The sequence below is a fragment of the Lissotriton helveticus genome, chromosome 7, assembly GCF_964261635.1.
Source record: "Lissotriton helveticus chromosome 7, aLisHel1.1, whole genome shotgun sequence".
Classification (NCBI taxonomy): Eukaryota; Metazoa; Chordata; class Amphibia; order Caudata; family Salamandridae; genus Lissotriton; species Lissotriton helveticus.
This window is the reverse complement of record NC_136068.1, coordinates 452,984,652-453,273,009: the sequence shown is the minus strand read 5'-3', so window position 1 is coordinate 453,273,009 and position 288,358 is coordinate 452,984,652. Positions and strand designations below refer to the sequence as shown.

Sequence of the window (288,358 nt, the reverse complement as noted above, 5' to 3'; positions counted from 1 at the left end):
GGCCCCAAGAGAGTGTCAGTGTCTACAAACTTGCCTGTAGATTGTCTACTGGGAAATGATCTAGAGATCTCAGCCTGGGCTGAGGTAGAACAAGAAACCCATTCCAAAATGGTAGGCCTTCCTGAAAAGGTTAGTGGGGCTGTGATAGTCGCAGCCCCAGCTCAAACAGATTTTTGTGTTGTGAAGCCTGAAACTATGGATCACTCAACACAGACAGAGTATTGGGGAGGAAGAAAAGTCTCCCTCCCACCAGACATTAGGTGAGAGTCAGCCTCCTCAGGGAACTGACCCTCCCCCTTGTGAAGGAACTGCCCCAGAGGTAGTCAGGCCTAGCCTGGCCGAGCCCCTGATGTCAGTGGACCCTTCCAAGGTGGGACCCAGTCTGGAGCAGGTAACCTGCCCCTCTCTACCCTGCCTCAGTCAGCCCAGGGCTGTAGAGATCAGGGAGGCCAGTGGACCCCAAAGGGCCCCCTGTCCAAAGGAACCCCCCCCCCATCAGCAGATTAGGGGCACCAAAGCTAGCAGCCCTAGCAAGGTGAAAATACCCAAAACTCCTGAGGGATCTACCTTACCCTTAGTTAGGAACCTCCCCTACTCTTAGTTAGGAACCTCCCCAGATGGTCTCTGTTGGGCACAGCCAAACCTGGGACCTGGTGGCCCCAAACCTGACCTGTCCCTCCAGTAAGTCAACAAAATGGACCCAGCCTCCAGCTGTAGGTAGCCAGAGGTTGACCCTGAGAGCACAGCGCAACTCAGTCATGGAAAGAAAGGCATACATGGTGGAAAGTGATTGGAGGAAGCTGAGCCCTACATTAGAGAAGCTTCACTTCAGTACTCCATCCCAACACCAGCCTTTTACTTTGCCAAAACACACCACAGGTAGAGATTCCCTATGGTGGAGATGAGGGATTGCTTAGTGGATCATGAGACAGGGGGTAACCATGCTAGTGCAGGTACTTCCTTATTTGACCACTTAGGCAATATAGGCTTACCTGGTCAAGGATAGCCTTATCTACTTTCATTTGGGGGGGGGGGGTTGTGTAGGAAGGTGGATATCTGACTATATGGTTACCCCAACGTTTTGCCTAGTGTTTAGCTGGTTTTCGACTTAGTTGGCCTGGGATCCTGCTATTCAAGGCCCCAGGCTATCTGCTCTCTCTGTAAAATGGACTCCATGTACTTTAGGTACATATCTAATTGGGTATTGGGTCACCTTATGAGCCCCTGTACAGTGTACCATAGGTACCCAGGGCATAGGTGCATCCAAGGCCTACCAGGGGCTGCAGCATGAATTATGCCACCCCTGGCTGGCCATCCAAACTGACACCACAGGCTGATCACTCCGCTTGGGCAAGGTCGTGTAATCACCCCTTGCTTAGATATAGTATTCCTAAATCTACCCTTATATATAGGCACATAGATACCTATAAGTCACTCCTATGGCAGGCCTTGACAATCCTGAAGGCAGAGTGCTTGGTTTTATGTGAGATGGTGCTATAGCATGAGCTGAGCCTGTCTGCAGCTTTCGGAACCAAGAATTGGGGAGGGGGGGGCAAGAATTTACTCACCATGCTAATGGATGCAGCAGCTCCCATGGGACATGTCCAACGGCGTCAGGGAGAGGGGACAAAGAGGCCGCCAGGTGGGCGGGGGAGGAATCTATACCTCTCCCTGTTCCCCACTCCGGCTGGAAGTGACGAGCGGGACCCCTGGACACTAGGCTGCCCAGTGTGCCATCCTGTGTCACTAAAGGGGCCACCCTCTTATGAGGGTCCCCTGCGGTGACTTTGTCGGTCAGCCCACAAAACAGAGAATAACTGAGATCAAGGAGGAGCTGGGTAGATCAGGACACACAAATTGCGCAAGAATTTGAATAATTATACTCAACACTCTATACAGCAGTGACATTAGCAACAGAAGACATACTTTGCCCAGGTTCACGCGGACTGCATTCCTAATGAGGATTCCAAACACCTAGATAGGGATATCCAACCTAACTAGGTGATCATAGCTATATCCTGCCTGCAGCTGTGTAAAGCACCCAGCCAGGATGGCTACGCCTCTGACTTCTATAAGAGCTCTGCAACAGCCTTGGCCCCCAGATTGGCCCATCTGTATAACTCCTTTAGGACCTCAGGGACCCTTACAGACACTATGAGAGAAGCTATAATCACGGTGCTCCCCAAACCCGGGAAGGACCCCGCTTACTGCACATCATATCGTCCCATCTTATTATTGAACGTGGCTCCGAGGCCTCCTATCTCCCTTACCTTCAAGGGTTGACCCTGCAGTCGATTCCCAAAGCAGCACAGGAGGAGTTAGAGGCAGCCCTGACTCTGGGTGAGGTGCCTTCTGCATTGCTGCGCCTGCCACGGGCTAAGTCCCCGGGGAGCAACGGGTTCCCTCCTGATTTTTATCAGGCTTTCGAGGATACACTTTCCCCCTTCCTCCTGCAGGTATTCCTCGAGGCGTTTGAGAGCGAGACTCTCCCACTGAGTATGAGACTGGGGGAAATATGTATGATCCTGAAACCAGGGGAGGACCCATATGACCCCTCGTCGTATCGTCCCATTACAATGATCAACACGGACGTGAAGATTTTGTCCAAGTTACTGGCCACGCGCTTAGCGCCTTATATGTCTCGCCTGGCACACGAAGACCAGTGCGGGTTTATTCCGGGGCGCAACACGGCCATGAACCTGCGGCGGTTGAATAACATTATCCATGAGGTACGTGGTAGGGAGGAGCAGATGGTGCTGGTGTCGGTCGACCTCGCTAAAGCTTTTAATACAGTCGCCTGGGGGTACCTGCTAGAGGTCCTCCGGGCTGTGGGGTTGGGCCCCAACTTTTGTCGCTGGATTCGCATCCTGTATTGGGCCCCTCGCGCCAGGTGAGACTTGTGGCGGCTGGGAAGGGGTACATGCCAGGGGTGTCCCCTCTCGCCGCTCCTGTTTGCTCTGGCCATAGAGCCCTTTGCTGTCCAAGTCCGAACGGAAATGCCACAGTGGGGTATTACTGTGGGGGACACGTGCAACGTCATCTCTTTATATGCATATGATGCATTGTTCTATTTGACCGCTCCATGGGAGGCACTGCCGATATTGCTGTGCCACCTGGATCGGTTCGGCGAGGCGTCGGGATTGCGACTTAACCGCGGTAAGTCTTTGATCTTTCCGCTTGCGGGCCTGGCCTCTGTGCCACTGGGAGACTTACCAGACCTCGGGCTGTGATGGGAACGTGAGGGGTTCCGTTATCTCGGAATACAGGTGGTCCCGTCCTTGCAGCAGTCGGTGTCCTTTTGGAATTCTTTGCCACTTTCTTTGATGGGACGGCTGGCCGTCGCCAAGATGGTAATGCCTGCTTCCCAGAACGCTATATGTCCTCCAGAACTCACTGTGTCCTCTTCCCCCACGAGTTTTCCGCACTCTTAACATGTTGCTCACGTCCCTGCTCTGGGTTGGCCGGCGCAGCAGGGTAGCACTCCACACTGTTGTCCGTAGCTACGAGGAGGGAGGTCTGGAAGCGCCACGCTTCGACTTATATTACTATGCGGCGCAGCTCACGCTTCGACTTATATTACTATGCGGCGAGCTACAGCCTGTGGCCCGGTGGTTCACGGGCGCGGATACTTGGGAGACGCGCCTCCTTGCGGGTAGGGCGGATATCCAGAGGCTACATGTCTCGCTGATGCAGGGCAGGAGAGCGGACGAGAATCTTCCTTATGTAGTGCGTCATGCAGCGGGCATCTGCCAGCGGTTTATTGAGAGGTTCTTACGGAGGGTGCTGGTCCATTGGGAGCTACCGGTCTGGATACTGGCCCCTTTCGTTGCCATGGAGTAACACATGTCTTTCCACTCTTGGCGGGAGGGTGGATGCGGGGTTCTAGCTGATCTCTACTCCGAGTCCTTCCTAACTTATGAACAGGCGGAGGAGGCCTTCGGCCTAGGGAGAGGACAATACCTGCACTATCGGGGTCTTCAGGATGTAGTGAAGGTTACCTGGCCTCAGTACCCGGACGCACCACCAATGACCCACACCTTGGACATTCTCCTTTCTTGGGGTAAGGGGTGTAAACTGATCTCTCTACTGTATAGGCTATGAAACAGAACTCCACCCCTCCGGTGCCGCCGTCCTGGATGGCGTGGGAGGCGGATCTCGGTACTGCGCTAGAGCAGGGGCAGCGAAAGTGTATAGGTTCCCTTACGCGCAAGGTATCATGCAATGCACAGTTCAAATTGATACACTTTAACTTTCTACACCGCACCTACCTGACTCCAGTTTCACTGAAACGCATCTCTAGGGACAGGGGAGACAGCTGCCCCAGATATAGCGCGGAGGGAGCGGGCTTCTTCCACTTAGCCTGGGACTGTCCTCCGGTCAGGAGTTTCTGGGTGGGGGTGGTGGATCGTATAGTCACCACTTTATGCCTTCAGATAGCAATGAACTCGCTGCATTGTTTGCTGGCGTTAGTCCCCAGGCCCAAGAAAAGGAAGCTCTCCTATAAACTTTTACAATTGATGTTGGTGCTTGCCAGGCGCAGGGTGGCGATCACTTGGATGGGACAGAGGGCTCCAGAGGTGCCCATTTGGCTTAGGGATGTTAGAGAGTGGTCCCTGGCCGAGGAAACCCACATGCAACTTACTCAGAGAGACGAGAAACTACAGGAAGACTTACTCGCCTGGCGCGTCATGGGTGCCTCGGGACTGGCGGAGAGGGTGCGGTCCTCCCAGAGCGAGTCTGGCAGTGCGAGTGGCGAGGTGTGTGCACCAGTTGGGTCGGGGTCTGATGGTGAGGGAGGGGATGACTCCTAGAGTTATATACCACCTATAGTTGTGACGTGCTTGGCTGCTTCCTCACGATGTTTTTTATTTGTCTGCTATTCGGTCAACTCCTCATGTGTCTGAACCTTTCTGGATACTGCCAACGTTCCTAAGTGGCAATAATGAGGTTGTTGAATTGTATGCATACATTGTAGTGATGCCAATTGGATGTTCTTGTAAAGGTTACGTAAACTGAAAAAGAAAGTTTTTAAATAAAAAAAAAAAAATTATTGAACGTGGATGCCAAGATTTTCACTAGCACATTGGTGGCCCGTCTTGTCCCTTATATGCAGGGTCTGGTAGAACCAGATCAGACCAGGTTCATCTCAGAGAGAGGCTAAAGTGAGAACACCAAGCGCCTCTCTCTTCTCGTATATAAAATTCACTACTCTGGCACGCCAGCACGCCTATTATCGGTTGATGCAGAGAAGGCATTTCACCATGTACACTGGCCGCATCTTCACTTGGTGCTGGCCAAGGCAGGCCTTGGAACCAGATTTTGATGATGGGTGTGGCGCATTGCACTAAATCCAAGGCTAAGGTTGGGGCTAACAGACTGATGTCACACTCCTTTAATGTAACACACGGCACGAGACCGTGCTGACCTGTCACGGCTCCTCTTTGCTTCCTACATGGAGCCATAGGCTGAGCGAGTGCACGGGAACCCCCAAATAGCGAGAGTCACCATGGGAGGCAGGAAGCACAAACTAGCCCTCTACGCAGTCACACAACCCTTTGTGTCACTTCCCCCACAGGTGCAGGGGCTGGAAGCCTTTGGGAAAGCGTCTGGCTTTAAGGTTAATCTTCAAAAATCTAAGGTTCTTGGCCTTACTATCCCTTATACTGATCTCCTTCAATCAGATTGTCTCTTACTTTTCACTTGGTCTACTCAGAGGGTCCCATATCTAGGCCTTCAAATACACCACACATTGGAAAGTACAGCAGAACGAAACTATTCCGCACTACTTTCCACAACTAGATCAAATTTGCATTCATAGGAGGGAGGCACCCTTTACAGCCTGGGAAAACTCATAGCAGTTAAAATTGCCCTACTACCTAAGATGCTCAAAGTGATGCAGACTTTGCCACTACAGCACCCCCCCCCCACACACACACACGTCTTTGGTAAGCTGCAACATTTAGTTTAAGACAACATAGGGGTTAGTAAAAAAAGTGTTGCAAAAGAGGGAGGCCTGGGTGTTTTCCTTTTAGCACACTACTAAAAAGCGAAACACAGCTTAGATGCTTTGTAGAATTGTCCAGACTGAGCACTGAGAAGCACTGGTGCATTATAGATAGTGCTCCCATTTTTATGGTATTTATTTTGTTGCCATTTCCGTCTGTATTTATCCATATTTATTTTTTGGGCCTTTTTTCTGTATTCATCCACATGTATTTTTGTCACAAGCAAAAGACGACGCTACAGCTAGTATTTTTCCACATTTATTTAAATTGTGAATGCAAACATGCGCTCGGTTGTTATTGGTCACCGCTATACATTCATCTGAAAACGTTGCCATTTTCAGCATGTCCCAAATATGCTTAAAAGTGCTATCACAAGCCATTTGTCTCAGAGCCTTGCAGTTTCTGCCATCGGCAGAGTGCCACATCCTCTTCCCCCACTGAACACCTTACTGCTACACTGAGAGAAATTCACAGTGCCTTCAGCTGCAACCCAATTGTGCCCCACTATAAACACCTAGAAGCAATCCAATTCAAATTTTGCACTAGACTACAGTAATATGCTGCCTGAAAAAAAGTAACAACATACTGGAAAAAAACAAACACTCATAGGGAATACAACTTAAAGCTTTTACACTCTTTATTCAGAAATCAATGAGTGTTTTTGCTTGAAAAGTTAGCAGCATGAAAAGAAAAGTAGCTCTTCACTGGCAATATCGGTAAGGTGGCGCTAATGTGTTTCAGTGTAAATAAAACCAATATGGCCACTTTGAGACTACTCTGTCTTGTCTTATTTTGTTATGTATTTGTTTGTATTTTAAAACCTTTTTTCTCTCCTTCTGAGGCTGCATTTTGGAGTAGACAAATGTCAGACAAACCCCCCTGGACTGACTGGGATGAATTTCTCCTCATCACTGTCGTCTTCGTCTTCCAATTCTCCCAGTAACGAGAACTCTACCAGCAACTCATGCAGCTGAAAAAACTTTGCCTCCTCCCCTCTCCCACCTCTTTCCTTTTCCCTTTTGTCCTCGCCTCCATTCCTGTGCGCAGGAATCTGTTAATGTGGTGGTAAATTCGAGATCCTACCCCCCTTTCTTTTTTTATGAGTCAGTGATTGGCACTGATAGTGCCCCCTATCGATGTGTGCATGGGATGGGAGGACCTGTTCAGTTTTGGGTGCTTTACAGAATGTCTGGCCTAAAACTGGGTCTCCCGTACCTCTGCACCATATTGTATTATATTGTATTGTAATTGCATTTATATAGCGCTTACTACCCCTGACGAGGCGTCGCAGCGCTTTTTCGGCGGGTAGCACGCTACTCCGGGACCCACAGAGGATTAGTGTTGAATTAGTATAGTGAAACATGCAAGTACATTTTAAGTGGTAGATAGGTTAGTCAGTTATTTGGATTTGGAATGATAGCAGAAGGATGGAGGAGGACAAAGGTTTGTATTTATATAGGCTTGTTGGCCTGGTGGAGAAGTGTGGCTCAGTGGTTAGAGGCGGCAGACCCGGAAGCTGAGATCGACCGTGGACCAGGGTTCGATTCCCCGCCTCGGCGGGTCTAGGGCTCATAAATTCCACGGTCTCGACAATTCTCGCTCCGGTGCCTACTCGACTCACGGGGTCACACTCTGCGACTCTGGGCAATAGCTTGCTTAATCTCCACTACGGCCCCTCACGGCGGGATGCCTGGCTTTCACCTTGTGGACTCCCTGCCGGGGTTTCTCACAGGGGAATACCAGGACGGGTTCCCTAAGCAAGCGCGGAGATGCCCCAGGGTAAGTCCTGCGCTATATAAGTTTCATACATTTACATTTACGCTATTCAGGAAGCCTACAATGTGGGCTTGGAAAGCAGCAGGTTTCTCTAAATGCATTCACTCCTACAACTATGCACTGCCTGACTGCTGTGAGCTTCTAATGTGGAAGAGGTGTGGCGCCGCGGCCAGGGCGACTGACGCTGGAATCTGGGGATCACGGTTCGATCCCCGGCTCCGGCAGCAGATTAGCCCAGCACCATGTGACTCTGGGCAATAGCTCGCTTAATCTTCCCGACGGCCCCCAGCGCCTAGAGACCCTTACGGGTGATTGTGCGCTTTAAAAATGTGGATTATTATTATTATTACCGGAAAGGGCCTGGGCACTGCATTCCGTAGGGGCTGCTCTCACCCCTCGCAACCCACCTCGACAGGAGCCCCGCCTCGGGCCCGAGAAGCACTGTTGCATTGTCCAGTGTGCAAGGAAAAGACGGGTGCTGGAGCATTTCCGGTGTTTACAGACTCCAAGATCTGCGAACTAAGGAGGCCCCGTCTGCAGGGTGAAGACAGATGTCTTGTTAAACACCGGGCAGCTTGTGGAAAAACACGAGCTTCACTGTTTGCCACAAGCTTCTTCAGCCACAAGGTGAAGGCGGCAGAGAGGTGCGCGCTCATCTCAATGAAAACCTTCAGGGATGCGCGCGCTGCATCCCAGGAGGTGTCTCAGAATACAACTCGAAGCACAAACGAGACAGACACTCCCTGCTGGCGCCATGAAGACGGATCCGGTGCCCTCCTTATAGGATCATACAGCTACAGGCCGTGTTGGGAAGAGTGTAGGCAGATTCATGGCCATCTCACCCAGGTCATGCTGCTGTAATTCCAGATGTGTGTATATTGGAAAATCATGCATATGCAATAGCTTTGAGACACGAAATAGTCAAGAAGCAATAAAGATGCCATCACCTTTCTTTTGCATTGCATTGGATGTACCCAACTTAATACTTACATGTTATCATGTACAGGGGGAAGCACCCAAAGTAAATCAAACACAATTTTCAACTGACTACCAAATTGCAGACTATTTTGGATCTACAGCCAGGGGGGCTCAAGGGCGGTGATACCGGGGCCCCTACATCGGGTGCTGACTTCAGGGTGCGTCCTGTTTGCAAGTTAATTTTAGTTTTAAACGCACTCGCTGGTTTAAAAGCACCCCCAGCACAGCAACGCTAGGAATTAGAGGGAGAACCCCCCCTTTCACCCTTGGTGAATAAACAGATATTCTACTTCATGCTCACACCTCTGCATTTAGTGCCTCTGGCAAGGAAATCTTGCTAAAAATGGTTCATTACTGGTATTACACTCCTGCTAGAACAGCTAAATGGAAGCCAGGTGGAGAGGATGGCTATTGAAGGCAATGTGGGCATGTGGATAAATTGAACCACATTCTTTGGCTCTGCCCCAAACTACAACAATATTGGATGGACGTATTAACAGACATTAATGAGGTTTATGGCACTGACCTACCATGTTCCCCAACTACATTGGTAGCATACAATTTGGGGGCTCCTTGGCATGTAGATGTGAACGGCGGTGGTAGAAAGCAAATTGCCGCAAATAAACAGGTACTGGGGACCATGTGTTCGAGGCATGTGGGCTGCTGAATTCATATCTATAGCATAGATCGCCGCCTAGTGTTGGGTCCGGATGATTGCACATTGTTGTCCTGGAAGAGTCTTCGAAGTATCACGAGATAGGTGGCTCCTCCCCTGGACTACAGTCCGCATGGGCATCGACTCCATCCTCAGATTTTTTTTTCCCCCATTGGGTTCGGATGTAATTTCGTTATCTCCAGTTCGGAATCATTATAAACTTTTTCGAGGCCCGAAGGCCTTTTTCGAACCGTCGGTATTGTTTGCGTTCGGTGCCCGGTTCTGTTCCGACTCAGTTCAAGTCGGCTATCCAGGGAGTCGTGTGACCCTTCGGTGATCGAGGCCCAGTCGACGCAGCAAGACTTTCGACGGCATGGAACGGAGCCCGTTCAAGAACTGTCCCGTGTGTGGATCTAAGTATCCCCACATTGACGTCCACCCGGTGTGCAACAAGTGCCTGTCGCCGGACCACGACGAAGCCAACTGTATGGCTTGTTCCAGGTTTCGTTCGAAGAAGACGATTCGGCTTCGGCGCGTGGCGCGCCTTGAGGCCCGGCGCTCCGCCCCGGCACCGGTGGACATCTTCGACGATGAAGCAGACGAACAAGAGGTTCAGCTGCAGATTTCACCTCCAACGGTGGACATCGAATACGACTACGAAGCGGATGTCGAAGGCCAAGACGTAGAAGAAGTCGTCGACGAGGTAGGAGACGACAATGAGGCCTATGGGGCCATGGAAGATAGCTCAGAGGAAGAGCTATGCCCCGTTCGCACAATTACAAAGGCTCAGGTCGAGGGATCTCCACACGGCCTTACCCAAGACCTTATACCTGCATCCACGGCCCCGCCTTCCGGCCCGGCTACGGACACTTCGGCGGAGCCGCCATTGTCGAAACCGAAAGTGAAACCATCGATGTCGACAAAAACAAAAGAGGTTGAGGCGCCATCGAAACCGAAGCCGTCTGCTCCCCCATCAACACTGTAGTCTTCCGAGGTGTCGGGGCAATCGAAGCCGAAGAAAGCCGTCGACCCGGTCAAGTCGGGCAAAGGCGTCGTGCCGAAAATGGCCAAAGACGTCGAGCCGAAGTCCAAAAAGGGCATCTGGTCGGAGTCAAGCAAGGACGTTGAGCCGAAGTCCAAAAAGGGCGTCGAGCCGAAGTCAAGCAAGGCCGTCGAGCCGAAGACTGGGGCCCAGAAGCCAGTAGTCCAGGCCGCCGATCCGAAACCGTCGGCGTCAACGCCTGCTGCCATGGACAGAGATCGTAGCGCCCCTAAAAAGGATGCTCCTACGCCTCAGACGGAAAAGCCAAGGTCATCGACTCTCGAGTCTTCCCATGTTGGTGGACCGAGGTCGGCTGTCTGGTCGACAAAGCCATCCGCTTCCTTTACGAAGCAGGTCTCGGACTCCCTCAAACGAATTAGGGACAAGGCTTCGACGACGGAACCAAAGACAACTTCCACCCCAAAGCAATCTGTTCCAATGCCAAAGACTTTGACACCGATCCTCTTCACGTTGCCGCCAAAGGTGGCGCCGAAGGCATTCGCACCACGATCGGTGCCCATGGACTCTGTGGTATTGAAGCCGACTCAGCCGGCTGGGAGCTTGAAGCATCGACCGCCCTTGCTGGAGGAGCAGTCGGAGCATTTCATCGATGCCGACACTGGAAAGCTTACGTTTTACAAAAGAAAAATCACAGCATCGCAGCCTTTGGAGTCATACACAATTCCTCTGAAGCGCAAAAGGCCTGCTTCAGAATCACCAGTCTTGGTCAAACCAATAGTTCCTCAGACTCCAAGAATTGCGACACCCTCACCCACTTATTCTGAAGGAGAGGATGCCAGGGAAGAGGACGAGGAATACAATTTTCCTACCAACACAGAGCCTGATGAACAACAGGACTCATGGGTTGTGGCAGGTGACCAAGGGGATCAGCACACCGCCCATGACCCTCAAGTGTACAACGTCAAGACCTCTCCCACTGAGGATTCTGCGGCATTTAATGCCTTGATTGAGAGGGCAGCTACAAACCATGACGTTGAAATGCATGCTGACCCTATTGAGGTGGACTTCCTCTTTGACACTTTCTCAACTGCTGAAAAGACTGTAAAGACTCTTCCAATGCTGAAGGGGGTCCTTAAGCATGCTGCGGACATTTTTAAGGAACCCACACGGTCAAGGGTAGTCAACCCTAGAATTGAGAAAAAATACAGGCCGGCACCTGGTGATCCTACCTACATCAAGGGCCAGTTGCCATTGGACTCTCTGGTAGTTTCTAATGCCCGCAAGAGGGCGAACTCGCAGACCACTGGTGAAGCTCCTCCCCCAGACAAAGAATCTAAAGTGCTGGAGGCATCAGGAAAGAGAGTAGCAGCTCAGGCGGCCAATATCTGGCGTATCTCTAACACGCAGGCACTCTTGGCTAGATACGACAGGGCACACTACGACACACTAGAGACCCTGTTGCAGCATCTACCAGACCAATATAAGGAGGCAGGGGAGATGCTTATCCAGGAAGGGAAGCTCATCTCTAACGCTTCCATTAAGTGTGCACTAGATGTTGCGGACACTGCAGCCAGGGCAATTAATACCAGTGTGATGCTGCGACGTCAGGCATGGCTTAGGATCTCCGGTTTTAAGCCGGATATACAAACTACCATCCTTAACCAGCCGGTAAACCCTGACAGGTTATTTGGTCCTGAGGTGGATACCACCCTGGAAAAAATAAAGAAGGATACCGAGACTGCCAAGTCCATGGGGGCTCTCCAGTCCCAACAGTTTCGGGGGAGCACTTTTCATCGCTCAGGCCATAGAGGTGTTTCCAGAGGCCAGATGTCCCAACAAACACAGTTCACTAAAGGTGGGGCGCAATCCTCTTACACCAAGCAGAGTAGAGGTGGATACCGGGGCAACAGCACCAAGGGCAGAGGCAGGGGCAACAACAACTCCCGTTCCTCCGCCACCAACAAACAGTGACTCTCTGTCACTGCCCCTCGACCATCCAACACCTGTCGGGGGGAGACTCCAGCAGTTCCTGCCAGTCTGGAAATCCATCACCACAGACAGGTGGGTCAGGAAACTTATCCAGTTCGGCTATTGTTTGGAGCTAACATCCACTCCACCCAACATACCGCCAAAACACCGTCCTATGTCCACAGAGCATTTGCACTTATTGCAGCAGGAGGTTCTTGTCATGCTGCAAAAAGGCGCAATAGAGCTCGTGCCAGTGGGGGAAGATGGCACAGGGGTGTATTCCCTGTACTTCTTAATCCCAAAGAAGGACGGGTCCCTCAGGCCTATTCTGGACCTCAGGCCCCTAAACCAGTACATTCTCTCAGAACACTTCCACTTGCTAACACTGCAGCAGGTTCTTCCGTTGCTCAATCAGGGAGACTTCCTCGCAACCTTGGATCTCAAGGATGCTTACTTTCACATTCCACTCCATCCATCCCACAGGAAATACCTCAGATTCACCATTCAGAATCAGCATTATCAATTCAAGGTCCTTCCTTTCGGAGTGACCACAGCCCCCAGAGTGTTCACGAAATGTCTGGCGACAGTGGCTGCGCATCTCAGGAGACAAAACGTCCATATCTACCCTTATCTGGACGACTGGCTGGTTCAGGCGAAGTCAGCCCAGCAGTGCGCCGCCGACATGTCCCACACCATTCACCTTCTTCACGGTCTGGGCTTCTCACTGAACTATCCGAAGTCGCACCTTCAGCCAGCCTATGTGCGGCAGTATCTGGGCGCGACGATAAATACTCTGGCGGCCACGGCTCAGCCAAATTCAGTGAGAATCGACAACATCCAGTCGCTAATCCCAAGGTTCAGACCGCAACACTCACTTCCAGCGAGAGTGTTCATGCAGTTGATAGGAATGATGGCCTCCTGCATCTTCATAGTCCCGCACGCGAGGCTACATATGCGTCCGCTCCAAGAATGCTTGGCACATCAGTGGACTCAGGCTCAGGGACAGTTGAACGACCTAGTGTTGGTGACCGGTCAGGCATACAACTCTCTGCATTGGTGGAATCCACACAACCTTTGCAAGGGCCAACCGTTCCAAGAGCCTGTGCCACAGATTATCCTGACGACGGACGCATCTCTCCAGGGATGGGGAGATCATGTACTCCACTACACGGTGCAGGGACTATGGACGACGCAGCAAAAGAAGATGCACATCAACTATCTAGAACTGATGGCAATCTTCATGGCACTGAAGTCCTTCAAAGTACATCTGTGCAACAAGGTCGTGTTGATCCGGACGGACAACATGACGGCCATGTACTACATCCAAAAGCAGGGAGGTACACACTCTCCACAGTTGTCTCCTCTGGCTCAGAGCATGTGGAAGTGGGCCATTCAGAGGAACATCTTCCTCATGGCGGAACACCTCCCGGGAAAGGACAATCAGATGGCGGATCTGCTCAGCAGGTACAGCCACCAGATGCACGAGTGGGAGTTACATCCATCAGTACTCCGCCCGTACTTCCAGCAGTGGGGACATCCAGAGATAGACCGGTTTGCCACAAGGGAGAAACGCAAAATGCCAAAGCTTTGCCGCCAGGTTCTCGCACCCACAGTCGCAGGGCAATGCGATATGGATGAACTGGTCAGGCAGATTTGCGTACGCTTTTCCCCCAGCACCTCTCATACCGCTGGTGGCACGAAAGCTCAAGCAACACTCGATGATACTCATCCTGGTTGATCCAACGTGGGCACGCCAACCATGGTACACCACGTTTCTAGAACTCTCCGTGGTACCGCATCAAAGGCTGCGCCTCACACCCAGGCTCTTGACGCAGAACCATGGCGACATTCAGTACCCAGATCCGCAACAGCTCAATCTGGCGATCTGGCTCCTGAGGTCTTAGAGTTTGGCTACCTTGATTTGCCTCCTGAATGCATGGACATCATCCGGGAAGCAAGAAAGCCCACCACTAGGGCCTGCTATGCAGCAAAATGGAAGCGTTTTGTCATTTACTGTACAGAACATCACATCAACCCGCTAGATGCATCCATTCCTAACATCATCTGTTATTTGTTACATCTTTACAAATGCAATCTAGCATATGCTTCTATTCGGATACACTTATCCGCCATAGCGGCTTATCTCCAAAACAGGCAGCATCTCTCTGTTTTCAGGGTGCCTGCCATTAAAGCCTTCCTAGAAGGGCTAAAGCGGGTCATCCCTCCCAGGACCCCGCCAGCTCCTGTATGGAACCTCAATGTGGTCCTCACCAGGTTGATGGGCCCTCCTTTTGAGCCTCTGCATTCATGTGAGATTCAGTTCTTAACATGGAAAGTGGCTTTTCTCATTGCCATTACGTCTCTGCGACGTGTTAATGAGCTACAGGCGCTCACTGTACAAGAGCCATTCATTCAAATTCACTCCAACAGGGTGGTGCTGCGCACTAACCCTAAATTTCTTCCTAAAGTGGTTTTGCAGTTTCATGTCAATCAGACCATTGAACTGCCCGCGTTCTTTCAAAACCCTGAAACAGTAGCCGAAAGAATGCTCCACACTCTTGATGTCAAACGAGCATTGATGTACTACATTGATAGGACCAAGGACTTTAGAAAGACACAACAGCTTTTTGTTGCCTTTTCAGCCCAGCACAAAGGCAACCCCATTTCCAAAGCAGGGATAGCCAGGTGGATCGTTAGGTGTATTCAGATTTGCTATCACAAGGCTAAGCGCACTTTAACGGTCCCCCCCAGAGCCCACTCCACCCGCAAGTTGGGGGCCTCCATGGCTTTCCTTGGTAATATCCCTTTGGAAGATATTTGTAGAGCAGCCACATGGTCTACACCACATACATTTACTAAGCATTACTGTGTAGATGTGCACTCCAAGCAGCAGGCAGCTGTAGGGCAGGCTGTTCTTAAAACACTTTTTCAGACTTCTGCAGCTGGCACAGGCGGCCGCCGTTAATGGAGGGACTGCTATGTATTCTATGCTATAGATATGAATTCAGCAGCCCACATGCCTCGAACTGAATATGCTACTTACCAGTATGCATCTGTTCTTGGCATGTAGGGCTGCTGACATTCATATCGCCCGCCCTCCTCCCCGGCGCCTGTAGCGGCTGCAGACTTTTTACACTTACTCTTAGCATGGCCATCGCTTACACTGTTACACTCCATCTTTGCCACAATGGCTAAAAACAATCTGAGGATGGAGTCGATGCCCATGCGCACTGTAGTCCAGGGGAGGAGCCACCTATCTCGTGATACTTCGAAGACTCTTCCAGGACAACAATGTGCAATCATCCGGACCCAACACTAGGCGGCGATCTATGCTATAGATATGAATGTCAGCAGCCCTACATGCCAAGAACAGATGCATACTGGTAAGTAGCATATTCAATACGGGTTCTATCTCAGGAGTTCAGGGAACTTTCCTGTCCAGCTTACCTCCGAATACTTTGCCTCACACAGACGGAACAGGGCATTGCCTTGGACGTACAGCCGAAGTCCCAACATATACCTCTCACCCCATAACATGGACACATTGCAGGCTTAGCACGTGGATTTGTTGAGTAGACCCTCACTTTTCTCTCATTACCGCCTTTGGTATAGTTTACCCTACAATCTAACTAACTTCTTCTTTCCATTGCCTGCCTTTAATTACTCATTCTTCTTATACTGCTGTTTCATACACATTCAGTAAGACAGATTTAAACCTAATTAGACACTCCCTATTAACCCCACCTACGTTATGTAGTGTAGCGCTCTAGTGTTCCTGTCACATGGGTGACAGGGAATGCTGGGAGCGCATGGGGCCATTTTGGGAGAGAGAGCCCAGCCGCGTTACGAGCTGGTTTGTTCCTGGCGCTCTCCGGGCTAATAAATAACTTCAAGCAAAACCTACTGTGTCCGCTGTGAGAAGTTGGCCTGATATGTGATGTCCACTATTCTAGTGGGCACCCTGTATCAGTTCAAACAACCCTTATGGTGATGGTTGTAAAGTAAACCTTATAGACCAGCTATCCTAGTGGTAGCATGGACAAAGCAGTCTTAGGCTAAACTCAAGAGGGCATGTGAAGCCAGCTGTTTTACCATATGTAACCCCTTTAATACCAAGTGAAAGGACGCCACACAGGTTATATATAAAAATATATATGTATTTATTACTAACAGAACCCTCTGAACTCTTTATGAGGTCAGAGGCACAAGCACATAACAAGATACTCAATTATCATACAATCAGTTGCACAAAATACAGTAGATCCCTAGGGGCACGTAAAACCATATTCTAAAATAGGGGTATAAGGACCACGTCATGAACAAAGGATAGGCCTAGGGCCTAGGGAATCGCTGGGGCTACGCTGTACTACCTAAGGATAGGAAGCAGGAGACCCACGGGAGGCATGTGCAGTGTCTTAACACACACGCGAGTTACCATAGAGTTAGAATGGGAACGAAAGAAATGGAAACTCGTTCTTTTAGGGCACTTCCGGATGGACTAGGAGAAAGCTACTGAAAACTAGGACACTAGGATAGTCAATACCCACAGGAGCCTTGGAGTACTCGTGTTACCTCACCCACAGGAAGCGGGTGCATAGGTGTCAAAGTTTGTCGGGTTTCGTCGCTGAATCCTATGGAGCCGCGAAGAAAGATGCTGCAGGCGACCAGGAGGGAAGTGTCCGGTTGGATCCAAGGGCGGATCGAGGATGAAGAGTACCTGAAAGCAGAAGGGACAGAGTCTGGGTCACAAGCCAGTGACCAGGAAGGAACCAGGCGATGTTGCGAAGCAATCAGGTGATGTTGTGAAGCTTGTCTTTGCAGCCACGTGGACCAAGAGGTGTCGACGACAACCAGGAGCTGGGTACGGACTGTACCACGAAGGCTCTCGCTGTGGGCAGTGTCGGCTTCCGGATTGGAGTCAACAAGCCTTGGCAAAGGCAACCCACGCAGGAATCGAAGATGGCTTCTTGATCAGACCAGCAAGGTCTGATGGGCTTCTCCTTTTCAGGGAAGCAGGGGCCAGCCTGGAGCAACCAGGCCAGCAGTGTAGATTCGAAGGTTCATCGTCACAGAGGCCACTAGCCAGCGGGCAAGCGACCGGACAGAAGCGTCGAGCAGGAAAATGCAGAAGGGCCCTACGCAGCACTCATGGAGTGTGGAGGGTTGATCTTCGGTGCAGATGATGCTCGGGGCTGGGGCTTCTCAATCCCTAATGCACAACTTCGACACAACTTCGAGGGTGCCTCTGAAGCTGCACAAGTAGCAAGGAGCAGGCTTTTCATGATGGCCGGTCCCACGTCTCTCGTCGCCTCCACGGGTCTCAGCTTTGCATAGACTGTGGATCGGGGTCAAAGAAGTCTGGAAGTCTGGCTCTTGTCGGACTCTGTGCTCGGGCTTCGGCGGGAGCATCGACAAAGTAAACCGCAGATTGCTGGATGGTGCCTGTAGGTACAGGGTGGTCACTCCTTGACCACAAGGGAGATTCTTCAGTCGTCTTCTGTGAAGTAGATGGTCGAAGGTCCAGAGTTTCGTTTCAAGTTTCAGTTGAGGATAAATCTAAAGTCTCTAGACTCAGCTCCTACCTTTATACTAATCAAAGGGGCTGGATTACCTGCTAGGTCCCTCCTATGGGTGGGACCAGGGAAGGGGGTGGTTACACCCCTTTCCCTTTGTCCAGTTTTGCGCCAGAGCTGGGGCTGGAGTGCCCCAGCACCGGTTTGAACCGGAGTATGCATGGGACACCTTGTGTGCCCCAGGCAGTGTCTCATTTCATTCAGCCCTCCCTGCCCCAATACACTATGGCCTGTCTGGGGTGGTGCTAGCACCTCCCAAGACAGGAAACCTATTGTCCAAGCCTCCCTCGCTGGAAGGACTCCCAGCAGCAGGAGGTCAGACTTGTGTCTGTGGCAGCAGCATCCATTTTGTGATGCTGAGGCTCTGGTTAACTTTAACCGGGATTAGTAGGAACAACATGTCTTCTCCCTCTAGAAGGGTTGAATGCTACCCCCGTTGCCAGAACTGGCGAGGGGGTAGTATTCCAAAGCGCATGACACCTTACACAACATGTTTTGATAAAGACAAACCAAAGTTAGCATTCAACCGCGAGGATTATAATGCACTTAAAAGTATATAGTATGGCTATATCATAGAACAGCTATAAGGACATGGTTCCAAAAGCTGCAGACAGGCTCAGCTCATGCTAGAGCCTCATCTCACATAAAACCAAGCACTCTGCCTTCAGGATTGTTAAGGCCTGCCATAGGAGTGACCTATAGGAATATATGTGTCTATATATAATGGTAGGTATAGGAATACTATACCTAAGCAAGGGGTGATTACACGACCTTGCCCCAGCTGCGTGATCAGCCAGTTGTGTCAATTTGGATGGCCAGTCAGGGGTGGCATAATTCATGCTGCAGCCCATGGTAGGCCTTGGATGCACTTATGCCCTGGATACTCATGGTACACTATACAGGGGCTCATAAGGTGACCCAACATCCAATTAGGTATGTACCTAAAGTACATGGAGTCCATTTTACAGTGAGAGCAGATAGCCTGGGGCCCTGATTAGCAGGATCCCAGGCCAAGTAAGTCGAAAACCAGCTAAACACTAGGCAAAAAATCTGGGGTAACCATAGTCCGGTATCCACCTTCCTACATCCGGCTCGTAATTAACCCCACAGCCGCACTCTACAAATTGGCGACGAGGCTGGGGTGACGGACACAGCGAACTGCGGTCCCGTCACACGGCATGCGTGCATGCACTTGCCATTCCTAGACTTTGTGATGGCCAGCGAACCCGAAAAGCGTGGCAGCAGAACAAGCAGCTGCCTTCTTGATGGCGTGGTAAGCCTAGTCCCCGTCTGAGCAGGGAACACGGTGGAGGGGCAGCAGGACGCTGCATATCCAGCACCAGCCACTCCTCTGGAGCCACCACGCCAGGCAATGGAAACCGTGAGTGCAGAAGTGCCCCCCCCAGTGCAGGGGGGATAAGGGCGCGCAGGAGGATATCGCTAGGCGGCATTAAAAAACAAGGGCACGCAGGAAGATCTCGAGGGGCAGTCTGAGGAAACGGGGGTGCGCAGGAGGAGTTGGCTGGACAGCCTGCATTGTACCTTTCTCTTTCCAGGCCAGCAAGGACAGACAGCCACACCCATTGATGCCACACTGCCCTGCAAGCACCGGCACATAGCCTCCTACTGCCCCAGCCCCACAGCTACCCTCTGTGGACGCCTGTTGGACACTGTGGCCCAGCAGCAACTACTTACGGTTTCCCCACGCTCCAGCATCCCCTGCAGGCGAAAACAGCTCTGGGACACCCGATCCTGGCGCACCAAAGCCAAGACCACGGGGGCGAAGACCTCACGTCTCAAGTAGAGTCAGCGGATCAGCACAATCAGGGAGAGCCTGGAAGCCCCCCACCCAGGACAGACGAAGCGCCACCACAAAGGCAGGCAAATATGTGTGCACAAACCTTCTCCCTCACAAACCTGGTTCCCTTCCTGCCAAAACCTGGGGAGCCTGCCATGAAATGGGAGGATTGGAAGGAGTACTTTCTGAACTATCTGTTGGCACTGGAAGAGGAGGGAGACAAAGTCTTTCCGAGTAAGCGGAAAAAGAAGATCCTGTTGCACAATTCGGGCCCAGAAGGCATCAAAGTGTACATGAACTTGGTAAAGAAAACCAGGCCCCAAGATGATGACGATGTGTTCCAACACGCGATAGAGGACCTTCACAGTCAATATCAGCCAGTAGTGTGCACCGCAATAGACCGTTTCAATTTCTTTCAACAGAAGCAGACTGGAGGAGGGTCCTTGGATGACTATGTGGCGGCGCTAAAGAGGTTAGGCGTTACTTGCAAATTCGGGGTGCTTCATGATGACTTCATACGTGACCAAATCATCATGCACACAGTGAACATGTCCATACAGGAAAAGCTATGGGTTAGTGGCAACGCCCCTCTCAAGGAGATTGTGACCATGGTCAAAAAGGCGGAACTCTCTAAACATTGTGCAGAAGCAGCTAAAAAGCACAAAGCTAGTAAAGCCACAGTGAGCAAGGTAAGAGATGCAACCTCCCAGGTGAGCAAGCCGCCCGCCCACAGTGGGCACTAGGCAGCCCAAGAAATATACATCCAAGACGTCCGCACCCCTGAGGACCCAGGGGGAGGACAAGAATAATTGCTACAGATGCGGCACCCGGGCACATGCAGCTAACGACAAGCGATGCCCGGCCTTCAGAGCGAAATGCTTGTACTGCGGGATTATGGGACACTTCGAGAAAGTGTGTAGACGCAAACCCCTGAAAACGTCAGTGAAGTATGTTACGCAGGACTCAGAAACAGAAGAGGGGGGGGTGAGGAAGAAGAAGACCGCGTGCTGTGCATAGATGACCAGATTTTGGGCATGGACTGTTCCAGAACACCTAAGCCGTTGTGTGAACTATCCATCGGGGGATACAAGTATCCATGGTTGCAGTACGGTGATCCTCCGAGCACTCATTCAATTGACCAAAGTCTTTGTGTAGTTTTCATTATTCCATTTAATGTCCAAATCTTCAACGAATTCAAATTAAGATCCAACAATTGATAATACGCAGCCAACACGTGTTTCGTCAAGTCAGTGAGACAATTGACTTCTTCAGGGCTGCAACCCAAAATATATACAATAAGATAATGTTCTTGTAAATAATAGTCACAAAAAACAGTAAATGCTCTACGCGTTCTTTCATAAGAGGGCAAGAATAGAGGAATACACCCTCAAACCATAGTTGGTATAATAGTATATACATTCCATACAGTGATTATTGAAAGAAAGAACTTATACACCAGGTTCGTGCTCTTCCTAAATTAGAACACGTAAATATCCAAAAGATAAAATTTAAAGGATCAAGAACAGTAGTTCAATTTAAGTCATGAGTTATGGTTGTGGACACCGGAAATACCACAGATGCCCAGATCATGCTCAGTAAGGTTAAGTCCCTACTATTCATATCACACCCACTTCTTTATAATAATACGGTATTGTGGCTCACCAATACGATAAAAATTGAGGTCTGTAGTATGGATACCGACATCAGCACTGGTATCTGTAACTTGTAATCATCATAACTGGTTGTCTTAATATGCAAAACCAGAAAACCGTCTGTATCTAATCTGTAACAAGTAAATATGCCTGCAAATAAATGAATGTTGCTGTCAATGACATTTAGTAAATGATCGACAGCAAATTGCACATCGAGTAACAGTCCCAAGTTAAAGTTACTGTACAACTTATAACTCTCCCTCACCTTGTAAATTGTCCGTGATACTCGAAATCACGTCGTCCCATATGTCAAATAGTATGATCCATAAAAGTATCAAATATACGTATCTGTAACAATAAGTATACACTAATAAATCGTATTGCTCATTATTATCCTCAAAACCAAGGCGCTCATATTTAACTCTAACCCTCACCTCGTAAATTATCATCTGTAATCGGGAACCGTCATCCCATACATCAAGTATTATAGTCCATAGAAATTACACGTGTACGTGTCTGTAACAAAAAAAAGGGGGGGGTATAAACTAATGAATAATAATACTATTTCCCATTCCAGAGAAAATGCTCTCACATCTTTCTTGGTGCTTACCGGTCAATTACTCTCTCATGGCGTGAAGTGGCGTTCTGCACCCGCGCCATCTTGTAATGGCTTTTTATACAAAGCCTCTCCCCTCGTAAACAAGCACCTTGTGCCGCCATTCTTGAATAGTATATAACTCAAAAAGTCCTTACTCTATCCGAGCTGTTACTAGCTATTGCTAGCTCACTATTATAAGGGACATTATAGTACAAGAAATTATATTAAAGAAACTATTTTATATACAGAGGAAGCAATTCATAACTAAATTATAAGTCCCATATAAATTAAATTATTTCAAACTCTATAATTTAATATTTAATATAATTATAGTCATTTGACATCGATCAACTACTTTATTCTTATCGTTTGTCAATAGTGCATTGTACGAAAATGAGGATTGCGCGCCATCTTGGAACAGTCAAGTCACGTTGATAACTCATGTAAAGAACATGGTCGATCCGTAAATAATCGAGCGCCATCTTGGAACCATAAAGTTGCATTAATACTCAAGCGGTACCATATTTAGCTGGCCTTATTTCTAACTGGTCTATCTGTGGGGGTTGTGGTAACCAACTCTCCTCCTCTTCCTGAGCACCGTGTAAACTTATACCTGATTACTTACCTTGAATTTGCAGTGCGCTCCGATTAACTGTTACCATTTGTTGCTTCAATATCCATGGTTGCAGATTCAGGTTCCCCATACACCGTCATACAACGCAGCATTTGGGACCGAGATTTTGCACATGTCATAGGCACACACCTACTCCCCATGGACATCCACCCAGTCACCTTCACAGGGGAACCAATTCCCATGGTAGGGTTCCGCCCACTGCAGTTTGAATTGAAGGGCCGTACCGCAGAAGGAAAGCTATATGTGGCAGAAAAGAGGCTCCCAGTGTTGGGGTGGGTGGACCAGGGAGCATTAGGGATTCAACTAAACCCTGGTGGCACGATGCAAGTACTTATGACAGCCACTGTACAAACGTATGAAACCAACACATGGAAAGCAGACTTCCCGGCCGTCTTCTGCGGCACCATTGGCAAGCTAACGAAGTTTACACACAAGATAAGCCTCAAAGAAGGTGCCAGACCAGTAAGTCACAAAGGGAGGAACATTCCATTTAATTGTAGAGACGCAGTGCAACAAGACTTGCAACGCCTAGAGGACAACGGAGTAATTGAGCCCATAGAGAGTGCAGAATGGCTGGCACCCTTGGTAGTAGCCAGGAAGCCAAATGGGAAAGTGCGCTTTTGCATAGACTTGCGAGAACTCTACAAAAGTATAATAGTGGATAAGTTTCCATTGCCCAAAATAAATGAGATGTTGGCCCAGACAAAAGGCATCAAATGGTTCTCCACAATAGACCTCACCTCGGCGTACCACCAGATCGCGCTACACCCAACCTGCAAGAAACGAACTTCATTTATCATGCCATTTGGGTGCTACTGGTTCCAGCGTATGCCCTTTGGACTAGCATCCGCCGCAGCAGTGTTTCAGAAGTTGATGCACAAGCTCTTCAAAGATACGGAAGGGGTACAGTATTTCCAGGACAACATCCTAATCATGGGGAGGACCAAAGCGGACCATGACACTAAGCTGACTACAGTGCTGCGCAAACTGACACAGAACGGCCTCTCGGCAGAATGGGGCAAATGCACATTTGGCTTAAGCTCCGTCACGTACCTGGGCCATGAAATAAGTGATAAAGGAGTTGCACCCAAACAGGCGAATGTAAAGGCCATCAAGGACTCACCCACACCCAGAAACTAAGATGATGTCCGTTCCTTCCTGGGAATGGCGGAATTCTAAAGTAAATTTGTGCCACATTTTGCCACCAAAACGCACAATCTGCGCCAGATACTAAAGGAAAAGAACGCCTTCACATGGTCAGAGGCCTCCCAGGAAGAATTTCAACAAATCAAAGATGACATCTGTGCGGCTGTGCCCCTACACAGTTTTGACCAAAAGGCATTATCTGTCCTCACCACCGACGCGAGTGAAAGAGGGTTGGGAGCAGTCCTAATGCAGAGATCCACGGAAGGTTAAATGACTACGGTCAGCTTCGTGTCTCAATCCCTGGCCCCCAATGAAGAAAAGTTTAGCGTCATAGAGAAAGAGATGCTAGCGGCAATCTGGGCGATGGAAAGATTTCGCCAGTTCCTCTGGGGCTCCAGATTCCCGGTTAGAACAGACCATAAGCCGTTCGTCAAGGTGCTCACATCCAGCAGAATGGGGGGGCCACTCATCGTGAAAACGACTCTTCGGCTGCTGGACTTTGTGTACGACTTCGAATACCTCCCAGGTACAAAGAACAAAGTCGCGCACTACCTCAGCAGAGCGGCAGCAATGGAGGAAGCACCAAAGCATACAGAAGGGGACGACTACACCATAGCATTCGCGGAGGACCAGGAGGCAGTCATAAGTGCACAAGAGTGGAAAACTGCCCATGAAAACGATGCATGCCTCACTACAGTCAAAAGATTCATTGTGACAGGGTGGCCAGAGAAGAAGCACTTGGACACAGAACACTGGAAATTCTGGGAGGTCCGAGAAGAACTGTCGGTAAGGGACAAAGACATATTCCTACTACGGGGAGACAAAGTAATCCCTCCAGGCCAACTGGTACACTGCTTACTCACGATCATGCACAAAGGACATTTAGGGATAGTCAAAACGAAACGAAGAGTCAAACAAGCGTACTGGTGGCCAGCAATGGACAACCAAGTGGAGAAGCATGTCAGAGCGTGTGTGCAGTGCAGCAACGCAGACAAAACACAAACCACACTGCGACCTCCATTAGGGAAGTTCACCAATCCAGTTAACCCATGGGACAAGTTGTCAGTGGACATCCTGGGCCCCATTTTGGATGCGCAGAGTGTTCCCAAGTATGCCATCGTGCTTATAGACCGGTATTCCAAGTGGCCTGAAGTCGACATATGCGAAACGGTAGACACAGACACCGTCCTTGCTGTTCTTACCACCACATTTTTGAGAGAAGGCATACCGAGGGTCATCACATGTGACAACGGGCCCCAATTCACGTCTGACAAATGGAAAGCATTCATGGAACGCAATGGAATAGAGACCAAACATACCCCGGTGTATCACCCGGCGGGGAATGGCCTAGCAGAAAGATTCAACCGAGCAATCATGGGGTCAGTACAAGCAGCCATCAATGCGTGGAAGAATTCGGAGTCAGAACTCAGATGCACAGTATGGGCCTACCGCATTACTCCCACTAAGACAGGATACAGTCCATTTAAGATACTGCGGGACGTGACCTATTCACTAGAGACAACGTGGCGTGGAAGCAACTCACAATACAAAGCAAATGGTCCCCAGCTGTTGTGCGCAGTAACCTAGAAAAAGCACAAAAGATCTACACAGAACACTATAACAAGCACCACAATGTCAAAGAAACATCGATGGAGAGAGAGGAATGGGTCAGAGTGAAGCTGGCCCAGCTGCGGAGAAAGGTGACAGCAAGTTCAGCGCTCCCCTGCAAGTACGAGAGATTTATGCCAGATCTGCCCTTTTAAGTGAGGGAAAGATATGGTCCCAAGACAGAATAGCCAGGTGCAACAGAGTGATGAAGTGGGACAAGACAGGAGTAAAGCAACCAGAAAAGAATGGCAGTTGGAACCTGGAGGAGGAGGAACTGACACCAGAAACAGAAGCGCCGAGTAGGTGAAACACAAGCACCAGTGAAGAAGAGATGGACAACACCAGAACACAGAAGAATCAGGAAGACACAGGCCGACACATACTGCAAGAGAACCAAGGCACTAGTGGGATGGACACAAGGAGTCAAACACCTGAGATACCTAGTAATGACCAACCCAGTAATAGTGGGGAAACCAGAACACGCACCCCCTCAAAACACACACGCACAGGCAGCGCCGTAGTACTACCTAGAAGGTAGTATGACATTAAAGTATAGCCACATTCCCCCTGTGACCTCTCACCTACCCAGGCCTTTCGCCTTGTCCACCTAACCCCTCAGCAGCATTCCACGTTGTTAATGTTTGTATTGGAATATTATAAAGGGGGGAGATATGTAGTGTAGGGCTCTAGTGTTCCTGTCACGTGGGTGACAGGGATCGCATGCAGCCATTTTGGGAGAGAGAGCCCAGCCGCGTTATCAGCTGGTTTGTTCCCGGCACTCTCCGGGCTAATAAATAACTTCAAGCAAAACCTACTTTGTCCCCCTCGTAACCTACAGCCGCACTCTACACGTTATAAGCCTCCTTTATGTTCTTATTTAACGCAGACTTTGCCTTGGCAGAACCATACATATTCCCATCGCTGGCCGGCCACAGTTGGGAACCCACCCTTGCTGGGTCCCAAATAGAGATAATTAGGTTCTCATAATCCTTCAGGGTGGACTGAGGCATTTGATGAATCGGGGATTTCAAAAGCTCAAGAATTCCAATAATAGTTAGATTTTTTAATTTAGCTGACCACATTAATCTACGCTCATTCCTACAGAAAATATGTTGACTATTCTGCCAATGCTCACTTAAATTTGCACCACTGTACAGTAAGCACCAGGCAGGCTTGTGGTGGCTGCCTGCTAATTCCCCTATAACTAGGTCCTTTACTATGCCTACATTTTTGGTGGAGATTATGCATAGTCAATCAGTGTAGCCACCCTCCCAGTGTCAAAAGTGAACTGAGTCTGTTGATCTCCTGCGCATCTGCCATTAATGATAGTCATGTTCAAGCTATCACACAGTGTATCTTATTGCCTATCAGTCCCATCCCTCCTCTGACAAGGCGTGACCTGGCATGGAATCCCCAAAAGCATTTTCCTTATCCAATTGTGACTCATCTTTCGAGGAAGTAGGGGGAATCTTCTCATTAAATTCACCCACCAGTAAGTTTGGCACATTGAGGAAGGGCTGGTTAGCCTTATCCATTAATACAACCTGCTCTTTTTGCTGTTTTCCCAACTTTTTTCTTTGACCATCTATGGTTTTCAGTAGGAATATTATCCATAGAACCCTCTTTGCAGAATTACTTTCTCCATGGGTATCTTGAATTACTTTGTTTTCACCCACTTTTTTTGTTTCCAACAGGTTACTTTACTACATCGGGGTTAAACCTAAGCACGTTTCTTGCTTTTTTTGTAATTTTACACTTTCTTTTTACTTAGGTTTGATTTTAATCACTGCATGCATTAGCTTTAGTTTCTTTTGGAAGAGCGAAAACATCCTTTACTTTTGAGCCACTTTATCCTCTACCCCAATATTATTTTTTCCCAGTTTTTTTACCATGGGTGGTGTAGTTGGGACCATTGCAAGAAGCTTGGGGACCTTCACTGAGGGCTACCGCTCAGGATGCAGCATCCTTCAGATTAGTCTGAACTGTTACATCATGCATCTCAAATGCATGGCACATATACACTTTGCACCTTTCGGAACTGCTTCCAAGGCAGCATTACTGGTCACACCATCCCACATTTCTTTTCTCATAACATTCTCCATCTCTCTTTTTTCCCTTAGCTCAGATAGGAATTGTAATCACGCTGAATTCGTATCAATCAATCAACCAATCAGGGAATTGTAAGCGCGCTACTCACCTGTGAGGGTCTCAAGGCGCTGGGGGGGGGGGGGGGGGGGTCCGTAGATCTGTTTAGCCGAAGAGCCAGGTCTTGAGGGTCTTCCTGAAGGTGTTCAGGGAGGGGGCACGTCTGATGTCTGCCAGTAGCTCATTCCAGGTCTTGGCTGCAATGTGAGAGACAAATCTTCCCCCAGCTCTGGCTATGTGGTTGCGCAGGGTTTCGGCCAGTGCAAGGTTGAAAGATCAGAGGTTTCTTTTGGGTAGGCGATTCTGTCGTAGAGGTATTTGGGTCTGTTGTTGTGTAGGCATTTGTAAGCGTGAGTGAGGATTTTGAAAGTGACTCTTTTCTTCACGGGGAGCCAGTGAAGACTTTGTAGGTGTTGGCTGATGTGTTTGTGTCGGGGGATGCCGTGATGCCGAGGACAAGTCTGGCGGCGGTGTTCTATATAGTCTGGAGTTTGCGGAGTAGGGACTTGTTGATGCCGGCATACAGTCTGTTTCCATAGTCCAGTCTGCTGGTGATGAGTGCGTGGGTGACTGTCTTCCTTGACTCAGGGGGATCCACTTGAAGGTCTTGTGGAGGGTGTTGAAGCAGCAAGAGGTGATGGCGTTGACCTTTCGGTTCATGGTGAGTGATGAGTCGAGTACGATGCTGAGGTTCTTGGCGTGGTCTGAGGGTATAGGTGGACTACCGAGGGCTGTCAGCCACCAGGTGCTGTCCCATGCTGAAGGGGTGGTACCGAGGACGAAGACTTCTGTCTTCTCGGTATTGAGCTTCATGGAGATGTTGGTCATCCAGACTGCAGCGTCTTGCATTCCTTTCTGGAAGTTGAGTTTGGCAGTGGTGGGGTCTTTGGTGAGGGAGAGGAGGAGCTGAGTGTCATCGGCGTAGGATAGGATGTTGAGTCCGTGTTGTCGGACAATGGCTGAGAGGGGGGCCATGTAGATGTTGAAGAGGGAGGGGCTAAGTGATGAACGCTGTGGGACTCAGCAGGTGATTTTCATGCGGTCGGAGAGGAAGGGTGGGAGTCTGATCCTTTGACTTCTTCCAGTGAGGAATGATCGAATCCAGTCCAGGACTGTTCCTTGTATGCCCGCGTCATTTAGTCTGGCGACTAGTGTGTGGTGGGAGACGGTGTTGAAGATCGCTGATAGGTCGAGTAGGATGAGGGCTGCAGAGTGGCCTTGGTCCAGGAGGATGCTGATGTCATCTGTGGCGGCGAGTAAGGCAGTCTCTGTGCTGTGGTTGCTTCGGAATCCAGATTGGGACCGGTCAAGGATGGCGTTCTCTTCAATCAATCGTGTCAGTTTCCTGTTGACTGTTTTCTCTGCAACTTTGGATGTGAAGGGGAGGAGCGAGATGGCCGATAGTTCTTGAGGTCGGTGCGGTCAGCTGTGGGGTTCTTGAGCAGCGGTCTGACTTCTGCATGCTTCCAGTCGTCTGGGAAGGTGCCTGTTTTGAAGGTTGTGTTGATGGTGCATTGTAGTTCGGGTGCGATGGCGGCCGCGGCTCTGTGGTAGAAGTGAGGGGTGCAGGGGTCGGTGGGGACCCCCAAGAGGATGCTTTTCCTGGTCGAGGCGGTGTCTTCGACGTGATCGGTGTCCAGTTGGAGATGGTGGGCTGGCTGGTGTTTCTGAGGGGCGGGGGCCATCTGTGGTACCTGGTGGATGGTTGATGAAGTTGTCATAGAGGTTTTTGATCTTGAGGTGGAAATAGGTTCCAAGCTTGATGCAGAGTTCTTGGGATGGGGTAATGTCTGTGGCTGCGCTGCGTGGATTGGTGAATTCAACATTGTGATCAGTGTCTCTCACGAGTTTAGACAGAAGTTGGGCAACTGATTCCAATATTTTATTTATTGTTGCCATGCAATTGGAATTAATAGTAACTTGCTCCCCTTGAGGACGATTTCTATTTTGGACCCTGGTGGTCTGTCTGTTGATGAGCCCAAAATCACAACCTGCCTTTCGTTAAGTAACAAAATGCTGTCCTACAGCGTTGATGATAGATCGATTGATTAAAATGTGGAAGACAGCCTCTATTTTCTTTGGTCCTTTCCTTGGCTCCACTTTGTGCCTCATCTTCAAGAGCTGCGCTGGGACTTAATGTCTGATTTAAGTCCCACAGGCTCACATTATCTAGCAAAAAGAGCACATGGGCATATCCATTTTATCCTCCCTGCCCTCTTCCCTCTCCAAATTCTTCAAGATTGTCTTCTTACTTAGTTGATTCATGAAGGAACTCAGCATCCCTTCTATGCCAGGGAACTCAGCTGCTCCTAGCTCACCAGCCATTTGTTTCACCTACGGAACTCCCTTCATGACAAACCACTCCTAATTTACCTTCCAATGTACAGCATTAATTTCCAGGTTAGAATTATGGCATGGGGAATCTAACAAGATTTTCTCTATAGCCTCTTGGCCCTGCTCAGATGACTTGTGCAAACTATCCATATTAAGCACGGGTTCCTTGACTGCATTGTGGTGAACTTCAGCAGTCACCACCAGTTTACCCTTTTTCCACAGGGCATTGTCTGCCAGCGAATTCTTGCTAACATCTACAGCGATCTAACCACTGAGCCCCTTGGTAAGCCGTACTCAGGGGCCCATTATTGGCCAGACTGTACGTCAGCTCCGCTCTGCTCTTTGCAGATCGAGCGGCTTGCTCCACCTCCATGCACAGCGACTTTGACTCATGACATCAGTAACTTCTGCAGAGTTGAACAGGAACTACAGGGTGTGGATTGAGCCTGTCTGTATCCAAGGAAATTAGCATCAGCATTTGAATAGGCGCAAATGAGGTGTGAACATAGTCCCAGGAGTAAACAATAGTATGACCAGAATGGGCAGAAAACATCCATCTAAACCTGCAAGCATATGCATGGGGATCGGAAGTATCTTTTTTTACATTAAAGGGTCAAATGCTGTTTGAGTGTCACATCCCACTTTTTAGGTCTTCTGTTTTTTTTTATTTTACATATGACATTTGGGGCACACTTCAAAGAGGCCTGCCCTGTCACCGGCAAATGTTAGAAGTCACTTGGGTCAGCCCTCTTTTTGCATCCCACCTCCCCCGACATACAAGCTGTAATTACAGTGCCCTCTTTTTTAATATTACAGTGTCAAAGCCTGTTTGAGAGGTCTGCTGGGTTTAGATATAATGTCAAAACAATTTGTGGGTATCCACTGTCTGGGTGCTGAAAACACAGCTTTGCTCTAGGAGACATCTGTCACTAAGGTTGTTCTGGGTACAGGGACTGCCTCAAATGGGATTTTAGTGTTAGATTTCAGAGGACACTAGGTTTACCTTAAACCCCACCTTAAGTTTGGTGTGGCCGAAGACTTTGGCCATCTTGGAAATGCCCAAAGTGTGTAGGGTTAGCCCCGGGAACAGTTATCCTTTGGTTAGGGCATCCCCCAGGGGTTATTTCCACCTACTAGGACTGAACCTGCTAAGCCCTAAAGGACTGGGCCTGTTCTCCTTTTCATACCCAGGAGAAAGACTTGGACTCCAAGGGTCATAAGGCTGACCTCCTGTTCAAGTTACAGGGATAAAACAAGCTACAAGAGGCTCAAATAAGCAGTGGCAAATGGACCTTGACTGGACTCTGCCTGACACCTTGCGAGTCTCTCAGTGCCTCCCCCGAAGTTTGGGGCCAATGGCGTGTACTCCTGTGGTATATTGAGACTTAAAGGACTAAAGTTAGAAGCTTTTTCCTTCTGATTTTAGTCCCTTAAGTCCCAATCGACCAGGGCAAATCTGGTTAGTGTATCCAACTGTGCTCCAGCACAGTCAGTGTGAAATTGCACCTAGGTCTTGTTCTGCCTTGACCATTGACTACCATTGGCAATTTGTACTTCTTGTTCCTATTTCTACTTTAAAACGTAAACATTTATATCTCCGTTCCCCTATTGAATTTTTGCCATTTGGGTGTCATTTAGTTTATTAAATTTGACTCTACTTTTCTCATTCATTTTGGGAATATAGATATTGTTTTTTATTTTAAGTTTATTACTGTTTTAGTACTGCATGAATACTTTACACATTGCCTCTAAATTAAGACTGTTTGCTCTGTGCCAAAGATGCCAGGGGGTTGAGCTCAAGTCCACTTTAGTGATTTACACTAACAAGGATTGTGTTTATTACCTGAGGTGGGCACCTACCCCCTCAACTAATACTCCGATATCTGCGTGTGGCAGCAACATGGAATGGGTAGGACTAGTTAATACATTATCTCACAGTGCCAGTGGTTGTAGTTGGAGGTATACATTAGAATCCATGTGCACAAGATTATTTTCAATTCATCCAAATAGTTCCCATACTTTTTGATAAAAACAACCTTTCCAACATGCTTAATGCTGACTCTGAGTTGCCTCGGTGAAGAGGAAGGCTGAGGTCTCCTGCACTGTGAAACGAGAGAAAGGACAGTGAGTTCAAGGCAGCCTTTATTCCATAGTACCTGCTACATGAAAGAAATGTAAATGTGTGAAACTAGCTAAACAACAAATGAAAAGGCTGCTTGAGAGTCAGAGTAGGCTTTAATTGATAGAATGATTTTATTTCAAGCTTTATGATGAAAAAAGTTACGCATTTTGACGTACTGTACATCTGTTACCAGTTTTGGAATTAATCTATTAAACAGAAACACAAGAAAATAATTGCACTGGGTATATTCTGTTTTTGTAATTACGATATATATATAAAACTCTAAAAAGTATTATAAGCATGTAAAACACTGAAGCTTTTTCCACAATTAATGGCAGCCTATCTCCTACTGTGTGCACCCTTCCTTATAATATGTATGATACAATTGTTAATCAAATAACTATTTTGACTGCATTGTGCTCTGTGAGCTTTGGAGGTGTTCCTGTCTTATAGACGAGTCAACTTGCAGATCGGCACTGGCACAACAGATCTGAAAGCAGCTGCGTTCTGCACAGCCCTTCAGGCAACTCTCTGAGTCAACAATAAGAGGAGCTCTTCATTACCTCCTCGTCCGTCTTCCTCGCCACAGTAATCACCATTGAGCCTCCGGCTCCCAAAGAAACTCCAAGTCAAATTTTACATTCTAGTCTTCCTCTCCCTCTCCCAATATGGCCCCCGGTGGCAGCAGCCAATCCCATAAAGGGACACAGAAACAGACAAACAATCTGGTTTTTTGTTTCTGCACTACTCCGAGTGCTGTGTGCCTGCGTTGCGGGTAAGTGGGGCTGGGGTCCTGCGTTTGCTGGGCTCTGGGTCCTTGTGGGGTTTTGATGTAGGGGAATGTTGGTGTATGCTTTAATTGTTTTTTTTCTCAGTTCCCCTCATCTGCCGTATTTTATTGGTCTCGTCTAGTCCTGCTTTAGCGGACTCGGTATTTCCATGGGGGTGGGCTCGCATAGGAGTCGGACTCCATTACGGGGACACACAAGTCTTGACCTGCTTAGCGGACTTTATGACTCATTTTGCAATGTTGCGCGCGTCCTGCTCAGCGGACGTTTCGCGCTCCTGGTGTGTGGTTCTTCCCCCGTTGGGGCACGGAGTTGCCGAGCTTCTTCGTTGTTCCTTACCTTGATTGTTTGCCTCCACTGCATGTTTCTGGTCGGGGGTCTGGCGGCTTCGTTAGGAGGGCGCTCCGGACTTCCTCCAGTTTTATAATTTGTGTAATGGGCGTGCAGTGGGTGGTTTTGTTGGTTGCCTAGCAACATCCGGCCTATTTTACCGGTCGTATTTTCAGAATGGTGCCTGTGTGTATTCACTCGTGTTTGGCAGTCATGGAAGGTGGTTCATCGGCTGTGGCTGATCAAGGCTCCATGGATTTGGCTTCTGGTTCTGGCATAACAGTTCCTTCTATGGATTTATAGTAGAAGATGATTAAATCTGCTGTGGCTGCTGCTTTGCAGGATAAGGTGGCTGTTCCTCCTGTTAAAAAGGCAAAATCTGATGCCGCTCCTGATCTTGACTCTGAGGCGGAGTAGGATGTTGACGTCAAGGGACGTTTTGTGCAGGGTGCCGACCTTAAGGTGGTGCTTGGTCACATTCGCAAGAATTTGGTTTTTCCTGATTCTGTTGTGCCTTTCGAGGATGATTTATTTGCGCAATATCAGCGTCCTGAGCCTGAATCTTTGCCCCTTCATTCTTCTGTTTTGAAGGTTTTGGAGACTGAATGGAAGGATGTGGACAAGGGCTCTTTTCCACGTTTTTTTGAATAAACGTTATCCTTTGCAAGACTTTTCCGTGAAGTTACCTTCCTCAGTTAAGGTTGATTCCTTGATGGCTAGTATGTCGTCTCATGGGACCGTTGTTTCCGAGGATTCCTCCTGCTGACCAGGTGGATCGTAAGGTTGATGGTGCGGTTAAGCGCACTTTTGCTGCTGCTAATTTTTCCATCCGGGCGGGGGCCTATTCTTCTTACGCCATCCAATCTTTACTTAAAGACTTTCAGTCGTTAGCAGAATTGATGGACCAGGGGTAATATGTGTCTTCTACGCTGGCTATGATGGAGCAGCAGGTTCGTCTGCTTTCTAACATATCATTTGATTCCTTGGGGGCGGCTGCTTCTGCGGCGGGGTCTTCTGTGGCTGCGAGGAGGCAGTTGTGGCTCCGCTCCTGGAAGGCTGATGCTAAGCAGAAGGGTCTGTTGATGAAGATCCCCTTTACTGGTGTTAAGCTGCTTGGTTCCCCGTTGGATGATATGGTTAAGAAAACGGCGGAAGAACGTAAGCTGCTTGCTCCTGACCGGGCTGGTCGCTTCCGTGCTTTTGGATCACAGAGGGCTTTTGGTCCTTCACAGAGGGGCCGTGCGAGTCAGCCCTTTCCTGGGAGGGGGCGTGGCCGGGGTGCTCCTTCCTTTGACAAATCCCGGTTCTCCGGCGCTTCTACCTCCTCCTCTCCTGCTTCAAAATCATGACTGGGTTGCTCCTGGAGTGGGTCTGGTTGGGGGTCGTCTAAGTTTCTTCCTGTACTCTTGGAGCAAGACTGTTTCGGATCGGTGGGTCCTTCAGGTGGTTTTCGAGGGTTTTCGTCTTGGATTTACCCGGACTCCCCCAGACTGTTTCAGGTCCACTCCTTTTAGCACAGACGCTCTAAAGAAGGTGGCGCTTTTGGAAAGCATCGAATCCCTAGTGCAAAAGAGAGCGGTGGGGATCTCAAACCTGTGATGGATTTGAAATGGGTGAATACGTTCGTTCCTCATCAAACTTTCAAGATGGTTTCTCTCCAGGTGATCCTTCCTCTTGTTTCTCAGGGGGATTGTCTGGCCTCGATAGACTTACGGGATGCATATCTCCATGTGCCCGTACACCCCGACTCTCAGAAGTTTCTGCGGTTCTGCGTCCTGGGTCGGCACTATCAGTTCCAGGTATTGCCTTCTGGGCTATGCTCTTCGCCCAGGGTTTTTACTAAGGTTCTGGCTCCACTTGTTGGCCATTTACATTGGGAGGGCATTAGTGTTTTTCCTTATCTGGACGATATTTTGATTTCTGCTTCTTCTCTTTCTAAGGCGGAGTTGCATGTCCGGAGGGTGTGCCATGTCCTGGAAAATCACGGATTCCTGGTGAATGTCCGAAGTCCTCCCTATTTCCTGCACAGGAATTGACCTACATTGGAGCACTTTTTAAGACTCAGTTGGGGATGGTGTTCCTGCCCCCTGCTCGGGTTCTGTCTCTGATCTCTGCTGTTCGATCCCTGTTGTTGGGGCCTTCTCATCCTGTGAGCCTGTGGTTGAGGGTGCAGGGTCTAATGTCAGCATCTTTGTTACTGGTACCGTGGGCTCGCCTTCACATGTATCCGGTGGTGTCCCACATTTTATTGCATTTGGACCCCTTTTCCCTAGATATGAATGTTTTCATCCCTGTGTCATCCGAGGTTCGGGTGGTCCTAGGTTGGTGGTTGGACGAGGTTCGTCTGTCTCAGGGTCGCCCATTTCTGATTCTTCCGTCTCGAATTCTCACTACAGATGCCAGCCTGCTGGGCTGCTACTCTGGGGGATTCGACGACGCAAGGGGTTTGGTCTCACTCTGTGATGTCCTGTTCGTCCAACTACAGGGAACTGAAAGCGGTTCAATTGGGCCTGTTGGCCTTCTCGGATCTTCTGTTGGGTCACCATGTGCAGGTCCGGATGGACAATCAGGTGGTGATGTCGTATATCAACCATCAGGGGGGCTGCAGGGTTCTTTCCCTCAGTTGCCTCAGTCGTCGGATTTGTTCTTGGGCGGAGTTACACCTGGCGTCCCTGTCTGCGATTTATCTGCCTGGTCGGGAGAACACTGTGGCGGACTGTCTGAGCCGTGTGTTTCCCTCCATGGGTTCATTGTCCCTGGCGCACTTGATGTTCAGGAGGTTGAGGCGGATGTTTGGGTCTCCGGTTTTAGACCTCTTTGCGTCCAATGCCAAGGTCCGCTGCTTTTGCACAATTATGCCTTTCCGGGATGCTTGGAGGGTGGATGCTCTGTCGTTCCCTTGGCCGCGAGGCCTCTTGTATGCCTTTCCCCCTGTTCCCCTGATACCAGCTGTCTTGCAGAAAATCAAGAGGGAGGGGTCCTTTGTCCTTCTGATTGTTCTGGGGTGGTGTCGTCGCCCTTGGTATCCCCTGTTATTGGAATTGGCTCTGACACCGGGGTGGGCGTTGCCATTCATGCCTTTCCCTCTGTTGGGCCCTCTACTTCCGCTTCATGTGTTCCGATCCCTGGGTCTGCGGGCCTGGCTCTTGAGAGGGACTCCCTGATCCGTGGTGGTTGTTCAATGGCTGTTGCTGGTGTTATTCAGCAGTCCCGGAGACCTTCTACGTTAAAATCCTATGCTAAGCATTGGGACAACTTTGCTTCTTGGTGTCTTCGTCGCGATCTGTCTGTGGCTTCTTTGGATCCAACTTGCATTCTTGATTTTCTGCATGAAGGTTTTGAGTTGGGAATGGCCATTTCTACTGTTCGTGCTCAGTGGGCCCCCATTCGGGTGTTTCATATTGTTCCTTTGGTTTCGGTGGCTCCTTTGGTGGTGCGGCTTTTTAAGTCTCGGTCTTTCCAGCGGCCCCCTCCTATCCTGTGTCCTCCTCCTTGGGACCTTCCTTTGGTCTTGCGTTTGTTGCAATCTGCTCCTTTCGAGCCTTTGGAGACAGTTGATATGAAGTTTTTGACTCTTAAGGTCGTCTTTCTTGTGGCTATTGCTTCTGCCAGGCGTATTGGAGAGTTGGGGGCTTTCCTACGGTCTGTTCCATTTTTGGTTGTTTTGATGGATCGTGTGGTCTTGCGCCCTCATCCTACGTTTGTGCCGAAGGTTGATTCCTTCTTTCATCGGTCTGCTGAGGTGGTCCTTCCTGTTCTTTGCCCGGATCCTTCCTCGGATGAGGAGTGTCTTTTTACATCTGTTGGATGTTCGACGTGCCTTGTTGGTTTATTTATCCCGCACGTCTTCCTTCTGTAAGGTGGACAATTTGTCAATTTTGGTTTGTCCCGTCTGGGCTTGAAGCCTTCCCTTTCCACGGTCAGTCGTTGGATTAAGGAGACTATTTTGTTGGCGTATGGTTCTGTTTCCAGGGTTCCCTCTCTTCCTGTTCAGGGACGTTCCACCAGGTCTATTGCTGTCCCTTGGGCAGCGTTTAAGGGGGTCTCCATGGAGGATGTTTGCCGGGCTGCCACTTGGTCATCCCCTCATACCTTCATGTCCCATTACTGCCTTCAGGTTGGGGGTGGGGGCTCGGTTTCCTTTGCCTCTTCTGTGCTGACTGCTGGTGTTCCTTGAGGGGATTTCTTTTGTTTATCTGCCTCTTGTTAATAAACTTGTTGTTTAACTACCTTCCTGGTGTGGGCTGTTTTTCTTTCATGAAGCTGATGTGCTTTGGTATCGGCTCAATGGTGATTACTGTGGCGAGAAAGACGGACGAGGAGGTAATGCCCCGGTTACGTACCGGTAATCTTCATTACTCCGAGTCCTTGTCTTCCTCGCCACAGTATAGTTTCCCTTCCCTCCCGGCCCTCTTGGTGGCTTCATGTATGCGGCTTGGGTTTCAGATTGTTTGTCTGTTTCTGTGTCCCTTTATGGTATTGGCTGCTGCCACTGGGGGCCATATTGGGAGAGGGAGACTAGAATGTAAAATTTGACTTGGAGTTTCTGTGGGAGCCGGAGGCTCAATGGTAATTACTGTGGCGAGGAAGACAAGGACTCGGAGTAATGAAGATTACTGGTAAGTAACCAGGGCAATACTGGTTTTCTGTGAAAGGTTGCCTGTGAAAGTTAGATAAACAAACTAAAGCATGGACATTGTAGTACCGGGCTCTGGACAAGATTGCACTCTTACCAGGTTCTTTGCCTGCGTTTAGCAGAGGATCTTGGGTGGGAGATCTGATCACACAGTGAAAGATGAGAGGAGAGACAACCAACATCCTTGAGCAGTAATATAAAAGCCATAAAAAGTTAGTGAGATCTAAAAAGAAACCTCATAGAAATGTCACTGCTTATCAGCGGATGTTTGTCTTTCTGTGGGTAGTGGTAATGGGCACGTGTGCACTACTTATAAATAATAACCTGGTGGACCAAATGTCAATGCCACCACCCCACAGCTACAGTAATTTCAGTCGGATTTGGCCATTCTGCATAGGGAAGGTGTACAGAGGCTTAAGCTGGCTCTCAGAGAAGGCAGCAAGATATTGTCAGGCCTTTCCTACTTGGGACATGTTCTCAATATGTATAGATGGTCCATTTTGACATAGGGGATGGTACCATTTGACATAGAGTGCAGATTTGAATGTTAACTTGTTTTGTTATCTTTACCTCTTGCGCCTTAAGTTGTTCCTCCTATGTACTTGCTAATTTCGACACAAACGCGAGCAGATACATGCATGTTAGGTTTGTAAGCTTACGCAGAAAAAATACAAGTCATCTGTTTACTTTTTTACTACTCTGGAACTACCAAAAGCTGGTAGGAGAAAAAAACTTTGTGTAAAATTGTCATGATTCTTTTGTAACATGTTGATTATCTTTCTGCTTGATCTAATAATCATTCCGAAAAATTAAGACAACTCTTACATTTTAACTGATACAAGTGTGTGTTTTAGGTTTATGTTTTAGAACACAAACAATAGTGGATTTCACAGATTTTTCTATTTACTTTAATCGACATAGACTTAAAAATACAGACTAGGTCTGCAAAAAAACACAGCCAGATGACAGTCCTAAATTCTATGTCAGGGCCAGAGGCTCCGATTATGCTTCTCAGTAGCCAATAAAAATACAGAAAAACAAAATACTTCAATACCCATGAACACTCTTTGTGTCACATTACTAACCATAGAGTATGTCCTCTATATAAACTCCAGTCTTAGGTACAACTTCCTCTTTCTTTGCTGCTCTGCAGCCAGTTAAGTGCCTTACTGTTTATTTGTTTTTTGATATATGTATTATCTGTTATATGGCTATTTGCATGCTTACATTGTACTTGGTGGTGTGTAGCGTGTCTTTGTACTTGAGGTAATTTCCACTTAATCGCGGTTACGCTTTGTGTGTTAATTTTAACATTTCTGTCAATTGTCATTTGCTTACATTTACTTGCTTTTTGCTTGCTCGTACCACGTCTCTGTCATTTGGGCTATTTCACCGCTTGACGCAGTTGATTTCCTTCGCCGATTGTGCCGCTTGTGCCTCGGGAGCGTTTTACCTCCCTGACCGGGCACTTGCTGTGCCCGCATCTTGATTGTGAAGTGGGAAATTATGGGAGCGAGGACGAGCAACTTTTAGATGCTTTGTCCTCTTTCTAGTTTTATGGGCGGCCTGTTCTGCATATGTGTGGCGGCCATTTTACCCATTTTACAAGCAGATATTTTTTAAAACAGGTTTAAACGAGCGCAGGAGCAGCTCTTAACTTGCTTTTGTCCCAATAGCTCGTTCCAGGCCCCCAGCGACGCCCTGTCTATTTGGTTGAGTTGGGCTGGATAATTGCTGCATAGGCTTTGTGTAGAGTGGATTTTGGCAAGCCCTCCCTCCACATTTTATTTCGTTTTGCACAAACAGTTTACACATTCTGTTTTTTCACTCATGTGCGTTGGCTTGCCTGGGGTTTTCTCCACTCTCCCCTATTGAATTGCTGTTGCAATTTTTGCAGATATTGTCTGCGCAACTTGTGAGAAGTTGGCCTGGTATATGCTGTCCACTAATTAAAGTGGGCACCTTGCACCAGTCCAAACGACCCTTATTGATGATTAGGTCAAAGACAACCTTTAAAGAAAGCTATCCTAGTGGTAGCTGTGGAGAGTGGCCTTCAGGCTAAGTCTCGAAGGAATTTAAAGCAGCTTGTTTTACCAGATTAGAACCTCCTGAATAACCAAATGAAAGGAGAACCACACAAGAGATATATAAAATATATGTATTTAATACTAAACACTCTCTACTAACCTCTTTATGAGATTAGAGCACAAAGCACACAATATTAAATCACTAGAACAACAGTAAATAGCACAATACACAGTGGGCTCCAGAGGGAGACCAAACCATATACTAAGAAAGTGGTATAACACCACGACTTAATTAGACACAGTTCCTAGAGCACGTAGAATTACTGGGACCTTAAGGAACCACCCAAATTAGTGATACAGGGGACCCACGGAGGACGGGTGCAGTGTGAGAACACAGACGCGAGCTCCATATAACTCTATGGGAAAGACGCGGTTGGAAATTTAAAGAGAGGGTTCGGAGAGGACTTTAAGTAAACTCTTTGAAACATAGAAGGTTCTAAGGCCAGCACCGTAGTACCGGAGTACCCTTTTTACGTATCCCAGGAGAGCCGGGTGCATAGGTGTCAAGTGATGTCAGAAACCTTTGTCATTTTCAATAGCGTGACTCAAAGAAGTGCAGCTGCCGGGAAGATGAAAAGTGTCCGGTGGAATCCAAGCCTGGATCTGAGGTGGGAAGAACCTGAAAGCATAGGGGACAGAGTGACCAGGGGCTGGGTAGAAGAATGCCCACCGATGTTGGGTGTTTCAGGTGAGATGACGGGGAGCTTGACTCTGCAGCCACGGGGACCAGGAGACGTCGACAACAACCAAAGTCTGGAGGTGAGCTGTCCCCCAAAGGATACCAATCAAGGCGCCCTGCGTGGTCAGTACCAGCACCATCGAGGAGGTTATCAGGAGTCCAGTTACAATAATTCCTCCTCCTTCTATCCGACTCGTCGAGCCAAGAACAGATTCAGAAAAGAAAGATATGGCGGCAACCAGGGCGGACAACAAGATACCGTAACTTCAGGTGAGACTGATTCTGGCTACAGAAGTAATGTTGGGGGGCAGGTTACAGTTTTGTCTACACAATTGGCAAAAGATCTCGCAGTATGCATGGATCTTAGAGACAGTGCAGGGGTACAAGATAGAGTTTTACAATTCCCCCAATCAGGTTTTTTCTCCACATCAAATGTATTTTTCACGACAAGATCAGGTCTTCATCTCCGAAGAGATAGATTCTCTCCTAAAGAAAGGGGCCATAGTGGTCTTGGATCGTCATCCCCGAGGCTTCCTCAGCAGCATCTTCCTAGTGGAGAAGAAGGGGGTGGTGGATCCAGGCTAGCTTCAAATCTAAAGGATTTCAATGGATGGGTAGCATATCGGCATTTCAAGATGGAGGATATTCATCTACTACGCGACCTCCTTCAGGAGGGGGGCTGGATGGTCCATCTGGACCTGAAAGATGCTTATCTGTCTGTTCCCATTTACGAACCTCATCAATGTTTTCTCCAGTTTCAGTGGCAGGAAGTTTGGTACAAATACAGAGTCCTTCCCTTCAGCCTCTCATCAGCACCTTGGTGCTTCACAAAACTTTTGAGGCCAGTAGTGGAATCATTGAGAGCACGGGGTTTGTCTGATTATATACTTATACAACATTCTCATCATGGCTCGTTGTCCTCAACTTGTGATGACCCATCTAGAATGGAAGATCCTTCTTTTGCAGTGTCTCGGTTTTCTTGTAAATCCACAGAAATCGGTCTTAGTTTCAACTCAATCGATCACATTTCTGGGTTTTCTGATCGACTCCTGGCGTTGTCAACTCCCCTTGCCCCGCCAGATAATCTGGTCTATCAAGAGAGAGTTGAGGTTGTTTTTGCGCAAGCAGAGTGCGTCATTGAGATCTGTAGCCTGGATCATAAGGCTGTTAGCTTCCTCTATTCAAGTGATCTTCCTAGGTCCCCTTCACTACTGGGCACTTCAACGGCTCAAGATTCGACATCTCCAGAAAGGCCTCGGTTACTCAGAACAGATTCCTCTTTCAGAGGAGGCGAGGTTGGAGATGTTGTGGTGGCTGGACCACATGGAAGCCTGAAATGGTCGAGCCCTCTTCGGATCTACCCCGGAAGTAGTGATAGAATCCAATGCCAGTCGGTGGGATTGGGGAGCCCGTTACAGCCAGGTGTCCACGGGCGGCCGTTGGTCAGACGAGGAACTGGCGATGCATATCAATTGCCATTGAACTTCCGGCGGGTTCCTTGGTGATTTGCTGTCTTTCCCCTCGCAAGACGAACTGTTGTATTCTGCTTCACATAGACAATGTGTCAGCAGTACGTTATGTAAACAAGCTGGGGGGACAAAGTCCTGGATTCTAGCGGAGATTGCCAAGGATTTTGGGCATTTTTGTCTTCGGAACAATATATTGGTGATAGGGCAGTACCTTCCGGGTTGCAACAATGAGATTGCCGACTGGCACTCCCGACACCCAGGGCCGGACTGGCCGTAGCGGGCACCGGGCAATCCCCTGGTGCGCCGCCATGGGTGGGGTGCCGGTTTGGGCCCCCTGGGGGCCGTTTTTGTCACAGGGCTGTTTTTGCAGCATAGCCAGCTGAGCACTTAGCCAGGGACGGTTTTGGTTCCCAGTACGGCCCTGATGACACCTACGGGATTTCAGCGAATGGAGACTACATCCACAGATTTTCCAGTCGCTGAACTGACTTTGTGGCCCCTGCCAGATAGACCTGTTTGCATCATGCCTCAACAGACAAATTGCAGCGTTTTACAGCTGGTATCCGGATTGGGAAGCTCTGGCTACGGATGCGTTTCTACAGGACTGGCCGTCGTCTCTACGTTATGCCTTCCTTCCGTTTGTGATGATTTCCAGGGTTCTGGCACGAACCAAACGTTATCAATCAGAGTTGATTCTGATCACTCTGTTATGTAGAGTGCAAGCTTGGTTCCCGGTACTTCTGGAGATGCTTTTTGCAGTGCCGATCCTCCTTCCACAGCGGTGGAACTTGTTGCTGGATCCTCTGAAAGCTCTGCATCCTTTGATAGAATCAGGGCAACTCCTGGTAGCATGGCGGGTTTTGCGGCAGATGGAAGATCCCAGGCCTTTTTCGAGACGCTGACAGATTTATCAGTGAAGAATGGTCATCCAACACCCACAAGCGATATTCTTCAGCTTGGAAACGATGATGTAGTTGGTGCTCTCAACGGGATGTGGATCCCACTACAGCGCATGTCTCCTTTGTTGTAGACTTTCTAGCTTCCATCACGGCTTCTGGCATAGCCTATAGAACGGTGAATAATTTTGGGATGGCCATCTCAGCAGGTCACGTGTCAGTAGATGGCAAACCGGCAGGAGAGCATCCTTTGATATGTAAGCTGCTCAGGGGTATCCGGATGGTCAAACCCCCTTGTCCCAAATATTCAGAATTATGGGACGTGTCCTCTGTTTTGAGATTCTTGGAGGCTTGGCCTTCTAAAAAGTATTTGTCAAGGAAACAGCTATCTGCTAAATTGACTATGCTACTCTGTCTAGTGTCATACAAAAGGGTCTCAGATGACCGTGCTTTAGATATAGCAGGTCGTAGGTTTTCCCCAGAGGGTGTCACTTTTCTAATTACAAAACGCACTAAGTGTAATACCTCTTCAGTAACTTACCCAGCTTTCCCTAATTATCCTAAACTGTGTGTAGTACAGTGTATAAAAGATTATGAGGTGAGTACTGCTGAATTTTGGCAGGACATGAGGGGTCAATTGTTAATTGCTCTACAAAAACCCTTTCTCCCAGTGACTCCAGCTACCTTGTCTAGATGGGTGCGTTGGCTCATTGGCGAAGCGGGTATCGACATCTCACAATTTGGACCACATTCAGCTTGTGGAGTTATGGCATCTAAGGCTGTCTCTGTGGGGTCAGCTTAGCAGATATTATGAACGCAGCTGATTGGTCATTTGACACAACGTTTAAATCCTTTTTCTATAAGCCTATTGTGGATGTGGCATCAGTAGTGGTGGCTAAGCTTTAAACAAGCATAATCGGAGCCTCCGGTCTTGACATGGAGTTCAAAATTTGCGAACATACGTGACGAGAATTTTCAATTCTATTAAGGACATGGAGGCGAGGATTATCTTACCCAAAGACATTTATTGCATATTGTAATTTGCATTGTTTGGTTTTTGCGTATCTTCTTACCGCATATATGTTCCTATGTTTCCCTATACTTTATGATGTATTGATTTAATACCGGAGGGCGAATGATGTTACGACACTATACTTTTAATTTCAGGAGCTGATCTCAAGTAGAGCACGAGTGTCCTCGTTCTTGGGAGGTCGCGATTTTCATGGAGGTTAATGCGACATGTAGATTCAGGAACCAAGTCTGGAATAGGAGTCTAGTTGGGCTGTTCGTTCTATCTGATAGAAAAAGTTCTTCTACGTTCAAAATGGTACTTCAAGATTAGGTTGTTGTTCATGGACTTAAGACTGGATTTTATATAGAGGTAACACTCTATGGTTAGTCATGTGACACAAAGAGTGTTCATGGGTATTGAAGTAATTTGTTTTTCTGTATTTTTATTGGCTGCTGAGAATTTTACCAGTAAAGAAATGAGAAGCATAATCCTCGCCTCTGTGTCTTTAATAGAATTGAAAATTCTTGTCACGTATGTTCGCAAATTTTGAATTGTGCACCCTCTTGAAACAAACACAAGCTTGGGAGCATTTACGTGTAGTGAAGAATTAGTATGTTGGCTCACAAACGTTTATTAGATGGAGTAGGTTGGAGTATATAATATGATTCTTGTTTCCAAAACTCCCTACCAAAAAACCCCACTCTGCTAAAATCTTGACGATCACTCCCTGTCCATATGGCCATTATACAAACAAGACGCAAGCTCACCTACCCACAGTCATAAAAGCACCTGTAGGACTCAGTAGACACCCAGACTAACTGCGAGGATTGTAGTAAAGACAGACATATTTGAAGATTTTTTTCAAGTTTTTTATTTGTGGAAAAGTGTTTACTGACGCAAACTAATGTTGTACACAGAAATTAGGACTTCGCCTACCTCACAATAAATTGTCACATGCATCACTATCATCTCTACGCAGATGACACTCAAATCTACCTCAAGGTTGCCTCTACTCACGATCTCGCCATCCTAAGCTCGACTCTCGACTCCATTCAAAACTGGATGTCAACTCATCAACTGATTCTGAATCCCTCCAAAACTGAATTCCTCCTCCTCTCTTCCTCACTTTCTCCTCCCCCGGTTCAATCATGGATGGATCAGATGAATCTACTTAACAATAAACCCATCATTGTCGACAGCGCAAAATCCCTTGGTGTCATACTCGACAAAAACTCAATCTAATCCCCCACATCAACTCCATTGCAAAGTCTGCACGATACCAACTGCGCCTTCTTTGGGGAATTCGTCGCTTTTTCCCTGAGTGAGACCTTAAAACACTGGTGCAATCACTGGTCCTCTCCAGACTAGACTACTGCAATTCTCTTCTTACTGGCCTCCCCAAATCCCACCTGTCCCCCCTTAAATCTGTCCTCTACTCAGCAGCCCGTTTCATTTGTGGGGCCAAAAGAAGCGACCATATCACACCGTTGTTATCCACCCTTCGCTGGTTTCCAATCAAGGCTAGAGCTATCTACAAGACTGCCTGTATGACCCACAAAGCCTTGCACTCCTCCTCTCCTAGCTACCTGTTGAATAAACTGAAATTGTCTGGTTGCTCTAGACCATCTCGGAATGCGGAAAATCTACTGCTTGAACCCCCCACTTTCAAGAAGGAAAGATCGATGGCCCAATCCTTTTCAGGCAATGCAGTGAGAATCTGGAACTCACTTTCGCCTCCGCTCCGGACCACCTCCTCCTCCCAGGCCTTCAAAATGGACCTCAAAGTACAAAGCCATCAACCTGTGCTCAGCCAACAAGGCGGGGAAAACCCTCGCCTCATATCTGAAAAGCAAACAAAGGCAACATGCAGTAGCCGCAATTACAGACGCAAAAGGCTCTTCCCACACAGCGAACAAGGAAATCCTCAAAGTCTTCAAAGAGTTCTACGAAGATCTGTACAGGGAAAACCAAGGACTGGACAAAGACGGCGGGGCCGGACTCCTAGACAAGATCACCCTGCCCACCCTCACAGAATCACAGAGGGCAACACTTGACCTAGACATCACGGGGGACGAAATTGAGAAGGCAGTAGCGAGCCTCAAGGATAATAAGGCACCAGGCCCTGATGGCTACACAGCGAGATTCTACAAACAGTTCCTACAGCTAATCAAGCCAACAATGGTAGAGGTGTTCTCAAGCTGCATCCATAAGGGGAGAATGACCCCCACAATGGCCGAAGCAAACATCATAGTGATACTGTGATTGTGGGTGTGCCGCAGGCTAGAAAATCAGGCAAGTGGGCTATGCCGGTGTTTTATTTCACACAAGTCGGAAAACAGGTAGGTCATAAACAGAAGAGTTCCAAAGGAGAGTGTCCGGGTCCTCTTCGGGGCTTGGGTCCGGTTCCTTTCTTCAGGGACGGGTGGCGGGTCTGGCGTCGGGGAGGATCCTCGGAGGGCAATAAGAGAAACAAAAGGTACCGTTAGTCCTGTCTGGGACTCTAGTGAGGTAGCATTCATCGTCACCCGGGTAGTGAGGGATGGAAAGAAGACAGTGAGGAAGGGAGGTATCGAGGGGGAAAGGATAGGTATACAGCGAGAGAGTTTCTGGTAGGGTCGTGAGGGGGGAGGGCTTTCTACACAGTGAGGGTGCTCTACAAGTATTATACAGTGCAACTACTACGACGCTTGTGCCTAAGAGAGTTATTTACAGGGTATTTACAACGAGCAACTAGCGTGCTCTGAAGATGGAATTACGGGTACTCACACGGTCCGCCGCAACTCTCCAGTGAGTTGCGGCCGCTCTTCAGCCAACTCCTAGGGACTCCACCAATCTTCCGTCCACACGTCTTCTTCGGTGTTCGCCTGCTCTCTGTCTTCTGTGCCAGTCCGAGTGTCCTGCCACGATGCTCTGACGGCGTTCTGGTCTCCGCGTTTGGTTTTTACTTGTTCTGGCGCTGCCACGGGGGTGGGACTTCCGGGGTCAGAGGGAAGTGCTTCCTGTCGAGGCCGGCCTCCGGTTGGTTCCTGCAAGACAGAGAAGGGCGGGGGTCTAATTGTCATGGTTACTGCTCCGGGACTTGTTCCCGACACAGGGGAATGGCCGAGGGGGCTTAGTCCTGGCGAACAGGATGGCAGTACGTTTTTGAGAGGGCCCAGTCCTGGCGGGGAGGATAGTGAGACCGTATCACAGATACCAAAAGAAGACAAAGACCCACAACACCCCAAGAACTACCGGCCAATCTCGCTAATTAATGTAGACTGCAAGATCTACGCGAAGATCCTGGCCACGAGACTGAACACGCTCCTGCCCAACCTCATACACTGCTCACAGGTGGGATACCTCAAAAGCAGGATGTCCCATGACAATACTAGGCTCCTATGTCACCTGATCAACCATGCATCCAAAAGCACCAACGCCGCGGTCATGATCGCCCTGGACGCGGAAAAGGATTTTGACAGAGTGTCGTGGCCCTTCTTAGACAGCTGCATGAAAAAATTCGGTCTACGACCCATCTTCAGGAAGATGGTACTAGCACTCTGCAATGAGCCCAAAGCACGTGTCATGGTGAACAACGGTACTTCAGACCCACTCACGTTGGAAAGAGGCACAAGGCAAGGCTGTCCACTCTCCCCAGCCCTCTTCCTACCAGCCCTGGAACCACTCCTAGCCAGGATTCGCGACAACAAACACATCAAGGGAATCCCAATTGGTGGAGAAGCAGTTAAGCTAGCTGCCTATGCAGACGACGTCCTCATCACCACGGAGGAACCAGGCCCATCAATAGCCGCGCTCATGTCTACCATAGAAGAATATGCCCAAGACTCAGGCTACAAGCTGAACAAGGATAAGTCTGAGTGTAAGCCACTAAACGTTCACACCACCAGGGAAGTGTTGGGAGACTCGGGGCTGGCCTGGCAGAAGAAGTTCTTGAAATACCTTGGCCTTCACTTCGGACGGTATCTCAAGTCCACACTAGACCACAATGAAAAGACCCTCCTGTACAAACTGAAAGGTAGACTAGAGTCGTGGTCACCCAAGTTCATCAGCTGGTGGGGCAGAGTGGAAACGATCAAGATGATGCTGACCCCGATGGTCAACTACATGCTCAATATGCTTCCACTAATCATCATGGAAGACTTCCACAAACGCCTGGACACTTATAAATAAATTCTTATGGAAGGACAAGAAACCAAGAATCAGCCTACAAAAACTCAGGCTGAGCAAAAGCCTAGGAGGACTGAACGTAACAAACTTTAAGACATTCCAAACAGCATGCATAGCCAAACAGGGACTACATTGGCTAGACCCCAAACAACAGTACATACCTGCCTGGCTTGCCCTAGAAAGAAGAATCATAGGAGGTCTCGACCCAGTAGCCCTACTAACAGCGAAAAAACACCCAGAAATCACAAACAATCAGGTACTTAAGAACACCAAGAATGTCCTCCTCACAGTCGACAGGGTGATGGACACGAGCATCAAGAACACCAGGTGGGAATCGTTATGGTTCAACCCTAAAATAAAATACCGAGAGAAAACGCTCGACATGGCCTCCTGGTACAGACACGGCATCTCCATCTCCATCTAGTTGGGGGACCAAGACTCACACATCACCTTCGACTCCATAAGACTCACACACAAATTAACAGACATCGAGCTATGCAACTTCCCAAGATAAAGGTGGCAATAACAAGGACAGAACTCAACAAAGCTACTCCCTCGATAATACAATATGCAGCGAACCTAAACAAAATAGGACACCAAACCTCACACCTCTACAAACTGCTAAGCCCAGGGAAAACCAACCTAAACAACAAAGTCCTAGAATACTGGCAATCTCTCACCGGCAGGAATCTCACAGAAAGCGAAAAAACAAAACTACGGACATCAACCACACACAAGAAGGTCACCACCACCCTAGCCCAAACAAAATTCTGGCTCCTGCACAGGACATACTGGACCCCGGCCAAATTAGCCGCAATAGGAATAAGAGACAGTGATGTGTGCTGGAACTGCAACAAACATAAAGGGGACCTGGCACACCTAATTTTCCTCTGCCCGAAAGTAAAGAAGTTTTTGGAGTAGAATAAACGACTTCATAAACAACGCCCTAGGCCTCTCAATACAGCTGGACTTCCAAACTCTAGCCACAGCTTTCATGTTACCAGCAATAGAATCCAAGGGGGACAAAGAACTGATCGATCTCTTACTCACCGCAGCGATCAAAACAATCCTGAACAACTGGAAGGACACAGGGAAATCATTGTTTAAGACGTGGTTCAACTGGATCACCTTCCTACGGGGAGCAGACACCATAACATCAAACCAAACAAGAACGTCCCACACAAATGCAGAAATGTGGCTATCCCTGGACAACTATCTGTCCTCACACAAGCCCTCCTAGACCAGCGCCTTGTCGGCACACAATCTTTATCACACAGGCAAGGTAGCCTGACCAAGGATATTTTTAACGTGCACCAGTTTTCCTCCATCTCCCACTCCCTCCTTTCTCCCTTTCTTACCTTTCCTTTCAGCCTCCCAGGGTAGCATCCGCGTACCACAGACAGCGCCGCATACGACATACGAATGTAATACACATGCCACAAAAGCTGTATGTAACCCCACCGGCACGTAAATGTTTTTGACAACTGCCTCTCCCCCCTTGGGGACCGTGACTCTATACCTGTATACTGTACCTAGTAAATACCTCAATAAAAGTACTGAAATAAAAAAAAATGGACCTCAAAGTTCTCCTCCTCCAAAGACACCTCCAAATCTAATTCACGCCCTCTCTATCATCTGAAGGAAGACCTCCCATTATTGAAAATTCTATTGTCCATGACTATGGAAGTGCCTTCCCAGTGTGTTCTGGCAGTTTGAGTGTTTACCATTTATTGCAGTATTATCCTTATACCTGTGTGTGGTACACTTTTGTAACTTGCACACGTCACTTTTCTCTTGTAACACACTGTATGCTACCTCTCACATTTTGTTTTCTTTAGATACTTGCACAAGTGCCACCATTGCCTACGTAACGTTTGTTCTTGTCCTGGAGTGTCTGCCATTTATTGCAGCATTATACCTCTACTTGTACTTTGTACGCTTTTGTAACCTGCACACATATCACTTTTTCCTCCTGTAATGCACCGATTGCTACCTCATGTATTTTGGTTGCTCACTATCGTTACTTTTGATTCATGTAACTTAACGTTTGCTTTTGTAATTTGTTCACTTGTAATTTTCTCCTCATGTATCATTACTGCTCCTATTGTGAAGCGCTCTGACATCTTCGGGTAAAGTCCGCGCTATATAAAATCGCATAAATAATATGACATAGAAATGTCACACAAATGCATTCTAAGCCTGCAAATTTCAAGAATAAGCAATCTGAGTCCTTCTGGTTTTTAGGTTTCGCCTGGGCCGGAGCACTAGCTCCGCCCAGGAGAAATCTCATGTTCCTACATATGGGGCTTCGTTCAGCCTCTGTCACTCATTGGCTAGCTCCATAAATGGAGGCTAGCCATTGGGAGACAGAGGCTGTCAATCACGCTTTCTCGAGAAAACGCGATTCAGGGGCGTTTCTCGGACTTTTTTTAAGCCCCGCCCCTTTGTCCCGAGCCGCGCTGTCATTGGCTGCCGGCCCGGGACACCCCCGTGATGTCATTCCCTGGGCCGCGCTGTGATTGGCTGGCCGGCCCGGGACCTGACTTGTTTTTCTCTGTCATGAATAAAAATGCATTATTCAACAGTATTTTTTGCGGAAGTGTAAAATTGAGCAACAAGGCATGTTGTTGAATTTAAAAAAATGGTTAAATGCTTGCTGCACTTTTTCCAGGGTTAAATCTTCACTGGTGAACAATGGGTCGGTTCTTGTTTATTTCGTGTTTGGAGCACTTCTGTGCTGATGGTAATCTTTGTAACCAACCCTGAAACTTGATCAACACACACTATTGTGATCTGTACTCTCTTCCTGCAGTGTTCCCCTTCCCTCTCGGCCTATGCTCTGTACTCTCCCTGCAGTGTCCCATTCATCTCGGTCTATGCTCCGTACTATAAACCGGCTTTGCTCCGTTCCAGTCGGTCCTATCTGTTCTCTTCCCCCTGCAGTTTCTGGCTGTGCCTGCTCGCCCTCGGCCCCCCCCCCCAGCCCTCTCCTCCTCACGCCGTGGCTGGCGGGAGCTCATTGACTCTCGCCCCATCGGGATGCGCCTCACGTCCGGCCCATTCCCACGGTCGCCGCGGAGAGGAGAGCGGAACCATCCTCTGTGAAGGGCGGACTCGGATCCGGGAAGACACCGCTCGCGGTTGCTCGAGCAGCAGCAGCAGCCCTGCCGCCGCGAGGCGGTGTTTGTGTGCGGGAGGGGTGGGGGTGGGAGCTCACAGACAGCACGTCAAGGTGGCAGCGAGTGGACACGAGTTCAGACAGTGGCAGGACGGGGACTTCGGCTCCTCGAGGGGAATCCGAGTTGTCAACGGGTGGGGGCATCAGCGTTGTACAGGGCTGGAGGCTGAATCAGCGCTGTACAGGGGTGGGGGCTGAATCAGCGCTGTTGATGGGTCGGGAAATGAGCCTTGTAAAGGGATGGAGATTGAAACTGCGATGCAGATGGATGGGGAATCGGCGTTTAAATGCACCGAGGCTGAATCAGCGCAGTGTGAGAGCGGGGAATCAGCGTTGTAAATGGATGGAGGTTGGGAACTGATGAGAAGAGAGACGAGGGTCTCGCCCGTTGCATCCATCCGTCTTGGAATGTGTTACTGTAATCAATGTTTGGTGCATAGGAGTGCTGCACTCGCGACGGTCCCCTCCGTTCTTTGCAGCAGGCTGCATCCAGTGGTGCAGGTCTGCTGCCCTCGTGCAGGGGCTGCATTTCGTAAGCTCTGATTATTGCAGTGCCCTGCAGGCAGCTTCACCTCATGGGGGAATGTGGCAGAATTCTAAGCAATTGGCGTTGTTTAGAAAAAAAATATATAATGAGGATTTTCTATTAATTCCGTTTAACCCTCTGCCACCGGTGAGTGCACGAGCCCCGCCTCCGCCCGCGTCCTGTACTGCGGTTGTGGGCACTGAGCATGCGCGGCTTCGAGCAGCAGATGCTGCAGATATAAACCACGCGCCTGATCCTCGCGCCGACACAGTGGGGGGGAAACGGCGGTGCCGGGGCGACAGGCGCGTGCTGAAGCGCGCGGGCCGCCCCCTGGCCAACCGCAGAGCCCCCTTTCCCTACCCCAACTTCTCCCCACTCTACAACGTATTTGCAACAGTCAGCAAGCAGCTCCCATACCCCCACAATAGGGGTGATGAGAAAGTGAGGGGTGCAACACATCAATCAGGTGCACAGCATTAGACTTATGTGTCGACCAGTTGTTGTACATGCTGATTTCATCGTGTGCAACGCACACACTCTGCAGCGCAGTTTCCATGGCAACGGATGTGTAATGCGAGAACTCTCAGCTTATGTGCCTTTTGGTCCTCTCAGCACTGCTTCAGGTGTTGTATTCGGTAACCCCCAAATTTCCACCCGTAAATATGTTGCCTTTCTTCAGGCATTCTGAGACAGGTAGTTTTTTTTTTTTTTAGCGCGCCTTTGTTAGTTTAGTAAGAGGGTCAAAGACATATAGTTAATTATAGTTAAGAATTTTCAGCTTGAAGGTTTCCCAGGGTGTGAAAAAAGAGCCTTGTCTCATTAAATTAAAAGCATATGCCATACAAGTTATGAAAATAAATTTGCTTTTAAAGATGGCTCCTTCGCATGGAAATGTTGGAGTACATGTGGGAAGAACACCCGCCGCTTTGTCCTTAGTCACATGCGCTTTAAGCAGCTCTCACCAGTCCTGATTATACAGGCTCTATGTTTGTGTCGGAGGTGCTGGCGGAGCTAGAGTGAAAAGTAGGGGGGTCTTGTGGAACTAGGGTGATCTCGGTACCATCAAGTCACTCTGTGCTATTTTTAAGTACTATTGATGTAGTCCACAGGAATATAGTTTTACTACTCCCTTGTGATAATAATCACAGTCCTGGTTGTTTTCCCTTTGTCAAATGATAAGTTCACGCATACTCCAGAATTGTTTGCTGTCCTCGTTCTTATCTTTTGGAATCCCAGATAAAGATTTCTAGGAATGGGCTCAACAGTAAAAACGGTATCCTTCTACAAGCACTGAGCTTGTGGGTGAAGGGTGGTTGGTTGCTAGAATGGGCGAATCAGTAGATGAATGAATACATTAGCCTAAGGATGAGCGAGAGAGTGCTTGCATGCTGAGTGATTGAGCGCATAGGTAGGTAATTGAGCCCGTCCAATGAAGAGACACCTTCAGTTATACAACAACTATGTACTTTGTCAATGGTTGTTATCTACTTGTTAAGTAGACGTGCAAAATGTTTATCCCTGCAGACTGAGAGACAAAGAGATGGAAAAAGGGCCAAGAAGAAAAGAAAGACCGACCAAGATGTACCCAAGGAGGAGAACCGGCTGATGATTAAGGGAGCAAAGTGGTTTATTTAGAGTTAGACTGGAAGGGAAATCTAAGAAGGAAAGTGATTGATGAAAAAGACAGAAAGATGGCAAGTACAAAGGCGCAAATGTCCACAGAGTAGGAAGTAACACACACATTAAATATGTATTTGTCCTTCATTTTGAGCGTACACATCATTTAAAGATGTTTATATTAAACAAGCATTGGCAAATCCAACATGTCTGCTTATAGCAGAAACTGTTCATTCTCCTTGATTGGTGAGCTTTATGTGAGTTATTGTAGATGAGTGAATGGGTGAATGCTAGAATGAATCAATGTGTGGTTGAATTGATGCATGAGTGCATTGAGTGGCAGAATGTGTTGATGCACAAGAGTGTTGCATGGCAGGGGCCAAAGATGGACGTTTCTCAGTCATGGTTTGCCCAAAGTCATACAAGGTAGTCAAGCCGTATAAGCGGGAGCCACCTCTCCTAATTTCAAAGTCATCACTTTAATCTCTAGAGCACATCTCCTGTGTCATGCCAAATGTGATTCCAAAAGGTCAACTGGTGCAAATATTACTCTCAGCAGATGTTTACACAGGCCATTCTGGCCGTATACTAAACCAATAGCATGTGAATATATAGTGCTTCTGTTATGTGGTTCTATAATGTTGTAGTCTTCGGGCGTCTTGGTTCAAACCCTGGTGTGCTTGTTGGTCAACCTTTGCGATTCTCCCACTGAATCAAAGATTGATGGCTTTTAAACGCTGCTTGGGGCCTGTGAGAGACAGTACATATACCAGTGGTTCTTTAGGAAGAAGATATAATTAGCCACTAACTAGGGAATAGCAGTAACTATGACCTGTTGCCACCTGTGCCCCTACCGTTCCTCAAGCACTTCAGTGGCATTGAGTGGCTACAGAACACTTCTTAAAATAAAGATTTGTCAGTCTAGCGAAACCCAATGGTTACCTTCATCTTTGCGCTGTTACTTCCTATTGGTGGCACAATGGGAGTCAGAACATTGATATTTTTGCAAGAGATAAATCACTTGCATGAATCACAGGTCCTTCTGCACCTTTCTCTTCTAAGAATGTATTTCAGGTGTGATAGCAGGAATTGGGGCAACATATATCTAAGAGTGCAGAGCTTGCTGTCTCAAAGAAGGCTCTGTGTGTGTGTGTGTGTGTGTGTGTGGCTCTGTGTGTGTGTGGCTCTGTGTGTGTGTGTGTGTGGCTCTGTGTATGTGGCTCTGTGTGTGTGTCTGTGTGTGTGTGTGTGTAGCTCTGTGTGTGTGGCTCTGTGTGTGTGTGGCTCTGCAAATGCAATAGGTCTCGCATTTGCGAGAGATTAAGCTATTGGTATTGTAAATGACAATGCCATTTATTTATCTGTTTTCAAAACCAACACATAAATAACAATTTTGTCATTTACAATGCCAATAGCTCTAACTTTTGCAAAGGCGAGACCGTTGCATTGTAAATGCTTGTTTTTCAGAGTAATTTAGCGTAAAGAGGCAAAATTATTACACAGAGAAGACCAAGTAAAGCGTGGACCACACAATTGACGGTGAAATGTTTGTCGGCATCGTTGTGTGGGCTGGAATTGTTTCGGACCTCTTTTCGTACCCAGTAGCAGTTGTACGCTGAAACTGTTGATGAAAGTGTAAGGAGGTTGCCTGGAGTAACAGGGCTCCGCATGAACCTGGAGGGGAACTGGAGTCAGAACAGGAGGAGACGCTGCGAGAAGAGGATGCTGCAGGAGCCGACATGGAGTCTGAAGTGAGAGGGCTGTGCAGGAGCCAGTAGAGAAGGGGTGATGACGTAAGTAGTGTAAAATATGGAGAAACGAGCAAGTAGAAGCTATTGTTGTTGCCTTGACTCTGGTGCGGTTTATTTTAATGGTGGTCAGCTCAGTTTGTAGCCTGTTGAAACAGTGAAGGATTCTTTAAGCCCCGATCCCCGGTGGTGGCGGTTGTATTGCCCCGTTTCAGCACTCAGTTAGAGCAGGCGCCTCCAGACTCCTCCAAGACTTAAAAAAACAGTAGTCATCTGAACTTTGGCTCTCATGCCCAGGAGAAAGAATATTCGTTTCCTTCCCGATAACAGACAGATGTTTAGTCTTGTGCTGTGTGCTTCACAATGCTGGAGTTGTTTAACTTGACTTTTTGCTGTGTACCATACCATACCTGGGACTATGTCATCTCATGCTATAGGTCACTTGCGGAGTCTTGGAGCCGTGCAACACTGTGCTCTGATAGAGGCATAGCACCTAGACTTATCTTACCTTGTGCTGTGCACTATAGACAAAGTGCAGGAGTCCGTGTTTTCTATCCAACTTGCTAGGGACTGGTATTTACTTGCAATGTGACACACTGGCAAAATGTTGGAGCTGTGCAACCCTGTGCTGAGTTAAATGCATAGTGCCTGGGCCTGTGTACCTGGGTTCCATGTCCTGTGTACAAAAGCCCAGTCGTCGGTGCTCTAAACTACAGGCAAAGCTGGCAGAGCTGTGAAACACAGTGGTGTGAATCATTGACAAAGCTCCTACAGCCTCGGAGCTCTGCGCGCTCGAAACTGCTTAACTCTTATTTTAAACAACCGTCATCTAAGTCTCGCTGAAGAGTGCATAGAGCCTTGTTCGTTGTAATAACGATTCTGTGGGAAATGTATAAAGGAGGTTAATGCCGACCTGGGCACTGCTTTGTGAGCATGTGCAATCGTCAACTTCTGCAACCAGGGGAGCCCCTGCTTACATGGCAGCCTGTTTGTGCAGAGAGTGGTTTTCCGTCATGAGTAGTCTGGTGGCAGAGGGTGATTTTTTAGGTCTTAACTAGACAGGGCATACGCTGTGTCTTCAAGACATTTTGTTTTAAATCAGTGGGCTTACAGCCTGCCCAGAGCTTACTATTGGTATGCTTCAGTATCTCCCTGGTTTGCTTTATTTCCATTCGTCATGGCATGCGGGTGTCATGTCCTGTTCTTGTATCTGGCCCTCTTGTAGAGCATGGACCAAGTACTTGTCTCCTTCCACTGCTTCTATTTTTGGAGCTACTTTTTATTTGTCTTCAAGTACTCATATGAGTACTTGTGTTTTCAGGCCGTCTCCCCTATCCCTGTTGCTTCTCTTCCCTTCATCTCTGCCCCATCTGTTTCTTCTTTACCCCCATCTCTCATTCGTGTTCAGCTTTTCCCCCACACGTCTGCTTTTTTATTACACTAAGCTCTGCATCCTTGGCTCTGATCCTGGGCACAGCTGCTCAACTCCCCTACTCTGACTTGTTATACTGAGAGCACCCCCATGGCAATGGGTATCACTTTGTCATTTAGGGGTAGGGGGAGTGTGGTATCATCCAGTTGTTGGTTATAGGATCCAGTTGTTGCTGATAGGATCCAGTTGTTGCTGATAGGATCCATTCTAAAATGCTGGGGAGCTTGATGACAAAGGTTTCTTTGTAGTTAGTTATGTTCAAGACTGTGGCTTGGGTGACAAGTAAACCTACAGCATAGACCTAAGAGTCTCCATGTTGTTCTTCTGTTACACTGGCGACACACTTGACTGATTTGTATCTCAACATGTGTGCGATGTTGAGTAGTAAGGCTAATGATTGTTTGCACAATGTGTACATCGGAACCTGCTGATGGAATTTGGTTATGTTTCAGAAGAAAGGAGACGTTGTGTATGGTTATTGCATGCTGTGAAGTTATTGGCTGCGCTGTTGAAGTTCAACAGTGCCAGAAAGAGATACAACAGGCCTGGAGCGTTAGACTATATTCAACTGTTATCATTGGAATGCATGATTGTTAAATCAAGGAAGCTGTCGAACACATAGGGCCTTTCTACCTCGTGAGGCTGGTACACAGCAACATTCTAATGCATGTGGCCTTACTCATATCTTCCAGCATGATGCATTAGTCCTATCTCTTTTCTGGTGCCTGTTGACAGGGAGTGTCGGGGACTGACCACGTTGGTGAGGTTTCTTTTGAGGAGGAGATGTGGCGGTCACACAGAATTTGTTGTGCGCATGTGTGTTTGACTTTAAAGGAAGGATATTGTTTAATCTTTTCCTATGGCTTATTGATTACCTAAATGATCTTCAGGTTCAATAGTGGTCTCGTTTAAGAGAAGGTTTCATTGGAGAGCTCAACAAGAAGGGTGAGTAGATTGGCCAACTAAGGCTACTGGAAACTGAGAATTGTTACTTATTGGTGACAAACAAACCCATCATCTTACTATTACAAGATCTTGTTCATTTTATAGTAGTTTGTGTTAATAAAAACGCTCCTTCAGTGATAAGCACACTAATTATGTTACATTAAAGATGCGTTTAGGAGAAGAGGATTCAACGTGACTTTTTCCCGGGTTTTTGAAGGAGAATGTTTAACAAAGACTATTTTCTAATTTAAAAGATATCTGAAATTTCGTTTTTCTCAATATTAACCCAATTCTACATTTCAGTTGTGGATTTGAATTGTGTAGTATTGCTACGTAGAGGGGCATTTTATAATTAATTTTAGTTTTAGGGGGAAAAAATGCAAAATGTCGCAACACCACCATTTTTTCATGAGTCAGCCAGATGGACTGTTGTTAAAATGTTCAAAATGCAAAAAGATTTTCCTGAATTATGCCATAGTGTGTTACTCTAATCTGAGTACTCTGAAAACATGGTCAATGTTACTACGTTGTCTCTGGCTGAAGATGAGGCAGTTTTGGATAATTTGCAAGATATGACTGCAGACAACGAGAGAGGATTAATTGAAATTTGTTTTAAAATGTGGGTATACATCATCTACCGCAGGACTGTACCATCACAGAGAGATAATATTTTGGTAGGAGAAAATGAGTCTGTGGAAGTGTATGTTACCACTCTAATATAGTTAGCAGGCACCTGTAAGTTTGTTCCTTTGAGTTAAGAATGCATACAAATCAGTTTGTCGTGTGTTGCACCAATGAGTGAGTGCATCCAGGAAGAACTGTGGTTGAAGGATGAACCACCTTTGTGTGAAGTTGTATTGATTGCAAAAAGGGTGGAGCTCAAGTGTGGAGGTCACATAAAAAGGACAATACAAACTTGACAAAAGCTTTAGATTGTGTAGCTTGTCAACAGATTGAATGGACCTTGAAGACATTTTGTGTTCAAAGGTCAATGTTATAGTTGTAGGAAAACTGGACTTCTGGCCAATGACAAAACGTGTCCTGAAAGCAGGGCCATGTGCAATCCCTGTGGTAAAAGAGAACATTGTGTTGTATCATGCATGCTGCAAGACTGGTTCTATAATGGATAAGAACAAATCGGTACATGAAGTCTGTGGAGTGGTGGTTCTATGACTAGTTTGCAGTGTCAAAGGTCAATGCAATGTAGAGGTTAAGGTGATGTTTGATTTCTGCTCAAAATCCCCATGATTTCTAAAGAGTTGTTTGAACTGAATTTTATGAAAACAATGAGTTTTAAAGCAAACATTGGCATAGCCAATAGGTCTCACCTATGCAAGAGCTATTACCTTTGCCATGCTGTTGTGCAACAAGTTAGAAAAGTGCTCTATGAGACATCCAGCGCTGGCCACCTCATAGCACTTTTTCCCTTATAGTGGGTGGGGGTGGGTAACATAGACAACGTGAAGGATGGGGAGTAGGAGTGAAATAACCATCATGGACAAGGGCAGGTGAGGGGGAAGAAGCAACACAGTGAAGAGGGTGGGGGTGGAAGGAGCAACATGGAAAACAGGCAGGGGGGAGGTCGGAAGGGAAGAAGCAACACGGACTACATGGACAAAATAAAATTAGTACCTCAATCACAGCACGATCAGGGAAAGACAGCAATCAAGCAGGAGCAATCAGTACTTCAGCCATGCTACAGCTGAAAGCAGAGGAAGTGAAGCTGGCAGGAAAATGTGTGGTATCTTCTAGTTGTTGGTGACAGGTTATACCTTTGTTCATTAAAACAGTGGTAGGATCTATTCTAGAATTCTGGAGAGCTTGGAAAGTAAACTTACAGCGTTGATACAAGAGCCCCCTTGTCATCCTTATGTTACAGGGAGGCTGCTTGGAAACTATAAAGGGAGCTGAGCACTATGTAAAATCCGAGATAAGGTGGGAAGTGTGTATGTGGCGGGGGAGGGTAGCACTTCCTACTGAGAGATGCACTAGAAGGTTTGCTAAACACATCAGTTGGAAGAGGCCTCTTACTTAACTTTGAATTCATTTGTCCGGCTTTAAATGGAACAGAGTTGGAAAGTCTCACCTGGGCTTGACTCTAGGAGAGTCTTACAAAGTTGCATGGATCTTGCTTTTTGTAGCTGTGGGTGGTAGAGTGCATACATTAGACACACAATAGCCTTTCTCTTTCAGGAGTGGGACTCTTCTCAGACAAACATTTTTAAATAAATATAACTTGCCCCAGTGCAGGTTGCTTTTTTTTTTTGTTCTGCCAACCCCTCGAGTATCTTATTTTGGTTAGTGCCACTCTGTTGGACCTGATGATCTGTGGCAACATTCCTTCATTTATTTGTCTTAAGATCCTGAAAATAAAATATGTGGAGTGCTTGAAGGACTGGAAGTGCAAACTGACAAGGGATTGGTGGGAACGCAAGAAAAGCAGCTGAAGAAGTGCGAGAAAGAGGAACACAAATGTGAGAGAGCAGACCAGGGAAACAGCTAGAAAAGGCATGCACTCCTGTGGTGTGCTTAAACAAAAAGAAAAAAGTAGTGTCTACAAAATATGAGCAGTGAAAGGACACAAGGAATGCATCCATGCCCCATGGGAGGGACAAATTCAAGAAGAGGATGGAAAGCCTACAGAATCTGGCAAATGAGAGTGACCATGAAGCCAGCCAATGGTAAGCAATGGGCGGGCTCAAACCCCACTGGCAACTAACCATATCTCTCGCAACAGGCAGTGCATGTGCTGTCTTTGGCGGGACCTAAAAATCTCTTCCCACCTTGCTCCTAAAATTGACCCTTAAAAGTGGCCTTCTGAAAAATTTACTTTGACCTAAAACTTCCGATTACCTCTCCTTTCTTTGGAATGGCCTTCTCATTAATTTCCATACTCTGCTTGCCTCCTTGCTGTGAGCACAGCCTACTCTGGGTTGCATGCTTTGCTGCTTTAATCTCTGTTATTGTATTTTTGCAAATTGCCCGCCCCTCATGTCATAGATTACAACATCTCCTTCATTCCCCTGCAATACAATTATACCCTTTCCACCAGTCATTTGCATTAGCTCACATATCCCTACTAAGGATCACACCTAACTCCTATCAACGTAATCTACCACAAAGAAACCGGAGTAAATGCGTTGAATGGATTCCTGAGAGCACAAGACTAATCCCAGTAATCACTGGATTAACCATTGACCTTGTGTCCTGCGGTAGCTTGCTACTTGACGTAAAGCATCCTAATGCCAGGTCCAGTGTATTAAGCTGTAAATAATATAATGACAATACATACATACACTGCAGCTGTAAATAAATGCAATAACAAGTCATACATATACTGCAGATGAGGGGTCTGCTGCCACAGTGCCCAAAAGCCAGCAAGCAAGCATTGACTGAGGGAAAACGCTCAAAGTTGCTCAGAAGAATTTGCCTTAGCTAATCATATGCATAGGTGAACCTCCAGTGAAAATGCCCACCAACTGATTGGCTTTTAGCTATTCCAGTGCTATAGCTCCGTAACATTTTGTAATTCCAATTCTGCTACTTCAGCCGCGGCCCAGTGACAGGAGACGTTATATGCCAATCGGTACATTCCATTTATGGCCATTGCTTGCATGCAAGTGCTTTTATTATTGTTGTGAGTTTCAATAGATTGAGTATTTTTTTCAGTAACAAATCACGTCCTTTTCTGTCCTTTTTAGGATGAGCCTAGCGCATCACGCATGCGCTGCTCTAGGAGATGACCTTTTGGAAATGTCTGCACTTTCTTAACACTCATGCGGGTGGCGGCATCCGCCTTCCGGGAGCGAGCAGGTGCGCACAGGGTGCCATCTTTTCTGTATCATGTTTCCAAGGGTCGCTTTCACTTTCGTGGCCGCGCTTGTTTTGGTTTACGTTCTTAGAGAGGGCTGCTATCTTTTGAATGCTATTTCTAAAATGGCCAATGTTTAGTGCAGTGATTTTGTGATTTGTTTCTGGACGTTCCTTTTCGTGGAACATAATTGGAATGACTTTATTTCAGTTGAATTCATTTAATCCTGTTTTCGTGCTTTTTGTTTGAACAGATTGTCATTTCACCTGCATTTCAAAGCTCACAGTTGCATAACAGGTTGACCAGCTGTGCCTCTTGAGAAAGCCACAGAGCAGCCAGTCTTCGCTGGTTTCTAAGACGTGAGAGCAGAGTCGAGGTGGAGGGGCGTTGGTGGTGACTCAAGACCCCAATGTCCGATTAAGTCATGATGTACAAGGAGATGCCTATGCAAGCCCAACATCACACGGAGTGTCACTGTGGTGATGATATACACGAGTGCAACGTTAGGCATGGATCCAGGGGTCCTTTAGTTTCTGTCTTTATCACCCCAAAACACATTGTCGACCCTCTAGTGCACTTATTCACATGGCACGCGGACCTCAGCTCCATAAAACGCACTGACACATCTTCTCTCTGTCCCCGCCCTACCTCAAAAAACATGTGGTCTGGAGCTATCTGCCCTGCGTCACAATATTACACAGGTGTATTTTCTGGTTTTTCACATTTGTGAAAGCTTTTGGGCCGTTCCTTCTTTTTTTCAAGAGAGATAACATAAACGGGAAATAGAAACCTAGGACCGGCAGCTCGTCGGCCTATTAGCATTCAGCACGCACAGAGCACGTGCTGGTAGCGTGTATCACCCAGCCTGACCTTGTTCTAATCCTTCCGGCTCCAGTCCAGGCAAACAGGTTCTTTGAACAGAGTGGAGCAGCTGCTCTGAGGGAGGGCTGAGGACGCTCATGTGAACCCACTCACGACTGCCCCTGACCCGCACTGGATCCCATGCTCCTCAGCAGGTGCAGCTGACCAAGAAGACCTCTTCTTTAACCTGTTGAAACTAGACTACAATGTCACCACCAAGAGCAAGCGTGCTGCAGAGCGCGCTCCACTGAAAATCAATGGACTAAACCAATTCAGCGCTGTCAGTGCACAATCAGTGGTGGATGGGGATGGACGGAGTTCCCCCACAAAACTTAGAAAGAGGACTCTGTTTCCCTAAAACCAGACTGAGATGTGTCAATGTGTGCCCCAGGCACTGAATCTGCTTGCATTTGTAAACTATGTAAGCATATAACCTCACATCAGGATGTTACACCCCACATGCAGCATCCCATTTATTTGTGTGACTGGCCCGAAGGGTTATTTTTTATTCTCTTATCTCAGGAAGATAGAACCTGACACCATTAAGCTTTCTATTGTCTAAATACACTTAAAACGTGATACACTTTTGTGCGTTGTAGCTAGAGTGGTGGGGCGGGCTGTAGTCCGGGTTGGTGGAAGTCGACAGATGACGGGATAAGTAATATTAAATAAGTAAATAAAACCACTTACCTTGCGCTGGTGATGCGGCAATAGCAAGGTAAGTGGTTTTACTTACTTATTTATTTAATATTACTTATCCCGTCATCTGTCGACTTCCACCACCCCCCATCCTGCCTGGGCCCGTCCCGCCTCACCGATGTTACCTGTGTGAGCCGCTACTGATAGAGCGATGTCAAATGTTGCCAGTTACTAACTTTTTATATTACCTGTGTGTTTTGGGGTAGTTAACTAGAGAAAGCAGTTTTTTCTCAAAGTATAGTTAGCAACGAGCACTTACAGGAATTAGAATGTTTAGTTTTTTTTTGTTTTTTTTAACCTTACATAAATTGTTGCTAAAACAATGGGGAAGACTGTTTAATGTATGTGATTTTGTGGCTGCAGTATTTACCATGTTTGACACAAATTGCAGATTTCATGAGGAATGTTTCGAGCTCAAATGGTTGAAATATAGAGAATGTGCTGCTTAGTTTGCATTTTTAGGGGTTATGATAAGGTAAGCAAAAATTAAAATAGGGAGTGAAGAGGTAGTGCTTAAAAAGCACTGGGGTGGATGCACCCTCCTCCAGTCAATGGTATATTCAAACAACAAGATCCACCTCTAACAGGTTTTCCTGTGAGCCAAGATATGACAGGCATACACAGTGTTTGTTAAAATACCCCTCACACGTTGGCAGAGACTTTATAAAACAAAATAAGACTTTTTTTCAGTTCTAAAAGTCTTCACACTTCAAGGTGCCATGAAAATGTGGTTGAATATTCATTATGCAGTGTTCTTGGTAAGTCCATTCTCACTTTTAGTTTAGTGGGTTCTAACACCAAGTCATTGGATTCACAGCTATTGGCATGTACTGAATTAAACATTTTATAACATAGTTAAAAACTGCCTTAATATGTATTATTTGAGAATTGTGAAAATAGTTATATGTATACAAGTCATAGATCAACTTTAATCGACTGTTTAAGCAACAGAGGTTTAGTAATGGTCATCTTTAATACACCTGCTGTTACTTGGTGTGTTTAAATAGGAAACAATGCATTTGTACAAACTTTTGCCAATGTTGTTCAACCCATTTTATTAGATAACACTTGCTCTGTATTATTTTGCTGGCTTTATCAGGCTGTTACTTACCCATTAATTTGATGTGATGTTTACAGAAAAAGAAATAGTACACCTAAAAGAATTGATTGTTGTACAGCTTTAAAATATTAATGAAGACACTAATTTACACTGACTCTACAACATTATATACCGTTCTGCCCAAATAATAACAACTGATCCAAACAAATTCAAATGCATCCAAGTCTGTCACCTCTTTGGTAGGTGGTCCGGGTAGTAAAAGTGGACCTTTGACAGAATTCTGTAGTATGAACTTGTATTTCATAATACTTTTTACTGTCTATTTGTGAAAAGTGTTTGTTTCAGAATGCATGTATTGACTTAAGTTTCATTTGTACATATGTGTGAAATGTTGGCTAGGAGTTGGGGTTGGGTAAAGCTAGTAGTATTGTCCGTTATTTTTAAACATGTTAATCATTTTTAAATGGTCCTTACACAAAAGCAAAAAAGGGCAGAATTACTTGAAATCATGCCTTTTAACATTTGTGTCATCCGGTAAATGGCAGACATTTATTCTTTTAACAGTTACTTATTACAGAACCAAACCTATTTCCAGATCCACATAGAATTCTGTAAAATGAAATATTTTTATGAATAAAAAAAAAAAAAAAAAAATACCCCTCACACACCAAAAGGTCCCTTGGTGTCAAGCCGCGGACGAGGGAGGATGCGAGGAGAACTCGAGGTTGAATGGAATTTTCATTTACCCCTCATTCCTGATCGGCTCATGGGGCATTGTCTCCAACATATTTCAGCCCACGAATCAGTAATACTGTTAGGGCTCTATAAACTGTAAATTAATTGCATACCACATAGGTATTAGAATATCCGTTTCACCTGTATATACACATAACACACATTGATGGCAACATTAGTGAGTGATAGAGGGATCTGACCCCGTCCTGACGAAGAGGCAGGTAGCCTCGAAACATGTTGACACCATCAGGAGAACTAGCTCGTTGACAAGCTGTGTTTTTCTCCGCCACACCAATTTTTAACAATACCAGCCTATGAGTAATAAAGAATTTTTTTGTTTTCAAAAGGCCAGGTATTCTTTTAACCTCACTTTTCCTATCACTTTTTGACCCTACTTACACTCACAACAATACACCTTACATAGCACTTACAATATCTGAGTGCTCCAGCGTAGTCGCTAGTCGTAGCACGCCCCATCCCGCAACGGGGCGGGAAGACCCTGATGATGAAGCATGACACTAAGGGACCTTTTGGTGTGTGAGGGGTATTTTAACAAATACTGTGTATGCCTGTCATATCTTGGCTCACAGGAAAACCTGTTAGAGGTGGTTATGATAAGCTAACCTGGCTTTTTAGGTTTCGCCTGGCATCCGCTGCGCAGCAGCGTTCGCGCAGGCGAAATCTTATGTTAGAACAGTACGGGGGCTTTGTCCCGCCTGCTCTTCCATTGGCTAGCTCCATAAAGGGAGGCTAGCCATTGGAAGAGAGATCTGTCCGTCTTTGCCGGAGCAGATTCGTGGGCGTTCCGGCGATTTTTACTCATCCCGCCCCTTTTTTGACGTCATGCAGCGGTGGGCCATTGTGGGTGTTGTCTTATTTTTTGTTTTCTCACTATGTTTGCGGCCGCCATTTTTTTCATGGAGCTGGGGCGGGCGGGTTATTTCCGCGCTGCTCCCTTCCCTTTGCCCTATCTTCCTCTCATCTTTTCTCTTCCCTTCCTCCATCCTTGTCCCTTCTCTCCTTCTCCTGATCTCGTTCCTTCCCTCTATTGCCCTCTCCTCGGTCCCTCTCCCCCACCCCTCCTCCCCTGCTCGCGCCCAGTCTCCTCACTTCTCTCCCTGCCTCACGCGGTGAAGATGTCTCGGCTCGCGCTCTGCTCCTGCCTCCCCATCCTCCTCGCCCTGCTGGGCTCCGGCGACGGTGAGTACCTGGGGTGCCCGAGTGCCTGTCCCACCCAGGGAGTCGTAGTAGCAGGGGTAATGAGTGTGGGGGGTCCTTTTGAAGCCTATCCAATCTTTAGCTGTGCCTGTCCGGTTAATCTCCCGGTGCGAGCGCCCACCACATCATCTCCCATCTCACCGCTATGCAAGGGCTCGGGAGGGGCTGGGTGATAATGAATGAATGGATGAATCCCAGCGGGTCCCACGGAATCGTTCATTATCAGACTGATGAGGTGCACGCCATTCCGTCATGGTAGTTGATTCTGTCAGGTACTGGAGCAGTGTTTAAAAACAATTCATTGTTGAGACCAAAGCTCTGTGGAAGTCACGGCATCTCTTCCCGTCCGTCCACCGTCTCAAACCATTCTTTACAGGCCCGAGTCCAAAGCGAGCCAAATTCAAACTGCATTTCCCAGAATGCACCGCCATGATAAATGAAACCACAGCTTGGACACATGCACAACTGCCATGCCAGGCATGACATTACATGGCGACCTTACACCTGTTAGAGTTAGTACATCTACTCGAGAGATTTGCCTCGCCCATTGAAAATATGCTCGTTAAAAATGTGATATCATAGAACAGAAATGCACATTCCAACGTTGCGCTAGTTCTTCCATCTGCCAGATAAGACTTGTAGTGCAGATGTATGGGTTTTTAGTTAAATAAGTAACACTGATATGGGTGGGGAAATTAGAATTGGCATTTAAAATGCAATTGATCTCGCATTTGCAATATATATTTTTTAATATGGTAGCTGTGGGGGTGTAGGGTTAAACGCGCTAGTGTGTGTGGTATAAACAGTATGGGCTTTAAATGTGCAGTCTGGAGAGTTTTTCTTTAGCGTCTAGATGCGCTGGAGTTGTTTGTAGTAGAAATAAACTGCAAACGTTTGCTGCAGGTGGTAAACAGCACAATTCTGTGGCTTAACATTTGAAGGGGACATTAAGCACCTTGGCCGATTTTCATCCATTTACACCTTTTACGTAAAGCGGGCGCCAAGGTGGAGACAGACGTTAGCGAAAGGAAGAAGACGAACAAACTTTACTTTCGGCGTTTAAAATTAAGCAAGACATCACCATAGTCGTAAAGATCTATATCGCGTTTACATCCGGCAGATGTGCAGTGTTTAGGCTGAAGATGCAGTTAATTAGTGCACTTCAAGGGATTGATGAATTCCTTCTAAGGCCAGGAGCATTTAAAATACACTAAAGAAGAATAGGCAGCCTGGGGCTTTAAATGAACGCAAAGATGCGCTGAAGAAGAAGAGGCAGCAAAGCAGGATGCTTCAAATGCGGGGGCGTGGTTAGATGTGGCTGATTAGCTCCTTATTGTATAGATGCAAAAACAGCTAATAATGTACCCAATTATCGAACCGAAGAGGTCTCTCACTCGAAACGTAGCATACTTATGAAACACAATGTGAGCATATTACCGTAAACAATTACTGGTCATGGATGGTATTCCTTATAACAACATGCACTTTTAAAATAAAATAAGCATCTGGGGATAGTTTCAAGTAAAGTCCAAATAAAGACAACAGATTCCACTAGCAGGCTCACCGCTGTATTTACACGTGATGAACAGCTGCCTGTTCCAGGGTGGGCGTGGAGAAAATGCTTATTAAACTCCGGATTTCATCTTCTGAGACTGCGCACCTGTTTTAGACCCCAATGCTTCAGCACGAGTTGATGTCCTAAAGAATGCTGCAGTCGTAATCTGACATGCATAGTGTTGTTTGCCTGTGGTTTAAATTGGGAACTAGTAGTTAAGCCTTGTTGCTGCTCCCTATAACTAGACCTGGAATTGAGTTAGAAGGCATCACGCAGGTGTTAACAAAAACCTGGCCAAAAAACGTCAGTGTCACTGTATACTTTATCATTACTAACCGTTACATACTATACCCTCTGGGCCCCGCTGCAATGACACTAAGTAAAACCAAAAACAGGGAGAGGGAAAGAAATCGTTTTATTATTAAATGTTAATTTGTTCTTCTATTTTCCTGGACAAGTTTTATACAATGTTATTTTAGCCTCCGCTTTGACGAGTATCTATCTGTCTGTCTATCCTTGCCTACTCACTTCTTTTCCTCACTGTTTACCTCTTACCAATTGCCACCATTTATCCCTGCAACCATCCACCCACGCTTCATCCATCCATTCGTCCGTCCGTCAGTCCATCCATCCATGCAGTCATTCATTCATCCGCACATCCATCTCTCTTTCGGTCGTTCTTTCCTGCCTACCTTCCTCTTTCCCTACACCCCTCATTGCATCCACCTGTCCATCAATCAGTCCAATCACCCACCTATCATTATATTCGTCATAACTCCCACACATATTAAGCTACCATATTCATTCACTTTTAACTCACGTTTAATATCAGTATTCACTGAGGGCTCTATTCTTATCTACATTAAAATAAACTTGAAAATAACTTGTGGCTTCCGAGAGGACTAATCTTCATAAGCATGCTCGTCCCTTCCGAGTGCTGGATGCTGACTTGTAAAAGAATTACACACCAGGTGCCCGCCAATAGTGATTTCTCAAACAGAACCTAGTTATGATGGTTGTTTTGAGATCTGGCCTTTCAGGCAGATTTAGCCGTATCACCAGTCTACTGTTTTTTTTTTTGTTCGGTCTGGCCTTTAAGACATTTGTTTTCTCTAAACATTTACCTCATAATCTATCCACTTAGAGGGGCTTTGGTCAGAAAATCTTCTTCGTAAATCTGTTTAAAAAAAAAACAGCCATCAAGTCCAGACCTATTGGTTTTGCCAAAGCTTGTTTGCTGGTGTTTGTCTAGTTTCTGTCTAGTGTTTGTCTGTCGAGCAGTCTTTTCTCCTCCGCCTTTACTCCCCTCTCTCCCCTTCAGTCTTCAGAGCTTGTTGCTTCCATTCCCTCTTGAAGCCGGCTTCTCTCCTTAACTCCTCGCTGCTGACATCAGCCATTCGTACCTCCGCTCTCGGCTCACGCTGTCTCTTCTCCTCTGCCCTTTTGCACTCTCTCCCTTTCAGTCTTCAGAGCTTGTTTCTTCCATTCCCTCTTGAAGCCGGCTTCTCTCCTTAACCTCTCGCTGCTGTCATCAGCCTCTCATACCTCCACTCTCGTCTCATGCTGTCACTACAGCAGTCTCTACTCCTCCGCCCTTCTTACCTCTCTCCTCTTCAGTCTTCAGAGCTTGTTGCATCCATTCCCTCTCGAAGCCGGCTTCTCTCTTTAACTCTTTGCTGCTGACCTGAGCCATTCGTACCTCCGCTCTCGTCTCATGCTATCACTCCAGCAGTCTCTTCTCCTCCGCCCTCCTTCCCTCTCTCAAAGCTGCCAACTTTATAGCTGGAGAAGCAGGTTCAAGTCTTGTTATTATAGTCCAATTTAAATTTTTTGAAGAATGCAGTTCTACCGCTTATATTTGTCCATCGGCCTCCCATTTAGTTGTTCCCCAAATCCTTTTTGTCTCGAGAAAGTGAGGTCATGTCGTCGTGGTTAGAGACGTAGTAAAGTGACAACTTGAAACCTGCGTTGAATGTGTGTGGGGTTCTGTGTGTGTGTGTGGGGTTCTGTCTGTGTGTGTGTGGGGGGTTCTGTCTGTGTGTGTGTGTGGGGTTCTGTCTGTGTGTGTGTGTGGTTCTGTCTGTGTGTGGGTGCATGTGGCTCTGTGTGTTGCTCTGTGTGGGTGCAAATGCAATAGGTCTCACATTTGCGAGAGATTAAGCTATTGGCATTGTAAATGACAATGCCATTTATTTATCTATTTTCAAAATCAACACATAAATAAAAATGTTGTCAATTACAATGCCAATAGCTCTAACTTTTGCAAAGGCGAGACCGTTGCATTGTAAATGCTTGTTAATTCCAGTAGCCCTGACACGTGTATAGCTCTGCAGAGTTGTTTGAGGACTGTCACGACAGCAAAATCATAATTCACCGTTCCCTGTAAAATATTTCTGTTACCACTGTATTCTTTGCAATAAAAAGCACCTAAGCATGAAATATATATGCATATATAGTATAAACATGATGTAAATACTTACTTTAAAAGGAAAATCCAGCTAGGGAATATGTTGTTGGATATGGAAGGTTAAAAAAGGCTTCTCCAACGAATACCTCAGGAGCTACAGTTAGCTCTCGGATGTTTGTTCAGTACCAAAGTCTCAAGACAAGGCGTTGCTTTGGCCTGTCAGACTCATCCAAAGGCCTTGATCGCTTAGTCCTTGCTGCATGCATGTGACGTCACCAACTCCACTTATATGCGTGGCAAGCCCCGCTGCAAGCTTGGGCAGGCCTGGCCCCATGGTCATCACTGACTCCTTTGGGCCTCTGCAGACTTTCCAGGAAACCCGTACATCGGCTCTGAAAAAATGCAATACCTAATTTTTTAGGTCTCGCCTAGACAATAATGCCTTATTGGTTATATATAAGGTAACAAAAATGCTCATGACACTTTTTTATTATAACTTTTCAACATGCTGCACAGCACCCACGCTGCTCTACAACGTAGCTTAAAGACATTGGCAAAGCCAATAGGTCTAGCTAAAGACTTATATGGTTTTGAAAGCGAGACCTATTGGCTATGCTAATGCTTGTTGGGTCTTGTACTGATTACGTGACCACATGGTCACGTGGCCACATGGTTTCTGAGTTTGGTATTTCTTGTGGGACCAATCACTATATCCCATGTAGCAGCGCAAGGGACCTCCAAATTTAGCCTTATCCATGACTACATGAGGAGTGTCGCCGGCAAGTCATGGGAGAACATTGCTGTCCCGAGGTAGATAAGGGTGAGAGGCACAGCTTGCATTACATTTTCAATTTCTGCAAGTCCCGGTTGGATGTCATCGCAAACCCCCTCAATTGTCTCATTTTGGATACGATCAAGGGTCCTGGAAATGTTGCTGCTGTTGGGTGGTTACAAGGCCTGGTTGATGAAGTGTCCCAGCCTGCCAAGCTGCTTATAGAACTGCGGTGGAAACGTCTGTGACCATACCACAAGTGGGATGACAATAGTGACTTGCTTCGTATTAAGTGACGCGAGTGTACCCCTTCGGTAAAATCCTCAAGCCGGCAAAGAATGCTCAGTGCAACGAGATGAGCGAACTCAAGTAGAAGTCTTTTCAGGATGATTGTCTTGTTTAATGAGGTCAGAAAGTGCTGGAGCTTGAATGCATGCGCATACAAAGACAGAGGCCTGGAGTCTCACTCATTGCGAGTATGAATCACATCTGGAGGTTTAGTTGAACTGTCACTCCTGGTAGGAAGGTATAGAACCAGACTTCTAATAAATGGGGCTCTCTATAGAGCCCTGCTGTGCGCAAAGCAGCTCCTGGAAATATAGAGACTGCAGGAATCCCACCTACCACAGGGCAACCCTCCAACAGACCCTTCTGTTCACAAGAGGGTCTGATTCAGACACATCACGGCAAATGTCTTGGAGATAATAACTGGCAATATTCAATCTCGACGGATGAATTGTTTTAATAATTTTACTGATGTTAATTTCCACGTTGCCTTCCATGTCGAAGGTTGTGGGTCATCACTTCCTATCAAGTCATCACATATCTTAACGAGGACTCGTCCATATCTCGAGGGCTTTCCAGAGCAACATGGCTCTTCTAAATTACTGTCTCGTGATGTAGTTGCCAGGTGACCCAGTGTCATGTGTGACCCCTTCAGGCAGTCCTTTCTCTTTAGTTAGTAGCCTTTTAACAAGTTTCAACAAGGACTTAAAGTAGGCGTATTTTATTCTGCTTTTTATATTTTTTATAATCCTCATCTACCCTCCATCCAATTTTCGGAAGTCCCTTGTAGCCGTACCCAATTAGATACCAACAAAATATAACATGGTTAACATGGGAGCTCTCAGCAGCTAGGCTTGGGAGGCGCTTCATGCCAAGTAGTGTTTCCAGAATTATTGACCAGCATAATTGTGGAATGTGTGAAGCTTGTGAGGTGTGTTGTACGCCAAGGACATAGTTCAAATGCAGCTCATGCAGGCTGGTTTGCGTAAACTGAGGCATAGATGGGCAAAGTCAAAGATATTTGAAGATTTGCCGGCGTACCGTGTGTGAAGGCTATGGAAACTGGAAAGAAGGATGAAAAAGTCGGCGCTCTGAGGTGTGGTCATGTGAAGAAAAGTGTGCTGAAGCAGCACTCATCGTTGGATGTGACAATAGACAGACACACATACGCATACTTTCTTTTTATAAAGAACTAGCAGCCCGTCCCGACGTTGTCCGAGTATGAAATAGAATGTGTGTAATGTGTGTATTCAGATACAGTCATTCGCGTGTTCCCCTGCTTGAGGCCCAGCTGCAGCCCTGGTTGATGTTAGCAGGCGCGTGTCCCCCCCCCCCCCGCTTGAGGCCCAGCTGCAGCCCTGGTTCATGTTAGCAGGCGCATGTAATTAATGTAGTGATCCGCCGCCTGAGCCCGGCTACAGCCCTGGCTGATGTTAGCAGTCGCGTGTATATTTGGTTTAATGTGATAGTTCAGTAACAGCGCGCATGAGAGGCTGCAGTAATTGTCCCCGCAGACACGCTCAGTCGCGTGTGCCCCCCCTTGAAGGCCAGCGGCGACCGTCTAACAATTAGAATTGTGTGAGTCTTGAATGATTGTTTCCCGCTGTTCTTATTTTCTTATGACCCACACCGACGCTCTTCGGCCCAGAGTGCTTTTTAGACACACCCAGGCCAAGCCACACACTGCGTTCGGCCCTTTCAGACGCACCCAGGCCAAGGCACACACTGCATTCGGCACCCCCAGTATGTGTGAGACAACGGGCAGTCCCCCAAGGGAGTCTTGCGAATGGTTACTTACCACGCTTTGAGGTGAACGCCTTTGTGACGCCCCCAGCACACGGCCACAGCAGACGATCTGATTAATGTACGACCCAGATGGCATGAAGTGAGGAACGTAGCACACGCCCCCAGCGTGCCCCGTGATGCGGCGCAATTGCGTAATTGGCGCTTCACATGGCATGAAGGGCGGACACACGCTCACAGCGCAGACACACGCCCACAGCGTTTGTCACTGCCCCAGCGTGTCACGCCCTCAGCGTGCCTCTTAATGCGGCGAAATAACACGACTCACATGGCAATTAAGGGCGGAACGTACCACACGCCCCCAGCGTTTGTCATTCCCCCAGCAAATGCCCACAGCAGAACGCAGACATGCCCACAAGGGACTACTTTGCCTATGTCCTTTTGCTGCAACTGCTCTTTCCAACGCTGTATTGGGTGTTGTGATTGGTGCTGTGGTTACTGAGATTACCTGCCTCGAAGGTTTGGGCTCTCTCTTTATAATATTAGTATGGATATATAACGGTAACTGTGCCATAATGTATGTTGCCATGAACATATTTTAGTGACACTAAGCATGAGGACGAAGGCCGAGGAGTTTGTGAATGCCAACTGTATGTTTATATTGCATATGTATTTAACAGCAGTTATACTGCAAAAGATGTTTTCTTTCAAAAGGGGAAAGGGTAATTTAAACAGTAAGTGAATGACTGTTCTGTTTGTAGTAAAAACAAGATAAAAGTATTTAATTACGTAGTTAAGAATACAGTAATAGAACAGACTGGATATTGAATAATAGACAGAAGCCAGGATCCCAGATACTATAGCCTTATTGCCTGCCGTAGAGGGCTATACCGGCTATTAAAGGCCCTCTCCAGCGTTAAAGGCCCGAGCCGAAGGCTTTTACAAGGTAGAGGGACTTTAATAGCCGGTATAGCCCAGCTACGAAGGGCTATAAGGCTATTAGAACATTCTGCCACCAGAAGGTAGAATGTTCTAACAAAAAAAACCAAAGCCTTATGGGAGCGTGACTGGATTGGAATCCCCTCAGGCTCCCTGAAGCCTTTGTTCACAGCCAGAGCTTGGAATGTTGGATCTCCAGCCATTTTAAGCCCAGAGCACCCCATTGTTTTCAATGGAGTGCCCAACATTCCAATGTTCTAATTAAAGATATTGCCTACACGGTAGAGCTAACAATGCACCTTGACTGCTTTTAGAATGTTATGGTTTTGCTTTCCTTTCACACATAGACTGTTAACCCTTTAAGTGCAGGTGTCGAGCAACTGCCAAAGCCCATACTCCCTCCCCATTGCATCTGCTGTTGTTGGGGATGGCTGTAATGACCCTTCAGGTCTCAGCAGGAGGGCGATCCCCAAGCAGGGATCCACTAGCTCAACATGTTGGGGGAGGGGGTAGAGAGTTAATTTTGATTCTTTTGTCATAGTTTTGACATATGGGTTGGCAGAGTCGGAGTTAATCCAAATTTGCTCCTTCTTGCCATGGTGTATAGTTGCACGAATCAGGCCTGTGCTCTTCCTCCCAGAGAAGCCAACTAAATCTAGCGATTTTGAAAACTAGACACCCTTGGGACTTTAGGGTGGTGTGCCTTGCATGGATCCCACAATGTTTTTTACTCACAGTGCCCTGCAAACCTCAATCTTTGCCTAAAATCATGCAATTTCCTCATCTCGGTGAAGGAAAGTTCCAGAATCTGTGGGGAATCACAAATTTGGGCCTGGGCTGGATGGCCACCCAGGGAAACCTACCAAACCTAGAAACTTCTGAAAGCAAGACACACAGGGAAGGTCAGGGTTATGTGCCTCAAATGGATCCCTCAGAGCAAACACAAGGAAATGATAGACGGAGCGCTGAAACTTTTCAGACACTCACGCCCAGTCACAGATCTGGGTTGAATCCATCATCATTCTTTAGCTCACTTTGCCACCTCAGTTCAGACCCATCTATATGCAAATCAGTCTTGACCCTGTGCCTCATGGGAACAGCCCAGCCCGAACTGGCAAGCCAGGTTTTCCTTGGACCGGAAACAAGCATCCTGGGACCGGTTTCGGGGTAACACCCCTCTTCAGCCAGGCTAGCTTGATTCCAGTGGCAAAGTGGGCAAGGGATCCACGTCCGGGCATACCCTGCCAATTTAGGGTGAACAAAGCAAACACACGCAGATGATGGACAGAGCACTGAAACTTCTATCCCACAACAATTTTTTACCCACAGTGCCCTGTAAACTTCGAACCTTGCCCAAATTTGCACATTTTCCTTGTAGTTTTTCTGATGTCAACTTCCAGAATCAGCAGTGATCCACAAAATTCCTACCAGCCAGCATACCCCACTTGATCTGATAAAAATGCTACCCCACTTGTGTGGCTGGGCCTAGCGCAGGCGTCAGGGAAAGGATCAAACTAGGATCCCTACTCATTTATTTACAAACTAAGCACTGTACGCAACATGTTTTAGGCTAGATAACTTAGAAGAGCATAAGGAGTCGCACATAATATCGGGCCACTTGGGTGCAGTTTCCAAAATTAATAAAAAGTCTCACTTAGCTTGAGCATAATTGTGGTGCATTCCTGAAAATGCTAAAGCAAACAACTGAACGTATCTGTCTACGTTACAGTCACAAACTAAAATCACTGTTTGGTAGCTCCTTCTTGGCAAGTGTTACATGTCGCTACTTTTCTTTACACCCTACAGGTCCCTGTTTTTGCTGTTATTCTTTGATTTTCAATGGAAACACACATTTCTTCAGGGACTGTAAGGGAGATAAAAATGGATACTCAACAGTGTCTGCTTGTTGAAAGAGGAAGATGTTTGTGTTGTTTTCCCTTGCTTTCCTCACACAGTGTTCGGGCACTGTGAATGATCTCACTGCTTTTGAGGCAATTTGGCTGCCTGAACACTGCTAGCTGTAGGACGGAAGCATTGTGAAGTCAGTACTCGCTTGTAATACTCTATTACAACTGAGTACTGGAGTGATTGTATTTTTACAGGCTCATTCTTATGTCAGAACATGCCAGCAATAAAATACAAAATAAAATATAATACACAATTAATTTATAGTTTGGCTGCTTTTGTAACATGCCACATTATAAAAAAAACAATATTTCACAGGGAATCATGAAATATTTTCTGTATTTTGTGGAAATTACGTCATAATGAAATTACGTCATAATGAGCTTCACCATTAGACCTCAACAACTTTTTTGCCACAAGGTATACATGCCAAATTTGCGTTCTTTTTAGGTCTCGGCCTGCGTAGGCTGCGCTTGCGCAGTCTCGCTGGGGAGATCTTACGTTTTCCAGAGTGGGGCTTGAACCCGCCCCTCTTCTTCATTGGCTGGCTTCCTAAACTGAGGCCAGCCATTAGAGAAGACGGGCGTCTTTCCATTTAAGCCCCGTCTTTTTGGGATTGAAGGGTGTGTTTTTTTAGTTTCTTTCTCTCCTCTTCCCATTGGCTGGAATTTTACATTCCAGCCAATGGGAAGAGGAGAGAAAGAAAAACATGCCCCCCAGTCGGAAAATGACGGGGCGTTTCTCCGAGGCATTTTCTGCTGGACCTCGGAGAAACATGGTGGTGTGGAGCGCTCCTCTCTTGCCTTCAGGGCCCTCCCCAGGGCTCTCTCTACTCCCACGAGGGCCCTACAAGCCATGGGGCACGTTGGAGAGGCAACCATCATCAGTGATGATGCGTCATATCACAATTAACAATATGTATTAAAAACAATACTGTATTGGTAAAATAACCACGCTAATCAATCCACTTTATCCTTTAAAAAAATGAAAAAGAATGATTACTTTTGAAGAGCTCATTTTTAATCTAATGAATGAGTTCTTGTTTTCACTGATTTGCTAAAGCAGTCCACTCCGGTTGCTTCGCTACAAGGTTTTAAACCTATTTCCCCTGTCTGTCTTGCATCATTCCTTCTAAAATCCGTATGCGGCACAGCTTCGACATGGCCGTCTGAGCGCTCTTCCGTGCTACACCTCTTTTCTCGTCTTGCTGGCCATCTCTATGATCCTCGGCGGAGGGAGCGCCTCTATGACTTCATTGCCATGTCTTCCGCGGAATGAGGTTGGTGGACATCGGGTTTGAGAGGCGCTTCAGGGGGCTACAGCTTCCAGCGCTACCTCCCGGGGTCCGCAGGAGGATCACGAACATCTTGGAGCTTATTTTGTGGACCGAAGTGAGTGTGGAGCTCTTTTGAGGAGATATGGGCCGCTGGTTGGGGAGAGGGTTAGGTCACGACTGGGAGAGGCTCGGCTCTGCTATGCTCTATCGAAACTGTGCTTGAAGTGAAGTGCATGAAATGTATGTTGGGAAAATAAAGACACTAAATCGCTGGCGATCGAAGTTGGTCCGTCTTAGGGGGATAGGGCGATAGCACCTGGAGACGTTGGTCGATCTGTTGATGCCTCCGAATGCAGACGTATAGGGAAATTACATAGGCACCATTCAGCAATTCTGGTATTTTTATTCCACGTCATTTTCGTTCGCTTATATGCAGCTTACCCTTTCCTTTTACAAATATTTACTTAAAACGGACCATACAAAGTGCTGTCAACTATAAACCAAGGCCTGTCAGTTTGGACTTGACAAAGGACTTGTTTGTTTAGGAGTACTTAGATGCTAAGGGCAAAAATGCATATTAGTGTATAAAACTATCTAGGCCGCATCCGGAGACGGGTGGGAGGTTGAGGTATCCCTGTGGAGGAAGATGATATATAACTTGCAGTATTGCACCAAGGGCTTCGGTTAACATTTTAAATCCCGAGGCTGAGTGGTTAGTAAATGCCACACTATTATACTGAAATGGCAATACATGTTTAGCACAATGTAACATGTTACCCGTTACTGACTTTTTGTATTACTTGCATATTTTGGGGTAGTTAACCAGAGAAAGCCACTTTCCTCAAAGTATAGTTACCAATGGCCACTTTCCTCAAAGTATAGTTACCAATGGCTACTAACAGGAATTAGAATGTTTAGGTTTTGTTTACCTTACATAAATTGTTGCTAAAACAGCGGTGAAAGCAGTTTGATATATGTGATTTTGTGGCTGCTGCAATTACAATATTGGTATGGATTTACTGTATTTGACACATATTTTGCAGATTTCACAAATGTTTCGAGCTCAAATGGTTGAAACAAAGAGAATGTGTTGTTTAGTTTGCAATTTTTTTTCTTCATATGGTAACCTTACTTTTTAATCCTAGTAGCCCTGTCAGGTATAAATCTCTGCAGAGTGGTTTGAGGGCTGTCATGACAATAAAATCCATATTTCACAGTTCCCTGTGAAATATAGTATTTACCACTGTATTCTGTGCAATAAAAGCACCTAATCAAGATATATACATATATCGTAAAAACGTGATGCAAACACTTATTGTAGAAGGAACATCCAGGTAGTGGAAATGTTGTTGGAAATGTAAGGTGTAAAACAGGCTTCTCTAACAAGTACCTCGGTTGCTCTTTTGTGTGTAGCCCGGATGACTAAATTAGAAGCTTTTGCTTAAATGAATTAATATGTGGAAATCACAATTGAACAAGTTTCAGAACTCCTAAGCCGATGTTTGGAGAAAAATGGTTTAATATCCATAATCTATTTGAAGCTAATATGTCAATAATAAAGGATGCAGTGTTGGCGAGACGTATTGCTAATATTACCTTAATGCCAGGGCCATTACAATTATGCCTGTTACGTATTACCCATGTACAGGCATTGGACATTGACCAAGCATTTTTTTAGGTCTCAGCCTGCGATGGCTGCGTTGTTTAGGTCTCAGCCTGGGATGGCTGCGCTTGCGCAGTCTCGCAGGCGAGATTTAATGAGATAGAGAGAACATCATTAGCGAGGTTAAGCTCCGCCCCTCTACTCCATTGGCTTGCCTCCTAAATGGTGGCCAGCCATTGGAGAAGAGGTCCTAGTGACGTTCTTCTTTCTCTTTAAGCCCCGTCCTTTTCAGATTGGGTTCCTTGACTTACTGCTAAAGTAAAAGGTTTCTTACCTTCTTTATGGTTTCAGATGGCCCCATAAAGAAGATGAGGAATCGTTTACCCCAGCAGGAAGTCCGGGCGCCCAGTCTGAAAGGGACGGGGCTCAAAGACAAAAGGCTGTGTGCTGTGTCATGGCGAGCGCTTGTTGGAAAATCCCGTACTTCTCTGCTGGCTAGGGAGTCATTAAAGTCGTTCGTTATTCTTTTACTCTGCTTGCCTTGTCACCAGATTCGTGGTTTTAATGTGAAGCCTCTGCCCTCGTTATATCACATATTCTAAAAAAAAAAAAAAAAATTCCTGCTTCAACAGACAGCTGACGTTTCAAAAACACCCACAATGCAGTGTATTTTAATGGAAAGCGGTGCTCATGTAAAGCGCCCTGATACCTTTGGTCGAGTTTGCGCTATATAAAGCACCCAAAAAACCACCAATGCCTTTTGCCCACCAGTGACGGATCAAGAAATCCTTCCTTCATGGTGCATAGTGCCGCCCGCCCCCCGCCCCAAGACATCTCCAAGATTCCACAGGTCGGAAAAAATGTCTGCGCTGCCCCTGTCACCAGAGCTTGAAATTAACCGAGTCTTAAATGAAGTCCACCTCATAGCGCTCCGAATAGGCTGCAAACCCCCATTTTTTTGCCCTATACGAAACTCCTTGAATAAATAAGAATGAAACCTAGAAATGGTGACCCTGGTGCAAAACACTGAGCCTCTGCAGACGCATCGTCACTGTGACGCTGCTCAGCTTAAAAGCACTTTCAGATGAAGTGGTGTTTTGTTGACTTTTTATGGATGTTAATTCAGACGTTGAGCTTTGTCCGCTCACCTGCTTGTAAACGGCGGGGCTGACCTGTGGTCAGTGTGCCTGCTGCAGAGAGGGGTTTGTGCCCTGCAGTCCCAGGAAACGGATCACGAGCACAGTTTGGCTTCAGAGAACGCACTGCACATTCGAAGCTGGTTTGCACCACATTTTCCACTCAGGACCTCGGGGTGTGTCGTGTGTGAATATTATTTTGTTTTTGGGTCTCGCTGGCAATGCTTCCGCAAGGATGCATTTGTCCAGCTGGAGACGTATAGTTATCTGTTACGGGGGAAGGAGGACAAGAGGGTGCACAAGCTTTTCTTGCTGGATTCGTGTGCCCGAACGCGCACGTCGCGTCCCGCGCCGTACACATGCGCGCGCCGACAGACACTCGCTCACACACACACACACCCCCTCCCCCACAGTCACACACACGCACTCCAAGACACATACACACACACACGCACGCACACACACATACACAGCCCGCTCGCCCCCACCCCGCACGCGCGCGCACACACATGTTCCCCCCCCCCTCAGCAACCCACTCACCGGCTTCCTTCGTGCGGCGGCTCTCCTCAGCTGCAGGGCCCGGCAGCAGGACTCTTCTTCCCTCCTTCGGCACCGGGGCGCAGGATAGGCTCCTGCCTGCTCTGGTGCTCCAAACACGGCTCCAATCGCGGCTCTTCCGTGGGAGGCGGGGTAGGCTCCCGCCCTCCTACTTCCTGTTTCCGGTTGTCGCGCCGGCCTGCCTGACTTTCCTGGTCGCATGCCGGCAGAGTCACGAGGATGTTTGATTTGCGGTATTTATTTATTTAGTTATTTATGCATTTTTATATAGCGCGAACTTTACCCGAAGGCGGTATTTATTTATTCATGTATTTATGCATTTTTATATAGCGCGGACTTTACCCGAAGGCGGTATTTATTTATTCATGTAGTTATGCATTTTTATATAGCGCGGACTTTACCCGAAGGCGTCGGAGGCTTCACAACAGGAACAGAAATGAAACATAATGAGAAACATTACAAAAGAACAGGTTGCAAAAACATACGTTACTTACATAAGGTAATAGTGACAATTGTGAGCAAACAAAATACATGAGGTAGTAAAAACTATGAGCAACCAAAAATACATGAGGTAGTAAAGGTAATAGTGACAATCGTGAGCAAACAAAATACTTGAGTAAAAATTGTGAGCAACCAAAATACATGAGGTAGTCAAAAGTGCACAAGAGGAAATGAAAGTGACAAGTGTGCAGTTATAAGAGAAAACAGAGTATGATTAGAGGTATAGTCCTGCAATAAGTGCTAGACACTCAGGCTCAGGAACAAGCGTTACATGGGCGAGGTGGCACTTGTGCAAGTATCAAAGGTAAAGACATGTGAGAGGTAGCAGCCGTGTGTTGCAAGGGCAGAGTGGTGTGTGCATGTTACAAAAGGGCACCGAACACCAGTACATGGAAAATACTGCAAAAAAGCAGACCCTCCAATCACAGGCATACACTGGGAAGGCACTTCCATGGTCATGGAAAGTAGAAATTATCAGTAGTGGGAAGTCTTCCTCACAATAGCAAGAGGACGTGAATTACTTTTGGAGGTGTCTCTGGAGGAGGAGAACTTTGAGGTCCCTTTTGAAGGCCTGGGAGGAGGCGGTTGTCCGGAGCTTTTTTTTTGTCCTCTCGCGGTTTGTAAATACAAAACATATTGCATTACAAATGCTATAGGTATCACATTTGCGAAAGTTATAACTATTGGCATTGTAAATGACAAAGCTATTAATTTAGCTATTTAAAAAAAAAGAAACATAAATAAAAACTTTGCCATTTACAATACCAATAGCTCAAACATTCCTAATGCGAGACCTATTGCATTGCAAATGCTTGTTGTTTTGTTCAGTGCCTGAAACTGGGTTTTTACCCGGGTAAGCGTGCTGCCTGAATCACCAGACGTACCCATGGGGCTCATTGTCGAGAAATCACTGGTCTGCGCCTTTCCAGTGTATTTGAATGGAAAGCATGTAAATAGACTCCTAATGACACCTTGACCAGCTCCATTATCGGTCTGTTTCATCTTATTAACGTCGGACGTCAGCGGCGTCAACATTGCACATTGGCTTCTGATGCTCTGGACAGGTAATCCAAGCGGCGGGCAACAATCGTTGCCCGAATTGTTCTACTTTACCTCTTTGGCAAAGTTATCGAAGTAAACAAAACTGTTGCATTGTAAATGCTTGTTTCTTCAATATAATGGGGATTTCATCAGATTGTCTACTTTTTTAAGTAAATACAGAAAATGTTCTTTTATGTAGGCTGCTTTTGATGTATTCCAAATTGAACTGTGTATATTAAAAAAGTGTGTTCTGCGCGATTGCATGTGCTTGCAAATAGCCTACTTTTTCAGAATTCAGAGAGCATATTCACGATGGAAAACTATTATTACACGATAGAGAAACTTTTCCCATCCGTGGTATAGGTACATTGTTGTCTAATTTCCTCACAATTGATTCGATTCGGCTAGATGGGCTCCCATTGCTGCGGCCTCAGCTTTAATTCTCAAGTGAGTAAATTTAAGGTGGGGCAGTGTTGTGTGTTGATGGATTTAGTTTTAACAGGTTGGAGGACGTTCACCACCTGATTGCAGCAGTCAAGAATTGCTTGCGGACAACCTCCCAGATGTACTCCCAAACTGAAAATAACCTGTTGGCGTACATAAAATAATTTGACCCATATTCTAAGTACATAGTTCAAAGTCAAAGTCAAAATAAGCTTAATTAGGTATATAAATATATATCAATAAAAGCATTCTATATAAAAGACCAATAATCATATATATTTTTTTCAATAGTCAAATTATTTCCCCAAAGTACATCCTCCTACGACCATGTTCCCCCATAAAAGAGTCATATTTAGATACAAATGTAGGTACAAACATGACAATCAATTAATTTTATATTACAGCACATAAGAACTACAAGGCTAAAAACGCATTTATATATATTTTTTAAAATAGATCAAAGTTTTCAAATCAAAGAGTGTACAACCTATTCCGATTCATAAACCAGTGATTCCAAATATAAAAGTTCCTTCCTTCGCTTAATGGCCATTTGAGTGAAGGCAAAACCTGCAGTGCATATTGAAACCTGTTCTAAATTACAAATAAAATAAAAAGCGGTTTTATAGCAGTACAATCTGTTAGAGCTAAAAAGTGGGCGTAGAATTGATTTCCTTAAGTCCCTATAAAAGTTGCAAAACAGTACAAAGTACAGAGTGCTTTGGGCGGATTTACCATCACACGTATCTTTGATGTTAGATGGACATATATTTGCAACAAAAGGCTAATGATATTGTGTGGGGCACCCATCCCCTCCAGCGTTTGCCATAAGATGGTGTGGTTTACAAGGTCAAATGTGCTGGAGAGGTCAACAAAGCATAGATGGAGTAAACCCGCTTTGCCTAGGTGTATTTCCCTATGAGCAATTATAAGTTAACGCACTGCTTTACTGTACAGATTCCCCTTCTGAAACCATATTGGGCTTCGGATAGAATATTTTTATCCTTAAGCCAGCATTCTAATCTGGCTAGCAAGATTCTGCCCATAAGTTTAAATGTGTAATCAATTAGGGAAATCGGGCGATAACATTTTGCACTAGCTCTATTGCCTTTTTTAAAAATAAGGACAATCACACTTTCGGCCCAAGTTGCGGGCAGCACACCATCAGAAATTGCGTTAAAAAGATTAACTAAAATGGGCGACTAAAAGTCAACATTATGTTTAAAAATATCTATAGGAACCCCGTCTGAGCCAACAGCCTTCCCACTTGCACTATTTTGTAGGGCAGATCTAATCTCAACTGCAGTGATAGTTTCAGATTTAATAATTTTTAATAAAATGATATTTCTATCTTTGTTCGTTTTAATGGGTCGTTTTGTGGGGTTGAAAATGTCTTCAAAATGCATTAACCAGTCTTCTGGTGTAACTACAGTATCAACCCTTGCCGATGAATTATCCTTAAACAAGGGTTGATCTATAGTTTTCCAGAATAGGGTGGCGTTCTTGGTCTCAGCTGCTAGGACCAGGTTGCCCCATGCAATCTCTCTAATTTCAAATTGTCTTGCATTTAGGGCTTGTTTATAGCATTTCCTAAGGCTTATAATTGTTTCTCCTTTTCTAGGTTTAACTTTTAAAGCTTCCTTCAGATCTCTATTCAGTTTAGAGCATTGTTGGTTAAACCATTGTGGGCCATAATCTCTTTTATTTTTATCGTACTTGTTTTTTAATTTCATAATTAAGTACATAGTTAATTTTACAAGCAAAATAACCCTTACCGTTGGTATTGGTAAGATTCAGATGCAGATTTACCATGGAATTCCAAGGTATCTCCTCTGAAATGGGGAATAGCCTCCACTATTTGGGGTTTCTGCACCGGTTTACGCATATCATTCCTGAATTTTGGACCAATTTTCATGGACTGATTCATCCAGTTAGGTCCTTACGAATTTGTTCCTGGAAATATCAGTGGTAACTTGGGATTTAGTACTAGCACTTGTGAATTTACGGCATTACATGTAATACTGATTTGGCAGAAAATCTTTTTGCACCTCAACCCTATTGAGAGGTCGCTCCGACTGATCACCATTAGGCTATAAGACTGAAGGAGCAAGGTAAGAAGCCATACATAATGAAAAAGATTGGGTGCACTGGTCTGGCTGCTGCTTCGATGGGAGCTCGGGTGATTGACAGAGTGCAAACAGATAATAAATGACTGATTGTCCATTGCAAAGTCAAAGTCTGTGACCAGAGCCTGGACACTAGCGTCTGCCTGAGTGACCACCTCAGTAAGAGGCCATTTACGGGAGAGCTTCAGATACAAACTCACTCTGTAGAGTCTGATGGGTGGAGGCACGTATTATATATTGTGTACAGTGCAACCGGTGGGCGAACATGAATTAAGTAAAATAGGGTCGGTATTGGGACATATTTATTGTGAATAGGGTTATTGTGTGTAGAGTCTGGGTTGCGGGCATATTGTGTACCATCGGTGGGTTTTGGGACATGTATTGTGTACCAAGAGTAGGTTGTATGACATGTATTTTGTACAGCCGGTGGGTTTTAGGAACTCTTTATTCTGTAAGACTGTGGGACTTATTTATTGTATACATAGGGTGGATTCTGGGACATATTTATTGTGTGCAGGGTGGGTTGGGGTTGGTGCACTGCACATCCTGCATGGGAGTGCGGGCGGAACCAGTGGAGTGACCTGTGGCCAGTTAGCCTCAGGACTCTGTTGACCTACCTTTATTTTGTTTCTGGTCTCCTAGGTGACCAGGGAACTCCAATGCCAGGAAGGCTGAGCCCTGTTTGTGGATCCCTTCGACATTCCACAGAGGCTGAGCACTTTATACAAGGGGCCTCTCGTGTCCTTGCTCCACCATGGCGGTAAGTGTGTGATCCTTCCACATACAGCCGAGCACGAGCCCTCGCAAGGGCAGTGGGTTGAGAAGCTCGGGCGCAAGGCCTTTGATTAATGCTGCATTTGGAGAATTCGTGATATGGTTCATGTTTGTTTCGGAAGATGCTGCGTGTTTGCATGTGGTGTTAAATGGCTGCATGTTGATTCAAAAGGCATCCAGAGCCCGCACGCATGTCACATACATCACCTTTGCCCATGATCAAATCTGAAACCATTGATGTGCAGCCAATCAGAGAGGCCGGTTTTAAAATGGCCAGAGCCATTATTCTTCAATTGTGCCAAACCATTTCTTAGGATCACAGATAAAACTGGCAGACCACCTACAACGTGCTATCATGAAGATTGGCAGCTTGTCATATATAAAGTGACAAACGTTTTAAGCAGGCTGAATTGAACGTTCGTATGGTCTGCGTAAGGGGCACGGTCTTCGGAGTGCCTCAGTCACTCCTCTGCTCTTCACACCACTCTCTTCTCGAGTCACTTTGTTCGTTATCTATGCTTCTTTTCTCATCGTTTTCTGAAATGCTTCATCTGCATATCTCACGCCTCACCTCTTTGCTCCTCAGCACAGTCTTATCTCTCTCCTGCCTGCCCGCACTTCGTTGTTTCATCTCCTTCACTGCATCAATGCTCCCAACACACACTACGCCCTTACCCGCGCGCACTGCACTTTCTTTAACTTTCGCCCTGTCACTATTTCGATAACTAGGTACCGCCTCTTCACAGCTCCACATCCAGGGCTTTAAGTGGGCCGGGTCCGGCCGGTGCTCAGCACCGGTAGTTCTAACAAGCAGGTGCTGAATCGTGTGCCTGTCGGGCTCTCCCTCACCCTAGGTGGAAAAAAAATCTTAACTCTGCAGCAGGACCACTCTTCACTGCCTTTGATGTAACCTTACAGTGACTCATTATAGTTCTTCACCGTCTCTTCATTTCAAAACAGAAGCATTTTCAATATTATATACAATGAAGACCTATTTGTTGTTTTTTTCATCTTATGCTATGATCAGCCATTGACAATGTCCATAGTCCTGGCTTGTTGTAGGTGTAATATTACAAGTCGTATTATATATCTGGATGCAGAAGCAGCAACATAATAGGCGGCACACTGTGCTAATCACAGATTTTTAGCTCGTGTGTTTTTAATTTATTTTATTTTTATTTATTTTGAAAGTTTTATATAGCGCGGACAAGATCCTTGCGGATATCAGAGCGCTTTACAAAGAGGAGTACATGGGAACGCATAGTCAGACAGATAAATCAATAGGTCACATAGTATAAATGGTACAAATAGGTGGCTACAGAGCCAACCTGTGTACAAAATAGTACAAGTAAATGGCACAAGTAAATGGCTACAAAGTCAAACAAGTGGGAATCAAACAATTAGTAAAAATGATTAAGGTTGAGTGAGAGAGTTCGACGGAAGGATGGAGGACCCGTTGGGCGGGGAGGTGTAGTTGTGTGAGGTGTTGCAGGGGCGACGAGGGGGACGAGGGCGTTTGCTGCGTCTAGGAGCGGGTATTGACGCCCGGTTTGGGGCATGTTGAGTGAGTGAGTCAACCGGATGGGTAGGGAATAGGTTGGGAGGGGAGGTGGGTGAAGGGCGTATGGGGTGTGTGGCGAGTAGTTCCTTGATGTTGTGTATGTCATCTTTGATCTGAGCGAGGGTGGCCATGATGTTGTCCATCGTGGGGTAGGTGGTGGAGGTGGGGGCGGCCGTCTGAGGGGAATGGTTGACCAGGAAATTCGTGTGCAGGTGGGAGCGTGGGCTGGTGTTCGAGGAGGTGTGCGTTGTGTTGGTGTGCGGGAAGGTGTTAGGGAGAAGGGATGTTTTGGGCGGGAGGGGTGTGGATGGTGTGGGGTGGGAGTTGGTGGTGTGAGTGAGGGCAATGATGGTAGGTGGGTGGGTCAGGGTGTATGCTGGGAGACTGATAGTCGAGGTGGGGGTGCAGGAAGGGTAATGGGGAGTGAGAGTAGGAGGGGAAATGGAATTGGGACTGGTCATGTTGTGGGGAGGGGGAGTTATGCTAAGAGAGGAGGTGAGAGGGTAATGGGGACTGGGGATGGGGGGGATCCATGTTGCGATGATGGTTTAGGTTGGACTAGGAGAATGCACTCTAGTGGTGCACATGTGCAGGAAAAAACAAAAGCATGCAGTAGGTTACACGGTGTAAGAAGTACTAGTGATCAATCGGCGTATCCCAAATGTAAGAGTGTGCAGAGAAACATATACATACAATAGGTTACAATAGGTTATAGAGTACAACAGTGTCACTGGTGATCAACCAGATATATATATGGGGTAGTGCCACCATCAAAAATCCAGAATCATAGAAATCAGAAATGACATTAGTTGGCAACCAAGGTAGATGAAATAGCATTGCATTTCAAATGTTCGAAATACAGGTAGAAGAATAATACTGCGGTAAAAGGTATATGAGGTAGCAATCTGCGCATTAAAAATGTTCAACATACAGGTATAGGTACAGTACTGCAAAACTAGGCAAACATTCTTTCAGATATGGTGTAGCAATCTGCATTACAAATGTTCAGAGTAAGGCTAGGCGTGTACTTACAATAATAGGCAGACATTCTTGCATATATGAGGTGGCATTCTGTGCATTACATATGTTCAGAATATAGTTAAAAGTATAATAATACAATAATAGGCAGGCATTCTTTCACAAGATGGTGTAGATACCTAACTGAGCCCAATGCTCAGTAGTTGTGATTAGTCTAGGGTGATTAATTCTTGGCGAGTGTTTAGATAGAGAAGAAAATGACTAATCCAGGATATCCGCCCATGAGAGAGAATAGTCAAATATGTCTGCCAAATAGGTGGGGTAGAGATATTAGTCCTCTGTCTGCTGCTATTACTATAAGCCTAGGGGGAGGAGTTTCACCCTCCATCCGAGCCAGCAATGCTCCAGCTATCTGGGAGGAATGCTTATCTCTGTGTGGGGGAGTTAGATTGAGGAGCCTCATGGACAGAGGTAGGGGGGGGATTTATGTTACAGGTTTATGGCTCCAGCCATTTTGGACAGAGGAGGTAGTTTAAGAGTGAGCAGGCGGGTAGGAGAAATACAAATACCTCAAGTCTCTGTGTGCCCCCTGAGTCCGACCGTAGAGTCTTTCAGCAGCAATGCATTAGTCCACAAAGTGTCTTAGTCTCTTCCGATTTGCTAAAATTTGTGAATTGCTTGTGATTGAACTCCACAGATTAGATTAGATCATGGCTCCAAGCCTGTATCACCATGAGACGCAGCGAGGTAATCACCCGGTATCTAACGAAGCCGATGGGGGCTGGCTTCAGTCTTCTGTCGCAGAACCGCTCCCGCCCTTAATTACACCGGCCACGCCCCCTTGAGAGACACCCCCATTGTTCAACCCACTTAAAGCCCTGATAATCACAATTACAATTACCACGCTAGGCCATTTCTATGTGCAATGTACAGAGAGGCCAATGATTGGATGAGCATGTGTTCAAAACTCCCTTATATCTCACCGACAGGCACTTTGAGACGTCTGCCCTGCCGACTGGGGGGGGGGGGGGCTGATGAAGCCCCGTGAGCCCAATGGGTGTTGCACGCCTGCGCACAGCCACATAAGAGCTGTTGTTTTCACACTGCTCGCTGTACATGAGCAATACTTTGCATGAAGAACTACACAAACAAAGCATCAGGAATAAAGCAAATGCTGTTAGGGAATGCAAGGATAAATGAAACGCAAAATGTAAAAAGGAACAACGTCGCCACACTCCGGCAGAGAGAGCTGTGTAAGTTTTTGGTGGCTGCGACTGTCGCCTGTGGTGAGGCACAAAGGGACATTTACAGGTGGAGCACCGGCACCACTAATGCCCCCCCCCCCTACAAACATGCCATTGCCTCTTTAAAAAAAATGCAGGTATCGGAGGAAGACTTTGAAATAGAGGTGAAATGTAAGTGTGTGGAGAAATGGTGTTCAGAATCAGCCATGGTCACCTCAGTCGTTATCGCACTTTATTAACGCTGGAGTAGTTCTCTCCTTAATTATTTGTATGTTAATAATATTTGAGAGGAGTAGGCTGAAACCAGTGCGCAGCATGCCCCTCTCTGTGTGAAAGGTCGTTTTACCAGTGCGTTTCCAATAGATTTTTTTTTCTCCACTTGTGAAATCAGGTGGGTTTAGCGAGTCCTTTGCAACTGTTCGTGCACATCGTTACCCCAAATTTGGAACCGAGCTGTATAAACCATGTTGTCAAAATGTGCAACAGTCCCTGTCTTTGCTGTGGGCTCGGCCATTGAAGTTTTAGCACGTACCACCCATGCTGGAAAGTAGGGGGATCCTGCCGAGTCCTGGGACCTGGCTGGGATCCAGCCAACTCTGGGAAAGAAGCTGAATTTGTCCTGGTGTTATTCCCGACCCCGGGACATTCTCGACAGCGCCGCACGTTGTCTGCATTCCTTTCGGCGCTGCAGCCTGCACACAGCACGAGGCGGCTTTATTACTTGTACTTCTAGCGGGGCCCAATACAAAGGCCTGATTAAAGGGCCACAACCCTTCTTTTGTTCAAGTATCCTCTTGGCTGGGAGCCATCTGGAGATTAGCACCTAGATGACAAGGCAACGGAAGGAAACAAAAGGCCCACAGTTTATCCCTTCACAAGTACTTTAAGGAAACTATGATTTGTAGGCATGTTTTTGACTTTGTTCAAACCCCTATGAAAGAGATGTGCATGCACTGCAAAAATGTAAGATTTATCTGTGTGTATGAGTGATTACACAAATGATAATTTAGATGACATCTACAAAATGTATTTTTTATTTATTCTTTTATAGTGCTACTCATCCAGGTGTAGAGTGTCAGAGTGCTTTAAATCACACACAGAGACACAATAAATCATATTTATTTTTAGGGTTTTATATAGCGCAAACTTGACCCAGCGTACAGTAAATGTTACTTAGGACAATAAGTGTAATGTGTAGGAATGACATTTTGTCCATACCTGCAGATTTTAAATGTTAAGAGTGAATGGGTGGGAAAAATGCAAAGTCAGGATATAAAACGTAACATAGTGAATAGGGTTGTCTGTACTAAGAAAACTGTAATACTTCCCAAAGGAACCCTCTTTATAATCTTAGAATAACAACAGAGTGAAGAAGTAACAAAATGATCTCGGTGTCAAAATAAGTAGCCCACTCACCTATCAACTTAAAGTACAAAGCCTTTCATATTACATACATTGCATTGTGTTCATTCTCAGCAATAGAGCCAGGGCATGAGTTGGTGGTACACACTGGTGGATAGCGTCCACCCACTATTTTCACAGGGTGAACGCTGTCCACCCTGCCAGAAAAGTTGAGCCCCACTGAAAAATATGATGAATACGTCTCAGTGTAATTTGCAAACACTGTCATAAGGCATCCTTTTGTTGGAGTCTCCTGGCTGGGAGCAGTCAGGATCCTCACACCTAGAAGCAAATGCGACAGAGGGGAAACAAAGGCTCACACATTGGTAGCACTTCTCACATTCTTAAGAGAGGCAGCTTTTCACTTTGTTCAGTCCCTGTTTACAAGATATGCATTTGCTGTAATAATGTCAGAAATGTTGGTCTTTCCCAGAATTTACACTAAATAAATGTAATTTATATAGTGTTTAGTAGCCCAGAGGAGGTGTTGAAATAATTTAAGTACCACTATTTTCCCTTCTAAAGCACTATGGGTAGAGGAAGTTTACGCAGATGAAAGGCAACATTGTTTTATGTGTAGCTTAAAAAGTGTGAATCTTCTACCTAAATCAGGAGGGTTTCCTTATATACTCGAAAAATGCTCCAATGTAATCATGATAGACATGTTAAACATATATGTGAGGGCTTAAGATCTGATGACACTTCTTATGAAGCCACTTCCTGTGATGTCACATGCTGTGATATCACCTGCCGCAGTGTCACACGCCACTTTTAATCTGCATCTGACTGAGACTATTCCTTCTCTCATTGATACTGAGCAAAATCTGAATGCCCCCATTTTTAGGTGGCTAACAGATGCAGTATCTGTGTATGCCCCCCGTTCTGGCAGTAAATTTCGATCTTTGCGTCCCCCAGCACCTTGGTACTCGGATGAGTTAAAAATCCAACGTGTTAAATGTAAAGCCTTGGAGAGGAAGTGGAGAAGATTCTATTCCATTCCCTCTAAACTAATTTACAAGGATGAGCTAAAAGCTTATCATGCCAACTGTAAACGGGCCAAAGCTGCTTACATTACCTCTACTATCACTTCAGTGCAGAATTGTCCTCGGACTCTTTTTGCTACTGTTAATAAACTCACAGGTGCTGATACTGTCCCTGCGTTGCCGGCTTTAGATGGTAAACATTGTAATGCTATCGCTGACTTTTTTATATCGAAGGTTCAGGACATTCATCAATCTTTAACTTTCCTTCCTCCTCCCACTGATCCTTCTCTACCTGGCTTCTGCTGCAATGTCTCTGTCCCTCCCACTGAGTTTCTGCACAACTGGAAATTATTTGATGATGTCTCCTTCCTGTCGTGCTTAAAAAGCATTAGGTCAGGATCTCCTCGGGACCCTGCCCCAATGAAGATATTGAAACAACTTGACCTCGAACCACGTAGATTCCTAATGAGGCTACTTAACATCTCTCTCAGTGTCAGTCAGTCAAAATACTCTTTATTCGATTTTTGTTAAAATCATAAAAGACATAAAGCAAACACAAATACAATTTTTTTAAAAACATCACTCGATCTCATTACAAAAAGTTTTCTGCTTAATGATTACATTTCATCAGGTTGTTACTCAAAAGTACAAATCTATTTACAAATATTAAGAATTTTTCTTTAGGAACAAATTTGAGTTTAAAACAAATCTATCCGGGGTAATCTTTTTTTCCTAGATCTAAATGCAGCAGTTAAATAGCAAGCAACACCAAACATGGTGTAGGTATCTGCTAACATTTGGAGGAAGATTAAGGCTGGCCTTATTTGAGAAAAGCCCGCCGCTTTCAAGACAGGGAATAAATATTTTTTCCTTTCGCTACTATAAAAGTCACAAAAAAATATAAAATGAAGGGTGTCTTGAACTGAAAATTGATCACATCCGCATGGCGGACCATCATCAGGTTTTGACCACACCGGAAAATTTCCTAGAGAGTAATGGATTAAGTTCATCCTGAATTTAGTTAAGAGGAGTCTATGAAGAGGATTAGTCACAATTTTTAAATAGGGTTCCATGGTGGGCGAAGTCGTTAAAACAATATGTGCCCTCACCATGGGTTTCCTCAATTCCAATTCTTCTCTATCCATACAAACCCTCTCCAGAAACAATTGCTTAATCAATCTGACATCCTCCCTCCTGATGCTGGATGGGTCACTAAAAAGTTCCGGTCTACCCAGCATTAGTAATGTAGATTTAATATATTTTAGCCAGGGAATTCTCATGGCGTTATCCCTTGCAATGACGTCCTTTAGAATGGCATGGTTTAGCGTCAGCTCGGGGTTCAACCATGTTTTGGCCCAGAAAAGGAGGGGGGCTAATTTTAGTTTGTCAGAGATATATGGTAAACCTATTTCCTCATGAATAGAGAAAATGGGTGTGGAATCAGGGACAGATAAAATGTTCCTAATGATACCATTTTCTATCCTCTGTATTTTTGCCGTCTCTGCATAACCCCAAATCGCAGATCCATACATAGCGATTGGAACGCACTTACTGTTATATATTTTAATCACCGCCTCCATTGGTTTGGCTCCCAGTCTTTTTGTAAAGGCCAGCAGGGCTGATGAGGATCGTGCTAAGCTAAGACTTTTTGCTTTGATCTGGGGGGCCCAGGACCCTCTTTGGTCAAAAAGGACTCCCAGATAAGGAAAGACTGGAACCCTAGAGAGAATCTCCCCTTTGCAAATAAAAGTTTTTTTCTGCAACATATTCACTTTACGACCAATAATCATAGTGTGGGACTTGGAGACGATGATTTTCAAGTCTAGATTCTCCATAAAGGAACCAAAGCGGTCCAGAAGAATCTGTAGGCTAATCCCTGTGCGTGCTATCAGGACGGCATCGTCCGCGTATAGGAGGGCTGGGATCTGAGCTCCTCCTACACGGGGCACATCAGCCAATCCTGTTTCTAGGTGTTTCCCCAGGCCATTTATATAAATAGTGAAAAGAAGGGGGGCCAGGATGCAACCCTGGCGCACCCCTTTTTCAGATTTAAAACTTTCCGTGCACCTTCCATCCCTGGTGACTCTTATTTTTGCCTTGAGGTCTTGGTGTAACCTTGCCATAAATGCCACCAAGGACTCCTCTATACCTAGCTCTAGTAGAATAGTCCATAACTTACTCCTATTCACCAGGTCGAAGGCCGAGGAGAGGTCCATAAAGGCCAAGTAAACTGACCCCTCCCCGACCACCGTATACCTGGAGACTAGAAGGTGGAGATTGGAACATTGTTCCAATGTCCCCCTATTCTCGCGAAAGCCGTATTGAATGTTCGAGAGTCCCCCATTCAGTTCTAAATTTTCCCTTAGTTGGACCAAAAGGACTCTACCTAAGATTTTAAAAGTAGAGTCGATAAGGGAAATTGGGCGATAGCACCCGGGGTCCTCCCGATTTCCCTTCTTAAAGATGGGAACTATTATGGATGTTGCCCATGTTTGAGGTAGGAATCCTTCGGCTGCTGCTCTAAACACTCTGGTCAATACTTTACTCCAAATTACTGGGCAATATTTAAAAAAGTCTGCCGGGACACCATCAGGGCCAGGTGCCTTGTTTTTTGTGGTATCCATAATGGCTTTTAGGACTTGCTCTTCCGTAAATACCACTGTGGCTGCACAATGGGCCACCTCAGTGGTAATTGGGCAGACTAATGGTTCACCCCCATAAATATAGCTAAAATGCTGTACCCATCTCTCATCGGGAATTACACAATCTGTGTTCAGATTGTTCTCCCCTATAAAAAAGGAGTGGTTAATGATTTCCCAGAACTGTTTACTGTTTTTTAGTACATCTACATTGAGTAGATCATTCCATGCATTGTTCTTGATCTCATTTTTCCTTGCCCTCACATTGGCTTTATAGGCCCGTCTCAGATGAGAGATTAGCTCTTTATCCCTTTCCTTGGCCTTAAGGGCCAGTTTCAATTCCCTATGTGACCTTGAGCATTTGCTATCAAACCATTTGTGGGGCATTGTGGGGTACTTTGATTTGGGTTTTGTAAGATCCCTGACAGTTTGTGCACAGATACAATTAAAAGCTGTGACAACCTGAAGGTTCGAAGCAGTTTGGTCAAGACAAGTTTCTATCGGTCCCTCAATTTTGGGGAGTAAGGTTTCCATAAACCGTTCCTCCATAGCCATACCCCATCTGAGCCGTCTGCCCTGATCACTGGGCACCGCCAAGGCGCAAACCCGGGGCTGATCCACCTGTCTGCGCCATAAGTCACTCCAGTGTATTACAGTTGACAGAGGGTTATGATCACTATGGGGTGAAACAGTAACTTTATAGTCACTTGTCTTTGAGATTAAGCCTATGGACATAAATATGTAATCAATTATCGTCCCCTTAATTGTGCCTTTAAAAGTGGGGACCTTCTCATTAGAAGCAGTTTTGTATGATTCGTATATATTAAAATTAGCACACAATAGGTCAAGTGACTCCCCCATTTTGGTGTGTTCAAAGTGAGGAATGCAGACTCCGGCCGGAGAATCTGCATCTAGTGATTGGCAGGGCAATTGACATTTGTGGCTATTAAAATCACCCATTAAAAAAATTTCGAAAGGAGTATGTGAATTTTGACTGTATTTATTTATCAAGTTCTCCAAACAATGCACATGTTCAAATTCATTTGGTCCACCCCAGGCGTTGTAAAAATTAATTACTAGTATGGTGCAGCTTGGGGAGACTGTCCATTCTATCGCTAGAATGTTTGGGGAACATGAATTCAATAGATTAAAAGTTCCTGCTAAGTCTAAAGAAAAAAATGTAATAAGCCCCCCTTTTGCTCTCCCCGCGTTACTGGTACTAGCGGGTATTATGAAACTTAGGAAGCCATCTAGGGAAAAAGAAAGTGAAGTGTCCCATGTTTCTTGCAGAGCTATGACCTTATGTTTAGAAATATGTTGTATCCAAGTAGGGTCCGATCTTTTAGCTCTTATTCCTGCAACGTTCCAGGTCATAAATGTGCATGATAGGGAAGTTACCCTCTCAGGCATAGCTATTGTAGGTGATGTTAAGAGTGTGGGTAGTCAACCGTTAATGTTCAGGTCACTTAAAGGATTAAAACGATTAACCAAATCCATAATAGGGCCTGTGTTATGGTACGTTTGTAAATTTTGACAACATCCCCATCTCATGTACCCTGCGCCACCATCAGAATTATATACCTGGTTGTAACCATCATGTGGACGCAAGAAGGGAGCAGGGAAAGAGCTAGCCTCTACCCGTGAAGGCAAACTAAATCTCAGTGACTCATTCCCCCCTGGGTAAGATGACTGAGATCTTGGGTAGAAAAAAGTCAAATCCACAACGCCAATCCCGCCAATACTAATATTCCATCCAGGTTTCGTAATTAACCCTACCACCCTTGGGTCTTGAAAGTTGATTATAATACACTCACCCCCCTGCTTTTTCAAAGTGTTCCCAATCCAATTGACCCTTCTGACCCCAATGATCAAGCCATCCACATCTCCTGGCAGGGGTCTATTTACCCGCAGCCAATGCATGGCTTTATTTTTTAACATATCATATGTTTCCCTTTGGCCATCCGGTAGGGGAGGAACATTGGTGAGAATGGCCACATATGGATAAGAATCAGGGGTAAGTTGGACCGGGGGAATCCGAGTTAAAGGTTTATTAGCATAAGGTTTTGGTGGGCAGCGTTCTGGGGCAGCAACACTCGCGGGAGCACTATTTCCCACAGCCATACTAGCATTATTTCCACCGGCTGTGTAATTACCATTCCCTACATAGCCACCCTTATTTACTAACTGAGAGACAGGCGGCCCATTTAATCCATCAATAGTTATAGCGGGGTTTTTATCTGTGTCTATCAATGTACCCTGGACACAGTCCATAGTAGATGGTAAAAGTGAACTCTTTTTATGAACCACAGGGGCACAATTTTTTATGCTATCCTTAGTACTTTTGGCCATTGTACTAGTGCAGTTGATATTAGTACGCCCAGGGCCACTATTGTTTACCGGTGGTCGGGGTGCTGCTATATTTTTTTTATTATTATTCAGTCCCTGTTTCTGCTGAGTAGAAACCCCACTTACTTTAGCGGGAAACAACTCGACCCCCGTAACACCCAAATCCTGCTCAACTGGATTATTTTGTCGCCCGGTCTCGTCCAATTTGTTCTGAGCCTTAATTAATGATTTTACTGAGAAAAAATTATCCAAACTAGCTTGTTCAAAATGATCAAGTTGTTTTGCTAACTTCTCCAGTTTAGTTTCAAGGGGATTTAAGAGGGAGCGTATAAGTTTTTCCAAATCCAATAAATGTTCCGGATAAATCCGCATTTGCCCAGGAGATGCTATGGCAATGGGGTTTATTTCTATTATTGGTGATGCCGGAATCTTAGGATTTTCTACGTCTATTAGGGTAACCAAATCCTCCCCCCTTGTTACCTCATTAGGTTGTTCAACTAGGGCATGGATTATGGGTGTTTTGATGGCCAATTTCCTAATCTTCCTTGCTGGATTAGGGACTATGGATTTTTTTAAAATTGTAACCCTCTTCCTCTTTGAGCATACTTTGGGCTTGACAGCGTGTACTTGAGCAATTGCTTTTGGTGTGACATTTTGTCCTATACGCGCAGTATTAGAAGCCTTTAAATGCTCTGAAGATAGGGCGGTAACCACTGTATCTATGGGAGAGGCACCCAACAACTCATTACATACAGATATATCATACAGTGTTTCTTGTGTAAGTGGCAATACTGTAGAAGATAACGGGGTGACTAGTGCAGGGAAACTTTGTCCTATGTGTTTTTCAAGGGGATTTTTCATCAATTCGATCGATAACCTTCGTCCAGCGCGTCTTTCCGCCAAGGCAATTTCCCTGTCAATATCTTGGGGCAAACGCTTAAAATACGAATCTAGAGGCCCCATCACCGCAGTTTCAGCATCACCCATGGAAGTCTGTAAGGCAGAGGTATTTAAGGTATTCGCCATAGTTTTCAACCCCCTGCTGTCCTTGAATGACTAGCTGATCCTGGTAAACAATTAAGTACTAAATTGTAATCAACCACAAGCCTGTAGATGGAAAAGGGGTGGCCCAGCCCGGCCTCCAGCGGCCCCGGACGGCCACAGACGGTCCCGCCCTTGTCCCGGGCTTCTCCCGGTCGCTCCCGCTCGCTCCCGCGAGATAGGGATACTAGGCTCCTTAAGACTCTGCAACTACGTGATAGGCGTGGGGCGTGGCCAGCGGGGAGAGCAGCCCAGGTGATGGTGATTGGGCGCGCAGGGGCTCCTGGACACTGGAGTCCCCTGCCTATGCTCGCAGCCCCGCTGGTTACTCGCCTGTCCCCGCGCTCCTCCTGAGGTCTCTGATGCTGCCCTGGCAAGCGACGCGAAGCGGGTCCGGCGAGTCGTGAAGACGGTTAGAATCCACAAAGGGTCAGCTACGCTGTGAGTCCACCGTGCTCCTCTGGCGTCCTGGCACTGGCAATCCGTTAACAAGGGGTCCCAAAAGCACAAGGTGAAATCGGCTTTTACCTCCGTTGGCGGGGGGCGTGGCCAGCGGGGAGAGCAGCCCAGGTGATGGTGATTGGGCGCGCAGGGGCTCCTGGACACTGGAGTCCCCTGCCTATGCTCGCAGCCCCGCTGGTTACTCGCCTGTCCCCGCGCTCCTCCTGAGGTCTCTGATGCTGCCCTGGCAAGCGACGCGCTGCGGGACCCGCGAAGCGGGTCCGGCGAGTCGTGAAGACGGTTAGAATCCACAAAGGGTCAGCTACGCTGTGAGTCCACCGTGCTCCTCTGGCGTCCTGGCACTGGCAATCCGTTAACAAGGGGTCCCAAAAGCACCAGGTGAAATCGGCTTTTACCTCCGTTGGCGGGGGGCGTGGCCAGCGGGGAGAGCAGCCCAGGTGATGGTGATTGGGCGCGCAGGGGCTCCTGGACACTGGAGTCCCCTGCCTATGCTCGCAGCCCCGCTGGTTACTCGCCTGTCCCCGCGCTCCTCCTGAGGTCTCTGATGCTGCCCTGGCAAGCGACGCGCTGCGGGACCCGCGAAGCGGGTCCGGCGAGTCGTGAAGACGGTTAGAATCCACAAAGGGTCAGCTACGCTGTGAGTCCACCGTGCTCCTCTGGCGTCCTGGCACTGGCAATCCGTTAACAAGGGGTCCCAAAAGCACAAGGTGAAATCGGCTTTTACCTCCGTTGGCGGGGGGCGTGGCCAGCGGGGAGAGCAGCCCAGGTGATGGTGATTGGGCGCGCAGGGGCTCCTGGACACTGGAGTCCCCTGCCTATGCTCGCAGCCCCGCTGGTTACTCGCCTGTCCCCGCGCTCCTCCTGAGGTCTCTGATGCTGCCCTGGCAAGCGACGCGCTGCGGGACCCGCGAAGCGGGTCCGGCGAGTCGTGAAGACGGTTAGAATCCACAAAGGGTCAGCTACGCTGTGAGTCCACCGTGCTCCTCTGGCGTCCTGGCACTGGCAATCCGTTAACAAGGGGTCCCAAAAGCACAAGGTGAAATCGGCTTTTACCTCCGTTGGCGGGGGGCGTGGCCAGCGGGGAGAGCAGCCCAGGTGATGGTGATTGGGCGCGCAGGGGCTCCTGGACACTGGAGTCCCCTGCCTATGCTCGCAGCCCCGCTGGTTACTCGCCTGTCCCCGCGCTCCTCCTGAGGTCTCTGATGCTGCCCTGGCAAGCGACGCGCTGCGGGACCCGCGAAGCGGGTCCGGCGAGTCGTGAAGACGGTTAGAATCCACAAAGGGTCAGCTACGCTGTGAGTCCACCGTGCTCCTCTGGCGTCCTGGCACTGGCAATCCGTTAACAAGGGGTCCCAAAAGCACAAGGTGAAATCGGCTTTTACCTCCGTTGGCGGGGGGCGTGGCCAGCGGGGAGAGCAGCCCAGGTGATGGTGATTGGGCGCGCAGGGGCTCCTGGACACTGGAGTCCCCTGCCTATGCTCGCAGCCCCGCTGGTTACTCGCCTGTCCCCGCGCTCCTCCTGAGGTCTCTGATGCTGCCCTGGCAAGCGACGCGCTGCGGGACCCGCGAAGCGGGTCCGGCGAGTCGTGAAGACGGTTAGAATCCACAAAGGGTCAGCTACGCTGTGAGTCCACCGTGCTCCTCTGGCGTCCTGGCACTGGCAATCCGTTAACAAGGCATCTCTCTCAGTGATTCTCGTGTTGAACAGGATTGGAAACATGCCATGGTCGTTCCCCTACAAAAGAAATCTGGTGTGGACATTACTAACCTGGCCAACTTTAGGCCTATATCCCTGCTGCCAGCTTGCTCTAAAATATTAGAACGCCATGTCAACTTTCAGCTAAACGAGTTTGTTGAAAATACGGGATATCTTCACCCATCCCAATCAGGCTTTCGCGCCAATTATTCCACCGAATCCGCACTTCTGGGGGTGACTGAGCGACTCCGACACGGTATTGATAGTGGTGAGACCTTTGCGCTTATCCTTTTGGATTTAAGCGCGGCTTTTGATACCGTGTCGCATTCCATTCTATTGGAGTCCCTTCACTCCCTTGGCGTTGCTGGATCTGCGCTTGCCTGGGTGGCCTCATTTCTTAATGAGCGCACTTTTCAGGTATTTTCAACCAAAGCTGAATCGGCGATCTGTTCATCTGCTTACGGCGTTCCTCAGGGGTCTATATTGAGCCCTTTGTTGTTCAATATCTACATCAGACCCCTTGCTACTATCGTAGAGGACGCCGGTCTGTCCATATACTCTTATGCAGACGATACGCAGATTGTGTTTTCCCTGTCTGGCAGTAGGTCTCAGGACACCTCGGCCCTTAAAATCGGCCTTTCTCGGGTTGCGGCCTGGATGCAGGTTAATCTGCTAAAACTCAATGGTGATAAGACTGAGGTCATCATACTTGGCAAACATAAAGATCTGTGGGGCCCTAGACACTGGCCCAGTGACATGGGTCCACTGCCTACCCCCGTGCCAGTTGTTCGTAACCTCGGCTTTCTAATCGACGAGAAACTCTCGATGCGACAACAGGCAACTAAGGTCACTGCAATCTGCTTTAATACCTTACGCTGGTTGCAGAAGATCCTATGGATGTTGCCTGAGTCCACTCGTCGAACTGTTGTTCAGGCTCTTGTAATGTCCCGTATCGACTATGGCAATGTGCTCTATCTAGGAGCTGATAGAGCTACAATGAATATACTCCAGGTTGTGCAGAACTCAGCTGCCCGCCTTTTGTGCAATGTTCCACGAAGAATGTCTGCAACACAAGCCCTGTGTGACCTTCACTGGTTAAAAATTTCTGACCGTGTGGCCTTTAAAACCTTGTGCCTTATGTTCAAAATTCGTCAGGGTTCTGCTCCCACTTACTTGCACAATCTTGTTCGGCCTTACCAGCCTAGTCGTCCTCTCAGGTCATCAAATCAAGCCAATTTTGTAATTCCTAGAATTCGCTTGGCAAAAATGGGAGGCCGCTCTTTCGCCCATTTGGGGCCGAAGATGTGGAATGCTCTTCCGTTGGTGCTCAAAACGGAGACCAATCTTTTTGCTTTTCGCAAAAAGTTAAAAACTTTTTTGTTTTAGTTGGTCACTGCTTCTGCTCATTTCTTGCTTCAGCAATTACCTATCTTTCTTCTCTAGTCTGTCCCTGGCGCCGGGAAACCCATTACGGGTAGCTGAGCGCAATATAAATTCAATAAATAAATAAATAAATGGTGTCACACGCCGTGATGCCACTTGCATTCTGATTAACTAGGTTAGTTCCCCCACTTCTTTTTGCAGGTCTCGCTTAGCGTTGAAGAACGCATGTGCTGCTCACTCTGCGAAGCATATTGTAGTAGGGTATGTTTTAGAAGTGGAGTGGAAGCTCCACCCATCCTTTTTATTGGCTGGTGTCATTGTATTTGGTAAATGCTGGCTTCCCATTGATAATGAGGCTGCTTAGTCCCTCCTTGTTACCACCCTGTCTCATTTTTTGACCGCCCATCGGGACTGGATCTTTTACGTGCGGCGTTACACTGTCTCCTTCATTAGTCTGTAAGCACTTTTTTTTTTTCATTAGGCGGCTGCTTCTTGGCATTTGGATTGCTTTTAAATACGCTCCCTGCACGTAAAGCTCCTTAGACACTTCCTCCTTTTTTATTTGTTCTGTTATTGTGTTTTGTTTATCAGCATGGTGCCCTTCCTGGGCCGCCATGCACATATCTTTCATAGGCACGGGCGCCATGCTATATGTTTTAGTAGCACAGCACCCGCTTTTGTGTTTCTTTAGAAAGGGTTAAGCCACAGGTAGGAGTGCCGCAGCCATATTAAGCTTCTAGTGGGGAAGCGGCCAGAGAGCTGCGTGACCCTGGCTGAAGGAGACTGCTATCGCAGGCCGCTGCGGCTGTGGTTACTTATTTGTGCTGCATGGCTACTGCTTCAGAGACCGGAGGAGGCGGCGGCTGCAGCAGGGAGAAGCAACGGCAATGCCTGGCCAGCCCTGAAATGGCAATTGCTGGACTGGAAGATCCCTGACCCAAAATGGAGGTGTATGCCAGCGGTTGCGAGGTTGGTGCTTAAATTTAGTTCATGGGGCTGTGGGGAGGGCTGTTTTGATGCCCTTGTGCTCCTGCTGCTTCAAACAAGTTGCGTGTGTGTCATCCGACTGGCCTGTCTCACAGTGTAATTACATCTCACAAATATGTAGTGTATACAAGCCAGCCACAACACTACTTATTTTTTAGTACATTGTTGGTGCCCCCTGAGAATCACATGGACGTGCGTTGTTCCTGGTTTTATAAATGGAGCAGGAACACACAATCACATTCCTATTGTGGGCACAGGGAAAATAAGTGATGTGCCCAGAATGTCGAGCTGACACTGACACGTCACAACCAATTACTCTATTGTAGTCAATATATGTGTGTTGACGTTCAGGAGCCAGTGCTAGGAACATCAGGTAGGTCCACAGTGGGGCGCTGGTAAGAAACAAAACCACCCTTACTTCTGTCATATATCAGTTTGAGGTCATCTGCACTCCTACGAAAAAAGGCTTCAAGCTAATTATTTAATGCATAAGGAGCCAAGACATCCTCAATCAAGAAGCGCCTAAAAGTGGTTCAATGTGTGGTGCTGCAATATAGCAATACATAAGGTGATAAACTGTTAGCGTGCTTGTCTGCATTGGTAACGTCACCTATTTTAGGAGGCCAACTAAAAGATCGCTAGAGCTGCGCTATACAAACACACAGTGACGTAACAACCCTTGAAAGTGTCTGCATTTATTTACTCTTGTCACGTATGCACTAGTCCATCTTTTTGATTACTCTCTGCTTTTTGATTCCGTTGGGCTTGGTTGGACGCTATTTCTATGCATAAAGCATGATACATTAGTCCACGTAAACGGCTAATTTGATGCGATTCTAAAGAAAGTTACTTTTCCTTGATGTTGGTCCTCACGTGTATCCCTCCCGTCCCAGTACCTTCGGCCTATTTGGACTCCACTTGGTACAATTGTATTGTATTGTAATTGCATTTATATAGCGCTTACTACCCCTGACGAGGCGTGGAAGCGCTTTTTGGGCGAGTAGCACGCTACTCCGGGACCCATAGAGGATTAGTGTTGAATTAGTATAGTGAAACATGCAAATAAATTTTAAGTGGTGGATGGGTTAGCCAGTTATTTGGATTTGGAATGATAGCAGAAGGATAGAGGAGGACAAAGGTTTGTATTTACGCTATTCAGGAAGCCTACAAAGGATTAGTGGTGAATTAATATGGTGAAATATGAAGTAATTTCAGTGGTGGATATTAGTCAGTTACTTGGAGTGAGAAGGATAGCAGAGGGCTAAAAGGGGAAGAAAGATTTGCATTCATATAGCACTTGTTACCCCTGATGGGTGTTGAATCACTTTTCTGGCGAGTAGCACGCCACTCCGGAACCCATAAAGGATTACTGTTGAAAATTAGTATAGTAAAAAAAGTATGAAGTAATTTAAGTAGTGGATATGTTATTCAGTTATTTGGGTAGTATATTAGTATAGTTTAATATGGAATTTGAGAAGTGAACATGTTAGTCTGTTAATTTCGATTGAAAAGGATAGTGGAGGGATAAAAGAGTGAAAGATTTTTTTTTGGTCTTAGCAATAGGAGGAGACTTTTGGATGAGTAAAAAGGAGTTTTGGAGGGGAGGACTCAGAGGAAAGAGTTTAGAAAGGTTTGTTTTAGGGGATCGGTATAGTAAAAGAGGTGTCAGATGATGCAAGGAGAGGTAGAGTAGGAGAGAGTCTAGAAAGGGTTATTTTGGCAATCATAGTAGTGGTATGGGGTTTGGGATAAATGAGAGAGTGGATGTAGAGGATATATTGATAGATGTATAGGATGAGAGATAGGGTAGTGCATTGGGAGGAGTAGTAGAAGAAGTTTGAGATGAGTCAGAAAGGTTGGGCTAGAAGATATAGTGAGCGAAGTATAGGCTGAGAAATAGGGTAGTGCATTGGAAATGCTAAATTAGAAGAAAGTGATAAATATATAGATCCATAATTACATTGAAAGTATATAGATACATAAAGGAGATAAGTATATGTAGATTAAAGATATTGATAGAGGCACAGGATGAGAAATAGGGTAGTGCATTGGATATGCTTTTTCAGGAGAAAAGTAACAGACACACAGATCCAAGTACATGGAAGGTACATAGATGCACATTGGAAGTATGTACATGTAGACTAAAAATGATTTTTATTTATTTATTATTATTATTTTTCTCTCAACAACATAATTATTTTACATGTTTATACAAAGTAATATACAAAGATAGGTACATATCTATAGTGAAAAAATGTTTGTATACAGAGGGATATGCTATAAATTTCTCTTTGCGTATGGTGCTTATGTGGGGAAGAGCCAAATCTTGAGTAGTTTTCTGAAGATAAGGTGGTTATCGGTGGACCTTATGCTGGGGGGTAAAGAGTTCCATAGTTTGGCTGCTTTAACAGTGAAAGATGTGCCACCCATGGTTTTTTAGGGCTCGGGCCTACGTCACCACGAAGTGGGGGCGGAGCTTCCGAGCTCTTATGCATTTAGAAAAAAAAAGAATTTTAAAAGGGGTCCGGCTGGCACATTCCTTAGTTTTTTATGGCATCTGCCTAGTGATTCGTCTTCGCTGTGCTGTCTATTTAGTAGCCTTGACGTGATAGGCTATAAGTAATTTACGCATGCCCGATTTGGCATATTTTCGGCGGTTTCGCGCACGGCATACTTATTAATCTTAATTAGGAGCTGTCAGACTGCCCGTGTAATGCAATCCAGATGGTGCGAGCGCGTTCACCATTGCATTGCATGTATCATGCGCGCGTTTAACATTTACCTTTCGCGCACGGCAGTCCATTCATTTTAATTAGGAGCTGTCAGAGTGCCACGTTCACGGCGGAGATAATGGAAAGAAGTTTCCTGTAGCTTCAAGGGCAGTCACAGTATTTTTTAAGATACCTCGCATACAAGCACCCTTGCTTCGCCAATCCGCGTGTCTTCTAAAATAAAAGTGCAGTCTTTCAAGATTTCTGAAAAGATATTTCTGTTGTTGCACGAACATTTGCCTCTTCTCTGCGAGGAGTGATTTCCGTAGCTGTTTTCTCCTCCCTTCAATATGTTAGAGTTTAACAGAGATTTTCGGAATAAACAAAAACACCTATGTAGATTGCGGCGTGTTTTATTTGCCATCACCTTGAGTTGATTTGTACGTACGTATTTCACACACACACAGTAGTGAGGGCAGAGTAGTGAAGGCAGAGTGTAGAGTAGTGAGGGCAGAGTAGTGAGGGCAGAGTAGTGAGGGCAGAGTAGTGAGGGCAGAGTAGTGAGGGCAGAGTGCAGAGTAGTGAGGGCAGAGCAGTGAGGGCAGAGCAGTGAGGGCAGAGCAGTGAGGGCAGAGTAGTGAGGGCAGAGTAGTGAGGGCAGAGCAGTGAGGGCAGAGCAGTGAGGGCAGAGCAGTGAGGGCAGAGCAGTGAGGGCAGAGCAGTGAGGGCAGAGTAGGCAGTGCAGAGTAGGGAGTGCAGAGTAGGGAGTGCAGAGTAGGGAGTGCAGAGTAGGGAGGGAAGATTAGTGAGGGCTGAGTAGTGAGGGCAGAGTGCAGAGTAGTGAGGGCAGAGTAGTGAGGGCAGAGTAGTGAGGGCAGAGTAGTGAGGGCAGAGTAGTGAGGGCAGAGTAGTGAGGACAGAGTAGTGAGGGCAGAGTAGGCAGTGCAGAGTAGGCAGTGCAGAGTAGGGAGTGCAGAGTAGTAGGGAGGGAAGATTAGTGAGGGCTGAGTAGTGAGGGCAGAGTGCAGAGTAGTGAGGGCAGAGTAGTGAGGGCAGAGTAGTGAGGGCAGAGTAGTGAGGGCAGAGTAGTGAGGGCAGAGTAGGGAGGGCAGAGTAGTGAGGGCAGGGTGCAGAGTAGTGAGGGCAGAGTAGTGAGGGCAGAGTAGTGAGGGCAGAGTAGTGAGGGCAGAGTAGTGAGGGCAGAGTAGTGAGGGCAGAGTAGGGAGTGCAGAGTAGGGAGTGCAGAGTAGGGAGTGCAGAGTAGGGAGTGCAGAGTGCAGAGTAGTGAGGGCAGAGTAGTGAGGGCAGAGTAGTGAGGGCAGAGTAGTGAGGGCAGAGTAGTGAGGGCAGAGTAGTGAGGGCAGAGTAGTGAGTAGTGAGGGCAGAGTGCAGAGTAGGGAGGGCAGAGTAGGGAGGGCAGAGTAGTGAGGGCAGAGTAGTGAGGGCAGAGTAGTGAGGGCAGAGTAGTGAGGGCAGAGTAGTGAGGGCAGAGTAGGGAGGGCAGAGTAGGGAGGGCAGAGTAGTGAGTGCAGAGTAGTGATTAGTGAGTAGAGTAGTCAGTAGTGAGTAGTGAGGTGAGTAGTGAGGTGAGTAGAGTAGTGAGTAAAGTAGTGAGTGCAGAGTAGTGAGTAGAGAAGTGAGTAGTGAGTAGAGTAGTGAGTAGAGTAGTGAGTAGTGAGTAGAGTAGTGAGTAGTGAGTAGAGTAGTGAGTAGTGAGTAGAGTAGTGAGTAGAGTAGTGAGTAGAGTAGTGAGTAGTGAGTGCAGAGTAGTGAGTAGAGTAGTGAGTAGAGTAGTGAGTAGAGTAGTGAGTAGAGTAGTGAGTAGTGAGTGCAGAGTAGTGAGTAGTGAGTAGAGAAGTGAGTAGTGAGTAGAGTAGTGAGTAGAGTAGTGAGTAGTGAGTAGAGTAGTGAGTAGTGAGTAGAGTAGTGAGTAGTGAGTGCAGAGTAGTGAGTAGAGTAGTGAGTAGAGTAGTGAGTAGTGAGTGCAGAGTAGTGAGTAGAGTAGTGAGTAGAGTAGTGAGTAGAGTAGTGAGTAGAGTAGTGAGTAGTGAGTGCAGAGTAGTGAGTAGTGAGTAGAGTAGTGAGTAGTGAGTAGAGTAGTGAGTAGAGTAGTGAGGTGAGTAGAGTAGTGAGTAGAGTAGTGAGGTGAGTAGAGTAGTGAGTAGAGTAGTCAGTAGTGAGTAGTGAGGTGAGTAGTGAGGTGAGTAGAGTAGTGAGTAAAGTAGTGAGTGCAGAGTAGTGAGTAGAGAAGTGAGTAGTGAGTAGAGTAGTGAGTAGAGTAGTGAGTAGAGTAGTGAGTAGTGAGTAGAGTAGTCAGTAGTGAGTAGTGAGGTGAGTAGAGTAGTGAGTAGAGAAGTGAGTAGTGAGTAGAGAAGTGAGTAGTGAGTAGAGTAGTGAGTAGAGTAGTGAGTAGAGTAGTGAGTAGTGAGTAGAGTAGTCAGTAGTGAGGTGAGTAGTGAGGTGAGTAGAGTAGTGAGTAAAGTAGTGAGTGCAGAGTAGTGAGTAGAGAAGTGAGTAGTGAGTAGAGTAGTGAGTAGAGTAGTGAGTAGAGTAGTGAGTAGAGTAGTGAGTAGAGTAGTGAGTAGTGAGTAGAGTAGTGAGTAGAGTAGTGAGGTGAGTAGAGTAGTGAGTAGAGTAGTCAGTAGTGAGTAGTGAGGTGAGTAGAGTAGTGAGTAAAGTAGTGAGTGCAGAGTAGTGAGTAGAGAAGTGAGTAGTGAGTAGAGTAGTGAGTAGAGTAGTGAGTAGAGTAGTGAGTAGAGTAGTGAGTAGTGAGTAGAGTAGTCAGTAGTGAGTAGTGAGGTGAGTAGTGAGGTGAGTAGAGTAGTGAGTAAAGTAGTGAGTGCAGAGTAGTGAGTAGAGAAGTGAGTAGAGTAGTGAGTAGAGTAGTGAGTAGTGAGTAGAGTAGTGAGTAGTGAGTGCAGAGTAGTGAGTAGAGTAGTGAGTAGAGTAGTGAGTAGAGTAGAGTAGTGAGTAGAGTAGTGAGTAGTGAGTAGAGTAGTCAGTAGTGAGTAGTGAGGTGAGTAGTGAGGTGAGTAGAGTAGTGAGTAAAGTAGTGAGTGCAGAGTAGTGAGTAGAGAAGTGAGTAGTGAGTAGAGTAGTGAGTAGTGAGTAGAGTAGTGAGTAGAGTAGTGAGTAGTGAGTGCAGAGTAGTGAGTAGAGTAGTGAGTAGAGTAGTGAGTAGTGAGTGCAGAGTAGTGAGTAGAGAAGTGAGTAGTGAGTAGAGAAGTGAGTAGTGAGTAGAGTAGTGAGTAGAGTAGTGTGTAGTGAGTAGAGTAGTGAGTAGTGAGTGCAGAGTAGTGAGTAGAGAAGTGAGTAGTGAGTAGAGTAGTGAGTAGAGTAGTGAGTAGAATAGTGAGTAGAGTAGTGAGTAGAGTAGTGAGTAGAGTAGTGAGTAGTGAGTGCAGAGTAGTGAGTTGTGAGTAGAGAAGTGAGTAGTGAGTAGAGTAGTGAGTAGAATAGTGAGTAGTGAGTAGAGTAGTGAGTAGTGAGTGCAGAGTAGTGAGTAGAGTAGTGAGTAGAGTAGTGAGTAGAGTAGAGTAGTGAGTAGAGTAGTGAGTAGTGAGTAGAGTAGTGAGTAGTGAGTGCAGAGTAGTGAGTAGTGAGGTGAGTAGTGAGTAGTGAGTAGTGAGTAGAGTAGTGAGGTGAGTAGAGTAGTGAGTAAAGTAGTGAGTGCAGAGTAGTGAGTAGAGAAGTGAGTAGTGAGTAGAGTAGTGAGTAGAGTAGTGAGTAGAGTAGTGAGTAGTGAGTAGAGTAGTCAGTAGTGAGTAGTGAGGTGAGTAGTGAGGTGAGTAGAGTAGTGAGTAAAGTAGTGAGTGCAGAGTAGTGAGTAGAGAAGTGAGTAGTGAGTAGAGTAGTGAGTAGTGAGTAGAGTAGTGAGTAGTGAGTAGAGTAGTCAGTAGTGAGTAGAGTAGAGTAGTGAGTAAAGTAGTGAGTGCAGAGTAGTGAGTAGAGAAGTGAGTAGTGAGTAGAGTAGTGAGTAGAGTAGTGAGTAGAGTAGTGAGTAGAGTAGTGAGTAGTGAGTGCAGAGTAGTGAGTAGAGTAGTGAGTAGAGTAGTGAGTGCAGAGTAGTGAGTAGAGTAGTGAGTAGTGAGTAGTGAGTAGAGTAGTGAGTAGAGTAGTGAGGTGAGTAGAGTAGTGAGTAAAGTAGTGAGTGCAGAGTAGTGAGTAGAGAAGTGAGTAGTGAGTAGAGTAGTGAGTAGAGTAGTGAGTAGAGTAGTGAGTAGTGAGTAGAGTAGTCAGTAGTGAGTAGTGAGGTGAGTAGTGTAGTGAGTAAAGTAGTGAGTGCAGAGTAGTGAGTAGAGAAGTGAGTAGTGAGTAGAGTAGTGAGTAGAGTAGTGAGTAGAGTAGTGAGTAGTGAGTAGAGTAGTGAGTAGTGAGTAGAGTAGTGAGTAGAGTAGTGAGTAGAGTAGTGAGTAGAGTAGTGAGTGCAGAGTAGTGAGTAGTGAGTAGAGTAGTGAGTAGTGAGTAGAGTAGTGAGGTGAGTAGAGTAGTGAGTAAAGTAGTGAGTGCAGAGTAGTGAGTAGAGAAGTGAGTAGTGAGTAGTGAGTAGAGTAGTGAGTAGAGTAGTGAGTAGTGAGTGCAGAGTAGTGAGTAGAGTAGTGAGTAGTGAGTAGAGTAGTGAGTAGTGAGTAGTGAGTAGTGAGTAGAGTAGTGAGTAGTGAGTAGTGAGTAGAGTAGTGAGTAGTGAGTAGAGTAGTGAGTAGTGAGTAGAGTAGAGTAGTGAGGTGAGTAGAGTAGAGTAGTGAGTAAAGTAGTGAGTGCAGAGTAGTGAGTAGAGAAGTGAGTAGTGAGTAGAGAAGTGAGTAGTGAGTAGAGTAGTGAGTAGAGTAGTGAGTAGTGAGTAGAGTAGTGAGTAGAGAAGTGAGTAGTGAGTAGAGTAGTGAGTAGAGTAGTGAGTAGTGAGTAGAGTAGTGAGTAGAAAGTTGAGTAGAGTAGTGAGTAGAGTAGTGAGTAGAGTAGTGAGTAGAGTAGTGAGTAGAGTAGTGAGTAGAGTAGTGAGTAGTGAGTAGAGTAGTGAGTAGTAAGTAGAGTAGTGAGTAGTGAGTAGAGTAGTGAGTAGTGAGTAGTGAGGTGAGTAGTGAGGTGAGTAGAGTAGAGTAGTGAGTAAAGTAGTGAGTGCAGAGTAGTGAGTAGAGTAGTGAGTAGTGAGTGCAGAGTAGTGAGTAGTGAGTGCAGAGTAGTGAGTAGTGAGTAGAGTAGTGAGTAGTGAGTGCAGAGTAGTGAGTAGTGAGTGCAGAGTAGTGAGTGCAGATTAGTGAGTAGAGTAGTGAGTAGAGTAGTGAGTAGTGAGTGCAGAGTAGTGATTAGAGTCGTGAGTAGAGTAGTGAGTAGTGAGTGCAGAGTAGTGAGTAGAGTAGGGAGTAGAGTAGAGTGGAGTAGTGAGTAGGACATCACAGGCAGCAGCTGTGCAAGCTTCTTACACTCACAAGGAGACCACAGGCAGCTGAGGTGCAATCTTCTCCCACTCACAAGAACGACATCACAGGCAGCAGCAGTGCAAGCTTCTTACACTCACAAGGAGACCACAGGCAGCAGAGGTGCAAGCTTCTCACACTCACAAGAAGGACATCACAGGCAGTAACGGTGCAATATTCTCACACTCACAAGGAGATCACTGGCAGTACACACCACATGAACACACTCCATAACACATAGCAACAATACATTGGCATTTACAATGCCATTAGCTCAAACTCAAATAAATCCGAGTCCGATTGCATTTCTAATGCTTGTTTCTTGTATGGTGGGATTTTGAGGCGAGATGCTCCTTTAGAGCGGAGGTTCCTTTGTTGAATGTGTTTGGTGATTTTATTCCTGATGAAGAGCGGTCCCATTCCATGTATTGCTTTGTGGGTGATACAAAACAGCTTGAACGTGCATCTTCTGACAACCGTTAACCAATGCAGGGCTTTCAAGGCAGGGGAGATGTTGTCTCGCGGTTTGATATGCAAGAGTAGTCTGGCAGCCGAGTTCTGAATCCGTTGTAGTCTTTTCATGGTCGTTAAAGGTGATCCGTGGTAGAGGCTATTGGCGTAATCGAGTTTGGACAGAACACGGGAGATGGTAGCTTGGACCTAGTGTGGAAATCCCAAATGAGGGAAAATTCGTTGCAGCGTTTTTATAGTCGCCAAGCTTGATCTTGCTAGTTTATCTTCTTGGGCATTCATCGACAGCTTGGAGTCCATGGTCATTCCGAGGTTTCTTACTTCCTTCGATACTTTTAGTGATCCCAGGTCATCAGGCCATGCGGCAAGTGGGTTGTAATGTTTCGAATCGCCACACGTGAGTATTTCTGTTTTTAAAGCATTGAATTTGAGATGGCTCTAAGTCATCCACTTATCCACGGCTCTGAGACAGCTGAAAATTGGTGATTTTCCAGTGTCTTTGGGGCATTCCAGTTGAAGGTGTTTTTGCGTGTCATCTGCATAGTTATAGCACGTGAGGTGAAATTTATTGATCAGTACTGGTAATGACTTCATGTAGATGATGAAAAGCATGGGCAAGATAATAGAACCTTGAGGGACCCCTCCTTTTGTGGAGTATGGTTTGGACGAGAAAGGTGGGGTATGGATGACATTAGTTCTGTTTCGAAGGTAGGACGCTATCCAGTCTAAAGCAGTTCCCTCTATGCCGGCTTCACAGAGTCTTTGTTTCAGAGTGTCATGGTCAACCGTGTCAAAGGCAGCTGAGAGGTCCAAGAGGAGTAGCGCAGCAACCCCGTTGCGGTCAACTGTATTCTTTAGGTCATCCAAGATGGCAAGGAGGGCAGATTCAGTGCCTCTTCCCGGACGGAATCCTGTTTGGAAGTCTGAAAGTATGTCCTTCTCTTCAATGAACTCTGACATCTGGGCGAACGCTGCTCTTTCTATCAGTTTGCGCAGGAACGGTCCATTTGTAATGGGTCTGTAGTTGTCCGGGTTCAGCGGGTCCAAGTTTGTTTTCTTCAGTAAAGGGCGTATGTATGACTTTTTGAGTTCTTCTGGAAATATTCCAGTAGTTAAGGAATTGTTGATGTTTCTTCTTACTGGAGTGGCAGCCGAGGTTGTTAAAAGAATTGTCTTGAAAGTTTGTGGCGGACAGGGGTCAGAAGGGCTGACGGCAGGCCTGTTTGCGTAGACCAGGTCAATAAACTCATCATGTGAGATGTGTTGGAAGGATCAGAGAGGCTTGATTAGAGCATTCTTGGATTGTTGTTTTGTACAAGGGTTAGTGCTGGTGCTTTGTTTCTGTTTTAAGTACAATTCCAATGTGTCTGATTTGCCAGTTTGTCTGTGAAAACTTGACTAACAGGATGAGTTCCTTCTAGGCAATTTGGTTTGCGAAATTCATTGAGTATTTTATAGAATTCTTTATTTGAACATTTAGCGTTTTGAATTCTGTCCGAATAGTACCTTTTCTTAGCTTTTTTGATAGCAGACTTTTATGATCTGTTAATTTTCTGTAGGTGACGTTTGTCTTGTTTGGCGTTTGTTTTGAGCCAGGTACGTTGCAGCTTTCTAATTTGTTGTTTTATGTCTTTTATTTCTATGTTTCTCCAAGGCTCTTTTTTTCTTTTGTTCTGTTGTGTGCTTTTGAGTGGTGTCAAAAGCTTCCTGTAGCCACTCATCTAGATTTTGAACAGAATGTATGCTTTCCAGATTTGTACTGGATGTTAGTTGTGTTTCCAAGTGTTCCAAATTGAGTTTGTTCCATGGCCGATAGGTGGATGGATGTAAGGTAGTTTTAGGTGAGTCGCATAGCGTTGTTTTATGTTGGAAGGCAAGCAAGTGGTGGTCTGACCATGTGACAGAAGTTATAGTTTGAAAGGTAGCTAGTTCAGTATTAGCAAAAATGACATCTAGGATATGTCCAGCGGTGTGTGTCGGATTGTGGACAATCTGATGCAGGTTCAATGCGTCTAGGCCGGTGATTATAGTCTTTGGATGGGTCATATTGGGTTTATCAAACCAAATGTTAAGGTCACCCAGAACGCATAGGTTGGAGTGTATTGTTATCAGGTTTGAAACTGTCTAGAAGTGCGTCTGGGAATGTTGTCTTGCTAGGTGGAGGTCTGTAAAGGAGCAGGAAGTTACAGAAGGAAGACGGTGTATGATTGCATCTTATTAGAAGAGCCTCACAATTCTTTATGGAGATGTTGTCAATTTTAGTGATATGTATTGTTTGCCTGAATACAACAGCTAGACCACCTCCTTTTTTGGCTATACAATTTTGGGTGAATATTTGATAGCCTAGAAGAATGGCTTCATGTAGGACTGGAGCCATATCTTCTCCCAACCATGATTCGGTTATGAATAGTATGTCTGGTTTTGCATCGGTGAGAAGGTCGTAGATGCGATGCTTGTTTTTAGAGAGGGGTCGAGCATTTATTAGTAGACAGTTTATTGAGTGGCCTTTTGTGATAGTGGCACTTTGTTTGGTGGAAGAGTGATCAGTATTGTGTGGGTTTGTAGCAGGTGTGTTTTTAGGTTTCGCCTGTCGAAAGCTGCGGAAGCAGCGTTTCGCCAAGCGAAATCTAATGTTAGAACACTATGGGGGACTTGAACCCGCCCCTTCTTCCATTGGCTAGCTCCATAAATGGAGGCTAGCCATTGGAAGACATCGTTGTCAATGACTTTTTCCCGGTCAGAACGCGAATCGTGGGCGTTTCTGACTCTTTTTTAAGCCCCGCCCCTTTTTGCCGTGTGTCCCGGGCCGCGCTGTGATTGGCTGCCGGCCGGGACACCCCCGTGACGTCATTCCCCGGGCCGTGCTGTGATTGGCTGCCGGCCCGGGGCCTGACTTGTTTTCCTAATGTAACGCATTTATATTATTATAAATATGTGCCATTTATAAAAAGTGAAACAGGTATGGAAGTCTTTACTACCATAAATACGTATACTTCTGCGCTTTTCTGACGCCGCCCAACCCTAAACATAATGACAGGATGAATACGTACCACTCCAACATGGCAACCTGCATACTTAATGAAGCAGGAACTGAAACTTAGTGGATTTTTATTTGCGGTGCATCTATATTCACAAAGGAAAGCGCTGGTTGTAATTACTTCCTCGTGTTGTCTATATTTTATGTTTACTGCTCTCATTGTAAGAACCCTAGTAAAGAGAGTGCGCGCGGACGAAGCTTCTTTGTTTTTTGTGCGTTTTGGCGAAAGCGCTCCCTAGGCTCTCACGAGAATTGCAGGGGCCGGCTTCAGTCGCTGGTTGGTGGGATGCGTTGGAAAAGCCGGCTGCAAGGCGGGCGCGCTCTTCCTCCTCCGGCAGCGTGTGGAGATCAATCTGCTGCCCTTTTCTTTTGCTTCCCCCGCCCCCTACTTAGCGCGCGGAGAATCTCGCGCCACTGCCTGTCCGCGTAGGAGCCCATCACAGCTTTCATCTTGTTCTGCAACCTTGGGATGGCCGATCCAGAGCCCCAGGGGGAGTCCGAGGTGCCCATGGAGACCACGGCACCGGCACCGCAGGTTCCCGAGGAGCCGTCAGCCGCCGGCACCGAAATACCGAAGGAAGGTACACAGATGAGTGACCGTAAACCAAGGCTATGCAAGTTGTCTCATCTCTCAAAAACCTTAGGCTGTCAGTTTGACCGCGTAGCTAAACTACACGCCGAATGCAGCTTTTCTCGTCCCCCTTCTAACTCCAGTTGTGAAGCCGTCGGGCTGTCACTTGTATCTTCGCTCCTGTTATGTTATGTTTGTGTTGTAAAGTGTATTTTAATCTCCTTACCTGTCATCTGTCTTATCATGCTTTCCAGCTTGCTTGTATTTAGAACATTAAGTATGTCATAGAATGCTTGCTAGAGTTGAGTCTTCACTTGGTGATGGAAGGCTGAGCTTCTAGGAGGACAGCTCCTGGTGGGGCTTACATAACTGCTTATTTAACCATTTAACTATCATCTTGGTTCACCTATACCATCTATAACTTCAACTACAATAAATATTAACTTGGAACTACACCTTGACTCCATGAAGATTATTACATTATTACATTGGTGACGTTTTGGACTACAAACCCTGCGTGGATACAAATTTAAAGGATTTCTAAATTGATTTTAATGATTCAAAGTCATCAACTTCTTCAAAGAACTCTAAAACAACAACTAAGAACTCAAGCACATACTTGCAACTAAATTGTTGGCTGCCCGTGCCCCACCAGTGACCAACTTTCAACGGTCAGCCTCACCTGGGCTTGCCAACATCAACTTAAGCTTGGTGAGTTCTCTACTTATTTCGAATTTTCTTTGAATTATTTACAGCTACACCTGATTTTAAAACCACTGCTTATGTTAAAACTATTTCTCTTCTTGCTCAATTAACCTGCTGATTGAAAACCTACACGCTGTTGTTTTATAAACTACCATCACAAGCCTGTTCCTGTTTTAAAAAGTTAATTCATATTACACGGTGCTGATTTGTAAACCTGCAGCGTCTTTTTCAAAGAGACAGTTAATAAGTGAAGACTACACTTAAATTTATTTCGGATAAAGCCTTGTGTGTCCGTGGATTCCTACAACTTAAAGAGTTAACTGTACAGACACCGGCTCAAAATTTGTAAAAAACGAAAGGCTTCATCATTGCAACCGCCCGAGTTATGGGTTCTTATCTGTCACCATCTGTTAAGAATGTGCCCTTTTTCCGACCCTGCTTGTCTGTTAATTACAGATTTAAAGAGATAGCTGGGCGAAGTGAAGACATTTGGACAGTCTTTCACTTTGTTCGTGATTTATATTTCCTTTTTGCAACGTGAGATAAAAAATTAATTTACACTTCAACCATTTGGATTAAGAACTGTGTTATTTTTGGTTATTAAGTGAAAAGGTTTACTTTTACCTTGCCGGTCCAACTCGGCAGTTCAACCGCCATCTATACATTTAAATGTAGCACCAGCGCGTGCATCCAGCGCGTTCATCTTACGTGCACCCTCACAAAGTTCTCTCTTGTTTCCTGTTGTGATGACGTACCTTCAGCGTCAATGACACTGCGATGGAGCTATGGAATACATTTCAATGCCTTTAACCACCCGGCACGACGTGAGAAAACGTGCTGCCATCTTCTCAATACTTCGTTTTATATCCAGCACGTCATAACCTGCACCTCCTCCAGATGTAATTTCCTCGGTTCAGTTTCTCTGTTACAGTTTGTTTAAAATCAGCGGAGCACGAAGCAAATTAAATAAACATAACACCACATATGATCCTCATCTACTGAAATGCGGTACTGATGTTTCTTCAATATACCTCATGATATTCGAAATTACAATTTCTTCAACGCAGGTACTATCTCTTTCTTCTTGAACTACAACGTATAACTTGTGTTCCGGATGACAACGGTGACAACTTTATTTATTTTAATTTATTGTTTTGATATTATTATCCTATTTGAAAGTGAGGGTTCTTTCTCTAAATTCATTTCAGATGTTTTTATAGTATGCTACGCTGTGATGAACTAGTGCTCATGTTGTAATGCCTTTTGAATTGATATTCTGCATTGCAAAGTTAGGTTGCAACAAGTATAGTTATAAATTATTTATATAATTTTATTCCAAGTTTAACTTGGTGATGTTTTTTATTTACTTAAAGAATTCAACAATTTGTGTATAATTTATGAGTAGACACTATTTGTCTACGCCTTTCGGAGTGAAAAAATATTTTATGTCATTAATCGATTTGTGCACAATTTATGAGTGGACACTATTCGTCTACACCTTTCGGTATGAAATGATATTTTATGTCATTATTCAATTTGTGCATAATTTATGAGTAGAAACTATTTATCTACACCATTGGTTTAAACTAATATTTTATGTCGTAATACAATTTATGCATATTGTATGAATAGACACTATTTGTCTACGCCTATCGGTTTAAGATGATATTTACTATTATTATTCAATTTATGCATAATTTATGAGTAGACACTAATTGTCTGCAATTGTCGGGTTAAAATGATAATTTTATCATTATTTAATTGATATATGTTTTATTAATGGACAATATTTATGTCTACAGCTGTCGGTTTAAAATAAGATTTTTAACGTCATTCTTTGAATTCAGTACTGTTATATGATAGTTTTGCTCGAGCTCTCTATATTAATATTATATCTTCTTTTTTGCTCAAAATAGTTTTACTCCTGATCGTTTCCTGTGCGTAGACGTACGTCACATGGAATTTTGTTATATTATATTCGTGATACTTTAGTTTTAATACTTTTCTAATATTGCTCTAATTAATTATTCTTGCTAATAACATTTCTTGTTCTGGCTAGGTGTTATTCTTTCACCTTTACATGAATTTCACCTTTACTCGAATTCCTTATTATATTTATTCATTCTTGTTCTATATTTCACTACTTGGTTCATTGTTTCACAATTACGCCAGTCTGGCCAATTGGTGTGGTTGATGATACCGTGGACTTTGTGTTCGATGTCCATCTTCATATTAATGTTTTTTCTACTGTAAGGAAAGGGGATGTGTGTGTCTTGTGTCTTGTGTTTTAATTCATTACTTTTTTTCTATATTATTCCATTTCTAGACATATATGTTCTTGATTCTTATTAGTTCTATTTTTCTACATCATCACTTCTTCTTATCATTTGTATACCGTTATTTACATTAATATGTTTCATTCTTTTATAAATTCTTCTTTTGCTTCTCTTCTCCAATATAAGGAAAGGGGATATGTTGTAAAGTGTATTTTAATCTCCTTACCTGTCATCTGTCTTATCATGCTTTCCAGCTTGCTTGTATTTAGAACATTAAGTATGTCATAGAATGCTTGCTAGAGTTGAGTCTTCACTTAGTGATGGAAGGCTGAGCTTCTAGGAGGACAGCTCCTGGTGGGGCTTACATAACTGCTTATTTAACCATTTAACTATCATCTTGGTTCACCTATACCATCTATAACTTCAACTACAATAAATATTAACTTGGAACTACACCTTGCCTCCATGAAGATTATTACATTATTACAGTTCGCTCCCACCTCTGGCCACGGAAGAATAATACCCCCACCTCCCTCCTGCAGTGGTAGTTGTCAGTCTGTGCCACTGCTCCGTCACAAAGCTACAGACCATCAGCAAGTGAAAGAAAGTATTCATGGGGTACATCTTAGCCACTCCCTGGCTCGCCCCGCCCCTTTCCTTCTCATTTGGGTCACTATCCTCAGTGTGCTATCCGCCCCGAAGAGCTGCGAGCAGCTGAGATGCTTATCTTGTACAGTGGCTCCACACTTACATTGTTCACACGGCCCCTGTAGGATGTTGCCAAAGAAATGCTGTAGTGCGCATCTCTCTTCAACCTTGGCTTAAAAATGTTACAATTGGCCCACACAAGGGAAACTAAGCCACATTCTTCAATATTAAGAAACAGTAGACGGCCTTGTATACATCTCCCTCTTTCTCTGAACATTTCTGGAATAGGAACTGACACTGTCATCAATAAGCCATATCATTTATTTCAGCTTTAAGGAGTTGCCTTATAAATATTATCCTGAGTCTGGCTGCAAGTATTTTAACGTATTGGAGCGAGGTCTTGTACAATTTTAGCTTCTCTCCTGAGATGACAAATCCAACGCTATTCAGCCCCTGCTGTTACAACGCTGTATTTTATATTTTTTTAATTCTGTTTTAATAGTGGTGTATAATTTTGCACAGCGCTCTTTGCCTCCATCCTCTTCCCTATTTCTTTCGCAGTGTCTCGGGACTTTCCAACGCTCATTGTCTTCCCTTGTACTTTCTTTCTCCTTCATTTGTTGTGTTGCGTGCCTATGTGTCTCTTGGTCTGTGTTGCTCCTCCGTTTCACTCTCTTTCTTTTGCTCTCCGTTCTATTCCCTCTCTCCTCCCCCTCTCTTTCTTTCCTGTTCCGCTGCCAGTCTTCACTTTTCTCTCGATCCCCACTTATGTCTCCATTCTCCTCGGCCCATCTTGCTGCTGTATCTTTCTTTCCCATATCTCCCCTTCTCTCTGTCTCCATATTCTTTGATTTCTCTTTGCTCTTCTTTCCGCGCTCACTTCCCGCGCCCCTGTTTCCTCATTCTTCACTGTCTCTTCGCCCTATTCTTGCTTCGGTCTTTCTCTCTCTCTCTCTCTCCTCTGCCTGGCTTTGTGTCAGTGGGAGTGCTGTGATTTGGGAGCCAAGCTCGCCTGCTCAGTTTTTCCAGACCCTCATTTGGAAGGAAGAAAGTAGTGTCAGAATAAGAGTCCTTCCCGCCACATACACCTTCCTTCTCTTCCCTCAGTGTGTCACCCTGTTCGCGCGTGTGTGGATGTCTGAACGTGCATATCGCAATCACTGTGTGGCAACGTATAGCGCCTCTCACTTTATCTCTAAATCTGCATTGTACCTGTCACCGTCTGTCTAAAAAACACGCATATCTCATTGGAATGTGCGCTTCTCTCACCCACAGTGGGTCGATCACTCCTTTATTCTCCCCGTGTGTTACGAGGTGGCTTAAAATCTGCGTGTCTGCATGTTTGTGCCCCACACGTAGATTCCATTTACGTGTTTATAATCATTTCTGTGTGGCCATTAGTCTGTCCATGAGTGTCTGAAGTTGTGCAAGTGTGAGTGCACCCATAGATGCCAAGGTTTCAGATTGCTATGAGTGACATTTTCAAAATGTAAATGCAATTATGAGTGACATTTTGACGAGTAAGAGTGACACTTTCTTACGAGCAAAAAAATCAAGCAATGAAGACAGGGAAACATACAAATGTCAGAAATGAATCAGACTGAGATACTGTAAGATTTTAAAACTGGTGCAAACAACTGAGGTGGCTGACCCCTAATTACATGAAATTATGAAAATGTCACATATAGCCATCGGAAACCTTGGCAGTTATTGGCAGACTGGCCTGTACCCTCACCTTGGAGAATGCCTGACCAAGAGTTAATGAACGCCTTTGCCTCACTTATGCTTCAGTCCTTCTGAAACATACAGATGGATTCAGGAGCAGAAATCGAAGCTCTCAGCCGGCAGGGCCCATTCAGCTGTATCCTTACTTAACAAGCATTGAAAATGGAATAGGTCTCGCCTATGATTAAGTTAAAGCCATTTGTGGTATCCTTCTTTGATGTGTTATTAGTAGTTAAGAATGTTATTCTTAGAATGTATGATGTAGTCATGAAAAGATTCTAAATGATGCTGAGACAGTCAGTTGCTGCCAGCCTGTGTATCCTGTGGATGAGATCCTTTTCTTCCTGAAATTTGAATAAAGTTCAACCTTTTATCTACCTTACTCTTGGGATATACTTCTTCACATTGGCGACGAGGACGGGATGAAGACTTCTTCCAACTTCTAACATCCATTTAAAAGGAAGAACTATATTTTTTTTTTAAAAGGAAAGAGGAAACTCTCAAAGGATCTCAACACCAAGCCTCACCTTCCACGTTAAACCTCAACAACTCAAGGTACATTTACTGTAAATTTCTCCTCTTGTTGAGCTCCTGCAACCTAAAGGGAAATATTTAATTTCATTCATTTTCCCTGCTTTTACATTTCCTCTTGAGGCTTGAAGACTTCTACTCTTTCCTCATGTGCTCATTTCTCACGTGTTTAAAAAGGAAAATCTGCCTGCTTTCCTTTCTCACGTGTTTATAACAGAATCTACCTCTTTTGCTAACTTTGAAAGCTTTCACAACCTTTGTGACTAAAGTTTCACCTTAAAGAGCGTTTTGATTTCTAGTCACTGCCTGCCGAGATTACAACGTCATTGGCCTTTTAATGGCAAGGTGATTCTTCGTTTACTTTGAGCACTATATGGTTGGATTGGACCGCGTGGCTACTATGCGCATGGTTTGGATGTAAACAACGCCTCGTTATTTGGATGTAAACAATATTTACCTGTCTCCAAGCCGCGCGCTCCAAGCCACGCTCTAAACCCGTTATCTCTGACGCTGCGCTTCACACACGTCATCCTTCAGCGTGAGCAGACATCTTGACAACTTCAGCTTCCCTGGCAACGTCGCTTCATGCGCGTCCTACGCTGACGTGGCCGCACTTCTTAACGACCGTCAGCTTCCTTAACAACGCCTCGACGGAACTGTCCTTCACGGCGGCGTACACCACGACGAAGAACTGTGATTCATCGCAGCGCTACCCTTCGTTCGTCAGAGAAGAAGAAAGTTTAAACGCAGGCTGCACATTTTTTTTTCTTATTTAAAAAAAAAAAACTGAACTCTGATTTCCTACGCTAACACACTCAGCTTCTGTTGGGTGTATAATTTCAGGTACTTTCCTACACTGACACACTCAGCTTTCTAGTGTGTATGATTTCAAATACTTTCCTACGCTGACATACTCAGCTTTCTAGTGTGCTTGATTTTACTTTTTCTACGCTGTCACTCTCAGCTATATTGCAATACACTTGTACACTTATATTGTTCTTCCCTAATCATTTTCATCACAGGTTTTACACTGATCTGGTATTGATGATAAGGTTTTGTTTTCTTTTAGCATAATTTCATGGCAAGTTTTCTTATGTGCTGATAGCCTATGTCATTTAATTCTTTCCTTACAGATTCATTAGTACTTTCCTCATACCTCTTAATTGCTTGATTATATTTCAACTCAGTTCTTTTCCATTTTACCAGTGAGTCATGCAAAACGTTACTGCTGCTCCCTTTTTCTTATCAAAACCAGGGGATCCTCCCATTCGCTGGTCAAAATGGAAAAAAGTTTTTATGAATTATGCGAGGGTTTGTGGCACTTCTCTTTCAGCAGAAAGGAAGTCTGCACTTCTAATGCACTGCTTAGGTTCCGAAGGGCAAGAAGTATTCGAACATTTGCCTGACTTGACTACCGAGGAGGCAAATAACTTGAATGAGTTTGAAGTTAACATTAAAAAGCTTGATAAACATTACTTGCCAAAGGTGAGTACAATTTTAGAAAGGTACCACTTTGGCAGGCGTATGCAGAAAGATGAAGAGTCTATAGAGACTTATGTCACTGCCTTGCGCAAATTGGCTGCCACTTGTAAATTTGAAGGTACTTTAGAAGAAAGAATACGTGATCAATTTATGTTAGGATGTTGTTTAGAAAAAATTAAGGATGAGTTGTGGCAAAAAGATGATCCTAACTTGGATGAAGTCATTACTATAGCCAAAAGACTAGAACATTCTGATGCATGCGTAAAGGTTTTTAAGAAGGAGAAAGAGAAGTCTGAAGAAAAAGTTCTTGTTATTAATAAAAGTAAGTCCCTGGGAAAGATGGATCAGAAAGCTGCGACTAGAAACATTAGGAAAATGTCCAGCTCCACTTCTTCTTCTCTTAAATCTTATAAGCCCCCTGCAAATTCCAAACTAAAGTGCTTCCGTTGTAATGCCTCTGATCATCTGGCCAATGATAGGTCCTGCCCGGCTTTATCTTCCAAATGCAATAATTGCGGGAAGGTTGGGCACTTTTCGAAGGCTTGCAGGTCCCAAACCAATGAAAAAAGAAAACAAGTAAAAGAAGTGATGATAGAAGAAGACGCAGATTCTGATTCAGATGATTTACATTGTGGGGAAATTTCCTTGTTTGATGAAGACTCCAATTGTGATTCAGATGATGTCCTTTGTTGTGAAATTTCCTTATCTGAAAGAAAAAAATGTAAAGGTGCTGTTGACATTGTACGCATTGACGATTGCGAAGTCAAAATGTTATTTGATTCTGGGGCAAAAATCACTCTAATACCCGAAGTATTCTTTGAAGAAAAGCTTTTTGGAAGAGTAAAAGTGTTTAAGCCCGACATAAGACCACTAGCCTATGGGAGGAAACCTATTAAAATTGTTGGTTATTTCAATGGTCAAATTGATTACAAGGGACGACTTGCTGCGGGAAAAATTTACATCTCCTGCAGGGGCGACAGCATTCTGAGTTGGTTCCATCAGGCAGACTTACATGTAGCCCTGGTTCCTGGTGAGAACCCCTGTATTGTTCTAAGGGACATAGTACCACACTCCGGAGGGGTTGATGGTGCTTCGAATGATATGTCCCTTTGTCCAACTAACTGTAACGTTGTAAGTGTGGGAAAAGGCACTGATTTGCATGCAAATAATGTTTCTCATCCTGACTGGCGATGTCAATTTAAAAATGTTTTTAGTGACAAGTTAGGTTGTCTTTCTGAGTACGTTCATGATATTATTTTAAAAGAAAATGCAGTTCCTGTAGCATGTAAAGTACGTAATGTTCCATTAGCTATGCAAGAACCTATGCGACAGGAATTGGAGAAACTCTTGAGTGATGGGATTATTGTCAAATCTGAAGCAAGTGAGTGGGTTTCGCCTGTTGTTTTAGCACGCAAACCCTCAGGTGAAATCCGGTTCTGTGTGGACCTGAGGGGTCTCAATAGAGGGGTAGTAGCAGATAGATACCCTCTTCCCAATATCAATACTATGTTAACTCAACTTGGAGATGCTTGCTTGTTTTCCACACTGGACCTTAGGGCTGCATACCATCAAGTCAAGATTAGTGACATTTCCATGGGTCTCACAACCTTTATCACACCCTTTGGCACTTATAAGTTTACTCGTCTACCTTTTGGCCTAGTCTCTGCAGCCTCAGTCTTTCAGAGAGTGATGGAAGATGTTTTGAGGGGTATTACTGGAGTCAAAATTTATCAAGATGACGTACTTGTTTTTGGTTCATCACAAAGTGAACATGATTTTAGAGTTAGATCTGTTCTGGAACGTTTTAGGAACAGAGGATTGACTTTGCGGGAAAATAAGTGCAGATTTAACTTGACTGAGATTGACTATTTAGGTCACCGCTTGACTCCTGACGGTGTGAAACCGAAGGACAAATTAGTGAAGACCATGCACAGTTTACCTACGCCAAAGTCTAGGGAGGAATTGGTTACCTTTTTGGGTATGGCGGAATATTATAACAAGTTTGTGCCCCATTTTGCTAACAAGACATCTAACATGAGAGAGCTATTAAAAAAGGGAGTAAAATTTTCCTGGTCTCAGGTGTGCCAGAAGGAATATGAAAGTGTTAAGCGTGATTTAAGTCTAGCTCCTTCCTTACAGAGTTTTGATGTAAGTAATGATTCAATTTTGGTCACTGATGCTAGTTCTAAGGGCCTAGGAGCGGTGCTCAAGCAGATGAGGGATGGGAAGGAGATCACTATCTTGTTTCTGTCTAGATCTTTAGTGGGCCCTGAGTTATCGTACTCCGTAATTGAAAAAGAGGCTCTTTGTATTTATTGGGCAATTAGGAAGTTGAAGAAGTTTCTCTGGGGTAATTCGTTTGTGGTTCACACTGACCATAAACCGTTGACGGAAATATTTCACAAAAAAGATCTGGATGCTGTTTCTTCACGTATTTGCAAATGGGTTATTGCACTTCAAGGCTTTGAATTCGACGTGAGGTACTTACCAGGGGTGAATAATAAAGTTGCTGACTGCCTATCAAGATTAGTTGTGGAACAGAATGATCAAACTTCTTTATCCTTAGAGGATTCATGGGAGGTAGATGAGTTTAAGGTATGTGAGATTGTAGAAGGAATCGTTCAGGAGAGTGATTGGAGAGATGCCATGGGTACAGATTCTGAATTGCAAGAAGTTGGTGATTTGGTGACTAAAGGATGGCCTTGTCTTAAGAGTTTGAGCGTTGCTGCCAAAAGATACTGGAACGTTAGGGACGAGTTATCTTTAAGGGATGGCTTGTTGTGGAGAGGTACTAGACTAGTCCCGCCTTCTCTGATGAGGGAAAGAATTCTTCTTTTAGCTCACCAGGGTCACCAAGGCATATCAAAAACTAAAGAGAGAATACGTTTGCATTTCTGGTGGCCAGGTATAGATATTTTTGTGGAACGATTGATTCGTGATTGCGTTGAATGTTGTTCTTCTGATAAAGTTTGCAAGACGAGGACGCAACCAATGGTCATCAGGGAGGTACCCGTACGGTGTTGGCAGGATGTAGCTATGGACATCCTAGGTCCGATTTCTTCTGTGGCTGGTCAGAGGTATGTGTTAGTTCTGATTGACATGTTCTCACGTTGGCCTGAGATAAAAATCACCAAAAATATTGAGACCAAAGATGTGGTCAAGTTTTTGAGTGATATTTTTGCTAGGGAAGGTTTCCCAGAGACGATTCTTACTGACAATGGCGTACAGCTGGTATCAAAAGAGATGGAAGCCTTCTTAGTGAACAAAGGTATCAAACATAAGCGTTGTTCTCTTTATCATCCAGAAAGTAACGGTATGGTGGAGAGGTTCAACCGTGTGCTTAAGGAGTCTATTCAGATTTCTAAGGATCAGGGTTCGGATTGGAAGGACAATGTGATGGATAGAGTTGCGGTATATAGAATTATGCCGCATTCCACCACGGGGGAGATTCCTTTCGAACTCTTTCGTGGTCGCACTCCAAACACCCCGATATTTCAAACTTGGATGAGGAATTTAGGTGTGGAAACAGTGAATCACAACAGGGGCCTAAGTTCATTGAGACAGGAGATAAAATCCAAGTTGAGGAAGAAGAACTTTGATTGCAGACATGCGGTTGCTCGTTCCAATGTATGTGTAGGGGATCGGGTGAGGATACGTCTTCCACTTAGATCCTCGGGACCGAAATACTCTTCTCCCTTTTATGTTTCTAAAGTATTTCGCAATGCTGTTAAGCTAAATGATGGGAGGGTTTGGAATCTGAATCGGGTTGCTTCTTGTTCAGGTACTCCCTCAAAGGTTAGTGGTGATGTTCCTGCTGGTAACTCTTTATCAAACAGCAAGTCAGTTAATAAAAAGGGAAACGTCGAACCTGATGTTTCTGTCGGGAGAAGCACACGTCGAACCCGTATTCCTGCAGCTCTTTGTGACTTTGTTTTAAAGTAACTAATATTTATGTTTCAGGGGAAGATGTGTGGTATCCTTCTTTGATGTGTTATTAGTAGTTAAGAATGTTATTCTTAGAATGTATGATGTAGTCATGAAAAGATTCTAAATGATGCTGAGACAGTCAGTTGCTGCCAGCCTGTGTATCCTGTGGATGAGATCCTTTTCTTCCTGAAATTTGAATAAAGTTCAACCTTTTATCTACCTTACTCTTGGGATGTACTTCTTCACACCATTTGCTTTGCTAATGGTATTGTATTCTAGCTTTGCATTATTTAGTGTATATTTGTGATATGTTGTAGTTGTATGTAGTTAGAATTGTTTTGTTAGATGTGTAGTAGTTTAAAGCATAGCGTTAGTAGGAAAAGAGCAGTGTTTTCGAATTGGGAGGTGAATGAATAGAAGAATAGTATGTGTTAATTTCGTATAGTGAGGGTTACAATAGCATGAGGCGGACGAAAGGGGCGAGGCGAGAGCAAATATATGCACATATCACAAATATACACTAAATAATGCAAAGCTAGAATACAATACTATTAGCAAAGCAACTGGCTTTTTTGTATTTGTATCCAGAGCGCAGCGCCCGCTTTAGGGACACCGGGCTCTGTTTATTTATTTATATTTAACTTTCATGTTGAGCGTGGCTTTCACTTCTGGGACACTGCGCTCTGTTTATTATTATTTTTTCAACTTTAATAGTGAGCGCGGTGCACGCTTCAAGGACACCGCGCTCAGTGTTAAAGTAAAAAAAAAAAAGCACGGTGTCCTTGAAGCGGCCCACGCTCAGTTTTGAACTAAAATCATTTGTAATAGGTCTCGCATTTACGCGAGTTTAGGCTATTTTCATTGTAAATGACAATGCCTTTTATTTTTTTTTTTAAAACAAAAATAGGCATTGTCATTTACAATGCCAATAGCTTAAACTCGTGTAAATGCGAAACCTATTGCATTGCAAATGCTTGTTAGTGCTGGTATTAGCTGTATTAGGATAGCAATCGTGTAGCTGTGCTGTATCGTGTTCCTCATCCAGCATGCTAAGAAGGCATTTTGAAGGGTCTGCATGAGTATGTGTTGGAGATGGTGTTTGAGAGTGAGTTGGAGTGCTGTGTTGCTTTTGTGGTGTAACATTGTTGTGAAGTAGACATGGGGAAGCAAAGTTGTGACGTGTGGCATGTTGCTTATATTTTTTGTGTGGGTTTATGGTGGAAGGTGTAGGAGTCAGGGAAAGTGGTGCAGCATGTGGGTCATGTAATAATGTTCTAAATTGTTCCATGGATGAGAGGCGGTTAGAAGAGAGGTGCTGTATTGCTGTATCTGTGTTAGATATGGTGGAAGAGTGAAAGCTTGGCATTGGAGTTTGTTCCTTTGTGTGGTTTGAAAGGTGGGTATATGTTTGTATTTTATGATGGTAAGTATTATGAGGTGTTGCTCTTTGAAGATCTTGTTGTGCTCGTTTGTTTGATATGTTTTGCTTTTGAGGAGTAGTGAAAAAGGGTGCTGATGTATATGTTTCATGCAATGGGTTTGGTTGTGTAGTATTGTTTGTGAGAGGAGGATTTGACGTCGAGGGGGTGGTGATGTGTTTATGAGTAGAGTGTATGTTGTGTGTAGGAGGGAATGAAGTAGAGGTGAGAGTGTTTATCTTAGACTGGTTTGTTGCAAGAGTTACAAAGTGTGGTGGTGTGCAGTGTGTGTGTATTGTGAGTTAGTATTATTATGGTAGAAGGGAGAGGAGGGTGTTTGTTGGACAATTGACATGATTATACGTTTGTTAGTGATAAAAGGTGATCTGTTTAGTGTAACTGCAGCAGGGAGAGTGTGTCTGAATGGGATGTAGTTATGTATGGTGTTGATTGGCGTTGTGTTAGTGATGAGTGTATTGGTCAGTGGTATAGGATAGACTTGTGTACTGTTTGTAGGTGATGGTGGATATGTGTGGTAGTTGGGATAGTAGGGTGTGTAGATGTGGTTTGGTTGGGTTTGTAGTGCAGGCTGGTGCATTCATCTGTGCATAGTGTTGTGTGTGGTGTACATTTGGTGTGAGTGTGTTGCTCTGTTTGTGGATGCGGTTGGTGTGGGCTGGGTATTGCTAAATGAGAAAAAGTGCAGCTTTTCTGGCCCTAGTCCCGACCAGGCTCAAACAGGCAGCAGCCCTTGTCCTCTCTGCCCTTAACAGACTCAAACAGGCAGCAGCCCTTGTCCTCTCTGCCCTTAGCCTCGACGCCCGGGCTGAGACGCCCTTAGCTTGGCCTTTTTTACAACCCTAGTAAACAGGTGACCCCTTCAGCCAATGGAAACCCTAGCCCTAACACTATCCAATCACAACACTAGCCCTAAAATCTAGAACCAATAGGAGACCAGGACCTTACAGCCAATCTTATCCCTAGTCCAAGCACCCAATCAGTTAAAAAAAAAACCTGATCTCTACGTCCAATAAAGGCCCTAGCCCTACCAGTAGTCCTTACCAGTAGTCCCAATGGCACAGGTAGCCCTAGTCCCTACTTCCAATAGAAAGCCTAACCCTACTCTTAGTCCCACACCTAGTCCAGCAACAAATAACACCAGAAGCCCTAATCGCTACTTCCAATTAAAGGTCTAACCCTAACCCTAACCCTAGTCCCACCGTACTCCCAACAACCAATAACATAGGAAGCCCTAGTCCCTACTTCCAATAGAAATCGTAACCCTAGCCCTAGTCCCAACCCTACAATGATTGAATCACAGACCCAGAAACCAATCAGAACCCTCAATTACCCAACCAATGAGGACATTAACCCTAATCCAATAGAAACACCAGATACAACCACCAATCATTGTAGACATGTACCAACCACTAGCAGACCATATAAGGTCCTAGCGACCTAAGACAAGGTTTGCTGGGAAGGTAGTTGGAAGCTGCTTCTCCTGTTCAGAATCTCTTAGGAGGCAGACAGGCTCAATCCCTTCTTTGGACTTCAGCAGGTAAGGGCCTAACAAACTTGAAATCTAACAATACTGTTTGAATAAAACTTTACTCCCCTTGCTGACCAAAAAACGAAGTGCCCAGGCCCTAGTAAAACACAGTTTAAACAGCTCACAGAAGCACCCTCTGATGTTGAAAAATCCCTGTTGCTGGGGGGGGGGGGGGGCGGGGGGAGGCAGAGGGGCTGGTTTCACTGGCTTGTGAACACAAAATGGTGGCTGGGAGTGCACTGTTTTAACATACAAGTCTTAGCACAGAGCAAAGGAGAAATTTGGAGGGAAAACAGAAATGTCAGCAAGGAATGAGGGGCAAACTACAGAGGATGGACTGCAAATCGCACAATTCAACACACTAAATGGAGGCAATCATGGGCAGGGAAAACCACAAATTTAAAACACAACACAGGTGATAAAATATGCAATTACAGGCAGGCTAAAACTACAGAAAGTGAAAATTGTTTTTTTAAACAACTTTTTGTCTTGGGAAGAGACAGCACTAGTCTGTCTCCTTACCACTTCCTGGACTCTGCTCACTGCAATCTGGGGCACAGGTAGGCTAGGTCAGGTTATAGTTTTGCTCAGCAGGGTAAGCGCCTGCTGCAGTGATCCACTTGTCATCCTCACCTTCGAATGCTACTGGTAGACTATAGGCACTCTCACTGATTACTACATATGGGTGTGGCTCACGTAGGCGTATTGGAAAAAAATGTGCAGAATTTTAAAGTATTAATGATCTTTATATATTAACAGTCTTTAGAGGTACAAAATATGAAAGTCCTGATGAGTTAATTAGGTGAGGTGTTAAAGCAGCCGACTGACATAGACACTATTCATTGTGTAGAAACCTTTTGGGAACTGGTGCTTTCACATATGTTCACGAGTCACAGACAACCTAAACACCTGAGATTCTTCTGGCAAAACACATATGATAGGTTCAGCTTTTCAGACAAGAGATCTATTTCTCGAGTTATATCGACATAAGACGACCACACCTTACATAACAGAGTTAGCCTTTATGTTAGGCAGGCCTGACAGACTCAGGTGGCATGAAATAGCGGAGCCATCCCTCGAGTTACACAGAGATCTTGCACGCTTGGTATTTACACAGTGAATGCATTCTGCAGGGTACAAGAATCGTAGACGTGTCAGGATAGCTGCTCAAGGGGTTACACAGATGTTACAGGTGCCAGCATCAGGCCATGCAGAGCTACTGGTGTCAGCCAGGTTGCATAGATTTTAAAGGGCTGTACAGCTGTTCTACAGGTTACACAGACTTCACAGATGTCAGTCAGCAGAGCTGCTCCTTGGCTAGTGCGCATCCTACAGCCTTTGGCATTGGGACATTCCTTCTGGTTACTGTTACACAATATATTTTGGTGTTAGGCAACACAACAGTGACTCACTTTAAATAAATCTCACAGGTGCCAGCGACCATAGCAACGTCTCAGGCTACAGAGGTCTTACAGGAATGAACCTGCATAGCGGCTTCTTACATTCTGCATATTGCACAGACTGAGGCATTGGACTGTAGCGCTAGTCTTCAAGCTGTACAGATCTTCCAGGCGTCAGTGAGCACAGCTAAGACTCTGGTGTACAGATCGAATAAACTCTGACCTTTTGTCTCTGATTTTATCCCACAAGGTCATGCAGGTGTCAGTGAGCACAGCAGACTGGGGTACAGATCTAACAAGGTCTGCCCTTTGTGTTTTTATCCTTTATGGTACCCAGATCGTACAGGTGTCAGTCAGCACAGCCAAGACTGGGGTACAGATCTAACCAGCTCTGCCCTTTGTCTGTGTTTTTATCCTTTATGGTACCCAGATCGTACAGGTGTCAGTCAGCACAGCCAAGACTGGGGTACAGATCTAACCAGCTCTGCCCTTTGTCTGTGTTTTTATCCTTTATGGTACCCAGATCGTACAGGTGTCAGTCAGCACAGCCAAGACTGGGGTACAGATCTAACCAGCTCTGCCCTTTGTCTGTGTTTTTATCCTTTATGGTACCCAGATCGTACAGGTGTCCGTCAGCACAGCTAAGACTGGGGTACAGATCTAACAAGTTCTGACGTTTGTCTGTGTTTTTCTCCCTCAAGGTCGTACAGGTGTACGCGAGCACAGCTAAGGCTCTGGTGTACAATTGCTGCATCCTTTGGGTGAAGCAGTTTGAAAGGTGTCAGTCAGCACAGATGCGGCGTGGTTATAAGATACAGGCTCAGTCACTGAACAGTAAAGCTGCCCATTATGTCACACACATCTGAGAGGTGTCAGTTAACATTTTTCGCAGTTCATGCAGTTGTCTGCCTTTGCTTTAATGCATTAAATGAGCATGTGTTATGCTTGAGAATGCCACTGGCTCCCTATGTACTCCCTTACATGTCACATACTATATATACCTTGTTTAATATAAGCGTCACTATCTCTGGCACCAGCCTCGCCAATAGAGGGGTAGTGCTTTTATAATGGAGTTCGCCTTTCAAGGAATCCTGTACCGGGCCCATCTGCTGTTTATCGAGTTAGGTGACATTGAACATCAGCTCCAAGATGCCCCTCGAGGTACATCTGGCGGGGGACTCCTTTTTATCGCAGCTGGGGCGCACTGTTTCTCACACTCTGTTGGCATACGTTGCTCTGCGAGGCATGCTGTATTCAGGTAGGGACTTGCAGCTCCACTCTCCGAACATATTTTTCATTGGCTTGTGTAATTGGCCACTGTAAACTGTGGCTGTTCATTGGTCAATAGGCTTCGTAGTCACTCCTTAATACCGCCTTGTCTCATTTTGTAACCTCCCATGGCGGCATCCCCTGTTACGTGTGTAGTTACTCAGCAGACTTTAATTACAGCCTCCGATTACTACTTTTTCCAATAGCTTTGTCCTGCCTGCCGTTGCAGACAGAACAAGCTCTCTCCTAACGCTTTAAAAAAAATATTATAGCACAGGCGCCAAACTCATTTGCAATGCAATAGGTCTTGCATTTGTGAGAGTTTAAGCTATATGCATTGTAAATGACAATGCCTTTTATTTATCTGTTTTAAAAACAACACATAAATAAAATACATTGTCATTTACAATGCCAATAGATCAAACTCTTGTAAATGCGAGACCGTTGCAATGCAAATGCTTGTTTAGGACTGTGCCCGGAATAGAGCATTTGATTGAACACAGAGCGTGTTATCTTTTCCTGGAGTCACCATGTCTCCTCATTCCCATCAAGGCATGTATGTCCCTCGCGAGACTTTTATTCGCTTTCGCAGTCAGTCATTCCAGTTGTTATTTTTCCACCATTCAGCAGATTGCCGAACCCATTGCAGCGACTTATTCCAGCATACTCGCACAATGTATCCTGGCACCTGTGTAACCATTAGTTGTCCAACATCGCCCTCTATTGACCAGCCGTGACTTGAGTCTTCTTTGCGTTGTCTGTAGGTTATCAGTATGGCACGTATGACACATGAGTGCAGGAGCGTAATCCAGGCCCCTCCGGTGCAAGGCCCTAAACTCTTCAGGGGCGCCTCAACCCTTCATTGGGCCCATTTATGCATGTACTTTGGAATATCTATGCAGTGCTGCTTCGTAAAGCTCGTAGCTACCCAAAGGCTCCCCAGCGCGGTGAGGCATAGCCCGTGTTGGCGAAGCAATACTAGGCAGAAGGGTTAGTGGTGATATAGCCAAGTCTTAAGCATTTCCTGAAATTGATTAATTTATTTCGTTTCTCAGGTCGGCCGGCATAGAATTCCAAAGTTTTTGGATCAAGTATGATAAGTCTCTACCTTTCCATCGATCATCGGGTCCTTTGAATTCGAGGCACCCTTAACAGTAGCGTCTCAGATCTTAGAGTCCTTGAAAGGTGTACGGTCCCAGAAGGTCCATAACCAAAGAAGGGCCCCTTCGATGTATTCCTCTGTGGGCTAGAATGTCTAGAAGTCGATTCCCTCTTTTACCGGGAGCCAATGCACTGTGGCTAATGCACTTTTTGCTGAAGCGCGTTTGGGCAGTTTGAGAATCCGCTTAGCAGCCGCATTCTGCATCAGGGAGAGTAAGGAGTACCTCTTCACATTCTGCAGGGCGCCCCATCATTTTGCATTACGCCACTGCCTTGGGGGCGTGTGCCCCAACCTCGATATGCTCCTCAGTCTATCTGACAGTCCATGGTCGCAAAGCGCATCGCATTTTCACTACATGTATTTCAAAGTGACGCTACTTATGTGACCTCAAGCTCCTCACAATCTTGTGCCCGAAGGAGGTGTGAGCAAAACGTAATCACCTTTTCGCTTCTAACTGGAGGAATTCTTTAGAGAAAGTAGTGCTTAATTTGAGCCGGGCTTTCTGGTGCTCAGCACCGGCACCTAATCATCAGCACCGGATGTTATAGCACCAATTATTAAGGGCATACTCCAAGGCAGGCGATTTTCCCCATAATCACAAAATGTTGAGCCACACCGAGACTCGAACCCGGTTCCCCAGGTCAGAAATCGGCAGCTCTAGACAGTAGGCCAAGTCCTCTCCGGAATAATAAGTACGGTGGCTCTTATCAGGAGGCAGTTTTCACCAGCACATTTCTCCTGTTAGCGCTGCCTCATGAGGAGAGCCCCAGCACTTTTTATATTACAAATTAACCAAGTGGGTTACATACGAGCAATAGCCTGTGTGAGAATTGCGCGCGCAAGATAAATGCCTAATGTGCTGTCTAGACCGTTTCTAAATACCTTAACACATCTGTATATGGTGCCCCAATTTCGCATCCCATTCGTTCATTTATGGCACGCTAACCTCACTGCTTTTTGCTGCCAAAACATCTTACACTGGCCTTGTGCATAAATCCGTCTCACTCTCTGTCCACGCCCCCAACCTTTTCATACTGTCTATTCATTTACCCAAACCTCTTTCGACTGTTTGAACACGTGCCCCAGCTCTCTCCACTCCGCCCGTTCCTCAAACTGTCTGTCCACCTGCCCCAAGTGCCTCACAGTCCAGTCACACACACAGTGAGAGGAACATGGGTCCTCAACTCTGCGCTTGCGTCGCAACATCAGCACCATGTTGATGTGCACGTTAACTCATTGCACTGGTTTTCCCCATCCTGCACAATCCTCACACTTCAGATGCATGAGCACAGAGTCCCCTCACAGCCCGTCCATGGGATCCAAAATCCCCACACTGCCTATCAGTTTGTCTGAAGGCCTCACTGTGTGTCCTTGTTCGACAAGTCGCTGCCAACACCAATGCACGAGCCCCACGTTCCTCAGTGCTGGTCATTCGCCCCCAAGTTATCCACATTGTGTCGATGTGCCCACAAAGCTTCCCGGGTGGGCGGTGGGCGCTAGGAGAACCCAGAGGAAGCCACCTGATTCTGCATTGACCAGCAGTGGCCCTTGTTCTGCTCTTCCCGGATCAGGACAGGGTACCAAAAGTGTCGTTGCCACCTCAGCCTCCCACATCCAGGAGAGCGTAGAAGAAGCCTTCTCTCCTTGTGCTCAGGATAGAGTGTGGAAGCCACACATTGGGCCCGATTCACAGAACTAACTTAAGTCAAAATCCTAAACTTACTACTTTTGGTATTCACAGAAGTTAGGATTTTGTCTTAAGTTTGTCTTAAGACAGACTTAAGTTAGGATTTTGTTTTAAGTCTGTCTTAAGACAAACTTAAGACAAAATCCTAACTTCTGTGAATACCAAAAGTAGTAAGTTTAGGATTTTGTCTTAAGTTAGTTCTGTGAATCGGGCCCATTGACTTCAGTGGTGTGCATGTTAGAGGTACAGACTGCATGCCTCCATGTGCCTGCTCGGGCACTCTGCTTGCACTGCACCCTGTATCCTGGTGAGCCTTACGTTCAGGGTGAACCCACTTTAGCTCCTATTGAGGTGTGCTGTGTTTCATTAATGGTGTCTTTCATTGCCTTTTAATGACCGAGTCACGAGAGGGAATGTACCAAAGATGTCTCTGCAGTAACACAGTGGGGTTTTTGTTCATGGTAAGGATGGTAAATCCAGGGACCTGAGCCCATGAGGAGCACAATAAAGTTGTAGGCAGAATCGAAAAGACCGTTCGGAATCACCTGGTACTGGGACCGGGCACAAACGGATACCGGGGGCAAAGACGTGTTGGGGATCAACGGAAGTCCCTTTTGTAGCCTGGCAGGCAAATGCACCGACCAGAGGCACCGTGTGGTCCTTATCTGCAAATAATGCGCAGGACGGTCGGACGGATGGATGGATGGATGGATGTGGTGCCCTCTGTAAGTAGACGTGGGCCTGGCATCCATGCCCACGGATCTGTAGGTCGTTATTTGAAACTAGCCAGAATACAGTATGAACCTGTGGTCTTTATTTGTAGGAAATGGGTTCGCTGTGGCGTGTGGTAGTGCTTATCTACATCAAATGTGTATTGTGTGGATGGGAATAAGGGCTTAATTTGTAAGGAATGGGGCTCCCGTCCTCTGGCATCTGTGGAGCGTGGATAGGTTGTGTGTGTGGAGAGGGGGGTGGGCTAGTTCCAAAATGACTGAGCTGGATGAGCACTTAGGTCGGATTGTGCAAGGTTGGGCACACTCCGGTCAGTCACTGCCAGCATTGTATGGGACGATACAGCTCACCGACTCACCATCTCTGCTTCTCTCTTACAGCCTTTGACCTTCCCACCAGCCGAAGTGCCAGTGCAGGCACAGGCACAGGCTGCTCTGCAGCTGCCAGTTCCTGCCATCGTGCTGATCGCAGTTGCCGCATACCTGCTGGCCATGCTCCTCCTCATACTCTTCCGGCGGTGCCTCCTGGTAAGAGAGGAGTGGGACGAAGGAAAATCTTTTCTGGGGTGCTGGGGCTCAAACAGGGTGGTGGCGTCGGATCCTCAACAGAATATGAGAATGGGCAGACCTGCTCTTGTGCTCCAAGCTCCGCACACTGTGTGTCCAGGTTCCTCCAAATCCTTGCATTGTCTTTCTATGTGCCCCACCTTTCACACCGACATGTATGTGTCCCACAACACCTCATGTTGTCTTTTAAATGAGGTCTTCACACCATCTGTCCACGTGATACACTTCTTACACTCAGCCCTGCCAAGTCCCACGCATCAGACGTTTGACTAACACATTTCAGCGTGGTTGCTACGCATTTATAATACCTCCTCAGCAAGCTGGAGCTTAGCCCTGCTAATTACACCACACAGACAGAGTAAAGCTGTTAGCTGGCAGCAGCACTTCCGCACGCTGCTAGGGGCAGGCTTGGGGGCTGTCTCAGCTTCTTTGGCTGGCTACAATGCAAAACATTCACCCGACAGCCCGGCGCAGCACATCTGATTCACTCAGGACACCTGCAAGTCATTGCCCAATCAATACTTCTTATACACCCTGCCAGGGCAAACTGTGAGACCAACACCTATAGGCCGCGTGTGGGCACGGCATAGGTTAACTTTAAAAACCATCGCAGCGGGAGCCTGCCGCTACTGCAGCTCCCAATGCGTTGTGCCTCGGGGGCCCAGATGGGACCCAGCGGCGCAATGATCACCTGAGACCGACCTACGGCAGACTTGCAGCCTCCACCAGAGTGGTGGTCTGATGCCTCAGCACTGCAGCCTGGCCCCCAGGTACATGGCAATCAGCTACAGAGCCTAGATGCTAAATAACAGAAAGTGAACTAAAAGAATTTACAGTCCACTGCCACCAGAGTGTAAGGTCTGAACGAGTCTGGTCACATCTATCAGCATTTGAGGGCGATGGATGCACAAGAATGGTCTCCATTGATTGCAGGAACAGCTCTAATATCCTCTTCCCAGTTGTACGGCTTTACAACGCGTGCTTTTACACCGCGTGCCGTTACAACGCGTTTTTTTCAACGCAAGTCGTTACCACGACTTGCGTTGGAGGGGTGCGGACTTAGGAATTTTTTAATTTACTATTCTAACACCAGCCTACGTACAATAGGGAAGGTGTTGGATAGTAAATTAAAAAATTCCTTGTCCTGCAGCGCCCTCCAGCGCAAGTCGTGGTAGCGACTTGCGTTTAAAAAAACGCGTTGTAACGGCATGCGGTGTAACAGCCGCGTCGTAAAGGCTGTTCCCCCCCCTCTTCCCAGAATGTTTTGTGTCCACACATAAAGAAAAGCTACAGGGCTCTACTGCGTGTAAAGCAGAACCAAAAATGAAAAAGAATAACATACTCCATCTTCCTAAACAAAGTAATTGAAGTGATTGGAGAGTTAAAAATGCAGAATCGACTACAGAGGGTATTAAGCAGTGCCCTCTAACAACCAAGAACTCAAAAAAGCACAAACAATGACAAAGAAGCAGTGGCACAGCCAATAGCTCTCACCCATGACACGAATTGTCTTTGCCAATGCTAATCCCCCTGGCAGCCCAACACTTGCTCCAGTGCCTGGAGCCATGAACGCGGCTTGAGTTGAGTCCCTTGGACCACGGCGCTGTCCGGGGGACGTTGCGGATGGCCCATACCCTCCACCGTGGCGCTCGCTGACAAGTGTCACTCATCGAATCTAATTTAAATTACAAACTACTTTTAGAGGAGTACGGTGTGGCATAACCCAGCCTGTACTGTAAGTAAAGTTACAGCTCCTCTGCATTGTTTGCGGTCACTGTCTGTGTTGGATTGAAGATAAACACTCCAGAAATGGGTTAAAGATGTTTATTCCTTAGACGAGCAGGTACACAGCCTGACAGGTAGCCAGTCACGATCAACTGAACACACAAGAATGCACCTTACATGTGCTGTGGTCTATGAAATGTAGAACACATGCAATTAAAGGTAAATTACCCAACACAACACATCCCCCTCGGAACACAATAAAAAAAATAATATAGCAACACCTACCATCATCCCCCCCTTATGACAAAAAAAAGAGAAAATAAAAATAAAAAAAACTACAGAACCATTTCTACAATGGAAAACGTTCAGAAATATAATCAGCCAACCAAAGAGGAGGTATTTTTTCACGCTTAGAATTCCTGCAAACATTAGACCCGTCTCGACTGACCACACCAGAAACGCTAGGTACAGTAATACTGGAACCATCTGAAACAATATCTTGATTAATGGTATTCGCATTAGATGACTCTGAGGAACTAGCGCACAACAAGTCATCTAAATCAAACAAATAGGAAGAACTGCTACAGGATTCTGAAGGTGCAGAACATTTAGCAATCTTTTTAAGGTTCCACACACGTCCATCAGTAAGACGTACCGAATTATTCATAGTTTCCACAACCTGCATAGGCTCATAAAAGCGACTATCCTCCTTAGGAGATTTACCAGGTTTTTTAACTCTCACCCATTGTCCAACGTCAATATCAACATCCTTCACACCATGCTTAGAATCATACCAAACCTTGCTCTTGAGATGGGAAGCGCCAGGACGCTCCTTTGCTGGAGCAGCTGCGCGCACTATAAGTGCCCATAGCATAGCATAGCATAGCATAGCAAGCATGACTTTTTTCCTTAACTAAATTCTCAGACCAGTTAACCACATTAGATTTGAACAACCATCCTGGGGTAAATTTGGTACGTGGATTCCTACCACGCATGAGAACAAATGGAGGGTAACCAGTGGCCTCACATATTGAGGTTCTGTAAGCCCAAACCATTTTTAATACCGGAGTTTCCCAATCCCCGTTGCTGACAGACATTTGGATGGTATTTTTGATAACCCGGTTAAAGCGCTCAACCATACCATTACTATTTGGGTTATACAAAGCGGTGGTTCTATGTTTAATACCCAACCTTTTAAAATGGCTTTGGTGGACATAAATTGAACACCATTATCACTCAATAAAATAGACGGAATACCTTCCAAAGTGAAAGACTTATCTAAAAATCGCAGAACAGTATCTGTATCCGCTCTATTTACAATTTTTACAAAAGGCCATCTAGAAAATAAATCCATTAACACTAAAACATATTTCTGATCCTTACCAATTGGACCCATAATATCAATTGCAGTGTGCTCCCAATGTGAATTAGGTCCTTCCATAGTGTCCATAGGAGGTTTGAGTGTCACTAAAGAGTTATCTGCAGCTTGGCAAGATTTACAATTTCGCACATACGTATCAATTTCTACATCCATGCCGGGCCACCAAAACGAAGTTTTAACAGTGCTTTTGGAGCGGACAATGCCAAAATGTCCTTCATGGCATAAAGCAATAATAGATGAACGTATGTTTATTCCTTAGACGAGTGTTGTAAATAGGCTTCAGGAAACGTTGTAGGATAAAAGTATCTTCTTTATTCTTGAAACGGTAACACCCACAGGTTTGTGCTGCCGCTCGACTCCAGGACTCCGGGCAACTGACTATCGTTGCTCAGAGTACTAGAACCGAACGGAGGCATAGAACATCAATACAAATGTAAACATGAGGTGAAATCCTCGTGCTGCGTGCAGCACGAGGTAATGCATATATAACAACTTCTCCCTTTTCACAATATTTAAAAACAAAAAACAAGAAAACAAAATCGTTAATCTGTGACAATAAAAAGTGTTTCAAATTGAGACATGAAAACAAATTTCAATTAAGGATATAATCATTAAACCTAACAGGTAACCTTCTACATCGAACAGATGAAGTGGAAGCTTGAAGTAACACTTTCCCACCAACCTCAGGATCAGTGGTTGAGGGAGAGGAACACATCAATGAGGCGGATGCATCAGAAAAGGAAGATGAATCTGATAATGATGCGGATGTACCTGACAAAGGACTGGAAGAGGAGTAGTCAGAAGAAACTGGAAGATCCAACCAAAAAGACCAGTCACACTGATCAAATTGTTCCTTATTCAAAGACAACAATGAGTGAGCCTGTGAATTGGATAAATGAACTAAAGCTCTCTTGTTCCACCATCCTCTGTTGCCAAGTAAAGCAGAAGCCTTACTGACAGCAGTTACTTGGACTGGGGTGGAGAATTTAGAGATACCTTTAGCAACTTTTCTTGGGTTTTTAATGAGTACCCAATCACCAATTTTTAGGACAATAGTATTGAAACGTTTGCCTGAATCATGTTTGTTCTTCATGACAAGTTGTTTTTGTGATACTTTTTCAGATAAAGAAACATCAGAAGGTTGAGAGATCTCAACGTTTTTCTCAGATAACCACTTGGGACACAATTTGGTGTGAACATTCCTATTTCTCAGTAAGGAAAAGGGAGACATCCCAGTTGTACACTGAGGAGAAATGTTGTATGACCAAAATTTTTCTTCAACAAAATTCTTCACATCATTGTGGGAGGAAATGGCGGTTTGAATAGCATCTTTGAGAAGTCTATTAGCTCGTTCAACTAAACTGTTTGAAGTAGGCGAATAAAGTGCGACTTTGAAATGAACAACATCATGTTCCAGTAAAAATGAGTCAAATTTTTCGGATATGAAATGGGAACCATTATCAGTAACTAGAACGGAAGGACAACCTTCAATGATAAACAGGTTTCGTAAAAATTTTATGGCATTGGTAGAGGAGGGAGAGTCACAAAACATGTGATACAACCATTTAGAATGATAGTCAATCAAAAGAATGACATATTTCATGCCGTGGGGAAGTACATCATATGGACCAGAAAAATCCAATCCAACCTTTTCCCAGGGTTTGACCGGAAAAGGAACAGGATGAAGGGGCGTATTAATGAGTTTCCATTTCTTATCCGATAGTAAACATTCATTACACGAATCAATGTAAAACTTAACCTGAGACTCAATAGAAGGCCACCAATAATGGGATTTGATAAGTTGGGATGTCTTTGTTATGCCCAGATGCCCTTGATGTGCAAATTTAATGATGTCGGGTCTGACATCAGAAGGAGGAACAAAAACATCATGTCTCATTATTAAATTGTCAACCAGAGATAGTTCAGGAGCAATCATGGAAAAAGCTTTCAGCTCATTAGATAATTTCCTACTTTCAGGCCAGCCTTTTGTAATGTATTGTGCAACCAATTTTAAAGTGCGATCATTCTCATAGGCTTTGGACCAAGATTCTTCTGTAATGCGAGGACACAATTTGGTGGCATCAAGGGGGGCAACTACACACTCAATGTCACTAATCCCTTGAAAATCAGATGAATCATTGAGTGACATACGGGACAAACAGTCAGCACGAAAGTTTTTACCACCCGATATGTGCTTAATATTGAAGTGAAATTCATGCAATTTGGATAAGAGCCTGACAAGTCTAGAAGAGGCTCTTCCTAGGCCATCCCCATTAAGAAGTTGAGTGAGTGGCTTGTGATCGGTAAATAAATCGAATTCTCGCCCCCAAATGTAGTTTTTGAACTTTTCGATGGCCCAAACGCAAGCCAAAGACTCTCGTTCAATGGTGCTATAGTGGGTTTCAGAAGCTTTAAGTGTCCTAGAGGAAAAAGCAACTGTGTGTTCTCTACCAGAAACCCACTGACCTAATACAGCACCTAAACCAGTCAAACTGGCGTCAACCATAATGAAGCATCTGGCAGAATCTTGAAAAGGATGTAATGCGGGAGCACTTACAATCATGTTTTTGATGTTGGTAAAGGAGGCATCGATATCTTCAGACCAAGAAAATTTAGAGCCTTTGCGAAGCAGAGAACGAAGAGGTTCAACAATTTGAGCATAGCCTTTTACAAAACGGGCATAATACACGGAGCCGATTTCACGATTTTCCGTGAAATCGGCTCCGTGTGAGTGAAGCTGTAACTAGGCAACCGATTGATAAAATGGCCGCCGTGCGTGAGCGTGGTGACGTGGTAACGTGGAATGAACAGCGTAGATTGCGCTTCATGAAGGAGAGGCTGACGCGCTGAATGACGTGGTGCTCATGCAATGGGAGGCTCACGCGGTGGCAGGCTCGTGACAGAGTCGTTGGGAGACTCGAAATAAACAGCCAGGGAAATGGCCAATTAGGGAGAAAATCTCACCGACAGAGAATGAACTGTGGGTAGCTGAGGAGTAGTTGAAGTCCAAAGGTGAGTAGAACGGTGGGAGTGGAGTCGGCAGTTTTTGAAGGTTAGCCGAGTTTCTTCCTGGTGGGTGTTGGAGAGGTTCTGGACCCGCTCTTCGCCAAATGTTGTAAATAGGCTTCAGGAAACGTTGTAGGATAAAAGTATCTTCTTTATTCTTGAAACGGTAACACCCACAGGTTTGTGCTGCCGCTCGACTCCAGGACTCCGGGCAACTGACTATCGTTGCTCAGAGTACTAGAACCGAACGGAGGCATAGAACATCAATACAAATGTAAACATGAGGTGAAATCCTCGTGCTGCGTGCAGCACGAGGTAATGCATATATAACAACGAGCAGGTACACAGCCTGACAGGTAGCCAGTCACGATCAACTGAACACACAAGAATGCATCTTACATGTGCTGTGTTCTATGGAATGTAGAACACATGCAATTAAAGGTAAATTACCCAACACAACAGTCTGCCAGTCTATGTCATGGTTACACATTTGTTTAAAGGTATGATCAGGTTACAAGAACACTGGTTAGTACCCTTCCACTTCTGGTGCTTTGCCACGGTATTAAGATCTTAGAGTTTCTCGTTGCTCAATTGGGTGTAATTTCTGATATGTATATGTTTCCCTCCTCTTCATTGTTTGATTTTTGCTCGCAAGAAAGTGTCACTCATACTCGTTAAATGTAACTCTTAATTACTCTAAAGTTATGAAAATGGCACACACAGCAATCTCAAAACTTGGCAGCTGTGTACACTGTCTTCCCTTTTCAATCTATCCAGTTCTCCTAGCCTCCTAATGCATCCTGTCCTTACATCCAGAGCTCATGCACGAGGCACCTCACACTCTTGGTGTGTGTTTTGAAATCCACATCATGTCCATGTGACTGCAAACATCACGACCTTCCCCCAAAACCTAGGGACATAACTCTCCTAACAAATCAGGGACTCATGTGTAAGCTGTGTTCCCTTCCTCCGACACCCGCAGATACCACATGCAGTCTTGACTTGTCCTTCCCTCCCTAGGCCTAGTTTGTAGGCCTGCCCATTTCGAAGTACAGTCCACGCCTGGTCCTTTAGAACAAATAATACATAGATACATCTGCTGATGCAATATGCCAAATAAAGCTTTTGATTTGGTTTGGATCGCTGTAGCTTGAAGTATGAAATGCTTTGTGTTCTCTGCAGTCACAGGGATTGTGCACCGACTGCTGTACTTGGGATAAAGCTGGACATCTGGGCCTGTGCGAGTGCTGTTTCACCTGCGCCGAGTGCTGCGACTGCCACGTGCCCTCTGGAGCTCAGTGCCTGGACATATGCTGCCCCCGAAGCGGCGTAAGTAACTTCTCTTCTATGTGTGTGCGCCCCACCCACCCCCGTTTGTTGAATTGGATATTATGTATGGGACTGTGTGAGACATTCTTGTTGTGATGGGCAGTCACTGCTAGAACTCTAGTCTTCCCTCTTTTAATGACCCTCTGTGTTTCAGTTCTCTTTCTGTGACGTCACTATGGGTAGCATTGGAATTGTCCACCCGCCGGACAGTCGACGAGGAATCTGAGTTACTGGCACATGTAATTAGTATTTGAGATCATTTGGATGTAAAGGCGAATAGTTAAAAAGTATTCTGCGGGCAAAACGCAGCTGTTAAAAAAAAAATCAACAACATGTGTAAGATGAATACAACACACACACCGCCACCAGATTCAACGTAATTCTAATGGTATTTATTGTGTGCACTGTTGACTTCAGTTATTTCCGAAAGTATGAATAGTTAGATTGCTAGAGCAAGGCCTGAGGTGGTTCTAGTGTTTTGTGGCTAGGAAAAGGAGTGTCCTCCAACACAAGATTTACAAGTCTTAGGAAGTCAAAACGGATTGTTTGTGGCAGAACTCACCGAGTAAGAAAATCTGAGAGGAATAAGATGATTTTGCATATTAGTGCTTTCTGAAGAAAGACGACTTACAAATGGAGTGCTTGGTAATTGGGAGCCAGAGAATGTTGTATAGATGCTGAGTAATGGAGGCTTGATTGTGAATACAAAAATGAGATTGGCCACATCATTTTGGATTCGTCAGACATGAGGTAGGATACAGCAGAAGGGCTTTCCTGTAGAGCAACCGAAACATGATAGCAGACTAGTCCGTGGTTGTTTGGTAATCAACCAATGGGAAGAAGTGAAATGATTTTCCTGAGCATCCTTTAAGTTGCCAAAAGACCCTGTGCTGTCTTTTCTCCTGCTGATGGATGGCATTGCCCATGTTACATTAGTCTATGCATAAAAGTGAACTCCGACATTTCCATTCCTTGACTGGATTTTGCGGAGATAATTTGATGGTCTCTGAGTATTCATGATGCATATTTTCATGTTGCGATTCTTCTAGCTTATTTGGTGTATCTTCGATTTGTGGTGGCGGACAGATAATATTGGGTTTATAGTTTAGCCTAGGTTTTTCTTGAATCTGATGTTGGACGATTGTCCAACCTTTGCTTCGTCCCTTCACTTAATCTGGCATGGACTTCCCCCTCAATTTGTTAGACTACAACTTTATTTCATCTTCTTTTACTTTGTGATACTATTTAAAAACTTTTAATTTAATGATAATTTAGCACTAAGGTTAAAAAATCGCTACATTAATTGTAAACAATTAAAAATATTACACCTTTGTTTAATTCAGGCCTAGGGTTAGCATTCTTGCAATTGGTGAAATCACATTTTATTCAAAGTAATTGAGGACTAGTATCAGAATAATACTACTTAGTCCTTTTATTATTCATTTGAATATAATGCAATAATATTTATTGTTATGGTTAATACTAACATAATTTCATAAAATGTAACTGAATACATTATTTTTTCTAAAGGACTGCGACGGTGGGGCAGCAGTGGAGTAGCGGAGGAGGAAGCAATGGAGGAGCGGGTGGGGTGTGAGGAAGTAACGGAGGGGCGCAAAAGTGCTTTGTGGAATGCAGAATAGCCTGGCAGCAAATGGCAGATTCTGGGTCACCAAATAAGTTAACATTGAAAGTTAACATTGAAACATTTCGCGGCACCCGCTTCGCGGGCGCCACTCACTGTCGGCTCACCCACGGGATTCGGATATTCTTTGCTGTTGGGGCATTTTCACGGAGTTGCTGAAGCGCAGCCCCCCGCTCCACGGGCGTGCCGCTGAACTTATCACCACCGCTGCGGGACTGCGAGGCTAGGACTCACACACCTGCAGCCTCTTCCTGCAGCGGATACGCCCTTCTGCCAACGGACTATTTACACAGACCACTCAGTCCGCAACGCGGGACGCGCGCGGGACAGAGCACGGGGCGAAGCCCGGGCAAAGGGCGGGCCGTTTGAGGCCGTTAGAGAACGGGAGAGACCGGAACCGGGCCACCCCCCCTGGTCTAACTTCGAGGATGTCCACAAGGGAAACAAGGAGTAAAACCGCGTTGTCAGCAACGGGAGCGGTTAAAGGTACTTTGGACAATTACTTTGTTAATGCGGGGTCTTTACTGATTGATGAGATCACTATATTAGAAAGGCGCATATCGCAGGAAATAGACTGGGTGAGGAGATCTTCTATGGGCCCCCTGGCACAGGCTAAGACCCCAGATACAAGACATGAGCATATTAACACTCAGTACACTAATGGGGGAAGCTGCGATATTGATAATACACCGAACTTAGATCTGATCAACTCTACTTTGGAAACCAGCATAAATGACCCAAGTGATCTTGGTGACCTGAGTTTATTAAATCTCCCACCGGCCCAAGCCGCCCACCCAATCGTCCCAACTCCACTGGAATGCTCTTCTGTTGCGGGCAACACCGCCGGTGGAGATGGCAAGGTATCACAGGGCGTGAGAGAAGGAGCAATCCCAAAACAGAAAAAAACAGAAAAAAGGGGCCCAAAGGAATGGGGGAAGGAAGACAAAGACTCAGAAATCCAACTCTACCCAGGAGGCTGTTGGTCCTGTGTTGAGTATAATGGGGTCTTCAACTATTGATAGACAAGAGGACTTACCCATTGAGGCATTATATGTAGATAATACAGAACACGTAAACCAGGACCCCTCTGAGATGCAAGTGGAAGACATCACCCTGGCTGATATAGGAACTCTGCTGAGGACCCTATTGAGTCCATTGGAAGCTCGCCTAATTAAGATAGAAGCGAGGCTAGTAAATATCGAAAAATCTACAGTGCAACTAGCCGATCGCCTGAAAGTTAATACCAAGGCTGATGGGAATGGTGAAAAGGGGGGGAACGAGCCCAAGAATAAAAAGGGCACCTTGGTTATCGCCAAGGCAACCAATAGTGTAGCGCCCCCGGCACGACAGGCAAAATCAACCTTCACCAAAAATACCTCCATCCAGGACAGAGCTAATATATCTATTCCCAAGGAGCCCCCAGCGCGACCGCCGCACGCATCCCTGACACAATCAAAGCCCACGCAGTCAAAGGACAAGTCCTCTGCTGCCAATCAACCCCGGGAAGCAGTAGCATTAACTGACGAGGTACTAGCTAAAGCTAATAAGGCAAGGGTAGTTAACTTGCCCCCGGAGGTAAGCCCCTACACAGTAATCTTAGCAGGGGTTCCAGAGTTAAAAGCAACTTTTAAAGAATCCACCACCTCTTTAAAGAACAAGGTGGTAAGTTGGCTATCCATCTATAGACCACTCCCACAAGGTGTAATGAGCGAGGTTTTGATGGTAAGAAGGGTCACATGGGTGGGTAACACTAGGAAATCCATCAAGGGAGACTGTGTTCTGGTTAGTTTAAGAGGTCCGAGGACCGTTTCCCACATCTGTGGCTGGTCTTCGGACGAACAAGAGAGTAACATCCAGCCTTTACCCCTCTCTTTCTTCTACCCGCCACTGACACATGCATGGGAGGAACAGAGATGGGATGGCTCACAGGAGAAGGTGAGTGGGTGGTAACCAAGAGCTAGAGGAGATTTTATCTATCCAAGAACCAACTACCAATCATATGCCACATCGAATCACGGGGAGGACGGATGGGACACTTGTTATGGGAGGGCAGGTGACTGGAGAGGTAGAGAGAGAGGGGATTGTCGACGCACTAGAGCCCATCACCCCACACCCTTCCCCTTATTAAACAGGTATTCTTGCTTAGATATGGTGGATTGACATTATAGCGGTGGTGATAGTAATCCGTATTTTCACTCGGGGGCGGACATGGAATTAGACGTCACATCCCCTAGTCACACCACTGTTTCGATGACAGAGTCTGGCCACTCCGATGCTACAGTACATAGCTCGGAAGACAACTCTGCAAATTCTGACCAGCCTCTGCCTATTGAAATATCACCAGGATAAGTAAAGGGAGTCCTGGGCAATAAAATAATGCCGCAGGGAAGCCGGATTGACAGTGATCCCCCTATCATTACAGCTTTTATCCCGGGTACCCCGCGCCTGAAATTAATATCATGGAATGTGGCTGGCCTGGGTAACAAGGTTGAACTACAGGAATGGATTGCTTTTACCAATTCAAAAGATATATGCCTATTGCAAGAAACCTGGGCAAGGGACGAGTACTCTTGCCAGGGTTTCGCTGTATTTTCCATTCCAGCAAAATGGGGGGGAAAGGGTCGCCCTTCAGACGGCCTTGTAACTTTGGTGGCTACCCATCTGGGTTGTCAAGCCACCCGTCTTCCCCTCCATTCAGAAGATATACTAGCAGTATTACTAGAATGGCCAAACTCCCTTAGATTGGCTGTAATAAATGTATATTCGAGGCCTGTAAACATAGGACGAGAATCACCCACCATCGAGGAACTGTCAAATTTTCTGAATGAAATTCCTAGGGGGACTGCATACGTGGTAGGAGGGGATCTAAATTCTCACTTCGAGCCCCTAGCAGGCCTCTTGGACGGGTCCTCTCTTGAAGAGGACGCAAGGTGGTCAGTACCTCCAACGGTGGCTCCGTCAGCTAGAGCATGGACACCCCTTGCCTTACAGATTACCGCTCTGACTCTCAAATATGGCCTTAGAGCGTGTAATGGGCGGACCAAATCTGATATCCCAAGTAATTATACCTTTAATAGACCAGGCAGGGAGTCTAGAGTGGATTATGTTTTAGTACAACTGTCTTCGTGGCAGCATATTATTGATTTTAAAGTAATAGATAGAACGGACAGTGACCATAATGCCCTTGAGCTGGTCTACGCCCTCCCTGGCAAGGAGGGTCCAGACCAATCCACGAGAGCGACTAATGTAGGACTCTCTCTTGAAAACAATAGAAAAAGAATAAGGTGGGAAAAATTAGTGTCTGGTAGAGAGAATATTCCCAAACTTTACTCTAGACTTATTCCTATATTGGAAAAAGTGGGTGTTTTAAGTAAGGATCTTAGTATACCGGAAACTCGTAAATCACTAGGCTTGGAACATGAGGAACTTATTAAGTCTCTGGCTGCAGACCTTTTTTCTATGGGAAATACCAAAGGTGGTAGACCACATCGTAACTCTTGGTATAACGCCATGTGCCGTAAGGCGAAGGGGGATTTGTTGTCTAGTATTAAGAAGGGCAAAGGAAGGCAGGAGATACAGGCGAAGAGGAGGGAGTATAAGAAATTGATCACGCAGACCAAGATGGATTGGGACCAAGATAAGTGGGAAAACCTGTCAAATGTGCTGGCGGTTAGGGACTACCGCAAGTTTTGGAGAATTGTCAATACAGGATCTGAGTATCTAGTATCGGCAATAGAACCAAACATTGCACCTGGGGTATGGAAAGAACACTTCCAGTCCCTCTACACAGAGGAAACTGGAACTACACGCTACACTTCCCCTGAAACCATTATACACCCCGAGGGCTACCCCTTTACTGAAGAGGAAGTACGAGTGGCTATCGCACGTTTATCGTCAGGTAAGGCTCCAGGGTTGGATGGTCTCCCTGGCGACCTTTTCAAACAAGAGCCTGACGTCTGGGCCCCATACTTGCTGGTATTATTTAATGCCATCTTAAAAGGCATGGAGGTTCCTAGCACTTGGCTGGGGGCAGAGGTAGTCCCGATATTTAAGAAGGGTTCGCCTCTGCTCCCAGCCAACTACAGGCCCATCAGCCTAATAGACGTCTCCCAAAAACTTTTTGGTAGGCTCATTCTGGATCGTCTCCAGAGTTGGCTTGAGGAGACTACTATTCTGAGCCCTTATCAGGCGGGATTTAGGAGGGGGGTGTCCACAATCGATCAGATATTCCGCCTGAATCTTATTTACTGGAGATCTGCGCTAATCGAGGGCGGCAGCTTGTACACAGTTTTTGTGGACTTGCGAGCCGCCTTCGATTTGGTGCCAAGATCCAGGCTATGGAATGTCTTGGCAGACCTAGGTGTCCCATTGGATATCCTAGCTATCCTGATGAAGTTGCATCGGAATAACTTTGCCCGTGTCAGATGTGGTAAAAATGGTAATCTAACTGAAAGATTCCCCGTTGACAGAGGGGTGAGACAGGGCTGTGTGCTTGCACCGACCCTGTTCTGCCTCTTTGTGAATGGGGTAATCGCCCATCTGACTGGGATTAATGATATTGACGCCCCCAAACTGAACGGCTGCAGGGTGCCCGCTATTATGTTTGCGGATGACACCCTGCTGTTGTCTAAATCCCCCATGGGAATACAACGCGTACTGGATGGGTTTCTGGAATTTTGTTCAGGGAGGGGTCTTGAGATTAATGTTACTAAAACAAAATATATGATCTTAAACCCCACCCCATCATCACGTCCCAATCCCTCCCTGGGCTCAGTGCGGCTGGAGAGGGTATCTACATTTGAGTACCTGGGAGTAACCCTTAATGAGCACATGACCTGGGGCACACAACAGGTCAGGGCAAACATGAAATTGGTCCAGATAACGGGAGGAATCTCTAGGATGGCGAACACATCACCTTATCGCCCACTTGGCCCTGTTTTCCAGATCTACAAATCCCAGGCAAGGGGGGCAGTTATCTATGGGGCCGAGCTGTGGGGCCACACCTCTGCTAAAAACTTATTAAACACAGAAAACAAATTTATTAGGCAGTTGGTAGCTCTTCCATCAAGCACCCCGTTAATCCCATTGAGAATGGATTTGGGTATTAGGCCAATTGTAGACGAACTGGGTCTAAAACCACTAACTTTTTGGCGGCGCTTATGGAGCAGCCTAGATCTTACCAACTACAGAACGGAGCTCCAGGAGTTTCTAACGCTACCGAAAGTCTCCAACATCCCATGGCTCGGATACATAAAAAGTTCTTGTGAGAGCTTGAATTTATTAGAACTTTGGACAGACCCGGCTAACGCAAGTGTCAGGATCTCTCGCAAAGCGCTGTCAAAGGCGTATTACGACCAAAAGCTGGCCAACACTTTGAGAACAGTGCCTGAGGGATCTTTAACAAATTTATTTATCCAAAGCAAAGACCTGTACCGAATGGAATGTGTTCTGGATGGCATAACTCCTGTGCTGACCAGAAAGTTATTTTTGCAATGGAGATATGGCACACTACCCCTCAGATCATTCACTAGCTCATGGATTTCCTCCCCGACCACTGAGCACTGCCCGGCATGTGCCCACCACAAAGAAAATGATCTACATGTGGTCTTTTTTTGCAAAGCCTACAGAAGAATTAGGAGATATTGGTTAATTCCCCTTCTAAAAAATCTGGGATTCAGACAGTTTTTGCCGGCGTACAGAATTTTAAAAACTGAAACGTCTTCCCCAATTGTGTTCGCAGTGGCAAAGTACCTTACAGCCATGTGGTTTATTCGCAATCGTCTTTTGAAAGCAGAACTTGCTTTTCACACAACCTAGTTTTATCATTATTCCATGTATCTTAATGTGATGACGAATTGACTAATGTGTAATTGTATATTTTATATGATGCTCTTTTATGATTTTATTGTCTGTATATCTTTGATGATCGCTAGATCGAAATAAAGATTGGAAATTAATGAAACATTTCCTTTAAAGACCTATGAGTAGTACGAGCAACAGGAGCAGATGTTTGGGAGTGTGTGATGGGGAAGCAACATGGGCTTTTATTTGAGGGGGGTTGGAAGCAGCACACAAGAGTGACAACAAGAAAACACAGCACTCTCCTAGAGTACTTACTGAAAAAGAAAAAAATAAATCCTCTAAATGTGAGTAGTGGAAGGATACAATTCAGCCAGTCAAAAGGATAGTAAAGAGGCTGTGCTCGAGTAGAAGAAGGCTAGCCATTGAATCAGAAAAAAAGCAAATGAGAGACCATTAAGCAAACCAATGGTAGCCAATGGATGGGCTCCAAGCCCACTGCCAATTTTTAGTATGATCCACAAGAGGTCTTTCTCAAATAGACATCTAAAACTGCCTGCTAGGTAAGAATTAAAAATCACAAACAGACATCCCTTCTCCTAAATAGAAATCAGTAACATTTAGCCACACTTCCATATGAAAATCAGGGATGCCCTCTCAACTACCTCAAAGATGTCTAGAATAGAAGTTGAGACAGGCTTGGAACCTTCCTGTAGCTCTTTGCCAGAACTTTCTTTATAGAGAGCATTAACAATTGTAGTGTAGTTCCTATATTCCCAATAGGCTGTGCACATCGGAATAACATATCCTATAGATTAGACATAGGACTGAGGTCGACTAGGTCTCTATCGAATATATTAAACGTAATAGTGAGTGCCAGCTAGCTCAGAGGTCACTAGAAACTTTCTCGAATTTACAAGAAGGGATTAGTTTCTGACAACCGCATAAACATGACAACTTTGTTTCCCAAGAATAAGAAATATATCTCTAGAGTCGCGGAAACAATAGATAAGTATTTCACTCAGTCAATTGTGCATGCTTCGTTTTTACAGAGTTGCAGAGAAATAGAGACAGGCGTTTTCAATAAAAGGCTTATTGAACAGTCTTCTTTCTCATGCAAGAAAAGTGAACTGCTACAATCGTAATGCAGACTGCAAAGTATAATGCGTACAGCGAGAACAATATTATAAAATAATACTGTAAGAGCATTGTATGGTTTCTAAGCCATATAAAAATACATACATAAATAACTGACTAAAAATACTCAACTGGTGTTTTCTAAAATACGCCTACCCCAATGTACCTAACCTAAGTCTAGTACGCGGTAAGAAGTAAGTATTGTGTAGCATAGGTTTAGTTTTCTTTGCCAAGAATCTATCCAAGATTTCTCTAGGTTCAGCTCCATACCTTAGTTAGAATGAAGGAGGTCTGGTATCTCTGTCATGGGACTTGATTTCCCAACACCCTGCAAGGGGAGCTTGGAAACACTGGAGCTGGATTCTCGGCGGGAGAAAGGCAGCCTCTTGATCAGTGCGTCAGCTTGAGGGTCGGCTTCCTTCGGCACTTGCTGTAGCGAACTGCCTCGGGCAATTAGATAGTTGAACTGCTCAGAACCACTGTCTCTTTCTAGAGCAAGTGAAGGTATATTGATACCTTGAAGGTGTGTAGAGGAATGCCATAGTTTGACGTAAAGTCGGGCATAATAACGTCAGGAAAGAACCCCTTAGGGAATAGTCGTTCCTTGCAAAAGTACATGAGTTCTTGGACAAATCAATATTCAAGCAAGGGGAAGTTCCCTAACTGCTTAAGCCGCTTTTCCAAGAAATCGTTGTGATGTTTGGTACGGGTGGAAGTAGCCATGCCTGTATTTGGTCTGCATGGGCTATGTCTAAATAAGGGCTTGATTTCTATGCCTATATTAGGGCAATGTGAATTGTACCTATATAAGGGCATGAATCGGAAAATTCACTCGGAGCCTAAAACGCCACAGAACAGCCACTCCACTTTATTATGAACGACATTACTAAGTTCTAAACACATAAAACATATCTAAACATGATGTGTTAAAACCCCACCCAAAATGCATAAAAAAATGCATTGGAATTAGTTGTACACGAAAAGAGCATTTGTGCTGTACACATATAAAAGCAATATTTCATTCAAAGAATATAGATGATATTTGAAAACGCTATCCGAATGAATCATGAAAATACATTTATGAAATGGCTCTAATATACAGAAGAAAAAGGCGAGACCATTCCATGGCAGAATATATAAACTGTTTGAGTGTGGACAAGGTCAAATATTGTCCCTTGGAAGTTTTCAAAGAATTCGAGTTCTCTATGAATAGTTCTACTTTAAGCAGATTACTTTGTGCCAAAAAAAGTAAACATTTGGAAAAAGTCTGATCATAGAAAAAAGAGAGTTCCAAAGTTAGAATCTTGTTTTGAAAAATGATGGTCGAATTCAGTCTCACAGAACACTGTGTGCTAACTTCAAAAGTCAGTGTCATTGTTTGGAGAAAACATCAAATCTTCTAAGTTTGTAAAGAATTTGTCTACTATTGTAGGTGAAAGTTGGACTACCTCGTTAAGTAGATTAACTGCACATAGATGAGAAGCATCGCCGTCCACGTCAGTCGCATTAGCAATTTTCGAAGTAGATGGTAGCTGTGCGCCTGTTGCTCCACGTATCTCACCGCCTGCCTTTTGTGTCTGTGAGATCTCAACGAATGCCGTCATCAGAATTGGTAGCCGCTGGGGACAACACAGTGCATGAGCCGTTACTGGTTCAAGCAAAGTATCAACTTCCATTGGCAGGACTGATGGGAGTGTCAGACAGATGTCCAGCACTCATTCTTCTCCACATAGCAGGCATCGTAGAACAGGTAAGATACAATCTTGCCAGATTGGTCGGAATGATAGAAACCACGTGGTATTCAATTCTCTTAAACAAGTCAATCCCAGTATTTGTATCATGCGCACACGACACTTCATTGCCTGTAGAGTGTTCTCCAAGGTGATCTGGGTGTTGATGGTGAGTTGGCTTGTCATGTCGGAGCAGAAGGAGCAAAAATAGTATCCCTGCTACGAGTCCCAAAACGAGAGGCAGTCCGCCATACACAGAGTGCACGAAGTTTGGAAATATGCCTAGGACTGCTTCCAAGGGTGCTAACAGTTCCGAAAAAATCGTCTTAAATACATGTACAATACTACTCGTATCAGACATGTTTAAGATATGACCTAACATTTCTGAGAAATGTACAGGGCAGTTTGTAGTTAATAGGGTGTGGTATCTCTGCAGAAGTCCTTGCGACTACCAGATCATACGTTTCTTTGGTCGAGGTCAGTGGCACAGTTTTTTGTAAAAGAATGGCTTTGATTCTGCTTAAAGTATCAATTCGTATAGAAAAGATGTTCAGTGAAGGCCATAATGGCGACTCCCCGTCTGTCTTTGTTTTAGGAAACAATACTTGCATACAGCAAGTGACCCTGGCTGCCACAGTTACGAGATAGGGGGTTCCTGGCAACATGCCACAGCAGCTGTGATCATTCAACATAATGTAACTTCCATTAGAAAGCTGCCTAAAAATTGGATCAATCACTGCATCCGGAGAGACTTGCAAGGGGCAGGATAAGTTGTTCGAAGAACCATCTCAGGCCCCGTGTAAATTATTACCCTGACATAGGAGTGAACCGCTTAGTGCATTTTTGCAATTTGTACCACTAAGAAACACTTCCTTTCCCCCACTCCAACATCTGTGTGTATAAGGTAAATCCCAGGATGTCTTGATGTATTCTTTACCCAACCTTTCATATACGCCTGCTGGTATATGTTTTAAACAATACTGAAAATGGAAAATTGTAACAGGCATAATGATTGTACCGTGTATTATCCATTCTGTATCTGGTTTCTCAGAAACAATTAATGGCAATCTTTCCAGTTTTTCAGTGCTCAGCACTGTATAGTCTGCTCCCCTCTGTGCTAGTGTGATTATTTTTATCTGTAAGGTTAAATTCAGAAAACAATGACCTGGTGTTGATTAGACGCCAAGGCATATAGCCTGAACGAAAGTTTTGTAACGTCCAGCCCAATAGCATTATAGAACGCAATTGTGACTGACCATGTTGTAACATGATCAAGTCCTGTTCCATTATGTCTATGGCAGAGGATACTATGCTGTCCAAAGAATATATTCTGGATGACAGAGTCATTAACACATTGTCAACTACAGAGAGAGATTTCTCTAAATTAATACGATTCATTTCTCGTATTCGTCTGCAGTCTCTGTTTGCTTAATCTTCCACCCTTCATTATAAAGAGCATAGATACCGGCGTATATAAAACGTTTATGACGCGGTTTAGTAGGTCCTTGTAAGAAGTCCCTCAGATCAACGCCATCTTTAAGTAAAGATAAGTGTTGTTTTACTTCCTTTAGTGTAGATTTTTGTAGCCAGTCAAGGCATAGTTTTCCCACACTGTATGATGTTACTATCCCTGGATGTTGTCTCTGGACATATCTTGGATCTGACCTAGTATATGTGAACCCTTGTGCCTTATTCAGGAACCTATCTTGACAGTTAGTCTGTGGGCCAGATTAACCATTTTTTCCAATCAGGATCTGTTTTGTTGTGAAGCAAAATAGTATGTATGTCGACCACCCTTTCTGTAGTGTTATTACCATCTGGTGTAGGTGTAGGTATGGACGGTTTGTTTAAATCTTTTATCTTCGCTAATCCAAGACAAGATGTCTGTTGTACAGTGTCATTCAAAAACATTATTTGTTCTGGGATAATGCAAGCTTCTAATCCCTGCACCTGCCAGTCTTTTGTGCCAGAGACAGTTTTTGTCTCAATGTTGTCTTTCCAAAAGTCAAAGCCTAAAGTAGACACCTGAGCATAAAAGGCAGCAGAATAAATTTGCTTAGTATTAGTCAGCATACTTTCATACCGGTCTTATTTACATTTTTAAAGTAAAATGATTCTGGATTTGAACATTAAAACCTGAAAAGTATGGACATTTGTCATAAAATGTTTTTGAGCTACCCTTCGGTGGCGTAGGACAATGTTCCCATTGGTTAGATTTCAGTACATTTCTAGGGTTTGCAGATTTATGCAAGAAATGATTACCATAGTGATTATAGCAGTGCATTTGTTCATAATCTGATGAACCTTCTAAGTATTCATGATTTGTAAACGTTGCAGACATTTCTAAGTCTGACATCATATTATTAACAGTCTCAAAGTCCCAATCATCAGAAAAGGTGCTGGATGAAACAAAGTAATTCAAGGAAACCTTGAATTGGTGTTGAATCTTCAACAGCTCTGCAGGACCAAAGATGTCCTAATCATTTCTGTCCCAAGCTATACCACCAGGTATAGGAACGGCTGTGATGTTCACTGTTGACAAGTCTCTTTGTTCACGATGGGATGATTTGTGTGGTTTGAGGAGTAAGTTGATGTTCTTACTTGCTGTGTCCTTTCTACTATATCTCCCATTGATCATCATTCCCAAGGTAAATACCAGAGTCAACCAAAGTAGAAGAAAAAGTACACCCAACCCAATCCATAGTTCAATCCATGGTGAAACCAGATATGTCTTTTCGAGTTGATGAAAAAGTTCTGTTGCTTGTTCTTTAAAAGTTCTTTTAGCTGGCGTCGTTTCAGGTTCGCTGGGATCCTTGGAAAACGTATCAAAGTTAATGAAATAGCCAGAGGCAGTTCTGTCAATTGTAGGGATTGCTTCAGGATTCGATAAAATCTCTGGAACCACTTGATCACTTGTCATATTAGTATTATCAGATGCTATTTCATTGTAGACCGGCGTTTCTTGACGAACCGTTATTTGGGTCTCAAGAGGCACAAGTTCCATGGCTTTGTTGCATATTCGCACTGCAGATTTTTCAAAGGTGATGAGTCTGTCCGTTTGAACCTCTTGGATTGTAGCCAGATTCGGGCGTCTGCTACATCTTTGGAGTCCACTTTGCCTACTACTTATGATTGGCCACATGAAGTGGTTTGACCAGGTCGATGGAAACAAACCTTTTCTCCTTTCTTCTAGCAAAGGGCAGCAGTAACACTGTTCTTGATCCGTGGATACCTAGCACAGGTACTGGTTGTCTGTAAGATGGCCCAATTTCCTTCTTGTCAGCGATCTTTTCTCTGACTAGAACCCCAATCTTTGGAATCCAGGCAGGCCTTGCTGAGACGGGTGGTTTCTCTTCAGTGGTCTTTGGCTTTAGGAATATGTTGCTTTGGCTTCTTCTTATTTCATTTAAGTCCTGCAAAACAGCCAAACAGTCTTTGATATCAAAAGGTTTTTGCTCTACCACTGAAGTGTGACGATCAAGGTCCTGGACAATCATTCTAGTTCCAGAAAGGATTCCATATGGAGTGATTCCCCCTAGAGAACTTCTTGGCAGATTGTTTTTTTTTTATTTATTTTTTTTTTTTTAAAACCTTTATTGTGCATGAGTAAAAGAACAAATACGGGCCTACAACCGTCAGGCCGGCCACAAATACTTTGAAGCACAAATGTAAGCAATGCAATTCCCCAGCGGCATCAGACGACAGAAACGCAATCGATAGTCATTACACTGGGTGGAACATGTCGCCGAGGAGAAGGAGCGGTGAAGGTTAATTTTAAAGGTTTTACTCAAACTAATATAATCAGTAAAGAATAGGAACAAAGGAGAACTGAGTCCGCACATTAGCTTCACGACAGGAGGAGGCACAGTATTTACGCAATAGGAAATGAACAGCACGGCAGTATGGCAGTACAGCGTAAAACAACAAGAGCCTCAGTCATCATTGACGTACCACCCACAGCGCCCCCCCTCCCTGCCAACCCCAATCGCAGACCCAGAACAGAGCAAAAGACAAGAAAGCGCAGAAAGTCTAGAAAAAGAGGCCCATAGAAACTAAATAAAAAGTAAATCTCCCCCCCCACCCTACACCAATGCGGAGGCTACGGCCTACCCCCCCCCCAGCAATGTGCCTGTCGCCCATGAAAGAACCCGAAATATAGACCAAGAAAAGAAAGAAAGAAAAAGAAAGTGGTAAGAAAAAGAAAGTTTCACGCTTGAAATATAGGGAGGAAGAAAAGACTAAGCTAATCTACCCCACCCGAAAGAAGAAGAAGAAGGCGGGGAGGAGCCCACACAATAACAGACCTCCCGGGCACCCAGCCATTTGCAATTCCTACGCCATTTAAATCGAGACAGTCAAAGGCCATAAAAGCAAAGGGGGAACAGAATCAGGTACACCCAGGACAGGGAATCAGCACATGTGTCACCACCCCACCTATAGATTTAATAACAGGATATGAGCAGCTCCACTCCACAGTCGAAAGTGCCCGGATAGATAAGAACATCAAAAGAATTGTGGGGAGCTATAACTTCAGTACGCGCCAAAGAGGCGCCGCAATTTGAGAACACATCTAACAGGCCAGTAACAGTAAATACCCGGAAACCCATTGCACTATGCAGGTCGCGAGCGACCACCACACCATGGCACCCGACCGGAGCCCGCCCCAACTGAAACAAAGACCAAGATGGCCGCCCCAGGCAGTGCGAAGACAAAGAAAAGCGAAATGGACGCCGCCCTCCACAAACAATCCCCCTGTCCCAATGAAGATAGTTGGCAAGTCGGGCACCCAAGAGAGTGTAGCAGAGCCAACAGCTCACAAGGTACCAGGATAGCCAGTTGGGGCGCCGACTATGCCATAAACAAAATTACAATGCCACAAAGGATGCCCTGAATGCGAGAGCCAAGCAACAACTAAGAACGACAAATCCAGATGGGAAAATTGAGGTCATACAGCCACTCTACATAGCATTCTCGACCCAATCCCCGCCAGGGAAGAGAGCAATACAGCAGAGACACTGCCTAACCCTGGCCCGATCTCGGATGCCCCTCAGTACACACCCCACGACCAATGCCGACCCCCTCTACAACAAAGAAACAAAATGGAAGCAAGGAAGAAGGAGTAGATTCACATATACAAAATGGCCGGTGCCACATACCCGACAATGCATTGATCACAGCCAAAAGAGTCTCGAAATTGTCCTGAGAACACAAACAAAACAGGGGAAATAACGGAGGCTTTAGCGTGAGAGTCTGCAAGGGGGCCAGAAGTCGCCTCGCCGGTAGTCCCATCGCTGAGAGTGGGAATGAATACAATGAAGCATTCACTGAGTGTGGGAACAATGTATCACAGGCAGAGTCGGTAAGCGATCGTATGTAAGCGCCAGTACAGTCGTCACGAATCTCAGCACCGCAGGAAACACTTGGCAACTCAGTAGCAGTCACAGATACCAGCAGGGGAGTGAGCAATTGTTGCTGAGAGCAGCCTCTCCGTATCTGCGCCAGGTCGAAGGCTATGTCGTCGAGTTTCCCGCTCAGCCCGTGGGAGCCTTGAAACAGCGTCGCTCGCAATTCACCAAGGGCCAACAGGACAGCACCATAGGACAGGGCAGGCCGTGAGTCTCCTGCGCCCGCGACACAGGTGGATGTAGGCAACTTAGACCCCGACACGGCCATGGCGTCGCAGGCACAGGGCAAGAACGGACGACCATCTCCATTCCGCGAGTCAGCGGGAACACCCATAGCGCCCACAAGCCAGTCACAGGAACATGGGGGGGTCGACACGGACCAGCAGTTGCCCCGTCTCCCACTGCCACCAGGCGCAGTCCAGCGTCGCCGGTGAGGAGCCCCCGCCGGCCAGAACAGGCAGTCAGGGCGAACGGGCGGTCAACCGAGTCCGGGCAAGTCCCGTAATGGAGCCGAAGTCGCCCTCTCCCAGCACGTAACAAAGGAGCCGGACGTGCAGTGCGATCCACCCTTAACTCGCGAGGTATTCGTTATATATAACACTCCAGGCATCCAACGCGCTGTGGTCGATGGTCCGCGATCCAGGGGAGGCAGCTCCTCCCAGGTTATGAGCGCCCCACAGGCAGGCTGGCCGTCTCCGCTCCGCCGAGGTCCGGCATCCAGCGACGACTCACATCGGGGCAATGGCGTCAGGACGGGCACCAGGCTATCTCCGCATTCCGGACGAGCTGAGATTCCGGAGGAACATGGGCTATATCAGCGCGCCGTCCCCGCTCAAACAGCCGGTGAATCGGACAGGATATCAGGCAGGATAGTACAGCGGGGCTCAAGGGCTGGCGGAGCCGGGAGCTTACACGACTGCTCCGGTCGCCATCTTGGCTCCTCCCCTTGGCAGATTGTTAAGACTACGTTGGACACTTATTAGATGTTTGACCCACCCGTCACCCGAGGCTAATACCCTAGTTGTTATAGATTGCTTTATGTCCCGTTTTTTTCTCTCCACAACCGAATTTCCCTCAGGATGGAATGGACTAGAATACCGCAATGCAACACCCAGATTGGCCATGGCCTCCTTGTAAGCTTTTGAGCTAAACTGAGGACCCTGGTCAGAATGTAGCGTGCCGACTGCGTATGTGCCGATAAAGACTCGCAAATATTTTATAACAGTTAGGGCATCAGCCGAGTGCTGAGGCCACATCCAAATGAATCTTGAGCATGAATCCACTGTGACCATGATATATTTATAGTTTCCATCCCTCTGTAAGGGACCGCAGTTATCTAGGTAAACGAAAGCTAATGGTTTATATGAGATTAACAGGGGAGTCTGCTCAGGACGTTTCACTGTAGACACTTTCATCTTCTGGCAGATTTCACATTCCAAAACATAGTTTCTGGTCTGTTTCCTCATGCGCGGCCACCAGTATCTCTGTTTTAATAATGACACTGTTGCGGAAACACCTGCATGTGCAGAAGCGAGCCCTTCATGTGCTGCTAAAATTAGTCCTAATCTATGTTCCATGTTTGGAATTACTCTATCCCCCACTCCAGAGATTCGATCAAAATGAACATTATTTGCATCAGTTATGTATGAGTTTTTGAGTGGATAGCCTTTTGGTAATGTTTTACCACTGTCTTTGCTTGAAGCATTGACAGCTTGCATTATTTCGCCGTCTATTTTCGTTTTTGAACGAGTGATTGCAGCTACGGAAGCCGTTTGCACAGCTGCCTTCGCTGCTTCATCAGCCAATGAATTCCCTGCAACGTGATCGCTATCACGTTGATGACTCAGTGTATGGATCACGTGAGCTTTTTGTAGTTCTTTTCGTAACTGAACTACTTGTTCCCAAAGCAATTTATTCTTGATTGTGCCACCTTTTGCATCTTTGAAACCGTTTTGAATCCAGTTCTGCAAGCATTAATTGTAAGATTGAACGCAATAATAGGAATCGCACACTATGAGTGTGGGGAATTTGCGATCAGTAATTTCAAGCGCCATCTTGAATGCTTGTAGTTCAGCTCGCTGAGCTGTACAATCTCCTAGAGATTGAGTTTTAGTGACCGTTGGTCGGAATTTGCCATCTCTCCAGCGACCTTTTAATGATCGCGCAAGCAGCACTATAAGCTTGTTTACCCCCAATAGCGGGTCGTGCTGAACCGTCTGTATATATTATACATCCGTACTGTTCTAGAGGCAGAATCTCAGTAGGCAGAGGACATTCTTGTTCGTATTGGAGAAATTCTTGGGTTTTCAAATAGAGGTCAAAAACGTATTCAACGTCTGTTGCAGCAAGAGAATTAACCCATTGTATCCATCTCGGATGTAAAGCCTTTGCATTTGGAATGCTCGCTTTTGTCACTGCCACTAAGGCAGGTACAGGAGTAACGACCATTATGCGCTTACCCTGTGCGAGGGCTCTCTCTTTTGCTACTGCAGTTTGAACCGCTGTCAGAATTTTTTCTGTAGAAGTGAATTTCATTTCTGCTTGTGTGTGTACAAGTGTGATTTATAAGCAATAGGTACTTTTTCTCCTTCATTAAAGGTTAAGTACGTGAATCCGCATCTTCCTGGAATGATTCGGATCACTAGGTTGCGTACGTTTATGCGTGTTTGTAAATGTGTTGTTGCTAACATGTCTGTTTGCACTGAACTTAAAATTTCTGTGTGTTTGAGTCCAGTTACCGTTTTGAAATCAGGTTTGATTAATTCGTAGAGAGGTTTAACCCTTTCTACGTAATTTAGAATGTAAGTTCTTCAGAAATTTAGGAAACCTAGAATTGACTGTAAGTTTTTCTGCGTTTTGGGAGGTTGGAGCAGCGCACATTTCTCTAGAAAGTTTGCTGCCAGGCTTTTGCCTTCACTTGATAATTCATATCCTAGAAACAGGACGTTGAGGTGGGAAATTTGTGATTTTTTAAAATTGAATTTATACCCCTCAGAGGCGAAGCCCAATATTATGGTGTTCACCCTGTTCAAGACATCGTCTGTTAGATTGATGTCATCGACATATGATAATGCTTCATCATCATATGTTTGTAGTAACCCTGTTACTCTGGCTGAAAATAACCCTGGACTATCCTTGAATCCCTGGGGGATACGACAGAATTGACGCTGTGTCTCCATGATTGAGAAAGCGGCCTAATACCTACTTTCCGGTGCAATGTTTTGACAGAAGAAACCGTTACATATATCTAATGTCGTTTTATATTTTTTAGCACAATGTTATTCATTAGTGCTGCGCTGTGTGCATTTTCTACTGCAAAGGTTGTGCAACAGGAGTTTAAATATCTGTAATCCAAAACTAGACGATATGTATTGTCTGGTTTGGAGACCGGAAACAAAGGATTGTTCATTGACTAGGTGCATGTTTCAAACACCCCATGGTATTCAAGTTGATCTAAGATCTCCCTGACTTGTTTTTTAGCTTCTTGCTTAACTGGGTACTGCCTTTGTTCAGTTGGTTGAGTTTTTAACTGGATCTTATGTTGAGGAGAATCCTCTTCCCATCCCACATGATTTTTTATATAATGCAGGAGCCTGGGCTACTTCCCATTTCCTGCCATAAGTATATTTTTTATGAATTGGAATATGATTAGAGAATGCTGGCATAATGATGTCTTCGCCATGTGGGCACTCCCTGACAAATTCAGGTGGCCAGTCTTGTTCAGCTAGAAGAATGTCATAACCCTTAGAGAGCTTCTCCCAAAAGAGTGCTCTTATTTTTCTAGTTATATCCCCCTCCATCCGGAGTGTTATTTCATATAACTTGTGTGGGACACTAACTCTGGTATCAGCAGTTTCAACTTGGATGTACTCATTCAAGTCCCCTGTCTCCAGATGATCCTTCAAGATCTTGCGAGCTACGGTTACTTCTGCTGCGCTGTCCAACATTGTCTGAGCCCACTCCCCGTTCTTGAGTTGTGTCCTCAAGGTCCTCGGCATGTCTGATTTTTAGACCTGCTACCTTCTTTTTGGTGAATTGAGTTTTCTTATTTTTTGGAACGTGTTGATCGTCTTTGGACTTCACGCGTTCTTCCTTTTGTTCTGACCGTCCCTCTTCTTTCGGATTTCTGTGATGAAGTCTGAAAGGTATCGAGAGGAACATGTATCAGTATCTTGATATCTATCAGGTTTTCTCAAATTTTCCCTATTCCTAAGGTTATACCTCCGTTCAGAGGGCTCCTTTTAATGAGACCTACCTCGGGATTGAGAACGCTTCTCTTTAGAAGTTTGTTTAGTGTTCTCCCACTTCTTTTTAGGAAGAGTGAGAGTGTTTTTAATAAAGACCTTTTCAGGACTTTCAGTCAGCTGGGGTTTCACTGGTTTACCACCTAAACTGTCTCTACCTAGTTCTTCATAGGATTTTTCAATTATTCTGGCTAGTTCTTGTGGTTGCTCAGTTATATCAAATTCTCTTAGCTTTTGGTGGATTGCCACGGATGCTGTTTCACCTTTAATATTAGCTAACATTATTGTTGAGACCTGTTTGAAATCTTTCAGTAACTTCATACCTAGATTCAAAGCAGGTTCTGCCCCGTATTCATTTTGTATCTGTTTCAGGACATCTGGTATTACCGCCATAGACGGAACACCATGTGTTTTGGTGTAGATTGCAGCAAAGACTGTACCCCAAGTGTCGCAGTCCTCCAGATGTGGTGCGATCCCCATTGGTAAACAGATTGTTAAAACCCTGTGTGTCTCCTGAGGGGTAGTATCAGGAAATACTGCCTCTATTTAAGTAATATTTTGAGCTATCCAGAATGGAATTTGTTCCATTTTTGCGGGTAATTTACCAATGACTGATTGTATAGTCTGTGGTGTGATTTTATTTGTGTTCCCCTGGTAAGGGGTGTTTGTGGAATCCTTATAGGAGGTTGGACTGTTAGAGTCCCCATGTCATATTGAACCAATTGTCGATGTATTTTTATTAGTTCTTTTAGTTGAACTAATAGTTCTGCCTCTGACATTTCTTCAATAGCAGGATGTGGTGTATAGCTGGCTAATACTGGCCCTGTTGCTCCTGGTCTACCTAGTGGACCGAGCCTGGTAATATGATTTTGATGTTGTAGGGCGCCTTTAAACCAAAGCGCATGCTCTTGGTAAGTTAGTGGAATTTCAATATCCTCGAAAGGAATGTATTCCGTTGGAGGTTCCTCTTCTTTGTAGAAGTGAAACACATGTGATACTGGATTTGCTTCAGGGAAGATAATCCATGAATAGAATACCGCTGTCTGACGATATTCATGTGCCTCTATTACAAAAAGTACCCTACCACCTCTTGATGATAGGCCATTTGTTATAAGTTTTATAGTGATGGCTTTCCTTACATTTTCTGGGATGATTATAGCATCCGCATCAGTTTCTTGGAAACCTGTAACGTCAAAGCCTGGTACCGCATTATTGCCTGTAGCTCCACCGTTCTCGGTGTTGCTATCCCGCATTTTGTTGACTGAAAGTTTGCAGAGCAAGTTTCGAGGAAACAAAGAAAAGGTGCACAGTATTTTGGAACACTGTATCCTTCAACGTTTAACAAACCAAAAACTAATACATAGGATTTTCGTCCTACTCCGTTATGGCGGATATTTTATCCTTTTACCCACTCCAGACGTCTATTGGAGTATTTTACGGGAAAAAGGGGCCTCTGAGAAAAGCACGACTGAGTTACTTTAGTATCTAGCGTTAAATTAGTGCTTTACCAAACGTTGGGCGCCATGTAGTGTAGTTCCTATATCCCAATAGGCTCTGCGCATTGGAATAACATATCCTATAGATTAGACGTAGGACTGAGGTCGACTAGCTCTCTATCGAATATATTAAACTTGATAGTGAGTGCCAGCTAGCTCAGAGATCACTAGAAACTTTCTTGAATTCACAAGAAGGGATTAGTTTCTGACAACCGCATAAACATGACAACTTTGTTTCCCAAGAATAAGAAATATATATCTCTAGAGTCGCGGAAACAATAGATAAGTATTTCACTCAGTCAATCGTGCATGCTTCTTTTCTACAGAGTTGCAGAGAAATAGGGAGACGGGCGTTTTCAATAAAAGGTTTATTGAACAGTCGTCTTTCTCATGCAAGAAAAGTGAACTGCTACAATCGTAATGCAGACTGCAAAGTATAATGCGTACAGCGAGAACAATATTATAAAATAATACTGTAAGAGCATTGTATGGTTTCTAAGCCATATAAAAATACATACATAAATAACAATGACTAAAAATACTCAACTCGTGTTTTCTAAAATACGCCTACCTCAATGTACCTAACCTAAGTCTAGTACGCGGGAAGAAGTAAGTATTGTGTAGCATAGGTTTAGTTTTCTTTGCCAAGAATCTATCAAAGATTTCTCTAGGTTCTAATCAGCTCCATACCTTAGTTAGAATGAAGGAGGTCTGGTATCTCTGTCATGGGACTTGATTTCCCAACACCCTGCAAGGGGAGCTTGGAAACACTGTAGCTGGATTCTCGGCGAGAGAAAGGCAGCCTCTTGATAAGTGCATCAGCTGGAGGGTTGGCTTCCTTCGGCACTTGCTGTAGCGAGCTGCATCGGACAAGTAGATAGTCGAACTGCTCCGAACCACCGTCTCTTGCTAGAGCAAGTGAAGGTATATTTATACCTTGAAGGTGTCTAGGAATGCCATAGTTTGACGTAAAGATGGGCATAATAACGTCAGGAAAGAACCCCTTAGGGAATAGTCGTTCTTTGCAAAGTACATGAGTTCTTGGGCAAATCGATATTCAAGTTCCCTAACTGCTTAAGCCGATTTTCCAAGAAATCGTTGTGACGTTTGGTACGGGTGGGAGTAGCCATGCCTGTATTTGGTGTGCATGGGCTATGTCTAAATAAGGGCTTGATTTCTATGCCTATATTAGGGCAATGTGAATTGTACCTATATAAGGGCATGAATCGGGAAAATTCACTCTGAGCCTAAACCGCCACATAACAGAATGGTTAGAGGACAAGCATAACTTCACACTATTTTGTGCATAGCATCTTGCTTTTTGTGTGCACAGGATAGCCTCTAGATGTTATCTGTCTCCCAGTGTAATCAGATAAAAGGAATAGAAGGTATAGTTCTATACCACTTCTTCTTTTGAGAGTGTATGTATTCATCTATCCAGTGAATTTAAATGAAGTCTTCCTTTTGTTGAACGATAATGAATACATATCCATAGCAGACAGTTCCACATATGAGCTTTCTCAAGACTGTTCAAAAATAATAAAATGTCAAAAAATAAAAGAAAACCCCAAAACAATTCACATTCTAAATCGCAAACCTACAAAAGAATATGCGAAAATTGGTGCACCAATGGTTAAATAGATATGACTTTCTGATAGTATTAAGTGCTCATATTATCTTTCTAACATCCGATCAGGATAATAAATAAAAGCAGTATGTAGTATATAGGCAAATTTTATAGTAGTAATGAAAGAATACTAATAGCGTGGAAGAATCCCGCAGAGTGATTCCAAAATGGTGCAAAATTAACACACAGGCAGGCAGTCCATCGGAGGAGGAGCTATTTGATTAGAGCTCTTTGCCTGGAACCAGGGAGTCAGTTGTAATGACAATCCAAGTATTATAGCCAATAGAGATTGTACACCCCTATTCCTGCCCCCTCCTGTAGCTCAGATATCCTACATGTCTTGAAATATAGCTGGCCCAAGATAATAGGGTGACTCCTCGAGTTGGAACAGTTTAGGTGAACAGTATGATGTTTGCTATTCCAAGAAACATGGTCCACAGATCTACTATTTCATTTTGGGTATTTGAACTTTTACACAGCGGCGATCCATGGCACGGGGGGGCAGGCCATCGGGGGGTTAACAATATGGATAAAACAAGACATAGGCCATAAGAGACAGGCCCTTACTACACACTGCCTTGACATTCTTGGTGTCCGTTTGCAGACCAGCTCTCATGCCAAGCTCGATCTCTACAATGTCTATGTGAGAGGCTAAAGAGGGGAGTCAGAGGTCCAGAACTGTGATGGCCGTTGATGAAGTATTAGACAACTCCACAGGCACATCTTATTAATAATAGCTGTGGACTTCAACTCAACCTTTGAGCCACTTGATCTAAATGACAACAACTTAACTGAAGAGGAGGATGCCCTCTGGGGCATTCCAAGTCTTGAACTACAGCCAGCCAAAAGATAGACAGAAGCAGTCCTTCCACTTAAAGCTTTCTGGCTGGAAAATTGTGTTAGGGCAGCAAGTGGGAGAACCATAGCTGAAAGACAGGGGGCAAACACCTAAAGCAATGGATCCCATGCAAGTAGTATAGACTGTCTTTAATTATTTTAAAAAAAACTTTTTATTAGCATATATTAATGACTTATTGCAAGGAGTTAATGCTTCACAATGGATCTTGAACAAATGGTACAATTCAGTACAAGACAGTTCCCATAACACCCTCCCTTCCCTCCCACTTTGTGGAGTCTTAGTTTGATTTATCTTGTCGGCCCATGATCTAACGCCTATGGAGAGGTGCAAATATTGCCACAGTATGTATTCCATTTTCCCTAAACACCTTGTCCCCCTTCTTGGGGCGTCCTCTATTTGTATAGACTGTGCTTTCTGCCAACATGCATCAGTCAACATCCCGTTCCCATTCAATTATTGTTGGCAGTTTGGAAACTCCCATCTGTGCGCAATATTACACTTCGCTATCATGAAGCCAGTGGTCGCCCCTGTTTGGTCCATTCGATTGAAGTCTGTAGCGTCCCATACATTGACCAGGCATATCTTGGGGGATAATTCTAAGGGTATCTCACACACCTCTCCGACCACCTAGTTGACCGCCCCCAAAATGACTGACTCCAGGGACACTCCCACAGTATATGATAGAAAGTGCCTGTCTCCCCTCATCTTCACCTACAGTCTGTGGAGCTACTTCGACCCATCTTAACCATGCAGTGCATGTAGTGTATGTACAGAGCAAAAATTGTTATTGGACCAGTCATAGTTGTGATGGTATAGCCACCTCACGCAGGGAGGACAGCGTATCACGCCTGTCCTCTTCCTCCGAGTCCCTCACATCGTTCTGCCAACCCGTATATAGTGATTGCAACGGGTCTGGTAAATTGTTAATTATTTTCCGGTTTGTGAGTGAAAAAGATTTTCTATCAATGGGGTCTGCTAGCAGTCTATCCTCAAGCGGGGCGGCTTCTGGGAACTCGGTCGTTTCTTTGGTTGCCTCCAGTAGGGCATGTTGGATTTGTGAGTAGCGGAATGGTTCCCATATGGACAGTTTAAATTCCCTTTGTAAGTCTGCAAATGTCACTATTTTACCCTTTTTGACCAAGTTGCCGACTTGCGATAAACCAATAATATCCCATTTGTCAAATCTGCTGTAGTTACTTAAATTGCCCAGTACTGCTGCATGCCAAAGGGCAGCCATTTGTGTCAGTTTATTACTCCAAGCAAGTTTTGTTGTGGTAGTGTGCCATACGGCAACTGTGAGAGTGGTGGGACCAGTAAGTTGTTGTTTACGCTGTTTTGTGTACAGTACCGCTCGGTCCCCCGACCCATCTGTCCATCCGTCATGCTGGAATAAAATATCATCTGCTTAGAATGATATTTTGTCTTCCCATTCATTTGCCCATTTAAGTCCTCGTATCAATGCGTCCTAGCGAATCCAGCATGCAAGGGGCTCTAGCGCTAGAGCTAATATGAGGGGAGACAGTGGGCAGTCCTGTCGGGTTCCCCGGCGCAGAGTGAATGCGGTGGGTATATTCCCGTTGACAACCACTTGAGCAAGTGGCTCTGCATATAGGAGCTTAATCCATTTGAGATAAGTCGTCCCCACTCCCATACGTTCAAGGACCGCTATCATATATGGGCATTCGACCGTATCGAAAGCCATGGGTGCATACAGCGAAAGAATGGTCCAGTTTTCACTGATGGTGTGTTGCCTGGCAAGCACCCTGTCCAAACAGCGTAGATTCATAGCTGTGTTTCGGCTAGTCATGAACCCAGACTGATCTGGGTAGACTAGTTTTGTAATTATAGGTATTAGCCTATAGGCATGGACTGTCTTTTAACTGATTTGAAAATGTGATTGATGACACAACTGTGGTTCCGTAACCTGCCCATATCGCTTACCCTGGCAAAGCCCATGAACGAACAATCCCCAACTACCCACCCTCACCATCCTCCCAAGCGTGTCACTACTTGCTGGGTACGAAAAAACGGAAGAGCTGATGTCTCAGTAGGGCAATTCATTGGAATGAGAGGGAGCTGAGTGAAATCAGGCAAGCTGTGAGGAGACAGTGCAAGGTGGGTGCAAGACTGAGTATGTGTTAAACTATGGCTGCCACAGGATCATCCACAGTTGCCCCCTCTGCATCATCTTCGGGGGATTTGAAAGCTACAACAAGCCTTTCCCAGGCCCTTGCCCTCTCCAATGCTTTCTCACTCCCTGTGCGATTTGCAATTTGTAACCTAATCACTCCCTCACACTCAGCTCAATTCAGAACGTCCGCTTTCCACTTAGCAACACTAGGGCCCTGTTGTGCCTTATAGTGAGTGGTAAAGGTTCTCTTGGCCAGTAGGAAGCCCAAATCTATAAATTTACTAGTGATTTTGTTTTTTTAGGTATGGGGAAACCAGTGTAGGATACAGTGAGCCATGGAGGGTTCTAGGTCCCTGTCAGTGAGATCTGTCAATATAGCTTTTATCTCTTCCCAATAGCTATCGAGAAGCGAGCAAACCCACAGCATATGTTTAAAATCCACGCTGTCTGCATTACATCTCGGGCAGGAGGCTGACTGGGCTGAGAAATATGTGTGCAATTTTGCTGGGGTGAGGTATGCTTGGTGTAGAATATGAAAGTGCACTAGCTGAAACCTCGCATTCCTCGTGCTCTATCAGATTCTCTCCACTAGTTCACTCCATGCCTTGTCCGGAATGGCCGTCCCTATGTTCGTTTCCCACTTAAGCTTCAAGGCAGACAGGGGGGATAGGGACTCCAGTGTCATGCGTCTATAAAGACATGTCACCGCTTTAAAGGTGCCCGCTGCCATCACTACATACTGGCACCCCATAGAAGTGGGTGGTTTTGTTAATCCTCTACCCCAATGTTTCTTGATGGCCGTCGTGAGGCCCTTGTATTGTAAGAAACCACCCCCAGGCAAATCGTAGCAAGCACGTAGATCATCAAATGGGATCATGGTTTCCTCTTCGTGAAGGTCCCCCATGGAGGTCAGCCCTCATTGTGCCCAAGTCTCCAATCTCTGCCAGTTGCCCCCATGCAGCAGGGCCCGGCACATCTGTAGAGGTATTTCGGGTGCATAGGGGCTCTTAATAGAAGCCCTTCGCAAGTACCTGTTCCAACATTTCCGTGCTGTTGCGAATTATGGGGTGAGGGATGTAGGACCGATTGGTAGCCGCAGCACTATGTGGGACAGCTCTATCAGGGTCCCCCAGACCTCCCTGAGCTCCTCCCCTAGTGGCCCTCGCTACCCATTGTGTGAGCCATTGAAATTGGGCTGCTAAATACGAAGTCTCGTAGTCTGGGACAGCTAGACCCTCTGTAGGAAGGTAGATCCCTGACTATGGTTGCCCCCAACTTTTTGCCTGGTGTTTTGCTGGTTTTCTGACTTAGTTGACCTGAGGCCCTGCTATTCAGGAACTCAGGCCCACTGCTCTCTCTGTAAAATGGATTCCATGTACCTTAGGTACATATCTAAATTGGATACTGAGCCACCTTATCAGTCCCTGTACAGTGTACCTTAGGTACCCAGGGCATAGGTGTACCCAGGGCCTACCAGGGGCTGCAGCATGTATTATGCCACCCCTGGCTGGCCATCCAAATCTGACACAACTGGCTGCACGACAGCTGGGGCAAGGTGGTGTAATCACCCTTTGCTTTAGATATAGTATACCTATATCTAACCCTAAAATGGACACACAGATCTTCTATCAGTCACTCCTATGGCAGGACTTAACAATCCTGGAGGCAGAGTGCTTGGAATCGTGTGAGATGGTGCTCTGGCATGAGCTGAGCCTGTCTGCGGCTTTCGGGATCCATCCCTTAGCCGTTTCCATGATATCGCATACCATATACTCTTAAGTGCATTATAATCCTCGCGGTTATATGCCAACTCTGGTATCGCTTTATCAAAACATGTCGAGTAAGGTGTCATACGAATTGGAATACTAACCCCTCGCCAATTCTGGCGACGGGGTTAGCATTCCACCCTTCTAGAGGGACACGACATGTATGTAACCCCTAACCCCGGTTAAAGTCAAACAGAGCCTCAGCTCCACAAAATGGATGCTGCCACCGAGACACAAGTCTGCCCTCCTGCTGCTGGGAGTCCTCCCAGAGCAGGAGATAAGGACAAAGGGTTTCCTGCCAGGGGCGGTGCCAGCACCATCCCAGACAGGGTTTTGTGTATTGTAGGTAGGCAGGGCTTTAGAGGAAGGTGACTGCACGTGGCACCCCGGTGCTCACTGTGCATAGGCTGGCTGGAACCAGTTCCAGGGTCACTCCAGACCCTGTGCTGGGGAAAAGCCCGCCAAGGAAGTGGGTGTAACCACCCCCCTCCTAGTCCTACCCCTAGGGCAGGACTTAGTCGCGTGCCAGCCCCTTTTTACAGGATAAAGGTAGGAACTGGCCCCCTTCCAAATCAGATCATCTTTGAATCCTGAAACTACTTTCCACGAAAGGAACTCAAGACTTCTTCCTAAGATTTCTCCCTTGTGACTAAGGAGTAGTCACCCTGCATCCGCAGGCACCATCCAAAGAACACTGCGGTCTGCTGCAAGTCCTTCCTCCGGAATCCGACTGCCCAGCTCGACGAGAACCGGCTTCCCTGGCACCTCTGACCTCTACCTACATCATCAGTCACGCTGAGATTCGTGGGTGTGACGAGACCTCGAGGGACCGGCCATCTTCAAGACTGCACGACTTCTTTCCAGCAAGCCCGCCGAGTGAATTCCTGGTGAGTGCTTTGGGGTCCGAGAAGCCCCCACCCTGAGCAGCTCCAGCACCGAAGTGCAGCCCCCCAGCATCTCCACGATCTGCGTGGGGCCCTTCTGCTTTTTGCTGCTCACCGCGTTGTTTGGCTACTAGCCCGCTGGCTTGTGGCCTTCCTGACGACGCCCGACGACATTTCTGCTGCTGGTCTGGTTGCTCCAGACTGGCCCTTGCTTCCCTCCATCGGAGAAGTACCCTGGACCCTCCTGGTCCGCCCAAGACGCCATTTTAGGTCCACCGCGTGGGCCTTGCATTTGCCAAGACTTGTTGCCCAATCCTGGGTCCAGCGACGTCGACAGCAAGAACCTTCGTGGGACAGCTCGCACCTCCATCCTGGTCGCCGACAACGCCTCCTGGTCCGAGAGACTGCAGAGCCCAGCAGCGCCCACTCACCTGACTGCGGTGACTTCGCCCGGTGCCATCCTGGTGCCCACTTAATCACTGGCTAGTGATTCAAGAACTTGGTCCCCTCTGCTTTCAGGTTTTCTTCTTCCTTGATCCAGGCTTGGATCCATCGAACTTTCCTTCACTGGTCGCCTGCCAGCAACTTCTTCCTTCCAGGCTCCTGGTCCGGCAACGAGATCCCCGACGTCTTTTCAGACCTATGCAGCTGCAGCCCCTGGGCTAGGTAACTTCGGCACTCCGGTGTCCCAGCATAGCCTCACTATCCAAGGGTCAGGATCCACTGTCGTTTTCTCCCTACCAGGTCGGGTTCGCCCGTGAACACTAACTTTGTGAATTCTAGCTTCCATAGACTTTGTCCCGCATCCCGCGTGAGAGTGCACACTCTGCACCCGAGTCCCCTGGGCCTCCTAGTAGTAATCTAACGATTCCCTAGTCCAGTCCTAGCGATTCCAAAGCCTATTAGAACTGTTACTTACCTGCTAGTAATTCGCATTCCACTTTTGGAGTATATGGTTTTTCGTGCCCCTCGGGCATTTGTGTATAACGTGCTAACTTAAGTATTTTCGTAAGAGTTTTGTTGTGTGCTTAGCTCCCTGTCTCATAAAGAGCCAGGGTAGTCTTGTTATAAATAAATACACTGTTTATTTTCATAACAACTTGTGTGGTGTCCTTTCACTGGGTGTTCAAGGGGTAATGTGATGGTAAAACAGCTGGCTTAACACGCCCTCTAGAGTCTTAGCCTTAGACTGCTTGTATCCATGCTACTAGGATAGCTGGTCTATAAGGTTGACTTACAACCAATCATCAATAAGGGTTGTTTGGACTGATATATAGTGATCACTAGAATAGTGAACACTGCACATCAGGCCAACTTCTCACACCCTCCCTCTGCTCAAGGGCGCATAAAGTGTGCTGAGGGCTGCCCTGCGTCTGCCCCTACCCCATAACACGGTACAAAAGGGGGTGGTGATGAACGGAGCATCAGAACCAATCAAACACTCACACCCAGTCAAAAGATCTGGGTTTAATCCATCACCGTTCTTTAGCCCACTCTGCCACCCCAGTTCAGACATGGCTATATGCAAATCAGTCTGACCCTGTGCCTCATGGGAACAGTCCAGCCCGAACTGCCAAGCCATGCCTTCCCTGGACCGGAAACAAGCTTCCGAGGACCGGTTTCTGGCATTACAGCCGTTTTCAGCCCGGCTTGCTTGAATCCAGTGGCAAAGTGAGCAAGGGACTCACGTCTGAGCATACCCTGCCACACTTACAGCGGCCAAAAGCGGTACAAAAGGGGGTGGTGATGAACGGAGCATCAGAACCAATCAAACACTCACACCCAGTCAAAAGATCTGGGTTTAATCCATCACCGTTCTTTAGCCCACTCTGCCACCCCAGTTCAGACATGGCTATATGCAAATCAGTCTGACCCTGTGCCTCATGGGAACAGTCCAGCCCGAACTTCCAAGCCATGCCTTCCCTGGACTGGAAACAAGCTTCCGAGGACTGGTTTCTGGCATTACAGCCGTCTTCAGCCCGGCTTGCTTGAATCCAGTGGCAAAGTGAGCAAGGGACTCACGTCTGAGCATACCCTGCCACACTTACAGCGGCCAAAAGCGGTACAAAAGGGGGTGGTGATGAACGGAGCATCAGAACCAATCAAACACTCACACCCAGTCAAAAGATCTGGGTTTAATCCATCACCGTTCTTTAGCCCACTCTGCCACCCCAGTTCAGACATGGCTATATGCAAATCAGTCTGACCCTGTGCCTCATGGGAACAGTCCAGCCCGAACTGCCAAGCCATGCCTTCCCTGGACCGGAAACAAGCTTCCGAGGACCGGTTTCTGGCATTACAGCCGTCTTCAGCCCGGCTTGCTTGAATCCAGTGGCAAAGTGAGCAAGGGACTCACGTCTGAGCATACCCTGCCACACTTACAGCGGCCAAAAGCGGTACAAAAGGGGGTGGTGATGAACGGAGCATCAGAACCAATCAAACACTCACACCCAGTCAAAATATCTGGGTTTAATCCATCACCGTTCTTTAGCCCACTCTGCCACCCCAGTTCAGACATGGCTATATGCAAATCAGTCTGACCCTGTGCCTCATGGGAACAGTCCAGCCCGAACTGCCAAGCCATGCCTTCCCTGGACCGGAAACAAGCTTCCGAGGACCGGTTTCTGGCATTACAGCCGTCTTCAGCCCTGATTTGCATATAGCCATGTCTGAACTGGGGTGGCTGAGTGAACTAAAGAATCGTGATGGATTAAACCCAGATCAGTCGACTGGGGGTGAGTGTTTGATTTGTTCAAACGCTCCGTCCATCATCCCCTTTTGTATCGCTTTGTTCGCCCTAAGTGTGGCAGGGTATGCTCAGACGTGAGTCCCTTGTTCACTTGGCCACTGGATTCAAGATAGCCTGGCTGATGAGGATTATGAATCCGAAACCGGTCCCAGGATGCTTGTTTCCGGTCCAGGGAAGACATGGCTTGGCAGTTCGGGCTGGACTGTACCCACAAGGCACAGGGTCAGACTGATTTGCATATAGCCATGTCTGAACTGGGGTGGCTAAGTGAACTAAAGAATGGTGATGGATTAAACCCAGATCAGTTGACTGGGGGTGAGTGTTTGATTTGTTCAAACGCTTCGTCCATCATCCCCTTTTGTATCGCTTTGTTCGCCCTAAGTGTGGCAGGGTATGCTCAGACGTGAGTCCCTTGTTCACTTGGCCACTGGATTCAAGATAGCCTGGCTGATGAGGATTATGAATCCGAAACCGGTCCCAGGATGCTTGTTTCCGGTCCAGGGAAGACATGGCTTGGCAGTTCGGGCTGGACTGAACCCACAAGGCACAGGGTCAGACTGATTTGCATATAGCCATGTCTGAACTGGGGTGGCTGAGTGAACTAAAGAATGGTGATGGATTAAACCCAGATCAGTTGACTGGTGGTGAGTGTTTGATTTGTTCAAACGCTCCGTCCATCATCCCCTTTTGTATCGCTTTGTTCGCCCTAAGTGTGGCAGGGTATGCTCAGACGTGAGTCCCTTGTTCACTTGGCCACTGGATTCAAGATAGCCTGGCTGATGAGGATTATGAATCCGAAACCGGTCCCAGGATGCTTGTTTCCGGTCCAGGGAAGACATGGCTTGGCAGTTCGGGCTGGACTGTACCCACAAGGCACAGGGTCAGACTGATTTGCATATAGCCATGTCTGAACTGGGGTGGCTGAGTGAACTAAAGAATGGTGATGGATTAAACCCAGATCAGTTGACTGGGGGTGAGTGTTTGATTTGTTCAAACGCTCCGTCCATCATCCCCTTTTGTATCACCCCCCCCCCCCCACCCCATAACAAGAATTGGCATAGCCAATAGGTCTCGCTTTTTGGACCTTTTAAGTAGTTAGTTATGCAGCACAATATCCCTGGTGCAACAACATCAACTGTTGCATGGCTAAACACTTATAAGGTCCCAAAGGCGAGACCTATTGGCTATGCCAATGCCTGTTCAATTAGGAGCAAAATGCCACGTTTGCAGGCTCTGGAAAATCTACCCACATACTGTATATATGCTGGAGGCTACATCCAGAGCATTTATATTTGTTTAAGAATCTATGCAAAGAATTAGGGGTGCTAACATTAGATTTGGAAGAGCAAACATGACCACATAAGCGAGTACCCATAATAGAAATCTGAGAGCAAATGTTGACTAACTAGGGATGATGAACCTTGTGCTGATAATCTAGCCATAGCAGAGAGCTTCTCAGGAATACAAAATAGCTGCTACCGAGTGAAATGATAGATGTGCCACAACTAGAGGTGTCATTTACTGTATGCGAAATGTGACCAGAGCCATAAACACGCAGGTGTTGTATTTTACAGCTCTTAGCACAGCTCGAGGTGCAGACGTACAATTAATATGGGCAAGCAGGTCATCGTGGAGGTACCGTCACTCCAGTCCAGGGCTTTGTTTGTATGCCTAGCTATGAAACGATGTCAGTTTCTTTGAACTTAAATGGAGGACGGCACGCGCTGTGGATGTATAGTTGAATTACTGGTAAACGTGCCTTGATTTCCTGTAGTAAACAAAAAGGCAAGTTCGCACCTCTTTGTTTACAGCGTGGACGACACCTTCAATGAAAGAAATACGTCTAGGCATTCCCCACCTTACTGCCTTACATTGAAGATTTACGGGCATGCCTTTTTTTTTTTAGAGGAGGGGGGGAGGAGACAGTGGATTTGTAGCACAAAAAACACCTTTCTGTCTCCGAGGACTTATCAGCCGGCATCCTTTCAACTAAGAAAGTATGGGTCATGGGGCACTGATGAATGTGCTGACAGTGTGACATAGTATGAACTTCAAAGCGCTACACCTTGCACACACGTCTTCATATCACAGAAGAGGTCGCCCTCTTCTCCTGAAATGGAGACCTCAGCAAGATTGATGGAAGAATGGGGCGGAGGCACTAACGTAGGTGCTGATTTATGTCAATAGGATGCGTTTGACCTGTAACCTTAAAAGACATTATTTTACTTACATCCAAAGTCTGCACTGCATATCATTCTTCTGTTCTCCTTTGCTGAAACACTGCAAATAACAAGCAGCCAAGGGCGGGAGGTGGTGTTCAATCGGACGACCTGGGGAAATGCGATCGTGTACATTTCCCATACCACGGCAAACCTCTATCACACGTGCACACAACTAATTCTTCCAGCCAGGAATTAACGGCCCAGGCACTTCGAAGAAGTGCTCCATGTAAATAATAAGTTAACATTGAAGTGAAGGCGCTCCCACATCCGAGGCAGTCTTCATGCCTGCCGGAGGTTCACTGTGACGGCAGTGCGCCTTAAAGAGCCAGCAACAGTACGAAGGAAAGAGGCCACTCAGAACAAGGAGAAACACGAGAGACGGCCTGCGGCCGTCAAAGTGAACGTGGGGGAGGAGAAATGCGACACGGCAGGAGGGGGCGGAGCTGGGAGAGCGGCATGAGGGTGTGAAGCAGCCGGGGCCTTTGAAGTGAAGCTAAGCTTCACTTCAAAGGTGTGGGAGGAGTGCTGCTGGTGATTGACTGGCGATTTGATGATGTGCACGCGCATTTTAGGTCAATGCGCTTGCGCATTGACCTAAAAGCGCACGGGCACAGCACCAAATCGCCAGTCAATCGCCAGTCTAGGTGAGGCTTATTCAAGCCCCTATATATCTCGCTCCCGCTCAATGCGCATGCGCATTGAGATAGGTCGCTCGACCTAAAAAAGCAGTGACCAATGCGCAGAGCTGCTTGAAGTAGGAAACTGGGATCCAGATCGACAAGGTTCTGAAAAAATATAGGAGCTGCGGGAGGGTTGCCATTTTGAACAGCGCCACCTGGCCTGCCACTGAGAGCGGCAGAGAACTCCAGAATTCAAAATTGGCTTTCGCCCCCCTGATGGCCTTCCCAATGTTACCTTCAAGGATATCCTCTGTGATAGATGAGATTGCCCAGAAAAGGGTAAGCACCTGTTCTCCCGATTCACCCCCTCCGTGCTCTGTGGGCCGACTCGATCTCCGCGCACTGGGAACAGGCATGACTTGGACCAACTCACTTTTAACCCTGCTACTTTGCTGAAGGCGTGGAGCAGGTTTTTTGCCCCCAGTAAGGCCTCTTCTGAATCAGAAAGGAAAAGTAGAAGGTCATCCGCATAAAGTGCAATATGATGTGTCTGGCCGTGTACGTCCAGCCCTGGGTACACCCGCCCCGACGTAGCATGTGCCGCTAAGGGTTCCATAGCCAGGGCAAGTAACAGAGGGAGAGGGGACACCCATGTCGTGTACCCCGTCCCACCTTGCAAGCTTCCGAGTTTACTCCCCCAGTCCTGACCGTGGCGGTGGTGTCAACGTACAAAAGAGCTGTCCACCGCACAAACTCAGGTCCCAGCCCCATTCCTCGCATCACATGAAATGGGTATGGCCATTCCAAACTGTCAAAAGCTTTTCCTATGTCTACTGCGAAGATCGCGGTGGTATTAACGTTGTAAGAATCTGCCTCTAATATATGTAAGAGTGGTCTGATATTTAGAGCCGTATTTCTGGAGGGGATGAACCCAGATTGGTCCGCATGTATGAGAGTGGTCATGTGGGGAAGCAATCGGGAGGCCAGGATCTGGCTTATTGTTATTGTTATATTTGATTTGTAGCGCGCTCAATCACCTACAGGCCTCTAAGCGCTCGGGAATCGATGGTAAACAACAACTTCGACAGTACAGAGGGCATCCATTAGCCTAGCTTAGTATTTTATAAGCATGGACAACGGGCGATATGCCGTTCTACCCCATGCCTGTTTGCCCGGTTTTAATAGAGGAATGATGATCGTCTCTCTAGTGGAGACAGGTAGTTTGCCAATTCTCTTGGCATCATTATATAATCGTGTAAGTTGGGGAGCAAGGCGGTCAATGTGAGCGAGGTAAAATTCGATCGGTAGGCCATCAGTGCCGGGGGATTTGTTACGGGCCCTGCTTTTGATGGCACCTCGCACTTCTCGTACTTCGATCCCACGTCCCAAGGCAGTTGCCTCATCCTCATTGAGCTTAGGTAATTCAACGTCTTGTGTGAACTCTTGGAGGGCTTCTTCCGATAGGGCCAATCAGCTTCGATAAAGCTCAGTGTAATAGTCAAAGAATATATCGTTGATCCCCTGTTGGTCGTACCTGGCTACTCCCCTCTGGTCTCTGAGCTCCAATATAACTGATCCTCACTTAGCTGGGTTTGCCAACCAAGCCAGGAGGGCTCCCAACTTGTCCCTTTCCAAATGTGCTAGCGTGATATAGGACTTATAATCGAAGCAGTGCAGGCGCTCTATATGGGTGGCCACTGCCTCCCACGCCTCCAGCAACTCCCGGTGCTTGCCCGGGTTTTCAGGTCTGTCCTTTTCTAGGGCATGCAGACGCTTATCCTCTCTCTGAATATCCTGAAGGAGCACCTTTCTAACTCCAGCCAGTTCAGATATACACCGCCCTCTAATCACTACTTTGCAGGTGTCCCATCCCACATTCGTGGACTTAGCTGTACCCTCGTTAGCCTGGAAGTATTCAGTGCTAGCTGTTATAATAGTGGTGTGGAGAACCTGGTCATCTAGGGCTTCTGTACGCAAGCACCAGGTGGGGATTGTGGGGAGTGAACACGACCATTAAAAACCACATAGGCAACTGCTTTTCTCTTACTCACCGCCTCAGCTGCACTGTGTCCCCAGTCCACCTCCGATTTTTCGGCTTGTGTGGAGGGACCACAACGTGCCACAGGAAGTGAGTACTACTTCCGGGCCAAACCACCAATCAGCTGCTTTACAGCTGATCCCTCGTACTGCCTTAAAGCAGATGCCTCTCGCCTCGCGCAGTGATCGCGCTGGACGAGAGACAGAAGCTGGCAGAGACTGACAAGGAGCGTTTGGCAAAGGGCTCCTCTCCTCGTAACCACACTGTTTTTAAATCACTATCATTTGTATTTTATCAAATTGCCCTAATTCTTGCGTGTGCACTGTCTTTTTAAAAACCACATAGGCAACTGCTTTTCTCTTACTCACCGCCTCAGCTGCACTGTGTCCCCGGTCCACCACTGATTTTTCGGCTTGTGTGGAGGGACTGCAACGTGCCACAGGAAGTGAGTACTACTTCCGGGCCAAACCACCAATCAGCTGCTCTACAGCTGATCCCTCGTACTGCCTAAAAACCTATGCCTCTCGCTCCGCGCAGTGGGCGTGCCGCCGGCGCGCCAAAGGCAAGCCCGCCTGCGCCAGACCGGGCCCAGGGGCCAGAAATCCTGCATCTTTGTCCCCTAATCAACACAGTTACTCCTTTGCACAGCTTAAACAACTTAATAGAACTTTAAGAAGCTCCTGTGCCCATTCCATTCCGCCGGAAAAGTTCCCCGACCACTGCCCACAATGTCAGCACATATTTACCCCCTCCAACCAGGAATCTCCCACTCCCTCTGATTATTTCAAAATCCTCCTACTAAACTGTAGATCCCTTCCTAAACACACAACTGAAATCTGGATGCTCCTTAAAGATCTAGAACCAGATGTGCTGTTTCTGACGGAAACATGGCTTAACTCATGCTCTGAACCCGACATCATTCAAGCACTTCCTCAAGGCTTTGAGATGCGGAGGGTTGATCGGGCAACAGGCAGAGGGGGTGGGATTGCGGTTAGCCATAAGCAGCAATTAATCTGCCACTTGCTTGGGAGTCCAATCGCTGACTGCGAGAGCACTCACTTTAATATAGAACTCTCACCCCGCCTATCATTCTCGGGTATTCTCATCTATCGCCCCCCCCACCCCCAGCAATGGGCTCATTCAACCAATCACTACTGGAGGCAGCAGCTAACCTAGCAAGCTTAGCACCTAATTTTAGTCTCCTTGGAGACTTCAATCTCCACTTTGATGATAAAGTATCTGCTTACGCAAATGAGCTGACTAGGGACTTCTCAGCGCTTCATTTGACGATAAAGATCTCACAAGCCACCCATGTGAAAGGTCACCTATTAGACCAGGTTTTCTCAAGCCTAGAGGACCTCCAAGAATCTGACCCTATCCCCCTCCCATGGACTGACCATTTCTTGATCAACCTCTCCTGGTGTCACCAACATACAAATCCTTCCTCTCAACCCACCTGGACCCTTGGCCATCCTTGGTCCAAACTCCCCCTAGAGAAATGGATTCAAGTTCTAGAAAGAACCAAACCCAAATCTAATCCCTGTCCAACAAGAGCAAACGAAGATTTCTCTAACTGGATAGAACAATCACTGGACTCAGTCTTCCTTAAAATCAGAATAAGAAAGTCTAAAGAGCCTCACAACGCCCCCTGGTTCTCCCCTGAGTTGCGTGCATTTAAACAGCAATGCAAAATCAAAGAAAGGCAATGAAGGATAGAATCTGAATATAGAGCTGCTATCCAAACGTGTAAAGCATAAATAAAAAAAGCCCACGCATCCTACTATTAAGAAAAGATTCTATCAGCCCAGAACTCGCCCAGGGAAACGTCACCATTATTAAAAAATTACTCAAATCACCTGTCCCTCGTACTGCCCCAGATCCCTCCGGCCAACGGTGCAATAAATTAGCAAACTTTTTTAACAACAAGGTACAAGCCATCCTTGAATCTCTACCACAGAGGGATGAAGCCCTGGAAATGCAGATCAAAACAGATCTTTGCACCTCCAAACTCACTCTTGAGACCTTTACCCCTATGCCCCTGGAAACTCTGCTCACATTGTTGTCCACCGTTAAGAGCGGATCACCAAGGGATCCAGCCCCACTTAACATCTTGAAAAAAGCTGTAGCCACCTTAGCCCCTAACATACTCAACCTGATTAACGCGTCTTTAAATACAGAATCGATCCCCCCCAGCTGGGAAAAGGCCATGATCAAGGCTTTACTTAAGAAACCTAACATAGATCCAGCTGAACTTGGAAATTACCGCCCAATATCTCTCCTTCCAGGAATAAGTAAAGTGAGAGAAAAGTTTGTCCACCAGAACCTTTCAGGTTTCCTCGAAACGCACAATCTGCTTCACTCCTCCCAGATGGGGTTCTGTCCTCGTCAGAGCACTGAAAGGGCCCTGTTGGCAGTAGTAGAGGAAAGCAGAAAAATCCTCGACTCGGGAGGTTCCACTGCCATCATTCTCCTCGACCTAAGCGCAGCGTTTGACACGGTGAACCATGTGACCCTAATTAAACATCTGAGAAATATAGGAGTCATAGGCACCGTGCTTCAATGGCTGCGCTCCTTCTTAGAAGGAAGAACGTTTCAGGTCTTTGAGGAGAAAGCTATATCTGAACCAGCCAACTTAACAAGTGGGGTCCCGCAGGGCTCCTCGCTCAGCCCGACCCTTTTTAATGTTTATATAGCCCCCCTGGCAGCCATAGTAGCTACCACGACACGCAACTGGTGGTGGCACTCAATCAGGCCAACCATGACACCAACAATCTCCATACCTGAATGGAAGACATTTCAAAATGGATGGATAGTTCCCAGCTCAAGCTCAGCGGTGAAAAAACCAGAGATTATGGTCTTGGGTAACCACAGCAGCTTTCACCCCAACCTAATGTGGCCTTCAAGCATGGGCTCTCCCCCTACCCCCAAGACCGAAATCAAGAGTCTGGGCATTTGGCGGGACCATGATTTGAATTTCAGAACACAGGCCATGAAGACAACAGCAACCTGTTTGGGCCTGCTCAGAATGGCTCGGAAAATCCTCCCTCTTCTTCCCCCACCAGCAAAAAAGGTATTGATAAATCCCTAATACTCCCTAGGCTGGACTACGGGAATGCTCTATACCTAGGCTCCCCCTCCTCAGTAATGTCTAAACTCCAGCTACTCCAGAACAGCGCAGCCAGACTACTGACTGGCACACCCAACAGACCTTCAGCTAAACCGGCTATATGCTCCCTCCACTGGCTCCCCGTGCATGAACGCATTAAATTTAAATCATTGTGCATTGCCCATAAAATGCTGTCAGGAACAGGCCCCATCATTAACTCAGCCGTCATCCTTCCTTACAAAGCTAACAGAAAACTTTGGTCAGATGATCTGCGTCTGGCCGAGTACCCAGAATAAGAAGATCCGGAAGTGGCGGACGACTGTTCTCCTACAACGCTTCCAAACTCTGGAATTCCCTGCCACTCCATTTACGCTCGATCCCCAATCACCAGACCTTCAGAACGCAACTTAAGACTCTGTATTTCCCTAGATTGTCTCCGTCCATGTCGGTCCACAGCGCTGGGACACTTCTGGGTAGCCATGCGCTTTATAAATGCCTTTTCATTCATTCATTCATTCATTGCAGCCGAGCCAGGACAGGATTATGGTCAGAGATCGTCCTAGTGAGGTATTCGCTGCAGCTAATCCCCTCATGGATATCAGGTGAACAAAGTATGGCATCTAGGCGGACATGTAACTCTTGAAGGGCTGAGAAGAAGGAGTAATCCCGGGTTAAGTGGTGTCCCGCCCGCCAGGTATCAATTAATCCCCATTTCTGTTGCCAGTTACGGCATGACTCTGCCAGCTTGTGTGCAGGTGCAATAGGGAGTGGGGGGTGAGAGCGGTCTAGGGTAACATCAGTGGTGCAATTAAAGTCGCCCCCTAGTAGCAGCGACCCTGTGAGGGTGGTCGGTAGCCGTCGTGAGAGTAATGAGAAGAAGGCTGGTTGGTCCACGTTAGGCTCGTATATGCTACCCAGGGTAAGGTCTCTGCCGTCTAGCTTCCCCGTCACTACCACAAATCTGCCCTTCCGGTCAATCACCTGTGTTGTGCATTGGAATGGGACCCCGTCCGTATCCAAATCAGTACCCCTCTCGCAAAGGCAGAGTATGTAGTGTAGTAAACCTGTCCCCTCCAGCGGTGTTGCAACCCCTTCCTTTTGTGTGCCAGGAGGTGGGTTTCTTGGAGGAATGCATTCTGAATGCCTTTGCGAATCAGGTAGGAGTGTATCTTGTGGCGCAGGATGATGGAGTGCATACCCCTCACATTCCATGAGAGACAAGCCAAGCCTAATGGAGGTCCCATTGCTGAAACCTACCCTACTCACACAGTCCTTACGAATTCACCCCCCCCCCCGTGACAGGCCTGGATCCCCTTAAAAGACCCCAACTAGAAAAACATTCCCAACTCATCCTTCCCAGGACAGGTATCCAACGAGATGTCCCCATCTAAACTGTGAGAGCACCAACCAGTGTCTAGTGACAAAGGGAAGGGCAGCCTCCCGCTAAGAACCTCACAAGGTACCCTCTAGTGCCGCCTCCCTGCTAATTGTTCCAGTCGATAATCCCCAAGTCGGCTGGATGTTATGTAGAAGTCCAAAGGGGGGAAGGCACCAGTCGTAGAGGCTGCACCGACGGCGTAAGGATGCTAGGCTTCAGGAGGATCCGCAGGTTGAATGGCAATTCACGCTCCCCGTACCAAACCATCGGCCGTTTGGGCCGTAATCACTGGCAAGGTTGCTCCCAAGCTTTTGCTGTGGTCTGATAAGGACTCCGTTCCGCCAGTGTGGTGCTTGCTCCCGTCTGAAGAAGAGCCAGGGCTGATCTGCACTCACGGAGCCAGGATGAGGAGCCCAGGAGGATCAGCATGTTGAATGGCAAGCCCCGTACTTTACATTAGATCATCAGCTGTTTGGGGTGTAACCTTTGGCATGTCAGTTCTCAGGCTGTCATTGTTGCTGCGGTCCAGCGAGGTCTCGGAACCACCATCACGGCGGCCGCTGCCGCCTGGAGAGGAACCAGGGCTGACCTGGCTGTGTGATACCTTCGCCTCCAGTGCTTTGCGTCATTCGAGGCTAAGTTCCCTGGGCGATGGAGCCTTGGAGCTCGCCCCATGGCCACGAGGACTCTGCTGCGGGGTCCCTGAAGCTGAAGTTGGATTATCCTCGGATCTGTGGGCTTCTAGCCAGTCCCAGGCTTCTTGTGATGAATTGAAGAAGTGTGTCCCCGCCGGGTCAGCCACCCGCAGACAAGGGGGAAATAGCATTGCGTAGGACAGGTTCTGTTTTTGCAGTTTAGCCTTAACTGCAGCAAAGGATGCCCTGCTTCACTGAACTTCCCTCGTAAAGTCGGGGAAAATCATTACTTTATTATTAGCGATGCGTAATGTTTGTTTTTGGCGGGTACAATGCAATATGTGGTCTCTGTCCCGAAAGTGTAAGAGTCTAGCCACCACAGGTCGAGGAGGAGCTGCTGGTTTTGGCAGCCCAGTTGGCACTCCGTGGTCCCGCTCCAATGCGTAGAAGTTGGACAGCCCCGATGGGGCTACCTCAGTGCGGAGTCAATCCTCCAAGTAGCAGGCCATGTCAGTCCCTTCTGCTTTTTCCGGTATCCCGATGACGCGGATGTTGTTCTTCCATGACCTCCCTTCACTGTCTTCAGCACACAATTCCAGGGTCTTCACATTAGTTTCCAGGACAGTGAGAGACCGGCGCATCTCACGCACTTCGTCTTTCAGGCCACATAGTTCCTTTTCAGTGCTTGATACCCTGTCTTTAAGCTTACAGTGATCGTCCTTGAGTAGGCTGAGGTCTGCGCCGATGGCATCAATCTTACCCTCTAGTGCCTCCCTGGAGGCCGTTATTGCCTGCATTATGTCCGCTAATGTAGGTTTCCGTGAGGGCAGGTCTCCACCTGTTTCGGGCGATTCTTCTTCGTTGTGAGATTGAGGGCCGGGAACATCCATACTAAGGGCAGTGAAACCCTGCTTCTTCTGTGGTCTCCCCATCGCGAGGCTCTAGTTAGCAGACCTGGCGTCTGAGGGAACCCAGTGACCTCCTGGAGGGGAGCACCTCAAAACCACCAAATTCACTAGGCGGTCTCCAGTTTGTGGGATTTCCTCAAGTCGAAGAGCATTCGTAGTCCCCATCACGAGCACTTCACCACCTGCCCCGGCGCGAGCCGAGGTGTCTCGCCGAAATCGAGCACCGCCCCGTAGTTTGCAGATCTCACCAGCTTTCTGCAGTGCTGGTTCACTGCTGCACTTCACAGCTGCTCTGCGCTCCGTCTTCTCTTTAGATTGTGTAAGGCCTGATTTTCAGTGCACGTGCTCCCCTCCATTATCGCGCCCCTGTGCAATTCAGCGATGCCCCACTGAGATTCAGCGAGTTTATTTCTGGGACTGGTCTCGCATTCGTGGCAGAGGCGTCAAAGTCCGGTATGCTCACGCAGGGCTATTATCACTGAACACTTTTGGCGCCCGGTGGGGGTATGATGTGGCAGATTTTCCTTGTGGTTCCCCGAGCGCTGGTGTGTAGGGTGAACATTTTAAGTCTACTTCTCTTTTCTCCGAGAAAAAAACTGAAATATACCGCTCATCCCCTGTATTAGAAGCAGGGTTAGAACTCTCAACTCACAAAGAGTTATCTTGCTTTGAGGTTTTCATCAGCTGAACCAGAAGCATACCCCTCACTTTTCAGAGTAATCCTGCTCAAGCGCATTGTCATTTTACTTCTGAGCTGCTCAATTCATAGACTGAGCAAAATATTACTTGGCAGCTCATGTTGTCAGTATACCTTTATCACAATAGTAAGGATCAAAAAGCAGATTAGGATGCATTCTCTTTAATAATGTTAGAAATTCTCCTGAACAAGTGCCATTCTGGTTATGAGAGCCATCTATGAGTCAGTAACCATGCCTATCTGGTACCTGGTTATTTATTTATTTAGGCCTATCAAGCGGAATGCTGGACTTTATTTCTCTAGTGTGTCCCATGGTTTTGAACAGAACTTCTGTCTCCTTTTTATGTAAGGACCAATATTTTTTGGCCTTTTCAATTCCAGTTGACTTCAAAAAGATATTTGCCTGCCTCTGCTGCACATTACTTTGATGTTAGGCTTCAGCAGTGCTTGGGAAGTGGAAAGCAGTTCTCAGCATTTGGCCCTTGCAAAGCTTGCATTTCATGCTCGGTCAAGTCTTATTCAGAGAGTTTTTGTCCATTTGGCTCTGGAATTCATATGTTACTGAGGCACAATCCTTATTCAGTTTCAATCGCGATTATGGAATTTGTTGCGGGACTTCAGCTGCTTCTGTTTCTTAACTAAGAGAGATTTTGTAGTGTGCACAGTCACCTGCTCAGTATGATTCAGCAGTACCTATCGGAGGTTCCCTGGTCTTGGACCCATTCTAACTGTTTAGGAGAGGATCCCTCAGGTGCACACATTTGGAAACATTCTGCACCAACACCAACACCAATGATCGACAAAGAGTTACCTCTGAGCAGCACAGCTGCACAGATTGTTCCCAAACCAGACCATTATGGCCTTTGATTCACAGGAGCTAGACAAAATTGGCACAGAGCGCCGTTTCCCAAGTAAAACTGGTGCTAGTTCTAAATCGCTCTTGTGCCTAAAAAGTCATGCAAATCTAAAGAATGATAAGATTCTGAATTAAAGTCACTAATTGGTAATGGTTTCAGTACAAGTAAAGGGAAACTTGGGTACTAAAACCACCCTTCCACACGTGTCTTCACCAGTAGTAGAGATTGTTTGTAAACCTCTGGCACCTCTGTCCTTGAGTTGATAAATGTTTTTAGTGCCTTTTGATCTCTAGTACAATCTTCACTGCTCATTGACACTGTACTGTGGTGAGACAGAAACATCATATACAGCTATCTTTTGCTGTAGGAGTTGGGGTTTAGGCCAATATCTGTGTTTCATATCAGATTGCTTGCCCACTCTTATCCCCTCCTCCTAATTTCAACTGGTGTTCTTAAGGATTTTCAACAGCTATTTCTCAGATGTGAAATTTGTAAGATGTATCTTGTTACTGTGAACACAGGTTATTCTGTCTCATTTGTGTTTGCTTTACTTCACTCCACTACAAGCCGAAGAAAATATGGACACATACACACAACCCTGATCTTGACCTTGAAGGGGAACTCCTTCTCAATTTGATCAGACTTATGCCTCAATATCAAAAGCAACTTGAGCCTGAAACTTCTGACTTTTAAACTTCTCCCTCAGAACTCTCCTGAGCTAGCACTCTTTTGTTCGGAAAAAGCCATGTTCTGCTTGGAGTCAACCTTAACAGAAAACACAACATTACTATCTCTAAAATATAAGAAGCAAAGTAAGAAAAACAGCAAATGGTAAAGCGTTCTTGATTGTACAGATTTCTTGCATCAGCCATGGAGAAATAGATAAGCCTAGCGATTTCCCTTCATCAGTTCCTGATAAAGAGGCTCGCACTTGAGTACATCAGGAAAGCAGGGTAAGATACCAACTCCTGCCTGTCTTTTGGGAACATATATGCAACCACAGTTGTGACAGTGTTCAATCTTCAAAACTGGAAATATATTTATTTAGTCCCCCGTCTCCCCCCCATATGTTGTGGAGGAAATTGCTTCTGTGTTTCAGCAGGAAACAGGTGGCTTTGTAATAATTAATAATAAATAAGTATCTGACAGATATGTCAGAAGGTGTTACTTGGTCTGTATGCAAGAGAGAGAATAATTGTGGTTAGTTCAAAGAGAAGCATGAGATAGATTTTGAGCTTTGCCAAAATCAACCACTTTCGTAGCTGTCACAAATCTGGTTGATTGTTCTTTTGCAGTTGCAAGGAACTCCACCAGCAATCTTGCACCTCTTCCCCACCAGCAATACCCGTTCAGGGATAGGAGGGCAGGGGGAGGAGGTTCTGGCCATCGACCATAATGGCTGGAACCTTTTACCACTGATGTCCTGGGGCCTGGCCAACTGTGGCACTGCAACTGGACGTCAAGCTGTTCTTTAAATGGCAGGTATAGATACTGAGTACCTGCATGTCTTTAATGTAACAGGGGTGCTACCAGTGCTTATCATAAGGGATGCAATCCTTCGAATGGGAGAGTGTCTAAGGAGAACATACATGCACTTCCTAGTAGCATACAGGTACTCTGGGACAATGAGTACCGTCAATTTTATATTTCCATTTCAAGCACTGGCTCCAACTACACCCTTTCACACTTGACTCTCAGGTTAGTGAGGGTGAGCCGTTAAAGTCTGTGTGGTTAAGGAATTGTGTGGGGTGGGTGTCATAGAAACTCAGGACTCAGTTACGCAAAAGAGGAAACACAAGCTACCCAGCCCAGTGCTTTCCTTTATTATAAGTGCTTTTATCAGACATCAAAATGTAATAGTACACTATGGTCAATCAGGCACAGGGTTTGGATGTGAGTGTTGCAGGGTTATAATCGCACAGAATATGACTAGGTGATATTGTAGCACAGGTGCAAGCTCACAATGTAAGGTGTGAGCAGCCTTGCTAATTCTGTAATCCCCTAGGTCAGTTCAGTCGTATTCCACTACTAAAAAGTTCTCTCAGGGCTTCACTGCATAAAGGAAACAAATACACATTCAATTTGGCTCTCCAGTTCACTTTGTTGGTTTACTTGAATTATTGGGCACTTATGAATCTTGAGTGCAAGGTCTGCAGACAACAGCAGTGTGAGTGGTCCTGTTTGCAGATCACAGCAGTGGCATGGGCAGGCACCTCACCTCTTAATCCCAATTACAGTTCAGAAATGGGCTGCTGCGGCAGAACAGCAGCACACACCTAGATATCGACCTAGCTGACCAAAAAACTAGGCGCCTCCCTACTGTTGGCAGTCACAGGTCCTCGGACGGTGGTATCCGCTCCTGGCAGTGTTTGCACAAGTCATTCCGCTGCTGCTAGTGGGTTTCAACATCACAGTTGTGCTGATGGTCAGGATGTCAGCTGTGGAGGCTTACGAATCTTGGTCATGAAATGTATAGGTAGGCCGTTAGTCTCACTCTTAGACTTTGGCCATTATTGGTTACGCTCCTTTGATTCAGGCTGCTCTTCTAGGCTGTACCACGCTTTGGTCAAAACGGCTAGGCTTCTCTTCCTTGGGTGGCCAACTCCCCACAAAGTCAGGCACTCCTTCCTCTCTCTCAGCAGGCCAGGTGGATTCCCAGGCTCGAGAGAGACCCACAGCTCCTCCAAAATTGAGCAGACTTCAGCTGTGGGAGACATGCATCTCATAGTTCTTTGAGGACTCTGCTGAGCAGTCATTCATTTGGTCATGAAGAAACTGGACCCAAGTAGAATAGTTTGGTTCCCACTCTTATATTTATTTTAAAGACCGAGAATCATGATTCCATGGTAAGGGTTCTGGAACAGCAGCAGCAAACAAAGGCTTTTTGAATGACTCTCAGAGCAAATAATGGCAATGCTGTCTCCACACTAGAGCATCCAAACATAAGCATGAGTGTGAAGACTCTGCACCTGGATGCCTTCAGCCTATGAGAGTAGCATTCTGGATGGAGATACAGGGGCAGGTCCTGCCCAGAAGATTCCCTCTACAGTACAAAACGCACCCTTCTAGATACCAGCAACCACCATCATCCAATTTGCTGTGCTCAGGAAGGGATGATAAGAATGCCCTTATGAACGCCAATGCTGCGCCACCATGTAATGTGTATGTCCCAGTACATTCACGCAGTCTCATGTCTCTTAGTGCACACCTCCAGGCCTTAGAGCCAGGTTCTGACTCTCCTGATCAGTTACAAGTTATAGGTCTAAACAAACACAGAGGAGTATTGTGTGTGGCGGGCCAACAATTTCCGGATACCAGATAAACTACAGCTGGGGTCACTCTGGGCAGGGGTGCACACCTGTACTACCATCTAGTTGCATTCTTGTCCCAATACTTCCACTATTGTACAACTCTTGGACTTTTTAAATATTGAAACAATTTCTAAAGCTCCAATATCTAAAACAATTGGGCCCTAATAATTCACTGACTTTAAGTATTTATCATCCTAAAATCTGATACCCAAGGAGATGGTAGGCTTCCTTCCATTTTTTTGTCCTACCTAGTGAGATTACTCCTAGCTAGAATCAAACATAAACTAGATCTTAGACTTGTGCCATTTGTGCCAAGCTGGCTTCCCATATATGTTCTCAAGAATGTGCCCTGTTAAAACATAATTTTCTTCCTTTAACTCCAGTTGACCGAATCTACGGCTCTAATTACAGATTTATTGAATCTGGGCTTGGAATTAAAAAATCATGGACCTACTCATATAGGAGGACACATGCTCGATCTTATTTTCTCTAACTCTACTAAAATAAATTGTTCCTTGGCTACGAGTATATCGTGGACTGACCACTCTTTGTTGGAATTTACTCTACCAACTCCTGCGAGACCCATAAAGAATGTCCTCTCCCCCCCCTCTTGGAGACGTCAATGGCACAAAGTTAATGTCAATACGGCTCAAGAGGCATGGACAGATCCTATTTTTTTGCAATCCGATACAGCAGACACTGCTTTAGCCAAGTTGAATGAATCTATTAAAAAAACCATTGACACCATTGCTCCTTTAAAAAGACATAAACAACACCTAGTATCAAAACAAGAAAAATGGTATACAAAAGAACTGAGAGCAGAGAAACAAAAATGTAGACGTTTTGAGAAAGCCTGGAGAAAAACCAAAACTGAAAATAATCGTTTGATTTTCCTAACGGCCCAATCAGAATACTACAAAAACATTAAGTCAGCGAGGAAACTACAATTGACACAACAAATAGCAGAAGCAGGTAACAGCCCTAAAGAACTTTTTAATATCCTACAAAATTTTATAAAACCTACGGCGTGTGAAAGTTCAGACGACTTTTCACAGGATTTGTGCGACAAAGTCTCGCTGTTTTTCGAGGATAAAATTAACATTATCTACGAAAAGATATTAGTTGCCAACAATTCCAGCACAAATCAAACTAAAATTGGCCCCACCGCAACTCCCGTTTCAGACAATAAAACCTCCTTGACGTTTTTCCCCTCCATTACTCATACAGAGCTTCTTACTCTCTGTACTCATATCAAAACAGGATCCCCCAATGACCTTGTACCAGCTAGAATGGTCGGTCCTTTGATCCCATTATTAGGTCCCCATATTCTTGAAATGGTAAACATCTCCCTCAGAACAGGCCAAGTTCCGGCAGATTGGAAAAAGGCAGTGGTGAACCCGATAAGAAAGAAGGCATCATCTCCCTGGACAGACCTATCCAACCTACGTCCCATCTCCCTCCTACCTTACCTAGGCAAGATCACGGAGAAGCACGTGAACACCTATCTCTCGCAACACCTTGAAGCGACGGAAGGCCTGGACCACTCCCAATCTGGGTTCAGGCCAAACCACAGCATAGAATCAGCACTTCAAACAGTGACCAATAACATCAAAATGGCACTGGATGATGGTTGCTCTATGATTCTGGTGCTGTTGGACCTTTCCGCCGCTTTTGATACGGTGTCTCACAAGGTGCTTCTCCATCGCCTGAAGGAGGTGGGAATAGAGGGAGAGGCTTTGGCATGGTTGGAGAGTTTCCTGTCCGGGCGTTCCCAAGAGGTTAGGCTAGGCTCCCACAAGTCCACCCATCGGGAGCTCAATAAGGGGGTGCCACAGGGCTCCTGTCTGAGCCCCACACTTTTCAACATATATGTGGCCCCCCTTGCCAACCTAGCAAGATCTTTCGGGTTCACCCCTGTATCCTACGCTGACGACACCCAACTTCTTTTTCCCTTTAAAACTCTTACACCTGCAATAAAAAGATCTTTTGCAGAGGGGATGAGAGCCATTGCAGACTGGATGTCATCTAACTGTCTGCAGTGCAATGTCGGGAAAACCGAAGTTGTGTTGTTTGGTCAAGCGATGACACACTGGTCATCTGACTGGTGGCCTGTGGAACTTGGTCCTGTTCCCACCCCCAAAAGTAAGGTCAAGAACTTGGGAGTTTTATTTGACCAACAACTCATTTTCAAGGACCATGTCAATCAAGTAGCCGGCACCTGCTTCCGGGCTATAGGGATGCTAAGACGTGTCTTTCCCTATCTCCCGGATCACCATAGGAAAACTTTGGTGCAGGCTCTTGTTATTAGTAGGATCGACTATTGCAATGGATTGCTCCAAGGAGCCAATGAGGAGCAAATCAAGAAATTGCAGGTCATTCAAAATACAGCCGCAAGGATCGTCATGAATGCTCCTCCCAGGACGCCATCCTGCCCCCTACTGTCTCAGCTTCACTGGCTTCCTGTGAAGAAGCGAGTTCAGTTTAAGACTCTGTGCACAATACACAAGAGTCTAATGGGGATGGGCCCTAAGTATTTCATAGACATCTTTCAGCCCTACATCCCAGGACGCCCCTTGCGTTCCAGCGACCAGCTACTACTCAAAACACCTAGAATTAAGAAAACCAGACAAGGTGGCCGTGCACTGGCCCACACCGGACCTATCTTATGGAACTCATTGCCGCTCGGACTGAGGTCAATCACCAATCACATGGCGTTTAGAAAAAACCTAAAAACCCATTTGTTCCCCAGCTATTAATTGTCTTCCCATCCCTGGACACTTTCTTTTACTCTCTTTCCACCTGCAGTTATAGCGCGGAGATACCCCTTCGGGGGTCTAGTCTGGCGCTTTATAAGCATATAAAATAAATAAAATAAAATAAAATAACCTAAATGCTAAAGACCAATTTCCTCGCACAAGCAATGGCATTCAAGATCCAAACACTTTCTCCAGAGAGTTGATATTTCTGGGTGTTCATATATAAGGCCTGATGCGCATTCTACCAAATTTTTACTCATTGCAACCAAAGGAGGAAAACATTGGGTGATTTATACTTTGGATGCCCAGCTCAAATCAAGTCGTTCCAAAGCCAAAATTCGATGATGAAAGTTGTAGATGGGTTTTTGGAAACAGTTGGTGCGTGCTACAGGGCTTTCCTACCAACATGAGACTTTTCTAGACTTCCCTCCTTGATGTTTTTAGTCAACCTATTTGGCTGGTACAGTGAAAGGAATTGATTACTACAAACTCTCTCTGTCATCTCTTTGTAGATAGTGGTTGTCTTCCCAGGCAACTGCTACTAAGATAATTTGTGCCCAGTATATTGTTTTCTCCCTTAAAAACCTTGTATGACCATAGAGAAGTTCAGGGTTCTCTGAGTGGTCTTTCTTTCTGGCACCAGGAAGCATTGGCGCATTTCCAAAGACACCTTCCCATCATAGATTTTATAAGGTTGCAAAATATCTGTAGCCTACTGTTTGTGTGTATTATTGGTTAAAGGCATCTTTGACGAAAAAAACGTTTTTGACAGATTCACAGCTCATTTATTTGAAGCCTAATTGGGCATATGCCGAAGTTGTGGAGCAATTTCTCTATAGAACTGTGTCTGAACTCTTGAGTTTTCTTGTTCTAATAAAGCTCTCAATTGTGTCTGAGTCTACACCTTATGTTCCCTTCATTCCATACCTGGCAATAGAATACTTCACTCCTAAAACACGGAGCAACCCCCACTTCACACCAGAGCCGCCATCTTTTCTTCTTGTTTTCTGCAAGATGCTGAAGACCTCTCTTTTCAAATAACTAACCTTCCATAGGGAGGGCCAGGCATACACACCTGCTCCGTGCCAGGATACACTTGTGGGTGGTGGTGCGCTTTACAGATACACATAATATAATACCAACATCCAGTCATCAGTGACATTAATAAATAAATAAGGCACCCATCCATATTGTACTCTGTGAAAGCAGGAATAAGGACCTTTTTGTTGATTTTTTTGCTTAGTTTGGTGCTTGTTCACCTTCCCCCACAACTACACAGCCATCTCTGCATATCACAGGCCCTGCTGCAGTATTTGGAGCAAAACCAGCATGCAGACTATATTTCCACAGTAATGACTCTGTTTCAGTATTTCTATATGATGTCCCTGGAGTAGATGACATTGGTTTTTACAATGGAGTAATTTTTAAACCTACTGGTCACAGGATCAAATTGTTCATTAATGAACTTCTTATTCTAGATCTCAAGGTGTTCACTGGTTGTTCAATACTTTCTGGTCTTTATTTTCAACAGATGAAAACAGGCAAATGTGCCTATATTGCAGACCTTTCCCTCGTACTCTGAAACCTCTGACTTCCAATGCTGAATAAATGTCTTGAACTTCTTTTATTAGTTTAAACTTTGATTTGAATGTGTCTTAAAAACAAATATGTGTATTGTGAGTGAAGAGACAACAAGAAAAAAAGAATATTTCCTTTACAACCACTTTGATACCTTCTTCTTCAAAATGGTACATGGAGATTTATATGCCACAATTTTCTCTTCCCTCCAGTTCCCTATCCAACCATTCACAGCTTCCTCACTTTTTCTCTCTCCCTCTCTCTTTTACTCTTATATTTGTTCTTGCTTCCCTCACGTTTTTGTCCTTCTGATTTCAGGGCTGTGACTGTGAGAGCTGTGCAGGATGCCATTTCTGCCCGCTCTGTGACTGTGCCTGTGCCTGCCAGCCTCCTGACTGTGAGAGCCTCAACTGCATATGCTTTGAAATCAAGCTTCGGTGAACATTTGAAGCCGGATCAGAATATGGGTTAAGTTGTACAGATCAAAGTGTCTTTGTATATTTGCTATAGACCCTCATCTGGAGACCCTTGTGGAAACTGGGTGTTGGCGGGCAGACAAGAATGTATGCAGGTGTTGGACGAAGGCCTACTGCCAGCTCTTGGAGGGGCTGATCCTTGGTGGGAAGATAAGACAAGTGCAGGAGTACGTGAAAGACCTATTCCTCATTGATTCTGGGATAGCTGGACAAATAGGGTATTAAAGGTCTTTGAGGGGCAAAGCGAACATCGGCCTCTGCTGAGCCCTTTTAGCAGGACCGGAAATAGATCGGGAAAAAAAGCTGATGTCCGACAAAGAGGGATGTAGAATTGCTGCCCTCTTCACTGAATAAGAATTCAGGCTGCCTTCAGGAGGATTCATTGGCCATTGCATTTTTAAGCCATTATGGATTGACCGTATGAGAGGTTAGATTGCATACCTTGCCAGAGGTATGAGGGAAACCTGCAAATGAAATGGTGTCTAAAGCTTAAATTGCTGCCTGTGGAATGGGAAGACCTGGATTATAAATAATCCATGCTTACATACCTGATCCAGGGTAAACCACACTATATTTCAGGCCCAAGTACCTTACTTGCCAAAAATGGGATCTTTGCAATGTGGTCGCCCAGGTATTACGTGCTGCATAAAAATATGGATATTTGGTCATCTGAATGCTTGTCCCCCAGACCCGGCATCTTGGGAGCCAAAACAGACTGGCAAACAGGTGCTATGATTGAATGGGCAAGCTTCATCCCATGATTAATTCCCTTGTGCAAGCTATTTATAATAAATGCAGTTGTGTTGTAATTATTCCAGCTGAATGTACACCTGGTGAGCATTTAATAAGGGATGTAAACATACCTGTCTTCATGAGGTCGTTTAGTAGCTGTGTGGTACTGTGGACATAGTGACGAACTCTTGAAAACACATGTCTGCAGTGATCAACTGGGCAGACTTGTGACTCTCTGCTCTTCTCAGGGCACAGGGTGTGATTTTTGAGTGTCCCATTTTACCTGTGCTCAGATTTCCTTAATAGTGAGGGGTGAAAAATACACATGACAATATAATGCTTCTAAACACTACCCAGGATGACCGCATGTAACAGTTTGTGACCTTTTACATTTGTGGTTTGCCGAACCGCCAAAGATTTGATGATTTCAATTTACATAAATATTAGTCATACACTGATCACTTTTGCTCAGTAAGGGGTTAAACATCTCAGGATGTTAGTGGATGAAACAAAAAACAAGGAAAAAGAGGTAGAAGAAGAAGAAATGGAGATTGATTCAGATAATGAATAGAAAACAAAGAAGCTGGTGGAGGCATGGAGCCGGACAACAAAGAGGAGTATCCAAGAAGGTGGAATATCTAGATCAAGGTTCCACTCTTTCTATCCAGCCCTCTCTCATCAGTCTGTGTGTAGTCTTTCACAGGGGACCTTTCTCTCTGCAGCCTTTATCATTTACTCTGTTGGTTCTCATTACTTCTCTAAAGGCTCCTTGTTTCCATATGCTTGATTCTTTCCAAGGCCTATAGTTTCAATGCAGGATAAGCCAATCTCCCTGCAGGTCCCACCTCTTTCTCAAAAGATTCTGCTTCCTCATTGGAAAGAGCTACTTTTTATGTGCTATCGTACTCTGGAAGACTGTTGTTTCAACTGTAACTTCTGCGGTTACCTTTCTAGCCTGGTCCTTCTTTATTAGGCCTGCTCTTGCTCTGTAGGTTCCACCTTTTCCTGCCGTATTCGCTACTCTTCCCATGAAGAATTAATTTTCCTCTGCAGCCACCACATTCTACCTGTAGGTTCCTTGCTTTGCTTTCTAGTCCCCATGTATTCCTTCATTAGGAAACATCTTCATCTGTGAGCTCCTCCTCTTCCTTATAGTGCTCCACCCCTTTTCCTTCAAAGTTACCATATCCAACTTCAACATGGTTCATGGCTGGTTGTTTCCTTGGCATGCTGGTAATCACCTGGGACCTACCCATGCATCCTCCAACATATCGGAGTTCAGTCGCTGCTTGTACAGACTTGATCTGATCTTCAACCTGCACCTATATGATAAGAGCCTAGGTGAGCATCTTGACAGTATGCTGTCCCTTAATGTGCTCATGCGTTTGTTTGTGACAGTGTTTGAAAGGGAGCAAGCTGAAAGGGATTCTTTATTTAGGTGAGCTCTAAAAAAAGAGAGAAAGGGCCATCATCGGCTGATCCAGATCTGCTGAAAGCAATGTTCTGACTCCAGAACAAGTTCTTATGGGTCATTAAGTGTGTTGGGGGCTAAGTAAAATAGTTCACAGTTTGAGTTCCTCAAAATCGACCACCACTGTCTCTTTCATGATCTTTTCCAGGGTCTTTCATGTTATGGATATGTCCTGCGCAAGTGAGTGACAATGAGGAGTTAGTTGTTTAGAGGAGTGGGCTTTGTTTTGTAAGCCATGTATCTTATTTTTTTTATTACAAAGTATTTTACTGGTTTTTGAAAGAGGAACCAAACAGTGAGCGAAAGGATACCATGATACAGCAATGTTAAACACGTATTGTAAAAAATGCAGGTAGAGAATCTTATTTCTTGTACAAAATGCATTACAGGACTCAGCCAAAGGAAACTAAGGAAAAACATAACATAAAGTTAACCAAATCTTGTACGAGCAATAAAAGGAGGAAAGATAAAAGTAAGAATTCAATGGGGCAACTACAGTAGCGGGTATGACAGTCCAGTAGATGAAGGTAGGAACAAGTTCGATTCTGGAAGGCGATCACCTGACTACAGAAAAGGGAGAATGTACGGAAATTATGGTGATAGGAACATTTGACCATGAGGTGGAGGCCTTATGGTGTTTTAATAGCTGCAAAAAATATCTTGCGTCTTCCATACAGATCTAGGTTGAGGACACCAGGGGTAGTTCTGGAAAGATATGTTGTCCGCACCTCATAAGTAAGAAATCCAATTCAACCAGGATTTGAAAGAGGTGGCAGCAGTGTTCTTCCAATTGTTAAGGACAGACTTTCAGGCTGCAGATAATAGAATGTCTAGCAGTAGGCTATCATTATGTGACTTGAGGTGTGGATCAAGGAAACCTTGAATGAGTGAGAGAAAATCTTGTTTGAGTCAGAACTCATATAGGGCATGCAAGAAGTCAAATATGCGTTCCCAAAAGCAGGAAACTGTGCTACAGAACGAAAGTAGATGTGGGAGGTTGCCAGTGGTTTTATTGCAGTTCCAACACATTGAGTCAGCTCTAAGAAACATCTCGTGAAGGCAGTACAGGGTCCAGAATAACCTATGTAGGAGTCAGTATTTTGTTTGGGATAAGGCGGGAGTTATTTTGTGGGAAACTACCAATTTCCAAATTCTGTTCTAGTAATCTGGGGAGCGAGTCTCACGTGGATTCCATTCCCTCAATAGTTTTGAGGTTAAGTGAGTGTTTTTTTGGTCTTAGGAGGTGGTAAAACTTGGAGGACTGTTGTGTGGATTTTGGGAAGGAAGAGATAATCGTGAAGAGAAAAGGTTCCTCGTTGGGGAATTTAGCTTTAGATAGTCTGGCTTTGAGCTTAAGGAAATCATAAAAGCCTATATCTTAAAGATTATATTTGGTGTTATAATTCTCTGACGGAGGAGGAAGACTGTTGGTACCTAGTAGTTTCAAAAAAGGAATGCTGTTGGTTGCCAGAAAATGGGTACACCCTTTATTTTGATTTTAGAGTCATGCCAGAGCGAGGTCTTGTTAGACCGGGCCACAGGGGTCTCTAAAAGATTGCCAATCCTCCGTAAAGCCCTTTTTAGTATTATTAAAAATGTATTTGGCTGGAAGGGAGGGTTTGATTTTAATAGATAAAGCGTTACAGGATGAAGATCACCCACAATTTCTATCTTAACAGTTTGCCAAGTGGGGATATAGTCTGGAGGTTTGGAAAACCACAAGGAACCCTGTCTGGATAAGAAAGCAGTTTGATAGTTTCTAAAGTCAGCCAAATTCACCCCTCCTAGGTTCGTTGGGAGACAGTTTTTTTCATGGCGATTCTGGGGCCCTTTTTCTGCCATAAGAATGTTGTTAGCAACTTGTCAAGTTTTCGAAGGAAGTCATCCAATAGCACAAAAGGAAGCTTACTTATAAGGTAATTCACAATCAGGGTTATCAACATCTTGATCGTCTCAATGCAGCCACACCAAGTGATGCATTTGGGGTTACAGTCTTTTTTAGTGTTAAATTGTCATTGTGTCAGAGGGTTTCGATTAAATCCAAAGAGAACTCCAGTCCTAACATTTTATAAAATGAGGGTGCCACGACAGACCCATGGAGTTTAGCAGATCACTAGTACAAGATATTGTATAAGCGCATGACTTCCGATTTGTCCCTGTTAAGCTTATAGCTTGCATCCAGGGCATCTAGATCTATGGTTTGCAATAGAGGGGTTATTGACAAGCTGGCATTCTCAGTCATGACCAAAATACCATGGTGTATATCGCCACCTTCCTCGAGATTTTGTTAAAGTTAGCATAGGTGATAGAGAAGTTAATTTGAATACCTGTGAAGTAGAGGTTAAAGGGACAGAATAAAGAGCAAAGGGGAAAGGGGGTATCCTGGTCTAGTACTTCCCTCTCAATTAAACGCAGTTGACAGCAAGCCTCCATCCCCTACTCTAGCCGAGGGCCCACTATAGAGGGCCATGACCATCTTGGTAAAAGTTTCACCCAGGTTGAACTAAAGGAGGGTTTCACAAAGGAATGGCCAGGAGACTCTGTTGAAAACCTTCTCAGCATCTAGTATATCGCAACGGTTTTTGAGTTAGTAAATTTAGCTCTTTCGAAGAAATGCATAGGAGGCGAGTGTTGTCATTAGATAGCCGGTTTCTCATGAAGCCCACCTGTGTGTAATTAATCAAGTGTGGTAAAAAAAGGTTCCAATTTCTTACAGAGAATTTTGGCATATATTTGTGTGTCTAAATTGATTAACGAGATTGGCCTGTAATTCATAGCCAGGGTCAGATCTTTAACCTCTTTTGTAATAACCACAATGGTGGCCTAACTAGCCTTGCTGTTTATAGCTCCGGATGCAGAATACATGAGGGAAGAGATTAAAGAGTGTGGGGTTGAGGATAGAGGCAAATGTTTTATAAAAGCTAGGTGAGAAAACATCAGGACCCAGAGCTTTGTGGGGTTTCAATGTCCTAATAGCCTCCATAACTTCCTCTGATGTCACTGACGAGCAGAAGGTAGTCCGCTCTGTATCGGTTATGGCAGGCACAACTAGTTTATTTTGGAAGTCCCTGTACAGTTTAGAAGAGGCTTTTGCATCCTCCTCATGTATAGATTTATAGAAATATTTGAAGATGTCCAAAATTGTGAGGGTATTCATATGGGTTACCTTCAGATTATCTTTAAGAGCAGAACGCTTTTATTGGACTGGTTATATGTCAAATAGGCGGCTAACATCTTACCAACTTTATTTGCCTCACAGAGTTTTAGACGTTGGTATTTGTTAACCCAGACCCCAGCTCTCTCACTCAGAACTGTATTTTATTTGTACTTCTTATTATTGAGGGTAAGGACTGACTGTTGGAGCTGGAGAGTTCACCATGTCTAATCAGCGACAATGCATGGTATTGGTATGTGTTGTTCTAGCAAGAGCATTAAAAGCATATTGGGGATCATACCAATAAAGTAGAAGAATACTGAAGTTTGAAATCACGTGGTAAAACACTTAAGTCTCCTGATTTCGAAGTAGATGGTTGATGACTATTCATTAGAAGATTCTCTCTTTTATCCAGGAAGGCCTGTAGATCCCTGTACTCGTTGAAGATGTGATGTTTGCCATCAGCAAGGACCTTACATTTCTCACTACCAATGAAGGAGAACAGGAGATTCACATTCTTGGGTCAAGGCCTTAGGGCAAGGAACCCTTTCCTATTTTCCACTGTGGACTTGGAATAGTCTTGCAGAATGAATATTTTGTGACCGTTCCACAAGATCTGGTTGCTTTTACGCACGTGGGTAAGGATTAGCTCTGTGTGTTGATATCCAGTGGGCAACAGGCAATCTGACGTGTAATATTCTTGTTATAGGGCTTGAATGATAGGACACAATGGGCCCTTTCTAACTCAAAGTCTTTACAGAAATGTAGGCCTGTCACCTGAGATATCAATTTCTCTAAGAAATGTAAGCAAGGGTTCGAGGAGACCTCTTAATTTGTATTGCATCAGTATTTGCCTTCTTAAATTTAGCCAGATCAAGTACTTCCACAAGCGTTTTGAGGATCATATCCATGTTGTTGTTAATATCTGATTTCTCTTTGGTAGGAGAGTCAGGCAGTGACAGTTCCTCTATAGTGCATTTATGACTTGTTTTGGATTATTTTTCAGCCATGATTTAATCTGAAGAAAGACAGAAGGGTGAGTACACCAAACTGCTGCAAGGACTGGGCTCAGAGCAAGGCATCAACTCCCAAAACTGTGCGAGATGTCCATGTGTGTGATTTAGGGACCACACTTGTCTGATTGTAGATTGGAAGACTATTGTATTGAGTTGCGGATCAAGGAGGTGGGTGCAGTATCCCAATCACTCGGAGAGAGTAGAAATAGGATCTGAATGTCAGAATATTGAGGAAACAAGCATTGGATAGGTCCAGGGAGAAGACTAGGATTGGCCGTGCTTCACACAAGAGCTCCTGGAGCCATCACAAGCACAAATTATTAATTAGAATGAAGCGTAGATCGCATTTAGCAACAGCACAAGCTCAGGATCGCATTTAGCAACAGCACATGCGAGAGCACAAATCAGGTGCAGGAGCCAAAAAGTTAGTGTGGTGTGATCCAGGGTTATTTTCTTCACCTTAGCAAACTTTTAGTAGCAGAGCCTCCATAGAGAAAAAATCCCAAGAGATTGAAATCAATGCTGCTAGGAAAGCCTTGTGGCACGGTGTCATCTTGGTTTCAGGCAAAGGCAAAGCAGGAGGTAGTACAAAGCTGGTATTAAGCGTTGTAATGTCCCAGAAATGTCCTGCATGTACCGTTGCAGGTCATACTCCATATCGATTACAGTGGGAACAGGATCGCCATAGGAAAAAAGCGTACTTGTTATTTGAAGCGGAGTGTGTCCTTAGCTCCTTGCCTGACTCTAATTAGGTCTGTCAGTCAATTTGTTGAGAGGAGTGAGGTCGCATCTGAGAGACGGATGAATAAGGGACAAAATAACCAGTAAACTCCATGCCTAGCAGCAGGCAGGTTCTTAAGGTGCCCTGAAGTTTCCCATAACAGCTCCTTCTTTTTGTGGGCTATATGGCAGTTTGCAGAACTCATCAACTGCAGTTAGCACACCGTGGCAGCGGGAACAACAGGATCAAGCCGTCATTCACCACTCCATCCAAGCCACGCCCCGTAAGCCATGTGTCTTTTAAAGTCCCAAAATGTGTCTGGCCTCTATGAAACGTCTGGCCTTTTATCTATTCTTGCTCTGGCTTCAGTATTGGCTCTGTACCCACTGACTTGTGCTTTAGCCTTTGTGCCAGTTCTGATTGTAATACGGACAGGAAAAATTCCTGACTTTTTGATCCCAGTGAACTAATCGAGCCCCAAGGTTCATGCAAATCCAGCAAACCGCACTAAAGTAAATAGCAAAAAAAAATGCCTTTTCAACAGAAATTGCATCTGACCCCTGCCTTAGTACTACAGACTTTGTTGCATTGGGTCTGGTTTCAAACCCCAATATGATGTTTGTAATGTAGACTTTGCTGTATTGGGTATAATTTCAGACTGCTGCAATGGCTTCTATACTGTTCTCGTTTATCCTTTGCCAAACATTACCCACTTTTTGCCAGTTGTTAAGGATTTCTTACCCTTTAACCCTAAGCCTATGTGCTGAGTCCAGCTTTCATCCCTCCTCCCGCTTTGCTCTTTGTTACAGCCCTTGTGCCCTTCCTCTCTGGCCTTTACATTGAGTGTGGAGTTCCACATTTACTTACATCCTTCTGTCCTCTCGGTTATGTTTTTATACTGGTTCCAGTATCACCTCACTCCTTTAGATGTTTTGTACAAGGTTCTGGGCCCACCTACTCTTCGTCATCTGCTGTCATCAACTTGGCTTATTCAGCTCTGACCTAGAATACCTGAAGCTATTAAAACCCTCTTCCTTTAATTGAGAATCCTCTTTCGAATATTCTTGGGAAGATAGCGACTATCTGCAACTAACCATCCAGATCTTTTACTTATTCATTTTGTGTTTTTCATTGTTATTGTTCTACTTTGCCAAATCTAAGTATTTTTGTTTACTCCTTCATATACATTATGACCAGAAATGCAGGCGTAGTCACAGGTGTCCCAGGGAGTACAGTGCAAGTCTGTTCTGTACCTGAAAATGTAGTACCTTGGGTGAGTTGAAGAGGTCCATCGTATACATGGTAGTACAGGAAAAGCACCTTAAATCACTGGCATTGTACAAGAGATCCTGTATAAGATCTGTCACTCTGACATATGTCAGAACAGAAGAAACCATAGCCCACTATGTATTTGGAACAAGGGTCAAATTGATAAATTATGAATTTGATGTTTAGCAAATTGTTGTTTTAATGATTTGACAACCAAATCCCACAGACTAGCAACTGAAAAAAACTGTTGGAGAATTTTGGTACAAATAAAACATATTGGGCTGCAATAATCTGTCTACTGTTTTTACCACAACCTATATTGAACTAGAGACACAGAGGAGAGACACCAGGAGCTAAGTTACACAGGACTGGGTCTCCTTGGGGTCTATTCCCCTTTGAGAATGTAAATAAAATGTTTGTTGGGAAGAAGACAGGGGTCCAGGGGACCACTGCCAACTCCCAAACAAACTTAAAAGAAAGGTTTACTAAATTTAAATGCGGTCACAGACATGGTGGTGTGCTAAGCCGAAGGCATGCAATTGTAGAGAGTTATGATCTGTGACCTAGCTCATGAATTTTGATGAGGTAGATCAGGTTGCGACTCACTAAGATTCGGCATTTTGTGAAGAGATCTATAAGTAAATAGGTTGGTTGGTAACGTTCTTTTCCATTCGCAAAATGTCTGTGTCTGTGTACATTTTGTGACCACTTCTTACTAATGGAAATTCAGGCCCAAGGTATCATATAAGAATTTCTTTGACAAAATGCAGACCTCCATGGGTTCTCTGAATTCAACCTTAGAATGCAAAGCACATTTTCATATTTTTAGTATTTGGCATGTTGGATTTAGCAAGGGAACCAAACAAATTGCTGACGTTTGTGAGTTTAAGATACAACAGTAAAGGAGAAGGAGGGTACAAGTATCCCAAGAAGTGCAGGGCAGGACGTTGTTTCCCAGTGAGGTTTTGAGGGGTTCCTGGCATCCCTGGAAACACAGACCAGTCAAAGAATTACTAGTAATACCAGAGAAGCCCCTAGTGTCACTGAGATTGCAGCTAATGTATCTTTTAGTCTTGAGAATAAGTTCTCTTTCATTGAAGAAGACTCAGTAGACAAACATTTTCAGCTTCAGAGTGCCATCCCCTCATTCAAAGCTACTCTTTAGGATTCGGTGAAAAGGAACATTGCAACAACTGGGATCCACTCAATGAAGTGATGAGCCTCCCAGCCTGAGGAACAGCATAGACAGAAAGCTGGTTTTCTTCTTGACAAGAGTTTATCCTTTGCTCTTCCTTCACCTGAAGCATTTAACTTACGCCTAGGTATACCTTGGCCATCAAGCACTCACTCTGACTGTTCCAGGTAAGCTTTGCTGGATGTGACCTGGCATCTGCATTTTAAAAAAGGCCCTAGGTGCTTTCTATGACCCCCAACTCTCACCGTTCCCTCTAGGCCAGACTGCATCTTCGCTTTATACCAACTAATTGTGTTATGAGTTGTTTTCAATATTTTGTTAAGTCTATGGATTGTTTTGATAAGCTTGTGTATGTTTTAAATACAAATGAAGATTTATTTTTCTACAGAAATGTGTTTGTAGTGCACAGGTGTTTTTTTCATGGTTTGCCATATTTCTGTGTGTTCGTTTTTGTACCACAATAAAGTTTTGCCAAGATTTCTTTGTGATGTCTGCTTTATTTTCTTGTTATTCATGTGCTTTTCCTGATCTTGAGGAAAAAGTGTGAATCAGCTAAGCCCTCTTCAGAAGAGCCTGCTCAGTGAGCATGAAGGCAGGGCATGCTATTATGGATTGATGTAGATGTCTTGTTACCCCAGGGTTGCCCGTCGGTGCTAGGCCATATTTACATTTTGCATGAGACCACGTGCTGCAGTGTTCATCTCTTATTCCGAAGTTCAGAGTTTTCCTGGGAGTAAAGTAACAGATGTAACAGATGCACAAGGGGTGAAGGTTGTCTGGGCCCTGAGTGATATCAATGTTGAGTTTGTACAAAAGCTGTGAGGGGATACAGTTGTTGAATATGGCACAATGTGTGTCAGTCCCTTGGGTATCCCATGCAAATAATAGCAGAAATGCACAGGCAACAAGCGATTTTCTCAATTTTAAAATATGGCTAATGCCAAGGCACCTAAGGCATGTGGTTCCCTGTCCCGGAGTGATGTCACCTAATCAGTCAATCACAGGTAGAACAAGCATTTGCAATGCAATAGGTCTCGCATTAATTAAGTTTGAGCTATTGGCATTGCTAAATATTCCAACACCATTCGCAACAAAAGTCTATAAATTGTAGGCCAAAAAAATGTGTATTTATTTTTGTAGCAATGGTGGCATACTGCGCTTTAGATGAATATGTTTAAAAGTAAAGTGCGCCATACTGCGATTGATGTGTGCACTGATGGCTGGTGGTGTGTGTGCCTGTAGAAATTGTGCACTGATGGCTGGTGGTGTTTGTGCTCGGTAAAAGCGTGCACGGATGACTGATGGTGTCTGTGCCTGGTGAAAGTGTGCACTGACGGCCGGTGGTGTGTATGCCTGGTGAAAGCGTGCACTGACTGGTGGTGGTGTGTGTGTCGGGTGGCAAAGCGTGGACTGACGGCTGGTGGTGTGTGTGTCTGGAAGCCTGCACTGAAGGTTGGTGATGTGTGTGCCTGGTGGAAAAGCGTGCACTGACATGTTTAAAAGTAAAGTGCGCCATACTGCGATTGCTACAATAGTTAATTGTGGATGCGTTAACAATTGATGCGTGCACTGTTGGCTGGTGGTGTGTGTGCCTGTAGAAATTGTGCACTGGTGGTGTATGTGCCTGGTGGAAGTGTGCACTGCCGGCTGGTGGTTTGGTGCCTGGTGGAAGCGTGGTATGGTGTTACTTGTTGTATCATATATCTGGATGCAACAATAGAAATAGCCACATACAAGTCGGACGGCACACTACGAAGCACAGATTTTTAGCTTATGTATTTTTAAGCCACGCCCTTAATTACATTGGCCACGTCGCTTTGAGAGACTCCCCCGTTTTTTTATCCCACTTGAAGCCCTGCCTTTTAGTTAATGTAAGATATGGAAACGCATGTTATCGACTGACTTGGTTCCATTAAACTGTGCCAAAATAGGAAGTTTCCGGTTGCATTTTAGCTGGGTGCCCCTGTTTGCAGTTTAAATAACAGAAGAGGGTGAGGAGTAGTTCTGGTGGGGAACACGACGTGGAATGTTAACTTGTTATTTGCATGGTCAGAAGGGACTGCTGTGATCTGGGCCGCTGTGTGTTGGTTAGGCCTGCAGTGTGGAAGTAAAAAAAACAATAGGTCTCACCTTAGTTAAAATTAGCTTTGCAAATTATAGTGTTGTTTCGATTTTTATATTGGTCCAAAAATATCCTTGCAGTAGCATAGCTCCAAAAGTCAATAAATATTATTTTTAAGTTGTGTGTCCGCTGTTTTTTTCCTATTTATTTACTATCGTAGCAATTGTAGCACGCCAGGCTTTAGCTTAAGATTAAAAGTAAAGTGCAGTGTGCCGCAATTGCTAAAAAAAGTAAACCATTGGAAAAGAAATGCGGCATCCGCCCGCCTTTGTTTTTAGGTCTCGCCTGTCGATGCGCATGCGCATCGAGCTTGAGAGACTATGGGGGCTTAAACAGTCTTTAACCAACTTGCAAGGAATCGTGGCGATTCCTTGCAGTGCCCGTGAAATTCAAGCTCAATGCGCATGCGCATTGAGCTTAAAAGCGCGTGCACATGCCCCCAGCCGCCTGCCTTGCATGTATTTTCCCTCAGGCGCACTCCTCCCACACCCCCGCTCCGCCCCCTCCCCTGCCTGCCGTGTCTCATTTCTTCAGTTCCCTCAGCCGCACTCCAGGCCCCTGCTGCTTTCACACCCTCTCCCCGCTCCGCCCCCTCCCCTGCCCGCCGTGTCGCATTTCTCCTCCCCCCTCCCCTTCTCTGCCTTCCCTCCGTCTTGTTAGGTCTCGCCTGTCGATGCGCATGCGCATCGAGCTTGCGAGACTATGGGGGCTTAAACAGTCTTTAACCAACTTGCAAGGAATCGTGGCGATTCCTTGCAGTGCCCGTGAAATTCAAGCTCAATGCGCATGCGCATTGAGCTTAAAAGCGCGTGCACATGCCCCCAGCCGCCTGCCTTGCATGTATTTTCCCCAGGCGCACTCCTCCCACCCCCCCCGCTCCGCCCCCTCCCCTGCCTGCCGTGTCGCATTTCTTCAGTTCCCTCAGCCGCACTCCAGGCCCCTGCTGCTTTCACACCCTCTCCCCGCTCCGCCCCCTCCCCTGCCCGCCGTGTCGCATTTCTCCTCCCCCCTCCCCTGCCTTCCCTCCGTCTTGTCTCTTTTGGTCTTATTCTTGTTTTAACTTTTGTTTCATCTTGGTTTGCCTTTCTTCACTTTCTACTGCAGTAACACACTCAGTTTGTCCCTTCACGCGACAGCATCTCTCAAATTGCAGTAAGTCTACAGCGGGTTCTTTTTGATGCTCTACTTCGTTGCAGTTTGTATTTTAAATTTGCACACTTTTGATGCGGCCGCTGCTTTCACTTTCGCGTGCACAGGGACGAGTCCTCTTCACATCCACCCCCTACAAGTGGTGCCTCCCGCTCACGTGCTGCTGGGTGGCTCTTGTTTACCCCACACTACCCAACCCCCCATCTTCGGGCCACTGCACTGTCTGGCCCGCCAGATTTGCATTTTGCCTAGCACCCTCGCCTTCAGTTCTCGTTGACAGTAAATAATAAAGCGTTTCCGCTATGCCGGCTCTGCAGTGCAGGGCCATGAACCATGTATGATAACATCACCCAAAGTCGCCATTCACATACCGTCTATACTACCGACTTTCAAAGGCCCTCATGCTTGTCTGGCTCCTCCCTAAGTAAAGCAATCCAGAAGTACAACTCTGAATCAAAGACTCTCTGCCTCATCACCATTTGCCAGCATGCGGAGACTTCAAAGACTTCAAGCTGTGGCCATAATCAGGCCCCCTGCTTGCCATAACCCCATAACCTGTGTCTACATTTCGGTCTTTACACACAAATCATCCAGCATCTCTCTCATTCAACACCCCCATTCAGCAGGGCTACTATTTCCCAGCATGCGGAGACTTCAAAGACTTCAAGCTGTGGCCATAATCAGGCCCCCTGCTTGCCATAACCCCTCCCTTTTCCCCCTCCCTCCTGGACAGCCTCGCTCTCCCAAGCACCTCGCTTAGGCACATACATACACCACTCACGTGCTCCCCACCCCCCTCCTCCCCCGATCACTTTCACGTCCATCCGTCTCCCTAGATATAACACAATTACACGCAAAACTGAAAATGTACAGCTCAGCTGTTGATCTCCCAACTCAATGCCGTATGTGCGACATCAAAGAGTTTAAATACCTATATTCCAAGTGCTACTGTTAATGCAGGTTAAGTGAAACTACTAGTTGTTTTGAAACTGGCATAATAAACTCATGTTTTAAAAATATTATTTTAATCTGTGCCAATTGATTGTAGTTTGCACTCGCCACAGGCAGCACAGTCACACACCCAATGCCACTCACACACGCAACGCCACTCACACACGCAACGCCACTCACACACGCAACTCATCCACGCAACCCCACTCACACACGCAACGCCACTCACACACGCAACGCCACTCACACACGCAACGCCACTCACACACGCAACGCAACTCACACATGCAACGCCACTCACACACGCAATGCCACTCATCGACGCAACGCCACTCACACACGCAACGCCACTCACACACGCAACGCCACTCACACACGCAACGCCACTCACACACGCAACGGCACTCACACACGCAACGGCACTCACACACGCAACGCCACTCACACACGCCACTCATCCACGCAACGCCACTCATCCACGCAACGCCACTCATCCACGCAACGCCACTCATCCACGCAACGCCACTCATCCACGCAACGCCACTCATCCATTTGCAAAGCCAAAAGGTCAAACTCTTCTATTGCGAGACCTATTGCATTTTCAATGCCCGAGACTATGGGGGCTTAAACAGACTTTAACCAACTTGCCATTCCATGGCATCTCTCTCATTCAACATCATACATTGGATACATTATTTTAATTACTATTCACCAGCCTCTGTCCCATTCATCAGCATACATCAGCTAGCTTTACTTTCAAAATACTTATGTCTAAACGAAATACAAGACACAGACTCACCCCCATTCAGCAGCCCTACTATTTCCTACTATTTTAAGGGCCGCATCCGCAGCAATGTTCTGTATTTTCCTAATAAACATAACGTCCCAACTTTGAGGGCAAATATTGCATCCAGCCTTTGTCCCATTCTGCAGCATACATCAGCTCACCACAACAAAACAAAACAAGAGGGATGGATAGTTTTACTTAAAACATACTTGTGTACAAAATTCATAAAAGCCACAGGCTCACCCCCATTCACCATGCCTACTATTTCACACCCTCCCTCTAGAGCGTGCTATGGGAAATTGGGGTATTGTACCATACAGGCCAACATTTAAGGACCAGGAAGTGGGATATTTATAATAAAAAATCGGGAGAATGAAAATTCCCCATTGACTTCTGTTGTAGAAAAAGCAATTTCAGGCGGGAGACTGCTAAAATAAAGCCATTTTTGGCTTTTAAAATCGGTAGTCTCCCGCCTGAATCGGGTCTGTTGGCATGTATGTTGTACGTCTAGGCTTGCACATACTAAAGATTTCCGAGGTTGCCTTCATTGGGATACACTAACTCCCCCTCCCCAGACGACAGCACCTCCCCTCTCTCTCCCTGCACACAGTCAGGCTCGCACAACACAATAAACGAAAGACTTGAAACTGAAATCGTTGTCAAAAACAAACTTTCACAGACAAATTAGAATCTAAGTCGCCGTATACATTTTTATGTTTACACACAAATCAATCACCATCTCTCTCACTCAACATCATTTATTGAATACATTATTTACAATCGTAATCATACAGCCTCTGTCCCATTCTGCAGCATACATCAGCTCATACCATTTTGCCACACATGTGTCTACATTTCGGTCTTTACACACAAATCATCCAGCATCTCTCTCATTCAACATCATACATTGGATACATTATTTTAATTACTATTCATACATCCTCTCTCCTATTCATCAGCATACATCAGCTAGCTTTACTTTCAAAATACTTATGTCTAAACGAAATACAAGACACAGACTCACCCCCATTCAGCAGGCCTACTATTTCCTACTATTTTAAGGGCCGCATCCGCAGCAATGTTCTGTATTTTCAGAATAAACATAACGTCCCAACTTTGAGGGCAAATATTGCATCCAGCCTCTGTCCCATTCTGCAGCATACATCATGGCATACCATTTTGTCACACCTGTGTCTACATTTCGGTCTTTACACACAAATCATCCAGCATCTCTCTCATTCAACACCCCCATTCAGCAGGGCTACTATTTCCCCCCCCTCCCTCTACAGCGTGCTACGCAATTTCTTGCGATTATATCTATAGGCTTGCACCTAAAAAACATTTCCTATTTTGACATCATTGGTATTACGTTATTATAACCTTTACAATGCTTGCGAACAATAAATACATGCAAACATTTACAGTATGTCTGTTTGTTGAGAAGGGAGATTTATTTTTACGAACGAATCAAACACAGAGCCTCTCTCACATCCACTTGAGTAAACACTCCACCCAACCCCCCCAAACACCCAACAATACGTCGTTACCGCTCGGACCACTCTTCAATTCCATTAACATAAACAGACAGGCCCCAGACTCCAAGGCTTTCGTCAACAAAACTACAGGATTGCTTGAGTACTTTAAGCGCCGTCGTCCAGATTGTAATCAGTTGTCAAGTTGCTTTTGGGATATGCTAATTTGAACAGCAGGATGCGAGCCGGTTGTTAGCCCGAGAACCACAAAAAAAAAAAAAAACATCCCACAGAAAGAAAATACTAACACTGGAAACGTGATGCTTTTTTTAAGAAAACTCCTATAGTTCACATACCATGCCTACTATTTCACAGCCTCCCTCTAGAGCGTGCTATGGGAAATTGGGGATTGTACGTCTAGGCTTGCACATATTAAATATTTCCTAAGTTGCCTTCATTGGGATAACGTTATTAGAACAATTCCAATGCTTGGAAACAATAGATCCATGCGGACAATTACGGTATGTATTTGGGAACATAAAGGAGATTGCTATTTACAAACGGAACAAAAACACAGAGCCTGCTGGTTGTGCACATTTACCCGTTAGGCACACACAACAGCTCTGGTGAGTACATGCTTCTACAAAAACATACACCAATTATTTTAAATGCCAGCAACACGTACACACACAGCAGCATTACGTAACATAAGCTCATACTCCTTCGCAAAACCACAAACACTAAAGTGAAAGCAAGAGCAAGTCACAAGAGGGATGGATAGTTTTTTTAAAAACATACTTGTGTACTAAATTAATAAAAGCCACAGGCTCACCCCCATTCACCATGCCTACTATTTCACACCCTCCCCCTAGAGCGTGCTATGGGAAATTGGGGGATTGTACGTCTAGGCTTGCACATACTAAAGATTTCCTAGGTTGCCTTCATTGGGATACACTTATTAGAACAATTCCACAACAAACAAACATAACACATGCAGTTTATGCACATTTTTACACACGCCACACACAACTGCAGCTCTTACTGCATGCCTCAACAACGCACAAACAACTGTTAATGCATACTTACAACACGTACACACACAGCAACAACAACTATTCCAGGATTTAAAAGTACCCACACACACATTTAAGGGCCGCAGCCGCAGCAATGTTCTGTATTTTCCTAATAAACATAACGTCCCAACTTTGAGGGCAAATATTGCATCCAGCCTCTGTCCCATTCAGCACCATACATCAGCTCATACCACTTCGCCACACCTGTCTCTACATTTACGTATTGCCAGACAAATCATCCACCATCTTTCTCATTATACATCATAGATTGGATAAATTCACATACATCGCCTTAAAAAAAACAAAAAAAAACGGCACAGTACTTTCTATTCTAACCATCCAGCCTCTGTCCCATTCAGCAGCATACATCAGCTCATACTACTTCGCAAAAACACAAACACAAAATTGAAAGCAAGAGCAAGTCAGAAGAGGGATGGATAGCTTTACTTAAAACATACTTGTGTACAAACTTAATTAAAGCCACAGGCTCAAACACATTCACCATGCCTACTATTTCACACCCTCCCTCTAAAGTGTGCTATGGGCAATTGGGGAATTGTAGGTCTAGGCTTCCACATACTAAAGAATTCCTAGGTTGCCTTCATTGGGATAATGTTATTAGAACTTTTCCAATGCTTGGAAACAATTGATCCATGCGGAAAATTACGGTATGTATTTTGGGACATAATGGAGATTGCTTTTTACAAACGGAACAAAAACACAGAGCCTGATTGTTGTGCACATTTACCCGTTAGGCACACACAACAGCTCTGGTGAGTACATGCTTCTACAAAAACATACACCAATTATTTTAAATGCCAGCAACACGTACACACAGCAGCATTACCTATGCACTTCCTTAACAACCCACAGCATTACATCTATCTTCCAACAAACAAACAACACATGCAGTTTATGAACATTTTTACACACGCCACACACAACTGCAGCTCTTACTGCATGCCTCAACAACGCACATACAAACAACTGTTAATGCATACTTACAACACGTACACACACAGCAACAACAACTATTCCAGGATTTAAAAGTAGCCACACACACATTAAGGGCCGCATCCGCTGCAATGTTCTCTATTTTCCTAATAAAGATAACGTCACAACTTTGAGGCTGAATATTACAAGAGTTGTAGGTTACAAAGGCCAACTTTGTATACTTTTGAAGCTTTATATAAATGCCATTTTTACGTGTAACTTGCACCACACAGTTCAAGTCGAATTAGACTAAGGGAAAACAGAATGGCGTTTGCTTTGTCAGTTGAGAGCGAACTCTTAGGAGCCATTAAGGGAGTTGCCCAGGGAAGTCTACAGATTGTAATCAGTTGTCAAGTTGCTTTTGGGATATGCTAATTTGAACAGCAGGATGCGAGCCGGTTGTTAGCCCGAGAACGACAACAAAACAAAAAAAAAAAAAAAATCCCACAGAAAGAAAATACTAACACTGGAAACGTGATGCTTTTTTTAAGAAAACTCCTATAGTTCACATACCATGCCTACTATTTCACAGCCTCCCTCTAGAGCATGCTATGGGAAATTGGGGGATTGTACGTCTAGGCTTGCACATATTAAATATTTCCTAAGTTGCCTTCATTGGGATAACGTTATTACAACAATTCCAATGGTTGGAAACAATAGATCCATGCGGAAAATTACGGTATGTATTTGGGAACATAAAGGAGATTGCTTTTTACAAACGGAACAAAAACACAGAGCCTGCTGGTTGTGCACATTTACCCGTTAGGCACACACAACAGCTCTGGTGAGTACATGCTTCTACAAAAACATACACCAATTATTTTAAATGCCAGCAACACGTACACACACAGCAGCATTACGTAACATAAGCTCATACTCCTTCGCAAAACCACAAACACTAAAGTGAAAGCAAGAGCAAGTCACAAGAGGGATGGATAGTTTTTTTAACACATACTTGTGTACTAAATTAATAAAAGCCACAGGCTCACCCCCATTCACCATGCCTACTATTTCACACCCTCCCTCTAGAGCGTACTATGGAAAATTGGGGGATTGTACGTCTAGGCTTGCACATACTAAAGATTTCCTAGGTTGCCTTCATTGGGATACACTTATTAGAACAATTCCACAACAAACAAACATAACACATGCAGTTTATGCACATTTTTACACACGCCACACACAACTGCAGCTCTTACTGCATGCCTCAACAACGCACATACAAAAAACTGTTAATGCATACTTACAACACGTACACACACAGCAACAACACGTACACACACAGCAACAACAACTATTCCAGGATTTAAAAGTACCCACACACACATTTAAGGGCCGCAGCCGCAGCAATGTTCTGTATTTTCCTAATAAACATTACGTCCCAACTTTGAGGGCAAATATTGCATCCAGCCTCTGTCCCATTCAGCACCATACATCAGCTCATACCATTTCGCCACACCTGTCTCTACATTTACGTATTGCCAGACAAATCATCCACCATCTTTCTCATTATACATCATAGATTGGATACATTCACATACATCGCTTAAAAAAAAACAAAAAAAATCGGCACAGTACTTTCTATTCTAACCATCCAGCCTCTGTCCCATTCAGCAGCATACATCAGCTCATACTACTTCGCAAAAACACAAACACAAAATTGAAAGCAAGAGCAAGTCAGAAGAGGGATGGATAGCTTTACTTAAAACATACTTTTGTACAAACTTAATTAAAGCCACAGGCTCAACCACATTCACCATGCCTACTATTTCACACCCTCCCTCTATAGTGTGCTATTGGCAATTGGGGAATTGTAGGTCTAGGCTTCCACATACTAAACATTTCCTAGGTTGCCTTCATTGGGATCATGTTATTAGAACTATTCCAATGCTTGGAAACAATTGATCCATGCGGAAAATTACGGTATGTATTTTGGGACATAATGGAGATTGCTTTTTACAAACGGAACAAAAACACAGAGCCTGCTTGTTGTGCACATTTACCCGTTAGGCACACACAACAGCTCTGGTGAGTACATGCTTCTACAAAAACATACACCAATTATTTTAAATGCCAGCAACACGTACACACAGCAGCATTACCTATGCACTTCCTTAACAACCCACAGCATTACATCTATCTTCCAACAAACAAACATAACACATGCAGTTTATGATCATTTTTACACACGCCACACACAACTGCAGCTCTTACTGCATGCCTCAACAACGCACATACAAACAACTGTTAATGCATACTTACAACACGTACACACACAGCAACAACAACGATTCCAGTATTTAAAAGTAGCCACACACACATTAAGGTCCGCATCCGCTGCAATGTTCTCTATTTTCCTAATAAAGGTAACGTCACAACTTTGAGGCTGAATATTACAAGAGTTGTAGGTTACAAAGGCCAACTTTGTATACTTTGGAAGCTTTATATATGCCATTTTTACGTGTAACTTGCACCACACAGTTCAAGTCGAATTAGACTAAGGGAAAAAAGAATGGCGTTTGCTTTGTCAGTTGAGAGCGAACTCTTAGGAGCCATTAAGGGAGTTGCCCAGGGAAGTCTACTGTCGCGCCAATGTCGAAACTCCATCTGCATACACATTCAAACATTCACACTTCCAAGTCGCACACATCATCTAGTGTGACTTTTCCTTGGGGCAAGGGAAGGACTAAAACCTTTGATCCTTTCTTAAACCAAAAACAAAAAAAAAGTTTTTTTCAACGTTAGCCCCTATTTAAGCAGGGGGACGGATCACTTTAAGTCAGACTCTGTTTTTACCTGCGAGAACAGAACTCGGACTTACAGAACGACGCTGTACTTGCTGATAACGACCAACAGCCACTGAAAAACTCCGCCATTCAATCTTAGAAAGTAAGTGCATGGAACTTTTATTTCAATACCCCAAAGGGACAGCATTGATACATTAACTTCAGTTTATTATAACGTTTACTATATCAACATTGCACCTGTGTCAAATTATTGTGCAACATGTTATTTTGGAACACTAAATGTTCTCTGATAATACTTATCAAAGGAATATGTAATTTCTCAAGCAGGTCATAGCTTTGTTTGAACATACCGATACATATTTGTTTTTTTTATCGTTATATCTTGTAGGTTATTCGGACACATTCAACATTTCCTTGAAAGGGGAAAAGAAAGGGCGCACAAACATATATCATGTAAGTACATCCAACTGTTCACTCTGCTACACATTTTTGCTTTTGTTCATAACACTTCAACTCACCACACAGAACATTTCTTCCACTAATTCAAGGCACAACATGACTTTGACACACACCTTCTCGTACGGCTCCTTGTGTTACCTTTTGACGCACACACAACTAACAACACTTACTAAATTACAAGCACGACATATTGATTGCAAGCACGACTTCAGGTTAATTTACACTATCAACCGGATCGACATTGCACACAGCTTCAGCTTGCACTTAACACACAAAATCGCACACACAATCTCACATTCAGATGCTTAGGAACAAACATCCCCGTTACATCCCCATGCGTACCTCATTCTCTACAGTGTTTTACAAAAACACACTCGACACACACTTTCGGAACATTAGGACGCTATCTCATATCATAACACTTCGCCACACTCCCATGAACATTTCGTTCACAACTTCTAGTAGCTAAATTACTTGCACACTAACTGGGTACACTTTCAATATTACACGCACAACGCATTCATTCTCTGATTATACAGGCTATAGGGCTTTAAACAAAGTTTAACTAACTGTGGCGATTTGGTGCTGTGCCCGTGGCTTTTAGGTCAATGCGCAGGCGCATTGACCTAAAATGCGCGTGCACATCACCAAATCGCCGTCTGTTCCATCAGCCGCACTCCTCCCACACCTTTGAAGTGAAGCTTAGCTTCGCTGAAGAGGTGGCACCTAGCAACGGAGAAGGCGCTGGTGGCGGTGCTTTCTTGGTCGGCTTGCACTTATGTGCATTAATGTCCAGCATACGAGGGATGCTTGTGTTAAGAGTCACAGTGCACGCCTTTCCTGTGCTAAACACAAAGCCAATGCAACAGGGGCTGCAGTTGTTCCTGCTTCCCAGACTGCACAGGCAGCGTCTGTGTAAGCGTGTGTTGGTTGTATTTGACAGCTGCCCGCAACACAAACTTAACGTCAAACATTCTAACACCACAGGCTTCAAACACACCGTGACAGCACAGGCTTTACATGCACACGTTGCAGCAAGCAGACTTTGCTGTAACGGCACACATCGCAAACGTTATCCTCGATTCACAGCACAACTGTACCTGCGCACACCAGCAAGTGCAAACTTAATCAACAAACCGATCACAGCACAGGCTTTGCACATATACATGCATTCACACACCTTCCAATCCTTGCCCTCAAACAGCAAAGGCTTTACTTGGCACAAGCGCAACTCAAGCTTTACACACGCAGTTCAATATTCATCTAGATGTTCGTTTCTATAGACCTACCTGGGGAGCACAGCACCGCAAATAAAACATGTTCACAAGAGGTACATTATTCTGTTAACATATGTAGCATGATGTACCTTAGGCCTTTGACATGGCAGACGTCACAAGTGCAACCCTCGCTCCCCTACACACTTAAACGCACCTGTCAGCACCCGTGCTTCCGGCTGTCTCTGCAGTACTGGGCACTGTTTTGCGAACTGTAGTTCATTTCCTTGCGCATTGTACTGAGCCCACAAGCTTTAGTTTTGTGCGGCTAAGATCCTGGTGTCACCTGGCTCTATCTTGGTGAAGAACATAGACTGAACAGTACAGCAGTGTTTGGATTTAAACTACTTGCTACTCGAATCTGGAATTCGTTTGTGTCTAACCTGCAAGGTGGCGTTGAGCTTTCTCATTGGCAGCAGTTCTGCCTTTAGTGATTCTGTGCATGTTGACACTGCATCTCTATTTACCTGTCTGAGGAGACTCCTGACTTGGGTCAAGAGGATGCAATTTTATCAAATCTACTTGTCCAGTTAGGTAGTTTTTGGAGAAATCGACTTGTCCGATTTAAAAAAGCTTAACTTGCCATATTTACAGAATGCAGTGAAGTGACTGATCACGGAAGAGATCGTATTAGAGCTCTGATAGCTTCTCTGGCTATGCCAGAGTTCTATTAAGTCAGCGTTTTTTGTATCTTTGTGATGATACAGGATTTTAGATATACCAAGGCTTAATTTGCGTCAAATCTTTGAATATTCACGCGCTGTGTGTTCAGGGCCTCCGTTTATGAACACGATAATCTTAGGCCAGTTTTCTTATGGCAGGGCTTAAAATATGGCAGCATTTAGTTCGCTAAAATTCAGATTATAGCAGATTTGAAGGAATATAATTTTTAATATTGTACCACTGCTAATTTTCTACCTTTAATTTCAGAGTAAATGTCGTGAATGGCTCTGCTAAAATGTTAGGCTTTCAATTTATATTCCAATATACTAATGTCAATACAAACAGGTTGTGCTTGTTGTTAAATGTGTAGATTTTGCAGTGGATACACTCACCCTCACTCACCCTCACCCTCACTCACCTTCAACCCCTCACCCTCACCCCCTCACCCTCACCCTCACTCACCCTCACTCACCCTCACCCTCACTCACCCACACCCTCACTCACCCTCACTCACCCCCAACCCCTCACCCTCACTCACCTCACTCTCCCGCAACCCCTCACCCTCACCCTCACCACCCTCACCCTCACTCACCCTCAACCCCTCACCCTCACTCACCCTCACCCTCACTCACCCTCAACCCCTCACCCTCACTCACCCTCAACACCTCACCCTCACCCACCCCTCACCCTCAACCCCTCACCCTCAACCCCTCACCCACCCTCAACCCCTCACCCTCACTCACCCTCACTCACCCTCAACCCCTCACCCTCACTCACCCTCAACCCCTCACCCTCACTCACCCTCACTCACCCTCACTAACCCTCACTCACCCTCACCCTCATTCACCCTCAATCACTCACCCTCACTCACCCTCACTCACCCTCACACTCACTCACCCTTAACCCCTCACCCTCACTCACCCTCACTCACCCTCAACCCCTCACCCTCACCCTCACTCACCCTCGCTCACCCTCACTCACCCTCACCCACCCTCAACCCCTCACCCTCACTCACCATCACCCTCACCCTCACTCACCCTCACTCACCCTCATCCCCCTCACCCTCACCCTCACTCACCCTCACTCACCCACACCCTCACTCACCCTCACTCACCCCAACCCCTCACCCTCAGTCACCTCACTCACCCTCAACCCCTCACCCTCACCCTCACTCACCCTCACCCTCACTCACCCTCAACCCTTCACCCTCACTCACCCTCACCCTCACTCACCCTCAACCCCTCCCCTCACTCACCCTCACTCACCCTCAACACCTCACCCTCACCCACCCTCACCCTCAACCCCTCACCCTCAACCCCTCATCCACCCTCAACCCCTCACCCTCACTCACCCTCACTCACCCTCACCCTCAACCCCTCACCCTCACTCACCTCTCACCCTCAACCCCTCACCCTCACTCACCCCTCACTCACCCTCACTAACCCTCACTCCCCTCACTCACCCTCACCCTCATTTCACCCTCAACCCCTCCACCCTCACTCACCCTCATTCACCCTCACTCACCCTCACTCAACCCTCACCCTCACTCACCCTCAACCCCTCACCCTCACTCACCCTCACCCTCACTCACCCTCACTCACCCTCAACCCCTCACCCTCACCCTGACTCACCTCACTCACCCTCAACCCCTCACCCTCACTCACCCTCAACCCCTCACCCTCACTCACCCTCAACACCTCCCACCCTCACTCACCCTCCACCTCACCTCAACTTCACTCACCCTCACTCACCCCCAACACCTCACTCACCCTCTCCCTCACTCACCCTCAACCCCTCACCCTCACTCACCCTCACCCCTCACCCTCACTCACCCTCACTCTCACCCTCAACCACTCACCCTCACTCACACTCACCCTCACTCACCCCTCAACGCCTCACCCTCACTCCACCCTCACTCACCCTCAACTCCTCACCCTCACCCTCACTCACCCTCACTCACCTCATATGCCTCACCCTCACTCACCCTCAACACCTCACCCTCACCCTCACTCACCCTCACTCACCCTCACTCACCCTCACCCTCACTCACCCCAACCCCTCACTCACCCTCACCCTCACTCACCCTCAACCCCTCACCCTCACTCACCCTCAAACCCTCACCCTCAACCCCTCACCCTCACCCTCACTCACCCTCAACCCCTCACTCACCCTCACTCACCCTCACCCTCACTCACCCTCACTCACCCTCAACCCTCCCTCACCCTCACTCACCCTCAACCCCTCACCCTCACTCACCCTCAACCCTTCACCCTCACTCACCCTCACCCTCACTCACCCTCAACCCCTCACCCTCACTCACCATCACCCTCACTCACCATCAACCCCACTCACCCTCAACCTCACCCTCCCAACTCACCCTCACTCACCCTCACCCTCACTCACCCTCAACCTCACCCTCACTCACCCTCACTCACCCTCACTCACCCTCAACCCCTCACTCTCCCTCACCCTCAAACCCTCACCTCACTCACCCCCAACCCCTCACCCTCAGTCACCTCACTCACCCTCAACCCCTCACCCTCACCCTCACTCACCCTCACCCTCACTCACCCTCAACCCTTCACCCTCACTCACCCTCACCCTCACTCACCCCAACCCCTCACCCTCACTCACCCTCAACACCTCACCCTCACCCACCCTCACCCTCACCCACCCTCACCCTCAACCCCTCACCCTCAACCCCTCATCCACCCTCAACCCCTCACCCTCACTCACCCTCACCCTCACTCACCCTCACCCTCACTCACCCTCACCCCTCACTCACCCTCACTCACCCTCAACCCTCACCCTCACTCACCCTCACTCACCCTCACTAACCCTCACTCACCCTCACTCACCCTCACCCTCATTCACCCTCAACCCCTCACCCTCACTCACCCTCATTCACCCTCACTCACCCTCACTCACCCTCACCCTCACTCACCCTCAACCCCTCACCCTCACTCACCCTCACTCACCCTCAACCCCTCACCCTCACTCACCCTCACCCTCACTCACCCTCACTCACCCTCAACCCCTCACCCTCACCCTGAATCACCTCACTCACCCTCAACCCCTCACCCTCACTCACCCTCAACCCCTCACCCTCACTCACCCTCAACACCTCACCCTCACTCACCCTCACTCACCCTCACCCTCACTCACCCTCACTCACCCCAACACCTCACTCACCCTCACTCACCCTCACCCTCACTCACCCTCAACCCCTCACCCTCACTCACCCTCACCCTCAACCACTCACCCTCACTCACCCTCACCCTCACTCACCTCAACGCCTCACCCTCACTCACCCTCACTCACCCTCAACTCCTCACCCTCACCCTCACTCACCCTCACTCACCCTCAATGCCACACCCTCACTCACCCTCACTCACCCTCAACACCTCACCCTCACCCTCACTCACCCTCACTCACCCTCACCCTCACTCACCCCAACCCCTCACTCACCCTCACCCTCACTCACCCTCAACCCCTCACCCTCACTCACCCTCAACCCCTCACCCTCAACCCCTCACCCTCACCCTCACTCACCCTCACCCTCACTCACCCTCACCCTCCCTCACCCTCACTCACCCTCACCCTCCCTCACCCTCACTCACCCTCAACCCCTCACCCTCACTCACCCTCAACCCTTCACCCTCACTCACCCTCAACCCTTCACCCTCACTCACCCTCACTCACCCTCAACCCCTCACCCTCACTCACCATCACCCTCACTCACCCTCAACCTCACCCTCACTCACCCTCAACCTCACCCTCACTCACCCTCACTCACCCTCAACCCCTCACCCTCCCTCACCCTCAAACCCTCACCCTCACTCACCCTCAACCCCTCACCCTCACTCACCCTCAACCTCAAACTCGCTTTTTAACTCACACACTGTAACACATTTTACCACTTTACAAGAATTGCATTAACAAAATGTAAAGTACTTTACGTGAAGACTTACAAAAGATATATTATAACCAACATTTCTTTCTTCTCCTTTCAGATTATTAAAAACAACAACGAAAGAAACACAAGTTAAGGTAAATACTACTTTGCCAGTTAGGGGAAAGATTGTCAAAAGTTTATACCTTACAGTCCCCCCAATAAATTAGGTAATCGGAAAAGGTTTTTAATTTAAATTTGGTGCAAACATACTTTTATTATAACATCTAAGATGCAGAGATGCTTGAAAGCAAGTTACCATCAAGGGAATAGAAAATTTAATAGCAAATCACAAGGTAAGCAATGCTTACCAAATAGTGTTTTTGCTGTCTTGCACAATTTATGCAAACCAGTAACTACTTGGAACTCTAATGATCTGCATTATATAATGGACCGTGGGGACGCTTTATATCTACAAATGCATTCTATTAACAAAGAAACACTTATGCATCCAGATGACTTGCCAAGGTATATAGACCACAATCAAGAGATATATTCACTCACGCTACGGAACGCTTACTACGGTGATGTCCTTAAACGTTTTGATAAAGCGTACCCAGATATTAGCACAGCATTAAATGTTACTCTTAATAAGCACTGTGGTGTTATACTTTGTATGGATGTATATGTTATAGCAATTTTCAAACATATGCAAACATACTTTGTATTTGATTCACATAGCAGGGACGATGAAGGCATGCCTCATTCTAACGGAACATGTGTTACAATTGCATTTCATTCTTTTGAAGGGCTGATTCAATATGTTGTGAAACTAGCATATCAGTTTACACATCAGGCTGAGCAATGTGTTCAATTTGAATTAACACCAATAGATATAAAAGTCATTAAGAGGAAATCTTTTACTAAAGCACTTACTGTGCACAAGAAAAATAGTGACCTACCGCAAGAAAGAAACATTTGGGTACATACTACTGAATGTACTCCTAATCAGACTATAACATCAACTACAATGTCTTCAGATGATTTACTGAATCAAAGTAAGGGAGGGAATAGCAATTTATCACAATTACCAGGAAATAGTAAATCTATACAGGGAACAAAGAAACACTCTCTGAAAAGAAAAAGGGATTTAAGTACATGTCCACAAAAAGTTGTAAAAAGGAAACAAATTAATGCAGCTGAAGAAGACATTACCAACAGTAAACAAATTGGTCTTGATCAAAACAGACCAAAATTAACGAAGGGCCAAAGGCAGAAACCAGGTAAACAAATCCATACAATTATTAGGAAATTCCACCGTGAAATATTGCATGGCCCAGAATACATTTGTACTCTTTGCAATCAATTGTGGCATAAACCAACGGTGAAAAATACACGCAGTGTTAGCTAATCCGAAATTTTCAGAAAGTGTAACATTAGTAAGAAGAAAACAAATTTAATTTGTATGACTTGCTATTATTACATTCGCAAATATAAAATACCACCATGTTTAATTCTAAATGGCATGGGGTTCCCAAATGTACCAGCTGAATTAGAATTATATGATTTAGAAGAACGATTAGTTTCACCTAGGATACCATTCTTACAAATTCGGACTCTGCCACGCGGTTTTCAAAAATCATTATCAGGTGCAGTAGTTAATGTACCTGCAGATGTTATGACAACTGTTACCATTTTACCAAGGCAAATTAATGACGCCATGACAATCCCAGTGAAATTAAAAAGGAAATTAGTCTATAAATCATATTCACATTATGAAAATATTAGACCAAATACAGTAAAAAAGGCAGCTACATGGCTAGCTAAAAATAGTACAATGTTTAATGAATATGGTGTTACTATTAACCCTGACTGGGAGTATATACCTCCAGAAATAGAATCTCACAATGAGACTTCGGAGACAAACAATTCATCTGATACTTCAGACAACATAGAAGCTGGAAATTTGGATACTATGTTAACAAATGAAACTATTACTACTAATTCGGTGAATGTGTTAAGTTTAGCTCCGCTCCAGCTGAACATAACACGCCAAGAGGTTTATATGAGGATAAAGATTCTGAGTTTTTGGCTTTCCCTACTATTTTTTGTGGTGATCGAAGGCCAAACAATAAGGAAAGGCACATACCGGTACATTATAGTACTATTTGCCAAGCAGAGTTAAGAAGTTATGATAGAAGAGTCGCTAAATCTATTAGTAATGTCTTTTTTAAACTGAAGAAATTACATATTAAGCAGATCCAGGGTAAAATCAACATTTCCATCAGGAAAAAGTTTACAGATGGAAAGAAAATAACTGCTAAAGACATAAAATATAATATTGAGAATGTTTTACAGTTTAATGAGGGTTACAAAGTATTAAAAACTATACGCAGTTCACCTCCATATTGGGAAGGTTGCAAAAAAGATATTTTTGCAATGATAAGGCAACTTGGCATACCTACTTTCTTTTTGACTTTATCTGCTGCCGAAACAAAATGGCACCATTTAATAAATATACTATTGAGAGTTAGAAACTTAAAGGAATGCACAGAGGAAGAATTCTTAAACATGTCTTGGGAAAATAAAAGTAAATTAATACAAGAAGATCCAATAACATGTGCAAGACAGTTTGACTATCAAGTTAGGAAATTCTTTAATTGTGTTTTGATGAATGGCACTAATCCTATTGGGGAAATAGTAGACTACTTTTACAGAGTCGAATTCCAACAAGGAGGTTCTCCACATATACATGCATTACTCTGGGTAAACAAAGCACCACTGTATGGTGTTTCACCAGTGGAAGAAGTCAATAGCTTCATTGACAAATATATCACTTGTCATAAGTCTGAGAACCCTGTTTTACAACCGTTAATAAATCTACAAAGGCATGGACACAATCAAATTGCAGGCGTAAACAGCAAAGGACATGCAAATATCAATATCCTAAATACCCAATGTCAACAACGCTTATATTAGAGCCATTAACACTTCAGGCGACAAATAAGCAATGGCAAGATAATATTAAAATAATACATGAAGCTATGAATAGTACTACTTTTAATACACTTTCTTTTGATGAATTTTTAGACTTCATTAAAATGGATGATAACGAATATATTACTTCAATACAAACTAGCTTACAAAAAACAACGATTTTTTTTAAACGAACACCAGCCGAATGCTTCATCAATAACTACAATAGTACTCTTTTAGAAGCTTGGCGAGCAAACATAGACTTGCAGTTTATACTGGACCCTTATGCTTGTGCTGGCTACATTATCTCATATATCAGTAAATCGCAAAGAGGAATTGGCAAACTTCTAGCGCAAGCTGCTAAAGAGGTAACAAGCAATAGTAATGTCAAAGATCAACTTAAACACATAGGAAACAAATTCCTCAACTGCACAGAAATTAGTGCTCAAGAAGCAGCATATCTAATTCTTCAAATACCATTAAGGAAAAGCTCACGATCATTTGTATTTATTAATACTAGCCGTCCAGAAAAAAGAACTTATTTAATGCGTGATATGGAAACGATTAATAACTTGCCAGAAAATTCAACTGACATTCAATGTGAAAATATTACTATTAAGTACTGCAAACGGCCACAATCATTAGAGATGTGCACGTTAGCAGACTATGCAGCTAATTTTAACTATGTGAAGAAAAAAACACATGGGAGAGAAATCAATGATTGCGAAGATTTACTTGCAGAACAAAACTTTTACAGCTCAGATGAGGAAGAATTAGAAATAGCATGTAGTAACGGGAATAAAGAACAACAGAAACAGAATTATGATTATGCTTTAAATAAGCGCACACAAGGGAAAATAATACGCTTTTGCAGATTTAACAAAAATAATGAACCAGAAGAGTATTATAGAGAGATATTAATGTTGCACTATCCATGGAGGGAAGAACATAAAATACGAATAAACAAGGAAACTTACTATGACAGGTATCTGGAAGTTAAAACATTTGTTGACGCACAACTAAAAATCTATAACAAACAGCATGGAGAAGTTACAAACATTCTTCATGAACAGTGTCATGAAAATGTAATTTCACCTCCTCTATCACCAACAGTAAATATACAGAGAGAAGACCAAAATAATGAAATAAATAATATATATGATTTGGCTCTAGATTTAGGAATTAGAACTACCACCGAAGAACAAAGCTCAACTAACGTTATTTTACCCAATGATAAATACCAACAACTTATGCAAAACTTAACGGAAGAACAAATACAATTTGTTTACCATCACTTGCATTGGTTTAAAACTACAAGCACTCCATGCTATACTTTTTGCACCGGAGGGGCTGGTGTTGGGAAAAGTTTTGTAATATCTGCACTATATCAAACTTTACTACGGTACTATAACACAAAGGCAGGTGAAAATCCAGACAATGTTTATATCTTACTTACTGCTCCAACAGGAAAGGCTGCCCATAATATTAATGGCAAAACACTGCATAGCACTTTCAAAATACCTGTGTCTCAAAGTTTGACTTATAAACAACTGAGTCATGAACATAGAACTGCTCTACAAATGGAAATGATGCATGTTAGAGTTGTTATTATAGATGAAATTTCAATGGTAGGGCACAATATGTTAAATTTTATACATAACAGGCTACAAGAAATAAAATCATCTAATGAACCATTTGGAGGGATTTCTATTTTAGCCATTGGTGACTTTTACCAATTAAAACCTGTATTTGACAGATACATTTTTCAGGATTCTACACAGTTGTATGGTCCTTTAAGTGCAAACTTATGGAAAGAACATTTAAAAATTTTTGAATTAACAAAAATTATGCGCCAAAAAGAAGATCTTCAATTTGCTCAACTACTAAACCGGTTGAGAGAAGGCAAGCATACTGAAGAAGATATTTCACAAATTAAGCTAAGGGAAATACAACCTGATGAGAGTCTATTAGAAACAATCCCATATATCATGTCAACTAATAGAGAAGTTAATGAAATTAACAAAAAGGTTTTGGAAAAACATAGCAAACATTATCCAGTCTACATAACAGTAGCAAGCGATACCGTAAGTTCAGATTTGTCAGAAAATGTGAAAAAAACAATTCTGAAGCAACTGCCCAAAGATCCACAGAAAACAATGGGCCTTTCACATACATTACACATAGCCTTACAACTTCGTTATGATTTAAGTTGCAATGTGGATGTAAATGATGGTTTAACAAATGGCGCAACTGGTGTGGTACAATTAGTTGAATTGATTAACAATACACCTATTATTGTTTGGTTGTTATTTGAGAATCAGAGTATAGGACAAACAACCAGACAACAATATAAACACTTATATCATTCACAAATTCAAAACACATGGACACCAATACATGCTATAGCTAGACATTTTCAATACACTAAGAAATTTATTACCATTATACGGAAGCAATTTCCTTTACGCCAAGCATCAGCACGGACTATACATCGCACACAAGGTGCAACTATCGAACCACTTTATATACACTTTAATAACAGCAAGATTCATCATTTGCATTATGTTGCTATTAGCAGGGCCAAATCAATAGAAAATGTATATGTACAGAATTTTGATGAAGGTAAAATTTTAGTACATCCACAAGTTAATGAGGAAATGCACAGATTAAGGACAGAAATGCCACTTGAAATACATATCCCACAGTTACATACATACACTGCACATTTCAATATCATTGCACACAATATAAGATCACTACAGAAAAAATTTACTTCTATGATAGCTGATAGGAATATATTACAAGCAGACATTATTTGCTTAACTGAGATCAACACTACAAGGAAGGCTACAGCTACTGATTTTACGATACAACAATACCATCACATTATATTTGATAAATTTCATACATACAACACAAACCATGGAATGATCATGTACTACAAAAAAGATTTATTTATATTGCCTATTTATGAGACACATGAAGGGATAGACATTTTACATTTTACTGTACATATTCATAACACGGATTACCTTATTATTATTATATACAAACCACCACAAAAAAGTATAACTTCTCTTTTGGATTTTATCACAAATATTACGGATTTTTACCCCACACACAAATTTATCATTATAGGGGATTTCAATGTGGATCTATCTCAACAAAATTCATACACTAAGCAATTAATTGGATTCTTTGAAGCTAAATTACAATGTAAACAACTCCTTTCCAGTTACACAACTAACTACCAATCCATTTTAGATCATATATATACAAATGGAAAACTGCACAACTATGGTACATTAGAATGCTATTACAGTGATCATAAAGCAATATGGGTTTGTATTTAACATGTTATAACGCATTTTATATTTCAGATGATGTCTATTGAAGAAATCATTAACATTAATACCAATGACAACAAACCATATCAGAAACCCATACGAGTTAATGTAATCAACTGCTCTGGAAAAACAACTTACAAAAATGCAAAACAAGAACAAAAAATTCTATTTCATTTGGCTCTAGCAGATAAAACTGGTACTATGAAATGTACTTGTTATCAAGAAGAATTATACGAGCAAACTCAAAGTAACTGTGGACTACTGATACGCAACTTCATCATCAAAAACAAAACAATTTTAATTACTAAGCAAACCAAAGTTACAAAATTTCCCGCGATGAAAATTGAGGAGGGCCTTATCCAACAAGCGAAGAACATTTTGCATCCGCCTGCACCATCTGCTTCTCCCATTAAGGAAATAAAACGTGCAAGTCTAAAAAGTCTTATGACCGTTTCAGGGACAATATGTGGCGTAAGTATAAACGCAAACATGTCATCATGTCACAACAAAAAATGCCTAGTTAGCTTACACACACATTACACCTTTGCTAACTTCACTAACAAGCTAAAAACACATAGCATTATACACTCTGTCACACTATGTAGAAAGCACGAAGTTTTTTAACCATAATATGCCAGTGTTTCGCTGTCTACTATAAATACAAGCACTCTCTACAAATCCATTTTGGGAAATAAACAATGCGATCTTTTCTAAAGGAGGTTCTGTTGGGTCCTTAAATATGACACCTTATTTTGCCATTCATACAACGCACTATTACTAAGTGTTTTTTCTTTCGCAATTTAATACAATGCTTCTTTTGTGTAGGAAGAGGACGTAAAGACTGTCTTTATCAATGGACAAGATACTCCACTGAAATCGATTACTTTAAAAGATGCAACAGATGACATCAAAGTGACACTGTGGAGAGAAGCTACACTATTTAACATACATCTTGGAGATTATGTCACGCTAACTCATGTAACTGTCCATGAATTTAATGCACAGAAAATATTGAATACAACGAGGCACAGCAAAATAGAGGTAAGCACACCTAAAAAATTTATTGGGAAATAAGAACTACTATTTCACTACCTATATACAAATTTCTCACTCTCGCACCCACTCTGGACATATCACCCACTCGCAACCTTTCAAGCACTCTCTATCTTTCCAGCACTCTGGAGCTTTCAACCACCCTGTCTCTTTCAGACACTCTGGCTCTTTCAGACACTCTGGCTCTTTCAGACACTCTGGCTCTTTCAGACACTCTGGCTCTTTCAGACACTCTGGCTCTTTCAGCCACTCTGCCGCTTTCAGCCACTCTGCCGCTTTCAGCCACTCTGCCTCTTTCAGCCACTCTGCCTCTTTCAGCCACTCTGTGCCTTTCACCCACTCTGTGCCTTTCACCCACTCTGTACCTTTCACCCACTCTGTACCTTTCACCCACTCTGTACCTTTCACCCACTCTGTACCTTTCACCCACTCTGTACCTTTCGCCCACTCTGTACCTTTCGCCCACTCTGTACCTTTCGCGCACTCTGTACCTTTCGCGCACTCTGTACCTTTCGCGCACTCTGTACCTTTCGCGCACTCTGTACCTTTCGCGCACTCTGTACCTTGCACGCACTCTGTACCTTGCACGCACTCTGTACCTTGCACGCACTCTGTACCTTGCACGCACTCTGTACCTTTCACGCACTCTGTACCTTTCATGCACTCTCTATCACACACACATTGGAAATGCACTTGTACATTATTTGCCACAAACTTGTGAAGTGGTGTTTTGTAATGGAAAAATCATAAACATTGTAAAAGAGAAAGACGATGAAGACATATGTTCCGACTAAAAATCTCATGTTGCCATGCTATCACATTTTTGTACAAAGTTTCAAAATAAAAATTATTGTGTTTACAAAAAATAAAAAGGTGTGAAATACAAATTATAAACTTCTTTGGTCTTGTTTTGCTAAAGGAAGGATACATACAACTACAACTACACTCAACTAATACAACATAGTCACACACACATACAATCATGCAATACATCTGACAAAGTAAAAACACTACCAATTACACACACTCTGTAGCTTGCGCGAACTCTGATGCTTTAAGCCACTCTGCATCGTTCCGCCACTCTGCATCGTTCCGCCACTATGCATCATTCAGCCACTCTGCATCATTCAGCCACTCTGCATCATTCACCCACTCTGCATCATTCACCCACTCTGCATCATTCACCCACTCTGCATCATTCACCCACTCTGCATCTTTCACCCACTCTGCATCTTTCACCCACTCTGCATCTTTCACCCACTCTGCATCTTTCGCCCACTCTGCATCTTTCGCCCACTCTGCATCTTTCGCGCACTCTGCATCTTTCGCCCACTCTGCATCTTTCGCCCACTCTGCATCTTTCGCCCACTCTGCATCTTTCGCCCACTCTGCTTCAGTCACCCACTCTGCTTCAGTCACCCACTCTGCTTCAGTCACCCACTCTGCATCTTTCACCCACTCTGCATCTTTCACCCACTCTGCATCTTTCACCCACTCTGCATCTTTCACCCACTCTGCATCTTTCACCCACTCTGCATCTTTCACCCACTCTGCATCTTTCACCCACTCTGCATCTTTCACCCACTCTGCATCTTTCACCCACTCTGCATCTTTCACCCACTCTGCATCTTTCACCCACTCTGCATCTTTCGCACACTAAGCATCTTTCGCCCACTAAGCATCTTTCGCCCACTAAGCATCTTTCGCCCACTAAGCATCTTTCGCCCACTCTGCACCTTTCACCCACTCTGCACCTTTCACCCACTCTGTACCTTTCACCCACTCTGTACCTTTCACCCACTCTGTACCTTTCACCCACTCTGTACCTTTCACCCACTCTGTACCTTTCACCCACTCTGTACCTTTCACCCACTCTGTACCTTTCACCCACTCTGTACCTTTCACCCACTCTGTACCTTTCACCCACTCTGTACCTTTCACCCACTCTGCATCTTTCACCCACTCTGCATCTTTCACCCACTCTGCATCTTTCAGCCACTAAGCATCTTTCAGCCACTCTGCATCATTCACCCACTCTGCATCATTCACCCACTCTGCATCATTCACCCACTCTGCATCATTCACCCACTCTGCATCATTCACCCACTCTGCATCATTCACCCACTCTGCATCATTCACCCACTCTGCATCTTTCACCCACTCTGCATCATTCACCCACTCTGCATCTTTCACCCACTCTGCATCTTTCACCCACTGTGCATCTTTCACCCACTCTGCATCTTTCACCCACTCTGCATCATTCACCCACTCTGCATCTTTCACCCACTCTGCATCTTTCACCCACTCTGCATCTTTCACCCACTCTGCATCTTTCACCCACTCTGGGGAACGGGACGGATTAAACACAATGGTCAAGAGTTACACAAAATGTCGTACGCATATAACAATAGCATTTTTTAACACGAAATTACATCACAACTCTGCATCTTTCACACACTCTGCATCTTTCACCCACTCTGCATCTTTCACCCACTCTGCATCTTTCACCCACTCTGCATCTTTCAGCCACTCTGCATCTTTCGCCCACTCTGCATCTTTCACCCACTCTGCATCTTTCACCCACTATGCTTCATTCACCCACTCTGCTTCATTCACCCACTCTGCTTCATTCACCCACTCTGCTTCAGTCACCCACTCTGCTTCAGTCAACCACTCTGCATCTTTCTGCATCTTTCACCCACTAAGCATCTTTCACCCACTAAGCATCTTTCGCCCACTAAGCATCTTTCGCCCACTAAGCATCTTTCACCCACTCTGCATCTTTCACCCACTCTGCATCTTTCACCCACTCTGCATCTTTCACCCACTCTGCATCTTTCACCCACTCTGCATCTTTCACCCACTCTGCATCAGTCACCCACTCTGCTTCAGTCACCCACTCTGCTTCAGTCACCCACTCTGCATCATTCACCCACTCTGCATCATTCACCCACTCTGCATCATTCACCCACTCTGCAAATTTATGAATGTTATGCCATTTTCAGAGACATGAACAACTTTTAGGACGGAAAAAAAAAATAAGGGGGTCTACGGAGTAGTGCATCAGATACGTTACACACAAAATATACTTCCCAAAAGTGAGCTACAGCATGCAAGGATGTTGATCAGGCTTCAGGCCAAAAAGCAAAAATCATTCGTACAATATTACACCAACAAAACAACGAAAAATATGTGGCAGGAAGCGAGGACGAGGATGTACAAACACAAAAGTGAAACAGCCAACTTTTTATTGGGGCAATAAACAAGCACTATTCATCCGGGGAATGGGACGGATTAAACACAATGGTCAAGAGTTACACAAAAAGCCGTACGCATATAACAATAGCAGTTATTCACACGGAATTACATCAAATATAAGAAACATATTACGCAACTTGGATTCAGCGCTAACAGCATCAATAAACATTACATAGGTCTCTTAGCTTCAGAAACAACGCGTCACAACATTAATACTTTTGAAGTGTACAATATTCATGGCGAAAATAGTACTTAGAAACTCAAAGAACAGCTCTTGTACGTCAAATAACAAACACCAGCTAAAAATACATTACATAACACTTTAAGAAAAAATATACATTACATATCGAAGAATAAAAACAAGACTTTAATTTACATTACATAATATTCATTTAGAAATATTGCGATCGGAAACATACAATGTCAACATTTATAAAAATACACTCCTATTCATGCGTTAAGTTAAACATACTATAGATACTACATTACATTACTTATAAAAAAAATTAGAAATACATTCTTACCTGTCAAACGACGCAGCAACAGCACAAGAACAAGAACACGCCTTCCGCGATTCAACATTCTCGATCTTCTGGGGAATTCCACCGTTGACGTAAGCAAATCAGAATGCAACGTCAAAAACGTCGCATTCCGATTGGCTAAAAATAAACGTCAAGGGAACGTAAACACTCACAACACCAAAAAAACTAGAACGCTAACGTAGGCAACGTCAAGGTGACGCGTTGCGTCGGCCATTTTAAACATAATACTATTAATACGGGACTCCACTGACACAAAAAACACACCTAACACCACACATTAATTTAAACACACACACAGTTAAATTAGAGAAAAAATTACACATAAGGCAGGACACTGACAAAGGGAAGGTCGATCACGCGTTTTTCCACACAACACATATTACTACATTCTTATTAACATACACACACTCAGAACATCAGCCTCACACCCAAAAACTCTCACACACCTTCACACACCCTCAATGACCCTCACACAACATCACCCTCACACCCAATCACACACCTTCAGCCTCACACACACTCACTCACAATTACCCTCACACACAATCACACCCCCTCAGACACACACACACTCACACACCCTCACTCCCCTCAAAAACTCACACACCTCACAACAAGCTCACAATGACTACACCGCACAAACTCGCCCTCACACTCCCTCACACTCTCTCACCATCTACATCCCTCAGCCTCACACACCCTTACCCTTAACAGCACCCTCACACTACCTCTCCCTCACAACACCTCACGCTCACACAACTAGGCTCCCCACACAACACTCACAACAAACTCACTCACTACACCTCACACCCTCACCCTCACAAACGCTCACACACACTTACAACTCTCACCCTCACACACTCTCACCATCAACACCCCTCACCCTCATACACCCTTACACTCATTACATCACCCACACACACATATTTGGAGAAACACACACCCTCACACAATCTTACTCTCAACATCACGCACTCATTCCCTCATACTCCCTCACTCACCCTCACACAACTTCCCACACCCTAACACTCACACACCGTCACACCACTCTAATAACTCTCACACTAACTACACCGCACACCTCACCCTCACACAATTTTACCCTCATCCCTTCAACCTCAAGAACACTCAGTCGCCCTCACAACACCTAACTCTCCTACTCACCCACTCACACACCCTCACACTCCCTAAGTAACCTTCACAGAACTTCTCCCTCACACCGTAACACACCCACACACTCCCTCACTCACCAGCAAACACACTCACTGACGCTCACACACCCTCACACACCGTCACACACCCTCAGCTTCACACACCCTCACTCACCCTCACACACACACACACACAAATACAGCATCCAAAGGAAGAATAGAAATAAACCATCCTAATCCACACTCTAACTCCAACATAGAAATCCAGAGTCCTAATCCACCTTAATAAACTAACAGCCGAATTCACCCTCCAAAAACACCCTCAAGATACACAACAGAAATACATCCTAGAAAACAAAATCCAAAGGAAAAATACGCCATCCTAATCCACCAGCCAAATAAACAATCAAATTAAACTAAACAAAACACAATATAAGTAAAGACTCAAAAAATAGCCTCCTATTCCACCCTATTAAAAAAATGATTGTGCATTTAACAAATTGATAACTTTTATGCCATTTTCTGAGACATAAACAACTTTTAGGACGAAATTAAAAACAAAGGGGGTCAACGGAGTCGTGCATCAGATACGTTACACACAAAATCTACTTCCCAAATGTGAGCTACAGCATGCAAAGATGTTTATCAGGCTTCAGGTCACAAAACAAAAATGATTCGGACAATATAACACCAACAAAACAACGAAAAAATATCTGGCAGGAAGCGAGGACGAGGATGTACAAACACAAATGTGAAACAGCCTACTTTTTATTGGGGGAATAAATAAGCATTATTCACCCGGGGAATGGGACGGATTAAACACAATTGTCAAGAGTTACACAAAAAGCCGTACGCATATAACACGAGCATTTATTCACACGAAATTACATCAAATATACAAAAAAAAAATTTGCTACTCTACAGTAATGTGGACATAAGTCAGAATTCTGATAGCAACATGGAGAAAGCATATATAAGAAGACAATATTGCTTTAAAAATACATCGTAACACAAAGCGGAGACATTGCATTGATTATTAACGAAGAGGAAGTATCACAAACCACAGCACGAAATTTACATACACATCAAAATAAAAAGCTATACAAACATACCTTTAATAATAACTGAAATAACAGAACGTAGAGTTGAAACAATATAAAATATTCACGCAGATATACAACATACTACACAATTACACAAAAAAAACACTGCTCTAATTATTAACACAACTACTAACCAAAAGCAAAGATTTTAAAAATTAGATCTGAACAATAGGATACAATGCATTACATACATAAAGAGCCGACAATTCAAAATAAACATCCTTCGTTGCAAAACAAAGACACTACTATGCAAATAAAACAAATAGGAAACAACAAATCGAATAATTCATAACACTATACACACACAAAACAAACACCAAAAAACAACTTACCTGTCGAACGATGCACGGAACAGACAACGAAGCCAACACTCCTTACACGGGACCCGCTTTCAACAATATGGGGATTTCCAATTAGACGCGAGTAAATTGTTACGCAACGTGAGAGGATTTTGAAATCTCATTGGCTGACACGGACGTCAATCAAAATAGTACGGGATTCCAAAAAAAAAACTAGAACGCAATAACTTAAATACGTAAATATAATTATGGGACAGTCACACTTCTGCTATTTAACATTTCCAAAACATATAATACAACAAAGATACACCAACAACTACACACACACACAAGCACACACACCACAATCACACAAATACACAACACACAAACACCCTCACACACCCTCACCCTCACACACCCTCACTCACACCCACCCTCACCCCCCCACCCTTACAACACACTCACCCTCACTAACCCTCACACACACACCCTCACACACCCTCACACTCACACACCCTCACCCACCCCCACCCTCCCTCACACACCTTCACACCCTCAACCTCACACATCCTCACTCACCCTCAACCTCACACATCCTCACTCACCCTCACACCCTCACACACCCTCACTCACCCTCATGACCTCAACCACACACCCTCACATGCCCCCACCCTCACACACCCCCACCCTCACACACACCCGCCCTCACACACTCTCACACATCCTCACACACCCACACACATTCTCAATAACCCTCACACCCTGACCCTCGGCCACCCTCACTCACCCTCACTCACACCCTCATCCCCTCACCCACCATCACCCCCTCACTTACCCTCACCCCTCACAACACTCACACCCTCACCCTCACATGCCCTCAACCGCACACACCCTCACACACCCTCACCCTCACACCCTTCACTCACCCTTACACCCTCGCCCTCACCCACCCTCAACACCCTCACCCTCACAACACCCTCACCTTCACTCACCCTCACCCTCGCTCACCCTCAACGCCTCACCGTCACTCACCCTCACCCTCACTCACCCTCAACCCCTCACCCTCACTCACCCTCAACTCCTCACCCTCACTCACCCTCACCCTCACTCACCGTCAACACCTCATCCTCAACCCCTCACCCTCACTCACACTCACCCTCACTCACACTCACCCTCACTCACCCTCACTCACCCTCACCCTCACTCACCATCAACCGCTCACCCTCACTCACCTTCACCCTCACTCACCCTTACCCTCACTCACTCTCAACACCTCACCCTCACTCACCCTCAACTCCTCACCCTCAACCCCTCACTCACCCTCACTCTTACTCACCCTCACTCACCCTCAACGCCTCACCGTCACTCACCCTCACCCTCACTCACCCTCAACACCTCACCCTCACTCACCCTCAACCCCACAGCCTCACTCACCCTCAACCCCACAGCCTCACTCACCCTCACCCTCACCCTCACCCTCACTCACCCTCAACTCCTCATCCTCAACCCCTCACCCTCACTCACCCTCAATAATCCCTCACCCTCACCCTCACTCACCCTCAACACCTCACCCTCAACACCTCACCCTCACTCACCTTCACCCTCACTCACCTTCACCCTCACTCACCCTCACCCTCACTCACCCTCAACACCTCACCCTCACTCACCCTCAACACCTCACCCTCACCCTCACCCTCACTCACCCTCACCCTCACTCACCCTCAACACCTCACCCTCAACACCTCACTCTCACTCACTCACCCTCAACCGCTCACCCTCACCCTCACTCACCCTCACCCTCACTCACCCTCAACACCACACCCTAAACTCCTCACCCTCACTCACCCTCACCCTCACTCACCCTCAACCCCTCACCCTCACTCACCCACACCCTCACTCACCCTCAACACCTCACCCTCACTCACCCTCAACCCCTCACCCTCACCCTCATCACCCTCACCCTCACTCACCCTCAACTCCTCACCCTCACTCACCCTCACCCTCATCCTCACCCTCACTCACCCTCACCCTCACTCACCCTCACCCTCACTCACCCTCAACACCTCACCCTCACTCACCCTCACCCTCACTCACCCTCACTCACCCTCAACACCTCACCCTCAACCCCTCACTCTCACTCACTCACCCTCACTCACCCTCAACTCCTCACCCTCAACTCCTCACTCACCATCAAACTCACTCACCCTCAAACCCTCACTCACCCTCACCATCACTCACCCTCACCCTCAATAACCCTCAATCCCTCACCCTCACCCTCACTCACCCTCAACGCATCACCCTCATTCACCCTCACCCTCACTCACCCTCAACACCTCACCCTCACTCACCTTTAACCCCTCACCCTCACTCACCCTCACCCTCACCCTCACTCAACGCCTCACACTCAACACCTCACCCTCACCCTCACTCACCCTCACACTCACCCTCAACTCCTCACCCTCACTCACCCTCAACACCTTACCCTCACTCACCCTCAACACCTCACCCTCAACACCTCACCCTCACCCTCACTCACCCTCACAACACATATTGTGTTACAATAGGTGTCACATTTGCGGAAGATAAAACTATTGGCATTGTTAAAAACAAAGCTATTAATTACGCTATTTTCAAAACAAGCACATACATAAAAAATGTGTCCTTTACAATACCAATAGCTCAAACGTTCATAATGCGAGACCTATTGCATTGCTGTGCTTCTCTCCCCTGCTGCACTCTCCTGCTCTCTAGAGATGTGGCATAACGACCAGAGCTGCCATATATGTCACGTAAATACAAAACATGTTGGATTCCAAATGCTATAGGTGTCACATTCGCGAAAGTTATAACTATTGGCATTGTAAATGACAAATAATTTGATATGTATCAATCTAGGCAACAGAGCGTAACGAGTGGTCGAAATGAACTGAGCTAAAACATTGGTTTTTTGTAAAAAGGGGGAGTTCAATTTTATTCACAAATTATTAAAACACATTGAAATAATAATACACATTTACAATTTACATTAAACACATGTAACTCAATAAATTGAGAATACACAACAACACTGTTAAAAAGAAGCAAATAATTCAACGAAATGGAAGTTACATAAAATGAACACAATTTTTAAGAGACAAGTGTGGCTTAATTAATCTCTACGCGCGTTTCGGCGAACCAGCGCCTTCTTCTGGAGCAGCCACGATAGTATCTACAAAAAGGAAAATGTCATATAAAAAAACATTATATACAATATTACTCTTATTGTGTAACATAAAAACACTTCAGAACAATCCAATGTTATTCTAGTAGTCTCAGACTTTCCATTTTGTTTTGACCAAACGTTTTTGTATTATAACATTACTATTAAGGATTTCATTTCCTTGCCTTGAAGGTAATCATACATGCGTAACTGTGGTAGATCATTGAACCCATAATCTTTTATCTGCACTAGTGGTCACAGAAAGAAGACGGTGTCTTATAATATTAGATTGACCGTTCCCAATGTTGTAAGTTTAAAGGGTTCTTACATTGGATGGTTAATAAAGGGATTCTGATATTTGTATCTCTCTAGTTGAACCTCTAACTAGAGTGAACGATGAAGTAGAGAACATTAGAGATGGTCGCAATTATCAGGAAGTTATTCTAGCAGGACCTAAATACTAATATGCAGTGCATCTATATCATAAATGAGGTCACTTACTTTAAAAACACGAAATATATTGCTGTAATTCGATGACGCAATCTGGTTTGTACGTCCAACGAGTACCCTTTCTTTGTTTATGTTATGTAGATATTCTAAACCATAAAGAAACAGTGAATGAACATTTGAACAATTATTATTATAGCCTAGTCTTATGATTTCTTCATAGCCAATACTTAATAGATAAACATGATTGGTGTATTACCTATTTTAATTGAGGTTTGCAGATGGATATTCCATAAACACTGATGTGATTCGTTGGTCTCGAATGTTGATTTAAATTTCTATATTTCCTAAAGAAATTATAGGATCTTTCAATATATTAGATCTTTCATTTTTGATTCTTTTACTTTAACTAAACAATTAGTAAGGATATAGTTTTTTACTTTAGAAGATGAAGGTACCTTAATTAAGGAGTAGGGGTTCATTTAGACCCGCCGCCCGGAGTTAAAAAGTAGTGGCCGCAGTAATGCGTATTTATGTGAAACTGGAAAGGTATGATCCTCCTGATGTGGGGATAGTTAATTGTGATGATTGCCTACAGAATGGATAGAAAGAAAACTGGCATAAACATCTATACTATATAGTCACAGGGTAGCAACTTCTTAACTAAATCTCTTAAGGAGAGGAAGGACTGATGGTTACCTTTTTGTTTGCGCTCAGAGGCGGTCGATTCAGATGATTTTAAAATAACTCCCTGTCTGTAAAATAGAAAAAATAGTAGGGAAGTTATGTTACTCGCTCATCATTTAAAACTTGCGAGTCAACTGAAGAGTGACTAGATTGAAGGTGCCGCATTAGGGATTTCTCCAAAGACTTACCCAATAGATATCAACAGGGCTCCAAAAATCCGGCGGCGGGACACGGGGGTTCTATGCTCCTTCCACGAACGATGGCGTTTGAAAGCTCTATAAGCTGCTGTTTATATACCCTACTTGATTGGATAAGTAAGTACAGCTGACCTATGTGTGGGAATGGAGAAAGGACCACCAATTGCAGGGAGGTAGAAAGAAGACTCGATTCTCTAAAGGGATAACAAAGATGGCTTCCAAGTACACTGTCACTTGAGTAGACATAGATGATGGTGTGGAGCGTATAGACTCACCTAACTCAACAGAAAAGTAAAAACGGAGAAGGGAGCCATATTATCAAGGGGCACTAAGGTCAATTTTACCTATTGATCAAATGCAAAATAGGAAACTCTATATATATAGCGCAACAAGAATAATTCCAAATATAACCATAGGCTCGTTATGTATTGAGTAGCGATCTACCTAATAATTTGCAAAAGAAAGGATCAAATCGTGCGGATCTCGTAAAGCTTGGAACTCTGTTTGATACCACTATACGTGTAAACTTGAAGAGACTCCAAATTTTCTATAATTTTAGTAATTAGTAGATCAAAGGTTCCCAGATCTAATGTTGCTTAAATCAACATAAACGACGGTGTGGAACGCAAGGAAAATCCCACCAAGTCGGGATAATGGAAGATAACACGAGGAGGTTGCATCTTAGGTGGGCACTGAACTCAACTGTTATTGTTGTTAAAATCAAACCAAGGAATTATCAGTGACACACCGCACGTGTATGCGAGAATAACTCTGGACTCGTTATAAAGCGGTATGCGCTCTATTTTATGGATGTGAAAATCAAACCATAAAGAGAATAGTGCAACTAAATAATATATTTGACAGAACCATGGATGTCAACATGATGGAAATCTATATCATTTACTATTTCAAAAAATTATACATAAATAATATAAAATGACTGAAAGAATGGTTATGGTAGTAATAGCTAGAAGAGGAGGAAGGGGACCCCAGGGTATGTGATATAATACGTGATATCACATGAGGAGAAATACTTAGGAGCTTCTTAATAATTATTCTAATAAGGACACACTGTACATAACTGTCAACTTATAAACGGAATGGATCTTCAACATAACATCAGATAGAGCCAAAACAAATATTCCTGAGGTAGGAAACATCTGCGGTTATTCTAGCAAATAGCGTGCTCCCATGGCAATTCGCTATTCATTCCTTCCCGAAAGGTGTTAAAGACAAATATCCAGAACACCTCCCTCTTTTTTCTAATTGCACAACCACCATTGGAGTCTGAGATATGAATTTTTTCCAGCACTCTCCATTTGAAGTCATCTGCTTGGTGTCCCTTTTCTAAGAAATGCTTCACCATTGGGGCAGCAAGTTTGTGAGTTCTTATCGCCGAACGATGTTCATTTAGCCGTGTTTGTATAGCACGGGATGTTTCTCCTATATACCCGAGGAGACACGGACACTGTATGAAATAGATCAGATTTGAGGATCTGCAATTCCACATTTCTTTTGCCACTGTTGTATGGCCATTGTGTGTGAATTCTTTGCCTCTTATAATGTTGGTACAAGAGGAACATGAGGAACAAGGGAAGGTTCCTTTTATTGGATTGCCTGATACAATCGACCTTTGTACTGAATGATTTCTGTCAGATGTAGGTTGGAAGCGTGAACGAACGATATGTTCCTTAATATTTCTGTTCCTTTGTAAATGACAAAGCCATCAATTTAGCAATTTTAACAACCAACAAATAAATAATATATGTCATTTACTAGACCAATAACTACAACTTTTCTAATGCGAGACATATTGCATTCCAACCCCACTCATCCACGCAACCTCACTCATCCACGCAACGCCACTCACACACGCAACGCCACTCACACACGCAACGCCACTCACACACGCAACGCCACTCACACACGCAACGCCACTCACACACGCAACGCCACTCACACACGCAACGCCACTCACACACGCAACGCCACTCACACACGCAACGCCACTCACACACGCAATGCCACTCACACACGCAACGCCACTCACACACGCAACGCCACTCACACACGCAACGCCACTCACACACGCAACGCCACTCATCGACGCAACGCCACTCATCGACGCAACGCCACTCATCGACGCAACGCCACTCATCGACGCAACGCCACTCACACACGCAACGCCACTCACACACGCAACGCCACTCACACACGCAACGCCACTCACACACGCCACTCATCCACGCAACGCCACTCATCCACGCAACGCCACTCATCCACGCAACGCCACTCATCCATTTGCAAAACGAAAAAGGTCAAACTCTTCTATTGCGAGACCTATTGCATTTTCAATGCTTGTTTTCTTTATTGACTTTTGTAGCAATAGCAGCACACCCTGCTTTAGAGGATTAAAGCTAAAGCTAAAGCTTGGCATAGTGTGCCGCCCAAGTGGTATTTTTCTGCTTCTGTTAATGCATTCAGATATATAATACATCAAGTAACATTACACATACAACAAGCCAGAACTATTAGCTTTGACAATTTGTCTTAGTTGCATAAAACAAATAAGTAACAACTATGGCTTTGTTGTATAAAATATAAAAAATGCTTCAGTTTTGAAATACACGTCTGTGTGTGGATTATGCACAGTAAGGTAACCAAGTAGGGATGAGGGTTCCCTTACTGATAAACTATTTTCTAGCAGAGCAAGGTAAAATAAACTGGGAGCAGAGAGGAGCATGCATCCATTTGAGACTTGTTAAGATGGGAAACTAAAGTTTTCGAACACCTGCTTATGTAGGGCACAGAAAGCAATTTGGAGTAGAAGATCAGTGTTATCCATAGCTCTTGGCACGGCTTAATGCGGCTCAATGTGTGGCCAGCTGAGATATCCAGCTGACAGTGAGCGACTTAAAATGTTCTCGGTTTGTTCACGAGTCTCTTTGTGTTTGCCGAGGATGAGCCTGGAGTTTAAAGGTCATTGGGATTTGTAAGAGAAAATAGTCACTTTTCAGCCCGTTGGAGAATATAGATAGGCAGGAGGGACAATAATTTGCGTTTAGATTAATAAGCTAATAATTAGCATATTAATAATGTGCATTCAACAGAAATGTGTTCTAAAAATAGTGTGTGGCATACCCACGCATGTCAATGTATAACTCAGTAGCAAGTAAACTTGCACCCACATGCCTTTCTTCCGCCTTCCACACCATCCACAGTCCTGGCTTCTCACCACATCCAACAACAAAACAAGCTTCGCAAATGGGACAAAATTGACGAAAGCCATATTTTGCTTCTTATTTTTGCACGATGACGTGGTTCTGTGCGGAAGTGCTAAATAAAGTTTACTTAATTCCCACACATCCCTCAGCTGTCAAGTTGGGGGAAATCCATGCATTGTAGACAGAAGCCTGTGTGAAAATTATGCCCCAAGTTGAAAGAAAACACTGCACTTTATCCAACACATTCCCTAAAGTATTGGAGAATGGAAAAATGTAGGCACGTGGGGGGGAGCGAAGAAAAGGGATGAATAAAAGAGCTGCGCATGTAACATATCTTCGACAGCAAAACACATTTTTAAAAAGGGGGTTCCAAAACCCGGACAGCATGTCGTGCAAATAAATACAAATGAAGCTTCCCGAGCGCTGAACAGCCATTGTAGATAAAGTAATGGTGGATTTCGACAGAGGAGCCCTGGCTCTGTGAGTCCAGGGAGGAGGAACTGCTGCTGATACTGCATGGACCGCAGCCAGATGGAGGAGGGAGGAGGGAGGCAAACAGCTGATAAGATGTGGGCCTTTATTTTATATTCATAAATGTATAACATAATGCATAGGAGCTTCTTTTAATTAAATGAAGTTCCAGCAATGATTGTTGTTTTGTTTTCAAATTAAAAAAAGTTCGTAAAAATGCATGCAATGTAGGCAGAAGCGCGTCACTTAAAGCATCGCACCGAAAGAAAGAAACCACTGCAGTTTAACCCGCGCATAACTAAAATATTCGAGAACGGAAACGTTTACGTGCGTGGGGTGGCGCAGGGAAAGGACGAGGAAAAGAGCAGCCGCCACCACCCCGCCTCGCCTGCACAGACTGGCAGCCTTCAGTCACTCCGTATCCAGGTCTAAGCAGGGGAGAGACACTGTGGAACGGCAGTTGGGAAAACTATTTTGTTTACTGTGTTCACAGAAGCATAGAGTCCTGTTTTTAAAGGTTATGAGAGAAAGAGTCGGAAAGAAGCCTGCGGTGCGGCACGCAGGTTGGCCGCGAACTGAGGAGTTTGAGGGGGGGTTGAGGAGTGAAACAAAAATCAAACCTCTGTGAGCAAGTAGCAAACAAAGAAGCTTGATGGAGGCTGGTGCCGGCAAAAAAAATATCAAACCTCGGTAAGGAACTAAAAATAAATACAAACAAGTCAGTGGAAAATGCAACCATGGCAAATTGTGCTTGGCTGCGGGCTGGCCAGCTGAACTGATAGCCTTTGTTGTTGGAGCCCATAAGGAAGTGGGTGGCAAATGGTGAGCAATTTCGCGGGCGCTTTGATGTTCCCAGTGGCCACGCGGCTCACTGAGAACATCAAAGCGACGCGAAAATTCTCCCAAGGCCTGCAGGCGGACAGATGGTGCACACGCCCGGTGCACATGCACTGTGCCAGATCCGCCTGCAGACTTTGGAAGCATTTTTTAATGCCCCTTACTATAACTCTCGCAGAACAATGCATGCGCGTTGGTTCTACGAGACCTAAGAAGTCAATGCATGGATGAGAAACATTCCAAGGCCTATGACATAACAACCTCAATCTGATTATTTGGAACCTCAATCTTAACCTTCAGAAATTATAGTGACCCTGCCCTTTTGGTAAATTTGAATAAAGTGCATGAGATTTGGGGATCTCTCAGGAAATGGTCTGCAAATGATGGGAAGAATGTGAATGTAGAATGTAGATTCTCCAAGTAAGTGAAGAGAGAATCTGGATTTCATTAAAGACACGGATGCTAGCATTATGCATATTACTGTTATTGCCAGCTCCTTGTAGTACTTTAAAAAAACATCTCCAACAACAAAAATTCCATATAAACTCCATCACATCAGCCATCTTCCTATTTTAAGCTGCTACGGTCCCATGACTCCAAACCTTTAAAACATCCAAAATGTAACTATATTCTTCATCTCCTCCTTTAAAGGGTATCTGAAACCAACAATAAATCACATGTAAAAGATTCTCAAATATCTCCTCATACAGAATCCCTAATACCTTACCTAAAAACATTTCTCTTACCATCCACTCCCTCTCCAAATACGTACATGGGAGGGAGGGAGGGATAATGCTAGCCTCCATGTCTTTATTGAAATCCAGATTCTCTCGTCACTTACCTTGAGAATCTACATTCCATGTCAAGACCGGAGGCCAGCATTAGGCATGTTCAAAGCTGTGTTAACACTACAGACAATACATGTTCCATAGGTCTTAAATAGTATTTTGCAAACACATCAGCATTTAAACAATCAGCCACATGCAAAATATCCTCTAAATGTCCACTTGACGTGTAAACTTTACTTGCCATTGCCTTTCTCACTGAATGTGCTCCAAACTCCTGCAAATCTATACCTGCTTCACACATGCAAGACTTTACCCAACATGCAATTGTTGCCAAAGTAACTGGCTTATAAGGCTTCACGTAAGAAATCAATTACTGGTTATCTCAATGCCTTCTGAATTCATCCATTCTATTCTCATATTCCCCATAACAATTCACCATACACAACTTAGGAGGATCCACATATTTTGGATAAACATATGGAGGATTACATTCTGTTCGTTCTTTTAGTTATCCCAAAAATTACTCCATCTGGATTATAAAACCTATTTCCAATATCTAAAGCTTTTAAGTTAGATACTCTCCTGAAAGATATCAAACACAATAAAGTTGCCATCTTTCCTGACTACTGCTTCAAATTCAAAAACCTATTCATAGGTCAACCCTCAAATAAGTAAAGTAGTAAACTGACATCCCACAAATAATTGTACCTGGGTTTGGGTGGTCTCTGCAACGTAATGCCCTTCATGACTCTGCAAATCAGCTGTTCTCTTCCTATGAAACAACCTCCTACCAAACCATGACCCACTGCAACCGCAGACCTATTGCAATTTATAGTTCTGTAACTTTGTCCTTTCTGAAATAACTATGATAAAAATGTTTACAATTCTATGGCAGATGCTTCCTCTGGATCCATAATCCCTTTACATTCACCAACAAACACATTTTTTCCATCCTCCAATATATCTTTTTCTTATACCAGTTGAAGAAGATTCTCTGAGTAAATCCTGAGCCTGTTGCGAAAGTCCTGCGAACTGCACTCCTCCCCTGAAATCTTCCAAAGAAGAAGGGCCAATGTCACAACCAAACAATAAAAAACTCCTTCTGCTCCGAATAGAAAGTCCTCTGACTCTGGAACTAAAAACGGTTCTTTGTTTGCCACCTCCACAGTCCTGGAAACCAGGCTTGTCGTGCCCAAAAAGGCGTCACAAGAACTACCTGGCACGGGGCGTGTCTGGCTGCCTAAGATGGCGGTCGTGGTCCGATAGAGCTCCGGACCTCCTGGGGGGGGAATAGCTTTTCCCGTGCCGTCACACTGCCTGCTGCTGGACCGGAACATGGGTCCCGGATTGCTGAAGCCCCCCAGTACTGAAAAATCCCCCGATCGATCTGGTAGTTGGTGTACTACTGGAGCTACAGCCAGTGTCCGCCCTGCCGCGGACCAAGGGCGGGGTGTAGGCCCCGCTGTGGGGCGCAATCCCGCGCACTGCTCGGACAGATGTGGCTGCCCCGGCCTGACACCGGACCTTAGCCTGGCAAAACAAGTCCTCCCTGGCTCGGATTAGCGCTGCCCTACCTGCCCATCGACCACCCCCGGGGAGCGGCTGCACCGCGTGGAGGACACCGGCGTGCGGTGAAGTGCGGCAGTGCTGGGAGTGGGATTGTTGCCCTGGAGTGGCGCACTAGGCTACGAGTCGCAGACACTGCATGTGGGACGGGTTGAGGGCGCCACTGCTGTCCCTATGAGCTGCACCACGGGGAGGGTCTTCACTGAGGCCTGCCTGCTGCCGGGTGCAGACGGAGACCGGGACCTGCATTACATGCGAGCTCGCGCCTGATACACGCGGCAGTGGGCGCTGCAGCGCGGTATCGTCCCTGCACCTGCCTATTATTGCGGCCCCCTTGCCTCTACCTATTGCGGATCCACCGACTCCCTCTGCCCACTGCGGGCCCACCAGCACTCCTCCCCATTCCCAGAGCACTGCCACGCCGCGGGGGCCCTTGATCTGGGGATGCGGCTGGCCACGCGGTTTGGACACGGAACCGCCCCTGGAGTCCACAGCTGAGTGAAGGTGCCGCATAACAGCAGTGGAGTGGCAACGAGGCGGAACGATGTGGGGACTAAAGACAGGGTGCGCTTCTGCACTGGCCTTGGCGCCTTAGCCCTGTGATTGCTGGAGGAAACGACACGTCCAGAGAGGCCCTTAATCCACGGCAGGCTGGATTGGTACGGACTTCTGCTACAGGCTTGGGGGTGAGTCGACACCTTGCTGTGGGGTTCCAGTTTGGGGAGGTTCTCTCCCCCCCCCCCCCCCCACAGTATAGAGTGTCTATGTACAAGCTGCTTTTCCTGTTTGTGCCCCCCCGCCAACTAGTCCTTCCTTTCCGGTACGGACTGCATCTACCGGAGGGAATCAAGCAGGGTCCCCCTACGGGCTGTACCTCAGAGCACCTATAGAGACACGCACACGGGCTGGCCTCGAATTACTGTGGTAAGCCACAAATTATCCCTCTTAGAACATCAGGACCCACCTAGATGAGCACAGTGTAGAACCGACTCAGTCACCCCTGTGAGTGGTCAGACAGTTTGGTGGTGGTGTGGAAGAGACGACCCTACAGGCTACTGGACGGAAGGGGGTTCTGGCGCATTTTCCCTCTCTTTGGGGATTGCCTTCTTCTGAGACCGCTGGATCTCCACTGTGGCGTTAGCCCTGGCCTCCACTAGGTGGGAACCGGAGTCGTGAGTGTATCACTGCCTAGGACATTGCAGACGCTCCTCCTGATATCCACTGAAATGAGCTGAGGCTGAACTTGGCCCAGGACCCGCATCAAGGGCAGGAATCGGACGAAGGCGCTGGAGGGCCAACAAGGGAATGACCCCCTTCCCCGTGGATCCACCCTCACTAGTTGCCCCCCTCGCTGAGAACGGCTCCCAGGGATCATGCAGACGGTACGCCTCATAAATTAGACCTTATACTTCAGGAGATCCGGGACTCTCGATCGGCGCTTGAGCTGCAGATCGGGTCTCTTACCACTGGGCTGACGCTACTTAGGGCGGACCATGGCAAAACTAGCTGACCTATGCTCGTCATGAGCATGGATGGTGCTAGGAACCCCAAACCTGAAATATCCTCTGAAAAATCTGTACATTGAGCTTCCAGTCTCTGAAGTCCCTGAGATATCTTGAATTCCAGTCGGATACTAAATTTTCTTGTCCCAGAAGATATTCTTCCTGTAACCCTATTTTTTGTTCTAGATAATATCTCTAAATCTTCTTTGCTATCTTAGTTAAACTCTTCGATCTGCTTCCACCGAAGCAGTTGATATAGCGAACCGCAGAAACATTTTCCATCTTCAATAAAACATTGAAGTGCCTTAACTTTTTCCCAAAAATCTGTTAGCATACAGACCTGCCCTCATCTCCAAACCATTTATGTGTTCCGAATTCTCCTCCAAGGACCATCTCCCTCCAGATTCCTGATCTTTTAAACATGCCCCCCAACTAAAGAGGCTTGCATCTGTCTCCATTGCAAAATCCGGGCAAACCCCAAAAATTGCACAGCCATTCTAAGCCTCTAGATTGTCCAACCACCATACTAGCTCCTCTCTAGTGTCCTCTGATAGAGAAACCTCATCTCCATGCCTCAAGCCTTTCCTCAAAGCTTCTGTCTTCAATCTCTGTAAAGCCCAGTAATGAAGCAGAGCAGAGAAAACTGCCTGAATAGAAGAAAACAAGCCAATCTTTCTCGCCAAAGCCCTCAAAGTTACTTCTTTCTTCTTCAATAAACTCTTCACTTTTTGACTACCTTCTTTTCTTGCAGATTCCGAATCTTCTCTGTCGTGCTCACCAAGAAACCCAAAAATTCCAAACATTGCCTGGAAATCAGTATAGTTTCTCTGTTGATCAGAAAAGCCAATCCTTCCAAAAGACCTACAGTTACAAGCAGATGCTTCTCCAATTCCTTCTGACTCGACAACATTAATAAAAAATCGGCGAGGTACATGATCAACCTTATTCCTCTCTCCCTGAGGAACTTTGCCACTGGGCTCATAAACTTTGTAAAACACCATGGTGCAGACACCAAACCGAATGGTAGGCAACAAAACTGGTACAGTTCTAACCACCTGAACTGAAGGAACCTGCAACTCTATTCTGCTATTGGAATTGCAAAAATACGCATCCTTCAGGTCCACTGTCACCAACCAATCGCTCTCTTGCAATATATCCCTTAAAAGATGAATTCCCTCCATCTTGAAGTGCCTGTAAATGTGAAATTGATTCAACCCTTTCAGATTTAGCTCTTATCTCCAACCCTTGTCCTTCTTCCTGACCCAAAAATTTAACTTATAAACCTCTGATCTTCCTGGGACATTCTCTCTATAGCTCCTTTTTGTAACATCTCCTTTACTTCTTTCCCTACTAAAACCTGTAACTTTTTAAAAAAACCTACTGCCTTGGTTCGCTCAGTTGCATTTGTTCCTTCACAAACTCCAAAACATAACCTTGAATTGAGAGAAGTGCCCACAGATCCTTTGTTAGTACTTCCCAATGTTTTACAAACCATCTCAACCTCCCCCTACCTCTTTTGGGATAGAACCAAAAGTAATCCTCATATGCACCTTGAGTTCTTTGAGCAAACTGTGTTCTTCCTCTTGATCGACTCATCCTGCCCGCACTACCCCTTTGGAGATAAAATCCTGTTGCGGACTAAAAGCCTCTAAACGACCTATGTCCTTGGGACTGATACTGAGCCCTTGTAAAGGATCGGCCAGGGAAATGAGCTCTTGCCCGGCCCGATTAAAAACACCTCTTCCGAACACCCTTCTCATAGATGACTGGGCCTTGTCTAGACTGGTGAAAGTAGAATCCCAACTCCCTTCACCAATCCCTCTCCTAATAAATAACCTTTTGGGTCCTCCGAAGGCTCATTCCTAGCAAAATCTCCCAGTTTTGGATCGATTCTCATTAAAACTGCTTTGCAGCTCTCAGCAGTTAATACAACATTTGTATTCCAGAGGTAGAAAATTGTCCTCTGCGACCATCCACCAGCAACTCATTATCTACTTGTACACCTTTTTTAGTGTAGTTCCTATATTCCCAATAGGCTCTGCGTATTGGAATAATATATCCTATAGATGTGACGTAGGACTTAGGTCGACTGGGTCTCTATCGAATATATTAGACTTAATTGTGAGTGCCAGCTAGCTCAGAGGTCACTAGAAACTTTCTCGAATTCACAAGAAGGGATTAGTTTCTGACAACCGCATAAACATGACAACTTTATTTCCCCAAGATAAAACGTATCTTCAGAGTCGTGGAAACAATAGATATTTTACTCAGTCATTCGTGCATGCTTCGTTTCACCAGAGGTGCAGAGAAATAGAAAGACGGGTGTTTTCAATAAAAGTATTTATTCAACAGTCTTCTTTCTCATGCAGAAGAAATGAACTGCTACAATCGTAATACTGGCTGTAAAGTATAATGCGTACAGCAAGAAGAGTATTATAAAATAATACTGTAAAAGCAAGGTATGGTTTCTAATCCATAAAATACATACATAAATAAATAAAGACTAAAAGTACTCAACTGGTGCTTCTAAAATACGCCTACCCCAATGTACCTAACCTAAGTCTAGTACGAGGGAAGAAGTAAGTGTGGTGTAGCATAAGTTTAGTATTCTTTTGCCAAGAATCTATCCAAGATTTCTCTTAGGGTCTAATCAGCTCCGTACTTTGGTTTAGAATGAAGGAGGTCTGGTATCTCTCTGTCTCAGGATTCGATTTCCCAACACCCCGCAAGGGAAGCTTGGAAACACTGGAGCTGGATTTCTCGGCAAGAGAAAATACAGCGTCTCTCTCAGTGCGTCTGCTGGAGGGTCGACTTCCTTCGGCACTTGCTGTAGCAAGCTGCGTCGGGCAAGTAGATAGTCGAACTGCTCCAAACCACCATGTGTTTGCTTGGGCAAGTGTGGGCCTATTTATACTTTGAAGGTGCCGAGTTTGACGTAAAGGTGGACATAATAACGTCATCAAAGAGTATCAGTTCTTTGAAAACTCCATGAGTTCTTGGACAAATCAATATTCAAGCAAGGGGAAGTCCCTAACTGCTGAAGCCGAGTTTTCCAAGAAATCGTTGTTGATTTTCTGAACTAGTGTAAGTAGCCATGCCGTATTTGGACTGTATGAGCTATGTCTAAATATGGTTATGATTTCTATGCCTATATAAGGACATGGTAATTTATACCTATATAAGGGCATGAATCGGGAAAATTACACTGGGGTCCTAAAATGCTATACAACACTTTCATTCATTTTTGCTTCAGTCCAGTTTTCTGGCCAATGCCCCCAAAATATTCAATAATCGATCCTGACACTGCTTAGTGCTCTCTCTAATCCTTTCCTAGGATCACAACCCATGTTAAACAGGAAACTGATTAAAACAGGATCCAAATGAGGCATCATACAAGTTTTTCTTTCAACCACTGGCCAAGAGCACTCTGCCTTCATTACAGCTCTGGCCCCCTTATCTAAAGGCCTTCATATCCAAAGTTTTTAAAACTTTTCCTCGCCCTTAGGATATTTTCCTTTGTTTCTTTTTCCACCTTGTCCATATCCATATCCAATCCATCATCAATATAGTCATCCAAAATTAATTCATCATCCTCACCCCCATATTCCTGTGTGTAATCACCCTCATGTGAATCCTCACTATCATTTGTGCCGCTAAGGACACCATCTTTTGTGATGCGATGGACACCCTCATCACTTGTGGCACTTGGCACACCTTTATTTTAAGCCATAAACCTGACACCAACCTCAATTATTTTTGTATTTTTTTCCTTCTCTTGCCAAATCCTTTTTCTTTATTTCCCTCATCTTCCTTTATCGACCAGTATTATTCACCTTCGGAGCATTCCACAGCCTTTCTCTTCCTCCTCGAAACGTTCTCTAAAGCCTCCTTTACAGAAGTTCTAACCTTCTCCTGCACCATTTTCCTCAATTTGCGTCCCCTACGCTTGGAGTTTGGGCTCCCTTATTCATCTCCATTATTTCTTAAAACAAAAAAAAACATACATATATATATATATTTTTTTTATTATTAATTATTCCTTCCTTTTTTCTTATAACAGCCAAATGCCAGCGAACCCCTCTCCTAGCAACCTTTCTATATATTCCTCCTCTGTTAAATAATCAAACTCCTCAAATGCCATGCCTCCTACTCAGCTGACCTCATATAACTCGCAATCAGCTGTTTGGCAGTTGGCAAATAAACGCTCGAAATCCCCTGATCCAAGCTGGACGCACTTGTCCTCACACCATATCCTTAATATTAGGCCATTCCTTATTCAATATGGCCGCCACGCTACGTCGTTACGCACATATGGGCAAGGACGCTTTTCCTCGAGTATGTGCGCCTCCGACAAACTGCTCCAGAGGTGCCCATCACAGAACAAGCATTTACAATGCAATGGTCTTGCCTTTGCAAAAGTTAGAGCTATTGGCATTGTATATGTTGGTTTTGAAAATAGAAAAATAAATGGCATTGTCATTTACAATGCCAATAGCTTTATCTCTCGCAAATGCCACACACAAACACACAGACCCACACACACACAGAGCCCCACACACACAGAGCCCCCCACACACACATAGAGCCCCCCACACACACATAGAGCCCCACACACACACAGAGTCCCCCACACACACAGAGTCCCCCACACACACAGAGTCCCCCCCACACACAGAGCCACCCCCACACACAGAGCCACACACACACACACACTGAGCCACACACACACAGAGCCACACACACACACACAGAGCCACACACACACAGAGCCACACACACACACACACAGAGCCACACACACACACACACAGAGCCACACACACAGAGCCACACACACACAGAGCCACACACACACACAGAGCCACACACACACTCAGAGCCACACACACACACTCAGAGCCACACACACACACACTCAGAGCTACACACACACTCAGAGCTACACGCAGAGCCACACACACACACAGCCACACACACAAAAACACACACACACACACACACACACACACACACTTGCCCCCAACGTTGGAGTTGCCTGCGCACTTGCAGGGCAACTCTGAAAATGGGCACCGGGGAAGGAAGACACGGGCCCCTCTGGGCCCTTTAAGAATACTTAGGCCCTTCTCTGGGGCTCTTTACAAAACCTGCCCAAAAGTTGGAGCAGCCCACTGAGCGCCCGGGTCCGCTCTGACTCTGTCTCTCTCTCCGCCCCCCCCCCCGGCTCCCTTGGAACTCACGGGCTGGGGTGGGGGATTCTGATGTTCTCTCTTGCTTCTCCCGCGGTGGGGGCAGGCACCGGCAATGTGCCTCGTGCCCCCTCCGCCGTCGGGCTGCACCAGGGGCGTCTGCGGGGCTCTCCCTTAACCACGGGAGCCCCACACCGGCAGCTTCTCTTCTTCTTCCGGCGGCGGGCGCAGGACTTCCTCTTTAGAAATCGGAAGTCCCGCACGCCGTCAGAAAACTACGTTGCCAGACTTCCTGTGATCCCCGGCCGTGGCGGTGATTCCCTGCAGTCCCGGGCTGCGGCGGTGAAAACGGGGCAGATGAGGGGTAGGCCCACTCCGAATTGAAAATAAACAGCGGGGTGGGCACCTGCTTAGGAATTAAAAATATAAATGCGGGCAAAGTCGCAGGGTGGGCACCCGCGCAATAAAAACAATCACATACGCGGGGTGGCACCTGTAATTACATAGAACCAATACACGGCCAGAATGCAGGTTGGGCACCTGCTTGCAACTATTTAAAATAAGTGGGGTGGCACCCGCGACGATCTTATTCAGCTGCACCTCGGAACACGCCATGAACACCACCATGTTTCTCCGAGGTCAAGCAGAAATGGATCTGAGAAACGCCCCGTCATTTTCAGACTGGTGGGCGTGTTTTTCTTTCTCCCTTCTTCTCCATTGGCTGGAATGTAAACAACGGGCGTGTTTTTGACTGTTATTGTTACATTTCAGCCAATGGAGAAGAATGAGAACGAAACGAAAAAACACACCCCTCAATCCGAAAAAGACGGGGCTTAGCTGGCAAAATTACATCACTAAAACCTCTTCTCCAATGGCTGGCTGCCGTTTATGAAGCCAGCCAATGGAGAAGAGGGGAGGGTTTAAGCCTCACTACTAAGAAACATAAAATCTCACCAGCGATACTGCGCATGTACGCAGCCTACGCTAGCCGAGACCTAAAAACCCAATCTCTGGTGCAAACAAAACCGCTCGCACAACCCAGATCAGGCTTCTTCATCCGTTATCACTAGGAGCTTCAGCCAAAAGGCGCTTGTCCGCAACCCAACGGTAAAGCTCACTAATTTTTTTAAATCTCCTAATGTCTACTCAAACTCTGAAAATCCCATATTTTAACCTTTAAACATTCAAAGTACGCATAAATGGGGTTACAAACAAACAAACTCACATTACATTTAACATTAACCCAAAAAGCAAGCAGCTAACAAATAAACATAGAATGAACACATTAAAAATCCCAAAACGTACTTTTTCCACTAGTCTGAGCTTATTTTACTTATATTTAAGTACATAATTACTCTAAAATAATTCTTAATTCCGATACTTATCTTTCAAGCAACAGCAGATAAAAGAGGAAGATGTCTGCTGTGATGGAGTTTATATAGGTTTAAAGGGCATTCTAAGGTCTGGAATTTTTGGTGTTCGTTATGTTTTCTTCACAGTGCTGCATGGAGCTGGCAATAAAAGTAATATGTATAATGCTAGCCTCCAGTCTTGACATGAAATTCCGAGCCCCCCAAAGCAAATAAACCAAGAAGATCATATATAAACAGGGTCGGCAGGTAAACAGGATTCAGTGCATAAAGGTTGTTGTCAAACAGATAGGCAAGGGTCTTAAGCAGACAAGCACGTTATTAAAAGTGAAAATGTGTCCGTCAGAAATGATACTTGTGAGCTGGTGAGTGATAGGTGCCTCTCTCAATAGGGCTTAACCATGCACCTATTTGAGAGAGGTGTCACTCACTACAGCCTCTTTCCTTAGTGTTAAAGGCTGCTTTTACTCTATGGTTCTGCATATCCTGTTTTTATGAGTGGATATTGTGATCCATAGTAAGTGAAAATATTCCATCCCGATCCTGTATGTACTTCAAGTGCCACCCTTCTGTTTCTGTTCTATTCTGCAGGCACCCCTCTTTTTCCTTTAGAACCTGTAGGTCAATCCACCATTGCCCATAGAGGGTTTAGGAATGAGACTAATATTAGTAAATTGGGTGGTGTTCACTTTGCTCCTTGCCTTTTATATAGAACGAAAGGATGAATGACTCTCCTGGACAAACTAGAGTCCAGAAGGTCTTTACCTCCATGCAAGATCATTGCCTAAACATGCAGCCAAGGTTTGGGACCTAATTATTTCTCTTAACCCTGATCTTTATGTTTCAACATAGAGACTTGGCTTCACTTGGAAGCCTCCCCGGCATAGCCATTCCAAACCAAGCTGCATAGAAGAAAATCAAACTAAACAGGTAGGGCAGGACAGGAGGCTTGGTGCTGGTGGTAAAACATACTTTAAGTGCCACCACCATTGACACCTCTACGGCCAGCTTGAGATGCGTATCTTTGTATTTGGCATTCCTGCTTCTGGTAACTAGAAGAGAGGGGTGGTCCATGGATCCCCCCGACCCAAAGATAGAATTCTGCGTAACAGTGCTGGATCTTTAGCGCCACATATTATTGTGTCTGGGCACTTTCTGTTGTCAGGTGATTATACTTGCCACTGGGAGTCCACAGAGGACTGTGGCATAATTAAATTGAAAAAAAGTTGGGTAACTGTTGCGCTGTTTCAAAAGGTATTGGTCCAATAGAAGCTGATGGGCACCTGCTTAACTTAATATTTTGTGATTATAGTAATATTAACTTTGACACCCTAGTCCTCTAGTCTTTCTTTGATGGACAGACCACTTTTACATTAATTTGAGCTTTAGTCGAAGTTCCAATCAAGTAGTTTTGTGATGCGGATACTACACTAAAATGCATTAGTCTGACCCCCTGATGTGTATTACTTGGCTGGGCGGAAGCAAATCTGTGCACTTCAAGGGCATGCCTCTAGAAGCTTCTCCCACCTTCCAGAACAAGGGCACCAGGGCATAAAAAAGGGACGTCAGACACCAACACCTCAGTACACTTCTGGACCTGTGGATACTCTTCCAGGAAGGATGACTGTTGTGCTGCTTCAAGGACTGCTTCCATGAAGGAACTGCTGCACTGAAGGAACTGCTGCCCTGGTGTGTTGCCCTCTTGCCTGGGTGAGAAGGGCTGGACCTGCATCTCTTGCACCCAGAACCCAGAGTAACGACCCCGACCTCTGCAACTCAGCCTTGCAGCTCTTCGGAATCGACGCATCACCCCGACTGCGTGCCACATCCTCGAAGTTGGACTTTGCATCGCAAGGCCCATATATGGGGTTCTCAGCGATGATGCAGGTCCTCACATCGCAGCCTTGCTGCATCTCGGAACCGATGCATTGCTTCGGCTGTGCAGCACCTCTTTGTGGATCCACAAAACACCATGCAAACCAAGATTTAAGGTACTTTGTTCAGCTGGTCTAACTGGGTCCCTGCAGCCAGCCCACGCTCTTTGCGGTCAAGTTCGTTTTGGTCTTGTTTTATATATAAAAATGCGCTCTATTATTCTAATTTGTTCTGGGATCCTTTTTATATGGTGTTTTCACTGTTTCACTGTTTGAAGTGTTGCATATTGCCTCTGAGTTAAGCCTGCCTGCTCTGTGCCAAGCTACCAAGTGAATGAGCACAGGTTAATTTGTGGTTTGCTTGTGCCTTACCCTGACAAGAACTGTGGTTGCTGCTTGACAAGAGCCCACATCCCAAGCGGCCGGTAACTTAATTTCTTACAGTCATGCTTTTATCATACCAGACGATTGTCTCTAGGCTTGTTGTACGTACACAGCCTGCTTCAAACTGACTGGATTTTACTGTTATTTGTGGGAGTACAGTCGTGATTTTCCTATAGCATTGCCTCACATAGACCCAGCACTGAAAGCCCAAGCATAGTTTGGCTGAAGACGTTCGCCATCTTGAAAATGCCCTGGCATATGGCATATTGGGGATATTTGCAGTAAGGCAAAAAGGAACTACTGAAAAATGGGTAGGGATGGCCTGGGAACTTATACCACATTGGTTGGGGAGTGCCAAGGAGTCACCCCCACCCACTAACTGGTGCCAGGCATTAATGTGGCACCTCTAGGAACCCAATTCACAACAGTTTCTAAGAGTCATTAAACTAACCTGTGTGGTTATAGGGAGAAAATGAGCATTGTCAGTTCCTGTTCAAAGGGCCACAGTGCAAGCTGGGGTTACTGGGTCCAACAGTGTGATTTGAGGCCTTTTACTCCTGATGTCTGGGGACCCACCCCACCTACTATGGATCCTGAGCAACTTAGCCAGGTACCCTTTCAGAACTTGACTCTCAGTGGTAACACGGGTCACGCAGTCCAAGGCTTCTCAGGGATGGTGTGGTAATTTTCCTTTTGGGCCAACTTCGGTCCTCCCTTAATTGCATGTATTAGCTGTTTTAGGCTGCTTCTGCTTTGCACAGCCATACATAAGACATTTATTGTGTGACATATTATATTAGAAATACGCCACACATATTATTTGTTATTTAGTGACTCTTCTTGGGATTTAGTCTGAACAGCTCGTACAGGGTAAAACAACATAGTGTACTGTTTTATTGGGCCCGGTTAGCAACATATCCTAATTTTTTAAACATAACATGATAGTACAACTGCAGGTTTTCCAATACTGTAGTTCTCATCATATAAACTGTGTCTTGCCCCCTCTGGGACAGAAAGGAGAACTCCAGCAGAGAGACTGGTCCTGGAACGGAGGCAGCAACCTTGCGTAAACTGAGTTCACAACTATAATGCACACCATCTAACTACATACGCTAGGTTGGGGGTCCGTTGCTAATCCCAGAGATCCCTAATATATCCCGGTGCTCACATAGTAATGGTAGGCCTAAAAATATATTTTAATTGTCATAGATGGTTAGTTCATTGTCTACAGCCTGCTAGAAATGTTGATTACGTTACTTAGTTGTATTTGTTTGTTTATCGCAGCCAATCTGCTTCAAAATAGACTACGATAGTTTCAATAAATGTACTGTAAACTTCGTTCCTGTCTTTCTCTTGTTTACTATGGAAATGCATGAGTGAGAAACGAAAGGGGATGATCTATTTTCACAGTTCCCTTGGGGACTAGAGAGCCAGGTTCTAGGTTTGCCGACATCACCTGCTACTCTGGAAAGATTAGTAGTTGAGGTGAGGCACTGTGAGCTAGTTGTATTTGGGCCTACAGGTACTGACGTGGTAAAGAGACTCAGTTCCTACATTTTGATATCCGTTTATCATCCCAAGGCACAGTTCTGCTTTGAAGCAGAATCCCTGCAACAATGGAAATCAACATTGGGGGGTGAACACAGGCTCACAACTCAAAATTCTCACCGCAGCAGCAATAAATAATTGCCAGGTCTAATACTTGCTTTTGACATAAAGAAGTATTTACCTATGACTACAAAGTGAAATATGACATTCATAAACAATACTCACAGTCCCCTGAGATCAGGACTCTAGTGTTTCATAGGTGCATCCCTGAGTCCCACTACTCTCTAGTTAGCGATAGTGGTTATTCCCCATTCACTATAGGTGATATTCAGGTTGAGCCCCACTAGTAGTCCGGGTCCCAGAGTCCCACTCCAACTTGTATTAAAGTCAAAAGTGTTCCAGCTCCGAAGGGCTATCTGGCATGCAAGTTCCCCCAGGCTAACTGCCCCAAACTCATTCTTACTTACATCAGTACGATCGAAAGGACCAACATTTTTAAGCGTGCCCCATCCGTAGGTGCTGATCCTTCACACACAGTCCAGGTGGGCTGTGTTCAGCTGATGTTGAGCTCCTTACATGCGGTCCTGCAGTAGCCAGGGCATTCTCGATGCTCCTCCAAGCTCTTCAGTTCCCACAGGTAGGGAGGGTTGTATAAAGATCCTGGTGCTGATTCTCAGTCATTGCTCAGGTCTGCTTGGGTCACCAAAGCAACTTCTGTCCTCCGATGATGATCTCAACCAGGTCACACTTCTTGCTTGGCCCCGGTGGTCCCCTCTGGCATTCGGGGTCACTGGTCCTCCACTGCTCACTGGCTCTGACCAATTCAGCAAAATGTCTCCATTCACGGCAGCCCCACCTGCACACGCAGTTATTGACTTATCACCGTACATAGACTGCAGCATGTTTGGTGCAGCAACAATCACGGCTCACTTTGTGACGGCCCTCCTCTGGCATATAAGGATTGCCAACTTCCCCTGAACACAGGCAAAGACCTGCTCGGTTGAACAGCCATCTCCTCACACCTCGCTATGAGGATCCACTCTCCACGATTACCCTCTGGACCTCACTCCCTTTATTACAGGGCACATTGGCCTTGGCAGCCAGGCATTCACTGGTACTCCAGGGCAGGTGATCTTGGATTCCCTGGCTGATGCCCCCTCACCCAGCTGGGAGACTAGCAGGCCCAGACCTGGTAACAGGCATATGTTTTGCGGAGCTTCTCTTCCTCGCACAGCCCAGCTGGCTGCATGGCAGTTAATAATTTTGGGGGTCCCATGCTCTCCTTCTTATAATCCATTTCGAGACACTAAATGTGCTTTAGAGCCTGAGGCTTTGAAATTTCTTTTGGGGGGGTAGGTATGCTTCCTTTTGATGGGCCCTCTGCTCGGATCTCTTTTCCACTTGAAAGCAGTCTGTCACAGCAGAAGCGACTCCAACTCTTATAGCCCCACAACACAAGTCATGGTAGTGACTAGAGGTTCACATCTGGATGTCAGCCACAGTAATATGTGTATCAAAAGGTTATCACTAGGCCCCTGCCCTACTCAGCCCCATCTACTTCCTGAGATGTGCCTGGGACCCTTCCTTGTAACCTCTCTCAGAACCAAAGAGCACCCTTTGAAGAGTCTAGAGCTCCCTTTCTCCAGTGTGTCCGACCCAGCTTACAGGAATCCAGCAACATACAAATCTGCCTGTGGGATTTCTATACTTCCCCTTCTCTTGATTCACCATGCAGTCGTGGGTCCTCCAAAATGGAACCATACTTTCCCTGTATTTTACCATTCACAGGCACACATATGCCTGCACATGTAGTTCACACATTCACTGCGCAGCACTACACACTAAACCAATGTAGGTCAAGGGTGAGTGAAGCACACAGCAACGACCTGCAGGCCTCACTGCAGTGACACAGGTAGAAAGGATCTGCTCATTTCTACTGATTACTTCAAAGTATGGTGTCATCACTGTGCTCTTGATGCTTAACTCCTGGTAAAGACAGTACGAGGGCAGTGTTTGGAGTGGCACGCATAGGCCAACAAGACTGCAATCCGTGAGGCAGGCCTATGTCATGGCACACACGTATGACCTATGTTTGCCTACGACAAGAAAGAATTCAGCATTAGGGATCCAGACATCAGTCCAGTTGGGACACTCAGGGCAGGGGTGAACTCCATCACCATGCGAGGGACATTTCCGTCCCAACAGTCTTGTACCAAGATGTATTTTCCCTGAACTACCCAGCTGATCAGTATCAACTGCACCTCGACTCGACCCAGGGTCGCAACCTTTCCCTGAAAAAAAATATCAGCCATCTGTTCATGATTTAAGACTCTGCAAAGGCCCGGATCTGGTTCTCAAGTACAACTTAACATGAAACTGTCTGCATTTATTTTTAACATACTCTTTCTATGTTTGTTTACTTCGATAATCTGTCAGGGGTCATTCGGGCAGCAGTTGAAAACATTTTAGAGTGTTTTCATCGGTATACATCCATTACAACGCATTTTTTACCACGCAATACCATCACCACGCATCTTTTACCACGCAAATACTTTTACCACGCATACATTTACAACGCATACTTTTACAACGCAAGTATTATTACAACGCATGTACTTTACAACGCATTAATTGACATTTTTTTATTAATAATAAAATAATTTTTTTAATGTGTAATTATTTTTGTTTATTAATATTTATTTTTGTTTATAAATATTTTTATAAAGTTGATAAATAATTGAGTTGTATTTTTAATACTCGAGTATTAATTTAATAATATTATTTATTATATTATTTTTAAATATAATTTTATTTTTTTAATATTTATATTTATTTATTTATATTAATATTTTTAAATTTGTAATACTCGAATATTAATTTAGCAAACATGTATTAATTAAAATTATAATTATTTAAATAATAATTTAATTATTAAAAACTCAAGTATTAATAATTTATTTATTTAATATTTATATTTATTTATTAAAAATATATTTATTTAAATAATAATTTAATTATTAAAAACTCAAGTATTATTAATTTATTTATGTAATATTTATATTTATTTATTTATATTAAAATATTTAAATTTTTAATACTCGAGTATTAATTTTGCAAACATGTATTAATTAAAATTATATTTATTTAAATAATAATTTAATCATTTAAAACTCAAGTATTAATAATTTATTTATTTAATATTTATATTTATTTATTTGAATTAATATATTTAAATTTTTAATACTCGAGTATTAATTTTGCAAACATGTATTAATTAAAAATATATTTATTTAAATAATAATTTAATTATTAAAAACTCAAGTATTATTAATTTATTTATTTAATATTTATATTTATTTATTTATATTAATATATTTAATTTTTTGATATTTATTCAGTTCATTTAATTATTTTATTTAGAAATAATAGAATATTTAAAAAAAGTCAGTATGAAATAAGTTAATATATTTTGGTATTAATTTATGAAATTTTATTGATATTATATTTAATTTTTAAGCACTTAAATGTAATTTTTAAAAAATAATTAAAAATAAATTTAAAATTTATTTAAAAAAATAATGTTTATAATTTAAAATTAAAAAGGAAATGTTTGTAATATTGAGCACTATTTTATGAAAATTTAACATTAATAAATTGATTAAAAATATATTTGAAGGTTTGGTTCCCACGGTTTCACATTGTTTCCTATGGTAGGAATTGTCCTTCATTTATTTCAATGACATTGCATATAGGTCCCGCGATACAGTTAAAGGATAATTAAATGAAGAGGATAGAGTGAGAAAAGAAAGAAAAAGAAGCAAGAAAACAGGTAAGGAGATATTATAGTTAATATATATACAATGTAGTTAATTAATAATAAACAGTAAAAATAAATTTATACAAACAACAGAGGCAGAAATTTATTTGGAAATTTTTTATTTAAAAAAAAATATTTTTTAATGAAAGTATTTTTTTAATTACATTTAATACATATTTTTTGAATATTTTGCACCACTCGGAATTTTTTTTAAAAACAAAACAAAGTAATAATATTCTGCAAATAAAGTAGTCCCTTGTTGATCGTTGTAGGCATCCATGACGTCATGACGTTAAAGTGTGCGTAGGCGGCCATTTTGAAGAGCATCGTTGGAGGAAGCAGCAGGAAGCAGATCTGCGTCCAGGTAGGAAACTTTTTAAACTTTATAATAAACTAAAATATTTATAATGGAATACATTTATTGTAAGGGAAGAATAAGTCGAGGTTGTTCTTTAAAAAAAATGTAAATTAACTTAAAAATGCATGTCGCTAATCATATAACGAGAATATGTCTAAGTCGGGTTCCGTGTTAAATAAAACGATATGTATATTCAGTTCATTAATTTTTAAATATGTAAATAGATTTTTACGTTTATGCAACTTGTATATGCTTTATATTTATGCTGCATTTATTTTTGAACAATTGTTTGTATAAAAATGCATTTTTGAATGTACCAAAACATTTCGGAAAATCAAAGAGAGTAAATCGAGGTTAATTTACTGTTTTGAAAAGCTTCATTGACAAAGTATGATTGATATTGTTTTGATTTAGGCAAATGGATTATGTATTTGGTTCGTGTTTTTTGAAAACGGAAAAATAGATTAGTAAACGTTGTTGGAATTTGGATGATTTCGGTGCTTAAAGTTGGAAGATAGAAAGTTATGTTTCTTTGTCTTGGATTTATTTTTGGAGAGCGTTTATGATTGAATTATTTGAGAGATGTTATTATCAGAATGAGATTGATTTTGGGAAATATGTGTCTGTGATTTTCTAAATGATTTGGAATAGTTATTGATTTAAGACAATATTTGTTACATATTATGCATATTATTATTTTTGTAATGCGATAATATTTTACAATAATATGCAAGCATTGACATCATCTGAATAATATAGAATACTATGTGTATAATTTGTTTGAAAAATTGTAGTTTCCAATTTTTTAAAAATTAAATTTCCAATCTGTTGAGAAAAAAATGTTTAGCCAATGTTAGAAAAAAATGTCTTCGATATTTTCAAACATCTTTGAATATAACAACCTTTTTAAGAATATAATCCATTTGCCATTACAAAAAGGATCTTTGTAGAAGCTTTATTAAAACAATTTTTGGAGAAATAGGAAAGAAAAGAAGAGTTTACAGATTTTATCAAGAATGCATTTTTAAAAAATCCAATAGTAAAAAAAACAAACAATTTTTTCCAAACTAAATGGAATCTTCACTAAATAGAAGAAAAACACTCAAAAACATTGTATTATAGAGTGTAAAAAATATTTGAGTAATAGAAAGAACCCCGACTTCTTTTTGGAAAAAATAAATTTTTAAAAAAATTAAAAGGCCAATTTCAATTTTTATGAGGATTTATTTTTGGAGCAAAGCAGGAAAGTAATGTCTTAATAAAACTAAAAAGAGAGAATGTTTGCAAGATTTTCCAAGTAATCCAAAGCCACGCACAACGAAAACTGTTGCAGTACTGCCAATAGTCGTTCAGACATTTCCTTTGTTTTTTGAGTAATCCGTGAGTTTAGTTTACCTGTGAGAGTTTGAGAAATTCTCATTTCTTGGAAACTTTGCTCCTTCTTCAAAGTTTCCAAAAAAGAGTAGAAATTAGGGTGGTGTTTGCCAATTACATGGTTGAAGGAGTTATGCCATCCCTCTATGGCATTATTTGTTTTAGCCTCTCCCTGTAAGCAACTCGAATAACAGTTCCACCACTCCACATGAAAACGTGGCTTCCTCCTGCGACCCGATCTGCTTAGGTGTCCAATCCATGTGTCTTCCATATAATTTAGAATAGGTGCCAATATTTCTTCATTTCTTAAATAATACTCAGATTCTATAATGGCAGTGTAGTATTCGTCTACACTTTCGGGAGGGACAAAACAAAGAGCAGTTAATTTTTTAATTTCGACTTGTAGTTTGCTGTTTGATGAATATTCTGTAACAAGGGGTGTTGTTTGTACTTTACGCCAGAATGCCTGGGAAAAATGGAAAAAACACCCCTGAATTTGGGTATCCGTGTACATTTTGGAGATCACATTGATCATGCTCAATTCAAAATCAATAATTATTTTCCTAGGACTTTGGTGAGTTTTGGATTTAATAACAGACAGAAATTCTGTGTATGTTGCAGAAGTTTTATCAGGCAGCAAACTATAAACTAGGGGGATTACACTATTGTTAATTTTAGCATGTATTGTATAAATTTGGGTGAATGGATGGGGTGTGCTTTTAAACGTCCCATCCATCATCCAAATTTCACTGCTTTCTAGTTTTACAAGGTTACGGGGAGTACTAAATATTAATATACGTTTCTGAGGGTTTTCATTGTCGTGCAAAAGGAAAGATTCATCAGAAAAAGATATAGTAAGCTCATGAGGTATAACTATGTCTGAAAAGGTATGTGGTGTATTAGTTTGGGTATTACTTGCCTGCTTTTGACGTTGAATTATTCTACGCAAATTATGGATGGTAGGCATATTACTTGCTATATGTGTAGGGACATGTTGAGCAACCTCTCTTAAAATTGTTCCTGTGGAATCATTGGAGGTGCTTGCCATTACTTTCATCTCATTTACCGTTTCCCTTACATCAACCTCCGTTGCAGAGGCAGAGTGGTTATGGTCAGTTGTTCTTACAATAATATCATCAACCGTTACCGCTCTGCCACTGCAACGGGTTGAAAAGTAATTCACGCACCTCCAATGATTCCTTGTTAAACTTATTCTTTCCCTACAATAAATGTATCCTCCATGATTTAAGAGTCGGTTTCCTTTTCGGGACATTATAAAATTTGCAGTTGGATGAGTAGTCATGTTCTAAAAGAGAAAAAAAAGAGTTTTTATGAAATTTTGTGTATTTTTAAAAATTATATTTATTTTAACAACATTTAGCTTTCATACTACAGCATTTTATGAGAAGTATGAATGGTGAGTAATATGTTTAGAGATTGTTGCTAATTTACAAATGCATTATTTACTCAGGGTTACAATATTTACTCATTTATGTTTAAGATTCAAGACTTTCTAAAATGTTGCACTTTTCCCAAAAATGGAATAGTATCTAATACATATACACATTTAACCACTTTAATAACTGGATTACTTACTTGGAGTATTAATAGTAATTGATACCCTCAGACTATCCAGCATTTTCCCTACTGCGGCACTTACTTGGAGTTGGAATAGAATTTAATACCCTTACACTATCCAACACTTTCCCTACTGCAGCACTTACCTGGAGTTGGAATAGTAATTAATACCCTTACACTATCCAGCACTTTCCCTACTGCAGCACTTACCTGGAGTTGGAATAGTAATTAATACCCTTACACTATCCAGCACTTTCCCTACTGCAGCACTTACCTGATGTTGGAATAGTAATTAATACCCTTACACTATCCAGCACTTTCTCTACTGCAGCACTTACTTGGAGTTGGAATAGTAATTAATACCCTTACACTATCCAGCACTTTCCCTACTGCAGCACTTAACTGGAGTTGGAATAGTAATTAATACCCTTACACTATCCAGCACTTTCCCTACTACAGCACTTAACTGGAGTTGGAATAGTAATTAATACCCTTACACTATCCAGCACTTTCTCTACTGCAGCACTTACCTGGTGTTGGAATAGTAATTAATACCCTTACACTATCCAGCACTTTCTCTACTGCAGCACTTACTTGGAGTTGGAATAGTAATTAATACCCTTACACTATCCAGCACTTTCCCTACTGCAGCACTTAACTGGAGTTGGAATAGTAATTAATACCCTTACACTATCCAGCACTTTCCCTACTGCAGCACTTAACTGGAGTTGGAATAGTAATTAATACCCTTACACTATCCAGCACTTTCTATACTGCAGCACTTACCTGGTGTTGGAATAGTAATTAATACCCTTACACAATCCAACCCTTTAACTACAATAGCACTTTAAGAATTGATTTACCTTATTGGTAGCTGTTTGTTTGTGATGAAAAATGTAGTCAGATTCTTCTTTGGTTTGTTGTTATTTGGTTGGCAGAATATAAGTTGGTTTCTTTTTCTAAAATAAGGGAGAGAAATGTTGATGATTATTATTCAGTTATTGCATTGGTTTTTAAAATATTGTGTCTGTTATTTTGAAAATGAAAACTAATTCTTCTTTGCAATTGTACAATATTTCAATGTATATTTGTGGAAAACTGACATGTTTGCACTATCTGGCACTTTCTCTGATGCAGCACTTACCTGGAGTTGGATTACTAATTAATAACCTCACAATATCCAGCACTTTCCCTACTGCAGCACTTACCTGGAGTTGGAATAGTAATTAATACCCTTACACTATCCAGCACTTTCCCTACTGCAGCACTTACCTGGAGTTGGAATAGTAATTAATACCCTTACACTAACCAGTACTTTCTTTACTGCAGCACTTACTTAGAGTTGGAATAGTAATTAATACCCTTACACTATCCAGCACTTTCCCTACTGCAGCACTTACCTGGAGTTGGAATAGTAATTAATAACCTTACACTATCCAGCACATTCCCTACTGCAGCACTTAACTGGAGTTGGAATAGTAATTAATACCCTTACACTATCCAGCACTTTCCCTACTGCAGCACTTACCTGGTGTTGGAATAGTAATTAATACCCTTACACTATCCAGCACTTTCCCTACTGCAGCACTTACCTGGTGTTGGAATAGTAATTAATACCCTTACACTATCCAGCACTTAACTGGAGTTGGAATAGTAATTAATACCCTTACACTATCCAGCACTTTCCCTACTGCAGCACTTACCTGGTGTTGGAATAGTAATTAATACCCTTACACTATCCAGCACTTTCCCTACTGCAGCACTTACCTGGTGTTGGAATAGTAATTAATACCCTCACACTATCCAGCACTTTCTCTACTGCAGCACTTACTTGGAGTTGGAATAGTAATTAATACCCTTACACTATCCAGCACTTTCCCTACTGCAGCACTTAACTGGAGTTGGAACAGTAATTAATACCCTTACACTATCCAGCACTTTCCCTACTGCAGCACTTAACTGGAGTTGGAATAGTAATTAATACCCTTACACTATCCAGCACTTTCTATACTGCAGCACTTACCTGGTGTTGGAATAGTAATTAATACCCTTACACAATCCAACCCTTTAACTACAATAGCACTTTAAGAATTGATTTACCTTATTGGTAGCTGTTTGTTTGTGATGAAAAATGTAGTCAGATTCTTCTTTGGTTTGTTGTTATTTGGTTGGCGGAATATAAGTTGGTTTCTTTTTCTAAAATAAGGGAGAGAAATGTTTCTGATTATTATTGAGTTATTGCATTGGTTTTTAAAATATTGTGTCTGTTATTTTGAAAATGAAAACTAATTCTTCTTTGCAATTGTACAATATTTCAATGTATATTTGTGGAAAATTGACATGTTTGCACTATCTGGCACTTTCTCTGATGCAGCACTTACCTGGAGTTGGATTACTAATTAATAACCTCACACTATCCAGCACTTTCCCTACTGCAGCACTTACCTGGAGTTGGAATAGTAATTAATACCCTTACACTATCCAGCATTTTCCCTACTGCAGCACTTACCTGGAGTTGGAATAGTAATTAATACCCTTACACTAACCAGTACTTTCTTTACTGCAGCACTTACTTAGAGTTGGAATAGTAATTAATACCCTTACACTATCCAGCACTTTCCCTACTGCAGCACTTACCTGGAGTTGGAATAGTAATTAATAACCTTACACTATCCAGCACTTTCCCTACTGCAGCACTTAACTGGAGTTGGAATAGTAATTAATACCCTTACACTATCCAGCACTTTCCCTACTGCAGCACTTACCTGGTGTTGGAATAGTAATTAATACCCTTACACTATCCAGCACTTTCCCTACTGCAGCACTTACCTGGTGTTGGAATAGTAATTAATACCCTTACACTATCCAGCACTTTCCCTACTGCAGCACTTACCTGGTGTTGGAATAGTAATTAATACCCTCACACTATCCAGCACTTTCTCTACTGCAGCACTTACTTGGAGTTGGAATAGTAATTAATACCCTTACACTATCCAGCACTTTCCCTACTGCAGCACTTAACTGGAGTTGGAATAGTAATTAATACCCGTACACTATCCAGCACTTTCCCTACTGCAGTACTTAACTGGAGTTGGAATAGTAATTAATACCCTTACACTATCCAGCACTTTCTCTACTGCAGCACTTACCTGGTGTTGGAATAGTAATTAATACCCTTATACAATCCAGCCCTTTAACTACAATAGCACTTTAAGAATTGATTTATCTTATTGGTAGCTGTTTGTTTGTGATGAAAAATGTAGTCAGATTCTTCTTTGGTTTGTTGTTATTTGGTTGGCGGAATATAAGTTGGTTTCTTTTACTAAAATAAGGGAGAGAAATGTTGATGATTATTATTCAGTTATTGCATTGGTTTTTAAAATATTGTGTCTGTTATTTTGAAAATGAAAACTAATTCTTCTTTGCAATTGTACAATATTTCAATGTATATTTGTGGAAAATTGACATGTTTGCACTATCTGGCACTTTCTCTGATGCAGCACTTACCTGGAGTTGGATTACTAATTAATAACCTCACAATATCCAGCACTTTCCCTACTGCAGCACTTACCTGGAGTTGGAATAGTAATTAATACCCTTACACTATCCAGCACTTTCCCTACTGCAGCACTTACCTGGAGTTGGAATAGTAATTAATACCCTTACACTATCCAGCACTTTCCCTACTGCAGCACTTACCTGGTGTTGGAATAGTAATTAATACCCTTACACTATCCAGCACTTTCCCTACTGCAGCACTTGAATGGAGTTGGAATAGTAATTAATACCCTTACACTATCCAGCACTTTCCCTACTGCAGCACTTACCTGGTGTTGGAATAGTAATTAATACCCTTACACTATCCAGCACTTTCCCTACTGCAGCACTTACCTGGTGTTGGAATAGTAATTAATACCCTTACACTATCCAGCACTTTCTCTACTGCAGCACTTACTTGGAGTTGGAATAGTAATTAATACCCTTACACTATCCAGCACTTTCCCTACTGCAGCACTTAACTGGTGTTGGAATAGTCATTAATACCCTTACACTATCCAGCACTTTCCCTACTGCAGCACTTACCTGGTGTTGGAATAGTAATTAATACCCTTACACTATCCAGCACTTTCTCTACTGCAGCACTTACTTGGAGTTGGAATAGTAATTAATACACTTACACTATCCAGTACTTTCTTTACTGCAGCACTTACTTGGAGTTGGAATAGTAATTAATACCTTTAGACTATCCAGCACTTTCCCTACTGCAGCACTTACCTGGAGTTGGAATAGTAATTAATACCCTTACACTATCCAGCACTTTCCCTACTGCAGCACTTAACTTGAGTTGGAATAGTAATTAATACCCTTACACTATCCAGCACTTTCCCTACTGCAGCACTTAACTGGTGTTGGAATAGTAATTAATACCCTTACACAATCCAGCCCTTTAACTACAATAGCACTTTAAGAATTGATTTACCTTATTGGCAGCTGTTTGTTTGTGATGAAAAATGTAGTCAGATTCTTCTTTGGTTTGTTGTTATTTGGTTGGCGGAATATAAGTTGGTTTCTTTTTCTAAAATAAGGGAGAGAAATGTGGGCGTGTTTTTCTTTCTCCCCTCTTCTCCATTGGCTGGAATGTAAACAACGGGCGTGTTTTTGACTGTTATTGTTACATTTCAGCCAATGGAGAAGAATGAGAACGAAACGAAATAACACACCCCTCAATCCGAAAAAGACGGTGCTTAGCTGGCAAAATTACATCACTAAAACCTCTTCTCCAATGGCTGGCTGCCGTTTATGAAGCCAGCCAATGGAGAAGAGGGGAGGGTTTAAGCCTCACTACTAAGAAACATAAAATCTCACCAGCGATACTGCGCATGTACGCAGCCTACGCTAGCCGAGACCTAAAAACCCAATCTCTGGTGCAAACAAAACCGCTCGCACAACCCAGATCAGGCTTCTTCATCCGTTATCACTAGGAGCTTCAGCCAAAAGGCGCTTGTCCGCAACCCAACGGTAAAGCTCACTAATTTTTTTAAATCTCCTAATGTCTACTCAAACTCTGAAAATCCCATATTTTAACCTTTAAACATTCAAAGTACGCATAAATGGGGTTACAAACAAACAAACTCACATTACATTTAACATTAACCCAAAAAGCAAGCAGCTAACAAATAAACATAGAATGAACACATTAAAAATCCCAAAACGTACTTTTTCCACTAGTCTGAGCTTATTTTACTTATATTTAAGTACATAATTACTCTAAAATAATTCTTAATTCCGATACTTATCTTTCAAGCAACAGCAGATAAAAGAGGAAGATGTCTGCTGTGATGGAGTTTATATAGGTTTAAAGGGCATTCTAAGGTCTGGAATTTTTGGTGTTCGTTATGTTTTCTTCACAGTGCTGCATGGAGCTGGCAATAAAAGTAATATGTATAATGCTAGCCTCCAGTCTTGACATGAAATTCCGAGCCCCCCAAAGCAAATAAACCAAGAAGATCATATATAAACAGGGTCGGCAGGTAAACAGGATTCAGTGCATAAAGGTTGTTGTCAAACAGATAGGCAAGGGTCTTAAGCAGACAAGCACGTTATTAAAAGTGAAAATGTGTCCGTCAGAAATGATACTTGTGAGCTGGTGAGTGATAGGTGCCTCTCTCAATAGGGCTTAACCATGCACCTATTTGAGAGAGGTGTCACTCACTACAGCCTCTTTCCTTAGTGTTAAAGGCTGCTTTTACTCTATGGTTCTGCATATCCTGTTTTTATGAGTGGATATTGTGATCCATAGTAAGTGAAAATATTCCATCCCGATCCTGTATGTACTTCAAGTGCCACCCTTCTGTTTCTGTTCTCTTCTGCAGGCACCCCTCTTTTTCCTTTAGAACCTGTAGGTCAATCCACCATTGCCCATAGAGGGTTTAGGAATGAGACTAATATTAGTAAGTTGGGTGGTGTTCACTTTGCTCCTTGCCTTTTATATAGAACGAAAGGATGAATGACTCTCCTGGACAAACTAGAGTCCAGAAGGTCTTTACCTCCATGCAAGATCATTGCCTAAACATGCAGCCAAGGTTTGGGACCTAATTATCTCTCTTAACCCTGATCTTTATGTTTCAACATAGAGACTTGGCTTCACTTGGAAGCCTCCCCGGCATAGCCATTCCAAACCAAGCTGCATAGAAGAAAATCAGACTAAACCGGTAGGGCAGGACAGGAGGCTTGGTGCTGGTGGTAAAACATACTTTAAGTGCCACCACCATTGACACCTCTACGGCCAGCTTGAGATGCGTATCTTTGTATTTGGCATTCCTGCTTCTGGAAACTAGAAGAGAGGGGTGGTCCATGGATCCCCCCAACCCAAAGATAGAATTCTGCGTAACAGTGCTGGATCTTTAGCGCCACATATTATTGTGTCTGGGCACTTTCTGTTGTCAGGTGATTATACTTGCCACTGGGAGTCCACAGAGGATTGTGGCATAATTAAATTGAAAAAAAGTTGGGTAACTGTTGCGCTGTTTCAAAAGGTATTGGTCCAAAAGAAGCTGATGGGCACCTGCTTAACTTAATATTTTGTGATTATAGTAATATTAACTTTGACACCCTAGTCCTCTAGTCTTTCTTTAATGGACAGACCACTTTTACATTAATTTGAGCTTTAGTCGAAGTTCCAATCAAGTAGTTTTGTGATGCGGATACTACACTAAAATGCATTAGTCTGACCCCCTGATGTGTATTACTTGGTTGGGCGGAAGCAAATCTGTGCACTTCAAGGGCATGCCTCTAGAAGCTTCTCCCACCTTCCAGAACAAGGGCACCAGGGCATAAAAAAGGGACGTCAGACACCAACACCTCAGTACACTTCTGGACCTGTGGATACTCTTCCAGGAAGGATGACTGTTGTGCTGCTTCAAGGACTGCTTCCATGAAGGAACTGCTGCACTGAAGGAACTGCTGCCCTGGTGTGTTGCCCTCTTGCCTGGGTGAGAAGGACTGGACCTGCATCTCTTGCACCCAGAACCCAGAGTAACGACCCCGACCTCTGCAACTCAGCCTTGCAGCTCTTCGGAATCGACGCATCACCCCGACTGCGTGCCACATCCTCGAAGTTGGACTTTGCATCGCAAGGCCCATATATGGGGTTCTCAGCGATGATGCAGGTCCTCACATCGCAGCCTTGCTGCATCTCGGAACCGATGCATTGCTTCGGCTGTGCAGCACCTCTTTGTGGATCCACAAAACACCATGCAAACCAAGATTTAAGGTACTTTGTTCAGCTGGTCTAACTGGGTCCCTGCAGCCAGCCCACGCTCTTTGCGGTCAAGTTCGTTTTGGTCTTGTTTTATATATAAAAATGCGCTCTATTATTCTAATTTGTTCTGGGATCCTTTTTATATGGTGTTTTCACTGTTTCACTGTTTGAAGTGTTGCATATTGCCTCTGAGTTAAGCCTGCCTGCTCTGTGCCAAGCTACCAAGTGAATGAGCACAGGTTAATTTGGGGTTTGCTTGTGCCTTACCCTGACAAGAACTGTGGTTGCTGCTTGACAAGAGCCCACATCCCAAGCGGCCGGTAACTTAATTTCTTACAGTCATGCTTTTATCATACCAGACGATTGTCTCTAGGCTTGTTGTACGTACACAGCCTGCTTCAAACTGACTGGATTTTACTGTTATTTGTGGGAGTACAGTCGTGATTTTCCTATAGCATTGCCTCACATAGACCCAGCACTGAAAGCCCAAGCATAGTTTGGCTGAAGACGTTCGCCATCTTGAAAATGCCCTGGCATATGGCATATTGGGGATATTTGCAGTAAGGCAAAAAGGAACTACTGAAAAAATGGGTAGGGATGGCCTGGGAACTTATACCACATTGGTTGGGGAGTGCCAAGGAGTCACCCCCACCCACTAACTGGTGCCAGGCATTAATGTGGCACCTCTAGGAACCCAATTCACAACAGTTTCTAAGAGTCATTAAACTAACCTGTGTGGTTATAGGGAGAAAATGAGCATTGTCAGTTCCTGTTCAAAGGGCCACAGTGCAAGCTGGGGTTACTGGGTCCAACAGTGTGATTTGAGGCCTTTTACTCCTGATGTCTGGGGACCCACCCCACCTACTATGGATCCTGAGCAACTTAGCCAGGTACCCTTTCAGAACTTGACTCTCAGTGGTAACACGGGTCACGCAGTCCAAGGCTTCTCAGGGATGGTGTGGTGATTTTCCTTTTGGGCCAACTTCGGTCCTCCCTTAATTGCATGTATTAGCTGTTTTAGGCTGCTTCTGCTTTGCACAGCCATACATAAGACATTTATTGTGTGACATATTATATTAGAAATACGCCACACATATTATTTGTTATTTAGTGACTCTTCTTGGGATTTAGTCTGAACAGCTCGTACAGGGTAAAACAACATAGTGTACTGTTTTATTGGGCCCGGTTAGCAACATATCCTAATTTTTTAGACATAACATGATAGTACAACTGCAGGTTTTCCAATACTGTAGTTCTCATCATATAAACTGTGTCTTGCCCCCTCTGGGACAGAAAGGAGAACTCCAGCAGAGAGACTGGTCCTGGAACGGAGGCAGCAACCTTGCGTAAACTGAGTTCACAACTATAATGCACACCATCTAACTACATACGCTAGGTTGGGGGTCCGTTGCTAATCCCAGAGATCCTTAATATATCCCGGTGCTCACATAGTAATGGTAGGCCTAAAAATATATTTTAATTGTCATAGATGGTTAGTTCATTGTCTACAGCCTGCTAGAAATGTTGATTACGTTACTTAGTTGTATTTGTTTGTTTATCGCAGCCAATCTGCTTCAAAATAGACTACGATAGTTTCAATAAATGTACTGTAAACTTCGTTCCTGTCTTTCTCTTGTTTACTATGGAAATGCATGAGTGAGAAACGAAAGGGGATGATCTATTTTCACAGTTCCCTTGGGGACTAGAGAGCCAGGTTCTAGGTTTGCCGACATCACCTGCTACTCTGGAAAGATTAGTAGTTGAGGTGAGGCACTGTGAGCTAGTTGTATTTGGGCCTACAGGTACTGACGTGGTAAAGAGACTCAGTTCCTACATTTTGAGATCCGTTTATCATCCCAAGGCACAGTTCTGCTTTGAAGCAGAATCCCTGCAACAATGGAAATCAACATTGGGGGGTGAACACAGGCTCACAACTCAAAATTCTCACCGCAGCAGCAATAAATAATTGCCCGGTCTAATACTTGCTTTTGACATAAAGAAGTATTTACCTATGACTACAAAGTGAAATATGACATTCATAAACAATACTCACAGTCCCCTGAGATCAGGACTCTAGTGTTTCATAGGTGCATCCCTGAGTCCCACTACTCTCTAGTTAGCGATAGTGGTTATTCCCCATTCACTATAGGTGATATTCAGGTTGAGCCCCACTAGTAGTCCGGGTCCCAGAGTCCCACTCCAACTTGTATTAAAGTCAAAAGTGTTCCAGCTCCGAAGGGCTATCTGGCATGCAAGTTCCCCCAGGCTAACTGCCCCAAACTCATTCTTACTTACATCAGTACGATCGAAAGGACCGACATTTTTAAGCGTGCCCCATCCGTAGGTGCTGATCCTTCACACACAGTCCAGGTGGGCTGTGTTCAGCTGATGTTGAGTTCCTTACATGCGGTCCTGCAGTAGCCAGGGCATTCTCGATGCTCCTCCAAGCTCTTCAGTTCCCACAGGTAGGGAGGGTTGTATAAAGATCCTGGTGCTGATTCTCAGTCATTGCTCAGGTCTGCTTGGGTCATCAAAGCAACTTCTGTCCTCCGATGATGATCTCAACCAGGTCACACTTCTTGCTTGGCCCCGGTGGTCCCCTCTGGCATTCGGGGTCACTGGTCCTCCACTGCTCACTGGCTCTGACCAGTTCAGCAAAATGTCTCCATTCACGGCAGCCCCACCTGCACACGCAGTTATTGACTTATCACCGTACATAGACTGCAGCATGTTTGGTGCAGCAACAATCACGGCTCACTTTGTGACGGCCCTCCTCTGGCATATAAGGATTGCCAACTTCCCCTGAACACAGGCAAAGACCTGCTCGGTTGAACAGCCATCTCCTCACACCTCGCTATGAGGATCCACTCTCCACGATTACCCTCTGGACCTCACTCCCTTTATTACAGGGCACATTGGCCTTGGCAGCCAGGCATTCACTGGTACTCCAGGGCAGGTGATCTTTGATTCCCTGGCTGATGCCCCCTCACCCAGCTGGGAGACTAGCAGGCCCAGACCTGGTAACAGGCATATGTTTTGCGGAGCTTCTCTTCCTCGCACAGCCCAGCTGGCTGCATGGCAGTTAATAATTTTGGGGGTCCCATGTTCTCCTTCTTATAATCCATTTCGAGACACTAAATGTGCTTTAGAGCCTGAGGCTTTGAAATTTCTTTTGGGGGGTAGGTATGCTTCCTTTTGATGGGCCCTCTGCTCGGATCTCTTTTCCACTTGAAAGCAGTCTGTCAAAGCAGAAGCGACTCCAACTCTTATAGCCCCACAACACAGGTCATGGTAGTGACTAGAGGTTCCCATCTGGATGTCAGCCACAGTAATATGTGTATCAAAAGGTTATCACTAGGCCCCTGTCCTACTCAGCCCCATCTACTTCCTGAGATGTGCCTGGGACCCTTCCTTGTAACCTCTCTCAGAACCAAAGAGCACCCTTTGAAGAGTCTAGAGCTCCCTTTCTCCAGTGTGTCCGACCCAGCTTACAGGAATCCAGCAACATACAAATCTGCCTGTGGGATTTCTATACTTCCCCTTCTCTTGATTCACCATGCAGTCGTGGGTCCTCCAAAATGGAACCATACTTTCCCTGTATTTTACCATTCACAGGCACACATATGCCTGCACATGTAGTTCACACATTCACTGCGCAGCACTACACACTAAACCAATGTAGGTCAAGGGTGAGTGAAGCACACAGCAACGACCTGCAGGCCTCACTGCAGTGACACAGGTAGAAAGGATCTGCTCATTTCTACTGATTACTTCAAAGTATGGTGTCATCACTGTGCTCTTGCTGCTTAACTCCTGGTAAAGACAGTACGAGGGCAGTGTTTGGAGTGGCACGCATAGGCCAACAAGACTGCAATCCGTGAGACAGGCCTATGTCATGGCACACACGTCTGACCTATGTTTGCCTACGACAAGAAAGAATTCAGCATTAGGGATCCAGACATCAGTTCAGTTGGGACACTCAGGGCAGGGGTGAACTCCATCACCATGCGAGGGACATTTCCGTCCCAACAGTCTTGTACCAAGATGTATTTTCCCTGAACTACCCAGCTGATCAGTATCAACTGCACCTCGACTCGACCCAGGGTCGCAACCTTTCCCTGAAAAAAAATATCAGCCATCTGTTCATGATTTAAGACTCTGCAAAGGCCCGGATCTGGTTCTCAAGTACAACTTAACATGAAACTGTCTGCATTTATTTTTAACATACTCTTTCTATGTTTGTTTACTTCGATAATCTGTCAGGGGTCATTCGGGCAGCAGTTGAAAACATTTTAGAGTGTTTTCATCGGTATACATCCATTACAACGCATTTTTTACCACGCAATACCATCACCACGCATCTTTTACCACGCAAATACTTTTACCACGCATACATTTACAACGCATACTTTTACAACGCAAGTATTATTACAACGCATGTACTTTACAACGCATTAATTGACATTTTTTTATTAATAATAAAATAATTTTTTTAATGTGTAATATTTATTTTTGTTTATTAATATTTATTTTTGTTTATAAATATTTTTATAAAGTTGATAAATAATTGAGTTGTATTTTTAATACTCGAGTATTAATTTAATAATATTATTTATTATATTATTTTTAAATATAATTTTATTTTTTTAATATTTATATTTATTTATTTATATTAATATTTTTAAATTTGTAATACTCGAATATTAATTTAGCAAACATGTATTAATTAAAATTATAATTATTTAAATAATAATTTAATTATTAAAAACTCAAGTATTAATAATTTATTTATTTAATATTTATATTTATTTATTAAAAATATATTTATTTAAATAATAATTTAATTATTAAAAACTCAAGTATCTGGTTCTCAAGTACAACTTAACATGAAACTGTCTGCATTTATTTTTAACATACTCTTCCTATGTTTGTTTACTTCGATAATCTGTCAGGGGTCATTTGGGCAGCAGTTGAACACATTTTAAAGTGTTTTCATCATACATTTACAGTTTAAAGTGATAGCGGGATAAAGATAGACTCTGCACCTTGCAAATTTTGTCGCAATTTCAAAACTCTGCTATCTCTACCCAGATGGGTGTTTTTCTTGAACTGAGACTGAGATCACAAATTCGTTAGCATTTGATTGACAGAGAAGTAGATCTTAGCAACACAAGTGAAGAAAGGGAGGAGTAGATTGCGAGCCATGAAGGTTTATTAACAGATTAGTGATAAAACTACATCTCACATCAGTTCAAGCAAACAAAATCGAAGTTTTTTGGGATTCAACATGTGAGAATGTAATAATCTAAGTAGTACAATTAATAATATGAAGGTTTAGTGTATCAAAAGCATCAAATGGAAAGCAAAGCAAATACTTGTTTCCATAAAGGAAACACCCTAATTCTAAGCTGAAGTGGTGAGTAAGGCGGGGAATTTCAAAAGCAGTTGGTATCATCAAATAAAGAATCGAAAGTGGAGCTTTTTAAAGATTCCAATTAGAATCAGAAGAAAGGCACTTGCTCTCGAGATTATCTCTGCAAGCAGGAAAATAAGGTGCATTGGCCTCATGAGATGAGAGAAGACGCCTGCCTGCAAAGGTGGACAGCTGCAAGAACTAACTAAAAAAGCTTTGCACAGTTAAAAACACATTTCGTCCAAATTTTACAATCTTTAGGCTTCCACCAGATGATGACCAATAAAAACCTGGTGTTTTCTCCATTTCTAGAGTCGGCCTCCTGACAAAATAATACAGTGCCAACTCTTTCTACCACCAAGACCATCACGTTATCACCCAAATGAGTATAAACTCCTCAGCTTTCTCATCCACTGAAGGTGTTGAGGTTTCAGTCCAACCCAATTTAGCACCATACTGTGACCTTCGAAATGTAAGCTAGCAAAGAATCACATTTTAAATGAACACACAGTGACTTTGGCATCTGAAACAGAAAAATATTATGCACTACAAACAGAAGTACATTTATTTCAAAATGGCGTGAAGCACACATTCCCACTCATGCTAAGTTTAAATGCACACTGGCTTACTATAGTTAATCAAATAGTTGTATACGGTTCACTCTGCTAAATGTAAATGTAAATAACACAAAACTAATAAGTGACATAATTACATCTTGAATGCCAGAGTTAATGCAGGTTGCACATTAACATGCTATTTAAGCAAAAATGTCTAAATCGATTTTTCGTCATCAATTTACCCCATTTTATGGCTCTAGGAGCCATCACACAAAACACCCACTATGTTCCCTTGTGACACTTTCAGAACGTGTTCGCTGTCCTCTGCTGCTTAGTCTAGCTTCCTCTAGCTACTTCAACTTATCATAAAGAAAATATTGCATTTCTTTCATTTCAACATATTCCCTCTTCCTTGTCACTCTCTTGCTATCACTTGGCCTGTTTTCTCCCTTTTCTCCTAACACTTTCTCTCTCTTCATCAACCTAAATCCCTTTACCATCAAGAACAGACAAATTATACAGACTGCAGTAATCAATATGTCTCAAAATGGCTTCTAGAAGCCCACTACCAAGTTCACTGACCACTTGCCTACACCAGAGAATTCCCTTCTCAGTTGCTTTCCAAGCACATGTTGCTTCCAAATCCTTCAAATACAGTGACACCTCTGTGGGATTCCTCACATACTTGATAATTCCCCGGATCTAGTCAGGCACATAAGTGCAGCAGTGTTTTAAGTGAAATATCTGTCAAACACTGACATTTTGTGCAAGTAAGATATCTAAAACAACCAAATTCTGAGGAACCATTGCTCTAATAGCAACTAGTTCAGTGTGATAGCCAAAAGCACACCTGATGTACTTGTTGCAAGTTTATCCGCTCAAGTAAACAGCTTTCTAATATTTTCATCATTTAAAGTTACACCTACAGAGGGAATCATAACTCCAAAGATATTCCCCACTATTTGTAAAGCCCTATGCTTAAATAGCACAGGAAGCATAACTCACTGATTTCCCATCTTCTTTATGTGATATCCCTTAGAAAAAACTAACTCTAGATAGCCACTTCTTAACCAGTTTTAGGAAGCCTAATGTAAGTATACTGCCCAGAAATATTAAAAGACAGGAATAACAGTGTCATCTCCAACAAAGAAAAACTTGAAAAAATCTAAAAGTTGAAACCTATGAGGACACACTCCACCTCATCATTATTCAAGATGGAATAATAATTTTCTGCCTTGTAAAACATAACTTTCCATGGTTCTACCAATCTAAAATCATTCTTGATTGTACCCCCATTTTTTCTATAACCCTCATCTTCCTTACTCCAAACCTGCTGTGGTTCATTTCCTCCTTTCTTTGCCTTTGTTTTTAATCTCTTCATTTCGTTCTTCCTAATCATCAAGGAAATCCTTAACCTGACTTAACTTGCAAGTGAGAGTTTATCTATGTGCTCGATAATTGTTAGGTTTAGTTAAAGGTTTGGAAAAATGCCAAACAGTATCCATAAACTAGGCATTAGCATGAGAGTCTAAATGCTTATTCATGGGCAACTCTGAAAAAAATATTATAGTTTGAGGATTAATACTCACAGGCTCAACCCTAAACTACAGGTAACACTATAGGTTAGTGAAATTTGATCATATGAAGGCTGATGGGTACAGACATTAGAGTCCTTTGCATGCATTACACAATTATACTCACTCACCAGATTAAAAACAATATTGGTGGTGACGTTTCCTGCAAAATTATCTTTGTGTAAGAATCTCTCCTCTAAACTAGGTCACTTTGCAGTAGAAACAAGGGTAGGTTTAGCTGTAGGGGTAACTTGCTCTGGAGCAGTACTTAAATCTATTAGTTTGTTAGTTTTTAGAATAATATAATTGAAGGATTCATTGACCGCAATAGCTCTATGGTTAGTTTGTGAAAGGGTGACCATGATTTCTTGTGAATAAGAATAAGAATCATGGCAAATATAAACAAGCAATTGTTGATAACTTTTTTCTGCAATTTTAGAAAACAACTGATGACTTCTACACAATTAATTCAGGTTCAATTTCTTCAAAGTCATATCATAACCCCAAATCAATCTTCTTCTAAAAGGATAACCATACTCTTCTACTGGATCCTCTGCCCTAAATTTCATTGCAGAGTTCGTTTCAGAAGTACTGTCTTTCAGAAATTTCAGTTGACTTTGGTATAATCAATAAATCAGAGTCAGTAATTTCAAATGTGGCAACATTAATCATGGAGGTTCATCAAAATCAGTTAGGGTATCATGAACCATAAGTATGTTCAAGTCAGCTTCACTCTCTCCAAAGTATGTCCATTCAGGAGCTGAGTACCCTCATTTAGGCACTCACTTTCTCTTTGATCTTCGGGCCACAGGCAGTTTGCATTTGTTGTGCTTCCTCACTGACCTCTGTCTCCTTGTTGATTAATTAATTTATTTTATTTATTTATTTATTTATTTATTTTTCACATTTTTAGAGCGCGCTGTTACCCAGAGGTGTCCTGGCGCTGACTGACTGAGATACGTGCGTGAAATCAGAGAAATTAGTTTGTAAAAAGCCAGGTCTTTAAAGCTCTTCTGAATGATAAGAGGTCAGGCATCTGTCTGAGGTTTAGCGGCAGTGCGTTTCATGCTTTCGCCGCTCCCAAGGAGAAGCTCCTACCCCCCCAATGAGCTTTCCTAGCTCTGGGGACTGCCACCAATCTCTGGTCGGCTGACCTGAGGGATCTTACCGGTTTGTACCAGTGGAAAAGCAGAGTCATGCAGTGAGGGCCAAGGCCATTAAGTGCCTTGAAGACCACGCACAATGATTTGAAAATTATTCTTTTCCGAACTGGTAGCCAGTGTAGCTTCACCAGGTCCCGTGCAGCCGAGGCGCGTTTGGATGTGCCTGTGATCAGACGAGCAGCTGCGTTTTGTAGAATTTAGAGTTTATTTAGAATTCCCTGTTGCGCATTTAGCAGAAGGCTGTTGCAATAGTCCAAGCGGGACATCACCAGACTTGTAACCACTGTCTGTTTGTGCTCATCCGCAAGAACCGGCAAAACTTTCCGGATGGTTTTTAGCACATAGTGGGTAGTTGAGGAGAGGGCGTTTATTTGAGGCCTGAAGGATAGAGAGTCATCCATCAGAACGCCCAGGTTGTTTACTTTCGGGACCGGCGATGGGGGGGGGGGGGGTCCCCATTTCCTCTGGCCACCAGCGTGGGGACCAGAAGTTGTCTCTGGAACCGAATAGCATAACTTCAGTTTTTGCTGAATTCAATTTGAGGCAGTTTTCTGCCATCCAGTTGCTAACTTCACGCATGCAGCCTCTGAACCAATCTGCTGTGTTGTCAGTTTCTCCTGGTAGCAGTGACACCACTATCTGTGTGTCATCTGCGTATGATGTTAGATGAAGCCAAAGGATCTAATCACTGGCGCCAGGGTAGAAACGTACACATTAAAAAGAGTTGGACTCTGGGAGGACCCCTGAGGAACTCCGCAGGGGAGCACAAAAGGGTCGGACTCAAAGGCGCCTAAAGCCACTTTCTGAGTCCTTCCGGAAAGGAAGGCATACAAGATTTTAAGTGCCTTTCCTTGAATCCCACAGGCCCTCAGACGGTCCACCAATAATTTGTAGTGGACCGTGTCGAAGGCCGCAGACAGGTCCAGCAGGATCAGGGCAGCTCTGCCTCCTGCATCCATCACCGTTCTTATGTTCTCTACTGATTTAGTCAGTGCGGATTCGGTACTATGCCCCGCCCGAAATCCGTGCTGTGAAGGGTCTAGACGTTGACCTGCCCCCAGAAAGGCACTCAGCTGTGTGTTTAAAATACCCTCCATGATTTTCGCTGGAAGGGGTAGTCTGGCAATAGGCCGGAAGTTATTCAGATCGGTCATGTCTAGGTTAGGTTTCTTGAGTAATGGAAGTATGGAGGCTTGTTTCCATCGTGAGGGAAATTCCCCATTGTCCAGCATAGCGTTGAACAATGGGGTAAGACCTGCGGCCATGGACGCGGGGGCTAATTTAGCCACTGTGGCTGGGCAGTGGTCTGACGGGGAGCCCGATTTTATCCTTAGTAATCTGTTCCCGACCTCTTCCTCATTGATGGTGGCAAAATTAAGTAGCGTCATTTTGATACTGTTTATTTCAGGGTCGGTTTCTGGGGACCCAATCTTAACTTGCTTATCTAGCGGGAGGAAGATCTTTTCTACCTTGTTCCGGAAGAACTTGGCCAGGTCTTCGCATAATTCGCAACTTGGGGGAATCTCCACTGGCTTTGGGGCTACCAGGGATGATACTGCCTGAAAAAGTTCCTTGGGGGAGTTGCTAGCTTCCTTGATGCATTTAGAAAAGTAGTCGTGTTTCGCCTTTTGGATCGTCTGTTTGTACCCTCTCAGCATAGCATTCAGTAGTTTTCTGTCCTCCTCTCTATCATTTTTCCGCCAGGATCTTTCAAATTTTTTGCAGCGTATTTTATGGTCCCTGATCTGCTCCGAGAACCAGGGGGCTGAGGGACTAAAACGTGTGGAGTGATATGTTTTTGGAGGGGCTAAGTGAAGGCAGGCTGCCTCCAGCCAATTCGTGTAAATTGTGGCAGCTTCCTCCACCACTACTGGGGGAGGCACCATTGAGGATCTCAGCAGATTCTCCAGTGCCTTCCCTTCTATGCTTTTCCACTTTCTGATTACTCTGGGTGGGTTTTTGACCTTGTCCCATCTAGTAGGGGGGACTAGCCTAATTTCAAAGTGGATAGCCGCATGGTGCGACCAGGAGACCTGGTGAACACCAGTCATCTCTAGGTAGGGATGGTTAGAAAAAATGCCATCTAGCGTATGTCCTGCCCTGTGGGTCGAACCGCTGACCAGTTGATTTAGTTCTAACCCATGCAACAAATCAATAAGATCCAGAGTGTCTGGGTCTGAGTCACTCTCCAGATGAAAATTAAAGTCACCTAGCAAAGTGAAGGTGTTGACGCACACTGATTTTTCTAACAGGTTGGTGAGTCCTGTGAGAAAAGGGGTTTTGGGTCCAGGGGGCCTGTACATGAGACAGCCTTTGAGGGTTTGATGGTTAGATAGCGTGAAATTAAAATCAAGTGCTTCAAATAGGTCGGTGGTGCCAGACTGAAAGGACCCTCTAACCGATTTGTGATAGATTATGGCAAGCCCTCCGCCTCTCTTCTTTACTCTGTTTTGGACAAAGCACTCATAATCCAGGGGGGTGGCTATGACAATGTCTGGGCCTGAGGCAGCATCTGTCCAGGATTCCGTTATTAAAGCTATCTTCACTTCGGTTTCCTGTATTAGATCCGCCAATTCAGTGCTGTGTTTCACCAGCGATCTGGCATTAAGTAGCATACATTTTAGAGCGATTGGTGTTTTCTTCTCCAGGGATTTAAATGGAGCCGTGGTATGAGTACTGCTATGCCATAGAAGTTTGGGGAGAGCCTGCTTACAATTAATGCAGAAGTGGGGAGTGGTCTGCAGATCTTCCCGCAGTTCCAATGTAATACAGTTTGAAGTCTTGTCGTTGCCACGTAGGGCCAACAGAGTATCGCGATTATAGGAATGAACCGGCATGGTTTTCAAGAGTTGCGGATCTGGGGTTATGGCGCTAAGCGCGGGCCCGGCGCGGACAGGCGCAGACGGGCTCGCCTTTGGCGCGCCGGCGCTTCCTAGGGAAGGGTGCCATTTTATGCGAGTCTGGGCGGGAGGGGCGGAGCACTAGTCTGCTCGCCCAGCTCCGCACTCAAGAATGTGGGACCCACGGGGGGAAATGGCTCAGGTTCGAGACCACCGTGTGCAATATTAAACAAATGTGCAAAAAGCGTTTTTAAAATCAGCAGCAAATTATGTACAGCTTAAAACCAATGACAGCAACAATAGCAGCAATATCGCAATGTCGCAGGCTTCTAGTCCCGGCTTCCGCCTCAGGACCGTGCAATCACACCTTACACACTCTCAATCAGTGGGGGTGCGTTTTAAGACGGTGTTTTATGCGAGTCGGGGCGGGAGGGGCGGAGCACTAGTCTGCTCGCCCAGCTCCTCGCTCAAGATGGCGGGACCCACGGGGGGAAATGGCTCAGGTTCGAGACCACCGTGTGCAATATTAAACAAATGTGCAAAAAGCGTTTTTAAAATCAGCAGCAAATTATGTAGAGCTTAAAACCAATGACAGCAACAATAGCAGCAATATCGCTATGTCGCAGGCTTCTAGTCCCGGCTTCCGCCTCAGGACCGTGCAATCACACCTCACACACTCTCAATCAGTGGGGGTGCGTTTTAAGACGGTGTTTTATGCGAGTCGGGGCGGGAGGGGCGCAGCACTAGTCTGCTCGCCCAGCTCCTCGCTCAAGATGGCGGGACCCACGGGGGGAAATGGCTCAGGTTCGAGACCACCGTGTGCAATATTAAACAAATGTGCAAAAAGCGTTTTTAAAATCAGCAGCAAATTATGTACAGCTTAAAACCAATGACAGCAACAATAGCAGCAATATCGCAATGTCGCAGGCTTCTAGTCCCGGCTTCCGCCTCAGGACCGTGCAATCACACCTCACACACTCTCAATCAGTGGGGGTGCGTTTTAAGACGGTGTTTTATGCGAGTCGGGGCGGGAGGGGCGGAGCACTAGTCTGCTCGCCCAGCTTCCGCTCAAGATGGCGGGACCCACGGGGGGAAATGGCTCAGGTTCGAGACCACCGTGTGCAATATTAAACAAATGTGCAAAAAGCGTTTTTAAAATCAGCAGCAAATTATGTAGAGCTTAAAACCAATGACAGCAACAATAGCAGCAATATCGCAATGTTGCAGGCTTCTAATCCCGGCTTCCGCCTCAGGACCGTGCAATCACACCTCACACACTCTCAATCAGTGGGGGTGCGTTTTAAGACGGTGTTTTATGCGAGTCGGGCGGGAGGGGCGGAGCAGTAGTCTGCTCGCCCAGCTCCTCACTCAAGATGGCGGGACCCACGGGGGGAAATGGCTCAGGTTCGAGACCACCGTGTGCAATATTAAACAAATGTGCAAAAAGCGTTTTTAAAATAAGCAGCAAATTATGTAGAGCTTAAAACCAATGAAAGCAACAATAGCAGCAATATCGCAATGTCGCAGGCTTCTAGTCCCGGCTTCCGCCTCAGGACCGTGCAATCACACCTCACACACTCTCAATCAGTGGGGGTGCGTTTTAAGGCGGTGTTTTATGCGAGTCGGGGCGAGAGGGGCGGAGCACTAGTCTGCTCGCCCAGCTCCTCGCTCAAGATGGCGGGACCCACGGGGGGAAATGGCTCAGGTTCAAGACCACCGTGTGCAATATTAAACAAATGTGCAAAAAGCGTTTTTAAAATCAGCAGCAAATTATGTAGAGCTTAAAACCAATGACAGCAACAATAGCAGCAATATCGCAATGTCGCAGGCTTCTAGTCCCGGCTTCCGCCTCAGAACCGTGCAATCACACCTCACACACTCTCAATTGATGACCATAGGGATAAATTCTCTGGAGATGGAAGCTCTTTGGGGCATATTTACAAGCCCCTATCGCCATAAGAACTTCACTTTTTATGACGTTCCTGGGATGATAAACCCTTCGACTTATTTACAAGTTGGCATTAAATCACTTAACGTGGCTTAATGCTTCCTTGTAAATAACCACATAGAACGGCATCTAGCAGCAATCAATTATTAACGTGGGCCAAATCAGCCCAACAGGAAAAAGTTTCAAATACTGCACAACCTCTATTGCAATCAGCTTTACCACAACCGGATCAATCTCTGACTAGCAGTATTATAAACAGCAATGTTACTTTCATTTCCCCTCAAGAAGATTCTGCCTTCTGTGACACTTTATGCGACAGACTTAGTACTATTCTGGACATCAAATTAAAATCACTGCTAGAGAGACTTAATGCTCTTGAAAGGAAACTTGGTTTTACAAATTGCCTTGGTAAATCAGTATCGCATACATTGTCCAATATAGCCCAATGTGACACTACCACAAATAACCATTTGGGACTCATCTCACCGCACGGATTGCATGGTCAAGTCCCAAAAAACGAAAGCAGACCACCTATCATTAACCACCCGGAGAAGGATACTATTACTATTACGAACTCTAATTGCACCTCTTGCAGGCAAAATCTGCTGACCCCTTAAGTGCGACAGCACTGCGAGCAACTAAGGGTTCTAAAGATATCGTGGACCCCCCCACCGGCAGCATGCCCTTACATGGTGATGCTGGCAGGAGATTCACCACTATGGGCTAATCAAAAAGAATCCTTGGAGGACCTGAGAAATAAAAGTGAAGACTAGTTAATTTAACACAGAGGCTTTAGACCCATTGATAGCAGCGATCTATCAATGGTCCAGAGGGTGCATTTCAGGGGACTGTATTGTGATTAATTTACGCAGACCGGTATTCTCTAGTAATTTATTAAATCACCAGAAAGATAGATGGGCTACTACTATTAACATCTGTTGCCTCCCACGTGGTTTCTTATATAAGCCCACATTGGTGAGGCCTATTCCTCTACCCACCTCCTATATACCATTGGAAAATAGATTTGCTGTATTAGAGGATTTGGATGGATTGGATAGAGCAGACCTAACTATTACCAAGCCAGTTTTAGATCTCGCCACCTCGAATATGCCCAGGCCTTGTGCAATCAAAAGCCCTAAAAATATTGTTTTGAAAATCCGGAGTTGGAACATAGCAGGATTGCTTTCTAAACTTCTATGTCCAGGGTGGCTTTCTTTTATCACTCAGTATGATATCCTGATGTTCCAGGAGACATGGTCGGTAAAATAAGTATTTAATAACGGCTTTGTTTGCTTCCATAATCCAGCATCCCCTTCAAGCCCTGGTCATGAGATCGGAGGCTTGGCGACCTAGGTTTACATTAAATCAGGGGGAAGCGCAAAGGCCCTGAAAGTAGATAATGCTAACCTCTTGATGATAAGATACAAAAGAGAAGGGATGCTATATTTAATTAACTGTTATAATAATGACTTCACTGATGTGCCGAATACCAACCTGATCTTATTATCTGATCACATTTCTTCATTCCAAAACATTACTACCGATAGTGGGCAACCGGCTATCATATCTATAGCAGGCGATTTTAATATAAGACTCCATTTGGCACCCCCACATGACCCACATATAAGGAACTTGCATTGCATCTCTGTAAAAAGGATATTGCTATTGTTAAAAATCTTGATGGTGGGGGACGTTAGCTGACCTCTTTGCTGTCTGCTCATGATTTAGTTAATGTAATTGATGTCACATGCATCTGGACCGATATCCCCCCAACTTTTAAAGAACAAGGTTACAGCTCCACTATTGATTATATATATATACCCTCCTTTCTTATAGACTTTTTATCATATGATAATGTGACCCCCTCTATTTATAGCAACTATAACCCTGTCAAAG

The 288,358-nt window shown here is 44.8% G+C and overlaps 2 protein-coding genes across 2 annotated transcripts; both read left to right on the top strand.

Annotated features, from left to right (window-relative positions):
* The first annotated feature begins 55,029 nt into the window (after positions 1-55,029).
* Positions 55,030-204,476, top strand: LOC144768599 (uncharacterized). The gene is made up of 5 exons (XM_078652396.1): positions 55,030-55,173; positions 84,820-84,937; positions 134,768-134,914; positions 142,248-142,394; positions 194,291-204,476. Exons 2-5 carry the CDS (start codon positions 84,932-84,934, stop codon positions 194,411-194,413), a joined length of 423 nt encoding a protein of 140 aa, XP_078508522.1. The 5' UTR covers positions 55,030-55,173; positions 84,820-84,931; the 3' UTR covers positions 194,414-204,476.
* Positions 204,477-221,722: 17,246 nt separating this feature from the next.
* LOC144769116 (uncharacterized) lies at positions 221,723-228,985 on the top strand. The gene is made up of 3 exons (XM_078653117.1): positions 221,723-221,746; positions 227,945-228,382; positions 228,737-228,985. Exons 2-3 carry the CDS (start codon positions 227,945-227,947, stop codon positions 228,983-228,985), a joined length of 687 nt encoding a protein of 228 aa, XP_078509243.1. The 5' UTR covers positions 221,723-221,746.
* Positions 228,986-288,358: the final 59,373 nt, after the last annotated feature.

Bases quoted from the DNA above. Each gene is read 5' to 3' on its own strand.
- LOC144768599 (XM_078652396.1), top strand. The intron at 134,915-142,247 runs GTAAGAGAGGAG...TGTTCTCTGCAG, and splicing joins TCTTCCGGCGGTGCCTCCTG to TCACAGGGATTGTGCACCGA. The intron at 142,395-194,290 runs GTAAGTAACTTC...TTCTGATTTCAG, and splicing joins TATGCTGCCCCCGAAGCGGC to GGCTGTGACTGTGAGAGCTG.
- LOC144769116 (XM_078653117.1), top strand. From the start codon at position 227,945: ATGATGTCTATTGAAGAAATCATTAACATTAATACCAATGACAACAAA. The intron at 228,383-228,736 runs GTAAGTATAAAC...TCTTTTGTGTAG, and splicing joins TTTCAGGGACAATATGTGGC to GAAGAGGACGTAAAGACTGT.